The sequence below is a fragment of the Grampus griseus genome (genome assembly GCF_964374135.1).
Source record: "Grampus griseus genome assembly, chromosome: 16".
In the NCBI taxonomy this organism is placed as follows: domain Eukaryota; kingdom Metazoa; phylum Chordata; class Mammalia; order Artiodactyla; family Delphinidae; genus Grampus; species Grampus griseus.
Genome location: NC_139010.1, coordinates 52,774,700 through 53,063,057, shown reverse-complemented (window position 1 = coordinate 53,063,057; position 288,358 = coordinate 52,774,700). Strand labels below are relative to the sequence as shown.

General features: G+C 40.0%; 3 protein-coding genes across 9 annotated transcripts; all 3 read right to left on the bottom strand.

The window, feature by feature from the left end:
• Nucleotides 1-38,446: 38,446 nt before the first annotated feature.
• Nucleotides 38,447-41,970, bottom strand: CYP26A1 (cytochrome P450 family 26 subfamily A member 1). Its single transcript, XM_082674319.1, has 7 exons — nucleotides 41,731-41,970; nucleotides 41,313-41,537; nucleotides 40,770-41,060; nucleotides 40,515-40,673; nucleotides 39,894-40,028; nucleotides 39,216-39,368; nucleotides 38,447-38,946 (listed from the first exon to the last, which is right to left on the bottom strand). Exons 1-7 carry the CDS (start codon nucleotides 41,917-41,919, stop codon nucleotides 38,605-38,607), a joined length of 1,494 nt encoding a protein of 497 aa, XP_082530445.1. The 5' UTR covers nucleotides 41,920-41,970; the 3' UTR covers nucleotides 38,447-38,604.
• A 4,717-nt stretch (nucleotides 41,971-46,687) lies between these two features.
• CYP26C1 (cytochrome P450 family 26 subfamily C member 1) lies at nucleotides 46,688-54,474 on the bottom strand (the record flags this gene model as incomplete). Its single annotated transcript, XM_082672957.1, has 6 exons — nucleotides 46,688-47,065; nucleotides 48,990-49,319; nucleotides 51,228-51,386; nucleotides 52,754-53,029; nucleotides 53,524-53,748; nucleotides 54,271-54,474. The coding sequence occupies 6 exons, from the start codon at nucleotides 54,472-54,474 to the stop codon at nucleotides 46,688-46,690; spliced, it is 1,572 nt and encodes a 523-aa protein (XP_082529083.1).
• Nucleotides 54,475-56,197: 1,723 nt separating this feature from the next.
• On the bottom strand, nucleotides 56,198-265,288 carry EXOC6 (exocyst complex component 6; the record flags this gene model as incomplete). Of its 7 annotated transcripts, none has more annotated exons than XM_082674090.1 (23): nucleotides 56,198-57,456; nucleotides 58,533-58,645; nucleotides 92,379-92,452; nucleotides 109,425-109,566; nucleotides 122,697-122,726; nucleotides 133,218-133,397; nucleotides 155,651-155,785; nucleotides 156,320-156,431; nucleotides 160,230-160,339; nucleotides 165,829-165,934; nucleotides 169,941-170,038; nucleotides 174,984-175,055; nucleotides 176,547-176,667; nucleotides 176,791-176,837; nucleotides 187,441-187,524; nucleotides 192,900-192,968; nucleotides 195,049-195,201; nucleotides 207,327-207,531; nucleotides 211,707-211,752; nucleotides 214,673-214,763; nucleotides 214,853-214,900; nucleotides 216,177-216,348; nucleotides 265,065-265,288. In XM_082674090.1, the coding sequence occupies 23 exons, from the start codon at nucleotides 265,175-265,177 to the stop codon at nucleotides 57,324-57,326; spliced, it is 2,454 nt and encodes an 817-aa protein (XP_082530216.1). In that variant the 3' UTR covers nucleotides 56,198-57,323. The 7 variants fall into 7 exon arrangements, with proteins under 7 accessions (XP_082530216.1, XP_082530219.1, XP_082530217.1 ...); XM_082674093.1 differs by lacking the exon at nucleotides 265,065-265,288 and adding an exon at nucleotides 252,560-252,660; XM_082674091.1 differs by lacking the exon at nucleotides 265,065-265,288 and adding an exon at nucleotides 217,685-217,802.
• Nucleotides 265,289-288,358: the final 23,070 nt, after the last annotated feature.

Below are 288,358 nucleotides of genomic sequence, written 5' to 3'. Positions count from 1 at the left end.
AAATAACCAATTTATAGATGCTAAACAGCACCATAGGGATGAAATCATCAAAATCCAGGTTGCAAAAAAATCTGCAGGACAAACATTAGTTTCTTCAACAAATAAATCTCAAGTGGGAAAAAAAAACCAGTGGAGAAGGAATCTACTGATTAAGAGAGCTCTGAGCAATATACGAAACAGATGTGATATGTGGATCTGATTTGAACCAGCCAAATGTTAAATTTATGGGATAATCAGGAAAATTTCAAAGACCATATGAATGTTGGTTAACATTATTATTGTTTTCGTTTAGGTGTAACAGTGACATTGACTGTCCCTTGCTTTGAGTGTCCTTTGCCAAACACTCCCTTGGTTGTGTTTAAATAAGAGTCCCTATCTTTTAGAAATATACATGGAAATAGTTACAGCCAAGATGACATAATGAGGCTTCCCTTGGTGGCTCAGTGGTTAAGAATCCGCCTGCCAATGCAGGGGGCACAGGTTTGAGCCCTGGCCCAGGAAGATCCCACATGCCGCGGAACAACCAAGCCCGTGAGCCACAACTACTGAGCCTGCGCGTCTAGAGCCCGTGCTCCGCAACAAGAGAAGCCACCGCAATGAGAAGCCCACACACAGCAATGAAGAGTAGCCCCCGCTCGCCACAACTAGAGAAAGCCCGCATGCAGCAATGAAGACCCAATGCAGCCAAAAATAAACAAATAAATTAATTAATTTAAAAAAATAGATGACACAATGACAGGAATTTTGTGCAAATAATCTGGGGGTGGGAGGGGAGGTTGGGGTAGAGATGGAAGAAGAATGGCCTCAAGTTGGTCATTGCTGAAGCTGGGAAAAGCCTATATGGGGGATTCTTGGTACTGTTTTGCTATTTTTGTGTATATCTGAGGTTTTCTATAATAAAAATTTATTTTTATTATAAATAATAAAATATTATTATTAGGGATGCTGAGGGATGGGAGAGAGAGAAAGAAAGAGAAAGGAAAATAAGGAAGATCCTAGCCTTTGCAGTCAAACCTGGATTCAGATCTTGGCTCTTCCACTTACCAGCTGTGAGACTTAAGATACTACTTGTCATCAGTTCCCTTAACTGTGATGGAACTAAAAATAGCACCTGTCGCCTAGCATGGGTTGTAAGAATCAAATAAAATCATATATGTAACGTGTGTCTAATAAATTGTATGTAATAAATGGCACCAGCAATTAAGACCAAATATAAAACATGCTGCCCTCGTTATCCAAGTATAATTGGTGTTTTTAAAATTACACTTTGGGAATTCCCTGGTGGTCCAGTGGTTAGGACTCTGCACTCTCACTGCCGAGGGCCGGGGTTCAATCCCTGGTCAGAACCTGCAAGCCATATGGCATGGCCAAAAAATAAATAAAAATAAAAATTACACTTTAATAACAATATAACTAAAGTTAGAGTACTTATTACGTACCCAGCACAGTTATAGATGTTTTACATGTAAAAATTCATTTAATTCTCACACTTAAAGTGAATCCTCTTTAAACAAGATTAAAAAGTTTGCGGTAAATAGTGACATAATAGTGACAAAAATGGATGGACCTTTTTCTTTGAAAAATGAAACTAAGTAAAAATAAGTTTATTTTATCTTATATTAAACCACATTAGGAAAATAGTAGTAAACGTGCCCTAATTCTTAGACCAAACAACAGATAAATGTTTTTAGGATTTCTTTGGTGCAATTTTTTCTGGCAACGTTACATGATAGCACAACAGTAATATTCTTCACATTTTATTTTTCAGCACAGTCATAAAAATAGTAATTCTCACAAAAATATTAGCGGACTTCATCCATTTTCTGAAGCCTTCCTTAATATTTCACATTCAAATCATTCTCTGTTGAAGCATCCTGTTGATTTTCTCTCCTTCAATTGTTAAGTGGACTAATCCTGCCAAATCCACATTTGTTAACAGCTTTGTCTGAAACCATAGGAATTCTCCAACATCACCCTTCAGAATGCTTCATGAAATCCTGCATCTTTGCAAGGTTTTTTAATGTGCTGTTAGCTTGGATAGATGTTGATGTTACGTAGGGTGAAGGTATTCAAAGGGCATTGATTGTATAAATTGTTAGTTATTAGGGAATTCTGCTTCCCTGTGCTACCTGCCAATTGTTGAGACTAGAATACTGTATCTCAGATGATCTTGTATAAAGTGAAAGTCTCATGTAAATCGTATATAGCCCCAAACTCCTGAAAAGCATTATTAGAACTGACATTTCAGTATTCCAGCCTAAAAGGTTTTTGGCCTAATTATCTTGACAATTCCCCCAAATCTCCATTTCTCTTTGATTTTATGGATGTAGATTAAACCACCTCCTCTTAAATCCATTCAGATGGACAAAGCTGGGAAGAGCAGCAGGGCCCACCAAAGCCAAGATTAAAAAGCTAAACATGGGGACTTCCCTGGTGGCACAGTGGTTAAGAATCCGCCTGCCAATACGGGGGACACAGGTTCGAGCCCTGGTCCGGGAAGATCCCACATGCCGCGGAGCAGCTAAGCCTGTGCGCCACAACTACTGAGGCTTGTGCTCTAGAGCCCGCAAGCCACAACTACTGAGCCCACACGCCACAACTACTGAAGCCCATGCACCTAGAGCCCGTGCTCCGCAACAAGAGAAGCCACCTCAATGAGAAGCCCGTGCACTGCAACCAAGAGTAGCCCCCGCTCGCCACAACTAGAGAAAGCTGCCGTGCAGCAGTGAAGACCCAACGCAGCCAAAAATAAATAAATTTATTTATTTTAAAAAATAAGTTTAAGGTGAACTTTGGCCTTTCGTGACTTAGTGTTAACCAGAATTCAACCTCCTGCTGCTTAACCAGAGAATTCCTTTCAATTCAATTCATGCAAATAAATATTTCAGCTCTAACATACAAAGTAAAATGGGGAATGACACCACAGGGAGTAAGATATTGCTGTATTTCAGCCTTACCACCAAATGTAAACATAATCTCCATTGATTATTTGAATAATGTCACGATGTAACAAATCTCAGCAGTATCTGACAGAGATCAGAGGGAAAGTCCATAAATATAACATGAGAGGTTTTACTTCCTGAACCACATAAAACCTTGCAAAGATAAACCATTCACAGCCAACTGAATTTCTATTCATAAATGTGACAATCTGCCTTTCCCAATGTTGACCAAGCTAGCCCCAGCACATGGGAATCACATTTGGAGCATGTTAAAAATAGATTTTTTAGATATATCCCACAGACATGCTAATCAGTAGTTCTAGGAGTAGAGCCCAGGAATTGATCTATTTTAACAAATATCCCAAGAATCCTTCAGTTCACATAAGTTTAAAAAACACTGACTTAGTCAAGTTGGGACGTTAAGCGTGAGGATGGTTAAACAATAAACACAGTGCCTCCAGCTGACCTCTGGAATCAACGAGGAAAGTAATTCGAAATAGGCTTTGGCCGCAGGCAGATGTGGGATTGGAACTTGGCTTTCCCCCTTCCTGCCTCCAAGCCCTTGAAGAGGTAATTAACATTTGTAAGTTTCTTTTTCCTGGTGTGTAAAATGGGTATAACATCAACCCATAAGAGAATGAAATAAGGTAAGTAAATGAGAGAACTCAGCATGCTAATTGACATATAGTAAGTGTGCAGTAACTATTAAATCACTTCACCTTGTATATTGCTGGAAAACGGGTCCAATGAACAATAATATGGGCCAATACAAGCTACAAGTGTGGCACTCTTTATATCAGCCAGGTGCACCCTGCCATTATCCTTCTCTACCAGCCCCAGCCACAATCACACCGGACTTCTGGAGAGCAAATTAGACACAACCGAGCTGTGTTGTGCCAGTACTGCCACCTGTTGACAGCTCTTCTCCTCTTTCCCCTTGAGGGGCTCATACCCACACAGCACTCTCCCTTTTTTTTTTGTCACCATTTCCCCTTCTATTACTAGCAACTGGCGTTGTCTTTCCCATGAAACATCTAACTCTTTTTTTTCCCCTTCTTTTGCTCAAAAACCTCTGAAAACACTTCCTCTTACCTGCCCCCAACACTCTCCATCTGTGTTCGATCTGGGTGCCAAAACCAACCTCAAAAGGAGCTGATGAGCATAAGGGAGCTGTAGGGGCAATTCTACCCGTAGCACAGAACAGAAAAGCGAAATTGGAATAAAAAGCATTGCTGTCAACCTGGGAAGTCCTTGAAGGTACCCAGAAATTCTCTTCAGAATCAGTCCAGAAACTCGTGCCTTTCTTAACCTTTAAGAAAAACTTTCTCGGGCTTCCCTGGTGGCGCAGTGGTTGAGAGTCCACCTGCCGATGCAGGGGACACGGGTTCGTGTCCCAGTCCGGGAAGATCCCACATGCCGTGGAGCGGCTGGGCCCGTGAGCCATGGCCGCTGAGCCAGCGCCTCCGGAGCCTGTGCTCCGCAACAGGAGAGGCCACAACAGTGAGAGGCCCACGTACAGCAAAAAAAAAAAAAGAAAAACTTTCTCAAATACCAGTGCTCATGATCAGTCACAAGTAGTTTCTCTTTTAATCCTTTTATTGCTGCTCATGAAGGGAAGAAACCCTGGGCTAGGTCACAGGTGTGGCCCTTTTGAGAGGTAGTGCTAGAATCACTGAGGCCCACGTATGTGAAGGTGGCCATCTTCCTTCTACACCGAACTGCTTCTTGGCACCCCATTCTGTGTGCTCTACAGAGTGGAGAGGATGTTGTGCTTACTGGACTCCTGCTTGTACCCACACTGGATTCCTCCCGTCTTTTGTCTTGCTCCCCTTCCTTTCCTCCCAATTTCATTGTTTTTCCCACTCCCCAACTTAGCACCATCAGATCTGGATTCAAATTCTGTCAGTACCACTTACTAGGTGTGCGGCATGGGGTACACCATCCTTCTGAGCCTCAGTGTTCCATATCTTTAAAATGGGAGTAGTGAAAATACCAAAGTCATAAGGTCACTATGAGGACTCAATGAATTAATAAGTTCAGAAGACACTGATTGTGTGTGTCACACTTAGCACTGGGGCTGGCGCAGAGCCAGCACTCAATACCTGTTAGTTCTTGCTTTTAGCTCCTCTGTGTCTTTCACTTGTGCTAGCATGGGCTTGCCAGCAAACCTGGGGGAGTACTCCTTGGCCCCTCATGTGCCAGACTCATTCTCACTACTGCCAGAGGATGTGTTAAAGTAGCAGAGGAGAAGGGATGGACAAACCTTCATGGGGGTTAAGGAGCCTGCAGGACTTTTCCTGAGACAGATTCACGTTTCCTCTTGCCTATTTTCCAAGCCTCTGTAACTCATTCAGGTCAGGAAGTAGCAGAAGCAGTTTAACCTTTGAGCACATTTCTATTCTTTACCTAAGAATAAAGGTACATTTTTAAATGTCTTTCTCCTGATTAGAAATGAGACGTGATTATTCAGGATATTTTGGAAAAACACAGGAAGGTTCAAAGATGAAAATCCCCTGAAATCCCCTCCGCCCAGAGATACTAATAACATTTGCCATCTTTTCCATGTGCATATATCTCTATGTTTGTTAAAAATAGACTCCTACCGGGCTTCCCTGGTGGCGCAGTGGTTGAGAGTCCACCTGCCGATGCAGGGGACACGGGTTCGTGCCCCAGTCCAGCAAGATCCCACATGCCGCGGAGCGGCTGGGCCCGTGAGCCATGGCCGCTGGGCCTGCGCATCTGGAGCCTGTGCTCCGCAGCGGGAGGGGCCACAACGGTGAGAGGCCCGCGTACCACCAAAAAAAAAAAAAAAGACTCCTACCATTGTTGAACGTTTTTATCATATTTGTAGGTTTTGCTTTTGTCACTTATATGGTGAACATTTCTCAGGATTGAATATTCATTGGAAATGATTGTACCATAATCCATCATGAAAAATAGGATTATTTACATATATTTCGTGGTTTCCAATTTTATACAATTTACACTACCCTGAAAAATACATTTTTTATCAGAAATCTTTTGTCCTCAATTCCGAGTATTTCTCCGGGATTAATTTCTGGAGGGGGATTTTTGGGGTCAGAATGCAATGCCCTTCTTAAAACTCTTGGTAGATATTGCAAACTTTCTGCAGAAAGATTGTACTGCTTTACAACCCCATCAGCAAAGTCTGAGGGACCTAAAAGGCCCGCTTTTAGTCTCGGCGTCCTGATGAAATAGCCCCTTTGGTATCTGAGTGAAGGTTGTAAGGGCTACTTAACGAGCGTGCAAGAGGGATTGACCTTGCTCTCCCTGCTGCTTACTTTCTTCAAGAGAACCACCGCTGTATTAAAGCGGCGTCGTGCTTCAAACAACTCCTACAGCCTGAAATCATCCTAAATTTCTCCACCATCTTTTTAGTGAGACCCCAAAGGCACCTGCACTAAAACTGGCTTGCACGCCTCACGACACCCAGAGCCCCACCGTCACCACCCTCATATGTTGCCTTCATAACACTAATTGCAAGTAGTAACTTTTTGTTCACTTGTTTCTTGTGTATCTCCCGCAGTATAATGTAAACCCCATGAGGGGCCATCTTACTTTTTCACGACTATAAGCTCAGCCCTGGCCCTCTGTCCAGCACAGAGCAAGTGCTCAATAAATATTGTTGAGTGACTGAATGATTCATCTTTGTCTTTCCTATGCCACACCTGCCCTCACCCCAGGTTTACAAGAGTAGTTTTGGGGGTCCATAGACAGATGTAAATTTTTAATAGTGACCTGCAGTATAGCCAGTTACTATATCACCAAGGAGCACTGAGTTTCTTGACTGACATAGTCTATTTTGTTAACAAAATTCACTGTTATCCACAAGCTGCCCAGTTTAGAAAGTCACTTCAAGGAGCGCCACCAACACCAGGTGATAGCTTGACCACTGGTGGACTGTCATACTAGTTGTATGACGCTGGGTAAGTTACTTAACCTTACTGTGCCTCAGTTTCCTCATCTGTAAAACAGGAATACTAATGGTATCCTCCTCACATTATTTTCAGGAGGATTGATGAGCTAAAACACGTAAAGCACCTGGAACGGTGCCTTGCACACAGTAAGGACCAGGGAATATTCACCATCATGATTGCTGCTGTCCCACGGCGGCCAGCCCTTGCATCACCTCCATCACCTCCATCAAACTCCTCCTTCCTCAGCCTGACTCTCACCCCCAACCCATTCTTCCTTCTCACATCTCAGATTTCCGTCCTCCTGCTATAAAGATCTATCAAGCACCAGCCACAAGCCACTGTGCGAAGGGCTAAGGAAATGAATTTGCCCTTCTCTTGGAATCTAGTCCAGGACACAGACAAGAAACAGGGCAGTCACGACACAGCATGAAAGGACCTAGGATGGGGGTAGGTGCGCTGCCATGGGACCACCTAATCCAGGCTTGGCGAACCAGAAAAGCTTTCCTGCACAAAGTGACCCAGAATATGAACAGAAATGAGACCACTTAGGGGGTCACAGGAGACAAAGGGTGAAGACGAAAATTATAGGAAGAGCCCACAGAAAGGCCCAGAGACAAGTGAGGAGAGACCAGTTCAGGGCAGTAAAAAAGCTTCTATGACAGGAAAAGAATGGGGGAGGTGCGGGGAGAGCAGGGAGTTCTGAGAGGTGATGATATTGACCCCAGCCTGGCCACATCATCCTGAGGAGCTTAAAGGCAACAGGGAACATCTGAAGGGTTTTGAGCTGGGTAGTGATGTGATCATATTTCCTTTTTAAAACATCACTCTGGCTGCTGAGGTTAAGAATGGAGGGTCTTCCCTGGTGGTCCAGTGGTAAAGAATCTACCTTATAGTGCAGGGGACAAAGGTTCGATCCCTGGTCAGGGAACTAAGATCCCACATGCCACGGGGCTACTGGGCCCACGACCCATAACTACTGAGCTCGTGCACCTCAACTAGAGAGCCCACGTGCCGCAAACTGCAGAGCCCATGCGCTCTGAAACCTGCACGCCACAACTACAGAGCCCACACACCCTGGAGCCTGTGCGCCGCAACTAGAGATAGAAAAAACCCGCACGCTGCAACGAAGAGCCCGCCTGCTGCAACTAAGACCCGATGCAGCCAAAAATAAACTAACTAACTAAACAAATAGATCTTAAAAAAAAAAAAATAATGGAGCCACAGAGACCAATTAAGGGGCACCAGATCCAGGCGGGATGTCAGTGGGAACTGGGGATGGAAAGGGTTGGATGGTCTTGTGAGTATTGAGGAAGTGCAGTGAGCCAGACGTGGAGAGGGACTGGTTAGTGGTGGGGCTGGGGTGGGGGAGGGAGTTACCCTCCCCTGGGCCCTGACCACTTGCCCCTGGGTCCTCCGGTGCCTGCACTCCTAATGCACACCCCCATTTGGCAGCCAGACTCTGCTTCCCCAAGTATCATCTTAAACTGGTCCCCTCTGATCCCCCAAACTCCCAGGATTCCTAATCATTGGCTTGGTCACCTCTGCTCACCTGGGAACATGGTGGCTTCCACTTCCATTCCTCATTCGCACGGTTGACCTGCCCGCTGTCCCCCTGCCTGGATGTGTCTTCCAGATCTTTCTCATCCTTCAGGTCTCAGCTTCAGCATCACCTGCTCAGAGAGGGCTCCCCTGAGCACCCCGTTATTCTCACAGCACTGACAATGAGCATGCATTTGTGTTTGTAACCCACCGGCTCCCTCTTCACACACACACTTCAAATGTCAGTCCATGAGGACGAGGACCCTGGCGCCTGTTTTCCTTCATTGCCCAGACTCTAGCCCTATGTCTGGCACACGCTGGTGCCCAATAAATATTTGTAGAATGAGGAACAGGTGAAGGAAACACACTTTGCTCCCAGCCATCAGTCAAGGCAATTCCCTTCATAATCCAACCCTCACGTGCCTCTCAACCTCCATCTCCAACCTCACCCCTACACTCCCACAAACCACCACAAACCTACGTGCGTGCGTGCGTGCTCACACCCCCCCCCCCACTTTAGGCTCAACAATGTGAACCTGGCTACAATTTCCCAAATACCAAACGTGGCACACATGGTTCCCCTATAGTCCTATCCACCCAGTCAACTCCTCCTGGTCCTTCAAATCCCAGCTCAGACTTTACTGCTTCCTTTGCTCAGCACCTCATGCCGACTAAGTTACTCTCCCCCTTCCTCTCTGCTCCCTCTGCACTGTATTTATCGTACCTGTGTGTCATCATTGCCTTGTATTTGAATTCTCTGCAATCTCCCCTACTAGACTTGACAGAGGGCAAGTCCTACCTTTCAACTCCGGAACCCCAGTCCTCTCAGGGTTTTTGGAATAATAATGCTTTGTTACACAGCTTACCACACCCCTCCTCTCCCTCCTGAAAGACCTGCGCCAACCTCCCAAGGCCTTGGCACAAAGGCAGCTCTTCTGTTTTCAGATGTGACGCTGACTGTTGATTTGGTCGGCCTTGTCCTTGCCCTTCAACAGCCAAGGGCCAGCGGCAAATCACAGCTCCTCCCTCCCCATTGTCCCCAACATTTTCATACAAGTAAAAGTAAATACAAAAATGGACATCCCAAACCAGACGCAATAGCAGTGGCTTCCTCTGGGGGGCGAGGATAGGGCGCCTGAGGTCTGAGGAGGGAAGGTTTGCTTTTCCCTAAATGCTCTTTGTTGAGTTTTTACTATGGGAATGTATTCGTTTTTCAGTTACGTTGTAATAATAAAGGAGTTACTAAACAGCATGTGCATCAAGGGCAGGAAGCCTTAAGAAGGAAAAGGCACCACAGGTCAGACCCTCAGGGAACGTATGAAGGGGATGGGGCCACCCAGATGGGGAAGAGGCAGCTGAGGCCCTATTTATTTATTTATTTATTTATTTATTTATTTAGCGGTACGTGGGCCTCTCACTGTTGTGGCCTCTCCCATTGTGGAGCACAGACTCCAGACACGCAGGCTCAGCAGCCATGGCTCACGGGCCCAGCCGCTCCGCGACATGTGGGATCTCCCCGGACCGGGGCACGAACCCGTGTCCCCTGCATCGGCAGGCGGACTCTCAACCACTGCGCCACCAGGGAAGCCTGGAGGTCCTTTTTAGAGCCATCTGCTTCCCCATCCTCCTGTCCTTCTGCATCCTCCATCATTGGATGAACATGCAGAGACATCACCATGCTCGACACCAGCAAGAAAAGAAAAAGTTTTGACCAAATTATACACCTGTTAAACATGCCCACTATCAAGATATAGATCATTTCCATCAGCCCAGAGCATCCTTCTTGCTTCCTTCCTGTCAGACTAACCCTTACCCAGTAGGCAAACAGGGAAACAGTGTTCTGATTTTTATCACTATAGATTAGCGTTGCCTATTCTAGAACTTAATAGAGATGAAAATGTACAGCATATGACTTTTAGTCTGAGTTCTTTCACTTAGCATACTATTTTGAGGTTTATCCATGTTGTTGGGTGTTTTAAGAGCTTGTTCGTTCTTATTGCTGAGTACTCTCTATTATGTGAAAATGGCACAATTGTTTTTATCCGTTCTCCTGTTAATGAACATTTGGGTTGTTTCCAGTCTGGGGCTCTTAGGAATAAAGTTACTAAGAATGTTTTTAAAAAAAGAAAAAGAGGGGGGAATTGGGACCATCACTGAATCTATCTGACCCAAGGGTGACAGATACCATCCTACAGGGGCAGGAGAGAAATCTCACACGTCCATAAGTCATGCATCTTGGGGCCTGGCTATGTGAGGCTATGTCCCTGGGCTCTACCAATGAAGAGGGCAGTATGCCTTCCAGGGCCTTCCGGGGCTGCAGATGTGTAAACGGCTGCCCACATGCAATGCAACAACTCGTCATCAACACAAGCACTGGGTACAAAAGTGAGTGGAGAGGAAAGTAAGGATTTTTTTCCAGCCACAGCTTCAATCGGCCAGTGTCTCTGGGACTGTCTCTCCCTATCACCCCCTCTGCACATTAAGGACCCAAAGACTGGCAGGCCCAGCTCCCAGCCACCTGAGGGGCCTGGAACACACACTCCTTTCTTCAGCACTGAGTCTAGGGACCACCTGGTGACCTGTGCCACCTCTTCTCCCAGGAGAAAGTGGCTTCTTTTTGTCCACAGTGTTAGAGAAAGGAGACCTCTCCGTGGGCTAGAAAACAGTTGCCTTGTTTGTTTTTTCCCTCCCCTTCATGAACCCAGGTTTTGAAAGTCCTGCATTGAACCTACCTTGGCTACTTACATCTCTTCATAATTATGCACAAGGCAAAGGTTGCAACAACTATAACTTGACACTTGGCAACGCAACTTGGTCCCCTAAATAACTGCCAGCACGGGTATAAAACCTCCTGCAACAATGGCGGCCTGGTGGCTATTAGGGACGGGTATAAAACCTCCTGCAACAATGGCGGCCTGGTGGCTATTAGGGACGGGTATAAAACCTCCTGCAACAATGCGGCCTGGTGGCTATTAGGGTGATTTACTCTGGACTACATTAAGTTCAGAGGCTGGGAAAGAGAGCAGAGCCTGAAATGGTCTTTCACACTTGTGTCGTGAATTCAGATCACAGCTTCAAAGGTGGTGCCAAAGTGTGGTAACCCAAAGTCAAGGGGCCTAGGTTTTGTTTTCCAGGGCAAAGGGACACCATCAATGATGGGAGAGTTCTGCAGAGTGACCCAGGGATGGGTTCCCGGCCACCTCTCCCCTCGCTGAATTCCCTTGACCTCAAGGAAGGGACATAAAATGTGTCGGTGGCCCCCATGCTCGGTAAATCACTGGGTGTGAATCCAGACAGGCTGGGTGATGGCCTTCGGGGGCCCCTTCTCCTGGAGGCTACACCCAGCAGGCCTCATGCTCAGTGACCTCACTGATGGGTCACCAGGAGTGTGACCACTCGGCCTGCTCAGCCACCAGAAGGGACCTTTCCCAGGGTTAGGAAGAGGTGACAGGAGACACGTCCTCAAGTCCCCCAAAGATATGGCCTCGGCTGTCTCTTTGGGTAGGAATTTTACTTCACAGAGCTCTTAGGAAAACACCACATGCCGATACTGACAGCTTAATCATCCTCCAGCGTTCACTGAGCTCAGGCTTGATGCCAAGAAAAGTGCTACTGGAAAAAAAAAAAAAAAAAAGATTTTTTTTCAGGACCAAAAAGACCAATGGGAAAAAGAAGTGGATATATTGCATTAGAAGCAATTATCAAAGTCATTCATCAACAACAGGTCCCACCTATTAAGGGAATACTTTGCCCCAATATTGACCTTGAGAGGTAAATATGGTCGGAATTGCCATTTTACAGGAAACAGCGGTCAAGGAACTCTCCCACAACCTCACCACCAGCTGCATCTAGGTGGGTGCAAGCTTTCACATTACATTGCCACATTTAAAAATTCAGCACTGGGGGGACTTCTCTGATGGCACAGTGGTTAAGAATCTGTCTGCCAGTGCAGGGGACACAGGTTTGAGCCCTGGCCCAGGAAGATCCCACATGCCGCGGAGCAAGTAACCCTGTGCGCCACAACTACCGAGCCTGTGCTCTAGAGCCCACGAGCCACAACAACTGAGCCCGCGTGCCACAACTACTGAAGCCCACGGGCCTAAAGCCCATGCTCTGCAACAAGAGAAGCCACCGCAATGAGAAACCCACGCATGGCAATGAAGAGTAGCCCCCACTCACCGCAACTAGGGAAAGCCCGTGCACAGCAACAAACACCCAACACAGCCAAAAATTAATTAATTAAAAAAAATTTAGCATTGGGGAGGTGCATTTACACTAGTGATCAGGTCCTTTCAAGCACAAAGAACAAGTGTTTTAACAATTTTTATGCAATTTTGGAAAAGAAACGTCTTTCTCTTCATTTTACTCAATATAGTAGAAAAACAAGTTGGCATGAACTCTATCTTAAGCCTAGATAGTTACCGCGTGGCGAGAGTTAAGAACCAGCTGGTGATCCAAGGAAGTCCAGGGCCTCAGGAGACCTGGGGTCCAATCCCTCCTTGTCACTCACTTGCTCTGTGACCTCAGTCAACTCCCTTCCCTTTTTGATGTCTCAGGTTTATCTTCTAAGATGAGGAGGCTTATTTCTCAGGTGCCCTCCCACCCAGCTATAAAGTTGGAGTTTTAATACATGTGCTGGGAGGGGAGCCTGCCACCCAGACACCCCAGCCCAAGAGAGTAAAGTTATTCAGGGCCCTTTCTACTTTATCTTGCCTCATGTGCTTGTTGAGCTAGGTTTGCACTATATTGGAACCATAGAAAAGCAGCAAGTTTTATGTAGCAGAGCTTCTGCCATTAATACCACAGAGTGGCCTAGTCCCGGGATGGCAAATAGGTTTTATTTTGTTTGCATTATATCAATCAGGGTCGAGTCAGGGGACAGAAATCACACCAGGTATTTTTATAGACAGAATTTAATATAAAGAATTGTTAACTAGGCAACCCAAAAAGTAAAAAGAGAACTCTAGGGTATTACGGAGGTTGCAACTGCAGGAGTAGCTATACCCCTACAGCCAGGGCCCAAAGGGAATTAATAAAAAATAGAAGCTTGGAGGAGGGTCCCTCAGAGGCAAGACTCAGACCCCCGAGGAAGGGGCTGGCAGACTGGTGCCAGTGTCTCTAAAGGAGCACAAGGAGGCTGGTTTTATAGGTGTGTTGGGAAAACTACAAACTGGGTTCAGCATTTACTACAGGAAGAAACTGCCACTGCTGGAGTGAAGGACCGTTGCCCAGGTGACACGCACAAGAACACAACCAGACCCCAAGGAGCCAGTCCCTTCCGTCCCCAAGCCTGGCAGCTTCCCTCTAGCTCCCCCTGCTGGGCAGAGTCCCAGCCCCAGCATCCCAAAGCAGGTATGGAAGGGTGAGGTTGGAATTGAGAGACAGGCATCTGGGCTTGCTACCTGGCCCAGCTACCTGGTTATTGCTTCTGGAGTGCAATACTGAGACTTATGAAGTCTAGTCTAGGCTCAGCAGAAAAAAACTCTCGTGACAAATTGGTGATGTGCACCAGAAGCCTAGAAAAGAGAAATGGTGGCATGAATACCACATATTTGCCCTTCCTCTGGTGACTAAATGACCTACCACAGTGAGCACGAAAAGTGAGTGCTACCTCCCAACTTCCAAGATCATGGACAGCTGGGCGGGCAAAGTGAGCTGCAGAGCCAAGATGGCGACCCACCAGACCCACTCCTGTCCCTCACGGCCAGCGATCACTCACCTAATGTTCATGATTAGGTTGTTGTGTCCAGAATCTGAAAGTAAATTCTAGACCCATCACCCAGTGATTTCCAGGGAACTGTTGGTTAGAGCAGGAGAGGGATGGTTTGAAATGATGACCCTGACTACTGCCTTAGCCCCGGCCAAGGATATTCTTCTCATAGGACCATGGAAGGGCAAGAGTGGAGGATGGGGGCAGAATCTCAGACAGCACCGCAGGCCAGGCTCCCCCACAGGGCCTCAGCCTAGAGAACAGAATCCATCACAAGGCTGGCAAGGCTTTGGAGTCAGGTAGCCCTGTGTTCAAATCCCAGGTCAGCCACTTTCTTGGTGTTTAGATTAAGTAACAGATACAACCTCTGTTCATAAATCAGGTAGACAAAAAAGATCCATTCGTATGTTTTGAAAGCACAACTTCATTTCTATTTTGCATAAGAAACGATGATTCTAGACTTTTCCGGGAGTGTTCCAGAAGGGTTTCAGTGGTGGTGGGAGCCAGCTTGCCCCAGCTCATGAGAGCAGACTGTACACAGCTTTTCCCAACTCTGCATACAGTGACCTCACGTTGGTAGCTTGAAATCAGCCGTGATGGAGCAGTTACACCACAAAATCAGCCAGTGCTACAAAATCAGGGCTTCTTTCTTTTCTTTGAAAGCCAGTTCACCAGACTCCACTGGTCCCCTTCCTTTCCCAGGGCTTGCATTCAGGTTGGGAGGGGAAGAGGGGGGAGGGCAGATCTGGTAATGAAGTAGGGCCCATCGGGCATGGCTCCGCACAGCTCACCCCCAGGATAACCCTGTTCCCGTCTGCAAGGCATCTGCAGAACACTTCTCTCTTCCCCCTTCTGTGCCATCTCCGCTGAAGGAACACTCTGGGAGGCTGCCCCCTTGTTCCCTCACTTAAGACTCACCACAAAGCCCTTCCCTGCAGTTCTGGGGGGTGGGGGTGTTTCTTCACTCTCCTTACCTCCTACCCCCAGCCCCAGGAAGCTTTCTTTTTTAGTGTAAATAAAATCCTTCCCTTCTCAAAATACTATTCTTAAAGTTTTTAAGCTTTTGGAAACAAAAAACCAGGAAGCTCTGGCTCAAATCTACCTTGAGCTCAGGAGCATAGGACGGACTTTCTGTTTGAATGGGAGAAAGACGAGGGCAGAAATACTAGAAAGGAAAAAAAGGTTAATATGACAAAGAATTCAGGTCACAAGCACATTCCAGAGTTCTGAGCCTTTGGGGTTTTTCTCTACCACTAGAATGAGCTAATAGCTTTATCATACTTCCCTGTTGAGGCTGGAAGGACAAATAATGTTAGTAAATGGTCTCTACAGTGCTTAGCACATAGTAGGTCCTCAGTAAACAGTGGCTTCTTTTTTTTTTAATTATCTGTTTCTTTTTAGTTTTGTTCTGTTTTTATTTTCTATTTTATTTTTTTAACATCTTTATTAGAGTAAAATTGCTTTACAATGGTGTGAACAGTGGCTTCTTTTATCTCCATTGAGGCTGTGCCCAACAAGTCGAGACACAGTGGAAAGAGAGAGCCGGCGTGGGCGCCTCATCCTTCCCTCTCTTGCCCAGGGAAGGGTTGTGATCCATTGAACTATCACAGGACCCATCCTCCTAGGCTTTGAGACACAGATACTGCTCCATTAATACGGAATAAAAACCCCACCTGCTCAATTAATGTGTAATGACCTCTTAGGTTAAGCAAAAAGGCAAATGGAATATTTAACAAGTGAATAAAACCAGTAATGGTCCCTCAGAGCGCAGAATCTTGGCAAGCCACCCTCTTCTTGGATGGTTTCCCTTCAGTCCCTTTCCAAGCCTCCTTTCTTTCCTGTTATTCTAACTCTACATGTTCCCTCTGGTCAGTTTCATCCGTAACCACAGCTGCCAGGCACCTCCCCTCTGCCATCCATTGATGAATCCCAATTCCATTATTCTCTGCCCTGAACACCAGACCATAGTTGCAGCTGTCCCTTGGACATCTCCAGATACACTTGCCGCAGACACACCCAAATTCAACACGTCCCATCCTGAACCCTTCCTCTTCCCCCTTCTCCTGACATTGACCATGGTCTGCTTCTCTGTCCTAGTGAATGTTACTTTCACCTCCTTCACTCTCGTTCTTCACATTCATTCGATTATGAGGTCCTGTGGTTCAACTCCCCGTAGTGCCTGCCTCTGTAGCCTTTCTCTCCAGGTGCCTTGGAGCAGCCATTGTTTCTCACAGGGACAACCAACTGCTCCTGCGAACTCCTTTCTCCGCTCTCCCACTTTGCCTCTTTCCAGTCCAGCCTTCATTGCCTAAAACAAATCTGAATGTATTAGAGTTCCCTACTCAGTGGCTCCCTAATACCTATGCACTGGACTTGGAACTTCAGCGGGATACACATGGCTCTCCATGAACCAGAGATAATGCCCTAAACTTCAGCCTCATCTATTCACTCTTGCCATGCTGCCAGCTGCTGCCTGCTCCAGACACACTGGACTACTTGTACTTTCTAGTTCCTTCTGCCCATGGCACCGTTTTTCTCTTTTTGCTCCTGGTAAGTCATACCTATTTTTACAACTCCAATTTTAGCACCTCCTCTGTGAAGTCTTCCTGGATTCCCAACCTCTCTGACCTTATTGGATAAGTCCCTCTTTGAGACCACATATGCCTCCTTTTAAGGCTTCCCTCTCTCTTTATCTCCCTGAAATACAATTCTCCCTTTACATATCCATTTTCTCCCCTGTGCTGGGCTCACTGAAGGCAACTTGTCTCAATCTTGCCTATTCTATGAAATAAGAGGTCTCTTGTAAATGGGAGTGGGTAAATAGAATTATTCTGTTGGAAGGTTATTGCGTTTGTGAAGTAGGATGTCAGAAGTATGAAGTTTCAGTGTAAAGTGTGATATATGAAGTTTGAAGTTTGAATCTAAACAGACTTTAGTAAGTTCAGGATGCATACTGTTAGTCCTAGAGAAACCACTTAAAAATATCTCTTTAATGGCTAAGAAACAAATAAAGTAAAGTGAGATATCAAAAAATATTTGATTAACCCAAAAGAAGGCAGACAAGGAGCAATGGAGGAACAGAAAAACTGAATAAACAAATGGAAAACAAGCAGCAAGATAAGAGGTTTAAACACAGCCATATCAATCATGACTTTAAATGTAAAAATCCTATTCAAAACTCAGAGATGATCCAACTGGATGAAAAGTAAGACTCAAACACGTGCTATCTATAAGAGATACAGGTTAATTATGAAGATGCTAATACATTGGAAATAAAAGAGATGATTAAAGACATAATGATAACGGGGGCAATTCTTCAGGAAGGTATCACTATCTTAAATTTGTGTGTACCTAATAATAGAGATTCAAAACTCATGAAGAAAAACTAAAAGAAATAAAGGGGGAAATAGACAAATCCATAATTGTGGTTAGATGTTTTCACACTCCTATCTCAAAATTTGATACAGCGAGTAGGCAAAAAAGTCATTAAGGAGCAACATCGTTAACCAACTTGATAACCACTTTGAAAACATTTTGGGAATTTCTTTTTTTTTTTTTTTTTGGCGGTACTGGGGCCTCTCACTGCTGCGGACTCTCCCACTGCGGAGCACAGGCTCCGGACGCGCAGGCTCAGCGGCCATGGCTCACGGGCCCAGCCGCTCCGCGGCATGTGGGATCTTCGCGGACTGGGGCACGAACCCGTGTCCCCTGCATCGGCAGGCGGACTCTCAGCCACTGCGCCACCAGGGAAGCCCAGGAATTTCTTAAAAAATTAAACATACATCTACCCTTTGATCCAGCAAGTACACTCCTAGGTATTTACTCAAGATCAATGAAAATACATGACCACAAAAAGACTTGTTCACGAATTCTTATAGTTACTTTTTTCAGCCCCAAACTGGAAACAACCCAAAAGTACATAAACAGATGAATGTATAAACGAATTGTGGTGTCAGTAAACTAGATTTTTACTTAGTAATAAAGAGGGACAAACTACAATGAACATATCAACATGGATGAATCTTAAAAAACATTATACTGAGCAAAAGAAGTCAAATCCAAAAGAATACATACTGCATGATTCCCTTTATATGAAGTCCTAAAACAAGCAAAACTAATTTACAGGGACAGAAAACATATAAGCGGCTGACTGGAGGACAGGTTGACTCCACAGCCATGAGAAACTTTCCTAAGGTGATGGAAATGTTTCATTTCTTGACCGTGATGGTAATTATGCAAAGGTATACATTTGACAAAGCTAACTGAGCTGTACACTTGAAAATGTGTGCAATTTAAGATATATAAATTATACCGCCCAAAGGTTGACTGTTAAAAAAAAAGTCTGGGGACGTAAAATGGTCCAGCCACTGTGGAAAACAGTTTGACGGTTCCTCAGAAAGTTAAACATAAAGTTACCTTATGACACAGCAATTCCACTCCTAGGTATATACCCAAAAGAACTGGAAACAGATACAGAAATAAACACATGTACAGGCATGTTCATAGCTGCTCTATTCACAAGAGTCAAAAGATGGAAGCAGCCTAAATGCCCATCAATGGATGAATGGAAAAACAAAACATGGTATACACACACACATACACACACACACACACACACAAACACACACATACACACTGGAATATTATTCGTAATTAAAAGTAATGAAGTACTGGGCTTCCCTGGTGGCACACAGGTTGAGAGTCCACCTGCCGATGCAGGGGACACGCGTTCGTGCCCCGGTTTGGGAAGATCCCACATGCCGTGGACCAGCTGGGCCCGTGAGCAACGGCCACTGAGTCTGCGCGTCCAGAGCCTGTGCTCCGCACCGGGAGAGGCCACAACAGTGAGAGGCCCGCATACCACAAAAAAAAAAAAAAAAGTAATGAAGTACTGATACATGCTACAAGGTGATGAATCTCGAAAATGTTATGCTAAGTGAAAGAAGCCAGACACAAAAAGTCACATATAGTAGGATCTCATTTGTATGAAATATCCAGAATAAGTAAAACCATAGAGAGAGAATGCAGAGAGTGGTTGCCAGGGACTGAGGGAAGGGGTGAAATGGGGGGAAACTGCTCAATAGTCTTCCTTTTGGGGTGATGAAAATGTTTTGGAATTAAATAGAGGTGGTGGTTGTACAACATTGTGAATGTGCTAAATGTCTCTGAATTGTTCACTTTAAAGTGGTTAATTTTGGGGCTTCCCTGGTGGCGCAGTGGTTGAGAGTCCGCCTGCCGATGCAGGGGACACGGGTTCGTGCCCCCGTCTGGGAAGATCCCATATGCCGCGGAGCGGCTGGGCCCGTGAGCCATGGCCGCTGAGCCTACGCGTCCGGAGCCTGTGCTCCACAACGGGAGAGGCCACAACAGTGAGAGGCCCGCGTACCGCAAAAAAAAAAAAAAAAAAAAAATGGTGACTTACATTGGCAAATACAGATTTCTTCTAATTACACAAATATATATTTTAAATAATTGATAGTTTTAACCAAAAAATAACAACATAATGAGAGATTTATATGTAATATGTTTTTTATATAGAGACAAAATATATGAAACAATAATTTTCAAGACACTGGACATCAGGCAACAAAGGACTGTGATCCCTGAAAGACAGGGAACAAATGAGGTGAACCCCACGATTACTCCAGTTACTGACTTGAAAGATATACATATCTCAACAATAGGCGTAGAGAAGAGAATTGCAATTGGAGGATTATTGTTTTAAGGTTCTTATCCAAGTATTGGAAAGGGTGTGGAGCAAATGGACCTATCTTATACTGGTTGTAAAAATGTAAAATGGTACATCACTTTGGAAAACAGTTTGGAATTTTTTTAAAAAGGTAAACATATGTCCATTATATGATCTGGTCATTCCACTCCTAGTTACTTACCCAAGATAAATGAAAGCTCATGTCCATACAAACACATGTACAGGAATGTTCATAGCACCTTTATGTGTAATGGATAAAAACTGGAAGCTAAATTGTCTATCAACAGGTGGATATGTGAACAAATTGTGGTATATCCATATAATGGAGTGCTACTCAGCAACAAAAAGGAACAAGTCATTATACACATAATAACATGAATAATTATAATGAGTGAAAAGTCAACACAAAAAGAGCATCCTGTATGATTCCATTTATAGAAAATTCTAGAAAATGCAAACTAATCTATAATGACAGACCAGTGATTTCTCAGGCATTAGAGAAGCAGGGAGGAACAGGTGAGAGAGACTGCAAAGGAGAAGCTTTTATGGACGATTACAAGGAAACTTTTATGGGCGATAGATATGTTTCCTCTCAATTGTTGTGATGGTTTTATGGGTGTATACCAATGTCAAAATTTATGAAATTGTATACTTTATGTGCCGTTTATTGTATGTGAATTATTCTTCAATAGAGCTGTCAAAGTAATACATATATATAATAAATTTTTAAAAATCCGCCCTGGACTTCCCTGGCAATCCAGTGGCTAAGACTCCATGCTCCCAATGCAGGGGGCACGGGTTCGATCCCTGGCTGGGGAACTAGGATCCCACGAGCCGTGGCCTAAAAAAAATTAAAATTAAAAATCTGCCCAGAATCAGCATTTTCCTTCACAATTTCTTGCAGCATCTGATTTCCTGGTCACTTGCCCTCCCTGCTGCACAGAAACTGAGATGGAGGCTGGCATGGCTGTGGTCAGCACGACACCAGGCACTGCTCCATCCCCGCCCCTCCCCCATCCCCCAGGCCCAGAGCCTTTTCAGCCCCCTTCCCCATGGCCTGCAGCAGATTCACTGGAAGGGAAGAGCAGCCCCCAACCCCTACCTTTGCCCCTACCTTTCTGCCCTTCTCGGTGTGTGGCTCCAACTCCCCCCCTCAACCCTGGGCTCCTGTCAGCTTATCAGTTGTCCCCAACCAACAGCTGAGTGTCTGCACGGGGACACCCTTCTCCCGCTCCAGGCTCTGCTCTCACCTTCCCAGGCTGAGGACAGCACTTCCAGGACCCTCCCTGATCGCTCAGGCCCCAGCCCAGACCCCTCTCTGTCAGGCACTTCTGGGGAAGTCCCCCGCTGTCACTCCAGGGAGATTGAAACAATTTGGTTCTGCTTAAAGCTTCTGTTTGAGGAGTTTGTCACACATGCTAATGAACAGCCGGGCTGACAGAGCAGACACAAGGGCAGGAGGGGCGGGGTGGGGGTGGGGGCCTTCTAATGAATTCTTCCTGGCGGCTGGGCTGATAAGATTCAGACAAATAGATGACTGGGGCACCTCCTGTCTCCTGGACTTAGGTCACTTCACCTCCCTGAGCAGCTAAGCTCCCAGGCTGTGCTTCTGGGGCCCTCATGGGCTGGGCAAGGCAGGGAAGGATGCGTGGGCAGTGCAAGCGTGGGCAGTGGGTGGGTGTGTGTGGGGCTGGGCCCAACTCCTGCCCATTCTCCCCACTGCACCCAACCTCAGGTGCTTCTAAGCCAACAGAGGAATCGCTGAGCAACTTATCTGGGGGTTTCAACAAATCAACACAGTGCTCTTCTCCTCGCTTTGTTCTTAGTGATCTTTTTCCTTCTTACATGAGTGGCTTTTATGTATAATAGAAATAAAGAAAATACAGAAGAAAATTAAACCGCATGTGATCCCATCACCTAGAGATAACCATTTTCATTCTGTTTTCATTTCTTCCTTATGTTTTTAATGCATATGTTTTTGAAAGCAAAAGTGGGTTCGTGATAGTAGTGATGTTTATTGAGCAAGTGCTTACCTTGCCTAGGTAGGCTGTGCTAAGCACTTCATGTGGGTTATCTCGTTTAATTTTCACAATAGCTCTGAGTGATGATATAATTATTATTCCATGTATGGGGTAACTGAGGCTTAAAGAAGTTAAGTAGCTTGTCTAATGTCATCCAGCAATGAAATAGTGAGGCTGGGATTTCAGCCCGGGAGATCTGATTCCAGAACTGACTCTCTCACTCCTAGTGCTTTGAAACTGACTAAATATCCTTAAATATCTCTCCAAGTCCCTAGCTTTCAGGGTCATTTTAAATGACTACATAATAGTCTATTGTTCAGATGTACCATAATTTCCCCAATCCCCTATCAGTGGACACCACGTTGTTTTGAATAATACAGTCTCCAACAAGCATGCTTATAGTTAAATATTTGCTCCAAAACTAAAATTAGAAACCTTGGGTCAAAGAATATGTATAATTTGAAGGCTTTTGATACATGTTGCCAAGATTGTCCTCCAAAAATAATGGACCAAATTATGCTTCCTACATCCTCATCCAACCAGACTACAAAGCATTCTTCACTCAAGTGATTAGAGGCAGCTCAAATTCTACTGCATGAATAATAAAAATTAGATTAATTAGGGGCTCAGGGTAGCCCAACCTTTTCCAGTGGAAATTCCATCCCCCCAGAGCAGAAGAACTGGAGCCAGACATTGGGAAGAAAGGAACCTGGGGCAGAGAACACAAGACCAACGTCTACTTGACTGAATCAGCCCAGTAATTCTAAATTTCTCAGAAATGCCTTGTTTCAACCATTGTCATTCAACAGTCACTGTCAATGATCAAAAGGGAGAATAGTGCATGGAATGTCCTGAGTACCTTGGCTGCTAAGTCAATCTGCTATCTACCGCTGCTTTTACGCTTGCTTCCTGACGTCCTGGGCTTGAAATAAAGATGCTGTACTACTGTACTCTATACAGTGCTGTACAGTAAAGTACACAAAAGCACAACCACTTGTAGAGGATATTTTCACGCATGTGAAAATATACGCCAGACACATGAACTAACTTACGTGATTGGACATGCGAATGCACGTTCGCATCTTTGAAAGTTTGCAACTTGAAGGTTCGTAGGTAGGGGACTTACTGTAATCTCCCTTTGGATTAATTCAAAGTCAACTGCTTAGGGATCTAAATCCTTTCTGCCATACAATGCAAACTAACCACAAGGATGACAGCCCACCACAATCACAAATCCCTCTCGCATTCAAGGGAAGTGGACTATATAAGAGCTGGGAATCTTGGGGATCATCTTAAAATTCTGCCTACAACAGTGACTGTGGCTGAGAGAATAGATAACGACGGAATGAATGCATAAATAAGTGAAGTGCTCGCCTGTGAAGATAGAAGGGAGGAGAATGGTCCAAATGTGCACTCACTTTGGGATCTGAGTTTGCAGATCCCAGACCTGCATCACTCTCCCAGGAGTAGGGACCGTGAGAGCTCCCCTCTGTCCCCAGCATCTGACAGAGCGTAAGCTTACACAGAAGCTGAACATACGATCTGTTCTTTGAAGCTTGGAGCAGGGGTAAGCGATAATAATCCAGACAGCAGTAAAGATGAAAAGATCACACCTTATTTATGAGACAAAAAACTTTCATGCCAAATCCCACTTCTCTTCCCTTCTCCCACCTCGTGGGTGTTTACACCATCCCCTCTGAGGAACAGCCTCTCCCAGAGACCAACGTCTGACCTGGGAAGGCTACACACATTCACCCCAGCCAGGAAAGGCACATCCAGGAAGCTGCCACTGTCTCACCCCACACTGAGCTGGTCCATGGAGAGAGAAAGGCATGGACCTCAGCCCCGTTTACCCTGTCTCCTCTTTCTAGTTCATAAAATAACCCTAATCCATAACCACATTCCTCCTGAGTATCAGATGGGCCCAGAGAGTTGGACAAGAGCTAAGCCCCCATAAAGAATATTCCTGGAAGAAGAGGCTAAGACAATCTCCATGGTCAGTGGCCTTTCAGCCTGTATTGATGACCGCTCAGTCCTCCATGAGCCTGGTGGTGACACCATCTCAGGCTCTTGTGTATAACTTAGGAGGCTTTGCTCATCTCAGGGAGAAGGGGGATGACCGTCCCTGTCTGCAGCTGGGGAAACCTCCACCACCCTCAGCATGAAGCGTACTATCGTCTTCAGGCATATGAGCTCCACCTCTTTCTGGGATGCCTTTTGGCTGAAATGTGTACTCATCCATTCAGAAATGACTTGGGAAGACCTGTCATGGGCCAGGCATTTTGTTCTAGGTGCCAGGGGTCAACGATGTCAAAATAAAAACCCTTGTCTTCAAGGCCCTTTGGTTTAGTGAGGAACACAGACTGTAAGCAAGATAAAAAGGAAATTATATGACATATCAGATGGGGATAAAGTGCTCTGGAGAAAAACAAAGTTAGGAAAGCAGAGAGGGAAGGCGCGCGGAGGAAGGAAGCAATGTTAAATGGGGCAGGAGGGAAGGCTGCCTGAGAAGTTGACATGTGAGTCGAGCTAGGACTTAAAGGTAATAAAGGGGTGAGTCAGCCGGGTATGTAAGTAGCTGCAAGCACAGATGCCCTGAGACAGCGTGGCTTGCGTGTTTGTGAAACAGCGAGAGGGCCAGACACAGCTGGAGAAAGAGGAAAAGAAACAGGAGACAAGACAGAGCAGCAAGGAGGGCAGGGGCTCCAGAGCACACAGGACCTCCTCAGCTATTGTCACGCCTCTCTTTGGCTTTTACTCAGAAAGTAAAAGGGGAGCGCTTGCAGGTATTGAGGAGAGGGGCACCATGAGCCTGCTTGCATTTTTAAGGGATCACTGTGGCCAGTGTGTGGAGGACAAACTGTGGAGGTATATAGGGTGGGGCTGCTTCACTGGGCCAGGAACACCAGGTCAGGATCTGAAATCCTGGCCCTCAGTGAATATTGCTTGAGTAAGTGAATTGAATGCCTGGGTCTAAGGCCAGCTGAGAGTCTGTGAAAAGAATAAGACAGAAAGGGAACAGGAGGACAGTTATCAGGGCCTCAGGAATAGTTATCAGGGCCTCAGGAAGCTGGGACTGTGGCTAAAAGATCAGCCAGGTAGAAGGAAGAAGCAAGTGAGATTAGTAACTAGTTGGCCAGCAAGCCAGCAAAGCCCACTACAGGAGCCAGTCCTTCAGGCAGGTGGAGTTTGTCCCCTCCCAAGCACTTGTCTTTTTTCCACTCACCTAATACTTATTGAGCTCCTACTGCATAGCAGGCGCCTTGAACACAGAGCAGTAAACATGAAAATCAAGAGCTTGCTGCTTTGCGGGGGAGGATGGTCAAGTGATCATACAAATAAGAAATAAAATAATTATGGGTTGTAGCAAGTGCTGTGAAGGATACCGTACTGATATAAAATAAACGGGATCTAAGCAAAGATCCAACCAACCAAACAGTGTGTGTGGCAGGGGGTGGTGGGGGCAGTATTCCAGACAGAGGAGACAGCATGTGCAAAGGCCCTGGGGAGGGGAAATCCACAGTGGTTCCAAGAACTAAAAGGAAAACTCCGTGGGTTTGAAAGTTAAGCAGGGGCCTTGGTACGTCCCATTTAGGTGGTCCAGGACTGTAAAGGGCTGTGCAGGAGAACAGGACTGGGAGAACAGGTACTGGGAGTAGCAGCTGCAGGTGGGTCCTGAGCTCCAGGGATCCTCACTCCCCCAACAGACCCAGGAAAAAGCTGTCAGCACCAGCAGTTCCTGGACTCACTCAGAACTTCAGAGGGCACCAATTACCATTGTTAAATGGTCCAAGCATTTTAATAGGTTTATACATGAAATTGTGATAGGAAGATGTAGGAGCTTATTTACTGTTAGTTCTTTATTCCGTGAGAGTCACATTTCTGCTTAAAAACAGAGAAAGGAAAAAATAAAAATACAGGGCTTCCCTGGTGGCACAGTGGTTGAGAGTCCGCCTGCCAGTGCAGGGGACACATGTTCATGCCCCGGTCCGGGAAGATCCCACATGCCGCGGAGCGGCTGGGTCCATGAGCCATGGCCACTGAGCCTGCGCTTCCGGAGCCTGTGCTCCGCAACGGGAGAGGCCACAACAGTGAGAGGCCCACGTACTGCAAAAAATAAAAATACAGTCACCCCTTGGTAGTTGCAGAGGGTTGGCTCCAGGAGACCCCGCTTATACGAAAATCCACAGATGCTCAAGTCCCTGATGGGAAATAACCATAGTACAGTCGGCCCTCTGTAGCCGCAGGTTTCACATTCATAGCTGAATCCACAGATGCGAAACCCGCAGATAGGAGGGTTCTGACTGTACAATATTCCTTCTAGGTGGCACCCCAAAACAAAGGAACTCTATACTGATACTTTTAGCTCAATTTTTGGATTAAAATAGAAAAGGGAAAAACAAAATCCATGGGAATGCTAATTAAAAGTAGCCTTCGCCATACAGTTTTTAAAAATCACATAGCATGACAGTTCTATTCCAGCTAATATAAAAAATACATATTAAATTTATGATATCCCACTAAGGGAAAGATCCTACTTCTCAAAATAGAAAAAAAAAGGGGGGGGGATAAAACTCTTGTAGATGATACAGACAGGCGAACAGCATTTGCCAATAAGAAAAAGTCACATCCTCTCTTAAATACTTCTGAAGTAACATCTGCAACATCTTCCTAACTCACAACACTTTCGTCTCTTTTCTAGAAACCCTGAATGCTCCACTCCTCCCAGGCCTACATGGGGACACCTGACCCCAGCTGGACCAATGAAACTCTCACCCAGGAATCTGGATGGCAACGGAGAGACAGCTTATCAGTCTTGGCAGGTGGACGGAATAGGTGGGAGACCGACTTAATAGCTCCCCACAGCCATGTCCTGCCGTATGTATGGACTGAATATTTGTGTGTTCTCTGTCCCCCAGATTCATATGTTGAAGTCCTAACCTCCAAAGTGACTGTATTTGGAGATAAGGCCTGTGAGGAGGTGATAAGGTTAAATGAGATACTAAGGATGGAGCCTTAATCCTATATGATTGGCATCCTTATGAGAAGAGGAAGAGACACCAGAACTCTCTCTCTCTCTCTCTCTGTCCTGTGACACAACAAGAAGGCAGCCATCTGCAAGCTAGGAAGACAACTCTTACTAGGAGTTGAATCGGCTGGCACCTTGATCTTGGACTTCCCAGCTTCCAGAACTGTGCGAAAATAAATGTCCTTTGTTTAAGACACCCGATCTGCGGTATTTGTGATGGCAGCCCAAGTTGACTGACGCATCACCTCTTCTTCAAAATAGGGCAGAGCAGGCTCTCATATGAGCATAGTTGCCCTGTAGCACTGCCTGAATGCACACAGCCTGCTTCAAACGGCAGCCACCAGCTTCCCGAGAGACATGAGCGGGAAGGCTCTTCAGCAAGCCCCCAGATCTTCCCTGGCCTCATCCCTTAGCCACCCCTCTACCAGGATCTGGGAGCTGACAAAGTTCTGCCAGTCCCCCCGGGTGTGCCTCCAGCCTCCTCTGCTGATGCCTGCTGCTTGCCAAGTGGAAGGACCAGTTGGCAAATGAGTGGCCTTGGAGGCAGGAGCACAGCCCAGGACTGTCTGGACAAGGAGAACTGGCCCCTCCTGCCTTGTTCCCCAGGCTTTCCCGCTGGGATGTGTGGAAAGTGCCAGACGGGGACCTTGGAGGGTTGGGGAATGGACGGCCCTAGGCCTCTCCTCCAGCCATGCTGCAGTCGCCTGAAATTTATATAGAGGCTCCCCTCCCCCTCTCGTCTTCCCTCATCTCAGTTGACCCACAGCCTCCCCTAAAGCTCACAAAATGCCATTTTCATTCCGCTGTGTTATCATTATGCATGAAGACCTTAATGTTCATTAAGATGGAAGACAGGGACGACAAAGCAGATTTTTGTCCTGTTTGTTTGTTTTGATAATGAAAGCTTGGTTCCTCAAAATCCAATTTTTATGTCTTTTAAAGAATGTCTTGGGCTTCCCTGGTGGTGCAGTGGTTGAGAGGCCGCCTGCCGGTGCCCCGGTCCGGGAAGATCCCACATGCCGCGGAGCGGCTGGGCCCGTGAGCCATGGCTGCTGAGCCTGCGCGTCCAGAGCCTGTGCTCCGCAACGGGAGAGGCCACAACGGGGAGAGGCCTGCATACCGGAAAAAAAAAAAAAAAGAAGTCTCAGCCTCCCTTTATAGCTCTCTCTCTCAGGCCTACACCTTGCTCTGTGCCCTTGGGAGTTACCTCCTGAAGGGCCTTGAAAAAACACGACCACAAAAGTCTGTCTCTCTCCTCCCTTGGCGTCAGAGATCCTGGCTACCCAGCTCTCCACCCCCCTCCCTTTCTACACACCGCTAGACACCGCGCCCGCTGAACAGCATTCTCTCCCTCCAAACTTGGGTCCACAGCCAAGCTCTCCTGAAAGCCAGACCTAGCACCTGCCTGGGGACATGTCCACCTGGTGTCCTGTGGGTCTCCACCCCACAGACCCACCTGTCTCTTCCCCAAACCAGCATCTGCTTCTGGTCCCCGTCCCTCTCAGGAACCTCACCTGTGCCTAGTCACCATTGCTATTAAGCTTGGGCTCCTGCATCTCCTCATTTCCTGATCTAGAGCATCACGGAGCCCAAGCACATCCACCGCCCAGATGTCTCTGGCTTCTGGCTTCTCCTTGACACACCCAATTGTGCCCTAACTTCCTCTCCTCTGAACTTCTCCAATAAACTCACAACTAATTATCAACTGGGGAACTTGGGACAAGTCACTTTACCTCCTTGAGCTTGAGGATGAACTCTGGTAACATATGTAAATATCAATCACCTAACAAGTGCCAAACAAACGTTAATTCTTCCCCCACTTCTCCAGGCCAGTTCTCCGTGATGGGGTTTATCCTCTAGGGACACATCTGATTTCTAGATCTGTAGTTTGCCAAAGACACCCTGCAATTTTCTGCTTCCAATCATTCAGCCGCAAGAGTATTGAGTGTCTTTTTTCCCCCATCTTAAACCAAGTTGATATTGTATAAAATGATCTGGTTATTTTGATTTATCTAAAACTTTCAGATCAGGATGATACCTGACTTTTTAAAAATAATTATGACTTTTTAAAGCTTGTCTCAGGAAGTTTTTATAAAACAAAGTAGAAAAAACTCATTCCCATTAGGCATTATCCTTCCTTCTCACTCTGCTTTTGGAAGGATTTTCAATTCAAATTGAGGATAAACTGTATTTTCACTTAGAAAAACACATTCCCTCTTAAGAATAAATCCCCCCGCAAAAGAGCCATATCTTTATATGTGTAACAATTTAACATGAAAATGTTATTGATCTCTTCTTATTCTTATTCTTTCCCATCAACTCTTTAATGATGGAAATTTAGGACTGTACAATCATACACGCACGTGCACACACACACATACACACATCCTTTGTCTTTTCAGATTTCTTCCCAACAAATCCTCACAAATGACAGTGATCAGGTTTAATTTAAATTATTTTAGCTGACATCAGCTTAGGGCCAGATCTTCAATATCAAAACAGAATGGAAAGTTGAAATAAAACCCATAGCTTCCACCAGGTTATCCTGACAATTGCGCAAAGTTCTGTATCTCTCAAGAGAACTGCTTTCAGATCAATAGAGAAGAAAAGGTGTGTTAGTGTGTTGATGACTAAAGGGACAGATGGCTCTGGAGTGTCGAGCTGAGTGTGTGGGCTCTGGAGACAGACCCTCTGAGCTGGACCCCTGACTGTGCCCCTTAAGAGCTAAGGGACTCTGGATGGGTTGCTAACATCTCCGAGTTTCAGTTTTCTCATTTGGGTTGCTGTGAGGATTAAATTAATTCATATATAGAAGTTAGGACAGTGCCTGGCACATACTAAGCATTCAGTGACAATAAGAATCACTATTATTCTAGATAAAATCAGTGCCCCTTCCAAGTACCATAAACCTGTAGGCAATATAATGTAATAATTAGAACCTTTTACTCAGACAGCCTGGGTTCAAATCCTGACTCCACTACTTACTGGCTGTGTGGCCCTGGGCAAGTTACATAACCATTCTGTGCCTCAATAGCTCCATTTGCAAAAGGTGTATTAAAAACTGTACCTGCATCATGGAAATGTCCTGAGAATGAAATGAGACAATGTGAAATATTAGCACATATAGTAAATGCTGATTGAAGTCTGGCTGTTACTTTTATTTTCACTCGATGAAAAAGAGGTTAATTAACTCAAAACTACTTTCCGAACCACACAGAGCTTTTCAAAAGGCTAGTGTTGCAAGGTTTTCCACTTTAGCTGCTGATTAGGCACCAAGCTGTATTACAACACACCTCCTATTTAGAGGTTATCTCGAGGTAGGTGGGCCGCGAAGGCCCCTGGGATCAAAGGAGATCAGACAACCCCTCTGTCCGCAATTGGCAGCTGGTACATGGGCATGTGACTGGGCTCAGCCAATCGGATGCTTGCAACTGGGCGGTGGTTTCTGAGAGAGAGTGGAGAAGGTTGGAGGGGGGGAAGGGTCCCAGGGGAGGGGAGACTGAGGGCTCACCTCTAGAGCATCATTCACTTCACCCACAGCACCTTCACTTTTCCTCTCTCCTAAAATTAATTACAAAATCAACACATATTCTTTACAACCAGAAGAAGCATCCATAAATGTACTCAGAAAGTGTGATTAATCTCTTTGCAAAATATCCCCCTCAATTTTCCCAGCCAATAACCTAAGTCCCTCTGCAACTTTTTCTCCCTACTTAACAGTACATCGTAGTCATCCTTCAAGGTCAACAGAAGTCTATCCTATGCACCCTATTATGGCTCCATAACTTGCCATAACATAAATGAACCACTGCTTTTTCAAACATTCCTCTTCAGATAGACACCTTTTTTGGCTCTCCATTACAGTTTTAAATGCACGTTCTCATTGACCCAGCAGCCTCACTTTCAGGACTCAATCCTACAGAAATAAAGCACTAGTTTGTATATGTCTGCACAAACAAGGTCACTTACTGATTGCAAGTCGCTTGGAGTATCAGAAACTGGAAATAACCTAAATGCCCAGACACCTCCCCTAATCTGTGCTTTTATGGCATTTTGTTTGGGCAAGGGGGAGGAATTTCAACTGTGAAAAGTGATTTATGAAAACCACTATTCAGACCCAGGTGAGAATTGGGAACTTTAGGTTCCTTCCAACAATGAAACTTTAGAGGCCCTTCAGGTTGGGGAATCTGGGAGGCAGGAGGAAAAAAATAAGATGTGTACGTCAAGGTCAGATTACCACAGCACAAGTGGGTCATTGTCAGATCTATTTCACCCGCATGGACAGCAAATCTGAATCCTCAGAGAGCCCAAGTTCAGGTTTTGCTCCTATTCAGAGTCCTAGACTGCAAAGTGCATGAGAATCACCTGGGACTCTTGATAAACTGCAGATTGATTCAGCAGGTCTCGGGTGGGGTCTGAGATGTTGCATCTCTAACAAGCAACCAGGTGATGCAGATACTGCTGGTCCATGGACCGTACTTTGAGTTGTAAGGACCTAATCAATTCACATCTGCTGCCTGAACTGAATTTTCCTATTTTTCAAATAATGTGGTCGACTAGGGTGACCAACCATCTGACTTATCCCAGGACTATTCAGTTTTGCACTGAAAGTCCTGAGTACTAGGAAACAGAACAGTTGGATTAGGGCAGGGTCAGATAACTCAGAGGCCTGAAAAGTAACATAAATGAATGAAGTGGGCTGGTTGGAGACTTTGGCAAACAGAAGGGCTTAAACGCCCACTCTGAGGCTCTACCCGAGGGTCTCCAACTTGCAACCTTGGCGCACGTGACCCCTCAGACTCCGTGCAGCTGAGAAATGCTGTAATAGAGCTTTTCTGATGGCAGTTGTAAGTTCCCATAGGTGATGGGTCACTATGAAAATATTAGAAATCAAGCACTGCCCAGAAAAGAGATGAAAATGCTTCTAAGAGAGAGCAGAAGAGTCTACCCACCCACTCAAAAGCTGAGTATGGTAGCCAGCCTCCAAGATGGCCCCCAATGGTCCTCACCTCCTTGTATTCACATCCTTATGTGGCTCCCTCCTACAATGAATAGGGCTAAACTGTGTAACCAACAGGATACTGTGGAAATGGAGTGTGACTTCCAAGGCCAGGTCATGAAAAATACTGAGGCTTCAGTATTGTCTTGCCACTTTGTTAGACCACTTGCTCTGAAGGTCAGCTGCCATGCTGTGAGGATGCCCAAGCAGTCCTAGGAGAGATTCATATAGCAGGACACTGAGACCTCCTGCCCACAGCCCTGTGAGGGAGCTACCTTGGAAGTGGATCTTCCAGCTTCAGCTAAGCCTTCAAGTGACACAGCCCCAGCCAATATCTTAGCTGCAACCCTATGAGAGACTCTGAGACAGAACCACAGTCAAGCCATTCCCAATCAAGCACTCTGAAAACTTCTCAAGGATCAAAGACCCAAGATGTTGCAAACTGGCAGCCATCAGGGCCAGAAACAAGTTTTATTCTGCCTGCACATTTTTTTAACTTTTTATTTTATATTGGAGTATAGCCGATTCACAATGTTGTGGTAGTTTCAGGTGCACAGCAAAAGGGACTCAGCCATACATATGCATGTATCCATTCTTCCCCAAACTCCCCTCCCATCCAGGCTGCCACATAACACTGAGCAGAGTTCCCTGTTCTACACAGTAGGTCCCTGTTGGCCATCCATTTCAAACATACGCCTACACATTTTTCTTTAATGTGAATTAGTTACGAACATCTAAACATCAGGATGTTCCCCTGCAAATCTGAATTTCTAGCACCTCCTGAAAAATGGGAAGAGCTTTCGTTTCTACAGGTCAAGGATAGGCCAGACTGAGCAGCACCTGCCCCTTTAGAGTGGACTGGTATGCCCTGCATTAACACACCTGCCCCCCCCCAGCTGTTTCTCTCCCTGGTTCATATCACTTGTTAAATTACCTCCTGGCACCCATGAGTCTGTGATCCTTGACTTAAAGATCAGAAACTTTTTGTCAGTGGTTCTCAAAGCATGGTTCGGGGACCAGCAGACACAGCATCACCTGGGGACCAGCTAGAAATGCAAATTCTTGGGTCAGTCTAGAAACTCTGGGGTGAAGCCCAGTAATTTGAATTTCAGCAAGCCCTCCAGGGGATTCTGATGCATGCTAACGTTGAGAACCACTGTTTCTCACAAATAAGGTTTCTTGCCTTTGGAAACTGTGTTAGTTTTCTAGGGCTGCCATTTTTAAAAGTACTACAACCTAGGTGGCTTAGAATAACAAAAATTGATTGTCTTACAGTTCCGGAGGCAGCTCTTGTCTAGAAGGCCGAAATCAAGTCTCACAGTTCCTGTCTAGAAGTCTGAAGTGGGCTCCCTCTGAAAGCTGCAGGGGACTCCTTCCTTGACTCTTCCTAGCTTCTGGAGGTTTGTCAGGAATCTTCAGCGTTCCTTAGGCTGCAGATAACATCACTTCAGTCCTCTATCTTCACGTGGCATCCTCCATGCACGTCTTCACATCATCTCGGCTCTCCATGCATCTCCCTGGGTCCTAGTTTCCCCTTCTTATAAGGACTCCAATCAAATTGGATGAGGACACAGCTGAAGACCTCATTTTAACTTGATTACCTCTGTAAGGACCCTATTTCCAAATAAGGTCACATTCTGATGTACTGAGGGTTAGAACTTTAGCATTTTCTTTTCCCCGGGAAGGGGGATACAATTTAACCCATAACAGAAACAATTTTCGGCTGTGCAGTAGAAGACGCTTAAAATGTCTGAGGGTCCAGCTCTACCAGACCCAGCCCCCGGCCCCACCAGAAATGCCTGCAGTCTGTACCCAGCTGCTCTCAGAGGCACAGTGAGAAGCAAGAACCTGTAAGCAATTCAATCTCCAGTAATCTGCTCACCTGCCCTTTATTCCTGACGTGTATATACATAAACAATATGTTTTTCTAATTGAAGACTAATGCTACGATGTACCAGACACGGGACTGCCGGTCCTGAGTCTCTGTCGTGGCCTTACATTTCTTGGAGCCTCAGATTTCTCGGCTGTAAACCGAGGGGCTCGGATGATCTATCCATAATCTCCCTTCCAGCTCTAAGAGTCTGTGACTAATTGACGATTAAATGAACTTTCCGTTTCAAAGTACCAAATCCCCTCCTCGATCATTAAATAAATCACCGTTATGTTGGATGGTACGGCTGTACTTAATGAATCAATCAACATGTTTTGTCAAATGTCTGTCGTAAGCGAAGTACCTTGTCCTCTTTTCACAAAGCATTTGAGTTCAATAAATCTGTTAGTGACCAGATAAAATACTTGAAGCGTCTGTGGTCAGAGACGAGTGAGTAGATTTCTGACCCCTCGATAGACTAGGGAGGGGTTTGGCAGCGGTGAGAACTCGTAAGCTGTGGGTCAGCTTCTGTGCTGCGGTGCACGGTTATGAATATTGCAACGTGATAACTCTCACCCAGAAAACCCACCTCGTAATCCAGGGCTAAGTTTCCACTCTGTCCCAGGGTTCTAACTCGAGTTGACTCTACTTCAAAAGAAGGAAAGCTTGTTTGGCCAAATACCCATGGAGCATCGGTTTCAGGAATGTGACATGCTGTTAAACCACAGCCGTGTAAGCTTGCGGCTGCTGAGATTTTCCAAGGAAGAAAGTTTCACTTTTCAAAGAAAAACATGGCACCGCAAAGCTGGAGAGACATAAGGTGAATGGCGTCGATTGGCCTCAAGAAACACTTTCTCCCAGAGAACACCTCTTATGTGTGAGTGTGTTCTGGGGGAGGGCAGGGAAGCACATGAGAATGAATTTACAAGATTCCAACGATGAGACACAGCTCTTGCCTTTGAGTAGCTTTTCAGGGAGCTCTGGGGAACGTCTCGGGGCATTGCCCCAGAAACCAGGTCAAGAGGATGGTCAGCATGGCACAGCTGGGAGAGGCGTAGGGGCTGCAGGAGCAGACACAGGACCTGGACCTGCAAGCAACAGGCCACAAGGCAGGAGAGAGGTCTCCCAGCAATCAACGCAGGGATTCAGCGTCTCTGTGAAGACACGCACCAGCCTCCCTGGGTCCCCCTCCACATCTGGCTTGGAGCTTTGACAGAACGATCACCAAGGACGGCTGAATGCCTCTGGAAGAGGATGACAGGACGTCCCGTCTCCCTAGATTGGAGTTAACGCATTTCAAAGTAAAGTGAGTATCTGAGCGGTTGAATTAATACAGAATCAAGTCTCAGAGAATCACAATTCTTGAACTTTGGAAGGGAACTTGGGAGAAATGTAACCCAATCTCTCCCTCTGTGTCAGAATCCTTACGGCTGCTTGGTTATCGGCTTCAGTTTGGATGCCTCAGTTGACAGGGAGCTGTTGTCTCCCTTCTATGCCAAGCTCAGCGACCAGTGGTATCCTCACCAGTGTCCATGAAATCCAGGGTGGCAGGGTACAAAAAAAGCTGCAGAGGGACTTAGGTTATTGGCTGTGTCATCACCAGAGGGCTCTAGTTGCCTCAAAGTGTTTTCCTTATATGGTGCTAACATTTCCTTCCTTCTCGCTTACCCTCCGCAGTGCACGCTCTGTCCTTCAGAACAGGTCTGAACCCGCATTTACTACAGCAGCACTTTAACTATTGGAAGGTGGGGCCTCCACAGCCTCTCTAAACATTCCTAGTTCCTCTCACAGTGCTTTTGTGGGGCGGCTCCTGGACCTGGCGAGGGTCGTCTGAACCCTGACTAGTACGCACATGTCCTTCGAGAAACATGGGCCCCACTCCCTAAAAACCGAGAGTCATTTTCCAGGGAGAGTGAAAGCAACATAGGTCAAGTCATGGGCAGTACGTGGGCAACGCTCAAAACCAGAGCCACAGTGGATGGTGGCTACTTCAGAAGCTAAAAGACGGTCCAGATCAACCCCGCCTGGGGTGACTCTTCCAGAGGGGCTGGGAAGCCATGACCAGGCCTGAGGCTGAGTATTTGCTAAGCCCTGGGTGATTGTAGCCTCTCACTGTCTGGGGTAAAAGCAGGCCCCGGGCCAGAGTCTGTGGACCCTGGATTTCATGGACACTGGTGGGGAAACCACTGGTCGCTGAGCTTGGCATAGAAGGGAGAAGCCCGCCCCCTTGTGGACCTCTGGGGGGTGGCAAGGTACAAAAAGCACCCTGAAACCTAGAAGGAGATGAGGGGTCTGGGGGGAGAAGCCGCTTCCTGTCGCTGCTCCCATCTCCCCAGTTGCCTGCAAGACAATTGATCTCTGGAGTGTCACAGGGCAGGGGAGTGGTGGCAGGGGACGTGAAGGGAAGTTAGGATGTGGAGACTGCTGGGTTTTCTGGCAACAGAAAGTTGGAGACAAATCAGGCAGGTGTTACTAGATGTTGGGGAAAAAAAGAACGAAGAAGGAAAAAGCAGCAGGAGGTCTTTCCTGGTTCTGCCACTCCCTGGGTGGCCCCAGGCAAATCACAGGCCCTCTCTGGGCCTCCCAGGGCTAAGCTGCGTGAAGACTGCAATCCCTCTGAATGCTGGTGCTTTATGGACTGAGCTGGATGCCTTCATATGCCAGTCCTGACAATGGTCTGTCCTTGGTGGTACCACGCCCCTGACTGAAGACAAGGGGGGATGGGAGGCAGCCAGGGCAAGGGGTACGTGTGGAAGGGGAGACGGAGGCCGCCAACTTGACCCCCTTGGCAGGTCTACCCAAGGCCCAGGAGGGCACAGCACCCTCCATCACAGTGCCAGGCCCCTGGGAGCCCCAAAGAGTCCTTTCTCATAGTGGTCTCCCGTCCTTCCACAACGCTGGCCAAGTCTAAATCTGGAACAGTGACCTCCTCCTGAAACACTTCTCCACTGGATGACGCATGAACGCTGACCCAGAGGAGGCTGGGCTGTAAAACACGCTTGCCCCAGACATTGTGACCAGGGCCCACCTAATGTCCACGCGGCAGCCACAAACATCGATTCTGCCTCACGCGAACACGTTGAAACTGCCTTTACTCAGCACTAAGCGCATTACCAAAGATTGTGTTCTTAACGTATTTTCGAGATAAATTCCGCGCTACTCTCTGTAATCGATGAGTCTAATTAAGCTAAGTGTAGCCCTGGGAGATGCAACCCAGAAGCACTTTCCCCAGAGCTCTCCGGATAAAAAATATAGGTGGATTTCAAAAATTAAATTATATGCTAAAATGGCTCAAATTTCTTTCTGCACTATGCTCATAGAGACACGCGGTCACGGTGTCACTGAAGACAGGGTTTTGAAACACTGACTGTCCTCTGGCAAAAAGAAAAGTATTGAAGTCCTTAAAAAATGACCTTGTATAAATTATCCGAAATAATGTCCTCAGGCTAGTGTGCTCCTAACTGGAATGATCGGGGTGGGGGGGGGTCAGCTTTGTACACCACAGTACACTAAAGCTTTGTCTGAAAAAAAAAAGCCTGTAATTTCTCATTTTTAAAAAAGGCATTTATAAGGTTATTATAAGATATTATAAATTATTATGTAAACACCCCTTAAAAAACAGAGGATTCCAACCTTAAGTTACAATCCAAGTTCCACCTAAAAAACTAAAGTCAGGTAGAACATGTAATTCTCATTGTAGTCAGAACCCTTCTCAAACACCTATTTAGACCACCTAGTTTTTCCGCAGTATTGCCAAATTCTAAAATTGTAATGAAAAATTTAAAGTCCAAAACCTACAAGCCATCAGAGTTTCAGCAAGCAGATTGTGCCATTTCAAAACTGAAAATGTGCTTGCATAAGCAAGTCACTGGGCTAACCTTTCTGGATTGAGAGTCTGGCCTTCAGTTCAGAACATGGCTATGCCAGGGTCAGAAATGTGACAAAACTGCGTTTTCACGGAGGTTAGCCAAGGTTCACAGGGTCATGACTGGGCCATTTTATCAGTCATGTCAGGCTCACACCCTATTGCCTGGCATAGATAAAAACTTTATCTGTCAGTTTGTTAAATTTACTCCTCCTGCCTTATTTTCAATAAAGAAAACCTGGACTCGCTTATCTAAACCAGAGATTGGCCTTTTCCAATACTGTTTTCATATGCAACTTCGCCAGTGTTTTGGGGTCTCATTTTAGTCAATAACTTTGTCTTACCTAAAACTTTAATTTCAGAAAACAGTTCTGACACTGTGCGACACCATAGATTTATTATGTTTATTAAACATACTAAGTTTATGGCTGAAGGTGTTATATTAGATGATCTTCTCAAAGTGTTCTCTTTTCAAATTCAGCTTTCCCTAAAGTAAAGCAAACCCCTCCCCCAATTTTTAATTAACTTTGATAGATTTTCCAAATAGAGAATCTAAATTATCATCGAAAACTTAACAAAATTACCTTTAGACTAACTCACACACGTATAATCCATGCTTTCTAATAACTGTTAAGAGAAAAAAACAGCTAAAGTGTCTTCCTCCCAGAAAATAGATATGTACAGATGACAAGTAAAGCCATGAATGTAGACATTTAGAAATCTTGTTAAATATACAAATCTAAAACCGGTGAGTTTCCCCCCACAGGAATATTAAACGCAACACAAGCACCTTCAAATTTTACTTTATTTGTAAACTATCCAGTTCATTATTTTAATATTTAAAGACTGTGGTACTGTAGAAGAGACACATAAATATTATAATATACATTTAGAAATTAAATATAATAAAATCAACATGACACTAGGTAAAAACGCATATGTACTCTTCCAATAAGTCTGAGGTCTGGGCATTCCCGCCCATCAGATTTCCCCCTGGAAGCGGGTGAACCTTGCCGGGAGATCGTCCACAGGACACACGGTGGGACTCGTTTTCATTGTAGGAGGTCCATTTAGAAGCTGCCAGTCACAACGCCTGGCCAGCTCCACTGTAAATATTTTGAGAAGAATTTTTGCGAACTCTTTCCCTACGCAGCTCCTAAGCCCTCCTCCAAATGGAATGAAGCTGAACCTGGATGCATCCTCCGGGTGAGGCAGCAGAAAGCGGTCAGGATTGAATTCCTCCTTGTTGGTGAAGATATCGGCAACATCGTGAGTATCACAGATACTGTAGATAACATTCCAGCCCTTGGGAATCTGGTATCCCTGCAAAAGATTATGAAGTCCAAAGGACTGACAAACTGGAATTCAACCTTCAACAGGAAAAAAATCTATCACTGATATCCTTGGAGGAGTTATGAGCTGAAAGAAAGGAGGAGGGGGAGGTGGAGAGAGAAACAGAGAGACAGACATTCAGAGGCAGGACAATGTTATCAAAAGCCTAAGAAATTTAAGTCGAAGGACAGAGAAACAAAGGGAGATTTAAAACTACAACACAAAAGGTAAGCGTGGGAGGGAGAGAACTTTTAACTTACATTTAATTCAAAAGTCTTAAGAGCGACCCGAAATCCTCCTGGAACTGGGGGATTCAGTCGAAGGGTCTCTTTAATAACACACCCAGTGTATTTAAGCTGTTCCAAAATTTCCATGTCCAACTTGTTGTCTTGGTTGCCCTTGCAAAGTAAACCCTATCAAAACAGTCACACAGAGGTGAACGCTTATTCTGTGCTCCAATAAAATCAGCCCAGCAGACGTAAACAGGGCTTAAGTAGCGGCTGGACCCAAAGGGCCTCATGATGGGAGAGTGTGAGGGGGAAACAGGGAGCAGCTAGCTGCCATTTGCCTCCACCCCTGGGCCCAAGTCCACTATCTGTTTACAGTTCCAAGAGAATGCTGCTCACCAGTTAGAACCACCAAGTTTCTCCCCTCCCCCAATCACCACCACCACTGCTGGCTGCCACCACAGTCCCCCAGGAGTTCCCCATTCATGCCCTTGAACACACAAATCCAAGAAAGTGGAACCTATCTGAAAATCTCCAAGGTTCTGCAAAACGGGGAGAAGAGGTAGAAGTACAAGGCTGAACCCTGCCCGAGTGGGATCACAGCTCAAGATTCCTTCTTTTTTATCGGGAAAGCACACTTACCTTTTGGGAAGCTGGCTAGAGAGTAGCTGAGTTTCTTAAGGTAATCCCCCCACCCCCCAGTTCCCTTACCTTACTTTTCAGCTCCTCTCGGAGTTTCTGCAGGACATGTGGGTAGAGCCCCAGGTAAGTGATCAGAGATGTAGCTGCACTGGCTGTGGTTTCGTGTCCTCCAAAGAGGAGCTCAGTTGAAGACTGCTTTAGTGCCTAAGAGTGGATTAAGACGAACGTTTGGACAAGTCTGCATGCAATTTTACAGAGCGAATACTCAGGATAGAACTGGGGGTTCTGGAGGGAAGATGAGAAGGGCTGAAAGTGTGCTGACAGAAAATCCATTTAAACAAAATGCTAAGACCCTTTAGTTCAGCTAGAGCAGGAAGGCCAGTAAGATCCCACTCTCCCAGGAACTCTTAAATTAAAGCCTTGGTTGTATTATAATCGCCCAACATTCTTTATTTACATCTTGCAAATTCCAACTTTCCCTTTAAGACCTGGAAGGGATAGGGAACGAAGCCTCTCCCCACAGCTCCGCGGACCAGGTGTCTCAACTTCTGTGTCCCATCCCTGGGGTCTGGGCGGGCTTCCCACTCTCGGAACCTGGGCCCCAGGCGGGCACTTTGGGGACCCCAGGAACTGCAATTGGAAAGCTAGGGGATTAAACTCCGCCGTGCCTCTCCTGAAGCTACCACTCACCTGCATGTCCAGCCTCTCTCCCCTCTCCCACGAGTGCTCGATCAACAGCTGCAGCGCATCTTTGTAGCCCCCGTCCGCCTCGGCCGCCCGCAGCCCGCAGATCTTGGCGCGAATATTCTCCTCGATGCGCGCGTGGATGAGGTTCCGCGCCTTCAGTCCCTGAGCGCAGAGAGCGCACGGCGGTGAGCAGAAGCCCGGACCCCGCGCTCCCGGAGCCCCTAGCCCCTAGCTCCGCACCCTACATGCCGCCCTTACCCGGTACAGCCCGCTGAAGGGCACGTCTATGGGCAACGAGAAGAGATTGCGGGTCATTTCCTCGAAGGCCTCTACCAGCTGCTGCTCTGCTTCCCCGCCGCTCGCCAGCCGGGACTCGCAGCCCATCAGGATGCGCATAGCGATGCGGAACATAAGGCGCTTCACCTGGGGGTAGACTAGGAGGCCGCTCTCGCCGCAGCTCAGCCACTGCTCCAGGCAACTGCCCACTTCCTCGGCGATCACTGGCACGTAGCACTGGAGCGCCTCGCGGCTGAAGGCCCGCATAATCACCTGAGATCCGAGGAGGGAAGAGTGTTAAAACCGGGGCCCCACCCGCCCCTCTCGCCTTCCGGGGCCCCCCTTCCGGAAACCCACAACCCCACCAGACCCAAGGCACTTCCCGGCTGGGAAAGCTACACTGGGTTTGAGAGGGTCCCTAGCCGACGCCTTATGCAGCTGGCGCTCGCCCAGCACCTATTTGCCTGAAACCCTCACGCGAATCGGGTCCCCCTTCCTGCCCAGGCGCCGCCACCCCGCCCTCACCTTCTTGCGCTGCTTGTGCAAGGAGTCGTGCAGGTTGGAGAGGCAGCCGGAGCCCAGGATGGTGCGCACAGACGCGGGCCACTGGACTGACACCAGCCGGTGCTCCCCGAGCAAGATGCGCCGCACGTTGTCCGCTCCCATCACCCGCACCGTGGGCCGACCGAACAGATGTGTCTTGTAGATGAAGCCGTATTTCCTGCGCTTCATCTGCAGGAACTTGCTTCGCTGCGAGAGGAAAGCGGAGGAGAAAGGCGGGAGTGAGGGGGCGCCAGGGAGCGCCGAGCCTCCGGCTAGTACTGATCCTAGCCTCAGTCACCTCCCTCCCGGGGGCGCCTACCCCGGTTTCAGTGGAAGCCTGGAGCCGAGTCGGGCTCCGGGGCTCCGGGAAACCGCCCTGTCCCTCCCCTATCTCCCTTACCTGAAGCACCATCTGCAAAGTTTCCCCAAAGAAGGGGAAGCCCATAGTTCCGGGGGGCAACGGGAGGGCGCAGCTGCGGTCCCGGCTGCTCACGCAGTACAGGTCCCAGAGCTTGATCGCTGCCAGGAAGAGCAGCAGCGGTAGCACGAAGGTGCAGAGAGCACTGGCCAGCAATGCTGGGAGCCCCATGGCGCGCCGCGACCTCCCGCGCCACCTGCCGCCGTCGCCAGAGCTCCGAACCTGCCGCGCGCCCGCTTTATAGGCGGCCCAGGTTGCTGCCCACGTTACCTTAGACAAATTAGTTCACCCAAAGTTCATCTTTAATTGCGGATTGGGCCCCTGGCTCCTCCCCCCTCGAGGCGCTGCCCAAAATCTTTAACCGTTTGTTCCGCGCAGAGGCAGAGGCGGCGCGGTGGCGGTTTCCCTCGGAGCGCGCCTCCTGGGGTGCAGGGCTAGGAGCAGCCTGCTTCGCCCATACAAGTTGTGCGGGGCTCTGGGACGCTGGCAGGGGCCGACCCGGGCTCTGGGGAGCGGGAACTCCAAACCCTGGGCTTCCTGGCGGTCTCTTTGGAATCCCTCCCGCCGGGTCCGACGGGCGGTCCCAGACCAGAGCTGCCTGCACTGGCTTTCCGTTTACAGGCGCCGTGTGGGCCCCCTTCCACCTGCTGGGGGAGCAAAGGGAAGTGCGTTCAGAGATCGTCCAGCTTCCTTGTCCACAGGTGGGGAAACTGAGGTGCAGAACGCAGAGCAAAACGCAGGCCTCCCGATTCTTCCAAAGATCCCGCAGAAGAGCCCAGGGCCAGGACCCAAACGAGAGTCGCGGGGAGTCGTGACCGGCTGACCATAGATTGCCAGCTCTCCAAACCCCTCAAGGAGGTCCACACTCATGAAGTCTTGGAAAGTCCCACTTACGGTACAGAGAGGCCCCAGATCCTCAGGACTCCAGGTGCAGCCCTGCACAAGTCTAAGCCCTAACTCTGACTCCCCAGTGGGGGACCGCGGTGACAATTCATCCGCGGCTCGGCGGCAACCGGAGCTCTGCGATCCTGCCACAGCCGGCCGGATTCCGAGGGCCCTGGGGTTAGCAGCTCCAGCTAGGCAGAGGGGAAGAGGGTCTTTAGCCCTGGCAGGATAAGGACACCGAGATGGAGGATGGATGGAAAGCCCGGAGTCTGGGCTGTGAGTCCCAGCTCCATCTCTACTTGAGTGACCTTGGGCAAGTTACCGCACATCCTTGCGCCTGTTTCCTCCTCCTTAATATGGAGGTGATCATTCCCGGCCTGTCTACACCACGGGGAAGCTGTGAGTTTCCAAAAGGGGCTCCTGGTTGCAAATACTCTTCCCAGCTCCAGGCACGCTAGGCTACGTTACCAAGGTGACCTGGGCTCTGGGCACTGGAGCCATCCTCTGCTCTCCCAGCTCCCACCGGGCAGAAAGCCACCCAGGCGAGAGGGGGATTGGGCCCTAAACTCAGGCCTCTGCCGGCCGCTGATAAGAGTGTTGAGGGAATCCGTACAGGGAAGTGAGTCTTCTGGCCTTCGCCCAGCTATACCATCGGCTGCTCCTGCAGCCAATGCCTGGAGCTCGGACACTGCGGGAAGCGCACGTGCGCTCCCTGCTTCCTGCCTGGTCGAGCCAGTGGGACTGGGTCCAAACTGCCTCGGACCAGTCAGGGCCACACGCCCCCTTTGATTTGAGTGATGAACCCTCCAGTCGCGCCTAAAACGAAGCAATGATATGTTTGTTTAAAACTGAAGAGCCGGCTCTCCCAGGAGCATGCCTCACTCATTGGAAAGTGTCCCTTGGGGATGGAATATACTTTGATCCTGACAGCTGTTAAATACGCGGCCCTCCCGCGGTGGTCCCCAAACCCGGCGGGTCGGGAAGTGTCTGCGGAGTCGCAGGGATCGCACACTCGCCGAAACGCTCCTAGCCTGGGTCGCCCCAGGATGTGTTTCGGAGAGTCGGCGTTTCTCCGTAAACCTACTTGGCGTTTCAGAGGCTCTAGGGAAGGGTCTCTCCCACTGTTATTTCTTCTAACGATTTCACAACTGTAAACAGTGACAGACGACTTCGGGGGCACCGGCTGGAACCGGGTCGAGACGCGCTGGAGGTAATTCTCAGAAATCCCGGGCCCGCCCCTTTCTGGACAGTGCCTCCGGCCGGTGAGCAAAGCTGGCGCGCGGGGGGCGTGACCTGGGGCCCAGTCCCCATCCTCCGGCCTGACCCGCCTGTGACCCCTGCAGGCCGGACCGTGACATCCGAGTGAACTCTGCAGGGCCATCTCGCCAAGTTCAGCGCGCGCCGGGTCACAAGATGAGCGGGGCCTGCGCGCTGGAAATCGCCACAAGGGGGAAAAATGTTTTAATCTACCTGCCCATCGAGACCCGAGGGGGCGATCGGCAGGAAAGGATTAAATGGGATAGTGAGGATCATTAAAGAACATCTTGAAGAGGGGAAGGGGCCCATAAATTACCAGCCCAATAAGAACTTTGATCTAGATCCCTTGCCGAACTTTCGTGGGTGGCAGTAGGTGGGGAGAGGGTTCACTGGAAAATCAAATGTTTCCAAGATGTCTGCAAAACAGCCTGTTGCTAAGGGTTGGGGGGTGGGGAGCGAGTTCCTGACTGGGGTCAGGGGAGCCCAGGCAGCTGAAGCACCGCCTTCCACCTTTCTTCCAACCCCTTCTTCCCTTGTCTTGAGCATTCATCCCCATCCCAGGGTTCTATACCTGCTGTTCCCTCTGCTCGGGGTGCCTCTTTCCCAGCTCACCGCTTGCTGGTTCCTTCCAAAGTCGAATGTCACCCCAGGGAAGTCTTCCCAGGCCCCAGCCTGCCCGGCACTGTGCATTGCAGGCCTGTTTTATTTTCTCCACAGCACTATCATCATCAGACATGTTCTTGCTGTTGTCTGTGAGTTTATTTACTGTCTACCTCCTTGGTGAGCACACCAAGTCCAGGAGGGCAAGAACCACATCTGCTCCTTCCTCAGAGAATCAAGAGCTACTAAAGCAAGAGCTCAGATTTTCTTGGAAATTACTGAGAATGAAGTATCAATGGGAAATTAGAGCAAAATTGGAGCTGCCCCTACAGGGGCTTATAGTTGGTGCAGACCACCAGCAGGTAAACCAGGTCTCTCGGAACCAGCTAAGTCTGGGCTTCTGAGAGCCCCCTCCCCCAGTCTCTCTCCCCAAGTCAGATTCAGCCCCAAGCCCTGGTCCTCCCACCACCTCAGCCTACTGGAGTTTCTCAGGCCGAGATGTTGTCTCTGCAGCCTCAGGAGCGCCCTGAGGGCAGGCCCCCAGATCCGCCACTTCTTGCCGGCTCCGTGGCTCTGTCACCTGCCTGCAGATCCCATGGCCTGGCGCCAGGGCCTGTGGTCAGCAGTGGGTGATGAATTGCCCTGGAGGGGGTTATGGCGGTGTCAGCCGAGCTCGGAAGGGCCCGCTGCACTGAGCTACCAACCCTGCCTGTGTCTGCTGCTTCCCCCTTTCCTTCTGGCCCCAGGATCCACCTTAAGCGTAAGGTCAGGAGGGCACCAGATTTCTTCTGGTTCATTAAGGGGTCAGCTCAGGCCTTGGCGGCAACTTTCCTGACTCACCCATCATGTCCAACTGCCCCCAGCCTGTCCGAAGGTGGGTGGCAGGTTACAGTGAGCTGTTAGGAATAATGACGCCGGAGGCTCTTGGTTTAGATTTAAACACTGTTGGGAACTTCTGTGTTGGAAAGGTCCAGAGAGTCCTTAGGCCAATCTAGGGATCGCGTTGAAAGGGTAAAAGGCCAAGAGCTTCGCAGCAGCCACAGGCCTGGGAGCTGGAGCAGGGAGTAAGTGATGGGGGTGGAGGAGAGCACTGGCTGAGTGGTCCAGTCTCTCGCCTCAGTTTCTCCCCTGTAATAAAGGTGGTTGAAGCGGTAAACCAGGATGTCCCTGCAGCCAACTACCCTGGAGATAATTCACAGCCCAGCTCCCTGGAGCTATGCTCAAGAGAGAAGTTCCAGCAGCCTGGACCCCAGGCTGCTCCAGTTCCTCGTCTCTCTCTGGATATATGCAGGGTAGGTCCTTCTGGGGGAAGGGGAGGGGGTCTTTCCTGAGTCTCCCTCCCCCCTCATCCCACTTTCCCACCAGGGAGCAGCTGCCCAGCCAAGCTGTAGCCCCCCTCACCCAACTATTGCCAGGAAACTATTTCTTGGTCCTTCTGTTTTGGGTACAAATACCTCGAACGTCTTTATGTCTCAATCTCCCATGAAAATAATCCAGCCTTAAAGAGTCCTCTCGTTTGCCTATTCTCCCTTGTATAAATGGAAAGATTAAACGTGTTCTTGAACTAGGAATTTTTCTTTTAAGAAATCGCCAGCAGAATCCGGCAGTGTTGAGCCTGTTTAGAGCCCTGGAAGCGCCCACCGTTCTGGGTTTCTGCCGAGACCTGCAGAGTGGCTAGGGCGCACCTGGCGGAGGCCAGCTGCCTGAAGGCCTTCCGTTGGGCGCCTTCTCGGTGTCTTCCTATGGCCCAAAGCCAGGCCAGAGATGCGCTCCCGGCGTCCCCTCTTCCTCGCGACCGTTGCAGGTCCCGCATTGTTCTACGGCCCAATCCTCCCCTAGCAAGCCTCCCCACGGCCCTGCAATCCATGCCTCCTCCCGGGCTTGGCTTCCAGTGGAGATGTTCCCTCCATCCCTGCTTCGAAATCCTGGGAAGGGCTTTAAAGACTTGGCCCACCACCTTTCCTTCCTCAGGGTGCGTGCGGAGGGCAGGAGGCACCTTCCCACTGGCCAGGGCACTTCTCCAGTGCGGTGGCGGTGGCTCGCGCGTCTCCTCCCTTAGAGTCCGGCACAGAGCCGCATTCAGTAACCGTTTGGTGAACTAGAGAGTGCGCCCGACCCGGTACTGGGGAAAGGCAGATGGGCGGCTCCGCAAGTGCTCCGCTGCCACTGGCCAAGTCAGGTTCCGCGGCGCAGCGGGTCAGAGGCGTCGCCCATCCTGCGCAGCCGAAGGCGCAAGCGGGTGGAAAAAGAGCCGAAGACCGTCCACCGGGTGCACGATGGGCACGGTCTGCATGGCGGGGAAGGCAGGCGTGGCCAGCTCCCAGCGCGCCGTGCGCACCAGCTCCACCGCGAGCAGCTGGAGCACGGTCTGCGCCAGCTCCTGGCCGAGACAGCTGCGCGCACCGCCGCCGAACGGGATATAATGGAAGCGGCTGGCGGCGCCCCGAGCATCCTCGCCCTCAGTGCCGAAGCGCTCTGGGTCGAAGCCCTCAGGTGGGCTGCGGTACACCGCGGCCGTCTCGTGCGTGTCCCGGATGCTGTACATCACGTTCCAGCCCTTGGGGATTTGGTAGCCCTGCGGGGAGGTGAGGAGACCCGCCTGACCACGAGGTACCCGGAAACCCAGCCCGAACCGATCCTCCACCTGGGGTATATCAAACAAGCTTCCGAAAACAAGCAGGGAGGCGCGTCTAACCCGGAAGCTACCGCTCTGCATACCCATATCAGCTCCTTCCCTGGTGAGCTGTGTGACGATGGGCTAAATGCTCAATCTCTGAGCCTCAGTTTCTTAACTGATAAAGTGAGAACAAAATGCCCATCTTGTGCGGATTCAAATAACGGGTCTGGCCATATATACTAGTGGTCAGTAAATGTGCTCTATTATTTGTTTCACTGTTTTGTTTTTGTCTTTTTTGTTCTCACGTTAGATCGGGAGACGTAAATTCTAGTCCTGCACCCACCAGTTGCCTGGGTCAGAAGAATGCCAGCGACAGCTCCTTTATGGTCATCTCAACTTTACAGCTCTTCTTGGGACTCAACTGAAAACTGCCTCTCTGTCCTCGCCACCCATCAGCTGAACAGTAATGTTCAGATCAGGCAGCCACACTCTAAAAAGGTGCACATGACAATTAAATTGTTGGAAGGCAGCTTTCATGTTCCCTTTGCGCACCTCCAACTTTTTCAGCTAATCCACTTTTGAGATGTCTTCCAGCCCCGAGCATCCTGCTTCCCTTTCCTGAACAGCTTCAGGAGGCTCTCACAGGCAAACAGATCTTGGAATCACCAAGGCGCTCTCCCTCTCCTCTCTAGGCCTGTTTTCCCATCTGGAACCTGGAGGATGGCTAAGACCCCTGCCTCTATTCACCCTGGTGGTCCAGTGCCCTTCTCCTGCGGTTTCTCTAAGGTCTTGCACCCCAGCGCCTGCATGACGTCTGAATTCCAAGATTCAGCATCCACGACACTTCTAAACCCCTCACTAATCCACCTACCTTTGTCTGGGCCATCCCCTCCCAGTGATGTGCTGTCCCCATCCTAACCCGTCACTGTTCCAGTTCAAATGCCAGCTCCCAAAATGTTTTGGTTTCATTCAGCTAGAGATCAGTCTCTTCTTCACACCAGTCTGTGATGAAGTTGCTGGCTCTGACCCCCTTTCTTTCCATGACAGCAACTCAGGGGCACAATCCCATTCCCTTAGGGGTCCTCAAATCCTGGTATGCAATGCACTAGGGACATCTGCTGTTTAGCTTAAAGTAAGGGTCAGGGAAGGAGGTGCCCACTCTGCCTGGAGCCGCCCAGAGACTGGGCTGGTGGTAGGGGGGATGCAGGGGCAGCCATTCAGGCAAACACCTTCAGTTTAGCGGCGCTAGGGCTCCCCTCCCCCGATGCTGCCACTGCGAAGCACAGCCGGGCCCCACCTGGAGTCAAAGATGGAAGGGACCAAGGCAGCTTCCTTCCAGAGAGTAAACTGAGGCCCAGAGTGAGAAGGAAACTGCCCAGGGTCATAAAGAGATGGAGCCAGTCCTAGACCTTAACTTTCATTGTCCAGCTCATGCCAACCTGATCATACCCCATACTTTAATCAGCCCGCTTCCCTGGAATCCGGTCTCAGCTGGAGGCCAGGACTGGTAACAATGATTAATCCCTTTTTCTTGTGAGGGAGCCAGATAAATGGGGTACGGGACATAGTGGGGGTCTCTGTGCCCCACCCAGCCTCACTGGCTGAAAAGCGGGTGCTGGGCGGAGAAAAGGATGTTTTTATTCTAAAACTCGGCTCTAACTGATTCACCCGGACCACTGCCAAAAGCTGAAGTGTACGGGGTCCCTAACCTTGCTTTGCTGCCTCAACCGTGGTTCCCGGGAAATGGAAGAGGATTCAGCCCATTTTCCAGGAGGGAAAGCGGAGGGCCGGAGAGGGGAAGAGCAGACAGCTCGGTCCTAACCCCTACCCCACCTTCCCGCGGCCGGCGGCAGGGGCGGGGCGGGCGGCGCGGCGCACTTACGTCGAGCTCGAAGGTGCGCAGGGCTGTCCGGTAGCCCCCGGACACGGGCGGCAGGAGGCGCAGCACCTCCTTGACCACGCAGCCGACGTAGCGCAGGCGGCCGAGCGCCGCCAGGCTGAGGTCGGGCTCGCAGCCGCAGTTGGCCGGGGGCCCAGCGCCGCCCCCTGAGGCCGCCGGCACGCAGCCGCACGCGCGCCCCAGCCCCTGCGCCGCCAGCTCCTGCCGGATCTTGGCGATGGCCGCCGGGTGCTGCAGGAGTAGCAGGACGAGGGACGTGCTGGCACTGGCCGTGGTGAAGAAGGCGGCGAAGAGGAGCTCCACAGCTGACTCCTGCAAGACAGCCCGGGAGCGCTGAGTCTCCATTAGCCGGTTCTTGGCCTCGTGGCCCCCTAACTGAGGCGCAGGGGCCCCATATTTGCCGTTGCGCACAGGCCAGAGCGCCGGGTGCTCCCGTGGCGCGGCTAGCTGTGCAGGTCCTGGAGTCGATTGAATCCCAAGTCCGACACTTGGGGAAGTCACAGATAGCAACGAGCAAGAGGAGGATCTATCCACTTGCCGTGGGAGGTTCCCAAAGATAATGCCAGGCACTTTGTGTACTGTTCTTAGCGCTTTACGTGTATTAACTCATTCGATACTCACCCCGATCCTGTGCGGCACAATGCCCGTTTTACTGAGGCTCTGAGAGGTGCTCGAGGTCCCTGCCGTCACCAGTCCCAGTAGCCGAGCTGGGAGTCCAGCGCTCTTAACCATGCAGTGCTGCCTACAGCGCTGCCGACAACCCCAGCTGGGCGCCCTGACAGTAACGGCAGTGGAACTGACCAAGGCACCCGCAGCAGCAGCAGCGCCAGCCTCCCACCAACGCAAGCATCGGGCTCCTCCTGCTTAGCGGTGGTCCCAGTGACTAAACCTCTTCCTGGTGTGCACTGCCTGCCTCTGCCCTCCCAACTCCCCGTGTGCTGTCTTCCTTCCTTGCAGCACCCAGTTTGTGTTTACACACTGATTGATGTTATTATAGGATGAATATGTACCCCTCCCGTCTCGCACCTCGAGGGCAAGGGCTATAGTTTGCTCACTGCTGTATCCCCAGGCCCAGCATGGAGCCTGGCACTGAATAGGTAGATAATAATATGTGTGGAATGAATGACCTGATCCAAGGCTAACTGCCTGCCCTGCACAAGATGGGGAGCTGGGACAGAGACCTTGGGGCTCCAAGGTCCTCCCTGGCCAGCCAGAACTGAAGATTTCTGGCCAGTGGGTCCCTTCCTGAGAACCTGGAGGGTGTTGTCACCAGCTCCCCAGCCCTGCCAAGGCTGAGGGACCATCCACTTCTTTCCATATTACTCCCCTTCCCAGCCCAGAACTGCTCCTATCCACTGGCTCCCCCATGACTCAAGAGCCCCCTGCTCATCTGTTTCTAACTCCTTTGACTCTTCCAGACTTCACAACCACCCAGGAGTCAGGAAAGAGATTATTAGTCCCGTTCTCGGAGAAGAAACTCAGGCTGAGTGAGCCCCACCCTTCAGTGGCTGGCTAGTGGAAAGTGGGAAATTGAGGCCCCGAGAAAGGATGGGAGTTGCTTATGGAAGGCTTGAGGTGTTCCCATTTCTAACTTCCCTGCCCCCCAACCTCTCCATTCCTTTTTGGGTTCTCGAGCAGGTGGGTCCAGGGACCACTCCAAAGCTTCCCTCCTTACCTCCACTGTATGTGCACTATGCATACATGGGGAGGGGCTCTAATTCTCCAGGAGATTCTGCAGTGGCAACAGACAGGTAGAGAGGTGCCAGGTGCCAAGGTGGCTCATGGAAGTGTAGATTTGGGGAGGAAGAGGAGAGCTTCAAGGAGACTGTGGAATTTAGCCCTGAACCCTTAAGGTTTGTAGAGAAAAGGGGTGAAGAGAGCTTCATAGGCAGGGGGACAGCAGAGGCAAAGGCATGGAGTGACAGAGAAGTGGGGGAGGGGGAGAGCTGTTTGCTGCCAGAACCGGTAAGGGAGGGCCTAGGATTCGTGCCATGGACTCTCCTCTGAAAGGGATGGTGACTGGCCCAAGGCCACAGAGATAGTGGGTGCAGCTGAGCCATAAGCGGAACCCAGGTCTCCGCTTTCCCCTCGCCCTGAGGTGTGCCTGTGGCTCAAAGTGGGCCCAAACAGGATGCAGCTCCATTGCTCCAGGGAGGCAGCATGTGTGTAGAGACCTGCTAGAAATGCAAAGGAGGGGAGGAGAAATCTCCCGCCACCCACCTTCAGCTCCTGCACTGAGAGCTCGTGGCCCAGCTCCCTAGTGCTGTGTATGATCCCGTCGAGGGCATCGCCTGGCTCCGCAGCAGCCTTGTCTTCATGAAGCTTCTCTGCAATGGCCTCCTCCAGGTGCCGATGCAGCTGGTCCCGTGCCCGGATGCCCTGATGTGCAGGGAGAGAAGGGAGGTGGGGCAGGAAGGCTGAGGGGACCAGCCCTGGACACCTACCCCCAAAATCTTCCCAGTGCTGGTCTGGCTCTGCTGAGATCCTGGTGTTAAAAGTTTCCCAGCTTAGCTCCATGCCTGGCACATAGAAGGGGCTCAATAAATGCTTAGGAATTTGTCCCCACACACCACTCTCTCTTGATCACAAGCCCCCTTTGGGGCAAGGCAAACAGTTACTGTCCTCCTGATGGGAGGATGCTGAGGCTCAGAGAGGTCAAGCCATTATCCAGAGTCACACAGCTGTCAAGTGTCCGTGTCTGGCACAGAACCCTGCCAGGGAGTCAGTCCATTGTCCTTTCCCTGCACAAGGCTCAGGCAGGGGCAGTGGGCACCAGTGCAGAGAGGAAGGGACACCTTGATGCGCTCAGGAAAGCTCTGGCTTAAAGGACACTATTGGAAGTCTAAACATTTAGCCTTTGCAAGGGGTAGGCAAGAGGGCTGGGGTGGCCCTCCAGAGTTCAGGGAGCAAGCACAGCGAAAGCGTCTGCCTGGGGAAGCACTTTGAGCACTTGGGCTTTTTAGTCAGGGGAGATGGGGTTCAAATCCTGCCCCCCTCCCTACTAGCTGTGTGATCTTGGGTAAGTCATTTAACGTCTCTGAGCTTCAGTTTCTTCATCAATAAAATGAGAATAATAATATTTTGCAGACCGAGAGGATTAAATCAGAAAATGTACCCAAGGCAATCAGCGCGTATAGCATATACGTTTATACATAACTATTATTTTTATTCAGGTGACTGAAAACCAGGGCATCAGCACAATAAGAAGCCCCAGTTCGGTTGCTCTCTGGGCCCAGCCCATCGCTCTGAAGTTTGAAGAGGCCATGGTTCTCTGATCCGGAAACTAGTGGGCCTGGGGCCGCAGGCGGGGAGCCGGTACCCACCCCTCTCCAGCTGGCGCCGGGCTGGGTCGGGGGGGGGGGCGGGGGCGGGGGGCGTGTCTGCGGCCCTAGTGCTCCCATCCATTCCGCAGCCACGGGGCTTCCAAAGAGGCGCTGGAGGCCAGGGCAGGAGGCGCCGCTCTGGGGAGGGGCTGAGACGACTGGCTGGGCGCCCGCCACCAAGACCCAACGTCGGGGAAGCCGGCGGCTGCTGGGGCTGGAGCCCATTCCTCAGGCGTGACCCAGAGAGGGTGGGTGGCCCGCCGCGGGTCACACAGCGAGTCAGGACAGAGGCCAGCCCCGACGCCCACCGCCACACCACGCCGCCTCCCCACACTGTGCAGAGCCTCCAACTCCCAGCAGAGGTGACGCCTGTGGCACACCGAGGGAGCCCCAAAGGGAAGGTTTGGGGAGGGGCGGCAGTACCTTGCGCAGGCCACTGAAGGGCACATCTAGGGGCAGCGAGAAGAGGTTCTCCACGAACTGCTCGAAGGTCCGGGCCAGCTCCGAGCACTGCGCCTCGTCCAGCCGCAGCCCCAGTAGGATGCGCGCAGCCATGCGAAAGGTGAGCGCTTTGGCGGCCTCATAGACAGCGACCGGCCCGCGGGTCGCGCACCAGGAGCGCACCTCACGCCGCAGCGCCCCCTGCAGGCGAGGCACGTAGCGCTCCAGCGCCGCGCGGTTAAACACTCGCGCCAGGATCTGTGGGGAGTGCGCGGGGTCAGTCAGCCCTGGCAGCCGTCCGGCTCCCTCTGCTCCACGACTCCATAGGAGCCAAAAGGCCAATTTCGGCCTGTCTCCTCTTCTAAGAGACCCGGACCCAAATGTGTTGGGTTTTGCTCTCGCCATTCCCTCTAGTTCTTTTCTGATGTACACAGTCCCTCCCATCCATCCAGGCTACAGGGGCCACCTCCTCCAGGAAGTCGTCGCTAACCCTCTCTAAGTTTGAATTTCCAGCGCTTCTGGTATCAGAATCGCATAAGATCGAAGGTGAAAGGACCTTTAAGTCCCAGTCCTGGCCTTATAAACCAAAGCCGGAGAAGGTAAGGGACTGGCCCAATGGCACCCACTTGTTAGTCAGGGGCCCTGGCCAGGTTCACAGTGTACCCCTAACACCTCGCCCCGGCCTGGCCCACAGTAGGTTCTCTGAAACCGCGGGTCTGACGTCCCGACGGCACCTTCTGTTTTAGGCTCACCTTGCGCCGCTGCCGGTGCGGCTCGCCAACCGCGCCGAGCAGTGTGTGCGAGCCCAGTAGGATGTGCGCGCTCTGCGGCCACTGGCTGCGCACAAGGCGGTGCTCGCCCAGCAAGATTGTGCGCACGTTCTCGGCGCCGCTCACGCGGATCACCGGCCTGCCCAGCAGGTGCGTCTTGAACACTGTCCCGTAGCGCTCCCGGCGGGAGCTGTGGAAGCGCGAGCCCTGCGAGCCAGGAGCGAAGAGGGATGGGGCCGCTAGGCCTCAGCTGAGGATCTAGCCCAGGCCTCCCAACTGCCGCTTGATAAAAACCTCCTGCTCTAGGCTGGCGCCTTACTCTTTACAAAACAGTCTCCAGTGGGCCTCGTGACTACCCTACGGTGATGTATATGCTCCTGTTCCCATTGGTGAGATGAGGAAACTGAGACTCAGAATGGGGACACAAGCGCCAAAGAGCTCACTGCTGAGACTTGCTCCTGACTCCTGATTCTATGGTGGCAGGACATAGGGTCCTGGAACCCCTCTGTGCACCCCCGCGTTTTGTCGGTACTTAAGTTGCGTTGGAGAGTACGCCAGTGACATACGGTCCCTTCGAGGGAGCAGCTGGGCAAAGGTCAGGGCCGTGTATGCTCCCTGGGGCCCTGGGCGACAGGAAGAGGCTGGCTACGAACCCTGGGAACATTGAGAACCAGCGGGGGATAGGGAAGAAGGGGCCATATTGAGGTGCGGAAACGACGAACTGCTCACCTGAACTAACCAATGCAGCGTTTCCCCGAAGAAGGGCCAGCCCATGGAACCTTTGGGCAGGGGCAGGGCAGAGGCTCGGTCCCGGCTCAGCGTCCAGCGGAGGGTCCAGAGGTGCTGGGCCAGGCTGAGCAGCAGGCCCGCGCACAGGAGAGCGGTGCCCGCCGCCCCCAGCACCGACAGGCAGCTCAGCCCCCAGGGGAGCATGGCGAGCCTGCCGGGACCAGGCCACTCCGAGCGCAGGAGGCGCAGGAACTGCGGCGCCGGCAGCGCGCAGTGTTCACCTGTTCTGTCCGGAAAGGGCCTGGGGCTTGGGGACCAAAACCGAGATTTACAACCTCGGACAAGGACTTCGCTCTAAAAGCAGACGGGCAGCGGAGGGCAGCAGTGACCACGCACCCTTAGGGAACGTGCCTTCATCGAGACCCGCGCGCTCAGGACTTTTCCCGGAGTCCGACGGCTCCCGGGCCAAAACGCAACCCCCTTGCGCGGGCGCCGGCTGCCTGGGGACCGCTCGAACCTCCCATCTCCCACCTCCCCTGGTCAGCACTCCTTCGATAGAAGCAGCGAAGGAGGGCAAAGAAAGGAGCAACTCACCGGTGTTGCCAACCAGGGCTGCGCGCACCCGGACTGTAGACCCCCGCCCACCTCTCTCTTCTCCAGCCTTTTAACCCTTTTCGGCCCACCCAGGCCACATTTATATAGATATTGGCTCCCTCCCTACGGATTGATACCGATTCACATGACGTGACCCGCCTCTGCATATTTAAAGCGCTCCACGCAGAGTAATGATTGGAGGCGGTGGGCAGCGGCGCGTTCTCCGAGGGGTTGGAGTGGGGAGTGGCAGCCGCTGCGGCGCTACGGCTAAGCCGGGGGCCGTGCCCCGCGCAGATCCTCGGGCGGGGCCTGCAGTTTCGCGCCAAGAACCTCCCGGCTCCCAGCAGGAGCTCGGAGGGTGGACTGACCAAGCGCACGGAGCTAATGCGGGCTCTCTCTGGGATCCCCACCCTCGAACTTCCAGGTGCCCCGTCCCCTCCCGGCACTCCAAGCCTAAAGGGCTGGGGGTTCTCCCCTTTGCTCTGCTTCTGTTTCAGGGAAACTGCGGTCTTCGATGCCTACCTTGGCATCGCAAGCCCTGATGGCCGGGGTTGAGAATCTCGACATCCCCACCCCTCCGAGGTCTCTGATCTACCACTTCCAGAATCCTTCAAAAGATGATAGTGTCACTGCTTCTCAAAGCTTCACAGAGACTCCCTAATCCCACGAGGAGGAGATATCCCCCGGCGCCTTTCGGGACTCGAGGACCAAATTCACTGTCCCCTCCCGCTTCGTATCCTTCCCACCCCATCAGTCTACATGATTGCTTCTTGGGGCTTTTTGTGGGACCCGAAATGCCCCAGGACTCGGGCGTCCCAGTCCCTACAGCGCAACCCGAGGGGTGCGGGGTGTGTGTGTGTGCAGGGTGCTTGTTTTCCTGCGAACAGTAAAGCGAACTCCTCAAGACCATCACCGCTGAGGACCCACAGTGGTCTGCTCCAAGCAGTACAAAGGAGGCGTCTCTCCGAATCTGGGGACGCCTCATCCCAAGCCGGGAGACGTCCCTGGTGACCTGGAGAGCTGGGTAAGGCACTGGAGGGTCACTACATTCCAGTCCTCAAAGAGAACTAGCAGCTCACGGCTCCTCTGGTAACTTCCAGATAGTATTGTCCCTGGAATTACCATATTTTCCATGTAATATTTTTTAAAACGTTAAATACTTTAGGATAAGAGACGGTCAAGGGAATAAGTGCTTATTTTCTTTGTTTTGGTGACACTCCCATTCCAATAACTAGGGAATAATAGCCCTTCTGAAGAAAGCAGTTGTTTTAAGTCAGGAAGCTCTAAATAGATGCAGTATCATTGAATTTCCAACAACTTACTCAACCTTTTTAATATTTAATCACAAAATCAAGAAATGTACATATAATTCTTTGCACTTATTTTACAGAGTCAAATAAAAGTTTCTTACAGGCATAAATCCTGAAAATGCAAAAGGATTATTCAGCATAAATACAATGAAGAGAAAGTAAGGATCAGATTGTTATTACCATCTGGACCACAGTACTTTACACAGTAAAATGTACATTCATTTTAGGTTTTCCAGAGTTCATTTGGTTTGGCTTGTTTCCACAGTGAGGACACGGTACTGAGGTCTGCTCTTTGAAGAAAGTAACCTGACCCCTGTGGTAACTTCTGTGTGTAGGAACACATCTCTCCTAGCACAAGCGGCACCTGAAGTGGTTAGCCCCACTTAGTTTCTGTCCTTCTAACTTGAACCAAACCAAACCAAACCAAACCAAATAAATGGGGCCAGCTACAAACACTATAGTTAGAAATATTAACCCTGCTGAACAGAAACACCTTGCATCTTTAGAAAATCAAATTCCTTTTCTTCATATTCAGATTAAATTAAACCACCCAAGTAGAACAAATAATTCAAATTCTTATTGGGTTAAATTAAGTTTGACTTCAGGGACCTTTAAAGATTTATAGTTCCTCCCTCGAAATCAGCAGAATTAGAAATTTTAGTCTATTTAAATAATATTGAGGTGAAAATTAAAGCTAAAAGTCAGAAAATGACAGTGAAAGATCAGACATAATTTCCTTCCCAAACCAGATACTGGAAAACAAACAAACAAAAAACAAAACAGAAAAATCATTCAAGTCTAAGTAGAAAAAACACCAATACATAGAGGCATAAGTTCTTCTCATGTATTTACACAATCAGTTTCATAGACAATTTTTGACCTGATTTATATATTAGTTTTGCCTTTTTTCCCTAGAAGTGAAAAAAAATTAATGCCAGGTTTTCCATATATAAAATATTATTCAGCTATTTAAAAATCCATACAAATGATATCTATAATTCTTTCTTGTTTAAGCTCTCTCATCAGTGTCTTTTCTCTACTGTATTTTTGAATTCTGCAAACAACTTTCTGTATCATGACCAGTGCCTGTTAGAGATCAATGTCGAGACACCATGGATTTGGTGTCACTGAGTGCAAGCAATGTGAAGTTTACGTGTGCTGGGACATACCATTCACCAAACTTCTCAGCTGTTTCACAACTGTCTCTATCAACTTCTGTTTGTCTCGATCATTCTTCCTGAATTGAGCAAATATATTGTTCTTTTTGCTAGTATCCTTCATCCTAGGAATATACGTGAATGAAGAAGATTAGAAAAGGAAATTAAAAGCTATACTGTCACAAGTGAAGTATCTTGGCATGCTCTGGATTATCTCACACTAATCCTATGCTTGAAAAATATACTTCAAAGAAAATAGGTACTACTAATAGAATTACAGAGAAAGCAACCACACAAAATATTAGTATGTAAATCTAAAGCAAGTTTCCTTACGTGATACTATTTTCTAACATCATTCCATAAAGTATGCTAAAATACATACCCTCTATGGACTCTGCAAATCACACTCATAGCAAGACAAGGTGAAAGGAAAAATAATATTAGAAAATTTAAAGCAGTAATTTGTTTGCCTCAGTGGTGTTTCATGGCATTGTAAAACAAGCTTACATTTATTTAAAACAGTTCCTTATGTCCTCTCAAATCAAATACACCACAGATATTTTGAAATGTGGGGAAATAATATACACTTTTAATTCAAAAATTGAAAATTTTAATAGTGATGCTTAAAATGAAATATGGTAGAGTGAAAAGAAAACCTACCACATAAAAGAAGGAAAAGTAACACCTACACTTGTTTTACTTTTAATTGGACGAGACGCACCAGTAAGTGTTCTGTTACTTCAGTTTTTAAAATATCATTTTTTTGAAACGCACACCTCTCTACCTGTAAAGAATCCAAGCCCATCATGGTAGGATCTAGACAGCACTGGTGGCAAACATTCCAATCCCTAACTACGTTTTACAAAATACTTTCTTTCCTGTGTTACAGTATTAAAAAAAAAAAAAAAGTTCCAATTCTCACTTATCTGCAGTAAACATATTTCTAAAGCCAATTAGGTCAGATATTGAGGATACAATAGGAAAAATGTTTTGTCTGTATCAACATAAACAAATCTCATATAAAAGTACACAACACTGAAGGCGAGAAAGAAAGAGGCTTATGTTTTGATCATTAAAATGAACTGAACTTTTAAGTTCCATATAGACATTTCTCTTTTGATAAAAATTTCTAGTTCTTCAATTATCACTGAATCACAAAATGCTAAAATGGTATGCAAAAACATCTGCGGAATATACTCACTTCTCCAAAAGAGTAAGGGCTGTGTTTGGATTCACCCGAAGGTACTTAGAAGCTGGCTGACCGTAATCAGCTAGGTAAGTAGACCAATCCCAAACCATAAACAGGTCAAGGAGCTGAGGAAGATGGGGAGAAATGTTAAAGCAACTTTTGACTATTTATCCACAGCTAATACATAAAAGATATGCTACTCCTGATCCATTTTAATATGACCTGCTTCTCAGATGCAACAGAATAAGGAATCTCATTTTTAAAACTTCATTAACTATATTTTATAACCAACATAGTGTACAATATCTTTTCACTTTTCAAATTACTAAAATTGTCAGGCCTTGCCTTTCTAATAAAATACTTAATTGCATTTTCAAATAATTGTAAAATAATGAAAACAGTTATATAATTATATTAACACGTACTGAGGTATAGAGATTTAATCTTTACACATTATTCAGTTCATACTCAAATTTAGTTAATGAGGGTTGCTGTTACTAACTGAAGAATTTTAAAGAACTTAAATTGAACCTTTTTTTCTAAAAAGAGGTTAAGTATGTTTACCTTTCAAAGAAGTCGTTTGCACCTAGACTTTTCCCAAAGTAATTTAAACCGAAAAGCTCAGATAATCTCAATGAAGTGCATTAAACAACCTCTTCTGGATTCTCCCTGGTGATAGATCCTCAGTAGTGTTATGAAATGAGGCCTTCAGGACTCAGCCTGTTAACTCTAGGCAATCATTTTGTATAAACAAACAACAACAAAAAGGAAACCTTCTTGTTTTCCGTAGTGTTTTAAAATTGACTATTTGCTTTATAATCTCCAGTTAGAATTGTTGTCAAATATGGAAGTAATCTTTTAAAAGCAATGCAGTGCCTAAACCAAAGCACCAAACTCCTTATCCAACTTTAAAACCCTAATCCCCTTTAAGCCATTTAAAACCAACTTCCTATCCCCATTTGAATTGTTTCAGAAAGATAAATGTTTTACTTACTACCTTCCTTCGGTTTTTATGTTACTTTTTCTTTTTGTTTTAGCTCACTTTATAAGTAAGGGGTGTATTGGTTTTGCTTTCAAATGAAGCAAGTATTTGTATTTACTCATAGGATATGTGAGCCAACCCACTGGCTCTGAGAGGGATAAAATTTCTGGGGTGGTTAAAACCTACAGAAAGTTAGAAGAAAGTTACAAGAAACTAGCTCTTCCTTAGGAAGATAATGGACTTGTTTGACTCTTCCCATCCAATATACAGCTACTAATAGAGACTTTCTTGTACAAAGCAGAAAATTCTATAATGAAAATATTTACTACTAATATTAAAAGCCACACTATTTTCTTTCGGGCAACATTCTAGGCCATACCAGCCATACCAAAAGTTAAAACACTGGTACAGAAACTACACTGAGACAATGTTAAAAAAACACAGTCTTAAAAAGAAAAGGGAACATATTTCAAGTTCTGTGTAATTTTTGACTCTTGCTTAGCAACAAGTACATTTTCCCCTTCTTTCACAAGGAGGAAAAGTTACTTTCTACACTCTGCAGTGAAAATGTAAATTAGTATAACTTCTCTGGAATGTGAATTTGCAGTATGTATTTAAGAACCTTATAAAAATGGCCATTCCCTTTGATTCAGTAATCCTACTTCTAGGAATCTAACTTCAGTAGACAATAATAAAGGTAGATAAAAACTTATGAACAAATATATTAATCTCAAAAATGTTACTTGTGTTATCAAAAATTGAAGAAAAAAAACCCACTGAAAACAGCTTAAATCTCAGTATTAAGACAATGGTTAAGTAGTGAGGTATATCTATCTATAAAGACAAGTATCATGTGGTTATTCAAATTGATGCTTACATAGAATTTTAAATAGCTTGGGAAGTTTATGATAAATATTACTACTAAAATTACATAAAAACCGATCAAAAGAGAGTGGAAAAAAATTTGAGAAAATGTTAAGAAGAGTTGTAATTTGTGTGGTGGGATTATGGGTAACTGTTATTATCTTCTTTATTTTCATAATATTCTACAATGGGCATGTATTAACTTTAGAGTTAGAAATAAGGTTTACATACATACATATATTTTTTTTCCAATAAATTTCAATAATGAATTCTCCTCATTCAAAATAAAAGCCTCAGTTTGAAGGAGTCCTCTTCCAGGTATACGTATGTCAGCTCAAGTGTGTGTGGGCATGCGCACAGTCAGCAACCACTTAATAATGTACTGGCTGCAAATTCCCTTTCTTTCCAAAGGCAACAGCAACATGACCTTTGGGACCTGGAAGAAGAAGCCTTAAAATAAGGGCTGATCTACCCCCAGGTGGGAAAGGAGGAGCCCATTTAATGAATTTAAAACCTACACCAACTCCAGCTGTGAGTATAGAAATGGTTCTTTTACAGCACAAAAACAGACTTTCCTAGATAAAGAAATATTGTGCTTACTTTTTTCATGTATGGTCAGACACTCATATGCAAATTTCTTACTGCTAGAAATTACAGGAACCACAAAATTTAACCTAACTGCCCATCTGTAGACAAGTCTAATCCACATGCTTTCAAATTTACACCAATACTTTACAGCAATACATACAGTGCATAGTTAACGTGTAGATATCAATGGAAATCTGCATAAATTTGCACACTAATGGTTAAGGAATGCATTGCCAAGGTGGATAAAAGGGCTAAGGATCTAGATAACATTCACTTATTCATTCAACAAATATTGACTGCCCACCTACAACGTGCGAACTACTGTGCTAGGCACCAGAGATACAGTATTGAATGAGACAAAGTCCCTGTCCTCAAAGAGTTTACACTGTAAGCGGGGAAAGTGGGGAGGCAGAGTTCATAAGGAAACAAGTAATATTTTATGTTAACGTGAAGAATTTATAAAGAAAAAACTATTCACACACAATCTTAGTAACAAACTAGAGTAACATATGAGGAAGCTACTGTCAATTTAATATTGAGTAAGATAGAAACTGATTTACATAGGAGCTGACACTGCTTGCTCTGTATTCTCAGGCCATGAATCCAGTGGATATAGACTTGAGCACCATTTCAGTGTCTATGCCCCAAAGGATACATGGATGTGGGTGGAGAGGAATGATAAGGCCTAGCAAGCATGCTGATCTCATACTCTGATTTCTCATTTCCACGTGTGTGACAGGGCCCTGTGGGGCTCCCAGGCGCAAGAGTCTTTTTTTGTCCCCCAATTCTTGTAGGCAAGACTCCAGCCTCCAAGACCTTCTCTGAGTTCCAAAGGGCGGATGTGAACAGTTGCTAATCAAGGGAGGAGCAGCCAAGAAACCACCTGATTAAAGGGAGCAGAGACTCTCCTGAGATTAGGAGACCACCTGAGACCACCTGAGACAGAGGAAAGGAGGGCAGGCTCTGCACATACCTTAATCTTGTCAGAGACCCCACCCTTGAGCCACTGTTATAAAACCCCTCATCAAATTCTCTGGGGTTGGGACACATAGTTTTTTGAGGCAGGAGCCTGCTGTGTCCCTCTCTTTGCCTGGCAAAGCAATAAAGCTATCCTTTTCTACTTCACCCAAAACTCTGTCTCTGAGATTTGACACCAGTGCAGAGAAGCGGAGCTTTCGGCATCATAAGGATTTTTCAAATGCATAATACCACATTTAATAAGTAAATAGAAACAAACTTCACGGAGCTGTGCAGGCAAACTCATAAAGTATGTCCAGCAGAGCGTAACCTCTCAGTAGATATTCAAGCAATATCGCTCTCTGACTGATGATGCCAGACCACTATTCCAAGTTACTTAGGAGCTTTTTTCTTAGGCTTCATGAGTACAAAATATAAGCACCCTACAGACAATTTCGGTTTATGAAGACAGCTCTAGAAAAAGGCCAAAGTTGGCCAGCAGGCAAACTAGGGCAAGTGAATGTAGTCAACTGACTTCCACCTTTCCCAGGCTTTCCCTGGGGCTTGATAAAGAGGATAGATACCCTTATGATAAGGCATTGGGTCTAATGTTAATTGAGGTAAATGATCTTCTTAGAGAAAGAAGCACTAATATTTCTGAATGGCCTACCAGTGTCCCTCCATCCATAACAATTATAAGATCCTTTAAAGTACAGTTATACTGACATGAAAGATGTAACACAAGACTAGGACATTATTCCTGGGTCCTACCTAACACTATGCCAGGCCAGATTTACGGACTGAGTCCATTTCTATAGGCTGCTACCTATGCCTATTTTGACCAAGAAGCATGATCCCAGGTCTCTGGGATTGTTTAAAAAGAACGAGACTGCTCTGGAGCCAGAGTGTGACGGGAAGGGATGCGGAAACTGGAGTGGCACCAGGTACAATCACTGACACTCCTCTTCACTCCATACAGTCATTGCCTTGGGGACTGCCTCTCACATTCGGTGAGGTTTCACAGGATGTACTATGTCCTTAATATTAAAATCTAAATTATGGAAAACCTTACTTCTCTATCTCAAGTTGTACTTTCTTCAGATGGCAGTAAACAAATAATACATTTGTTATTAATCATACAAAATCTCCCTCAGTCTTGGAAATAAACTGTAAGACATGGTCTCAACAGGTGAATTTATTAGTTAACACATATACCTGAAATCCAAAGATGTAGACCAAACATGAACAAAAATAAAATCCCCCCTAGATTATGCAAAAGCAATTTTACAATTACTTATTAAAGGATAAAGTCAGCCATATTAAAATGAAAATTGGTACTAAGTTCTAAAAATGCGTTTGTTCCAATAGTCAAGTAAAGTAATTCCACCTTAAATCCTTTAGGGAAGTAAGCAAAGTATGGATCATATAAAAATGAATAGCAAAATAATGTGCCTCAGTTCTATTTCATCATGACTTACAAGATTACCTAAAATTAGCAAACTAACTTTTTTTTGCACCAAGGATTCAAAAACACCCTTCATAACTAATCTGATAACATAAGGTGGGATTTATGCCAACTTTTTAAAGTGTGTTGTATGTTTCACTTCCTCAGCCACCCCTGTGTGTCCAGCAAACAAAAAGATTCAGCTTAAGGAAAGAAATGGTTGCATGGGTGGTCCATTTATATCCTCAAAATAGTTGAATCACGGAAGAATCACTGAATTAGTCTGTGTCAAGGCATTTAGCTTGCTGACAGCTTCTCATCCTAAGTCGCACTCCAAATCTACACCCAAGAAACTTGGGGTCTCAGACCTGTTGAGATCACTTTGCACAAATGACACAATGAATCTAGGCCAACTTTAAACCATTCTGTGAAACTCTTGAAGTGACTTTCTGCTTTTGTAAAAGTGAACCCAGAGTGCCAGGTCATTTTTTCCTTGAATCTGGTTTAGCTTTCTTTGTTTTGGGTCTTTTGGGTTTTGCTTTTGAAGCACCTCAGGGGCAGTGACCCAAGGCAGAAGATAAATAAAGTTAAGCCAACCTCAAGAGAAAAGCAATTGGGGATACCAGGTTTGCTTTTGTAAATGTGAACAGTGACCTGGGGGCTCAGGGTCAACCTTAGTCCCCCAAATTCCCCTTTCCAAACACTAAATCCACCTGGGGGACCTCAAAGTTGCTTTGCAGATTCCAAAAGTAAACCAGGAGATCATTTTTCCTTTGCTTCCAAAAAACAAAGCCAAAGCAAGGGTTCCTAAAGTGCTTCAGAGATTTAAACAACAAAAATCCTAAACCGGAATGTAGCTTTAAGGAAGAAATATGAGTAATTAGGCACTGGGGATTCAAGAAAAATGGGTCTTATTAAATTGGCCACAATGGGGGGAAATACAAGTCTTTTTTCTAAATAGATGTTGAAATCAAATGACGAGCTCTATATGCTTTTTTTTAAAAATAAATGTATTTATTTATTTTTAGCTGCGTTGGGTCTTTGTTGCTGTGCGTGGGCTTTCTCTAGTTGCAGTGAGCGGGGGTCTTCGTTGCAGTGCACGGGCTTCTCACTGCGGTGGCTTCTCTCGTTGTGGAGCATGGGCTCTAGGCGTGCGGGCTTCAGTAGTTGTGGCTCATGTTCTCTAGAGCACAGGCTCAGCAGTTGTGGCACACAGGCTTAGTTGCTCCGCGGCATATGGGATCTTCCCGGACCAGGGCTTGACCCTGTGTCCCCTGCACTGGCAGGCGGATTCTTAACCATTGCGCCACCAGGGAAGTCCCTCCATCTACTCTTTTTTTTTTTTAATTTATTTTTTTTAAATTTTATTTATTTTTGGTTGCATTGGGTCTTTGTTGCTCTGCCTGGGCTTTCTCTAGTTGCGGCGAGCAGGGGCTGCTCTTCGTTGCGGTGCGTGGGCTTCTCCTTTCAGTGGCTTCTCTTGTTGCAGGCCACAGGCTCTAGGCGCGGGGGCTTCAGCAGATGTGGCACGTGGGCTCAGTAGTTGTGGCTCGCGGGCTCTAGAGTGCAGGTTCAGTAGTTGTGGCACACGGGCTTAGATGCCCCGTGGCATGTGGGATCTTCTCGAACCAGGGCTCGAACCCGTGTCCCCTGCATTGGCATGCAGATTCTCAACCACTGCGCCACCAGGGAAGCCCCCCTCCATCTACTTTTTAAAGCACTTGGCTTTACCCTTCTCCAGCTATTTGAAAACATATATGGAAAATTCCACATGCAGCATGGAAGAGAATTTTCAGCAGCAGTTAGAAAAACTTTTGTTTTTTGGGCAAAAACTTTTGTTTTTTGGGCAAAAACTTTTGTAAAGAAGCAGTATTGTGCTTCCACCCACCTCACTTTTTGCCCTCAGGTGTTAATTGCCCTCATGCTGACTTTTGGCTCTCTGGTACACCTGACCCCTAACCGGTGCCTGCCCTCTTTAAACGTCCCATCTGCCTAACCCGCTCTCAGCCAGCCTTTCCACTCCTACCTATGTGAGGATCAGAAGCAAGCTCTGAGCACATTGTGGCTTAAAGGCATTCATCTCTTCAAGTCACTTAATTCAAGTGAACTGCACACAGCAGAAGTAGAATGTTCTTAAAGTATTTTTGATGGTAAGCCATGTAATAGTCCTAAATAACTACTAGGTAGGTTTGGAATTTTGGGGGAAAAAAAGAGGCAAAAAGACTTTATATCATCAGATTTATACACATCTATATTTGCTTTACCTTGAATTTCTTGGTCACTACCATGGCTAAAAGACCATGCAGATACATATACGTGTACAATTTTATGTGGAAATTTATTCTTTATTAAAAAAAATTTTTTTAAGGAAAGAGGTATTTATTTATTTACTTTTGGCTGCGTTGGGTCTTCGTTACTGCGTGCAGGCTTTTTCTAGTTGCAGCGAGTGGGGACTACTCTTCGTTGTGGTGCGTGAGCTTCTCATTGCAGTAGCTTCTCTTGTTGTGACGCACAGGCTATAGGCACGCTGGCTTCAGTAGTTGTGGCTTGTGGGCTCTAGAGCGCAGCCTCAGTAGTTGTGGCGCACAGGCTTAGTTGCTCCGCAGCACGTGGGATCTTCCCAGACCAGGGCTCGAACCCGTGTCCCCTGCGTTGGCAGGTGGATTCTTAACCACTAAGCCACTAGGGAAGTTCCTCTTTATTAAAATTAATTTTATCAAGTAATACATGGTTAATAATCAAATGGGGCATGTCATGAAAACCAACAGTCCATTAGCCTACCCTTTGCATTCTCAGAAGCAATCATGTTAACTCTTTCTGTTTTAATACTGGTGATTACCTCGATATCTCTAAATATACTTATTTTTCTAGTTTTTATTTATCATCTTGTAGTTATCATATATGAGGATTTACCTTACTTATACTACCTTCCTGTTTTTGGTAGTTATAACAATTTTTCTCTATTTTTGCTTTTATAATTTAATATAATTAAACTCCTATTTTTTGTTATATCACCTTAAAAAATTTTTTTAAGTTTTGAGATCTATTTCACATACCATTCAATTTATCCACTTAAAGTATACAAATCAATGGTCTTGAGTACATTCACAGAATTCTGCAACTATCTCAATCAATTTGAGAACATTTTTATCCCCCAGAAGAATACCCATACCTATTAGCAGTCACTTTCCAAACTGGAGTCATATAACATGTGGTTTTTTGTGTCTGGCTTCTTTCATTTAACATAACGTTTTCAGGGTTCATCCATGTTGTAGCAGGCATCAGGACTTCGTTCCTCTTTACTGCCGAAGAACATTCCATTACGTGGATACACCATTCCATTACGTGGATACACCATTCCATTACATGGATACACCATTCCATTACGTGGATACACCATTCCATTACATGGATACACCACATTTGTTTATCCATTGATCAGTTAGTGGACATTCGGGTTATTCCCATTTGGCGGCTATTATGAGTCACAACTGCTATGAACAAGTTTTGTGTGGACACGTGTTTTTATTTCTCTCGGGTATATATCTAGGAGTAGAATTTGTTACAGAAACTTTTAAGAGGATCTTTTGACTCTCCATTTAGTAATGTAAGAATATTAGCACCTTATATAGTTGAATTTTAAATAATTCTTCTGGCAATTGGGGTTTAAAATATTTATATTATGTATTTAAACCCAAATAACAAAAGATGTGTAACTAAAGTTTTCTAAAAGTTATTTATGAATGCAGAATATATTAATAAATTATTATCAATAATTTGGGGGGAGTGCCCTGGCGGTCCAGTGGTTAAGACTCCACGCTCCCACTGCAGGGGGTGAGGGTTCTCTATCGCTGATTGGGGAACTAAGATCCCGCGTGCCATGCGGCTCAGCGCCCCCTGACCCCAACCAGAGCCACCAAAGAAAGAATTTTTTCATCCTCTATTTCTAAAACATGAAAAACCTTGTAACTATCCAAACAGAAGAGAACACTTCAGGTATTTTGCTCAAGTAGATTTACCTCAAATAGCTGAGTGTGATTTTGGTTTTTATGATACCTTTACATGTATATGTGGCTTGCTTTTCTTCAGTCATGAGTAACTAATTCAGCTGCCTCATACTCTAAGGCGAGTCACACACTGAGTGCTAGCACTTACCTAATTACCAAAACTAGAAACCTGGATTCAGGTTGCTTTGACTCTTCTCTCTCACAACTCCTGCATCTTACTTATTGCCAAATTGTGTCAATTTAACTTCCTAAATATTTTTTTCCTAAATATTTCTTGAATTCACTTGCTACCTACCTTCCACCACCACTACTACTACTACTGTCCTAGATTAGATATCATACTCTCTCCCATGGGGCCTTTGGTCTTGCCTATCCCCTCTGCTTCTCCTTCTAATACGCCAGGATCCATCAACCTCCACACTGCTGCCAGAGAGATGCAGCTCAAATACAAATCTTATCATACCATTCACTTGCTTAAAAGTTTCAGTGGCTTCCCAGCTCCTACAAGATAAAGTTCAAGCTCCTTAACATGACATGCAAAGTGACTTTTTGGCTTCCTCTCCTGCCTTGGAATTTAAGCTCCTAAACTAGGAACTACTCATAGTTCTCTTACAGACCGTGATGATGCCCCAGGACATTGTCATTTTCTTCTCTGAGTCTCCTTCCCCTCCCTTCTTCACTCAGGTAACTCTTTACTTATTCCATAAAATTTAAATCTGGATTCACCTCTCTCAGGAAGTCTCCCCAGACCACTATGTGTTAGCTGTTCCTCTTTCGTGTGTCCTCAGAGCTCCCTCCATAAATCTCTATCATAGTATTTTTCACAGTATGCTGATATCACAGTTATTCTGTCTACCCACTAAAGAATCAAATATCAATAATTCCTTTTGTAGTCTGGACAGTTCATGGCTGTCTCAGCGCTGTCTCTTTCTAATACGCCAATAGTTGAAGTGCCTTTTCTTCTTCCTAATAATGTACTTTGTAAGTGCCTCAAAGCTGGTGACTTGTTTTGCTTACTCTCTGTATCTTCACATTTGGCCCAGTACCTGGTATATAGTAGGAACCAAGTAAATGTATGTTGAGATGAACTGCAAACGTTACCTTTTGACACAAAGGTATGTATGTTGAGATGAACTGCAAATGTTACCTTTTATGTCTACACAGAGCCCACATCATATATATTAATAAGATGGCTATGTTATCATTTACTTTACATGTCAACTATTTACAATCAAGACAACTCTGAATTTTTAGTAATGTCTTATAATTATTCTGAAGGCCAGACTAGTCTCTTTGACTGATGTAATTTATGTTATAGAATGTACTAAAATATTTCATAACCAAAGCTCTGCTCCTGAGATTACCTTTTGCAAACCAGTGATGCCACCGTCAAGCATGTTAAATAAACATTCCCAGGTCATACATTTAATTTTCTGTCCAATTCATTATATCATCTGCCACACTTATATAACAGGTAGTTATATAATGACTTCACCAATGAAGCTCAGACTTCTAATACTAAAGAAATCAAACCTTGAAATTCATGATGTGAGGTGTTCACTAGACTTTCAGTTCTCTCTGATGAGTCACTTTGCTTCACTGAAGCTCTGAAGAAATAAGGTCTGCTTATATGAATTGACTTTGGAAGAAATCAAACAACAAAGAAAACAATATGGATTAGCCAATGAAGAAAAATTGTATGCCAATGAGTCTTTACTCCAGGATATAGTAGTTGTTCAAATGAGGGAAGCTAGACTGGGCTGGGGTTTCTTCAAGTTCTCCTTTAGACTGCAGTTGCTAAGAAAAAGAGGGAGGGACTAACCATTTTTTAAAATGTGTAAGAGTCTAAGTGGATATTCTTCCCCCCTCCTCCCCATGGTTGTGTTTTAAAATAATGCAAATGACAACCTGGAGACGCTAATAGCTGGATTAATTTAGTCTTCAAAAAATAAGTCACATATGTTTTACTCTAAAATTTTAGCAAGTAATATATATTATTTATAATTTGTCATTAGTTATAAACACTGACTTTTGGCTTTTGGAAAAAAAAAGCTAAACTAAAACTAAATACTTCAGACCCCAAGACATATTATCATTCTATTCTTTAGCATGGAACTCAGACCATTTGAGACAAATGAAACATACCATGACCATTAAATCCCAACTGCCTCAGAAGGAAAAGGGAGATTGTCACTGTCTGCTAAGGTATTACCATAGAAACTAAGGCAGACACCCCAGTTCTAGGCCTTGCAAGAAATTTTTAGTGAAGTGGGGAACTGAATTTCAGATACGTATGTCATTTGTTCAGCTTTCTAGAGATAAGGTCTCAGTTTTATGTCCTAGAATATAAATACAGACTCTTTACTATTTTGCCTTAGATTCCCAAAGAATGCAGAGTTAGCTAGTCTACCATACTTAGCATGATGGACATAAAGAAAATAAGGATCTTTATGGTCTATATTAAAGACAAAGAATACTACAATATCTTGGTGAGTATTTGTATTTAACGGGGCTTGCATCCTCACTCATTTTTTTCTTTCAAATCTTATAATAGATTTTATAATTTTTACTCAAATAACTTAAAAAGATATGTCTTTTTTGCTTTTCTAAATCTAAAAGGCACTTACTTCTCTTATGTTAATTTATTAACCCCTAATTATCCAGACCTGATTGTATGTAATTACCTTTTGTCAGGTATAATAATTTGCTCAATAAACATGTCAGAACACTTGCTGCTTTGTCTGTTTTAACAGATAAATTTGGTTTTTCCATAGCCCCGAGGCATAATTAAATATGAAAAAAGGGGGCAGTTATCAAACTACACAAAAGCTGATTCATGAAGGAAGTGCATATTGGGTTGGCCAAAAAGTTCGTTACGGGAAACCCGAACGAACTTTTTGGCCAGCCCAATACGTAGGAGAAGCCATGGCTTACTTTGGGACCTGATGCTTGCCTGAGTGCTTAGTTAGTTACAGGTAATTTCTGGGACAGGGTAACAGTAACAACACTCTGATGTGAACTTCAAAAGGGCAACAGGCAAACTTTAAGATGCACCTTAGTTAAGAAGCAGCTGTTGGTAAATAGCTATTGGCATCCATCCCTCTTTCACTACAGGTTATAGCAGTAAAATACAAAAAGAGAAACTAAATAAAAACAACAGGAGAAGGACTTATTTTCTTGGGAAGATAAATGCAGCCAGTGGAATTAAATGGCTTGTGATCTAAGTCCTACAATGCTTGCAATGATGTGAATCTACACTATGGGAGTGCAAAATGAAATCCCTACCTGACCTCTGGATAGCCTAAACAGGAAATTAGGACATTTCTAAGCAAAATAGCCTGTGTCATCCTGTTAAAATAATTGTTTCCTTTGACACTCTGTCAGAAAAAATTCAAGACATAGAGTCTCTTCATTGTAATACATAAAATGGGTGCCTGGTCCACTGCTCTCAACATAGCTGAGGAGGTAAAGTCTGTTGATAATTAGGAAGACAAAGAAGGGGAAAGAGGGATAACAAACAGGTAAGAAAGTTGGAAGCAGTCTTTAAGTATTTACAAAGAAGTTGAAAATAAATCAATATTTTTTAAAAGGAATTTAATTCTTAAGAAGAATCTGGGTTAATTAAGAGATATTCAATGATTGGTGTTTCAGGATGTTAGAAATAGGTACCATTTGGTTGGGAAAAATCAAGTTCCTCCAATGTCTCACATGATCAATACTCTACAGATATGACTTGTTTATCTGATTATATTTCACTTGGATAAGAAGTGCTGTTTCAGGACTTCCCTGGCAGTCCAGTGGTTAAGGACTGGAATACACCAGAACAGATAAGTAAGTAGTTGGGTTTAAGAAATATTTAGGAGGGGGCTTCCCTGGTGGCGCAGTGGTTGAGAATCTGCCTGCTAATGCAGGGGACACGGGTTCGAGCCCGTGTCTGGGAAGGTCTGGGAAGATCCCACATGCCGCGGAGCAACTGGGCCCGTGAGCCACAACTACGGAGCCTGTGCATCTGGAGCCCGTGCTCCACAAGAGAGGCTGCGATAGTGAGAGGCCCGCGCACCGCGATGAAGAGTGGCCCCCGCTTGCCACAACTAGAGAAAGCCCTCGCACAGAAACGAAGACCCAACACAGCAAAAATAAATAAATTAATAAACCCCTACCCACAACAACAACAAAAAATAGAAATATTTAGGAGGAAAAATCCCTAGGACATGATGAATGACTAGGTGTGGGACACAGCAGAGTGGTGCCATCAACCAGAACAGAGAACATGGAAAGAAGATCTGATTCGAGATTGAGGGAAGATGATGAGTTGACAGCTTTGGCCACACAGGATACAAGACACACATCCCATTGGAAATGTCTACCAAACAACTAGATATGTATCTAAGGCATACAGTATTTGTGCCAGAGATCCGATGAGAACGGATGAGTTCACCCCGGTAAAGTGGATAGAGAACAGTGTCCTAAGAACAGAAACCTCAGGGACACCAACATTTAGGCAGCAGGAAAAGAAAGCCACAAAAGAGACAGACAAAGAACATTAAGAGAGGACAGCCTTTGAAGAAGAGAGAATTTGAGAGAGGATGTGATCAACATTATCAAACGCAGTAGGAAGAACCAGTAAGATAAGGGCTGAAAACGTCTACTGGCCTTCCCTAGTGACTTAAGTGAATACTATTTTAGTTAGCAGCGCAGCAAAGCAGGTTGGGTTGAGGAATGAACTGAGAAATGAGGAAGTACGGACATAATCCCTTCTAAATCATTCTCTTAAGGAAACTGGCTGCAAAGGAGAGAAAAAAGAGATTGGAAATAGCTAGAATGAGACTAGAGAAGATACTCTTGAAGTTCCCTGGCAGTCCAGTGGTTAAGACTCCACGCTCTCAATGCAGGGGGCACAGGTTCGATCGCTGGTCACGGATCTGGGGAACTAAGATCCTGACTGCAGCACAGTGCGGCCAAAAAAAAAAAAAAAAAGAAGAAAACACTCTATTCTCTCTTTCCTTCTCTCAGATAGGAAAGATCTGAACATGTTTTTAGGCTAAGGTAGTTAGGAAAAAGATAAAGCAGAGGAAAGGTAGAGGAGTAATGAAACAAAGTCCCATAAAAAAAGATGGCATCAAGGGCATAGGAAGATGAGAGAGCCTTGAATAAAATGGCTACCTATCATCTGAGTCTGAAGGAGGGAAAGTGAGGATGAGCGTGAATACAGATAAACTGATTGTAAAAGCAACAGCGAGAGATTGACGGTGATAGAGAGGCATGAAGGAGGCTGAAAGGGGCTGGAGCTTTCACTCAAGAGTGGAAAAACATGGCTCTATAAATAGAAATGGGGAACGAGGAGAACAACAATCTCTCATTCACACAGTGTAGCCCGTGGAAGAATGCATGGCTACCACTAGAGAGGGCTATGGGCTTAGCAGTACTCTCAGAATTCTACAACAAGGAGGCAGAGAAAACATTCTGCCCCACAGTAAAAGCTGTAGGGCCATTTACATTGGAATGAAGGTGTAAGAGGGCAAGAAGTGAACAGGTACAGAGTAAACAGAACAATGAGGGAATGAGACAGGAAAAAGGTTGGGAGGTGGGAAGGAATGGAGAAAGTAAGTGGAAAGAGAGGGAGAAAGTGCTTAACTTTATTGAGCAATCAAATATTTAATCATCTAGAAGGAGGGATGCATGGTTGGGAAGTGTCAGAAATGACAATGTCTGACCAAGACTCAGGAAGAAATGGTGAAAGCTGCCATGAAGTTTTCAAAAGAGCAGAGAGGCCTCTGTTTGAACGTGGGCTATCTCAAGACATCTGGAGCAGCAGCAACGGTCCTGGTTAAGGGGAGAGCTTCTAGGAGCTCTGGTTAGATTTTCTGAAATCCCTTCTAATTCTCAAGTATTAGGATTTCATGACCATGAAAACCATTGAGTCACAGACCGAAGGTAATTGGAAGATGATCTGACATTTAAGAAAACACAAGAGTCAAAGATAAAGAACTATAAATTGTAACACACTTTAGGGACTAAACTGTCACTTAACATTAAGTACTAAGCACTGTAATGTATACCTAAGAAGGAAGTTCAGGCAAAAATACTATAATGATTAATTCTCAAGCCAAATAATCCCTTCAGCAATCTCAGCCTTTCAATATATATTAGCAAAAATTTTCATCATGACTATATTATCCACTTGGCTCTTAAGAAGTCACTACTGACCTAAAGTACACTAATCTAAATTTATTTTAATACATGGTTTTATAAACATGTAAGAGCGGAATGCATCCCTTCCAAGTGCTAGCTGAATGTTGGCAGTGTTGAGTTCCCCGAGCCATCTAAATTTGAGGATGGGTGGCTCTATAGACAACTGAGAACTTCCTAAAGTTTGGAATATGTACATATACCTAATTTCGGGGTTATGTCTGTTCTCACTTTCCAACCAAATTATGAGTCCTTCAAGGGCATGGTAATCTGTCTTACCTCTCCTTTAGGATACTCAATAAAAGTTTGTTGAACTGAACTAAATTACATTTCATAGAACACTTTGAGATGCAAAAGTTTAAGGACTGTGTCTTTTCTGTGACAAAACACAGCCATAAAGGAAAAGCAGAGAAATTAACGCACATGTAAAAGCTTCTAATTTAAACTACTAGAAAAGCTTTGCACAAATATAGCCTGACTCTGGGACACTTTCACACATAGATTACCGAGTGGGTCCTGATAGTCTTTACACAAAGTTCACAAATCACCTGTTAATTTTTCTTTATCTCTATTTCAGACCATTAATCATATTTGTGTATAACTTTTCACTTGAACATCTCATTCCAGTGAAGTGGAGGCTTTTCTATACTTTATAAAAGGAGAAACCAAGTTTCAGAGAGATTGTCTTGTTCAAATTTATATGTGAAGTAGGATTAAAAACTAATTTCCTCAATTTATAAATTAAGTGCTTAAACAACTTATTTAGGATGGCTTAATTTACACAGGATTTCTTTTTATTTGTATGTATAACCCATCTGCTTTCAAAAAGAATGCTTGGTAAGGTGTTTTAGAACACTGCTGTAAGATTTCACATTAGATATACCAAATATAGTATGGGCAATCCAGGTGATTTTGTTATATGTAGCAAAAAAATCGTAACAGTGAATATGGTGTTTCTGGTTATAATATTCATTAGTATGTGAAACAAACTACACTATTGCTATCTTTCTGACAAAGCATTTAAATATTTAAACTTCTCATAAATTATCCTCACAACTCAAAGAAATCTATAATTAAAAAGAGAAACATTTCTGGCTTCCCTGGTGGCACAGTGATTCAGATCCCGCCTGCCAATGCAGGGGACACGCATTTGAGCCCTGGTCAGGAAAGATCCCACGTGCCGCAGAGCAACTAAGCCCATGCTCCACAACTACTGAGCCTGCACTCTAGAGCCCATGAGCCACAACTACTGAGTCTGCGAGCCACAACTACTGAAGCCTGCGTGCCTAGAGCCCGTGCTCCGCAACAAGAGAAGCCTGTGCACCGCAACGAAGGGTAGCCCCCGCTCGCCGCAATTAGAGAAAGCCCACACGCAGTAATGAAGACCCAACACAGCCAAAAATAAATAAATAAATAAAATAAATTTATATTAAAAAAAGAGAAACATTTCTATTTAATAAAAGAAAAAATATTAGAGAAAAATATTATTTCTTATAAATGAATAATTGGAATTTTGGCAAAAATGTGAATTAATTTTGAGAGGAAGGATAAAGTTCCCTTTTGGAAAGTGTCAAATACTGATTTTATATCTAATAATTAGTGGATGTATAATATTTATTAAAAGCCAGAATATTACTATTCTTTATTGCTGGCAGACTATTCTAAAAATTTTAACCTATCCCTATCAGTGAAAAAAATAGCAAGAATATCAATGATTAAAAACATTTAGATTTGGGACTACCTCTATGTACATTATGCACTGGCTTATAATTCCCAGTCTATGGAGACAAAGACTCACTCCTTTTGTAACACATTGAAAATTTACCTCAAAATTAATCATACTATAATACTTATAGATAGGGAATATTCCCTATTTGTCCAAATGCACAATTACACAAATAATTTTTCCCCATAAATCTGTTAATTTTGTTTATTGTCATATTTACTAACTTAAGCATTTCTCTTAAAATTAATTCTGATTGGGGCTTCCCTGGTGGCACAGTGGTTGAGAATCTGCCTGCCAATGCAGGGGACACGGGTTCGAGCCCTGGTCTGGGAAGATCCCACATGCCGCGGAGCAACTAGCCCCGTGAGCCACAATTACTGAGCCTGCGCGTCTGGAGCCCGTGCTCCGCAACAAGAGAGGCCGCGATAGTGAGAGGCCCACACACCGCGATGAGGAGTGGCCCCTACTTGCCGCAACTAGAGAAAGCCCTCGCACAGAAACGAAGAGCCAACACAACCATAAATATATAAATAAATAAATAAAATAAAATAAAAACTCTGATTGGTATAATTTTTTTGAGCATTATTTTGGCAGTACCCAGTAATTCCACTTCTAAAGGGCTGTAAAAATACTTACACTATTGCTCAATATAGATGCCTAGCGATATTAACTGCAGCATTACTTATATGCAGAGAAACTGGAGGGACTTCCCTGGTGGTCCAGTGGTTAAGAATCTGCCTTCCAATGCAGGGGACATGGGTTTGATCCCTGGGGGAACTAAGATCCCACATGCCGCGGTGCAACTAAGCTCACTTGCCACAACTACTGAGCCCGCGCTCTAGAGCCCGTGCCCCACAACTAGAGAGAAGCCTACGTGCCGCAATGAAAGATCTCGCATGCCGCAACCAAGACCCGATCCAGCCAAATAAATAAATATTAAAAAGAAAAAAAGAAAAAAGAAAGAAAAACTGGAGACTCCTTAATGTCCAACAAAAGAGAACTTGTTTAATAAACTATGGTATATTCATATGATAGAATGTTATGAAGAAGTGAAAAAGAGTAAAGTAGAGCCATAGTTACCAATATGAAATCATGTAGCGTTGCATGAAAAATGTAAATTTTAGCGTATATGATCCACTTCCCCCCTCAAGCAAAGAATTCTACGCGTGTGCACACAAGCGGGTGCAAGTGTGTGTGTTTAAATGTACATTTAAAAAAGTCTATTGGGGGCTTCCCTGGTGGTGCAGTGGTTGAGAGTCCGCCTGCCTATGCAGGGGACGCGGGTTCGTGCACCGGTCCGGGAGGAACCCACGTGCAGCGGAGCGGCTAGGGCCCTGAGCCACGGCCGCTGAGCCTGCGCGTCCGGAGCCTGTGCTCCACAACGGGAGAGGCCACGGCAGCGAGAGGCCCGCGTACCGCAAAAACAAAACAAAACAAAAGTCTATTGGGAAACACACCAATGATTCTGAGAGGTTGAAGAGGAGGAAAAAATGAGAGCTTTCCTTTTATACACTTCTTCATGTTCGATTTTTCTGTGTGTTTTAAACAGGAAGCATGCAATGTTAACTTCCTGATTTTTATAATTGTAGGTAGCTATACAAAAAATTACGATTGGGGGAAACTGGGTGAAGTATACAAAGGATGTCTCTTAACTATATTTGTAACTTCTTGAGAGTCTGTAATTACTTAAAAAAAAAAAAAAAAAAAAAAACAAGGGCTTCCCTGGTGGCGCAGTGGTTGAGAGTCCGCCTGCCGATGCAGGGGACACGGGTTCGTGCCCCGGTCTGGGAAGATCCCACATACCGCGGAGCGGCTGGGCCTGTGAGCCATGGCCGCTGAGCCTGCAGGTCCAGAGCCTGTGCTCCGCAACGGGAGAGGCCACAACAGTGAGAGGCCCACATACCGCAAAAAAAAAAAAAAAAAAACAAACAAAAAGAACTGTGAGCATGTATCACTTTTGTAATTATTATGGTGTTGGTTTGATTTTTTTCCCGTTTTCAAAAAATCATTTAGAGGGTAATTTTCCAAACTACAAAACAGCTCTAAACCTTTACCCTTAAAATAATCACAAAAATCTAAGTTCAAAATTTATATCAATAACTGAAGAAGGTATAAGCATAAATTACATACCTAGTTAAGCACATAAACTGTAAGGCACCAGAATTATGACACTGAAAGGCAAAAGTCATTTAGGTACAGCCTAATCCTTCCTAATCTAAGCTCTCCCAAAGGGCAGCATACTTTTCTCATATCTGGACCTTAAAGGTAAACTTTGTGAGATGTCTGATCTTGTTATATTCAGGAGTAAACCCAAAAACGTCTTCCTTTAATTCTTTGGCACTTCAAATGAATTTAGGATTGTCTAAGGAAAAAATGCTTGCTGGAGGAGCTGTGTGAACAAGCTGTTGTCCTGCTACCATATCTAGTCAAACATTTGGATACTACAACTTTGGCAAATCCCATTAATACTTTAAGAAGTCAAAGACTTTAAAACTTCTAAAGAAAGTTCCTGTGAAGTAGTCACAGGGACATGTTTAAGCAAGCAGAGTGTGTATACAATATAGTAACAAATACAATGCAAACAAAAGAAGATGTGTTTAATTATAGTGGAAATAATTGTTATTTAAAAGTGCCTTCTTCCTCATCATAAAAGAATAAACTGGACTAGTGGCAAAAGAATTGTATGTTATGATGCCTTAAGATTAGTAACAGAAGACAGAAATTTCAAAGTAAAGTCTTGGCAGACACCCAGTCTCCAAGGCAAGAATTATGGCTTAACAATTCCTTCATAACTTACAAGGCTCATTCATGTCCCTTTAGGTAGAATCCAAAGTTGTTCAGTTTGGGTCAAATACCAGTATATATTTAACAGGTTTCTCCTATCTTTCTCTGGTGAAGTACATCTGAACTTCTTTCCTAAATTTTATAACCATTTGGGGGCATGTTAGAGAGAGACTGTCTGACTATGTATATAAAAGGGTAGAAGAAATTAGGTGAAGAGGATAAAGAGAACAAGGAAGTGGGTTCCCAGGGTACTTCCCTTATTCAGCAATATTGTTAGAAGGAACTATGCTCCTCATAGTTTAACATGATATAGGTCTGGCACACAAGCCTTGCCATCATCCAGATGAAGTATGGTATACACAAAGAGATGGGAACTTCTGACTCAATCAACTAATGACACCTGCAATGCAAATTTCACACAATTCACTGATTTTAACAACAAAGATTAAGCATGCGATGAAAAAGATCTCTCCCCAAAGTAAATTATACACCATTTTCTCCCACAGATTTCATTAAATCATTAAAATATATGGTTGAAATAGTTCAGGAAATAGTTTCCCAACAGCACACGGTAGTTATTAGGAGAAGCAGGAATCCATCCTATTTCCTGATTTCCTACATGATAATGTCCTCCTCAACACACCATTTGGATTCTTCAATGGCTTTCTCGCTACACTCCTTAATTTCCATCCTTTCAGCCAAGGTATCTTTCTGAATCTAATAGTCATGTTTATCTTCAACTTTATCTTCTTTGATACCAACTAACTCATCTCTCTAGCTCTTATTTTATTGTCTAGCTCTTATTTTATTGTCTACTGTTCAATTCTGTTTCCCCAGTGGCTGGCTACATAAGGCACTCAATAAACATTTCTTGAATAAATGAATTAGTAAATGAAGCAATAAATGAAAATCCATCCATACATAATGCCTTTTACTACAAACAGTTCTAGGATTCCGCTAACAAATGTTTAATTTACTTACACACTGCCTTGTTCCAAAGGCATCTTAAAGCAACTTACAAAAAGACATGCAAGATAAATACAGCTTGGGCTTCCCTGGTGGCACAGTTGTTGAGAGTCCGCCTGTCAATGCAGGGGACGCGGGGTGGTGCCCCGGTCCAGGAAGATCCCACATGCCGCGGAGCGGCTGGGCCCGTGAGCCATGGCCACTGAGCCTGCGCGTCCGGAGCCTGTGCTCCACAACGGGAGAGGCCACAGCAGTGAGAGGCCCGCGTACCGCAAACAAACAAAAAAAAGATAAATACAGCTTAATAACTGAGAAAAGTCAGGGCCAAGAGAAAGTGAAGACAGGAGAGAAGATAAGGTTAGTATACAAAATGCACGTGATTCTGTCCTATATATTTGAGCATTCTACCTCCGTAATGAAGAAGAAAATATAATTAGTTGGATAACTCACAGTATTTGAGATAAAAACAAACTAGTTGCTGTGGATAAATTCAACCATTTCTCATATTGAAAACAGAAACCTCTGAGTCTGCATGAAGAAGCTACTGTGAAATATAGTGAACCACAGCATCAGTAATTAAGTAATAGCAATCAATCATCTATACCCTAGACTACGAAAATAATCATCTAACTGTTCTTCCTGATTCTAATTTTGTCCCTTTTCAATCTATTCTCCTTAGAATAGCCAGCAAAATCTTTTTCAAATGCAAATCAGAGAATGATACTAACCTGCCTAAAATCCTTGAATGGTTTCCCATCACACATAACATCCCAAACTCCTTAACAAGGCCCTCAAGGTCCTACATGACTTGGCTCTGATAACCTTCCCAATTTCATTTGCACCTCTCTTCCCCTTGCTCACTACACTATAGCCATACTTTCTCTTCCCTGACAGCACCTTAGGACTTTTCATTTGCTCCTCCCTCTGCCAGGAATACTATTTCCCCATATCTCCTAATTTCATTCGGATACCTACTCCTTAAAGAGGTTTACCCTTGACAACCCAATCTGAAGTGGTCCACTAACTCCCAGTCACTATTCACGTTAACCAGTTTTATTTTTCTCACAGAATCTAAATGTATTTGAAATTCTATATAAAGCTGTTTGAAATTATCATTGTTTGTTATGGATCTCCCTCCAACAAAACAAGTTTTAAGAGCAGGGATCTTGCCTATCTTTTTCACCACTGTATCAGCAGCACTTAAAAGAGTGCCCAGAGCAGGTGCTCAAATATTTGTTTAATAAATAAAGACATCTCTGGAAATGGGACAGCTCTTTGTGATCTGGCTTCATCTGGACAGCTTTCTGTTTCCCTAGAGCAGTGATGGTGAGATAACTGTTGTTAGGTCATATATGATGCCTTTGTGAATCTATTAAAACATTGGACCTTCTTCTCGGAAATATGCACATATAGACAAAATTTTGCATAAGCCTCCTAAAACCAACCTGTGATCCCCAGGTTAGAACCCCTGATCTAAAGGCACATAAGGACCTTTATGCAATGCAATCTATGTTATAACCAATTCCTGCTCGTGGAGTTGAACACTGAAGGAAAAAAAAAACAGTAAAAAGCTACAAATCATTCCTAACAGATTTCTCTACGAAGTGGTAGAATATCGGAGAAGTCAAATGAGCAATAGTCACAGCTAATAGCTGCTTAGTCTCCTCATGTAGCATATGGTACTGAGAAGCCCAGATTTGGGATTTATCATGAAAGAAAATGACATGTATGTTGATGACATATATAAATAAGAAAACAGATCTGAAGTAGTTTTATGGGTTGCCTTTTTTAAAAATGGCATATACTATACTCCTGTTCCAACTATATGAGATCATATTGGATCAGGATATGGATAGTCAAATTCCAAAAATTGATAAAGTTAAAAAAAAAAAAACTAAAAAGAATTGGCTTAATATTCAGAATGGTCCATTGACTCTTCTGGGACACAGAGAATCTTCCCTGGGTGCCATTAATAAAAAGATGCATGTATTGGGTCACAAAATGACTTTTAAAAAATATATTCTTTAAATTATGTCAGATCAAAGAAGTGATGGAAGGTAAAAGAGGTTTTTTAGGTGTACAGCTCCTCCTTTGCCTGCTAGGGAGGACTTGGTGACAGGTAAAAGAGGCAAACTGAACAAAGCAGCTTTTGTTCCCCTACCCCTTCTCTTTTTGTATCTGAAGGTGCTTACAGCTAAGTTAATGTGTAAAGTAAACCATCTAGGCAAAAAATTTCTGTAAGTTCTAAAGGACTTTGAAGTTTTTTCATCATGTTTTTAGTACCACTAAGTAGTAATACTATCTTCTTTGTGACGTTTTGGCTTTGTTTTAAGATTCTTATTTTGGAAGGTATTAGGTTTTCTGTCTTAAGGAAAGGTACAGTTATCTCGAAAAAAGTCACTTCAAATGTATTTAATACTAGGAGATGCTCTTTATAACAAACAAAATATAGAACGTACTTTGATTATTTTATCAAAATATCTGTTTCAAAATTTTCCCATCTCATTTACAGTGTATTAGTAAGGGGGAGGGGGGGAAGTAGCAAATATATTCTTTATTTCTCTCCAAGTATGCATACTGTGGCTCAATAACAATAGCCTTGATGATTCACTAAGGAATCTGACAACTGTTAGGATCTGAACTCCATATGAGCTGGTATTTTAATTTCCCCCTTTAATCTCTTCATTCTTCACAAGCAATCCTGTGTTACTGTCTCATGCTTCTTAAAAACAAGTTATTCTGTATGACTGACTGACTGGTTTACTGAATCTAAGCAGCATTAATCCTCTAGTAATTACCATCCTTCATAAAATCGTCTGAATGTTTTAAAAAAGAGGAAGTTCAACAAATTATTTTTGAAAACTTTCTACTATTTTCATCACTTTTGTATTATTTGTATTTTAATATTTAAATTTCATCTATCTACTGAAAGGCTTATCTTTTTGCTTTCAGAGCCCTATGTTTTAACCAGAACATAGTTCTAGGAATCCACAGAGTAACGCAGTGCAATAGTGGTCCACATGATTCAGTGTTTGCAAACTGTGTGCCACAGAACACTGATTTGCAGGATAGTAAGAGATTCTTTTTTGAAAAGTATTTAGTACTCAAACAGGTTTGGGGGGAAAAAGGGGATACACCTCTATTATAGGACTTCTCAAAGCCTTCAATGTGCCAATGAAATTGTGAATTTACAAGACAGGAACGCAATATTCAGGATTTCCTAAAATTATTTGTCTATAATTTACTTTCTTCATGTGCCAATGAAATTGTGAATTTACAAGAGAGGAACACAATATTCAGGATTTCCTAAAATTATTTGTCTATAATTTACTTTCTTCATGACTCACTGTTCCAAATAACAGAAGTTTAGGACATGGTGCTTTATTTAAGTTCTGCTCTATATTTAGTCATTGCTGATCACTCAATTAAGGCATATAGTGCCTTTGTCTAAATTCCTATAATTCCCCTGTTCAAAATATTTCTTCATCCATAGAAGAACAGTTGGGTTTGGAGCAATGACAACATTTCTTAGAAATAACACATTATTATTTTAGTATCCCTAATGATCACCAAGGTAAATCAAGAAATGTTTGTAATGCTTACACGTTTACTTGAGAAGGCAAAGAAATGTGTCATGTATTTTTGGAAATACTCCCACCAAAAATAACGGAAATAAAAATTTTTTTACTGCTTTTAAAGTATGTTTCTTTACATGGAACATTAACTTACATGTAATATCCCAATTCCAAATAAGGTGTTTCTGTACACCAAAAATATGTTTGAATATAGCTGAATAATTTGCATTCACTTATTCAACATTTATTGATTGTTTACTATGTGCCAGGAATAGGGTTAAGTAATACATGTATGGTAGTGAACAAAAAAGGCATGATTCTTGTCTTCATGGGCTTGTAGCTTAGCTTTTTTCTTTTATGTTACCTGAATTGTTATGAATACTTGCTCTAGAATTGCTTTATTTTTAAAAATACCTTTGATGTGGTGGGGGTATAGTTAGGCTGCTATTTTAAAACCTCAACTTGATAACTAATTTGCTAATGGGGAATGGCATGAATCATGAAATATAAGCATACAGTTAGCTAGGGGACAACAGAAAGCATTTTACTTGTATATTAGAAGCACATATCATTTATATTTCAAAGTCTTGTGTTTTATAACTATTTTACATTAAAATGCTACGAGAGGGACTTCCCTGGTGGTGCAGTGGTTAAGAATCCGCCTCCCAATGCAGGGGAGACGGGTTCAAGCCCTGGTCCAGGAAGATCCCACATGCTGCGGAACAACTAAGCCCGTGCGCCACAACTACTGAGCCTGCGCTCTAGAGCCCGCGAGCACAACTGTTGAGCCCGTGTGCCAAAACTACTGAAGCCCACACGTCTAGAGCCCGTGCTCCGCAGCCAGAGAAGCCACCGCAATGAGAAACCCGCACACCGCAACGAAGAGTAGCCCCCCCACAACTAGAGAAAGCCCACGTGCTCCAACGAAGACCCAACGCAGCCAAAAATAAAAATAAATAAATTTATTTTAAAAAATGCTATGACAGCCAATTCTTTTCAAAAAATGGTGCTGGGTCAATTGCGTAACCATGTGGAACAAAATCAATCTTGAACCTTACACCCCATACCATGCACAAAAATCAATTCCAGATGGATTGTAAACCTAAATATGAACGGTAAAACAATAAAACTTTTAGAAAAAAACATTTACAATTTCAGGGGAAGGCAAAGACTTCTTAAACTGGACATTAAAAAGAACTAATCATGAAGGAAAAAATGATAAATTGGATTTCATCAAAACTATGAGCTGTTATTCATCAAAAGCCACCACTAACAGTGAACAGACCAGCCACAGAGCAGGAGAAGATACTTGCAATACACACATTTGACAAAGGAAGGACTCATATTCAGAATATACAAAGAACTTCTGGAAATCATTAAGCAGACAATCCAATAGAAAAAAATGACAAAAAACCTGAAAAGTTTACTCACAAAGGAGGATATTCAAATAGACAATAAATAAATGAAAAGGAGTTCAATTTTATAAGTCATCAAGGAAACGCAGATTAAAACCACAATGTAAAACTATTGTATACTCCCTGGAATGGCTGAAAAGGAAGAGACAACTAATATCAAGTGATACCAAGGATGCAGAGCAACAAGAACTCTTCTACACTGCTGGCTGAAGTACGAACTAATATTCTTGCTTTGGAAAACTGCTTCACAGTGTCTATTCAAACTGATCATATACCTATCCCCCTGACTCAGCAATTCCACTCCTAGGTAAATACCTCAACAAAAATGGGTCTGTTCACCAAAAGACATGCAAAAGAATGTCATGTTAGTTCAATCTGTAACAATAAAACTGGAATCAATTCATATGTCCATCAATAGTAGAATGAATAAATTATGGTATATTTATATAATGGTAGACTACACAGCAAAGGGAATGAATGAACCATAGCTACATGTAACAACATAGATAAATTTCACAAACATAATATTGAGCAAAAGAAGGCAGAACCAAAAAGTTAATATTGGGGTCAGGGGTGGTGGTGGTAGGTTGAACTGGGAGATTGGGATTGACATATATACAGTAATATGTATAAAATAGATAACTAATAATAACATGCTGTATAAAAAATAAATAAAATTAAATTTAAAAAAGAAAGTTAATACTGCATGATTCCATGTATACAAAGTTCAAAATCAGACAAAATTTATCTGTGGTGTTAGAAGTAACAATAGTTGCTATCCTTTGAGAGGGAGAAGTGCAGTAAGGGGTAGGGGTCTCTTTTGAGGTACTTACTGGTCAAGTTCTTTTTCTTGATCTGTGTGTTACAGAGATGTATTTACTTTGTCAAAAATCAGCAATAGTATGATTTGCCTGAATGTATGTTATATTTCAATAAAACATTTATTTGAAAAGTGCTATGAGATCCATATATATTTTGCACAATTCGAATTCTCTCTCAAATTCTCTAAATATAGTTCAGAGGAATGATCACTCCTCTTTTCCCTATTTTTCCTGAAATAAAATACTTGAAAATGGAATCTAATTGTAGATAGAGAAAGAAAAATTGTAATTTTTATGGCACAGGGTTGTAACAGGCAGAAGAAAATGGTATAGAAAAAGAAAATGGCTCATATGTAAGCTAATAAGAACCACATATGTGATTTGCACTACAAAGGCATACCTCTCTAAGGCTTTAGACTATATATTCCCAGATTTTTTTTTTTTTTTTTTTTTTTTTAGCCGTGCAGCATATGGGATCTTAGTTGCCCAACCAGGGATCGAACCTGCAACCCCTGCAGTGGAAGTGAGGACTCTTAACCACTGGTCTGCCACGGAGGTTCCCTATTCCCAGATTTTTAAAAGGCTCTTCATAGGACAAGGTATCCGATCACTCACTACCTCTGTAGTTCTCTCTTACGTGCTCTCCAATTTGTGAGCGTCCATACCATCATGCACAGTCTTAACAGCCCAAAGCACAGCGGTCTAATAACCCAAATACCACACTCTGATTAGCGTAGTCTAAGAATTCCCAGCACGCTGTTGGTTCATTTGGAGTTAACTAAAATGACCAGGTCTTTTTCATAATATAAGTCAGATTTCCTACATCTTGTATTTTTAAAAATTTAATTAAAAAAATTAAATACAGCACTTAATATTTTTCTTGCTAAATTTAACTTTTTTGGCTTTGGCTTATCACTCAAGACTACTGAGAGCACTTTGATTTCGTCTTCTATCATCTTAGGTAACTCTTCTAGCTTTGTGTAATCTATACAAATAATTCATATTTCTTCTATGTATTTATCCAAGTCATCATTTAAAAAATATGTTGATCCCAAACTGTCCAAGACAGACATCTAGAGGGTGCTGCCAGAATCTTGACTTAAAGCAGTATTTCCCAAAGTATATTTCATGTAATACAAGCCAAAATTAGTAAGGGATGTGTTCTGTGATGAGTTTAGGTTTACTGCACCATTTCTCAGTCCTTACAATTCTAATGCACATGGTAAGTCTCTAAGAGGGGATTCGAGTACAAAGTGTTTCCCAAACTTAGCTGACTTGGAATCTTTTTTAAAGAAATCTTTTCTCATCTTGAGAAATCAGTGTTCCTGGAAAGACACTTCAGGAAAATATACGGTGAAAAGATACATCAGCCAACATTCTTTAGGGAAGAAACTGTTTTATTAGCTTCAAACCTACTTAATTGTATTATCATCCAATCTACCTCAACCTCTCCATATTGTCTGAAGGATTATCAAGATATTGTCAAGTGCTGCAATAATATCTTGCCACTCTAACTTATCACAAAGTGAAATAGGACCAGGTAAAGAGGATTTAGTATTAGGATTATTAGTGAGCCATGGATGCTCAGTCTACTGTGAGAAATATGTTCAATAAGAAGCTATCAAAGTGAGAGATACATTTTTAAAGTTTCCTGCTAAATTGGCTACATTTTTAGAGTTTTGGTGATTAAAAACTAATCTTCAGTGGACTTTCCTGGTGGTGCAGTGGTTAAGAATCCGCCTGCCAATGGAGAGGACACGCGTTTCATCCCTGGTCCGGGAAGATACCACATGCTGTGGAGCAGCTGAGCCTGTGTACCACAACCACTGAGCCTGTGCTCTAGAGCCCGAGAGCCACAACTACTGAAGCCCGCGGGCCCTGGAGCCCATGCTCCGCAGCGGGAGAAGCTACCACGGAGAGAAGCTTGCGCACTGCAACAAAGAGTAGCCCCTGCTCACCGCAGCTAGAGAAGGCCCGCGCACAGCAGTGAAGACCCAATGCAGCCAGAAATAAATAAAATTTAAAAAACAAAAACAAAAAAACCTAATCTTTAGTTTCCTGGGAAATTCAGTTATATGGGACACCTCACTTTCCAGTGATATTTACTGAAATCTTGCTATGTATTAAGAACGAGTTATTTTAAAAAGTATCACTGAATACTATACATTATACAGAGTCTTATAATAAAAACAGTTTAAAAATTTTAAGGTTTTCATACATTGTCAAAAGAATTTTACATATTTTAAAATTCTTTTGAAATCCATTTGAAAGATTACATTTAACAAAAGAGATGGTCTTTGTAAAAGAAAACAGATGCAAGTAAGTATACCAAAGTCCTTCACCAATTAGCGACTTCATTTCAGAACTGGGGGTAGAAGGATGGTAGGCTTTACTTATAAAACATGTATACACAGACAAATCATGTTCAAACGGCACGTTTAAAATTGAGTGAAGTAGTATGCTCACATAATGCAGTACCAGTACTGCTAATCCTCCACATTGTCTATTGGGGCAGTAGGTCTTAAAATGTTGTTGAGATAACTGGCTTCCATTAGCAAGCATGTGATTGGCAGGATGATAAAGTCTTTTCACTCACAGGTCAGCTATTTCCTTTTCTTTAGAAGAGGGCAATTCTGATGATCCATCTTTTAGCTACAGTCTCTCATTGAGTCCCAATTCTCTTGCCTTCAGCTTTGATATGGTTCTAACTTTCCTCTTGTATCAGCTCATACTTGTCATCAACTCCTCTATTCAGAACAGCAAATATCAGGAGTTTGACCTCAGGGCAAAGTCCGGGTGGGCAGGTAAAATTTGACCACTAGACCTACTTCCTAATCTTTCATACCCAGCAATTCATGAAGCAGTATCAAATTCAAACTAAAAAACAGAAGCATGACCCCTTATAAGTACTATGAAAAGGGCTTTTTTGCCTTTCTAAGTATACTTGAAAAGAACTGTCAGCTGCCCTATTAAGACAGAAATGGATCACAGACCAGGGGAAAAAAAAAAAGGAAAAGTGCAGAAATTCAACTGAAATGTAAATAAAAGTGTTAGCACCCTCTTTATGTTTGGTGATATACTACTTCACATAAAAGTGTTAAAATAATATGCTGCTATGAAATATCTTTATGAAGTCAGGAACATAAAAACACTACTGAAACTTAAGGTATCCTTATTTAAATAATCACTGATACTGATAAAAAACATTACATCACCTCATATGAGATTAAAGTTTTCAAAATGAATTTTATTTTTGGCCAATTCCCATACTTGGCATTTCACCACTAAACTGTTTGTAAGTTAATTTGAAAAACAAATATAGGTAAAAAATAACTATCATTATCAAATTATTAAATCCAGGCCTCTCAAATCATAAAATTCAAGTTATATCACAGTGGTCCAGTAGCTGAAGACAAGAATTAGTTGCATTGGGACTTCCCTAGTGGCGCAGTGGCTAAGAATCCACCTGCCAATGCAGGGGACGCAGGTTTGAGCCCTGGTCCGGGAAGATCCCACATGCCGCAGAGCAACTAAGCCCATATGCCACAACTACTGAGCCTATGCGCTAGAGTCCACGAGCCACAACTACTGAGCCCACGTGCCACAACTACTGAGCCCACGTGCCACAACTACTGAAGCCTGTGCACCTAGAGACCATGCTCCACAGCAAGAGAAGCCACTGCAATGAGAAGCCCGTGCACTGTAACAAAGAGTAGCCCCTGCTCACTGCAACTACAGAAAGCCCACGCACAGCAACAAAGACCCAACGCAGCCAAAAATAAATAAATTAATTTTTTAAAAAAAGAATTAGTTGCATCTTCTTGTTTGTTTATTTATTATTTTTGGCTGTGTTGGGTCTTCACTGCTGCACGCGGGCTTCAGTAGTTGTGGCTCGTGGGCTCTAGAGCGCAGGCTCGGTAGTTGTGGCACATGGGCTTAGTTGCTCTGTGGCATGTGAGATCTTCCTGAACCAGGGCTCGAACCCGTGTCCCCTGCACTGGCAGGCAGGTTCTTAACCACTGAGCCACCAGGGAAGTCCCTCTTCTTGTTTTAGAATACAAAAGTACAAGAAGATAGCATAATTAAATTTTAACATTAATAATCAGAGAAAATAATTTAAGCCTCTGTTAAGACTAGAAAAATTAATATGTCAAAAATTAGCTCATCAAAATTTTCTATCCACTACTCACTTCCACTGCATACTAACTACCATACTTTAAAACTGTGTTTTATATTAACTAGTTATTTCTATATAAATCTTTTAACAGTTCTATATACTTGTCATAATAGATTTCAGAATTCTAAATGTTTCATAATAGACTTTTTTATTCACTTAAGTCTCTTAAAGAAATTACCTTGCAGTTGTTAAGTATCCGTCTGCCAATGCAGAGGACATGGGTTCGAGCCCTGGTCCGGGAATATCCCACATGCCACGGAGCCACTAAGTCCGTGCGCCACAACTACTGAGCCTCCGCTCCAGAGCCCACGAGCCACAACTACTGAGCCTGCATGCCACAACTACTGAAGCCCATGTGCCTAGAGCCCATGCTTCACAACAAGAGAAGCCACTGCAATGATAAGCCCATGTGCTGCAACGAAGAGTAGCCCCCGCTCACCGCAACTAGAGAAAGCCCGCGCGCAGCAATGAAGACCCAATGCAGCCATAAATAAATAAATAAATAAATATTTTAAAAAAGAAAAGAAATTACCTTGATGAGGAAATGTCAATCAGGACTTAATGCCTCTAAGTGCACTACTTGATAAGTAAATCAACCAAAAAGATTTGAGATGTTTATTAATATTTATAAGTCTGCCTTCATAACAATTCCCTAGTGAGCCATATGCTTGTAAAGAGGATTTCTTTGCTGTGAAATGATGATTGTGTCTGAAGGAAGAAAGTACCTAGGATCAGAGTTTTCTGCTTTGAACTAACTACCTACCTGGACAAATCAAGGAACAGAATCTTTGCCAACAGCTTTATAAATTATGTGATCCTACAGCAACATGGATGGATCTAGAGAATATCATATGAAGTGAAGTAAGTCAGAGAAAGACAAATATCATATGATATCACTCATATGTGGAATCTAATTTTCAAAAAATGATACAAATGAACTTATTTACAAAACAGAAACAGACTTACAGATATCAAAAACAAACTTATGGTTACCAAAAGGGAAACGCTGGCAGAAGGGATAAATCAGGAGCTTGAGATAAACATACACACACTACTATATACAAGACAAGATAACCAACAAGGACCTGCTGTATAGCATAGGGAACTCTACTCAATATTCTGTGATAATCTATATGAGAAAAGAATCTGAAAAAGAATAAATATATTTGTATGTATAACTGAATCACTTTGCTGTACACCTGAAACTAATACAACATTGTAAATCAACTATACTCTAATAAAAAATTTTTTTAAATTATGTGATCCCATCTACAATCCTACAATGAGATTACAAGCTAGTTAACAGCATAAAAATTCATACAAAACTGAGAAAACAGCAAACAATAAATTTCAAATTTTCTGTGAACAGATTATTTGTATATAATGGGAGCTATCCTTGAATCACATATTCTTTGGACTGGAGGTAATATTCATGTAAGTGGTCATAACCTAATTTGGAAATGAATATACCACCAAACCTGTTTCCACCTTGGTAAAGGACTCAGTTTTCTATATCATCTTATTAGGGGCAACAGGACAGCAACAGAGAGAACTCCTTGTAAAGAAAATGGATCTACCTTCAATAGTAAGAATACCTTCTAATAAACTGAAATGGAAGTTCAGAATCCACTTTCTTCATTTTCTACTATCTTCCCCTTAACTTAGTAAAGCTAACCATCTGTAGATCTAGGTCACTCATAATAGTGTTTCTTGTTTGGCATAATACATGAGCACCAACTGTAAACAGAATAAATATGAATACATTTTCATATGTATTTAGGTTATAAAAATATTTAGGTTATTTCATATTTATGTTATGAAAATATTTCATAAGTACGTTGTTCAGTGCTTTACAGATTATAATTGGGAGACAGAACGGCTTTTTCAATTTTCTTCTAAACTTGACTTGAAATACCAGTTATTTCCATACAACTCACTGTCTTATAAGTATTCCTAGCCAGTTTGTGGGTATTGTACTTCTCTAAAGGATTGTTAAGTTCCATAAGGATGAAACTGTCTCTTATATTACTTTTGTGTCTATTTCAACCATATCTCCTCTCTCCAAATAATCAATACTTAGCATTTCATAAATATTTATTGAACACTGGCTTGGAATTAGAAAAAGCAGCTCTGTGTTCAAACATTTATTAAAATAAGAGCTCTTTAACTGCTCACAATGGTCCTGTTCCAAACATCACTGTGGAAGAGTTCTATTCATACCAATGGTGGAGCCCCATCTCCAGTTATCTCCATCCCTCAAAGGGGATGGGACCATTAATAGACTGATATCACAGTGACTTTCTTTTAATTCCATCTCCATTTGGGTCTTCTTGCCAAGGGCAGCAGTCACGCCTGTTGTCAATCCTAGCACTCCTAAGCCCTCTAACTTGGATCTACCCCTCCTCCACACTCTTGTGCCTCTCAGCTTTATTAAGCTCCTTAATCCTATGATTAAGAAAGAAAAAGAAAAAGGAGGAGGAGGAAAGAGGAAGAAACGAATAAGAAGCAAAATTATGAGGGAGATGGAAAAAGGTAATATGAAGAAAATAAAGAAAATGACAATAGAGAAGTTAAAGAGTAAACTGAATAGAAGAAATTTAAAAATCATATTTGTTATTATACTTAGTTATGTGACTAGAAAAGAATTACATAAATGTATAATTAATTACCTTTAAAAATTAGTTTTATCCTTCTTTCTGGAAGCATATAGAAAAACTATAAAAATAACATTCTTTACACTGACAACATTTTAAGCAAGGGGTTCCTTTCTAGGTTGTAATAATTTACATTTAACTTGGGTCCTAAAACTAATGTTACACTACCAATTTTCATATACGACCATGAAATCATTAAGAAATAACTTAAGCTTCAAGTGTTATTAAACCAAAGTATAAAGTTTTTATTTATTCATGTGCTTTGCAAGTAATAACTAAGTTAAATATTCACCAATAAGAATGCCCCATGAAGTTGAGACACTGAATGGGTATAGGTTCAAAAGAAGGACCAAATACAGTTATCAAAGAAGCACTTTTCTAGGGCTTCTCTGGTGGCGCAGTGGTTGAGAGTCTGCCTGCCGATGCAGGGGACATGGGTTCGTGCCCCAGTCCAGGAAGATCCCACATGCCGTGGAGCAGCTAGGCCCGTGAGCCATGGCCGCTGAGCCTGCGCGTCCGGAGCCTGTGCTCCGCAACGGGAGAGGCCACAACAGTGAGAGGCCCGCGTACCGCAAAAAAAAAAAAAAAAAAAAGAAGCACTTTTCTAAAGAAAAGTTTTTTCAAGGCAAACAAGCATTCCTGTAGCATTTAAAAAAAAAAAGGTGAGAAGTAGAAACCAATAAATGAGAAGTACATTATTACATCTTACTTGTCTGAGGTCAATGAATGCTAGCTGCAGAGTATCCCCTTGGAATCCTGGAACGGGCTCAGAGCTGGCAAACACTATTTTAAAAAAAAAAGAATAAAAACAAGATTGCAAAATATACAAGGGTTTAACCACTAAATTAATTTCTACTCATTACAAATGTATTATAATATTTACAAGTAATCATTTCAAATGAAGACTATTTATAACCTTCAATTTTCACCACTGAGAATGTTCTCCACACCCATTACCACGAATATTTTAATAATTTTAAACTTCCAATCTGCCATTTAATTACTCTAATCCTTAATTACAATAAATTTTAAATGGTTATCCATTTAACTTTTGTAAAAGTTCAAGGGTAGTAATATACTTCAATCAAGAAAAGTTTTCTGACTCTTTTTAGCCTTAAGTGAATGATTATAGAAGCATTTTGAAACTATACCAATTGCACGGTTGTCAACATATTTCAAAACATCTGCTTTGTTACAGAATATGCTCTACACAAATCCTACTCTAGCTAACAGCGATAATAGGCAGCCACGTAAGAAGTCAGTTTTACATGCAGTTTTACATTTTAGAGCAAGTAAAATGTTCAAAGTAGCAAAATGAGGATGATGTAGGAATGCCTGTTCATTTTTTTTAAATAATTTTTTTCCATAATGGAATCCCACCTCTTTAAAAACTAAGAGACATCTTAAGACAAAATAGATTTCTTAAGACAGATTTCTTAATATCTTTAGACGAAAAATATTTTGAAAGATATTTTTCAAAAACTTTTTTTTTTGGCCACACCGCATGGCTTGCAGGATCTTAGTTCCCCAACCAGGGATTTAAAGCAGGGCCACCACAGTGAAAGCGCCTATCCTAACCAATGGACCACCAGGGAATCTCTTTCAACAACTTTTTTGTACTTAAAAAAAGTTAATACTAGTAACATAGCTTTGTTTAGTTAGTTGAAGACAATCTCAATACTAGTTATTTTGAAAACAAAAGCCTTGTGGCTCATAAAAAAGGCCCTATCATTTTACACACATGCTTCTCGTAAGAATATGAACGCCTGCCACCACTCTCCCTCCCCATTAATATATGAGTTTTCTTAGAGAGTATTATGGATTTTCCATTTGTGAATTTATCTGAGCCAGTATTTTAGAAACCACTTACACTGTTAGCCTATATAGATCTTGGAATAACAAATATAATTCTTAACTTTAGTATATTCTGCGTGAAATATAGTTTAGAAAGGCTCAAAAATCAACATCTAAAAACGATAAATAGATGAAAGCCTAGCACAGCTTAATTTATTTGGCATTTTTGGAGGATGAAGAATTCAAATTAAGTTTTTTTTGTTGATGTTGTTTTTAAGTTAATTATAATTTTTGCTTTAAGCATCAAAACTTTTTTTCATCGTAAGCATTTTTTGATAAAATTTTAAACTGCATCATAATACTTTCCCTATCTTTCTTTCTTTTTTTTTTTTTGCAGTACGCGGGCCTCTCACTGTTGTGGCCTCTCCCGTTGAGGAGCACAGGCTCCAGACGCGCAGGCTCAGCGGCCATGGCTCACAGGCCTAGCCGCTCTGCGGCATGTGGGATCTCCCCAGACCGGGGCACGAACCCGTGTCCCCTGCATCGGCAGGCGGACTCTCAACCACTGTGCCCCCAGGGAAGCCCTCCCTATCTTTTTTTTTTAGAATACTGAACACTATATAAACGTTTCTTAATTCTCTTCATTGATAACCATTAAGAACACTTTTTATTCTATACAATAAATTCCCAGGGCTGCTACGGTATTAACAGCTGTTTTCTATTATACTAAATAGCTCAGAATGCTGTGTTGTTTGAGTTCTTGTGTCTATCTTTAATAATTTTTCTTCCTTCTCTCTTACAGTTTTAACATAAATTCTTACTCCCTCCTCTCTCACTCATCTCTTATTATGTTATCTTTAATCTTCTTGAGCAGGTAGGTAAGCTAATCAATTACTAGAATAGTATCTAAAGTAAGAGCAAATACAGCCTGAGCATGGGCCTCTCCCACAAGTAGGTGAATGAGTTTATATATGCCTTTGAGTAAATGTACCTTTCAGTTACTCAGTTACACCATTTCCCTCCTTACTTCTTGGTTCTCTGCTGGGTACTAAGTAGCTATGGCCATTAGATAGGTGACTACATTCACCTTTCTCAGGCCCCCTATTTCCAGAAAACTAAGATTCATTCAAGCAAATCTAACCATATTTTTCATTGTTTACTATAATTTACTCACATCACTGTCTTTTCATACAATGAAAAGTAGAATACTTTCATACTGTGGCAACTCTATCACCCCCTACCATTGCCCAGATAATTGAATTGCCTCTTTTTAGTAACATGAGATCTTAATTGAAAAATAACAAGCAAAATTCTAATAGCTTATTAAAAGTAAAGATTTTTTTTTTAATCTAAAAAGTACTTTTCTTAAGACCATCCAGCATATCATTGGCTTTCGTGGCAAGTCTCAGGCTACTGTTTCCAAGTAACAATTAACTATGAATTCCTTAATGGTCTCTAATCAAGGCTGTATATGTTAGCTCAGCTTCTACCATCACCACATATACATACACACATAAAGACTTCCTATAATACAGAGAGACTTACTTTATATATCAGGCATAAAAATCAACTCAATTTCAATTATACTTCGATTATTATGCACTTAATCTTCCAGAATTTTTCTACACTGAAAATAATCTGTCATTTTTCTTCTCTCTCAGTTCCTATTTAAGATACTATAGTTTAATAAGCCCCATTGCTTGGCATTAATCCAAAGAGCTTAGAGTCAAAATTATAATAGTACCATAAATTTATATAGCACTTTATAGCTTACAAAGCACTTTCTCACATGCCATCTTCTTTAATCATCATAATAATTTATCTTAGTAAACAGGGCATGCAGATGATGGATCACAAAATCTTGCAGCTAGAAAGAGACACCCCCCTTTGAAATATCTCCAACAGTCCTCTGAAGGCTCCGTTTAAAACTCACCAAGTTCTTCATTTTATAGGGCAGAAAAATTAAAATTGAAGTGATTTGCCCAGACCACATAGCTAATTTAGATTTCCTGACATTCAATTCATTGATCCAGAATCTGATTAAGTATTCAGCCTCTCATCTTTTACGCCATCTCTTCTAAGAACCTAACCAATATGGAAGTGAAATTCACTAGTTTATAGCTCTCAGGTCTTTTCTCAAATATTTTTTAGGGATAGGAGGCTTCATATTTTTTCCTTTACTTCTTTAAAACTCAAATGCAGTCAATCCTGTTGGTTTTATCCTCTACAATATCTTCAGTCTGAATCTATCTCTACCTCAGTTCAAGCTATCATCATTTCTTGTTTGCATTACTAAAATACATTCCTATCTGGTCTCTCTGCTTCTTGTGTGCCACCTTTCCATCTACTTCTCCCAGTAAGATGTAAATGTGATTTATGCCATTTCACAGTTTAACACCTTTCAATGGTTTCCCATCACCTTCACAATAAAGCAGGACAAGTAAGATCCTTTATGACCTGGCCTTTGTCTATCTCTCTAGCCTCATCTCTTACCACCTTCCTAGGGGCACCTTAAACTCCTTCCATTCCAAACCACCTGCACTTCCTTGTATATGCCACAGTCTCTTACCGAGTACCTTTGATCCTTCTGCCTGGAGCATCCTTCCTCTTCTTTTCCACTGGGTAACTCTTACTTATCCTTCCATTCAATCTACGTCTTCTGTGGAAGACTTCCATTACCCTGCAGCCTGGGTTAGGTCCCTCCTCTGTGATCTCCCTGCAACTTCTGTACACAGCCTAACTATACTACCCATTTTGCTATCTTATAATTGTTTATCTGTCTGGGTTTTCCCACCAGACCATGAACTCCCTGAGGGTAGGAAATATACTTCCATTTTTATATCCCGATCACCTAGTATAATGCCTGATACATAATGAGTAGGCAATAAAAGTTTCTTAAGTGAATGAAGGAAAATTGAACAAATGAACAAATAAATTCTAAGGGGATGCCATCCAATCCTGGTAATTGATACGTTCTCTAGCTTATTGATTAGCTCTAGAATGATGTTGTCCAACAGAACTTTCTCCAGTAATAGAAATGTTCTATATCTGAGCTGAACTGAATTCTTAGTTTTATTTAATTTTAATTGAATAGTCGCATATGACTACTAGACAGTGTAAACCTAGAACATTCTGTGCATATTTAGTGTATTTATTTCAAAATAACTGAGTGTGGGTAAGAATACTCCAAATGTTTCCTTCAGCCGAAACTAAATTGTGAGTTCTTCCACTAAACACGAAGCTCACAGGAAATAGAGATTTTTTTTTTTTAACCTTTATATACTCTGTGCCTGGTGTACAAGAGATACTCAGTAAATGCGTTGAATGAATAAATAATAATACAAATAATTCATTTATACTAATATGGTCCCAATAATTCTAGAGGTAGATTTCAATCTGAACTTTTTAAAGAATTGATGACTGATTTTTGGAATAGCCTTAAGTTTGTCTTCAGATTCCTTCTTGGCTCAAGCAGATTCTCAATTTTATATGATTTGTCATATTTTGGGGTTTCTTTGTTCTCCTCCCTTGGGCCAACTTTTTATCATTTTTATTTAATAATACCTACTTCCTAATATGATATCTTTGTCATTCAGTCATGCCATTAAGGATAGTTTTTTTGTTTTTTGTTTTTTTTTTTTTTTTTGCGGTACACGGGCCTTTCACTGTTGTGGCCTCTCCCATTGCGGAGCACAGGCTCCGGACGTGCAGGCTCAGCGGCCATGGCTCATGGGCCTAGCCACTCGGCGGCATGTGGGATCTTCCCGGACCGGGGCACGAACCTGTGTCCCCTGCATCGGCAGGCGGACTCTCAACCACTGCACCACCAGGGAAGCCCAAGGATAGTTTTTAAAAACACACATTGATCTTGGTCTTTCAATAAAATATTTAAAAATAGTTTCCAGGGCTTCCCTGGTGGCGCAGTGGTTAAGAGTCCGCCTGCCAGTGCAGGGGACACAGGTTCGAGCCCTGGTCTGGGAAGATCCCACGTGCCGCAGAGCAGCTGGGCCCATGTCCACAACTACTGAGTCTGTGCTCTAGAGCCCGTGAGCCACAACTACTGAGCCCGTGTGCTGCAACTACTGAAGCCTGTGCCCCTAGAGTCCACACTCCACAACAAGAGAAGCCACCGCAATGAGAGGCCTGCATACCGGAACGAAGAGTAGACCCCGCTCGCTGCAGCTAAAAAGAAAGCCTGCGTGCAACAACGAAGACCCAGCACAGCCAAAAATAAATAAAGTTATTTAAAAAATAGTGTTAAAAATAAATAAATTTAAAAAAATTAAAATAGTTTCCAGGCTTTCTAAAGTTTTTTTCTTTTTTTTCTTAAAGAAAGTCAAAATCTTTGGGTTTTTTTCTCTTAGTGCCTCCTATTTGACTGTTTTTTTTCATAAATTTATTTTATTTTATTTTTGTCTGGATTGTGTCTTCGTTGCTGTGTGCGGGCTTTCTCTAGTTGCAGTGAGCAGGGGCTACTCTTTGTTGTGGTGCGTGAGCTTCTCATTGTGGTGGCTTCTCTTGTGGAGCACGGGCTCTAGGCAAGCAAGCTTCAGTAGTTGTGGCACGGGGACTCTACAGCGTAGGCTCAGTAGTTATGGCGCATGGGCTTAGTTGCTCCGCGGCATGTGGGATCTTCCTGGACCAGGGCTCAAACCCGTGTCCCCTGCATTGGCAGGCGGATTCTTAACCACTGTGCCACCAGGGAAGCCCTGACCATTTCTTTTTTAAAATAAAATAGCTTCATGATATATTCATTTCCCCTTATTTTTTGCTAGAATATGGAACTTAATAATAATGATTCCAAGTTTAAAAATACTTTATTTTAAAATAAATTATTTTATTTTATTTTATTTATTTTTGGCTGCGTTGGGTCTTCATTGCTGTGCACGGGCTTTCTCTAGTTGCGGTTAGCAGGGGCTACTCTTCGTTGTGGTGCACAGGCTTCTCATTGCAGTGGCTTCTCTTTGTTGCAGAGCATGGGCCCTAGGTGTGCGGGCTTCCGTAGTTGTAGCATACAGGCTCAGTGGTTGTGGCTCACGGACTCTAGAGCGCAGGCTCAGTAGTTGTGGCGCATAGGTTTAGTTGCCCCGCGGCATGTGGGATCTTCCCAGACCAGGGATTGAACCCATGTCCACTGAATTGGCAGGCGGATTCTTAACCACTGAGCCACCAGGGAAGCCCTGACCATTTCTTTTTTAAAATAAAATAGCTTCATGACATATTCATTTCCTCTTATTTCTTGCTAGAATATAGAACTTAATAATAATGATTCCAAGTTTAAAAATACTCTAAAGTAACATTAGAGGGACTTCCCTGATGGCGCAGTGGTCAAGAATCCGCCTGCCAATGCAGGGGACATGGGTTCGAGCCCTGGTCCAGGAAGATCCCACATGCTGCAGAACAACTAGGGCTTTGCGCCACAACTACTGAGCCTGTGCTCAAGAGCCCACGAGCCACACCTACTGAGCCCACGTGCTGCAACTACTGAAGCCTGCACGCCTAGAGCCTGTGCTGCGCGACGAGAAGCCACCACAATAAGAAGCCCGTGAACCACAACGAAGAGTAGCCCCCGCTCACTGCAACTAGAGAAAGTCCACGTGCAACAACAGACCCAACACAGCCAAAAATATAATTAATTAATTAATTAGATTTTAAATTTAAAAAATTTAAAAATTAAAAATAAATAAAATAACATTAGAGAGGGAGGTAGAGGGAAAGGCATCACCTTATTGGGAAGGTAAATTTTTGCTGTATCAGTTTAACTGAGAAGAAGATAAGATTGAATTAATTTAGATAAAACTGAAAGTTAAAATTAATACATACTGTAGAAGCTGTGATTATAATGACAAAAGAAACCCCTTCCAAATTGGCAATCTATGACGTTTTAAGAGAACAGAGTATCTATAGGCAAAAACATGAATTATTTGTAAATCTAACAAAACTTTAAGCAGGAAAATATGCCCTTCCTGCCCTCAGGATCTATGCACAGATGTACAGGATTTGTATGGGGCGAACAAAGATGGCTAAGAAGTCAGGCTATAAGTATTTATCCTGGCATGAAAATATAAACCTCTGAAATTAAATGCAGAGGGAATAAGTCCTTGAACAATCCTGTCCTAGGCAGACAGTTATTTTTACTGTAAGGTGGATTATTTGGAAAACATTTACACAGGGTAGGAAGAATTGGGAAGTGGAAGAAAAAAATGCCCATGGAATAAGAAGAGTAAATAGATCAAAAGATTGAAAAAGAGGGTGAGGAGGCTAGGCTAAATAAACTCTCAAGACTGCTTGTGGATGACAAGGCGAGGACATATAAAATGGAATAATTTCATAACTAAATAAATGACTGACTGTAAATAAAAACAGTCTGCATATTGAAAAGATTTCTCATAATTCCATTTCTTACTAGATCTGAAGATTTAAATTGGCTAGTTAGAACCCAAATTTTGGCTCGGCAACGTATTTTATGTGGACCAGATGTGTCATTAGAAGCGATGACGAAGAGCACCATCTAGTGGTTTTTCTGGTGGTGAAGAACTCATGCCTGGGAGTCAGGGGTCTTGTTAGAATTCTTGACTGTTAAATTCTGTTACATGTGGTTGGTAGCAGTGGAATGCAAGCCTCTAGAACCAACTGCCCCTCTACATTCATCACCCCACTCTTATATAAGGTAGTATCTATTCCTCTCCCTTTGTTGGAAAAGGAGCAAAGCAGCCTAAATTTGATACCGTAAATGCCATTAAAACCAGAACAAATTCAAGTAGGCAAAAAATAAAAGAGCATCCAGCTTACTTAAAAAAAAATAAAAGACAAATATCCTCTCATACCATCGACATGATTTTGCTTGAGCCCTTTTATTTTGGGGTATGGACCTTTTTCAAGGCTTGAATTAGAGGCCCTGGGGTCATAGCCATATACATACAAAAAAATCTGTAGAGACTTTCTTTCTTTTTTTTTTTTTTTTTTTGAGGTGGACTAAGCCTTTATCCAATTGCAAAAAGACCAAGGCCTTCAAACCTAGAGATTCACCTATTTCTCAATAAATCATCACTGAAAAAGGTACCAGTGCTCTTCAACCTGGAGCTTTTCTAGTGCTTATGAATTTAGGATGTTAGACTCTTAGGAGTCAATAACCTCAATTAGGTATTTGTGTCGAATATATGAAAAAGTACATTCTAGACCTATTCTGGGTACCTCAAATCCTTCCTGATGCTTTGGAAATGTTATTTTGTTAGGGATGTGAAGGATTTCTGAGATACCTTTATAGGAACTTAAGAAGACACTTTCATTTTTTCCTCTATACTGTTGCATTTGTAAGGTGCCTTCTGATGCGACCCAATATATGAGGTGTTTAATAAAACAAAAGCACATACACAGATTTAGAACATCAGCTTTATGCCAAGCTTGGCAAATGCTCCTCCAAGAAGTGATTTCTCTTAAACTTATACAAAATCTGTAACAGGATTAAAGGTTCAATGTAGCTTTGTGGGGGGGCGGGGGCTACGTTTGCAATTCCGAATGGAATGCCTTCCTGACTTCTCCAACCACACAGATATAGTAGTATTATTGGTTATGGTCAAGTTAACCAAAAATGTCTACTTCATTCATGCATAAGCCCTACCTAATATTCTCAATCAGTACAACTTTTTATCTAAATTAGGTCTGCTTCTTATACTCTGTCACAGTACCATCTACTTTTCTAGAATTTAACAACTTATAATCATATGTATTAGTGCAGTCATATAATGAATGCCTCCCCACTGGGCCTAAACCCAAAGAGGGTTAGGGGCTTTTTCTGTTTTGTTTACCACTGTATGCCCCTAAATGCCAAGTACTTGGTAGATATGAAGGAATTAATTAATGCATGACTCTAAAGTACCATACTCTTCTTTGCCTTAAATTTTACTACTTCTGGGACTTCCCTGGTGGCGCAGTGGTTAAGAATGTGCCTGCCAATGCAGGACACAGGTTCGATCCCCGGTCCAGGAAGATCCCACATGCCGCGGAGCAACTAAGCCCGTGTACCACAACTACTAAGCTGACATGCCACAACTACTGATGCCCGCGCGCCTAGAGCCCGTGCTCCACAACAAGAGAAGCCACCGCAATGAGAAACCCACGCACCACAATGAAGAGTAGGCCCCGCTCACCGCAACTACAGAAAGCCCACGTGCAGCAATGAAGACCCAACACAGCCAAAAGTAAATAAAATAAATTTATAAAAATAAACATAGTCATCAAATATGTGAAGAATTTTTATAAATGATCAGTTATATCTATATCAAGAAGTTGAATGGTCTTGAAGAAAATTACAGCAGCATCAATTGGCCTTAACCTTTTTTTTTTAAAGAGGCAGCATTTTATTTATGTACATATGTATGTATGTATGGCTGCGCCACGAAGCATGCAGGAGCTTAGTTGCCCCTGACCAAGGATCGAACCCATGCCCCCTGCAGTGGAAGTGTGGAGTCTTAACCACCGGACCTGCCAGGAAAGTTCCTGGCCTTAACTTTTTTATAACAAAGTTAGGAGAACTCTAGAAAAGCAAATGTAGATTATAGAGACTTCCTGATTTGTTAATTTGTTCATTTATGCAACAAATACTCTATGAGCATAGCATTCTGCATTGGGTGCTGACAATTATAAATTCTATGTTGACTTTAACTATCTATCCTAGATGATTAAATCTCTTCTCTTTCCTCTCTCCTCTTCACCTTCCTCTCCTTTTCTCTTTCTTTTTTTCCCTCTTCATACCACCCACCCCAACCATGGGATGTATTCTTGGGTCTCTTCTACTATGTGAGTCTCTGACTCTAACCACCTAAATCGTATCAAATTTACTCATCCACTAATTTCATGTATTCCCTCCTCCTCCTTTCAAAATGTCTGAAATCCATCTTCTTCTCTTCATTCCCACTGCCCAAAGTCAAGCTCTTTCTATCCTTCACAGGAAAAAGTTTCATAGTCTTTTAACAGGTCTTTCTACTTGTAGTACCTCTCTCATTTCAGTTCAATTTCCACATGACACAGAGTTAACTTTCTATAATACAGACTTCATAATGTCATGGTCCTGATTAAAAAGCTTCAATGGATCTCTATTGCTTATTAAATAAAGTCCAAGCATTCAGAAGTCTACCTTTTCTCAGCCATATCTTTCAACACTTTCAATCATGCATCTTGTAGTCTAGCTATACAAGACCGTATGAAGATTCCCTAAGCATTCTCTCATCACAGCACTTTTGCCTATGACATTCCCTCTGCTCAGACTGCCCTTCCTTGCTTTTGATGAAACGTGACTCATCCTTTAAGACTCAAATTTCACTTCTATGATAGTCAATCTTTTCAACCCCATGTAGGATTAATTGCTCCTTCTCTACAAGTGATACATACTTCTATAAAGAATTTATGTTCTACTACAGTCATTTACATGTTTGTTTCCTCCCCATCTAGTATGTGAGATCTTTGAAACCTGATTCATCTTTGATTTCCCAGTAATAACAGGTAGTAGGTTCCCATTAAACATCTGAATAAATGAATCTTCCCTACAAATCAGTTGACTCTACACGGAAAAAATTCAGTTACAGACTGAAATTTGAGCTCAAGCCAATTTAACTCATAAGTATGTGTGTCACAAGGAATACCAGGGAAAAGCGCACACACTGTTTGAAAAAATAAGTGGGTACAGGGGCTTCCCTGGTGGCGCAGTGGTTGAGAGTCCGCCTGCCAATGCAGGGGACACGGGTTCATGCCCCGGTCCAGGAGGATACCACATGCTATGCAGTGGCTAGGCCCGTGAGCCATGGCCGCTGAGCCTGCGCGTCTGGAGCCCGTGCTCCACAACAGGTTCAATCCCCGGTCCGTGGCAGAGGTCACGGCAGTGAGAGGCCCGCGTACCGCAAAAAAAAAAAAGAAAAAGTGACTACATAGATGGATCAGTGCTAATTCTTTCACTACCAGAAAAAAACAAAAACAAAAACTAAAAGCACATGGCTGAATGATATGAGGAACTGAACTATTCTTAACTTTCTACCTCCCCAACTTCAGCTGGTTGTGCTATTTGTTTCTACCTGCAGACTGACATTTTAAGGCCTAGGAAATATATGCATAATGTTTTTACAAAGTAATGAGGATGGAAAAATAATCAAACCAAATTATAAAATTTAATTCAGAATTAAGGCCATTCTTGATGCTTATATTTGATGTTAACCTCTTATTGCTTAAATTCTTTGACTTAAGCCTTTCTTGAGTTACCCAAGATCTTTGGTCGTTTTTGGTATCTAGTTCCTGATCTCTGCTATCTAACTTCCTTGGACTCTGGATTTCTTACTAGTGTAAAACAGACTAGTAGGATTTTATGTTAATCCCACAAACCAGTCACAGACATTTTTTTTTTTTTGGCTGCATTGGATCTTTGTTGCTGCATGGGGGCTTTCTCTAGTTGAGGCGAACAGGGGCTACTCTTCGCTGCAGTGCGCGTGCTTCTCATTGCAGTGGCCTCTCTTTTTGTGGAGTATGGGCTCTAGGTGTGCAGGCTTCAGTAGTTGCGGCATGTGGGCTCAGTAGTTGTGGCTCGTGGGATTTAGAGCACAGGCTCAGTAGTTGTGGCACACGGGCTTACTTGCTCTGCGGCATGTGGGATCTTCCCGGACCAGGGCTCAAACCTGTGTCCCCTGCATTGGCAGGCGGATTCTTAACCACTGGGTTACAAGTATAAGTGCCACCAGGGAAGTCCCTGGTCACAGACTTTTAAGTAATAGTTTCTGAGCCTCTTGAAGGGAAAGTAATTACTATGAATCAATATGGGTTTATGAAGAATCAGAGTAGTAACATTTTCTTCTTTGAAAAACTAATTAGACTGGTAGATGAGGAAAATTCAATGGCCATTATTATCTCTATATACCAGCAAGGCATCTGGCAAAGTTGCTCATAACTTTGAGCTATGATTTAGATTCAAAACTATGAATTAGATTCAACTAGGGAATTAGCAACTGGCTGAAGAAATCTAAAGATACCCAAGATTTTGAATAATGGATCTAAGTCAATATGAATATATAAACCCATGTAATGTTGTGGTTCTCAAACTTTACAGTGCATCAGTATCACCTGAAAGGCCTACCCAAAAAGAAATTGCTATGTCCTATGCCCAGAATTCACAATTCAGCAGGTGGGGTTCAAGAATTCACATTGCTGGGACTTCCCTGGTGGTACAGTGGTAAAGAATCCACCTTCCAGTGCAAGGGACGCGGATTTGATCCCTGGTCGGGGAACTAAGATCCCACGCGCCACAGGGCAATTAAGCCCACGCACGCGCACCACGACTACTGAACTTGCGCACATCAATGAGGGAGCCTGAGTGCCGCAAACTACAGAGTCCACGTGCTCTGGAGCCCGTGTGCCACAACTACAGAGCCCACGTGTACTGGAGCCTGCGCGCCACAACTAGAGAAGAAAAAACCCGCATGCCACAACTAGAGAGAAGCCCGTGCGCCACAAACAAAAGATCCCGCATGCTGCAACTAAGACCCAATGCAGCTAAAAAAAATAAAGAAAATAAACAAATAAAATAAAATAAAACAAGAATTCACACTGCTAATAAGTTCCCAGATGATATTGTTGCAGCTCATCTGGGAACCATGTTTTGAGAATCACTGATGTACTATATATCAGGATACAGATATCACGTTTTGTTCAACATTTTGCTAATGACCTTGTTAAATAAAAGCATGATTACAAATCTGCAGATGCTATTAAATTTTGATATAAAAAGATCTCAATAGACTAGCTGTGGGACAAATATTAAAATAAAATTTAATAGGGATAATCTTAAAATCCTAAAACAAAAACTAATCATACAAGTATAAGAAAAACAAAGCTTGACAATCACACACAAAAAAAGAGAAAGATAAAGAGATTTTAGAATGCTACAGCTTCAATGATTCAAGAGTATACTCTGGTAACCAAAAAAGGTAGTAACAGTTTGGATTTTACTAATAAAGTACAAAATATGGAACAATGTATTTGATAGTCCAACTACATATTATACTGGTTCCACCACACCTGGGTATCTCTGTATTCAACTTTGGGTGTCAGACATTAAACAGAAGGCAGTCAAACCAGTTTGTTCAAAGAAGAGCTTTGGACCTAAAATCATTATCACATGAGAACAGTAAGAGGAATTGTTTATCTCTGGTCTTCAGAAGATTCAGAAAGATATGAGAGCAGTTTTCATATAATTGGCTTGTGGATAAGACTAGGTTTTCTCTATATGACCCTAAGCGGAACTGCCACCTGTAGTTATCAGACTGCTTACTATACACAGGTGCCCACCTGAGGAGAGGAGTGGGGAGGGAACAGGGGCTGAAATCTAGCTCACATTTCACTTGATAATTCATGTGCCTTGGTGGGGGTGTCCAGCTGGAAAAAGGGTAAACTTTTTTCTAATTCATAGAAAGGGGACAACACTGGAGGACTTTTTCCCTTCAGTGGGAATATCTTTTCTAATTTGCACAAAGGCACAATATGGACTAGTGGTGACTCTAGCCCTAACGCAGAACTAGGTACATTAGGAGAAGTTTAGAAAAAACAACTGCAACTCAATGTGAGAAATTGACAGAGTAATATATTAAATGCAAACTCATTTTCTGAAGAGTAGTTAATCTCCCAAATTAAATGTTCAAGGAATAGCTGGACAACTACTTGACGGGCTTATTTTAGAGTGTGTTTCAAGGTAGAGGAGTATGTGAGTATGTCCTACTAGGCGGGTGGTAAAACTCAATGGTCGTTTAGTTTCTAGGATTCTACATCTGAACTATCTGCCTGTTTTCTCCATATCCCAGTTGATTCTTAAGGCATCCAGATTCCTTCTCTTCACAAATTTACCATACATTCTAGCCTTCCTCTTACCTAGCCAAATTCCTCTTCCCGTCTCCCTTTCTCCTCCTTTCTCTGCCCCAGTGTGTAGAAAGCATACACACAGCATTAATACTGAAAATAAACCTTGTATTTTAAAAAATTGCTTTCTTCCAGATTGAAAAACAAAAATACAAAAACACTATTTAAAATAGGGATGAAGGGAATTCCCTGGCAGTCCAGAGGTTAGGACTGCATGCTTCCTTTACAGGGGGCACAGGTTCGATCCCTGGTCAGGGAACTAAGACCCTGCAAGCTGCGTGGCGTGACCAAAAAAAAAGGGGATGAAAACTAAAATTCTCTGAACATATTATTAGAGAAAGCTAAGTTCCATTTTTAAGTGATTTATATATCAATCACTAAAAGTCATGAGTTGGGGAGTAGATAATTCTTTTGCACCAGAAAGAGAGTGGAATAGACATGAAAAATGTAATGTCAGGGAATTCCCTGGTGGTCCAGTGGTTAGGACTCTGAGCTTCCAATGCCGGGGGCCCAGGTTTGATCCTTGGTTGGGTAACTAAGATCCCACAAGCCTCGTGGTGTGGCCAATGGGGAAAAAAAAAATGTAATGTCAATTTTTATTTGTTCAGTAAGTACTGAATGCGTGATACTGTATTAAGTAATATTTGATAAAAATTAAGGAGCAGAGCCAACCACAGCCATAATCTTATAGGAAGCTGAGTTATCTTTTGTGGTTTGCCTTTGAGTCCTGGTTTCTCCCTTTCCATGTTTATAGTACCAGAACCTTGGCCCCCATCAGGCTAGGGTTTATTCCTCTTGCACTTGACCCCAGACATCTTTAACTGAGTTATACCTTATACTTAGGAATAATCTCTTCCAAGAGATTAGTCTTTTAAGAAAACATCAACATCTTAAAAGCAGCCTTCAGTAACTCCACCCAAATAAGTAACTAAAGGGAGAAACTGTTCTATGATGTAACAGAGAGGCAAAGTTTTGTGTTTTTTGTGCCTTTCTCTAAGTATAGTTAGGCTTACTCTTCATGGAGAGGTAAGAGGACAGAGAAAATCTCTAGGTGCCTGAAGCTGCCTAACCAAACAGTAATTTCCATTTTTTAACAAAAATATCTAATTGAGAAGACACAACCAAATACGAATAAAGGGCTCAACCACCCTCAAGCAATATTTATGTAAAATGTTTACATAAACATTATCATACTGAAATGATCTCATAAGACAACTTTTTTTTTTCTTTTGGTGTGCGGCACAGCTTGTGGGATCTTAGGTCCCTACCAGGGATCGAACCCAGGCCCTTGTAATGAAATCGCGGAATCCTAACCACTGGACCGCCAGGGAATTCCCTCGTAAGATAGCTTTTAAAGAACTTTAAGAAATCAGTTTCAAATTATTTGTAGAATGAATTAACAATTACTTTGACTTAGAAACATTTTAAAAAGTGCTTTTTGGGGCTTCCTGGTGGCGCAGTGGTTGAGAGTCCACCTGCCAATGCAGGGGACACGGGTTCGTGCCCCGGTCCGGGAAGATTCCACGTGCCGCGGAGCGGCTGAGCCCGTGAGCCATGGCCGCTAAGCCTGAGCGTCCGGAGCCTGTGCTCTGCAACGGGAGAGGCCACAACAGTGAGAGGCCCGCGTACCGCAAAAAAAAAGTGCTTTTTGGTAAGTATTTTTGTAAATACAAGATAAATATCATTTTGTAAACGATAGTTTTATTTTGAGAAAGAAATATATAAAGGTTTTCTAATTAGAGAAAATTAGAAATGCTTTCTAGGAAAAGAAAATGAATCCTTCTCTTCCCTAGGGAAAAACTATCTTTCTTTTGCTTTGTAGATCAGTATTTCTCTTTTTTTGAAGGAAACAGGTGGGTTTTTTAAAACTTTGCATTTCTTTTTTTGTGTAATAAACAATTGATCTTGATATATATAGAAGCAGACAAATATTTTTTACTTGTTGAAAAAAAAAATCTGTCACTCCTGCTTCAGGTGCAAGCCACTGACATTTAATTTTTTAACATCTTTCACAGAGAATATATTATTGCAAAATCTGCCCAAATAAATATTTTATAATCCTTCTTGTGCCCCACTGATTTTCAATTTATCAACAGTGGTGCCTGGCTAAACTGTCAACCAGGGATTTTTATCATTTAATCAATGTACCATTCATTTGAAAGTAATGCAAAAAATTGTTCCATAAACTCATGTTCTGTATAAGGGTAACCTACATCTAGAAGTATATATAACAAGGCGAATAACTAAATAGCACATTCAATTTTGAAGGTGACTGGCTAATGTCAACATTAGATTATAGAATCTGCTAACTTGTCACCTAAAGAAAATAAAGTGAAAAACAATGGTAAAGGTAAAGACTTGAGAAATTCTTTGGGAAAGAGAATCAAAATTTCAGAATATAAAAGAAGCTTCACTTGGAATGCAGGGTCCTAAGATTATTCTTTAGCAGGTATCTGAAAAGTTATTTACAGGAAAGTAAGAATGACAAACTTGGAATCATTTCATTCACTTACTACAAACCTCAGGAGAGTCCTGGCAAGAAGACAAGAATGACCAAAAGAAGGAATAAAGGAAAAAAAATGAATCATAAATGAATCACCTTTTTAATTATCCAGTCTGGATTGTCACTTCAGTGCCTCTCTAGAGCAGAGGTCCCCAACCTTCCTGGCACCAGGGACCGGTTTCGTGGAAGACAACTTTAACATGGGCAGGGGGTTGGGGGTGAGGGGGTGGATGGCTCAGGCGGTAATGGGAGCGATGGGGGGCGGCAGATGAAGCTTTGCCCGCTTGCCCGCCGCTCACCTCCTGCTGTGCGGCCCGGTTCTGAACAGGCTGTGGACCAGTAGCGGTCTAGGGCCCAGGGGTTGGGGATCCCTGCTCTACAGGCCCTAAATGTGAAAGTGAGATATTTTTCTCTTGTTGAAAAGAAGTTGCTTCTAAGGCTGCCGAAAGTTTAACTGAATCAGGCCTCTTCCCTCCTTTATGAACTATCTTACTATATACCATTTTTTCATATAATTTAAATATAGATTCTTAGAAATGCATCCGATTTAACCAATAAGGTACTTACATTCACACTGTATGACATCTAAGTTAAATTGCTGAACGGCTCCCATGCTTATCTGTTTTAACTCACTGTCCAGGAGCATCTGCATTAATGATGTTGACAGATGTTGGCAGGCTGACATGCAAGCAGTCTGGGCAACTTTCCCCTGTTATACAAATATCCAAACCAAAAAATAAACAAACAAACATATAAATATATCATCGTGTATCACAAAAGTTATATACATGGCATTTTTTTGTTGTTTTTTTTGGTAGAATAGTAATTATTGGCCTTTCTCTTTCTGTATTCTGAGTGGCTGTCTTTTAGCATAGGAATTGAAAGTAATATTCTGTTGACTTGTCCTTCTCAGGATATAAATATCATTAAAGCTCTAACTGCATGCAGAAAAATTAAAGTACAAGTTTAAAACCCATTATTTATTATTTCAGATCTCCTGAAATGCCTCAAGTATTTTTAAAAATGCACATTAAAATATGACATTTGTGACATAAAGTAACTGTCATGTTGACAGAACATTTTATTCATATAATGCTCTTTAAGCTTTCCTTTATAGAGTTAACCAAGACAAGAATTAAAGAAGTTAATAGTGTAATTTATTAGAATTGAAACTATACCTAATATGCTTTATAATATATACTTTGATATGTAATATATAAAATATACTTTATAAAATATACTTTGAGTCATTAAGTCCTTACTTCTAATAGGAACACTAGTTTGTAGCACAGCTTCAATTAGGAGGGAAAAAAAGAAGCTTGCATACCAATATGATTTCACAGTCATTTACAGATCTTCATTTAGTTTTAGAAATTAAGTTTTAGAATCATCTGATAATTTAGAAATATGTAGTTAATTGAGCTATAAATACTTGTGTTTGTCTTTTAGTATATATATCATTATATTTTCTACTATAATAAGCTCCTAAAACTCTACATGAATTTTGACTGACAGCCTTGATTCAGGCTGTATCTTCTTTGAAATGATAAAAAATAATTTTAAATGTTTAGCCTCCAGATTACTGGGATCACAATACAATGTTGCTTTTAGTATAAATTGTTCTTCTAAGCAGGATTTTTATTTCAACTAAAAGTTTAAAAGAAAATATTACAGAAACTATTTTAGGTAAAGTTTTCTAGTGTACTGCTGCTCCTAGTATGGTTATCTCCAAACCACAAGTATGTGATTTGGTGACGGATTGACTCCCATGATAGGATTCAAAGATCTAGGAACAGGGTTAGAAATAATGACATTTGGAAGATGTGCCGTGTTCTGCCTCATTCTCATTAACAAATATTTACCCAGAGATATTTGATAATTATGTATTTTTCCTACTTATCACAAAGGCCAGTAAATCTATAAAATCATGAAAATCTTCCAAACGTAAATGCTATAATAGATACAAAAGTGTTTACACAGGGTTGATCTGTTAGAAAAGTAAGAAAAAACATAAATACATTTGCAAGTTTACTAGAACAGCTGTTCATTAAGTTACACATTTAAAGTCAGACTAGAAACAAGCAACTTTTATGAATCTTTTATGAGTCTTCAGCATGTAGACACTATGCGCAGTGGAAAAACTGTGCATCTGAAATGGAATGCCAATATCTAAATCAAAAACTTTAGAGATAAAAGCTGATGCAAACAATATATTTGACAGATACTGATGAACTGCCAAAAAGGAATGTAACAAACAATGCAAAACCCAGCATGCTTCAAGACCCCCCAAACCCAAGAGGAATTAGTCTAGGAGACATGCAGCTCCATTCCCCAAGCAGAATAATATCAATATGAATGAGGGGCAGGAGGGAGACAGAAAAAGAAGAAATCAATGGCATGTAATTTAATTACAATGTAATAGGCTTGAGAATAGTTAATGGAAATGTCATTTTGACCAAATGGAACAACTAGTGCATTTTAGTTTAATGTACTTCTCCATCAAATCAGCTCCATGTCCTACTTATGTTGCCACTATAATGTACTAACTGCAAAAGCAGATTAATAAATTGCCAAAACAATTATTATTACATTCATTTCATAAACACATTGCATAATGTTAGTAGTATTATTTTAAGGTGATCTTTAAATTTTAACACAGGTTCAGATGCTACAAATGACTATGTAGCAATAGTACTGGAGCCAAAATGATGGTACTAGTACAAAAGTTCAGGCTATTCCATAAATTTGGTGGATATAGGTAATGAAAACATATGTGTGTGCGCATGCACACGCACACACACACGCACACACACATGCGTTTAGCTTTTTGTTTAAATAATACATGTAATAATAACATCTTAATATAAAATTTCCTTTGATTATGCATATTAAATACAGGCTTATTGTTCTCAAAGATAGAAGTTTAAAATATCTGTAAAATATTCAAATGAAAAATTCTTCCTTTTTTATAGCTCAAAATTAATATCAAAGGTTCAAATCCTTTAAATATTTAAAGTTATATTCTATAAGATTATACTTTTTTAAATGTCTACTTCCTGATTATAATGTGAACAAGTATTCTTAAATTTTATCTATTACTTATTTTGAGACAGAAAATTTTAATGTTCCAGAAACTCGCACATTCCAAAAACATCCCTGGCAATTCATTTTTGATGCCTGTAGCCCTTGGTACACTTTTGTATAACCAAAACACCCCTTTCTGAACACTATTTTGCTATTATTGTTGATCCTTTTAATACTGCATCACCTTCTAGAACAAAAATAATCTAAGTACTTTTACAACTATCTTTAAAAACTAGCTGTTTTCATTAGAGATGCTCTGGTTTTTAACATTACAACAAAGCCAAAATAATTAAGTGAAGTGACTGAGAAAACACAGCACATTTAATATCAAGCACCTAGAAATTTCTGCTGTCCTCATCTGAAAAATTAATTGCAACTATTATTAACATTCTCCTCTTTAACAACATAAATTTCAGTAAATAAGTAAAAACACCTGCCAAACTTTTAAAGGTAACTACTTTTTTACCCTGATCTAACATTTTGCTGAAAAACAACTTGTAAAGAGAGAAAACCCTTGGACAAACTTCTTATATTTCAAAGGAACTTGTAAAAGAGAATCTGCTGACATATTAGATCCTTTTTGCATTACTCAAAAGCTTTTCTTCTAAGAACAATTGTGGTAAAGAGACATTTGGCTCCTAGGAAATTCCCAAAGGGTCAACCATATGCATCCTTCCATGGCACCTTCACAGTGCTGCTTTCTAGATCCATGTCTCAAAAGCAGCTTTCATCATTTACTTGTGTGTCAGTCAATATGATTTATGGACTGCATTCAACAAAGTCAAAGCATATAGAATGAGAAATATGACTACAATCTGCTAATTTGTTTTGTATTGAGCCACTTAAGAGTCAAAGACCTAATGTCAGACTGAGACCAGCAACACAATTAACCGGTCGGTGACAGATTCATCCATCCTCCCTGCCAGGCTGTGCCAATCAAAGACAGCATGAGGTGACATTCGGTGAAATCAGTAAGAAAACTCATTCTCTAAGTAACCTATGTGAGACCTTGATTGACACTTTTTGAATTTAGTTTGTGGAACACAGACACTCTTTACCCAATAGTCCCTCACTGCCAGCTGTGAAATAAAGCTTTTAATGCCAATCACAGGAACAATAAACCACAAACCACCAACCCTCAGTTTAAAAGGAATCAAGAAAACACATCTGTTTGTATGTCAAGCCAAATTTTCAAAATAATTTACTATTATAGATTAGGCTAAAGATACTCTGCTTCCTTTGAAACGTCGTAAAATGACATGGTAACAAAAATACAACACATTTTATTAGATTATAGCTCAAAACTGTTTTGGTTTCAAAGTAATGTTTTGATGGATCTACTCTCATATAATAGTAGGAGAAATGTAGAATACTTAAAAACTAATTCGACACATTTAAATTTTCATTTGAAGTTTTCATTTCTGTCTCACCATTCTCTTATTTCAAAGGCCTAATAAAGAAGGAAGGTTTGATTTCAATAGTACTTATTTGAAAGCATTTTTCAATGCTGCTTTCATTCTCTCAAATACATTTAACATAAAAATGTACTCTTGAAATCACAACCATTCTTTCTGCGTTGGTCTACTTTCCTTAATGATCCCCGGAGAATCCACTTTCCTTTATTTATACCCCCACAAAAGATCAACTTGGCACAAAAACCTACTTTTTATTTAAGTTAAAAAAATAAAGACTCAGAAATATTATGTGCTGTATTTATTAATCTTTAAATTGATAACAGGTTTTGTTTTAAAAGGTTATGTAACTCTTGTCAGGAAAAACTGGAAAATAAAATCATGGTCAATTTGAATATTAAATCTAACATTGATAAGAAAATTTATTAATTCTGATTCTATGTGGCTTTTTAAAGTTGTTATTAATTTTTAAAGTTATTTAAATAAAAATAGTAAAATACTGCTATATTATTCAAACTTACTGCCTCTCAGTTTGCTTCATGAATTTCAGTTATGAGACCATGAAATAGCCTTTTCAGAGGGAAGACAAAAGACGAAAGGAAGTATTTTGATGAATTGGTCAGTCTCCTAAAGAGCTACAATTTTTAGCCTTTTAAAACACATAGTCCAAAAGAGTGAAGTCTTTCATCAAATATGGAGTAAACATTAAAATTAGAAATAAATTCTTAATTGAAAAATGATGCCTAGTTGAAAAGTAGACATTTTAAGAAATCTATTCTTCTTCTTTCTCTTTTACATAAGAATCACTAATTTAAATTTTACTATATGAAACTACATTTACTCAAATGTAAAGAATGTTATTAAATCAGGAAAAAAATTCCTAAAACATGAAAATTTCTCCAAGGTGATTTCACAAATGCACAAAGATTCCTTTACCTAGTAAGTTACATTTTAAACTATTTTCTGGCTGAACACTCTACATAAAACTGAAATTTCTCCGATTCCCAATACTACAGAATAGATGAGTTATAAAGGTTTAAATATCAAGATGAATTCCTTTAGTGAGTTTTAATAATAACTTTAACACTATCTTGAAGACACAGTTTTGAGATTATGCCCCCAAAATTCATAGGTCTATCAAAATATACTTATTCTAACACCCCTAACATTCTCTAAAGTACCTCCTTTACACCTCTCTATTCCTCTCATACCCTCTCTGTCCTCATCTAAGTAGCTCTAGCTCCCAGAGAACTGGGTATCACATCAGTTAACCACAATTCCCATAGTTAATTATGAATTCCCTTTTTCCCGTCTGAGGCTTTTCTCCTCTAAACAATTCTCAATCATAAGGATACAAGACATAACATAAAGGCTTGCTCTCGGGACACGGACACGGACACACACACACACACACACACACACACACACACACGGATTAAATAAAACAGAAGTATCGCAAGGTTGGAAAAAAAATTCCCCAAACTTGGAAAACTTCAGGTCACTTGTAATATATGGCACATTTCTATTTCATGCCTTATCCCAGCTTCCTTATCCCAACCATAGGTCTCATCAAACTTTGGTGGCCTTTTTCTTTTTTTTAAACAGTCTTTTGAATGTGGCCTTTGATGACATGTAACACCCAGATTTTTAGCTTTCTGCAAGTATCATTGTTGCTGTCATGGCAGTCCCATGACATCTTCAAACTCCTCCTAACTTTAAAAGGCAGAAAGAGAATGCAAGGACAAGTAGAGCAGTGAAAGTCTAGACGAGGTCAAGGTTTTGAAGCTACTGATTATACCAGAAATCTGGATAAAACGGTAAAAGCTGCATGTACTCTTGTCCGAAATAGCACAAAGAGGGAGCTAGTTTGTACTATGTAGGAACTGACAGATTTTTCCTACCTCTTAAATCTACTTGATAACAGCAAATTGGGCAATTAGGTACATGTTTAAGTAGGGAAGCAATAAAATATCAAGACCCTATAACTTTCTCACTTGGCAAATGTAAGAAATACAAGAGAAGTTTCCACATGGTGACTGAATACTATGGTCAAGCCACAAGAATTGACTGAAAAGCCGAAGTATCCCAGGAACTGTTATCAAAGCAACATCTCTGTGATAGCAGAGTCATAGCCTCATTTTTTTACATAAGAACCCAGCTTAGAGTATTAGGGCTAATATAATCATTAAAATGTACTGAGGGGGCTATGTTCTAGTTTGGTGAGAATAGGACTGAGTTGACGCCCTGCATTCAATTTGTGCTTTTCCTGGAATTTCTTTTCTGTTCTTTCCGGAGGGGAAGGGCCGAAAAAGGACCATTCCAGGGCGCGGCGCTGGGCTTGCCACATTTGGGAGCGCCGCCTGAAGTTGGGCGCACAGCCTCCCGACGCCCTGCCGTTGGGCTGGTGGAGGCCGCAGCACTGCTAGGGTTGTATCAGTCCTCCTGTTTGCACTATTTCTTTTTGCGACCATGGCCCCGCCTTAAGTATTTCTAATTAAGAAACAAAACCTCAGGAAACCGAAACTTAACCAGCCGCTCTCGCTTCTGTAATTACGCCTGCTGACCCCCCCCCCCCCGCAACCGTCCAACCAATCAGACGGCGACTAGTGTCTCTGTTTAAAAGTCAACCAATCGGCGACTAGTGTCTCTGTTTAAAAGTCAACCAATCGGCGACTAGTGTCTCTGTTTAAAAGTCAACCAATCGGCGACTAGTGTCTTTGTTTAAAAGTCAACCAATCGGCGACTATGTTTGTACCGGTCTATAAAAGAGCTGTACTAAACTCCGCCAGGACCTCTTAGTGTCACCGGCAATGAGTGCGCGGAGGTCCAGGTTCGAACCTGCAATAAATGACCCTTGCCGTTTGGCTTTGACTCTCGACTCTGGTGGTCTTGTGGAGGGGCCTCGCGACCTTGGGCATTTCAGTACTATTTCACAACCCCAGTATGACTTAAAATTTACAAAGAAGTTGTCAGAATCACTAACAGGTTAGACAACATAGATTATTTCTGAAACAGGAGGGAAGGGGGCAGGGCACAACCTTTAAAAGAATGACAGAGCCCAAGGACACGACATAAACTGATTAGAGCCAACTAGGTCCAAGATGGTGGACCAGTCGACTTCTACTAGACCTTGAGCCTCAGTATAGCTCACTGTAACACATAAGCAACCTAACTGACACACCCACAGGCGCCATGACAGTTCCAAGGCCTACCATAAGGGTCAAAAAGTGGGTGGTAGCCCAATTCCTAGAAATCCCCACCCCTTCCCCCAAATAGCTGGAATACTCTTCCCACTCATTAGCCTATGAAATTACCCACCTCTATAAAAACTGACAACCCCCATACCCTGGTACCTTTCTTACCTTCTGAGATGGCCCACACTCTGTGGAGTGTGTTTCTCTCTAATAAATCACTTCCTACCTATCACTTTGTCACTCACTGAATTCTTTCTACGATGAGACATCAAGAGCCTGAGCCTCATTAAGTCCTAAGACCAGGCATGTGATCTCAGTTAAAAGACCCTGGGTTCAAGTCCCAATCTGGGTTTTGGCCAGGTTCAAGTCCTGGCCCGTGGGTTCAAGTCCCAACCTGAAGTTACACAGTTTCATTTCCACATGATCATTAGTAAAATGGACAAATGTCACCCAAGCCAAGAGGTGGCTGATATATTATAAACATAGCCATGTATATATAAACAGCACAGAGCAGGTCTTTGTCATTCAAGGATTTATGTTTAGGTTTCAACCTTTTAAGAATGACTCTGAGAATCCAGTACAAGTAGGGCTTCATTTGCTGAGGCACACATTTGAATTACTTGCTCTGTGAAACAGGTATTGGGCAGGGAGGAACCACTCAGACTGAATGCAGTCAAAGTCCCAACCTCCCCAAGTCAATGTGGCTTTGCTGTCTTCTGTTAGCTGACATGGATAAAGTAACTCTCGCTAAAGTCTACAGTTTTCAATTATGTTTTATACCATTTCTGAAAGAAATTACATGGTACAGCAGTATTCTCATATTTGGGAATTTTCAAAGGTTTTGGGTATACTCATCCAGAATGTTAAGGGCTTTTTGAACACGTAACTTCACTGGGCTAAATCCTAGATTGTGGGAATGTGGCTGGGGTAAATACTGTTAGAGTCACTTCCAGTTGAGGGGGTACCCGGGCTAGTCTTTAAAAAGACTCAGGGAAATGTATCATGTGAGGGGAGGATACATATTAAAACAAAACAAAACTCATACAAAGGAGTGATGCCGAAAGCTCAGCTTCTCTGTACACCGGTGCTGAACCAAATCTCGAAGACAGAGTTTTGGGTGAAGGAGAAAAGGATAGCTTTATATGAATATTTTGCCAGGCAAAGGGGGACACAGCAGTCTCCTGCCTTGAAAAACTGTGTCCCAACCCAGAAGGATTTGATAAGGAGTTTTATAACAATGCTTCCGAAGGGTGGGGTTGCTGACAAGACTAGGGTGTGTGCAGGGTCTCAGGTGGTCTCCTAATCTTGAGGAGCATCTGTGGTCCCTTTAATCTGGCCTCAGGTGGTTTCTTGGCTGCTCCTCCCTTGATTAGCAACTGTTCAAGTCTGCCCTTTGGAACTCCGGCAGGGTCATGGAGGCTGGCGTCTTGCCTACAAGAAATGGGGGACAAAAAAAGAGGCCTCCATGCCCGGGAGCCTCACAGGGCCCTGCTCAGTTTCAGGAGGAGGGAGCAAACAAGGTAAGTTACCTACTTACCTTTTTTTTTCTAAAGACAATCTTGCAAATGACATTCAACAATACCCTGAGAGTGAAAAATAAGTAGGTCAACTGCCCCCCTCTTGTTTCCAAACAGACAAAGGCTTTAAATCTCAATGCTACCATCTACCACACCAATTTCCATAAGAGGTAGAAAGATTTAAAACATGACAGCTTCCCTACCAGGCTTAAAGTCTCCTGAATGAAAGAAAATGAAGTGATTAAAATGTTGTTGCTTATCTTCTGAATTCCTCCCCTATGTGCAATATTCATCTAAACATGCACTTTTGTTGGGACTTTACTCTGCAAAGTCTAATCTCTTTACTTTTTGTATTACAGTATCTTGCATAAGCTTTTTATGAGTATGTATCAGCATCTTGGCCTGTTGCATTTTGTCTTCTCTACCTGACCTGCAAACATTCTGTAAATATGAATTCACCAAAGCAGTTCTACCTCTCCCATCAGCTCTATCCTCACCCTTATCCATTCCTGTCTGTTCCGTACAGGGAAGAAAAAAAAAAGTAGGGGCTCTCTAGCCTCACCAGACCCTGGCTTGCACAGGAAACTTCTGACTCCAACATCTTTCCCTACCATCTCCTTTCTTTTTCTCCAGGGGATCTGACCTCCTTTTCGCTATCTTCATCTGCTTGCAATAAAACATAAATTCCAACTCAAACAATCTCTTATCCACATATTTTAGTCTCTTTTCCTCCCCCATCTCGACTTTTGCCTATTTAACTCGGGGGGGGGGGGGAGAGAGCGAGGGTGTGGCGGGGAGAGAACTATCTTCTATTTTTTTCTTGCTATTGTGTAACACAGGTTAAAGGGAAAGATAACATTTGCATTCCTAGAACTTATTCCTATCTGCAAAAATTCAAGTAACTTTCTAAACATGAATTCTCTGCTGCCACCTGGTAGTGAAACTGATAGTGGTACATTTTCATTTGTTTTTAATACTGAATCTTCCTGTTCAAAATGATCCTTTGCTCATAAAGCATGCATCAATGGTGTAGTTTATTTCATCTACAGCCGTTAAAGAGTAAAGTTTTAGGGTATTTGTAAGTGTGCACACGCATGTATGTACTAATACTGTGTGTATTTGTATAGGCTGGGAAGAGTCCACTTTATTTTTTATTATTATTATTTTAAAATATTTATTTATTTAGGCTCCGCAGGGTCTTAGTTGCTGCATGCGCACTCTTAGTTGCAGCATGTGGACTCTTTGTTGCGGCATGCGAACTCTTAGTTGCAGCATGCAGAATCTAGTTCCCTGACCAGGAATCAAACCCAGGCCCCCTGAACTGGAAGTGCAGTCTTACCCACTGGAGCACCAGGGAAGTCCCAGAGTCCACTTTACTTATTTCCGTTTATATGTCCCTGTTCTGTTACAGGTCGTTCTTGTAATTCTCTCCTAGTCCACTGGCTTCCTACTAAAACTCCCATGCTGTTTCCTTCTAAAAGCCTTCTATTACTACTACTTCTTCCAACTATGCCCTGATTAAGAGCAATTCAAAATACCGTTTTCTACGACCTTTGACAGCAGGGAAATATTTAAGTATGCTATGCTACATACACACATAAGACTTACAAACTTATGAAATTAAATTTCTCACCAAGATTAGTCAGCATTTAGCTAATAGAGACAGCAACTTAATACCTAAAAGGATTAAAGTTATAAAATTCAAGTATGTTCATTTTCAGCTAAAAAGCAAGATTCTTTTTTTTTTTTACAATTAACTTCCAGCAGTGAAAATAACTTAACTGTTTTATTACATTATGAAAAAGCTTAAGAAAAAATATAAATTCTATTTCTAATAGTGGGCTTTGACTGTTTTCAACTTTTTCATTTACATTTTCTCGCAAAGTTCTCTCTCTCCAATGTACTGATATACTGTCAATGGTTTGCTCTTGTTGATTTCTGTGTACTTGGAAGTAACTTATTATAAATGTATGGAAATGAATGTCAAAATGTGTCACAGAAATACCTCATTTATCACCACAGAAAGAATTATCTCATATAAGTAATTTTTTCAAAACACTGGACATTCAAGTGCCAAATCTTTCTAAATTTCTCATGAATATTTATCTAAAACTGATCCCAAAATCTATCCCTCCTTCTTAAACACAGGACAAGAAACAATTTGAGGGTTTTTTCTGGATGGCAGAGTTACTTTCACTTCTGCATTTTGAATATGCATATGGTCTATCTGCAGGAAACCTGTTAGCATGCTTAATAAGTACTTAACAACTACTACATTCATTTAATAAGCAAAAAGGTCAAGTGAAAGCATGAGGGTCTGTCTCTTCCGTGAGTCAAAGTGTTTGTCCTCAGTGTTGGCAATTTGCAAGTTATTTTGGTGCCGTAGGTTCTTTTATTTTATTTTAATCACTCTTCAAAATTTATAGTTGCATCTAGAGAGTTGTGATATGAATTATATTATTCTTTCAAATATTTCTAATCAGTACTGATAACATCTTTACTAAATCACACTCATACTGACATTTTCTAAATTACTGTCTGTAAATAATAGACTGCAAACTTTCTCTTCAAAACTAGAAAGTATTCTATATTTGACAAATAAATTTCTTGATTCAAAAATTCTGATTTTTGCAGTGTACGTTTTTTTTTCTTGTCTGCGCTGCACAGCTTGCAGGATCTCAGTTCCCCGACCAGGGACTGAACCCGGGCCCCGGCAGTGAAAGCCCAGAATCTTAACCACTAGGCCACCAGGGAACTCCCTGCAGTATATTTTTCACACTTTTTAAACATATAAGAAAATGACTTTTGGGCTTCCCTGGTAGCGCAGTGGTTAAGAATCCGCCTGCCAATGCAGGGGACACGGGTTTGAGCCCTGGTCCAGGAAGATCCCACATGCCGCGGAGCAACTAAGCCCGTGCACCACAACTACTGAGCCTGCGCTCTAGAGCCCAAGAGCCACAACTACTGAAGCCCGTGCGCCACAACTACTGAAGCCCATGCACCTAGAGCCCGTGCTCCACAACAAGAGAAGTCACCACAATGAGAAGTCCACACACCACAACAAAGAGTAGCCCCCGTTCACCACAACTAGAGAAAAGCCCGCACACAGCAACGAAGACCCAACAGTCAAAAATAAATAAATTAAAAAAAAAAAGAAAATGACTTTTATAGTAGTCCATTTCTTCACTATTTCTCTCATATTAACTTTTAAAAATACTTATCAAGCACTTACTCTATGTAACACACTGCTTAGGTGCTACAGAAGACACAATGATGAGTAGATATAGTTCCTAACATAAACAGATTAAATTCCAATAGCAGAAAGAAGGCAAGTCTACAACCATAGTACAAGACAAAATATAAATAGTACCATGAAAGTGGCACAAAGTATCAACATATGGTTAAACAGAATTAGCAAAAGCTTCATGAAAGAGGTAACATTAAAGATGTCTTTTGGAGGAGATCCATGATTTTTACAGTTATAAATGAAGACAAGATAGAAAATTGAAGCTAGATCCAGGACACAGTGAACTTTCCACTTTAAATGCCCTTGTTGAATCATGGACAGAAATGTATCAGAAAGAGGCTGAGATCATTTATTCGTTAGCCTGTGGAATTTTTACTTAATTCAGTAGATAAGTGAGAGACCCTGAAGTTTTTGAATACAGAAAATAAGATTAAACTGTGCTTTGGAAAGGATTATCTGGCTTTGATATGTAGGATGAACTGCAATAAAGAGAGACTATTGGCAGAGACTAATTAGAAGACAATTACAATAATCAAAAATTGAACTTCGATAATAGAAATAAGAACAAAACGGACAAAATATAGGTTAGGAACATTTAAATTTCAAATGCTAGATGAGATTTTTTTAAAAATAAGAATAATTTTCGATATCTATACTTAAACAACATTTGAGTTCTTATTTTGGCCGTCAAGAGCTTATAATTGGAGGTGGAAAGGATGAACAAATACAATAAAAAGCAAAATGTGATGAAGCCATTAAAAAAGGGTAGAAGCTAAGGCAATTCAGGAGAACAATACTAGGCTCAGAGTGAAAAAGAAACATTTGCATTGGGTCATGAACCACACTGTGTTATGCACTGAGTTGGATTTTTAGAAGTAGAGTTTGGTAAGTGTTGTAGAGAAAAAGCATTCAGGAAAAGCATAAATAGTCTTACAAACAAGTAATAATAACAACTAATTTTTTTTGAGTGTTTATTTTATGCCAGGCACTTTTCTAAACATTTCATGTTATACTACCTCATTTAACACTCACAAAAATCTACAGGCTATACACTCTTATTGAACTCATTTGCAGATAAGGAAAATATCTCCAAAGTGTGGCCTGTCATGCATGAGGTGACCACAAAGAGCTTTCCCAAAGCACTGCCCTCACCACAGACACATCATGATATTAACTTTCACAATCAAGTCCCAGAGAATCTTGACTGCTTCACCAAAACTACTAGTATTATCTTCAAACTTTGGTTTCCATAAAACTACAAATGTAACAAGAACACTGCCAAAACAATTAGAATTTACCATAAACACCTATACAGAGAAAAATAAGCCTGCAGAAAGTTCATTATTTTCTAATTCGCATGCTAGCTTTAGCTTGTATCTACTTACCGACATGGCTGCGTGATCATTGCTGTTAGTCTGAGAAGGAAGTCAGACAGGCAATCAAATAAAAAAGGAAAATGTATTCCAATAACGACAGAAGCGGTGTTTAAAGTAGCAAAGCAAAATACACTATAAGACAAGCAAGCTGACTGTGTGCTGCTATAATTTAAAGGCATTAATCAATCACATAAATGTGACTATCATTTTATTTTGAAGATTTACAGGTGAGTTTTTACACCCACACTAATCAGATAAATCCTCCTCCAAACTTTTGTCTACCTAATTAAGTTGTCTAGTCAGCATTAAAATACTGAGAACGTTAGCAGTTACTAAATGTCTGCTGAACCAGCAAATATAGAAAACACCAGCCCATTGAAAGGGTTCTTTCCTGGAGAACAGTTATTCTCAAATTTCAAGCAAAAATAGGTAGATTTCTAAGCTCCAGAAATTTTAGTTCAGTTAGGTCTAGAGGCAAGCACTGGAATCTGAATTTTTAACAAGTATCTCTCCCAAGTGATTTTAATACAAAAAGAAATAAAATGTCTATTTCTTTACACATAGAAAATTATACTGAATGACTCTGAAGATGCTTAGAAAGGATAAGCCACTATGCTTCCACATCCTCTAATGCAGCTTAAAATAAATTACTCAAGGAAAGATGGCACACTAAGTCATCTTACAGTTAAGCATTTAAATATATTTTCTCCTCTAAGAAGTGACAAGTCAAAGCAAAAACCAAATCATTGGTCTTAATTTAAATACATATCAGCCCCTGCTGAAGTTTTGTACTAAATACATGGTACTGGCTTATTCTTTTAAGATATTAAGAACTAAATTAGTTAAATATTAATTCCTTAAAATAATAATGATTAATAAAATTAAGTTTAAAGAGCCTTAAAATACTGTTTTTTAAATGATCTAATTTACTTTTCAAATTCCAGTAATAAACTATGTAATATTTAAGCACTACTTTTTTTTTTTTAGAAAAAGGTATTTACCCAGAAACATGGATTTAACCTTATTATATTAGGTCAATGAAACTCAAAATCTATTTATTAGTGGCAGTTGAACATCTGGTATAGCCTACACCAAAGGTGGCCCTCCATGTGGGAAGTTGTCCTCTTCGCCAAACATGCAATGAGTAAAGGAGAAACCACAAGCAGAAATGGAGGAAGAAGACACTTAACTAGCCAGGCAGATTACTGCAATTAACCCCAGTAAGCAGTGGGCTGGCAGCTGTGTTAGCCAGACCATTCTTCTAGAAGACTGGACTAGACTCTAGATAATCTCTAAGTCCTTTCTAGATTTAACTTCCAATAAATTTTCTTTGGAATAGTAAAATTATCCCATCACCACAGTTATTTTATTCAACTATTTTTCCCAAAATCTTTCAAATTGTATGTAAAGGTATAAAATTGTATGTGAGATATAAAAGTCATAGAGTCAAGATGAAATTTAGCTAAGATTTAGTAACTCAGTCAATAAAAGTCAGTCAACAACATTTAACACATGAACACCATGTAAGTCATAAGACTTGTGATGTTTTCATCATTGCTCACATTATACAATTTTTGTATGTTATAGTCAATAAATCATCAGATCAATATTATACGTTATCATTATTTAAAAATTAATATACCAATAAGAAAAGACAATTTGTAAGCATATATATATATACAATAAATATGTGGTTATGTTTTCATTTGATAAGGAAAGCACTAAAATGTATTCAACGCTACCTATGTCACAATTTAAAAAATACAACCTTTTTTGTATTTGTTTGTTTGTTTTTTTGTGGTACACAGGCCTCTCACTGTTGTGGCCTCTCCTGTTGCGGAACACAGGCTCTGGACGCACAGGCTCAGTGGCCATGGCTCACGGGCCCAGCCGCTCCGCGGCATGTGGGATCTTCCCGGACCGGGGCATAAACCTGTGTCCCCTGCATCGGCAGGCGGACTCTCAACCACTGCGCCACCAGGGAAGCCCCTTTTTTGTATTTTTAATACAATTCTTTCTTGTGTCACATAAAAGGGCGATTAAAGCCTATGATTGTACTTTGACTGTTAAAGTTCTCCTTAGCAGTTTTCAGTGAAGTCAAAGGGCACGTACATTTATATACTTAACTCAGGAAAAAAGTATGAACCAAAGAACATAAAAAGGAAGAGCTAAATGAGAAAATAAGGTACCAGAATGAATAAATCGAAGTTTAGGTTGGGACTTCACAGCTGTATAACACTTAATAACAAATTTTAGATATGGGGACCTTAGAGATGGACTCATCCAATCACTTTACTTCAAAGAGAAGGAAACAAGTTGTTCAAAATCAAGATGCTAGACTAAGTTTATGTGTTTGCTTCCCATTGATCCTGAGATATAAGTGATACAAAAAGCACAGAATTACAAAAGGAATAAAATATTTAACAACAGAGAAAATGAAGGTGTATGGAGGAATTCATCAAGGGATATTTTCTAGAAGACAGAAAGCTGACTAAATAGAGAAGAGAAAGCAACTGCCCATTATATGCTACCAGGGAACTACAGCGGAGCTGGGAGTCAGCTGTGCATTAGAGAGAGGTCCAGCTGTGCATATGAGAGAGGACAGAAATAAGAAATGGGATGGAAAACAGGGAAAGTAACTGAAGATTTCTGAAACAACTGTGCCAGTGATCCCCTAACTACAGAGCACAAACATTTTCCATAATGAGAGAACTTTTAAGGGGAGAGCTGAGGCTCTGGGTATAGGTGGAAAGAGAGAGAGCAGGAAGGAGGGAGGGGGGAAAAAGCCCTCCTCATTCTGGCACAGTGTCATGACAATGGAAAGAGAGGCAGAAAAGGCTACACAATTTGTGGAGCTCAGTGCAAAATGGAAATGTGGGGTCTCTTGTTCAAAAATCATTAAGAATTTCAAGACGCCAGCAGAGGACCAACCCACATGCAGGACCCTTCTAAACTTGAGACCCTGTGCAACAGCACAGGTTACACATCCATGAAGTCAGCCCTGAAGAGAGGAAACCACAATCTCATGGATAGCTCCATACCTGCTCACTCTAAGGTGAAGAATCCTAGGCAAAATGCCTCCCAAATTAAAAAAAAATTCCAGTCAGATTCCTACTAAGGGGAAAAAAAACTATAAAAAAACAGGGTATTTATACAGTAGCAGAGTAAACCTTTATCAGCGTTCCAGGTCCTCTTTGTTAAAAGAGAATGAGAAAAACAAAGAAACAAAAAGCCTATTCGAGAGTAATAGAGATAATTCAAGAAACAGAAAATACCTTCTTTAAAAAACCCTCTAGTACCTCAGGGAGGTTTGAAAGATATATCCATTAAAAAAAAAAGAGAAAGAACAGTATTCTAGGAAAAAGGAACCCTTTTAAAACAGAAGTGATTCCTTAAAAATTAAAAAATACAACTAATAAAATATTCTCTAGAAGTACTGAAAATAAAATTTAGAAATTCTCCCAAAACAGGGAACAAAAAAAGATAAAGAGATAGGAAATGAAGGAAAGGATAATAGATATAGAAGACCAATCTAGTTAATGAGAGTCCAAGAAAGAGAATAGAAAAGTAGGGGGAAGAAAATTATCTAAAAAATAATAAAAGAGAATTTTCCTGTGCTGAATTTCTGCTTTGACAGAAAACGACCACTGAGTAAAGAGCTAAGTGAATGAAATAAAAGCTTACATCTCCACACATCCCGTGACATTTGAGAATATTAAGGAATAAAAAACAGATCCTGAAACCTGGATGCCAGAAGACAATGGAGGAATGCAATAAAAATTGTCAGAGAAAAACCATTCAACCTAGAATTATTATAACCAGCTAAACTATCAATCAAACATGAGGACAGAAGAAGGTATTTCATGATATGCAAGGACTTAAATAGGAGGAAATTACTGAGGCAGTTTAGCAAAACCAACCAGTGAAGCAAAAAAAACCACGCAGAATCCAGGAAACAGATCCCAACCCCGGACAGCAGAGAAGGAAAGTCCTAGGTTAACAGCTACACAGAAATTCTAGAGAGCAACTGGTACAAAGTAGAGACAGAGGCCTCTGTAGCTGTCAGAAAATAGCAGATGAAGAACTGATAGAGTGAAGGGTAGGGAGGCTAATACCTTTACCTTACATAGAAGAGAATTAAGATACTGACTAAAGAAAAGGAACAAAAAATCAGAGTATAACCATTTTATATAAAGAAATGATAAATAGAAGAAATAAAATAAAATGTAACAATGAATGGAAGAAAAAGGGGTAAGCAAGAGGTTGCTATGTGTGCCTTATCTTTCACAGTAGGGACTAACAGACATTCTCTTTTTAAGATAACCACCAGAAGAAATGAAAACGTATGGTGAAATGGTAGCCTGGGGCTTGGGGGGTACAGGGGGAGGAGGTTATTTTCCATCCCAGACTCTTCTGGACTACTTGATTTATTATCATGTACACAAATTAACTGAAATAAAAGTATATTAAAACAAAACAACCTTTATTTTCAGTTCTATGAAATAAAACAGACATTAGCAAATTAATCCAGAGACTGAATGATTTGTCTACTTCCATAATGCTGGTTAATTGGAAGAATCTGGCCTAGACCCCAAATCTCAGAATTTTCAATATAGTGCTGCATCTTCAGAAAAAAATTCTTAAGGAGAATGGTTTTAAAAGTTAGACACTATTCATTTCTGGCTAAATCACGCATCTTCATTTATTGGATATATATATTTGTTTCTCACTTACAGAAAGCATATTTTTTTTAACTACTTATGGAAATAAAAAATGCAAATTAAAAATTCAGTGGCACCAGATTCATCATTTACATATATCCCTTAGTGGTTGTAAATCAATAAAACATCTTTACTGAAACAAATACATAACTAGCATTTATGAAAGAAAGAAATGCTGAGTGTTCTTTCCAGCAGCAGATCAGTGCTGGGTCTTTAGGTGGTACTGTATTCACAGTAAAAGGTTACTGAGTTCCATTTGGCAGTCATGAAGAATTACTAGATAACTTCAACTTGCTCAACAATTTCTTCTATTTATAGACTTGTAAGGGGTGAATGAATGTTGAATGCTTTTAAAAATTCTTCTGGTTTTAAATTTTCTAGCTAATATAAAATCTTATTTAAAAAAACATAAAGCTTACAAATTAGGCTTAAAAAAAAGTGTCATAAGTGCATAGAAAAAGATGACTTGTAGAATACATGCCAAAATGTTAACAGTGGTTATCTTTTTACAAGATAACAGCAGGTAATTTTTATTTTCTTCTATACTTAGCAATACTTTCTAGTCGTCAGGGAAAAAATTATTAGAAACAAGAAGGGTCACTTACACATTTGAAGTAGTAAAAATTGCTGATTCCAAGAGTACTGATTTGGGGATAAAATAATATTTATTCCATATACTAATCATATTTCACTGGCATTAGCTAGCATCTGACAGTTAGCCACTGTAAGCACTGCAGTCAAGCTATAATAATTATTCAAATAAACATGCTTTATAGTGAGTATCTTTCACAATTAATGAAGTTTTTAAAATGTCTATATAATGCAAAAGTATAGAACTCAAAGCTAAGTAATATCAAGCTACAAGGAAAAAAAGTGAAAAGATATTAAAATTAATACTATAAAGGGCCTTAAAACAACAGAGGAGGGCTTCCCTGGTGGCGCAGTGGTTGAGAGTCTGCCTGCCGATGCAGGGGACACGGGTTCGTGCCCCGGTGCGGGAAGATCCCACATGCCGCGGAGCGGCTGGTCCCGTGAGCCATGGCCGCTGAGCCTGCGCATCCAGAGCTTGTGCTCCGCAACGGGAGAGCCCACAACAGTGAGAGGCCCGCGTACCACCAAAAAAAAAAAAAAAACCCCACAAAGGAAGAAAGGAGAAGGAAAGATAAAACTAACATTTATTAACAGTACCTTTACGTCAAGCACCCTGCCAGTCAACTATTTTACACACGGTTTTAATTCATCCTCTGATAGTCCTATGGGAGAAATGGATTCTGCCCATTTTGCAGAAGGAAAGGGGCTCAGAGAGGTTAAGCAGCTTGCCAGGATTCCAGAGCCAAGAAATTAAAAATCTAAGGCTCAAACATAAGTCCTTCTAACTCTAAAGACCACCCTGTGCTCTCCTCCCTTCCTCACCTGGTCCCTAAGAACAATAACAGATAAATGGGTCTAGCTCTGAGTCATAAAATGGCAAGTTCCCTTGAGGCAGATAATATATTTAGCAGGGCAGCTTAACATCATTATTATAAATACTGCCTTTTAGCTTGCTGTTAATTCCTATGGCCAGCAGAGAGCCTGGCTTCTCTGCTAGAGCACAGGGAAATGCAGATGAGGAGATAATTTAACATGGAAGCAAGGAAGCTCTTCACTTTTCCGTCCTCTGCATAGGCTTGCACTGGCTGACTCTTAAGAGAAACAGGTGAGGGAAGTAATATACCAATACTCTCATGCATCCAACCCCAGAGACAGGAGGTATTTAAAGGAGACATTACTGGTGATCTTCCAAATCCTGCAGCTTTCTACCACAACCACAGTGTAGTAGAAAAGAGAAAACAATAAAGTTCTTTCTCTGGGCTCCATCAAAACCATTATTATCCATTAACTTCTATTGTTCTCATACCCTGTGAGCAGAGAACAAAATTCTATTAGGTGGATTATAACTTTTCTAGAACCAATGGAACTTTTACTACGCAACGTGGTCAGCAACTACATATCATGACTACCTTTAATGGAGAAAATATTCTTTTGTAACAATGGTAGGGACTGACAAAAAATAAATATGCAATGAAGCTAAGAATGGGGCTTTTAAACTAAAAATCTTAGGTACTTTTTAGGGTCGGGGGCAAGAGAGTCATCTTTATCCCACAGAATCTACTTCTCTGTCCAATTATTTGCAGTACTGGCACTATTTGCACTATTTGAAAGAGTGACCCTTGGTTTCATAGCTCCCATTGACTCAAAATCATGGCATTGTTTATTAACACTGCCAAAACCAACAATCATGGAGCCAAAACTAGCTCCCCCATGTAATTCCTCAGGTCTATACATGGATAAGCTGATCGACTTGGGACTGACTGTGGTAAATAAATATCTTCTGAAGATTCTTTTAGTTTGAAAGAGTCCAAAACTGGCCCCTCTTTCTATTTGGGTACAAAGGTAACCTGAAGACAAGGATTTATTTTCAGCTTAAAACATTTAAATAAAAATGGTAGCTTATATAATGCCATATGTTGCTTAGAAAAATAATACATTTAATAACATTGCCTCTGTTCTTTGCTTGAAAGAACACAAACTAACTGGATATTTTATACAATTTCAGGATTTCAGAGAATTAATACGCTAAGCCATAATATAATTATCAGTCTTGCTAAAATTTACCATAGGCAATAATTTAATATTTTTGCTTGGGAATTATACTTTTAGTTCATCCCTTGAATAAGAATATACTGTTGTTAGTACCATTTTTTTCTTTTCCTAGCTGTAAACTATAATTTTCTTATTTGGTCATATACTACATTTATTGTTGGTCTACATTGTATAAAAGTGTATTTTCTTTGCAGAAAAACCCATGTTAGATGACATAAACATCCAAAATGGCACACAAAGATTCACCTAAAACTATACAAAATATCATAATAGATCAGATGAGTGACAGGAATCTCTTATTCTCAATGTCACCAGAGTATGTCCTATGAAAAAGCAGGATTTCCCTCTAGATGTCAGTCTCCTGAGGTGAGCCATTAACCCAAAACATTTCTAACATATAACCTCTCATAATCTTACCCTAGTTATGCACAAAATCCCTACCCATCATCTCATGTCAACCTGCGAAGCAGATACTGCAACGATAGAAACATGATGTGTGTGTATCTTGTGTATGTGTGCACACATGTGCACGTGTTTATCTTGAGGATTGGTTTTGGCTGGAAGCACGGAGATTTACATTGACAAGGTGAATTCAAATTAATTCAACAATTATTTAATGCATACTTTTTTGAAATTAATTGATATAAAAATTACACACACACACACACACACACACACACACACGTTCTCTTTTTCAACTCAAGGACAACAGTGAGGAATATAGTATCATCCCTGGGTAAGCTTCTAAAAGTTCTTTGGCACAAATCCACTGTTAAAATCTCTTTAAGAAATTCTTCTATTTATTTTTTAGCAACACCTTCCTTCAACTATTCTAAGTGGCCCTTTGATGGGGAAAGAGTGAAGGGTGAGGAGAATAACTTTTTTTTTTTTCATTTTAAACAAGGGAGATGGTTGGAAGCAGTTGGGTAGGCTCCATATTAAACTTTGTTGTGTCTAGCTACATCTTATCATGAGATTATAAAAAGGTCAAAATTTTTCCCTATTTTATTTGTACAAAACTATTCCATTCACATTTTAACAGTAGTTCTTTTGTTAAATATACCTAATGAGAGAATGTGCACCCTACCATCATCTCTTTGATCTTTGCCTTCCTTTTTTTTTTCCCTTTGGTCGCACCGTGCGGCTTGTGGGATCTTAGCTCCCCAACCAGGGACTGAACCTGGGCCCTCAGCAGTGAAAGCATGGAGTCCTAACCACTAGACCGCCAGGGAATTCCCTTTGCATCCCTCTTCTGAAGAATCCAGTGTTTCAGCCTATTCACGCTCAAATATCCCTGTTACATCGTTTTTTTTTTAATGTTTAATCAACAGATTATTCAAGATATAGATGTACTATGACTATATATTAGTATAGAACAATGTTCCTATTTTACCTTTAATCTCTAGCCTAAAAATATCCAATAATTTCTTGGCCTTTTCTGATAGGAAAAGGCATTGATTATATTGACTTTCATAAAAACTACTCCTATTAGAGTTTATTTCTATTTAAGCCTGTGCTGTCAACTTCAGGGTTTTGTTTTGGGTTTGGTGGAAAGAGAGTTGTAGTTATTTGGGTTAAAAAGTAAAACAAATTAAAATTTCAAATAACTGACTAAAGAGGTATCATGATCCCTGATTTCAAACTATACTACAAAGCCACAGTAATCAAAACATGGTATTGGTACAAAAACGGACACACTGTTCAGTGGAACATAATAGAGAGTCCAGGAATAAACCCACACATACATGGACAACTAATTTACAACAAAGAGGCCAAGAACATACAGTGGGGAAAGGAGAATCTTTTCAATAAATGGTGTTGGGAAAACTGGGCAGCCACATGCAAAAAAATGAAACTAGACCACTATCTTATAGCATACACAAAAATTAACTCAAAATGGATTAAAGACTTGAAACTATAAAATTTCTGTAAGAAAACATAGGAGGTAACCTCCTTGACATTGGTCTTAGCCATGTTTTTTAGATCTGACCTCAAAGGTAAGAGAAACAAAAGCAAAAATAAATGTGCCACATGAAACTAAAAAGCTTCTGCACAGTGAAGGAAACCATCAACAAAATGAAAAGGCAATGGGAGAAGATATTTGCAAATCATATACCCAATAAGGGGTTAATATCCAAGATATATAAAGAACTCACACAACTCAACAACAAAAAAACAAACAGCTGAAAAACTGGACAGAAGATCTGAATAGATATTTTTCTAAAGATGACATACAGATGGCCAACAGGCACATGAAAAGATGTTCAACATCACTAATCATCAGGAAAATGCAAATCAAAACTTCAATGAGATATCACCTCACATTTGTTAGAATGGCTATTATCAAAACAACCAGAAATAATAAGTATTGGAGAAAATGTGGAGAAAAGGGAACCCTCATATGCTGTTGGTGACAATGTAAACTGGTGCAGCCACTATGGAAAACAGTATGGAGAGTCCTCAAAAAATTAAAAGTAGAACTGCCATATGATCCAGCTGTTCTAGTTCTGCATATTTATTTGGAGAAACAGGAAGACACAGATTTGAAAGTATATGCACCCCTATGATCACTGAAGCATAATTAACAATAGCCAAGATATGAGAACAACCTAAGTGTCCATCAATGGATGAATAGATAAAGAAAATGTAGCACATGTATACAACCTATACAGCTATAAAAAAGAAAGAAATTTTGCCATTTGTGACAACATGGATGGACCTTGAGAGTATTATGCTAAGTGAAATAAGTCAGATGGAGAAAGACAAATACTGTATATTGCATTTGTATGTGGAATCAAACAAAATAAAAACAAAGACAAACTCAAAGATACAGAGAATAGATTGGTGGTTACCAGAGGGATAGGGGTCGGGGGGAGGGTGAAGTGGGTGAAGGGGATGGTAACTAGACTTATGGTGGTGGTCACTGTAGTGTATAAAATATTGATTTATAATGTTATACATCTGAAATTTATATAAATGTTATATATCAATTTTTACTCAGTAAAAAATGGCTAAGATTCTTCACAAATTGATTTATAAAAATAGAAAAGAAATATTCAAGCTAGGAAGTTGGTTTAAACAAGTAAGCCTCCAACTAAAATTGAATTCTAAAATATACTTCAGAAAGCAAAATTATAACAATTTTTTGAAATTTTTTTATACTTACGGGCAAATGAGTAAACACTTGAAAGATGCTTCTCAAAAAATTAATAAGATCCATTAAGTAACCACTAGCTCTTCCATCTGGCTCAGACATTGTCCAGTCATAATCAGCAAGCTGAACAAATTCATCAATTTTCTGATTAAGTTTGGTATATATTTCTCCTTCTGCTGCATGTCGGGCATCCTGACAGGAGACAACATAAAAAGTAAGAAACAGTTATAGAAGCAGTTAATAAAACAAGTTTTCTTAAAATTCTAAATTTTGTTTTTTATTTTTCTTTGGTCTAACATTTTAAATATTTATTCAAAGTCCAAGAAAACTGTTGGATTTTTGGCTGGAAGTACTCTATTTATTTGAGTAGATATCACTTTTTTTCCAAACTTACTATCACCTTTTTTGTCTTTTTCTGGTAGTAGAACTTATTAGTTATCAATTCTGAATTGTTCTCACAGCTCTAAGAAATGGAAAACGGAAGTTGTCAAGAATGCAGAAGACCACTCCCATCTGTTGACTCACTGAGGGAAATTAAGTTGGACCATCAGAGAAGAAATGAAACTTACTGGTGTTTTGAGTCAAATAGCCCCCCACCCCCACCGCTGCCCGTAAAATAGTTAACTTCTCAAAGGAGGAGAAAAGAAACAAAGGGAGTGATGCAAAAATAGCAGAGTAAGGATATACAAACATTTTCTGATCCATAAAAGCATCAAGAAAACTAGCAAAAGTTGTCAAAAATCAATTTTTCTAGAAGTCTGGAAATTAATTCAAAACTTGTAGCAATTCAAGCAGCATTATTCATGAAAAATTTCTGAATCTTGGTAAGGAAACAAGCTTTGTGATGTTTTGATGTGCCCCATTTCCACTCTCCTTGCCCGGGTCCAGCTCCACAGTATCCTTGAAAATCAACATCCCACAATTGTGGTGCAAACCAGCAGCCTGTCAGTGAACAAAGTGGGGCAGAATGGACTGGAGTTCCTTCAAAGCCACATTCCCAGAAAATTATCATTATTTGACCTATCTGGTGGTTCCCTGGAAGACATCACTTGCAGAGATGTCTTTATATGACCTAAACTGGTGATTGTCCAGAGCAGAAAGCCTTTTTCTTGGGGGCATTTGTTAAAAACAATTATAGGCAATTGTTGAACATCACAGATACCTCAGGTGGTAGATAATAGCTAGGGTATACAATAAGCTAACCAAAAAGCTTAAAAGGAAAAACTGGGGAATGAGATGTCCATAGATGGCTTTGAAAAGCTCTGACATATTCCTGGGAACCTAGAAGACTATGTACATGCGTAGGGCTGTTCACCTGCTCAGGAAAGACCTGAGAAAGCTCTAAGCTCTCATTTACAGCTGACCCCGAAGCTCTGGGCAAGCAGGAAGTGAAGGCTAATGCAGAGTTGTCAAATGCCTGATTGCTGAAGGCATGCCCCAATACACACAGAGAGTCCCTTAGCAAAGACTGGGAGACTGATTGGTTCCAGGTTTTTAAGGAAATCTATGTCCAATCATTAGCTGGCCACTAAGCTAACCAAGCAGAGACTTAAGTGGCCACACACAACAAAAAATACAGACTTTACAGAATTAATTCAGAGAAGTCATGAAACAACCAACCAACCACCAAGAAGAAACAACAAACTTTGAGGAGAGAAGAGAATCTGACTTCCAGAATTGCCACATTACATTATTTAATTAATTAATTTATTTAAAAATATTATTGGAGTATAGTTGATTTACAACGTTGTGTTAGTTTCAGGTGTACAGCAAAGTGAATCAGTTATACATATACATATATTCACTCTTTTTTAAGATTCTTTTCCCATATAGGCCATTACAGAGTATTAAGTAGAGTCTCCTGTGCTATACAGTAGGTTCTTACCAGTTATCTATTTTACTATTAGTAGTGTGTATATCTCAATCCCAATCTCCCAATTTATCCCTGCCCCCCCCATCCCCTGCTAATCATGTTTGTTTTCTACATCTGTGACTCTACTTCTGTTTTGCAAATAAGTTCATTTGTACCTTTTTTTTAGATTCCACATATAAGCGAAATCATATATTTGTCTTTCTCTGACTTACTTCACTTAGTATGTCAATCTCTAGGTCCATCCATGTTCCATTATTTTAAATGTCCAGTTTTCAACAAAATTTACAAGTTACACAAAGAAACAAGAAACTATGAGACACTGGTCTATAAGACAAAGGTTTAAAATCAGCTATTTAAAATAACCAAAGAACTAAAGGAAAATATGAGAACAATACCTCACAAAATTGACTATAAATTAAGAGACAGAAATTACTTTTAAAAAAGAAGAACCTAATAAAATTTCTGCAGTTGAAAAATACAATAAATGAAATGAAAAAGTCATTACAGGGGTTCAACAGCAAATCTGAGTAGGCAGAAGACAAAGAAGATTAGATCAACAATATCAACCAACTAGACCTAACAGACATCTACTGAACATTCAACTCAACATTAGCAGACCATGCATTATTCTCAAGTGAACGTAGGACACTATCCAGAACAGAGCATACGTTAGGTCATAAAACAAACTTTTAAAGTACTGAAATCATACAAAGTATGCTCTCTGACCACAACGGAATGGAATTAGAAATTAATAACAGAAGGTGCTGGAAAATTCACAAATACATGGAAGTTAAACAAGAGACTCAAATAAATAACTAATGGGTCAAAGAAGAAATCATGATCAAAATAAAAAACTACTTTGAGGGACTTCCCTGGTGGTCCAGTGGTTAAGACTCAGCGCTTCCACTGCAGTGGGCTCAGATTCGATGTGGTTGGGGAAGTTCCACATGCCGCACAGTGAGGCCAAGAAAACAAACAAACAAAAAACATCGCGATAAACAAAAATAAAAGCACACTATCAAAACGTACAGGATACAATGAAAGAGGTGCTTAGAGAGAAATTTATAGCTATACATGCCTATATTATAAATGAAGAAAGATCTCACATCAATAACCTAAACTTCCAACTTAAGAAGCTAGAAGAAGAAATAAGAGTTGTGGGTTCTCACTTAGACAGCGGCACTCTGACAGAACAGCATGAGGGATGTTGGGGGACTGAAGATTAGGCATTGTGTCTTTTGGCACCAAGGCAAAAGATCTTCACGCCTATGCTTCTCTTTTAAAGGATCACACAGACTTGGACAAAAAGCATTTTGAAAGTTAAAACTAGAACAATCTCTGCCTTTCTCTCAGTTTTTTTTTAGACTGTAAAAGGCCCTGGAATTCCTTTTATCACCTTAAGGAGGGTGGACAACTTGCCACTCTGGCTAGTAGAGCTGAGAGCGAGATTTAATTTGATGGTGGTTGGGGGCAGTGGTGGTGGCAATGTGATATTTCTGGCAAAACTAATACTTATTGGGAATTCCCTGGCAGTCGAGTGGTTGGGACTCTGAACTTTCACTGCCGAGGGCACAGGTTCAATCCCTGGTCGGGGAACTAAGATCCTGCAAGCCACACATCACGGCCAAAAAGAAAAAAAAAACAACTATTATTTATTTAGATTCATATCTTGACTAAGAAGAGACCTAAGTATCACTCACCATTATCAGTCCCATAATATATCTGCATACAACTTAACCTAATATATCATTTATATCATGTCTATGAATAACAGCAGTACAAAGATATCTCCCAGCAGTACAACAGCAGTACAAAGATATCTCCCACCCTCAAGGATCTCACAATCCAGGAAGAGATACAATATTACAAAACATGATTAGTGCTACATTAGAGGTTTAAAACAAAGCATGCTGAGTAAACAAAGGAGGAAATAATTACTTCTTATTTGATAAAAAGCTTTGTAGAAGGGATGTCATTTGAGTTGTAACTTTTAAAAATATAATCAGGAACTCTTACTTTGGTATCTTGGTTTGTGTGCCTTAAGAAATTTTCAAAAAAAGAACACTGTAAGAGAAGGTAAACATGGACAATCAAAACGTACCATTTTCGCATTTCAATGCTTTTTTGGCTCCCTCTCTAATTTTCACAATGTCTAACCACTTACTACTCACGTTGAGTTGAAGAAAACTAACTACTGGTAGGCATCTTTCCATTTGCATGCTTGCCTACACAGTAGGATTGAAACAGGAATTCCAAGAAAGATTTTTCTGTTCTCCCTACTCAGAGGTCTAACACAAATTTGACACGATAACAAAAGCTTTCAACAGTGTCTCTTCTCAACTATAAAGGAAAACATTGTTTTAAATAAACAGGAATTTAAGATAAGGTAATGTTATTAACTGAAATTTTAATAATTATTAAATATGACAGTAGCTAAATGAGTTTTGACTCAAAATAAAATTAACTACAGCAACTTAAGCTGTTAAAATTTCTAATGCAATGCAACTCTACTCAGAAAAATCTTAAGATTGAGGAGTTTAACATTAGAGTTTATCAATAACACTGTATCAGCCACTATAAATTTGATACTCTTAGGTAATGTAGGTACAAAACACCCACTAAAATGTAAGCTCCATTAAGGCAGAAAGTTTGCATCTGTTTCTGTTCACTGATTAATCCTCAGCACCTAGAACAGTGCTTGCAACAGAGTAGACAGTTGATGAGTACTTTTTAAAAAAATTTTTTTAATCACTCCTGCCTCAAAGAAGTTTATAACCTAGTTGGGATAGAAAAGTACCTCAAATGAAATAATCACATGATGAATAAATATTAACAAATTAGTAATGACTACATGTGTAGTAAACATGTAGTGAAAAAGGAGAGATCATGCGGGCTGGAAAGGTTTATGTCACTTGCTGTTCCAGTTACTATTGTTGAGTAACAAACTACCCCCCAAATCTTAGTGACTTAACATAACAAGCATTTTATTATGCTCACAGATTCCATGGGTTAGGAATGCAGACAGGGAACAGTAAGGATGACTTCATTCCACTCTATCCAGGACCTCAACTGGGATGACTTGAAGGCTGAGAATGAGACTCAACAGCGGGTGATTAGAATCACCTGGAGGTTTCTTCACTCACGTGTCTGGATAGGCAGACTCTCCATAAGGCTTGGCTTCCCCACAGCATGGTGGCTACAGGGTACCTGGACTTTTTACATGGCAGCTCAGGCCTCCAAGCATGTGTGTTCCATGCATTAAGGTGGAAACAACATTGCCTTTTATGTCCTAGCCTCAGAGTCTCACAACATTGTTTTCCCTGTCATCTACTGGTTAAAGCAGTCACAAGCCTGCCCAGATTCCAGGGGAGGGGACATAGATCCCCACTTCTTAAGGATAGAAGTGTCAAGAAATTTGTAGTCATTAAAAGAAATCACCATCTTGCTAATAATGAATAATGGAAAAATTATCTATAAAAAATACGGGCCAGGGGTTTGAGAAAATAAGCAGAGGTTCGATGGCCACTATTTCACTTATCTTTACATCTTGAGCAAATTACTTAACTTTTGTAAATCCTAGTTTTTCATCTATGAAAAGAGCATCATCATCACTCAGAGAGCTGTTCTGAGCATTACACAAGTTTCTACCATTAATGTAAAATACCTAACAGTACTTGGTACCTAGTAGGTGCTCAAAAAAAGTTAGTTTCCTTGCACCTACTAGTGTTGGGTACTTAGTAATGCTCAATAAATGTTTACAGTTCTTAAGTGAACTGTACTGAGACAATTAGTATAATCTCAAGCCTTTCAAATTGCCCAATTAGCTTAACTTAATTGTAGTTATTTGCATGTAAGGGAGAAAAAAATTGGGCATTAAACATTCACAGAATAATTTTTTAAAACATGAAACAGTGGTGAGATGGAAAGGGGGTCATGTTTAATGTGCAGCAATTAGTCATGGCAATAATATATATCTCTCTTTAGCCTGCTGAACAGCATTAGGGGCAGGTACCCAAGATGGCAAATGCTTATGGCTACAGAACTAAACCATTATACACATTAATGATACCACCTATATGTCAATTTCTCAAAGCAATATAAAAGTGTTTATTATTACCACTTTGCATTTTGCCCCAGTGTTCATCATCAGCCCCCTCTGTTTCATGTCTCACTACCTTTACTGAATCTCTGCAATTCTAGAAGGCAGCTGGATAAGGGAGGCTTAAAGCTCAGAACTGTATAAGCATCCCATAATGCTCAACCCACTTCCCTTCTATCACCAGGCAAAGAAAATCTGAAGTCTCACTGCTCCCATCTTCTACTACATTTCCTATCTGCTGCACTCAGACTGCTACATATGATTTCTCTTGCTTTTCTGGGATGCCTCTAACATAGGCAAAAAGGGAACAAGATACCTAACAAAATTTTTTTTTTTTTTTTTTTTTAACAAAATTTTTAAAACCAGTATCAAGGGACCCCTTTCCTCCAAACTCACAGAGCTAAACAACTTGGTGAAATTCTAGATTTTTTTTTTTAAATGGCTATTCTTTTAAAATCCTAATTTAAATCTACCTTTAAAATCAATAGTATACTTAATTTCCCTTTTTACTCTACAGAATTTCATTAAAATAAAGAAGATGTTATTTCGCATTTTCCTAGATTTTTTAAAAAGCAATATGGGACAATTAAAATATTAACCAAAATCTGAGATGGAGAGAGGGTCCAAAAATCTAGAAAATTTGAAGTCATGAAAGAAAACAAATGCTGTATTTATCTGAAGGAAGAAAAATTATAAAAGTGATGATGATGAAACTATTCACATTATAGTCAAATAAAGTCATTATATGCTTTCTGGATAAAGTGATTCAAAACCCACTAATTTTCTAAAAAAAGAACTAAGCAAAAATAAACAGAAAAAAACTCAAAATTTATTTATTACGTTTTGCTGTTACTATTTAGAAATCTGCTGATTGATCTACTTTTCTGAGGTGACATCAAGAACAGGTTCCACTTTTCCCATATACTATCCAGATTAAGATAAATTTAAATGAAGTTTGGGAGAGGAGTATTTTTTATTTTTAGAAGCTTATTAATACTTTCAACAGGCTATAATAAAAAAGAAATCTAAGGCAGTCAGTGGCTGTGCTGTGTGAAAGAAAAATTTCGGACAGCAGTTCTAGGCAGAAACGTGTTTCTTTTTTTTTTCTTTTCTTTTTTTTTTTTTGGCTGCACTGGGTCTTCGTTGCTCTGTGCAGGCTTTCTCTAGTTGTGGTGAGCGGGGGCTACTCTAGTTGCGGTGCACGGGCTTCTCATTGCAGTGGCTTCTCTTGTTGCATAGTACGGGCTCTAGCCTCGCGGGCTTCAGTAGTTGTGGCATGCGGGCCCTAAAGAGCATGGGCTTCAGTAGTTGTGGTGCATGGGGTTAGTTGCATGTGCGATCTTCCCAGACCAGGGATCAAACCTGTGTCCTCTGCATTGGCAGGCGGACTCTTAACCACTGCGCCACCAGGGAAGTCCAGAAACATGTTTTAAAGTTAACACCTGAAAGGACTTTGCTAAGGACTAAGGATTCCGCTTATTTTATAAACCAGACAAATATAATCATTACAAAACAGGTGCATGACCTGACTCACTACATTTTATTTTTAAAGAAATAGGAGCAAGGAAAGAAACACAGAAAAAGATTTCATTGTAACTTTTCCTGTATTTATATACAAGGATACACTGAATTATTTGGTAAGATATTTCTAAAAGAGATCATTAATTGTTATTCAGAGGCTGTTAAGAAAATTAGTTTGGACTTCCTGGGTAGTTATACTACAGGTGAAACTGAAATACTCTTCAATCCTTATGACCTGACCAGAATGTCAAGAACATATCAACTAACTCCTAAATTAAATTTCAAAAGGTTCAGCTTATAAACAAAGCAATTAAATTCCTCATTTGCTTGTTAAAGAAACAGTGCCCTCTGGAGACAGAAATGTACACCACATAACTTGAGAACTATTTTTTATTTCAATGTACAAGAAGTAAGTGATACCATGCTATCAGAGGTTCTTTTTTTTCTTTTTTTTTTTTCGGTATGCGGGCCTCTCACTGTTGTGGCCTCTCCCGTTGCGGAGCACAGGCTCCGGACGCGCAGGCTCAGCGGCCATGGCTCACGGGCCCAGTCGCTCCGCGGCATGTGGGATCCTCCCAGACCGGGGCACGAACCCATGTCCCCTGCATCGGCAGGCGGACTCTCAACCACTGCGTCACCAGGGAAGCCCTATCAGTGGTTCTTAACCACAGGTGTGCAACAGAATCACCCTAAAAACTTTTTTAAACAGACATATGCACAAACTCCATGCTAGACCTCACAGACCAATAAGCATGTGTGTTCTGAATAAAAGATAAGTAGTAATATCACTGAGTATTTTAGTAAACATCTATGATTTACTGTCTATCATCCATTCCCCCTTCTTGGAAAAGTCCCCAGATGCATTTTGGAAAAATCACTCTGCTCCCATTCACAGCTCTATTTGGTCTGGATAGGACTGATCTAGTGCCAAGGATGGATCCTGATGAGTTTAAGTCAACTAACCATGGTCATCCTCTTACCCACAGGTAGTTCCTTAGCAGCTAGTAGAGGGACACACTCTTTTAGATGATAGTGCATGAGGATATAAGGTTTGGAACTGTGACCTCGCAGCCATTTTACTACCAGAGGAGAAAGCCTATAGCTGCTGCCCCACCATGTACAGTCTGAAGATGAGGCCAAAACTGCATAAAGTGGAGTTCAAAGATAAAAGGACTCTGGGTCCTTGGTGACATTTCCTGAGTAGCTGGCTCTGCCTTACATGGAATCTGACCTATTCTTGGACTTTCCAGTCATAGTGGCTAATAATTTCCCTCGATTGTTTAAGACGGTTCGAGTTGGGTTTTCTATCAGTTCTTGTCAATTTTCTTTTAGTTTCCTTGATTAATACAAGTGGCTTAAAACATTTTATTGAACATTCTAGAAGAAGAAAGGTTACATTTAATATTACTCATTTGGAGCAAGGGGAACACTTCTATGACATTTTTCTGAGCCTTAAAAATCTAAGCAGGAGATGAAGTTGGAATAGTCAAAATGAAGGTGTCCTCCCTAGCTAATTTCTTCCTGCTCTTAATTCAAGAAGTGATGCTTTGATAACCTATGCTATTGATCTGGAAATTTCTAAATGTTAGTAGCATATAGCATCCAACTCGTTAGTCAACGTCACTAGTGATACTATAGACAGAGGGAAAAAAAGTAGATAAGACTAAACATAGAAACCTAGTAATCAGTTATGATGCGGGAAGGGATATGACAGGAGCAGTTAAAAAGAAATACATCTAAGATAACTCCAGATTTTCCAGGAAAGGAAGCAAGAAAAATGGTGGTACCACCATAAAAAGTCAGACAGGCAGAAAGAGGAGCCAATTTTAAAAATTACGATTTTTTTTATTTACATATTTTAGATATCAGTGTGACAATTAAGGAAAGTTGTTGTAGTCTTATATTTGGCACCTAAATCAATTGAAAAAGAAAAATGATTTGCTTCCTTATGCTTCAACTTAATTTAATGAAATGGCTACTTATCACTAGGTTTTTTCATTATACAATATTACTGTGATTCAAAAATAAAAGTTGTAGGTTTTAGGATATGCTTGGTTGCCTTATATACATGCAAATCATATATTACCTCTTGACCAATAACACTCTGGATTAAACAAAGCTCAAGATCTGCTCCACAATGAACTAAGAGGTCAAATGTAAAAAGTGAAAGAAAGTTTATATTAATTATAAGAACTGAAGTTTTCATAAAGTTCTAGAAAACTCTTTGATTTTTTTTTTTTGGCCATGCCACGGGGCATGAGGGATCTTAGTTCCACACTGGGAATCAAACCCATGCCCCCTGCAGTGGAAGTACGGAGTCTTAACCACTGGACTGCCAGGGAAGTCCCTAAAAGATATTTCTTCATAAAAGAACATAGTCAACATGTAGTATAAATCAGGGATGCATAATCTCATAGCTCTAAAGTCAACAGGTCACAAATAGTATACTAACTGTTCCATTAGAGATACAGATTACTGTAGGAGTTACATTTAATTACACCTAAACAATTTCCATGGGGCAAATCCAAAACTCTTCTTAAGATAACTAGAGTTAGATAATAAAAGCTGGGACTTCCCTGGTGTCCAGTGGCTAAGACTCTGTGCTCCCTATGCAGGGGGCCCGAGCTTGATCCCTGGTCAGGGAATTAGATCCTGCATGCCGCAACTAAAAAGATTCCACATGCTGTAACGAAGACTGAAGATCCCGAGTACCACAATTAAGACCCGAAGCAGCCAAATAAATAAATATTAAAAAAAAAAAAAGATAATAAAAGCTAAAGTAGCACACAGAAAGCTACGGCTCAGATGAGAGAAAAAGAAGCTGAAGACAGAATTTCAGGAAACTGATACCAACTGTCGAGAAAGAATTTTATTTTCCCCCAGAAGAAACATTCAAAACACATGTAAACCAAACATGATTTTTAAACAAAATATGCATGCTTATTAACACAAAATAAATAAATATGATTTTATATCCCTTCTGCTGGGTCATTGCATTTTACGTTCAGGATCTCTGAACTTTCTGATCTTGAGCTTTCTAGCTTCCAAGAACGGGTTTATACCAGTTCTTCCCTTTCCTCATCTCTGCTGATTGCAACCCTACTCATGCTCCAAATTGATGCAATCCCCAAATGCCTTCAGGGTCCAGGCAGGGAAACATAAATGAGTGTGACTGGCAAGGTGACTGTGGCAGGCAGGATGACTATGGAGCATAAATCTAATCTAAAGGTGAGATTCCAAATGCTATAAAACCAAATCAAACACGTCTACAGGACCACATTTTTCTATTTGTTATACACTGTGGTTATTTCTTTGTAGTTATCTGCCCTTTTAGATTAAATCCTAGTGGTCAAGAACCATTCCACAACCCTTCCTCAGCAACTAGCACAGTACAATAGAAATAGATTTTTGCTCTATAAATATGATTTAATATATCCTCCCAGTCCAAAACTATCAGTTTAGATGAAAAGTTCCAAGCAATTATTGATTTGTCCCAGAAAAAGGTCCTTTGGGGGACTTCCCTGGTGACGCAGTGGTTAAGAATCCGCCTGCCAATGCACAACTCCTGAAGCTGAAACTAAATAAATAAATGTATTTTTAAAAATGTCCTTTGGGACACAATCAAAGCCTCACTTTAGATAGGACAAAGTATTTTTTTTTTTTTTTTTTTTTGGCTGTGTTGCGTCTTCATTGCTATGCATGGGCTTTCTCTAGCTGTGGCGAGTGGGGGCTACTCTTTGTTGCAGTGAGTGGGCTTCTCATCGTGGTGGCTTCTCTTGATGCGGAGCACGGGCTCTAGGCACGCGGGCTTCAGTAGTTGCGGCATGTGGACTCTGTAGTTGTGGCACATGGCCTCAGTAGTTGTGGCTCATGGGCTCTAGAGCGCAGGCTTAGTTGTGGTGCACGGGCTTAGTTGCTCCGTGGCATGTGGGATCTTCCTGGAGCAGGGATTGAACCCATGCATTGGCATGGGTAGATGGATTCTTTACCACTGTGCCACCAGGGAAGTCCCAGGACAAAGTATTTCATTTCTTGCTCCTTACCAAAGTAGGTTCTAGAAAAACCTAAGTCTACCACAGAGCCACTTACTAAGCTACTCCACTTCTAACAATAGGCCAAAAAGGGCAATATATGTTTTGAACTAGAATCAGAGTCTACACTAATTAAAAATCCAGCTTCTGGATTATCTGGGACTGTTGTAAATCATTATAAATTGAATCATTTTCTAATTCTCAAATTACCAAATTACCTCCTTTTTCTTTTAAAAAGGCAAGTGCTACATATTTACCTTTCCAGTTTTCAGGGACTTCTGTATCTCAAAAGTTTTTAAGAATGTCTAGGGGCTTTGGAGTAGCATCTGCCACTTCTTAGGTAATCTAGGTTGTTTGTGATCAGGTTTGCACATCATCTGATATAAACATCTTTTTAAAGTATCCTCAACCATTTTCTTCCCTATTCTGTTTCTGCTTTCCACACCTTTATAAGAGGCATTTGCTGTAAGCAACTGACTACTGATGATAAATTACAGAAAAACAGAAAGCTGAGCATATTCACGTATCAATGGGGTCCATAAATTTTGTGATCTTCCTCTTTTGCTTACAGAGCTGAAAAATACTTTTTTTTTTCTGTTAGCTTTTATATTTTTGGTGAAGTAGCATCCCCATTTTTTACTTTTCTGTATAATTAAACTAATTATTTATTCAATAAATATTTAAGCTTTGGCTTTTTGCTTTTTTCTGATATATCTTTTAGGACTTTATGTCATTCAAATGTATTAAATCAGCTGCAAGCATGAAACTGCTTTATGCAGCCCTCTCTAATGGGGGGAAGATAAGGAGAAGCTGGTGGTAATGAGTGACAAAAGAAATAAATGTCACATACCTTTTAAAAATGACAACCAAGTTGCATAAATAAAACACGAAGTTGTACAAAGGAACACTCCACCAATAACACAAGACTATGTACAAAGCACATGAGTAATCAGAAGTTGAAATGTAATTAATCAGTCAAGAAATAATATTGCAAGTGTTATAGCAAAGCAGAAATAAATCAACTTTATATGTAAAATAATGTAACAGTTATAACTTAAATGAGAAATTTTTAAACTTCCTAATACCTTACTAGTTTTAAAAGTATGATTATATCAGTTTATGAATTTATATATTTACCACTAAAAATTAAATAAATAAGAATTTTATTTTATTCATACAATAACACCTCAGTTATTCAGAGGTCACATTTGCAGTCAATAATCAAGAAGAAAGCAAAAACAAGTCTCTGAGTAGCTGAAAATAAATTGTAGTAAATTTTATAATGGAATACTACACTGAATTGAAAATAAACTACAGCCACATGCAGCAACACAAATGAAATATTCCAAAATATCACATTGAGTGAAAGAAGTGAGATACACAAAAAGATGCACTATATATGATTCCATATAAATAGTGCCCCAAACAGACAAAACTAATCAGTACTATTAAGAGTCAGTACTGAAAGGCAGAGATAATAACTGGGAAGAGGGATGAGGAAGGCTTCTACAATACTACTTATCTAATGTTTTATTTCTTGATTTCATAACTACATGGGTGAGTTCACTTTTTTCAATTTAAATATAATTTAGTTTTTAGAGCAGTTTTAGGTGCATAGCAAAATTGAGAGAAAGGTACAGTGATTTCCCATATACCTCCTGACCCCACACTGCCACTGTCAAATGCCCCCCAGTGAGGTATATTTGTTACCATAAATGAACCTACACTGAAATATCATTATTATTCAAAGGCCATCGTTTAAATTAAGGTTCACTCTTGGTGCTGTATATTCTATGGGTTTGGACAAATGTATCAAGACATATATCAACCATTACAGTATCATACAGAGTGTCTAAATTATGTTCATGTTTTAGTGTTTCGTGGAAGACAGACTTGTGAGCAATGAAATTGGATATTTAGCTGAGGAGATTTCTAAGCAAAGTATTGAAAGAGCAGCTTGGTTCATACTGACTGCTTATAGTAAAATGAGAAAAGAGAGAAATGAATTGAATAAAAAATTGTTAAGCAAAAAGGAATTAGAACTTAAAGATGTGGAAAATTCTCATCTTGTCCATATTGCAAAAATTGAGAAATCAGGTTAGCAAGAGAACTCCAAGGGTAAAGCTAAACTATCACTTGGTAAAGAGATTATGGGGGACTTCCCTGGTGGTGCAGTGGTTAAGAATCCGCCTGCCAATGCAGGGGACAGGGGTTCGATCTCTGGTCTGGGAAGACCCCACATGCCGCGAAGCAACTAAACCCATGTGCTGCAACTACTGAGCCTGCGTTCTAGGGCCCATGAGCCACAACTACTGAGCCCGCGTGCCACAATTACTGGAGCCTGCGCGCCTAGAGCCTGTGCTCCACAACAAGAGAAGTCACTGCAATGAGAAGCCCGCGCACCGCAACGAAGAGTAGCCCCCACTTGCGGCAACTAGAGAAAGCCCATGCACAGCAACGAAGACCCAACACAGACAAAAATAAATACATACATACATACATACATAAATAAGAAATTATGGGACTACATGAGCAGAAACTGCCAATTTGAAAATGAAGGGAGGCTACTGAACTTCTTAGATGTTACAGGACAGGACCACAGAGCTAATAGCAACAACAATGTGCTATTCTTCAAGACAAGTGAATAATAACCCCTAAGGTAATTCAGAGATCATCAGAGCTGCCTCCTTGGTTCAGAAAGGGGGGCCACTGCCTCAGATTCAACAGGTCAGAAGGCAGCCACCCAGAGCCTTGTGGGTGGGCTCCCTCCAGGCAGAGTTGCAGAGGCACAACCCCCACCTCAGCAAGGCTAGAAAGCAGAATACTAAACCAAAGAGGATTAGTCTTGAGCCTTATGATCTAATGAAATTCACCGTACTAAGTTTTGGACTTGCTTGGGACCTGTCACCCCTTTCCTTATTTTCTCTTTCTCCCTATTGGAATGGAACTTCTATCCTATGCCTGTCCCACAGTTATATCTTAGAAGCACATGACTTGTCTGGTTTCACAGGTTCACAACTGGAGAGGAATTTTGCCTTAGAATGAATCATATCTGGAGTTTTACCCATATATGATTTAAATGACATTTAGATAAGATTTTGGACGTAAGAACTTAGAGTTAACGCTGGAACAAGTTAAGACTTTGGGGGCTCTTGGGATGAAATCAGTGTATTTTGGATGCAAGGACATGAATTTTGGGGATCAGGGAAGAATGTTATGGACTGAATTATGTGCCTCCAAAATTCATATGTTGAAGCCCTAACCCCCAGTGTGATGGTATTTGGAGATGGGGACTTTGGATAATTAGGTTTAGAGGAGGTCATGAGGAACGGGCCCCTCGTGATGGGATTAGCACCCTTATAAGAAAAGGAGGAGCCATCAGAGCTCTTTTGCTGTCTACCATATATGAGGACACAGTGATAAGGTGGCCATCCGTAAGCCAGTACCTACTGTGCTGGTACCTTAATCTCTGACTTCCAGCCTCTAGAACTGTTAGAAAATAAATTTTTCTTGTTTAAGCCACATAGTCTATGGCTTTTTGTTTGTTTGTTTTTTATGGCAGCTTGAGCCACTTAACGCACTGATAAATAGGAAAGCTATTAACTTTCATACTTTAACCTTGTGCCTTGAAACTTTGTTATAGTTGCTAATTAGTTTCAGAAGGTTTTCTAAAAAATCCTTTCAGAGTTTCTACATAAACAGTTATATCATTTGCAAAGAAAAATGGTTTTACTTCTCCCTTCCCAATCAGTATATCTTTTATTTCTTTTTCTTATTGCATTAGCTAGAACTTCCTGTATGATGTTGAAAAGGAGTGGTGAAAGGGAACATTCTTGCCTAGTTCCTAACGTTAGTGGGAAAGCTTCAAGTTTCTCACCATTAAGTATGATGCTAACTGTAGGTTTTTTGCAGATATTCTTTATCAAGTTGAGGAAGTTCTCCTCTATTACAAGTTTACTGATAGTCTTTATCAAGAATGGGGGTTGAATTTTATCAAATGCTTTTTCTGTATTTATTGATATAACCATGTGATTTTTCTTCTTTAGTTTGCTGATGTGATGGAATATATTAACTGATTTTTGAATGATGAACAAGCTTCGCATAGTAGGATAAATCCCACATGGTCATGATGTAGAATTCCTTTTATAAATTGTTAGATTCAATCTGATAATATTTTGCTAAGGATTTTTGCATCTATATTCATGTCAGATATTGGTCTGTAGTTTTCTTTTCTTATAATGTCTTTGTTTGGTTTTGGTGTTAGGGTAATGCTGGCCTCAGAGAATGAATTGAGAAGTATTCTCTCTGCTTCTATACGAAAGATATTGTAGATAATTGGTGTAATTTCTTCCTTAAATATTTGGTAGAATTCATCAGTAAACCCATCTGGGCCTGGTGCTTTGTTTCAGAAGGTTATTAATTATTGATTCAATTTCTTTAATTGATACAGGCCTATTCAGGTTGTCTATTTCTTCTTGTGTGAGTTTTGGCATATTGTGTCTTTCAAGGAGTTTGTTCATTTCATCTAGTTTGTCAAATTTGCGAGCACAGAGTTGTTCATAATATTCGTTTTTATGCTTTTCTTTCTTGACCCACATGTTATTTAGAAGTATGTTGTTTAATCTCCAAGTATTTGGAATTTTCCAGTTATCTTTCTGTTATTGATATCTTGTTTAACTCCATTGTGGTCTTACAGCAGACACTGTATGATTTCTATTCTTTAAAATGTGTTAAGGTGTGTTTCATGCCCCAAAATGTGGTTTATCTTGGTGAAGTTTGCATGTGAGCTTGAGAAGAATGCATGTTCTGCTGTTGCTGGATAAGTAGTCTATAAATGTTGATCATATCCAGTTGATTGATGGTGTTGTTGAGTTCAACTATGTTCTTACCGATCTTCTGTCTGCTGGATCTGACCATTTCTGGTAAGAGTCGTGTTGAAGTCTCTAACTGTAACAGTGGATCCATCCATTTCTCCTTGAAATTCTATCAGTTTTGGCTTCACATATTTTGACCATCCATTGTCAGGCACATGCACATTAAGAATTGTTATGTCATCTTGGAGAAGTGACCCCTTTGTCATTATGTAATGGCCCAATTTATCCCTGATAATAACTTTCTTTGCTCTGAAGTTTGCTATGTTTGAAATTAATATAGCCACTCCCACTTTTTGATTAGTGTTAACATGGTATATCTTTCTCCATCCACTAATTTTTTTTGAATAATTTTCTAATTTATTTATTTATTTGGCTGCACCGGGTCTTAGTTGCGGCACACGGGATCTTCGTTGCTGCATGCAGGATCTTTAGTTGCGGCATGTGGGACCTACTCCTCCGACCAGGGATTGAACCCAGGCCCTCTGCATTGGGAGCACAGAGTCTTAGCCACTGGACCACCAGGGAAATCTCTCCATCCACTTATTTTTAATCTATGTGTGTCTTTGTATTTAAAGTGGGTTTTATAAACAACATATAATTGGGTCTTGTTTTATTGATCCACTCTGACAATCTCTGTCAGTTGGTGTTTTTAGACAGGAGATGTTTAAAGTGACTATTGATGGCTGGATTAATATCTGCCATATTTGTTACTGTTTTCTATCTGTTGTGCTTGTTCTTTGTTTCTACTTCTGTGTTCCTCTTTTTCTGTCTTTTGTGTATTAAGTGAGCATTTGTATGACTCCATTTTCTCTTCTTTCCTAGCATATTGGTTGTACTTTTTTTTCTTTTTTTTTTTTAGCTTTTTTTTAGTGGTTGCCCTAGAGTTTCCAATATACATTCACAATTATTCCAAGTCCACTTTCAAATAACACTAACACTACACCATTTCATAGGTAGTGTGAGTACCTTATAATTACAAAATAATCCTAATTTCTCCCTTCCTACCCTGTGTCATTGCTGTCATTCATGTAAACATACATAAGTACACATATATACACACAACTATATATATATATATATAAAAGCATACATAATTGAACATGTTGCTATTATTCTTTTGAACAAACTGTTATCTGTTAGATCAATTAAGAATTTTACCTTCACTTGTACTTTCTCTGATGCTCTTCCTTTCTTTATATAGATCCAAGTTTCTAACCTATATCATTTTCTTTACCTCTAAAGAAGTTACTTTAACATTTCTTGCAAGGCAGGTCTACTGGCAACAAATTTCCTCAATTTTTGTTTGTCTGAGAAAGTATTTTTCCTTCACTTTTGAAGGATAATTTCATAGCATATAAAATTTTATGTTGGTGTTTTTCTCTCAACACTTCAAATATTTTCCTCCATTCTCTTCTTGCTTACATGGTTTATGAAGAGACGTTAAGATGTAATTCTTATCTTTGTTAGTCTAGGTAAGCTTTTTCCTCTAGATTCTTGAAGGATTTTTTATCTTTAATTTTGGGCAATTTTGAACATGATATGCCTAAGGTGTAATTATTTCGGTATTTATCCTGCTTGGTGTTCTCTAAGCTTTTTGAATCCATGGTTTGTTGTGACATAAATTTGGGAGAAATCTCTGTCATTACTGGATCAAATATTGCTTCTGTTCCTTTCTCTCTTTTTTCTCCTTCTAATATTCCCATTGCATGTATGCTACACCTTTTGTAGTCGTCCCACAGTTCTTGGATATTCTTGTTCAGTGTTTTTATCTTTGCTTTTCTGTTTTGGAAGTTTCTATTGACAGATCCCCAAGCTCAGAGAGTCTTTTTTCAGCCACGCCCAATCTACTGATAGGTCCATCAAAGGCATTATTCATCTCTGTTGCAGTGTTTGTGATCTCTAGCATTTCTTTTTGATTCTTTCTTAAATTCTCCATCTCTCTGCTTACATTACCCATCTGTTCCTGCCTGCTGTCTGCTTTATCCATTAAAGTACTTAGCATACTAATCATAGGTTTTTTTTAAAAAAAATTCCTGGTCTGATAATTCCAATAGTCCTGACATACCTGAATATGGTTCTAATACCGTATCTATCTCTTCAAACTGTATTTTTTGTCTTTTAGTCTACCTTGTAATTTTTTCCTGATAGCTGGACATGGTGTACTGGGTGAAAAGAATTGCAGTAATTAGGCCTTTAGTAATGTGGCAGTAAGACAGTGGGAGAGGGGAAGTGTTCTTTAGTCCTACGATTAGGTCTTCATCTTTAAGTAAGCCTTTGCCCCTTAGCTGTGCACAAGTGCTTTTCATTTCCACCCCTCAAGTTGGACAGGATGGCCAGAGCAGGCTGGAATTGGGTGTTTCCCTTCTCCCATTAGTTTAGGCACCGGTAAATAGTTTATTTTGAGGTTAGGTCTTGTTGAGAAAAACAGAATGCTTAAAGAACAGAATGCTCTGGCATATTTCAAAATGGTTCCTTTTCCCTTGCCCCTGCTGGAAATGTAAGAGGATTTTCCTCAAATCTTCACTGGGAGAAACTGGTGCCCCCTCTAAGACTGGGTTCTCCTGGAGTTTTAACTCTCAAACTTGTCCATACTGATTTTCTAATATTCATTAATTATACTTCACGTTTTCCTACCCCGGTAATGATTCCTATGGGTTTCTACTCCATTAAGTTGTGATTCTCTGTATTTGCCTACTTCTCCAATTTTGGGGGCAGCAGTGTGTCCTGTGATCTCACTTCTCTGAAAGATCAAGGAAGAATTGATTTTTTCAGTTTTCTCAGCTTTTTACTTGTTGGGACAGAGTGATAACTTCCCAGCTCTTTACATGCCAGACTAGAAATTGGAAGTCTGTATTCACTTTTTAATAATTAATTGAGCTATATCTATTTATAATTATTGCATTTATAAATTGTGTGTGCTTATATATGAATGTTACATTTAAAAAAGAAAGTTTTTTTAGAGTCGACGTACCATGTCCTTGCTCCACAGGAAGAGAATTTCAAGCCCTTAATCAAAGATAATTTACCACTGTCACTTTAGTCATAATCCTAAAAACACTTTGTTACATACTCATCAATAGATTAAAAAAGGCAAACTGAAAAAGAATCGCAAGCATATTCTTTCTAGGCACTTACAGTTGCAATCACTGCCAGGACTCAAAAGGAAAGGACTCTTCGGGGTGGCAGGTTGGAAAAGCTCCAGGGAGCAAAGTTAAAAAGCTCTGATGCCAAAGAAAAAGAACTGGGCCATTTCTCTACACAGATTAAAAAGGGAATGGTATTCCCATTTTCCCCTCTATTCTGATGCAAATCTTTTCAGTTAGAAGTCTTATATTAGCTTCAAGTAGCTCTCAGCGTGGGTCCAGGTTAATTTCAAAAAGCTGTGGTACTGCTTGAGGGCAGGAACTACTTACTTTACCTCTTTTGTACCACTCACAGATTTAGTACAATGACAGGCAAGCTAACAAGGCAGTCTATATAATATTTCATAAAGTAAACAAATATGATATAAAATCTACCACTTTGTATATGCATGTGTGGGATTTTGGAGGGGAAGCAAATGGAGGTATGGGTAAAAGGATCATGTAAGTGCTTATTTCTATAATCATTAAGCAACTAAATAGAAATATATTTGATCAGGTCACTGGACTGAAAAGAATTAGGCTAAGAGGTTAACTAAGCAATCCTTGCTAATGTCTGTAATCAAGACTGTACTTTAATCATCTACAGATTGACTATTCACTGTGAATGTAAATTCCCCCAATCTCCCTCAGTAATTCACTTTAATGTTGATTTAATGATTCTCCCTGTTGAATTGCTTTCTCATAGTACAGTTTAAGACAAATTCCTCTTGAAACAGATCAAAGGAAGAGCTGAAGAACACTTAACCTTCAAATACTGAGCTTGAAATAACTCTTGTTTGTATATCATAAAACAGAAAGGGTTTCCTGAGTTCTGTGCAAAAATAAAACAAAAAATAAACAAGAAATAAGGATGTTCTACTATTTGTACAGGCTGAACTTGATTTCCTAGAAAACCCAAGGGGTATCCTATGGCATTTGTAGCTTCAACTAAATATCTACAACTTAAGTACCACTGGAATGATGGACCAGAGCTAACCTTTCTAAACATTTCCTCTCAACAGGCAGATTTTGAGAAGTGTAGTTCCAAGATTCCTTAATCTGAGGCATCATGTTCCAGTATCTGTGGTTCTTTGACTTACAACTGATAAGAAAAATTGCTTGAAGATCCCTAGATACACCAGATGTCAACGCATTTCATGTTTTAATCAAAGTACAGAGCAAGCCTATTAAATATAATGTTAATAGTTAAATATGCTTACAACTCCATTCCCTAGTAAATCCCTTCTTGACAGCGTATGAGTAACACATGGACATAAGGACAGAGAGCAAGACAGAAAAAGGATTGTGTAAAATCTAATATTGAAGCAAAGAATCAATCTGTGGATAAATAAATGTCTACAAATTTGTGGAGTCTCCTCCTATATTATGGTACTTATTATATCATATTGTCAAGTGTCTTTTTATAGTTTTTTCTCCCGTGAGCTCCTTGAGGGCAGGGATACATTTCTATATTTTCAGCACCTAACAGAGCACTCAGAGCACAGATCATGTACAACAAATGGCACTGTGCTAAGTATCCCCTTTAATCCTCAAAATAATTGTATGAGGTAGATAATATATTGCTATTCTAATTTTGTAGATAATAAAACCAGGAATCATTAAAATGAAAGAATGTGGCCAAAGTCACACAGCAGTCTAACTCCAGAGTATATGCGCTTAATTACTGTACTATACTATCTGAATAAATGAACGCCTGTTTTGTCCAGCTTCTGTCTCAGTTTTAATAAATAATTTTATTAATTCATTCACTCAGATATCATCTGCATTTGTGTCTTATGGATTAGGATGACAACATGGGCTCAAGAATCATCAGAGGAGCATAAGATTTGGGGGCCAGGCAGATAACTTTAGGAACCAAGGGTCTTTTCTGGACTTCACACTTTCAAAGTCTGGTTACTCTTTTTTGTTTTTGTTTTTGGGGGTTTTCTGGTTGCACCATGTGGCACGTGGGATCTTATGAGTTCTCCAACCAGGGATCAAACCTGCGTCCCCTGCATTGGAAGTGCAGAGTCTTAACCACTAGACTGCAAAGTCTGGTTACTGTTAACATTAAATTAGTTATATCTAAATACAAGTATACTGAATTTTTTAACTGTAAATGATTATACTATAATTTTAGGAGATAAATTGGGTAATTTATAATATAGCAAGAGTAGGGAAGATGATAATTCTTTTTAATAGAAAACTTAGGGCTACGAGGTTAAACTAGCAAGCCTATTTTATAGATAAGGGATCAGCAAATGGTTTATATTAGTTTAACAAATTATTCAATGCAAAAGGATTTATTTTGCTAGACTATGCCAGTGTCTCATTTACATGATTCCCAAACCAATAAAATAATAAAAGTTTATATAACAAATTTATGAAATTATTTAATTCATAATGCTTAAAACAACCATTAATTAATGTTTTGTTATATCCCATGGTATTATAAAAACAAAAATCTGTCCATTCAGAAAAGAGTAGGACTTGAATAACATGTAATAAGGCAATATTATCAGAGGCAATAAAGGATGTAAAGCAAATCTTACACTTGTCTAATTCTTCTTACAATTTTAATTTCCAAACATACACACACATATATATTACATAAACAATTAACTATTAAACTGTGAGACATGAAAGAAAATCAAGTTAGACTGATTCAGCACTACTCTAAGTCTTCAAAACATGAAGAAAATGTAATATAGCTATAGAAAATCAATATACTTTTCTTCATTTTAACAAGATGTTTAATGCCAAAAAGGAACTGACATTTATTTGCTCATTGTTGACATTGATTACCACTAATTTTCAATTGTTAGAAATATAATGGAATCATGTGTATAACAAAAATTGTCTTTACTTTTTAAAAGTTTGCTTACAGTAACTGAAATAAAAACTTTTAGTCAGATTTTTACATACCTTAAAAGTAGAGAGCCCATAAAGTCTTGTGGTATGAACAGTTTCTTGAGAAATATTTGTAATGTTAGTTATAAAGTCCTCAAGGTATTTGCAAGCTTGTTCCAGGTGTGTGGTGTTTATAATGATTTGCACTAGCTAGAAAATAGAAAATGCCTCCAGTGAAATGCAGGTTACGTATATACAAAGCCATTTGATTTTTAAAATCAGGATTATTACTTCCAGCAAGTGTACCACTTCTGCATAATTATAGCATTATAGGATACAACTGATTATCTGATTCAAAAGCCTGCTGTAAATACTGCTTATGAATGCTATCATCTAAAAAAAATAACCAAGAGTCTAACTAGCAACTTTTCGAAGCGTTTTTTCCAACTTTATACATTCACCAAGTAAAAAAAATGAGTATTTTCACTTTTCATGTAAAGTCTGGCAAACATGAATCTCCATATATCTTCTAACATCATCAGCTATCCACTATTCCCCACGTAAACCCTTTTCCCTCACATCACTGGAATTTACAATGACGCTTTTATTTTAAAACAAACCCACTTCTATTAATAAATTTAAAATGGAAAGCTAGTTTTATAGGATGATGTTCAGCAATAAATTAATTTATAATAATTGTTTCATATAATGAAACATTTAGCTATAAATATCTTTTTAACCTACCTCTGTCAAACCTATGTGAGGTTTTTTAATAAGATTCAGTAAACAGCTACTCAAAGTTCTGGTCAGCAGCAGATTTGTTGATTTTCTAAGCATATCATCTACTTCTGTTGAGCTAAAAACAAAGGTTGATATTATTAAGGTTTCCACAAGGGTTACAATTAGTTAGCTTCCTAAATAATTTAATGCAATTTACTCTAATTCCTTTATATCTTTAAATAAATTACAATCATTCATATCTATTAAATCACATATTTCAATTCAATTTAGTTTCACAAAAGGGATACTTTCCACAAAGTAGAATGTTCATTTATAGAATAATTTAAATGTATTCAATTAACCATTACAGTAAAACCATGGAGTACTTAGTATAAGGAAATAAAACTATTCTTAAATTATGACTCCATTATGGTACAGCCACTTTCAAAGACACTTTATATACAACTATAGCTAAAATTACTTTTAAAATACAAATTGATGTGAACCCTCTGGATACAATTGCTAGATTTGATTTTAATATAACTAAGCTATCCATTTCCATTGAGAATATTTTTAAAAAGATTCAAAGAAATTAATTGCCTTACACTAGTTTTAATTTGGGAGAGGAACTAACCCTATGATGTTTCTTAACATCCTAAAAATTACTAGCCTAGCACTAAAAAGCTTATTATTTTCTTCTAACCACTAGGGCTTCAATTTAAGTAAGTCATGATTTTTTGTATATAGCCTCATTATCAAAACGGTTAAGCTGTCCTTAGACCAAGTTTTCTCAGTCTCAGCACTATTGACATTTACGCTAGATAATTCTTTGTTGTGGAGCTGTCTTGTACCATTGAAAGATGTTTAGCAGCATCCCTGTCCTCCACCCGCCTGATGCAAGTAGCACTCTTCCCCCTAGTTGTGACAACCCAAAATGTCTCTAGACAGTGTCAAATATACCCTGGGGGGCAAAACTGCCCCAGATGAGACTCACTGCCTCAAACACAGTCTAACATTTTAATTTTAGAACCCTTTCACTTTTTACTTTATTAAAACATTACTCCTAAAAATCTATGAGGTACAAATATTTACTAGTTTACATTTATTTTAAATATGCAAATAGAACAAGATTTGACAAAACACAGGTAATTTTCACTACTGTTCCAATGTTCTCCATTTTAATGCAGGTGCTCTTCAATTTCTGCTAACCCTAATTCTGGCAGACCTGAGGAGAATATGCCTCACTGATTTCGTATCTAAAGTCAAGACTTCCCAGGGAATAGCATATATATACCAGTAGGGTTTCAGGGTTACACAGTAGCAAACTCTCTGACAGAAATCAGTAGTGTCCCTAGAACAAGCAACGTACTCACACCAATATAAAGGAGGTGGTTGCCAACTCCTCTGGTTTCCTTTCTGACACACTCAAATTATGCTTAAAGACACCCTGTATAGCATCCTTTTCAGATGAAAAGTTATGCATGACAGATAATGTCTTTTGTTTAATTCCCCTGAACTTCCTTGAATGCTGAATCAATGCATAAGTGAAAGCAGAGAAAGAAAACCTATCAGCACCTACGTCCTATTCCTGCCAGCAAGATTTACCCAACAATGACCAGGATTTTCTCCAAGAGGTTTTTATCCTAACTGAGCAATTTTTTTTCCTTAACTCCTTCTCTTTTGAGCTTATAACCTGTACTCTTCCCAATTTTTAAATAACAAATAACACAGTAATTAAATCTCAATATACAATAAATCTCCTAAATTATTTGAGAGCTTAGCCTCTTATGAAAACTGAAAATTTCTTAAAGATCATATTAGATTCAGATGTTTTCTCTGCAACCAAATAACTGAGACTTTAGAGTCTCATCATGAAATCACTTAATTCTCTGGCCCTGCTCTTATTCACATATAAAAAGAACCCTAAACATTTTTACTATAAGAGCTCCAAAGCATCTTTTTGGTCTAAAAATCTAACTGCAAAATATGTTTAACCATAATAAAAGAGCTTTAAACCCAGAAAGTTATTTTTCCATAATTCTTTAATGACAAATTAAAAAAAAAATGACTCAGCTCAATTTTAGGCCACAGATGTAAATTTTTAAAACAAAAATATGTCAGAAAGCTGATAATCTAGAATAAATTTAAATTTACATATTTTAATACTAACTATGCTTTCTGTATTCTGAACTACAAAATGAAAATAGCCAATGTTATTTAGTAAAGCTAATTTTTAAAAATGTAAGTATAAAAAGCCTTGCTAAATGAAAAACAGTATCATAGTTAAATAGAATGACTGGATATTGAACTAACAAAGATGACAAATATTTTTATCAAAGACAGAAGGAAAAAATAGATAATCTTTTCCGCTGTAGCATCAGTATACAACATTTACCTTTTAGAATGCTAGGAGTTCATGCACAAAAAGAGCCAGAACTGAGGGGACAATTCTAGTTCTAGTCAGTCAGTAGGGAAGCTTTAGGGACAATTACACATAATATTATGACTAAGGGCTTTTAACTTTGGTGTTATAAATGTGGTAAAAAATCAAATAACAGGACTTCCCTGGTGGCACAGTGGTTAAGAATCCACCTGCCAGTGCAGGGGACACGGGTTCAAGCCCTGGTCCGGGAAGATCCCACATGCCGCAGAGCAACTAAGCCCGTGCGCCACAACTACTGGGCCTGCGCTCTAGAGCTCGCAAACCACAACTACTGAGCCCCTGCATGCCGCAACTACTGAAGCCTGCGTGCCTAGAGCCTGTGCTCCACAACAAAGACAAGCCACCACTATGAGTAGCCCGTGCACCGCAACAGAGAGCAGCCCCTGCTTGCCACAACTAGAGAAAGCCTGCACATAGCAACGAAGACCCAATGCAGCCAAAAATAAATAAATAAATAAATTTACTTATTTAAAAAAAATCAAATAACAATTAGAGATCCACTGTCTCTTCTCTGTAAATAAACAAAATAAAAGTTAATTCCAAACTGCTAAATTTCTATACTTTCTACAGTTTACTTCCAATCTACCATCCACATTGTGGCCAGAGTAAACTTTCTAAAATATTACTCCAGTCATGTCGTTTCTTAGTTAAAAATTCTTCAACAGTTCCCCAATGCCTGCAAATGAAATATAAAAACTCCAAGCTCTAGTCTCACATCTTATATTGTAGTATCTCATCTGATCCTACGTCTTATGTGCCTACCATGTGCCAGGCTACACAGAGTGCTTTATACACACTCACTACCTTATTTAATTCTTAAAACCACCCTATGAGTTATCTCTCATTTTACAGATGAGGGAACTGCAATTGAAACAGATTAAGTGACTTGCCCAAAGTCCTACTGCAGCTAGTGAGTGTCAACATCAAGAATCAAGCTCAGGTGTAAGTCTGAAGCTTATGTTCTTAACTACTGCATTATACTGCTCTGCTTTAGATCGGAACTTTAGAATGTTCAATGAAAAGAAAGATAGGCATAAATTATTGGTAGCTCTTGGATCATTAGAGCTCTGCTAATGAAAACTACCACTGTAATAGTCTGTCATTCCTTTTCAATGAATACTCATTTGTATCCACTGTTTTTCCAATGCTGAATGATATTGTGTGTTATGTTATAAGCTAATGTCTTTAAAATACATGTTTAGAAACTTTGGTATAAGAGACTAATAGAGTATGATGAAGCTTAAGGCAGTGGTTCTTAAACTTGGAGTGCATCAGAATCACCCAGAGTACTTGGTAAAGCCAAGGGCTCCATCCTCAGTTTCTAATTCAGTAGGTCTGAGGTTGCATTTCTAGTTAACCCCAAATGCCACTAAGATATGTAAGCCTTCCAACGAGATAATAGTCCACTGAAGAGTCATGGCCTAAAAATCACATGTTAATGTTTCACAAAAATAGCTATGATAAAGATACATTTCTTATTAATAAACTTACCTCCGGTGTAACGACTCTGAAAATTTAAGGCTGGCATAAATAAATTCTTTAACTTGAATATAAATATGAGGCACTGATTGAGACATGGGCAGTTTCTTTGGGAAAGATTGCTGTTGAAAGAAAAACAAAGTTGAAACTGTTGCTGAAATTTTAGAAAAAGATATTCTAATCACCTCAAAAATGTAAAAATTAAATTGATTTCACGTTTGAATTAGTAGTTAATACTTGCATTTTAAAGTCTACTGTTATCCCATTATTTTTAAGATTTTAAAAAGAATTAAAATATTTCTGAAGAAAATAATGTGGCAATTTACCTGTTTCTTAAATCATGTTATCAGACTTCTAACAAGCAGAGAAAGTATGTAAGTGTGTGTCCTGATGATAAGTATCCTGCAGAAGATGCTTAACTCTTTGCTTCCTTGCAGCCGTAATACAGAGCCAGGTTGGCATGAAAGTTATGGGCCAGCTTCCTGGCTCAGTGTCATCAAATAATTCTAAGACTCCCTTCACTTGCTTGAATGCTAATTTAAGAAAGTATCCACTTCATTCCAGAACTCCTAGAATACCTTACAGCAGCTTTCTGAGCTAATATGAAGCTAATGGTTTGCAGTGTGCTTCTTGGCTAAAATGCTTTACCAGCCAACATCCATGAGCAAATTCTCAGTCTCCAAAAGGTAAACTCTCCCGAAGATTGTTACCAAAATCCCCCTCTTTACGCTTCATGAAGCCTAATCTACTTCAATTTTCACATTCATTGCAACTTAGTTTACATCATTGAAAACACCCTCACGAAGGTCACCAATGACCTCACAGGTGTTAAATCCAATAACTTTTCATGTTACCTGATTCACCTGAACAATCTGACACAATGGGCCTCCTGCTTTTTTTTTTCCCCCCTAAATAAACCCCCATGTTATTTATTTACTTTTGGCCACTCCACGGGGCATGTGGGATCTTAGTTTCCCGACCAGTGATCAAACCCGTGCCCCCTGCATTGGAAAAACAGTGTCTTAACCACTGGACCACCAGGGAAGTCTTGCCTCCTGCTTCTTAAAGGATCTCTCCTTCCTTGGAATCCATGACCCACACTGGTTTTCCTTTGTTTCTCTACCTTCTCTATATCTCTTCCTCTAGCCATCCCTTAATTGCTACTCCTTAGGGTTCTATCCTACACTTTCTTCCCTTCTTACCACACATACTATCCTTAGAGAATCTCACCTACTCTCACCATGCAAGTGCCAATATCTCCCAAATCTAAAACTCTAGGCCAAATCTTTCTCCTGAAGTCCAAATCTGTATATCTAACTAACATTTGAACACCTCCATTTAGCTGTAACATTTGAGACATTCTCAACAGAACCAAAAGTGAAATGATCATCCCTTCTTTCTAAATCTGCTCCTCTTGCATTTCCTATCTTAGTGAATGCTACCACCAGCCAAGGCAGAAATGTGGCTATCACACTTGTGCCTCTATCTTCATCATCCCTCATATGCAAGTGATAATCAACTCCTGTCATTCCTACTTCCTAAATATCTCAAATCATATTCCACAGCCATAACTCCCATTCAGGTCACCAATCTCTCTTGCCAAAATAACTGCAACAATCCCCAAGCTAGTATCCCAGCCTTACTCTTCTCCAATCCATTCCCCACACACTAGCCAGAGAGATCTTTCTAAAGCACAAATCTGATTATGTTTTTACTGCTTGAAATCTGGTGGTGACTTATTCGAGCCATCAGGCTAAGCTCCCTAACATTGTTTACAAGGCCTATTATAGCCTGCCACTTTCTACTTCATCTTCATTTTTTGATCTTCGTCTCCTGCACTTCATTAACCTTGTACTTTATACTGCAGAATTACAGCCTTTCTCCATGCTGTTGCTTCTATCTTGAGCAGGGCCAACTTCTGTGAATTGTAATTTCCTGTTTATTTAATCTATCCCTCACTTGACTACAAGTTCCTTGACAGCAGAGACTGAAAAACTAGCACATAGCACAGTGTCTACTAGATAGCAGGTGAATGATAAATATATGAATTAACATATGTACTCTTAGGTACCTCCAGCAGAAAGAAACTTACAATAAGCTGGTAGTGAAAACATTTGCAGAGAGCAGTCTCTCTCCAAAACTGGTAGGTTCAACCTTTCCAAATTTAGGAACTGAATTAGGAGTACTACAAAAATCAACTAAAGAGTTGCTATTCTTTAAAATCACCTTATAATAATGTAAGAGCTAACTCACCTCCAAGTTATGTTTTACAAAATAATGAAACCAATATTAACTATTTGAAAGATATTTCAACTTTAAGAATTGATTTTAATGACATTAAAGACAATATGAACATGTTCTTATTTTAGCCAAAGGATCCTAGTTAAATTAGCAAAGCTATCTGCAAAAAGACAGATGTTAGCATATATGTTCAGTCTTATTCCTTTCTCACTTGTAATTTCTGCTGAAAAGAACTCATGTTATTTGAAAGACAATTTCACATCTTTTTCAATCGTTTTAATTGAAAATTATACTTAAAATAGGAAAAAATTAAATATGTAAACACACAACCAAGAGACTATTACTAAATAACTTATGGGATTTCTAAGTTATCACATTTAAATTTTCCATGTGCCTTTTGCCTTAATGATAGTTCTTTTTAATGATGAATAATACACAAACCAATGAATACAATTCCTAACAAGCTTAATCCTCAGATGCCGTATATTTTGGAAGTACCCTACAAGCAAAGTCAAATATCCTTTTAACTATAAATCTATTTAGAATAGTTTAGTGTAATTAGAAGAGACATTAGAGATTTAGTTCAACCTCCTTATTTGACAGATGAGGCAAAATGCCCAAATAGGGTAAGTCACTTGCCCATAATAAGCCACAGACAGAGCTGGCACATGAATCCAGACCAAATCCAGCGCTCTTTTTGCAGATGCTATATCCTGAACACATTTATTACCAGTAACTAAAACAAAACAAAGCCAAGCTGTGAGACAGAGAATATTCTCATAATATTTCTTTTTTAAAAAATACATTTATTGGGCTTCCCTGGTGGCGCAGTGGTTGAGAGTCTGCCTGCCGATGCAGGGGACACGGGTTCGTGCCCCGGTCCGGGAAGATCCTACATGCCCTGGAGCGGCTGGGCCCGTGAGCCATGGCCTCTGAGCCTGCGCGTCCGGAGCCTGTGCTCCGCAATGGGAGAGGCCACAACAGTGAGAGGCCCGCGTACTGCAAAAAAACCCCCACAACATTTATTTATTTATTTGTTTGTTTGTCTATGTATTTATTTTTGGCTGCATTGGGTCTTCATTGCTGCATGCGGGCTTTCTCTAGTTGCGGTGAGCGGGGGCTACTCTTCGTTGCAGTGCGCATGTTTCTCATTGCCGTGGCTTCCCTTGTTGTGGAGCACGGGCTCTAGGCACGCGGGCTTCAGTAGTTGTGGCCTGCGGGCTTAGGTGCTCTGTGGCATGTGGTATCTTCCCGGACCAGGGATCGAACCCGTGTCCCCTGCATTGGCAGGCGGATTCCTTTTTTTTTTTTTTTTTTTTTTAGTATTTATTTATTTAATTTTTAGCTGCGTCGGGTCTTAGATGTGGCATGTAGGATCTTCGCTAAGGCATGCAGGCTCTTCATTGCAGCGTGTGGGCTTCTCTCTAGTTGTGGTGTGCAGGTTTTCTCCTCTCTAGTTGTAGTGCACAGGCTCCAGGGTGCGTGGGCTCTGTAGCTGTGGCACGTGTGTTCCAGAGCACGCAGCTCTAGTTGAGGCGCACAAGCTCAGTAGCTGTGGCATGCAGGCTTAGTTGCCCCGTGGCATGTGGGATCTTAGTTCCCTGACCAGGGATCGAACCCTCATCCCCTGCATTATAAGGTGGATTCTTTACCACTGGACCACCAGGGAAGTCCCGGCAGGCAGATTCTTAACCACTGCGCCACGAGGGAAGTCCCTCATAATATTTCTTGACAGGGAAACTTTGATTGGGGTTTCAAAAATACAGAACTAGAGGGCTTCCCTGGTGGCGCAGTGGTTGAGAGTCTGCCTGCCGATGCAGGGGACACAGTTTCGTGCCCCAGTCCGGGAAGATCCCACATGCCACGGAGCGGCTGGGCCCGTGAGCCATGGCCGCTGAGCCTGCACATCCGGAGCCTGTGCTCCGCAACGGGAGAGGCCACAACAGTGAGAGGCCCGCGTACCACACACACACAAAAAAACCAGAACTAGAATAATTATTCTGGTCTTTTGTGTGTATTAGAATACAATTAGGTATATGCAATGGCAGTGTTAGCTATAATCTAAAAGCTATGCATTAAATTACTTGGTCCTGTATTTAGTGACTATTACACGTAATATGCTTAGTTTATGTACATACAAATGTAACATAAAAATTTACAGTCACAATTCACACAACTCATTCAGAATTCACTCTTGTTCATTATTAAGGGATAAAAATGTAGAAAAGGACTAAATTATAAAGTGTTGAAAAAATAAAAAAGATTAAGGGAAAAAAATCAAAAATGCAGAGAATGAAAAAGGTGATAATAACAGGAAATATGATATCCCTTTCTCATAAGATCTAATTCTACCCAGGGATACTGGATTGGTACAAGTGTGTGTGTTTCTGTGTGCATGCACACATATGGGCAATCAGGTGTATTTCCAGAATACTCTACGTGCTGGTCTATTTCCTTTCTCTAGCCTGTCTTTTGTTCAGACATCTTGACTCCAAAAATAGACATTCTTACTTCAGGAAAAAATCTACAGGTGGCTATTGCCTTCATACACCTCTTACTTAACCAAGATAAACTTTTTTTTTTAAATAAATTTATTTATTTTATTTTTGGCTGCGTTCAGTCTTCGTTGCTGCGTGCAGGCTTTCTCTACTTGCAGTGAGCAGGGGTTACTCTTAGTTGCGGTGCGTGGGCTTCTTATTGCGGTGGCTTCTCTTGTTATAGAGCACAGGCTCCCAGTGCGTGGGCTTCAGTAGTTGCGGCGCATAGGCTCAGTAGTTGTGGATCGTGGGCTCTAGAGCGCAGGCTCAGTAGTTGTGGTGCATGGGCTTAGTTGCTCACGGCATGTGGGACCTTCCCAGACCAGGGATCAAACCCGTGTCCCCTGCATTGGCAAGCGGATTCTTAACCACTGCGCCACCAGGGAAGTCCCCAAGATAAACTTTTTATACAAATATATTTCTAGAAAAAAAGCCACAAAATAAGATCTTCCACAGTGATGGAAATTTCAAAGAAATTCTCTCTTTCCTTACAATATTCTCCTATTCCTATAATCTACTCAACATTTAGTATATCTAATTTGGAATCCACCCAATGATAGTAACACCTGCCCTGGGAATCCACCTAATATTTGGGACAAGGGCTCCTAGTAGCCCCAAGAAAGTCCTTTCTTAACCTCACCAAAATAGTAGTAGTAGTAGTAACATAATCTTTAAAAGTTAACAAAACATAATTAATTTTCTCAAATAACACAACAATAACAAAGGCCTCAAAAGAAGCTATTCTCACTTACAATATCAGATTAATATAATGTAGCAATAAAAATGATTAATTTATTTTTAAGAAAATTCTTGAATTAAATACTAGCTTGTACCTTTTCAATGTCTGGATCTTGAAAGGGAAATTTACTGATGACTGTTTTATATTCTTCTTCATTAACAATAGGGATGGGACTATAATTATCTTCTTCAAAAATGTCCCTGTTAAGAAAGAAGACAGAATTGAAATTTAATATTAGAAAACATATCAATAGAGTGCTATAGGACAATACTTTTAAAAAACCCCAACTATTACAAAATCATTTTTTGTGTGTCAGTTAAAGTTCTAAACAGGAAAACAGTGCCTAATCACTTAGAATTCTGAAATTCAATTAGCAAATAAGTCTGTCCCTCAAAATTAATGTGCAATCTCTTCTTTCCACTTGTTTATTTTACATCCTCTCAGCACTTTAGTTTTTATTTTCTAGTCTAGAACAATTCTCAACATGATATAGTCTGAATGAACTCATTACAACTAAAAATGAGGTGAAGAGTATCCCAGACACACTTCTTGATAGGAATAACTCTCAAGTTGTATGTTTTTTGTCTTCTCTTTCCAACTAGACCATCAGCTCCTTGAAGATAAAAACAATGTCTTCCGTTTGTTTGTCTCTCATAATGTTGTACTTAGAAAAGGACCTTTTATACTCAGTAAGTCAGACACATTTACTACTCACCAAATAGGCAAAGTCATATGACTAGTTTTAGCCATTGGACCACGAATACAAGTTACATGTGTTGCTTTAAGTCTAAAGCATTTATGAACTAACTGTTCGACACTTAGTCCCACAGTGATAGGGGAGACCACCATGTTGAGAAAGTAGAATTACAGATGTCAAAAGCTCAAATCTTGGACTACTAGACCCACTATGGACTTCTGTGCAAGTGAGAAATAAAATGCCAGTGTTCATCCAATGAGACTTTGAGCATTTTTGTTATCGTAGCATAACTCAGCCTGTCCTAATATACCTGCTGTCCAATCAACTTGCTTTTAATCAATAATTCAGTTTGATTTTTATGTACTGAGCACCTATTGTATGCTAGTCTGGGCTAACTCTGATGAAAACTCCCTACCCTCATGAAAATAAAAGCAAGATCACTGTTCTCAAGCTTAACAGGAGACATAGATACGCAAACAAATTATAATGTTTATAATGATGTGTTATACGTACAATAAAAGAGGCGCAAGTTTCAGAAATAGGACAAAGGAGGAAGTGATTAACTTTATCAGAGTAGGTGGGGGACATCTCATGAAAAGTTTTACAGAGAAGCTACGGGCTCTGTAGGGTCTTCAAAGATGAAAAGAAACACTTCTAATGAGATTATGGGAGAACAGCATTTCAGAAAGATGGAACATAACATGCAAAAACATAAGGGGAGAAAAAGTATGAGTGTGGGGAGGGGTTGAGTAAAACCACAAGTAGTGCAGTACTACTGGAGTATAAAGTATTCAAGGGACATGGTTTAAAATGAGCCTGGGCAGATGGACAAACTGAGGCACCCAGATTTTATCCTGTAGGCAGTGGAATACCATAGTAGGTTTTAGGCAGAGGAATGTCATAGGAAGACTTTCACAGAGTGGAGGAAAAACTAGGAAAAGGACAATAATGAACAGAGAAAGGCCAGTTAGAGAGACTGAATAATCCAAATAAAAAGTGACGAGAATTTGAATTAAAGCTGTATTTGTGTAGGAAGAGAGGAAGTGGCAGAAACAAGAGTTTTTAAGAAGTAAAATACATGGGATTTAGAAACTCAATGAGGATTATGAGGGAAAGTATTATATAATCCTGATGAATCCGTGGTTTCTAGATAGGGCAAATGATGTATACCTTACCTCATCAGAGACATTTGCTGAGGTAAGGAACATAAGAGAAGGATATGGTTTGGGCAGTGGATGATGAATACCTAATTGATAAATGGCTCTGGCATCTTAATGAGAGGCTGGAAATAAAGTCATATGCTTGTAAATCACTGAGGTGCACAAGGTAGTTAAAATACGACTCTGTTTGGAGCTAGGCAATCAAGAATATAAATAAAACACTAGTGCTCTCAATATAGGTGGAGAGAACCACACATGGATAAACAAAGTATGACAGTAGTCAGATCATAAATTCTATCATGGATGTCATCAAGTTTTAATTATTCAGTACTGATAACTTACTTTTTCCCCATTTAATTGTTAGGTTGTCAATTCACTACTTGTACAGTCTTTGAAGATACAGATCAAGGACAAAAAATGCTTAAAATCTGCTACTTCTTAAAAATCTAAGCAAAAAGCATGACCTAGAACAGTACTGAAAGTAGAAGTCAAAATATATTTTACAACTGACATGCTATCATTTGCTCTCATCCATGATGATAATGGAAGATAATGTTAATCCTATCTCTTTTTGAAAGAACTCATTAGCTTTTCAGAGAGAAAACAATACCTCACAGTTTCCCCAATCTTGAGGAACAATCTCACTACTAGAAGTCTTAAGATAGATAAGAGAGAATAGCTGGTTCAATACAAAACTATCAGCAACTGTAAAAACTTAAACACTCTTCTGAAAAGGGTAAGTTAATAACAGAAATCCTATAAGTAAAGATTTTTATATACAAATATATATAAATAAAGATATATCACATTAGCTCATGGCATATATATTATATATTACCATCCCTATCAATAAGCACTACCTCTATTTCTAAAATACTAAATATCAAAAATTGTTAATATTTATACATGACTCATCTAAGACTGTCAATTATTCATTTGGGACAACATCCTGACAAGATCACTCCTATGGAATGTTAATACAAAAAGCTTAAATAAGGATTGATTTAGTTCATCTTAATAGAAGTGTATAACCTTGTAAACCACTTCGGTATTTTAAAAGATTTCTATCACAGTATTCAGAAGGTCAGCCCTCCATAGGTTTTGAAAACTGATGGGGTAAATGCCAAGCTAGTGTTAAATCATTTAACATATTTTCTATTTTAATAACATCAACTTTTATTGCCACATTGTTTCTATCATATTTTGGCTAACCTAGATGTAAGCTCTCAAGATTGACTTTTTGTTGAAACAAAGAAAAAAAGAAAGGAAGGAAGGGAGAAAGGCAGAAAGGGAGAGAAAAGTTTTTTTAGAATTTAAAAAGGAGGGAGTTGATACTTCTTTTCATGGCAATACAAAATTATATAGTTATTAAAATACTTTGTGCCCCGAAGGCAAGTGGTTAAAGTGAAAATAATTGTCCTAATTAGATACTTTAAGATTTTTAATTTAACAATTATGTTGTTTGTAAAAATAGCACTTTCCCCAAACAAAATTTATAAGCCATGAATTTTTGTCTCTAGTACTAAATACCACTGAATATTTACAGCCCCATATCTGGGGAAAAAAACTACAGAGATTAGGACTAAAAGTAGAACAATTCAAAATTGATTATAATTGGTACAGTCACTGTGGAAAGCAGTATGGAGGTCTTCAAAATATTTAACATATATTAACCATACAATCCAGCAATTCCACTTCTGGGTATATGCCCAAAAGAACTGAAAACAGGGACCCAAACAGATAACTGTTCGCCAAGGTTCATAGTGGCACCATCCACAATTGCTAAAAGGTGAAAACAACCCAAATATCCGTAAGTGGATGAATGGATAAATAAAATGTGATATACATAATGAAATATTATTTAGCCTTAAAAAGGAATGAAATTTTGACACATACTACAATATGGATGAAGCTTGAAGACACTATGCTAAGTGAAATAATCCAGACACACAAAAAACAGACAAATCCAGACACAAAAACCAAACATTGTATGATTCTACTTATATGAAGTACCTAGAGTAGTCGAATTCATAGAGACAAAGCAGAATGGTGATTGCCAGGGACTAGAAGAAGAGAATGGGGGTTACTGTTTCACTGGTACAGAGTTTCAGCTTAGGAAGATAAAAAAGTTCTGGAGATGGATAGTGGTGATGGTTGCAACAATGTGAATATACTTAATGCCACTGAACTGTACATTCATAAAAGGTTAAAATTGTAAGTTTTATGTTATATATATTTTACCACAATAAAAAATATTATAAGCATTTTTTATTGCTAAATGCAAAAACCAATTACTTTAGCATCTGACAAACTTTTTCATTACATTAAGGCACCATGGCTTAGACTAACCTGAAAACTCCAGCCCATTTTTTAAGCAGTGTTTCATTGTATTGATCTCTTATTTCAAATAAAAGGTCAAAAAGTCGGTTCACTGGAAAACCATAACCCTAAAACACACACAAAAAAGCAGATAAACAAGTAAAATAAATAAAGATAATCACTTTTTAAAGTTCAGAATACTAGAGAACTGTTTGAAGTGATCACTGTATCACATTGTATGCCATCCTAACAGTATGAAAAAAAGATATCCTTTTGACTTTCTACTAAGTTGTACTAGGTAAAAAGGAGTCTAGAAAGAGTTTTATGAACTGGAATAATTTTTCTATTTCTTCTCTCTCTTTTTTGTCTGGATTACACTGTTAACCTTAAAAAGTATTAGAAGTCAGAATTGGAGAAAAAGTTCAAGATTAGTGATCTATACATCTGTGTCTTGGGAAGTTGCCTCTAAATAAGATACAAGAAGAAAAGAGAATACATTCTGTCCGAAACATGATGGTTTCCTTTTGTACCTTCAATTTAACACTGACTTTGTTGTACAGGGAAAAGTTATCAAACGTAACACTCCAAAACTTTATTCCTTTGCAACTCCAAATCCATTTGAAATGCTACCCATATCAGGACCTAACATTTCTGCTCGCCTCAAAGTTGTCCCTATTCCCCTTCAAGGCTTACGTCTTCATCTTTGGTCTTGATCCTATCTCCTCCTGCAGGAACTGCTCCATGGATTATCTACTCTGCTGTGTCTTTAACTTCCACTAGCTCCTTTCTCTTCACTAAATAAACATGCTAAATTGCCTCCCATCTTTAAACCAAGAACAACTAAAGAAAACAAAAAAGCCTTCCCTCAGTTTCCTGTGTCACTCCTTCCATAGCCAAACCTACTACAATCTAACTCTCTCACTCCTATTCCTTTATTGAAACTGCTCTTAGCAATGTCACAGAGAATCTCCTGAATATAAAATTCCATGATCTCTCACTCCATCTTACCTCTGTTTCTTGAAACTCTTCTGTTTTGAATTCTGTAACACCACTCTCTCTCCTTGTTCTCCTTTTATCTATGAGTAGTCCTTCTGGATTCCTCTTTTCTTCTATCTCTATCCTTCAATCTTTTCTTCTAGCTCTCTAGGGCAATTTCAAGTTGATTGACTTCAAACACTACTTACTCTGATTATTCTCAATCTGTATTTCTAGCTAGACCTCTATAAATTCTAAATATTTAATTCTAACAGCAATGAGACATCTCTAGTCAGTCTGCCAACAGGCACATTAACTTATCTCTTCCCTTTCAGACTAAACCACGTGTTCTTCCTATTTCCTATCCCTGTTAATAGTTCTATCATCAATCCAATGTATCAGGAAAGAAACCTGAAAGTCATCTAAATGCCCTCAAAACAAACACATCTAATCAGTCATCAAATTCTTTTGATTTTACCTCCTTTACAAATCTCATTCAAACCTATCATTCTCTATCATTTACTACCTTTCTTTCTTCCAGAAATCTTCCCAGTATCACTGTTTTACTTCAGGTCCTTAACATCTCTTGCCTAGACCACTGTAAGAGCTTCCTAAACTGAAATTCCAACCATCCTGTCTCTTTCAACTCAATCTATTGCCCAACTCTTAAAATTATCATCTGAAAGTGCACATCTGATCACGCCATTTCCCTATAGAAAGCTTACGAAAGCCTCACAAGACATGCCACAATCTGGCTCAAACTACCTTATCAGTTTCATTACCACTCTCTGCCCTTCTTTGCTTATACTCAAACACTACAGTTTCTAACACCATTAAGCTGCTCAGCCAGTCTCATGCTCACCATACCATACCTCTACCTGTAATTAGCACATGCTATTTTGTCTGCCATTAATGCCTCTTCCTTCATATCTACTTGCTGAACTCACATTTCCTTCAAAATCCAGCTCACATTTCAACCTTCTGTGTAGCCTTTCCCAACTCCTGGAATCAAAGTTATCATTCTATCTTCTATGAGCCCAAACCTCTTTAACATATTACTAAATTAGCATGTCTTATTATACATCTTATTTGTTTACAACTAAAGTGTGAATTTCTTTTTTTTTTTTTTTTTTTGCGGTACGCGGGCCTCTCACTGTTGTGGCCTCTCCCGTTGCAGAGCACAGGCTCTGGACGCGCAGGCTCAGCGGCCATGGCTCACGGGCCCAGCCGCTCCGCGGCATGTGGGATCTTCCCAGACTGAGGCACGAACCCGTGTCCCCTGCATCGGCAGGCGGACTCTCAACCACTGCGCTACCAGGGAAGCCCATAAAGTGTGAATTTCTTGAAGCCAAGAATCTTTATGTCTCTACTGTTCTACTGATTTTTATATCTATAATTGTATATATCATCTGGCTGCTAGCACATAGTGGGTGCTCAAAAAAATGTTAATGAACGAATCAATAAATGCTTGCTTTTTATTTGCTTAATAGGCAGTAAGCAGAACTATGAACATGCTGGTGTTTTTTATTTTTAATTTATTGTTTAGTCAGCTTTCTTTTAAATGGTGGAATAATTACATTTTTAAAAGAAAAAAATTCCTTAAGTTGGCAAAGTGCCAATTTTAAAAGCTAAATATTGTGCAATATTCTTTAATTAGTTAAAGGTTAATTAGAAAAGACCCTCCTCAGGATTCCCCTGGTGGTCCAGTGGTAAGAATCTGCCTTCCAATGCAGGGGATGTGGGTTCGATCCCTGATTGGGGAACTAAGATCCCACATGCCACAGGGCAACTAAGCCGGCACGCTCTCAAGCCTGCGTGCCACAACTAGAGAGCCCGCATGCAGCAACTACTGAGCCCGCATGCCACAACTAGAGAGCCCACGTGCTGCAACTACTGAGCCCACATGCTCTGGAGCCCGTACACCACAACTGGAGAGGCCCCATGCCGCAACTAGAGAGCCCTCGTGCTGCAACTACTGAGCCTGCGTGCCACAACTAGACAGAAGCCTGCACGCCGCAATGAAAGATCCTGCATGCCACAATGAAGATCCCGTGTGCCGCAACGAAGGCCAGACACAGCCAAATAAATAAATAAATAAATAAAAATAAATTTTTTTAAAAAAGAAAAGACCTTCCTCAATTCTTCAATTATTAAGTATAACTTGAAAAGCCAGTATTTATTAATTCAGTATGAGATTTACCTAATAATCAGCCTGTCAGTATTCAGTGAAATGAAAATACTGCAGGATTTCTGAATAAGTAAGAATAACTGGTTCGTTTTCCTTAACTTTATTTCAAAGTAGTAGGATGAGAGAGGTATATTTACAAGGGTTTATGCACTCATCACTGTTGCTTTTTTATGCTTCTATTATTTGAATGTTGTCTATTACTCCTTGATTCTCTGCAGAGTTCCTTGGAAACACATCAAATACTCAGTCCACAACTGAATCTATAGTTGTACTCAAAGTGCCAACTCAACAACTGTTTGTATGGTTTTTAAAAAAGAGGTAAGGAGTTTGCACCAGAATATAAATCAATGCTGATACTGATATCAAGAAAGTCTTGTTACCAAAAAAAAAAAAAAAAGCCAACTGAGCTAAATTTTGTACTTAGTGACATAGTTGATTTACATTCTGACAAAAGTTTCTTTTCGTTATGGATCCATAACAAACGATTTGTAGACCTGTGATCTCTGGACCATATTTTGAGTAGCAATGCTTTAAGTCATTAAGGATAGCAAAGCTCCCTCAAGTTACTTAGACATAGGCCCCAGATATTAAGGCAGCCTTTAATAAAACTTCCTAAGTTTTCTTACAGAGAGATCAGTATTACAGATACATTAGTCACAAAATTTATGAAAGCAAAAAAACCCCAAATTATTTTGGTATTATAGTATAAGCCACACAAACTAATAAAGATGTAAGGCAATAAAATAATTTACTAAGGAGCTTGTGGTACCTTCTCCTTAGGTTTAAGAATAAAATAGACAACTATTATTCTAGGATGGAAAGACTCCTGTGATAAAGCCAACAATTTAGCATTTGCCAAAGCATTTTTTATGAAGCTCTAGATCTAAAAGATTCTCTAAGGGGAAAAAAGATTTACGTGTCAAATATGTTGGGAAAATGCTGCATAATCACCTTCCTTTTGGAAACGTATGGTGTAAATTTGCTCTGAGATAGGCTTTTAGTGGAAAAATCTGTTTTACTTCACTCAGCATTTTCTAAACATTTTTGACCACAGAACTTTTTAAGTAACATCTATTAAGTAACATCTATCACACTTCGGAAAATGCTGGTCTGTATTTCCCAAAAATGTATTCCAACCATAAAAATCCCATAAATATAAGCATGAAAAACAAATGCAATCAATTCTTTATTATCTGTGATCAAGGAAGAGGGACAAGTTTAAAACTTTGATACTGAAAACCACAAAGACATTAAGTTTTAAGATAATTCAGTTTTAACCTTATTTTAAAAAGAAAAACAAAACCCAAAACGCAAAGAAGTAAAGTGATTTGCTCACAGTACACCTGAAATTAGGAAGACAATAAGTACACACAGCTTTCAAACTAGTATGTGTTTTCATATACAGTATCACATTTAAAACTCAAAACAATTCTGAAAACTAGTAATTAACAAACTCATTTTCACAAATGAGGATCTAAAGTTTAGAAAAGTTGTAGACATACAATTAGTCAATAGCAAAGGTTGAATATAAACTCCGGGTCTTTGTGATTCCACAGCTCATGTTCATTATCCTCAGGCAGAACTTTAATCTTCTAATTTCTAGTTCAGGGTTCTGTCCACTACACCGTGTATTTTTTTTTTTAACTGCAAAAATATTGTATCTACTCTAACAGAATGACCAATATTTTAAAAGATGGTAATATTCCCTGAGCTCTGTCCAAGCTTCATAATCAGGAAGGAGGTGGTATTAAAAGTCCTGAGTAATAGGAGAATATCAATACATAAGTAAACATTTGATTACTACTAATTTACTACCATTAAGCCACAATAAAATAAATGAGTGTGGTCTATGTTTTGAATAGCTTTAAGCGCTCAAATAGCCATTAATTGAATATTAGATTATCACCCACCTGCAAAGTATCTGCAAATATTACAATGAGATTCTTCAGTTCCAGAACAAGATCAGGATCAGTGCAATAAGACTGCGAGAATGAAGGGTAAGTGGGGGTGGAAACACAAACAAACAAACACACACCAGAGTCATTTGGTTAAAAACTAAGAAATAAAACTTAAAAATTTCTCCCTTAATTTGCCTGATTTACAATAAATTTGAAGTCTTGGTTATTAGATCCACAGCTGGCTTCCTCTATTCATGAAAAATTTCGTAGGGAAAGATCATAACATGACATAACTAAAGTATCTGTATTATATGAAAAGAAATTTTTCTGAAATTTGTACACACTAAACTTCGGTCAAAGCAATGATGCTTATATTTCTAAAAGTCTTTAGATTTTAAGGAACTAGTTATTTCAAATTGAAAAAATGGTTTATATATAGACCATATATTTCTACTTTTCAATTATTTATTCTATTATAAAAGAGATACAATCAATATATTTCTCCAATATAAGAAATGACAATTTAAGTATTTTCTTAGTAATGCACCAAAGAAAAATAATTAATTTCAAAGGGATAGTGAAATTCATTCTTGTTCCCTTAATAGCATGTCATAAGATTTTAAATGTGATATGTTGCATTTAATATATTAGGATCTCATACGTGATGCCATGGAATTAATAGGAAGCACACTATCATATTACATATTCATAGCTGGCCTGAATATAAACCATGATAAAATGTATTGTTCTTTATTATAATATGTTAGAAAAAGTTGTAGTTCATTGGACAAATACTGTATCCAGAATCTATGTCCCTGATAAATAAAAATATAATGTATTTATAATCTAAATATCACTTAAACTAATAATCTTCCTGCAAAATACTTTCAATCTCTATTCTCAATAATAAAACTTTAAATAATAGATTATAAAACTTTAAGTTTGGGGAAATTTCACTGACGGTAAACTCCCAAAATTGTCTTAAGAAAAAGTCCACACTAAAAAATTATTAATTTCAATAGTCTTTATAACACATATTTTTATTTCCACAAAAGGCATATTATAAAAATATTTTATCATTTTACCTTCATTCATAAAAATAATTCTCATTACTTAAAGGGTCATTATTCTAAATGAGTTCAAATTCTGAGAACTGCATATTTTTAAGAAATTTATAACTGTATTACTGCAAACAAATTATAAACATCGAAGAACAAGTTCTACTGAGTTTTAATGGTGGAGTTTACTTTGGAAACAAAGAATCTGGACTGATAATTAAAAACCCTTTCTTCATGGTGCTTTTCAGTGATCTAATGAAGAGGTCAGTTGAGACTAATGAGACCAGCTTAATTCTTCATCTTCTATAATGCTGGACTAAAAGTGTCTTCAGAAGCCCCACTCAGTTGCAATATTACCAGACAAACAAAGGCCTGTCATTACTACTTCCAAATCTGAGCAATTACCAAAAAAAAATGCAGAACTGATGGAGGTATAGTTTCCTTCTGACATTATGCATTTCAGAAGTTCTAGAAGTAACTGAATTAAAAATTTAGTAACATAAATTGTCTGACTTACTGAATGAGCTCTAAGGACAGCAATTATCTTTGAGAGGGCCATGTTCCAAAGTTCATCAGTGTATGCCCTGGTTACTAATCCTTGGGTCACATGTAAAATGTGATCTTCCACCACAAAGAACCTAAGAACAGTAATTACCAAAATAACATGAGTTAAAAAAAAATTAAAACCTAAATAGGAGATCATTAGTTCTGACACATAACACAATATCAAAATAATACTTATTGCCATATTAGATACATACCCTACAATTTGAGTGAAATATCTTCTATAGCCATCAACTGTTTCATGCTTTAAATGAAAAATAAAAATCAATTTAAAACAATAAATACCAGTAACATAAAAGTAAGTTCCAAATCAGTGCAACATTTATTAACAAATATTTATTGAGAGTCTACTATATGCTGCATACATTTATAAGGCACCAAGGATACACTGGTAAATAACAAAAAGTCCTTACCCCTCATGGAACTTGCATTCAAAAGGAAATGAACAATAAACAAATTAAAAAGGCAGTATGATTTCAGAACCTCCTTCTCAGCAGGCTAGTTCAAGTTACCATCATCTCTCACTTGGACAATTACATCATTCTCCTACCTAGTCTTCCAAGCTTTCAGGCTTGATCGCTACAGTCTATTCTCCAGACAGCTGCCAGAATGATAGTTTTCAAACAGTAATCAAATAATTATATCATTTGCTAAAAACCCTCCAATGACTTTTCATGTGATTCATAATAAAAGTCAAATTCCTTTAAAATGGTCTATGATTTCCTACAGTTTATAATTTTAACAAAAGGTATACAGGAAAATATTTGATCATTTGAATTTCATAAAAGTTTATTACATGAAATATAACAATTAAGTTCAAATATTATATTTTATATATTTCATAAAAGTGATCAAAAATTTCAAACATCTGGATTTTTTCAGAGAGGGGACTGTTATTACTATTTGGCTTAAAAATACTATGATCAGAGAATACAGTCTCCATGACACAAATGTTTGATATTTCTTGATACCTGCTTTATAACACAGTATGTAGTCACATTTTATGTTCCATGTGTACTTAAAAAAATGTTTCTACAGGTGTTGAAACAGAATTCCTTTTTTTTTGGCTGCACTGTGTGGCTTTTGGGATCTCAGTTCCCCGACCAGGGACTGAACCTGGGCCCATGGCAGTGAAAGCACTGAGTCTTAACCACTGGACCCTCAAGGAATTCCCAAACAGAATTCTATACAGTTTATTAGATAAGCCTATTAAGCATGTTCTGTATTCTTACTAATATTCTGTCTACTGGCTGATAAGATACTGAAGCATCCACTATGCTTATGGATGTTTTTATTTATCCGTTAAGCTGTGGCAATTTTGCTTTAAATATTTTGAGTCAATGTTATCAAGTACTTATAGATTTAAATCAGCATTTTTATCAACTCTAAGACATCATTTTTTTTTATCATTCTAGCTTTTTAAAATTATATTTAAGTAGAGAAGCAAGAAGAACAGAAGCAAGAAGAAGGACAGAGGCAAGGAGACAACAGAAGCAAGAAGAACTACAATCCTGCAGCCTGTGGAACAAAAACCACATTCGCAGAAAGACAGACAAGATGAAAAGGCAGAGGGCTATGTACCAGATGAAGGAACAAGATAAAACCCCAGAAAAACAACTAAATGAAGTGGAGATAGGCAACCTTCCAGAAAAAGAATTCAGAATAATGATAGTTAAGATGATCCAGGACCTCAGAAAAAGAATGGAGGCAAAGATAGAGAAGATGCAAAAAATGTTTAACAAAGACCCAGAAGAATTAAAGAACAAACAAACAGAGATGAACAATACAATAATTGAAATGAAAAACACACTAGAAGAAATCAATAGCAGAATAACTGAGGCAGAAGAACGGATAAGTGACCTGGAAGACAGAATGGTGGAATTTGCTGCTGCGGAACAGAATAAAGAAAAATGAATGAAAAGAAATGAAGACAGCCTAAGAGACCTCTGGGACAACATTAAACGCAACAACATTCACATTATAGGGGTCCCAGAAGAAGAAGAGAAAAAGAATGAACCCGAGAAAATATTTGAAGAGATTATAGTCGAAAACTTCCCTAATATGGGAAAGGAAATAGCCACCCAAGTCCAGGAAGCGCAGACAGTCCCATACAGAATAAACCCAAGTAGAAACACGCTGAGACACATAGTAATCAAACTGGCAAAAATTAAAGACAAAGAAAAATTACTGAAAGCATCAAGAGAAAAACAACAAATAACATACAAGGGAACTCCCACATGGTTAACAGTTGATTTCTCAGCAGAAACTCTACAAGCCAGAAGGGAGTGGCATGAAAGTGATGAAAGGGAAGAAACTACAACCAAGATTACCTCTACCTGGCAAGGATCTCATTCAGATTTGATGGAGAAATCAAAAGCTTTACAGACAACCAAAAGCTAAGAGAATTCAGCACCACCAAACCAGCTCTATAACAAATGCTAAAGCAACTTCTCTAAGTGGGAAACACAAGAGAAGAAAAGGACCTACAAAAACAAACCCAAAACAATTAAGAAAATGGTACTAGGAACATACATATCAATAATTACCCTAAACATGAATGGATTAAATGCTCCAACCAAAAGACACAGGCTTGCTGAATGGATACAAAAAAAAGACCCATATATAGGGTGTCTACAAGAGACCCACTTCAGATCTAGGGACACATACAGACTGAAAGTGAGGGAATGGAAAAAGATATTCCATGCAAATGGAAATCAAAAGAAAGCTGGAGTAGCAATACTCATATCAGATAAAATAGACTTTAAAATAAAGAAGTTACAAGAGACAAGGAAGGACACTACATAATGATCAAGGGATCAGTCCAAGAAGAAGAGATAACAATTATAAATATATATGCACCCAACACAGGAGCACCTCAATACATAAGGCACCTGCTAACAGCTATAAAAGAGGAAATTGACAGTAACACAGTAATAGTGGGGGACTTTAACACCTCACTTACATCAATAGACAGCTCATCCAAAATGAAAATAAGGAAACAGAAGCTTTAAATGACACAATAGACCAGATAGATTTAATTGATATTTATAGGACATTCCATCCAAAAACAGCAGATTATACTTTCTTCTCAAGTACACACAGAATATTCTCCAGGATAGATCACATCTTGGGTCACAAATCAAGCCTCAGTAAATTTAAGAAAATTGAAATCATACCAAGCATCTTTTCTGACCACAACGCTATGAGATTAGAAATCAACTACAGGGAAAAAGAAACGTAAAAAACACAAACACATGGAGGCTAAACAATACGTTACTAAATAACCAAGAGATCACTGAAGAAATCAAAGAGGAAATCAAAAAATACCTAAAGACAAATGACAATGAAAACACGACGATCCAAAACCTATGGGATGCAGCAAAAGCAGTTCTAAGAGGGAAGTTGATAGCTATACAAGCCTACCTCAAGAAACAAGAAAAAGCTCAAATAAACAATCTAACCTTACACCTAAAGGAACTAGAGAAAGAAGAACAAACAAAACCCAAAGTTAGCAGAAGGAAAGAAATCATAAAGAGCAGAGCAGAAATAAATGCAATAGAAACAAAGAAAACAATAGTAAAGATCAATAAAACTAAAAGCTGGTTCTTTGAGAAGATAAACCAAACTGATAACCCATCAGCCAGACTCATCAAGAAAAAGAGAGAGAGGACTCAAATCAATAAAATTAGAAATGAAAAAGAAGAAGTTACAACAGACACCACAGAAATACAAAGCATCCTAAGAGACTACTACAAGCAACTCTATGCCAATAAAATGGACAACCTGGAAGAAATGGACAAATTCTTAGAAAGGTATAACTTTCCAAGACTGAACCAGGAAGAAATAGAAAATATGAACAGACCAATCACAAGTAATGAAATTAAAACTGTGATTAAAAATCTTCCAACTGGGCTTCCCTGGTGGCGCAGGGGTTGAGAGTTCGCCTGCCGATGCACGGGACACGGGTTCGTGCCCCGGTCCAGGGGGATCCCATGTGCCGTGGAGTGGCTGGTCCCGTGAGCCATGGCCGCTGAGCCTGCGCATCCGGAGCCTGTGCTCTGCAACAGGAGAGGCCACAACAGTGAGAGGCCTGCGTACCGCAAAAAAAAAAAAAAAAAAATCTTCGAACAAACAGAAGTCCAGGACCAGATGGCTTCACAGGTGAATTCTATCAAACACTTAGAGAAGAGCTAACACCCATCCTTCTCAAACTCTTCCAAAAATTGCAGATGAAGGAACATTCCCAAATTCATTCCATGAGGCCACCATCACCCTGATACCAAAACTAGACAAAGATACTACAAAAAAAGAAAATTACAGGCCAATATCACTGATGAATATAGATGCAAAAATCCTCAACAAAATACTAGCAAACAGAATCCAACAACACATTAAAAGGATCATATACCATGACCAAGTGGGATTTATCCCAGGGATGCAAGGATTCTTCAATATATGCAAATCAATCAATGTGATACATCATATTAACAAACTGAAGAATAAAAACCATATGATCATCTCAATAGATGCAGAAAAAGCTTTTGACAAAATTCAACACCTATTTATGATAAAAACTCTCCAGAAAGTGGTCATAGAGGGAACCTACCTCAACATAATAAAGGCCATATATGACAAACCCACAGCAAACATCATTCTCAATGGTGAAAAACTGAAAGCATTTCCTCTAAGATCAGGAACAAGACAAGGATGTCCACTCTCACCACTATTATTCAACATAGCTTTGGAAGTCCTAGCCACGGCAATCAGAGAAGAAAAAGAAATAAGAGGAATACAAATTGGAAAAGAAGAAGTAAAACTGTCACTGTTTGCAGATGACATGATACTATACATAGAGAATCCTAAAGATGCCACCAGAAAACTACTAGAGCTAATCAATGAATTTAGTAAAGTTGCAGGATACAAATAAATGCACAGAAATCTCTTGCTTTCCTATACACTAATGAAGAAAAATCCGAAAGAGAAATTAAGGAAACTCTCCCATTTACCATTGCAACAAAAAGAATAATACCTGGGAATAAACCTACCTAGGGAGACAAAAGACCTGTATGCAGAAAACTATAAGACACTGATGAAAGAAATTAAAGATGATACCAACAGATGAAGAGATACACCATGTTCTTGGATTGGAAGAATCAATATTGTGAAAATGACTATACTACCCAAAGCAATCTACAAATTCAATGCAATCCCTATCAAATTACCAGTGGCAGTTTTTATAGAACTAGAACTAAAAAATCTTAAAATTTGTATGGAGACACAAAAGACCCCGAATAGCAAAAGCAGTCTTGAGGGAAAAAAACAGAGCTGGAGGAATCAGACTCCCTGACTTCAGACTATACTACAAAGCTACAATAATCAAGACAATACGGTACTGGCACAAAAACAGAAATATAGATCAATGGAACAAGATAGAAAGCCCAGAGATAAACCCACGCACCTATGGTCAACTAATCTATGACAAAGGAGACAAGGATATATACAATGGAGAAAAGACAGTCTCTTCAATAAGTGGTGCTGAGAAAACCTGACAGCTACATGTAAAAGAATGAAATTAGAACATTCCTAACACCATACAGAAAAATAAACTCAAAATGGATTAGAGACCTAAATGCAAGTCCAGACACTGTAAAACTCTTCGAGGAAAACATAGGAAGAACACTCTTTGACATAAATCACAGCAAGATCTCTTTTGATCCACCTCCTAGAGTAATGTAAATAAAAACAAAAATAAACAAATGAGAACTAATGAAACTTAAAAGCTTTTGCACAGCAAAGGAAACCATAAACAAGACGAAAATACAACCTTCAGAATGGGAGAGAATATTCGCAAACGAATCAACGGACAGAGGATTAATCTCCAAAATATATAAGCAGTTCATGCAGCTCAATATTAAAAAAACAAACAACCCAATCCAAAAATGGGCAGAAGACCTAAATAGACATTTCTCCAAAGAAGACATACAGATGGCCAAGAAGAACATGAAAAGCTGCTCAACATCACTAATTATTAGAGAAATGCAAATCAAAAGTACAATTAGGTATCACCTCACACCAGTTAGAATGGGCATCATCAGAAATTCTACAAACAACAAATGCTGGACAGGGTGTGGAGGAAAGGGAACCCTCTTGCACTGCTGGTGGGAAGGTAAATTGATACCACTATGGAGGTTCCTTAAAAAACTAAAAATAGAATTACCATATGACCCAGCAATCCCACTACTGGGCATATACCCAGAGAAAACTGTAATTGAAAAAGACACATGTACCCCAATGTTCATTGCTGCACTACTTACAGTAGCCAGTTCATGGAAGCAACCTAAATGCCCATCAACAGACAAATGGGTAAAGAAGATGTGGTACATATATACAATGGAATATTACTCAGACATAAAAAGGAACGAAATTGGGTCATTTGTAGAGACGTGGATGGATCTAGAGACTGTCATACAGAGTGAAGTAAGTCAGAAAAACAAATATCGTATATTAACACATATATGTGGAACCTAGAAAAATGGTACAGATGAACTGGTTTGCAGGGCAGAAACTGAGACACAGATGTAGAGAAAAAATAAAAATTATATTTAAGTATATATTGTTTCTATTCTTTTAGTGGTTACAGAAATTACATTATGCATACTTAAGTAATCAAACTCTAAAATTAATCAATAATTTTACTCTTTTCTGGACAATTCCAAAACTGCAGAACAGTTTCACTTCATTAACTTCCATCTCACTCTAATGTTTATGTTATTGTTACTGTGCATTTCAACTCTATCTTGTTTTAATGTCCATAATATTTTATTAATATTATTTTCTACAGTCAACACAGATTTGTCCACGTATTTATACTTTCCTTGCTATTCATTCATTCTAGCATCTCCTATCTTCCAGTTGGCATCACTTTCCTTTTGACTGCAGTATATCCTTTCTTTAGTAAGGGTGTCTTGGTAACAAACTCTCCTCTTCTTTGCCTGAAAATGTCTATCTTTGCCCTTGTTCCGCTGAATATAGAATCCCAGGTAGACAGCTATTTTCCTTCAGCACTGAAAATATTCCACTGTCTTGTTTATTTGAAAATAATCTCTTCTCTCTGGGTATTTCTGAGGTCTTCTCTTTATCTTTGTTTTTAAAGTCAAATTTACTGAGGCATAATTTACATAAAGCAAAATTAAAACGCTTTTTACATACAGAGTCCGATGAGTTTTGATGAACGTAGACATTTGTGTCACCACAACCAAAATCAAGATATAGAATATTTCCGTCTCATAAAAAGTTCCCTTTATGCCCCTCTATAGTGAATCACTCTGCCCAACCCTGGCCCGTTGTCACAGATCCCATTCTATCCCATAGTTTTGCCTTTTCAAAAATGTCATGTAACACAAATCGTACTATACATAACTTTGCTGTATCTGAATTTTTTCACCTAGAATAGTGTTTCTAAGATTTATCCATGTCACTGCATGTATCAGTTCCTTTTCTACTGCTGAGTAGTATTCCATTATGTCGAGGTACAACTTTTTTTTTTTTTTTTTTTGGTACACGGGCCTCTCACTGTTGTGGCCTCTCCTGTTGCAGAGCACAGGCTCTGGACGTGCAGGCTCAGTGGCCATGGCTCACGGGCCTAGCTGCTCCACGGCATGTGGGATCTTCCCGGACCGGGGCATGAACCCGTGTCCCCTGCATTGGCAGGCAGACTCTCAACCACTGCGCCACCAGGGAAGCCCGAGATAAAACAATCTGTTTATCTATTCACTAGCTCACAGACATTTGAGATGTTTCCAGTTTCTGGCATTTATGAATAAAGCTACTATAAACATTCACATATGAGCCACTATGTGGATAAATTTTCATCTCTCACAGGTAAAAACCTAGGAGTAGAAGTGCTGGGTCATATGGCAAGTGTATGCTTAACATTATAACAAACTGTCAAACTATTTTCCAAAGTGGCAGTACAATATTTATACCTATCAGAAGTTTATGAGAGTTCTACCTGCTCCAAATCCTCACCAGCACTTGCTATTATCGATCTTTTTAATTTTAGCCATTCTAGTAGGTATGTAGAGGTGTCTCATTGTGGTTTTAATTTGCATTTCCCTGATGAAAAATGATATTTAACATCTTTTCATGTGCTTACTTGCCATCTGTGTATCTTTGGTAAAATGTCTATTTGAATCTTTTTAGTCTGTCTTTAGTTAGTTATACAAGTTCTTTATATATTCTGGATACAAGCCTTTCATTAGACATGAGTTTTGCAAATGTTCTCTCCATCTATGTCTTGTCTTTTCATTTTCTTGATACTGCCTTTTGAAGGGTAGAAGTTTTCCATTTTGATGTTCAATCTATCAATTTCTTTCTTTTATGGTTCATGCTTTATGTATCTCACCTAAGAAAATACTGCCTAACCCAAAGTCACAAAAATTTTAACCTTTGTCTTTTCTAAAAGTTTTACAATTTTAGCTCTTATATTTGGGTCCATGATCCATTTCTTGAAATGCTGAATGAGGTAAGCATCAACATTCATTTTTTTGCATATGGATAATTTCATTCTCTTGTAGGAAAAAGACACACTTTGTACAATTTCAAGTTTTTAAATATTTATTGAGATTTATTTTATTACCCAGAATATGATCTATCTTGGTGAAACTTCCAGGTACACTTGGAAAAGCACATGTATTCTGCTGTTTTGGGTGAATTATTCGATAAATGTCAATTAGTTCACTTAGCTCATAATGTTTTTCAGGTCTTCTATTTTCTCTTTATCTTTGGTGTTCTACATTTTCATTTTAAGTTCTCTAAAAGTGTACTTCTTTTTATTTAAGCTACTTGGATTCCTTGGACTTGACTGTAGGTTTCTGTTTCTCATCTGTCTTAGTAAGTTCTCAGGTATTACCTCAAATATTCCTCTGTCCCTCTTGTTCTATCCTCTCTTTCTAAAACTGCAACTAAATATGTTAGACCTCTCTGTATCTCCCCTATCTTTCTTCTATATTTTCATTCTTTTGTCACTCTATGATGTAGTCTAGCAATTTCTTCAGATCAACTAAGAGAATTCATCAACCTGTTCACAAAATTTTTCATGTTGGCTAGTGTATCTTTTTTTTTATTTTTTATTTTTTTGTGGTACGCGGGCCTCTCACTGCTGTGGCCTCTCCCGTTGAGGAGAACAGGCTCCGGACGCGCAGGCTCAGCGGCCATGGCTCACAGGCCCAGCCGCTCCGCGGCATGTGGGATCTTCCTGGACCGGGGCACGAACCCATGTCCCCTGCATCGGCAGGCGGACTCTCAACCACTGTGCCACCAGGGAAGCCCTGGCTAATATATCTTTAATTACTAGGTATTCTACTTGATTTTTTTTCCACATTTTTTTGGTAATTCCTTTAGAGTTTCTTGTTGCCTAATGATATCAGCAAGCTTGCCTTTTATTTCTTTAAATATAATAGTGTTATTTTATATTCTATGCCTAATAACTCAAACATTGAAAGTCTTTTACAATTGATTTCTGTTGTCAATATTTCTAATGATTCTCACTTGTTTGATAGCTAATTCTGAGTATGAGTTGCTAATTTTCCTTGAAACCTCAACTATGGATATCCTTTAATTTGGTATGAAGGTTCGGAGAAGAACTGCATTTGCTTCTACTAGGCACCTGGAGACAATATCAAAATGGAACCACTTTAAATTTTCAGCTTGAGATTTTTTTGATTATCCAAGTAGAATGAATTTGGATTGCAAACACATTTGAGGAACTGCTTGTTATGAATTCTCAGAGATTTTTTCTCTTTGTTCACTCAGCACCAGGATTTGGGATAGGTAATTTTCTTTAGTGTATTTGGCAGAAGGACCAGAGAGCTTTTGCTAGATGGTTTTATCTCTAGGTCATACTAATAATGGGCTATAATTCTTTGGAGTCTCAGCCTTACAAAGGAGACAGTCTCTTATCACCCACTTTGGGTGACTCTATGCTTAGCCCCCTGTACCCCTATGTCCTCAAAACTTATGCTTTCCCATTCAGCCCATGCCCCTAGGATAAAAGCTACATTCAGTTCTTCATTATGCCTGTCTGAATTTCTTTCCTCATTTAGGTTTTCCTGTTTTGTTTTTCTTATATTTAGGTGTATTGAGGTATAAGTTACATGAACAAAACTCTTTTTCATGTGCTGTTTCTATGTGTTTTCACAAATACGTCTAGTCACATACCTATCACCATAACCAACATATAGAACAGTTCCATATTGACTTAGTTTGGTTTTTTTTTTTACATTATGGATTATTTTATTTCAATTTTTCCTTATTTTTTTACAGTGAATACATCACAATTTTGTAACCAAAAAAATACATATATTCTTGAGAATGGCTAATAAAAATCCCACAAACAAAGCCCTTTCAGATTACTTATTTCGTCTTCGTCAGGACTATACTTTCCTACCTGATACTCAGTACATTTAAAAAGAACTTAAGATTTTAAAAAATGTTTTATCCAGCACCTTTAGCTGTTTTTTCAGTAGAACAATTAATCAAGATACACAGTCTATCACATCGTCAGAAACTAATTATCACTCCCTGACATTTTATATATTTACTTATTTATCTTTTTATGTATTCATTGTCTTATTTATTCACTTACAGTCTATCTTCCCTAATAGAATGTTTCATGAGAGAAGGGACTTAGCCATAGCCATTTTGTTCACTGCTGTAACCTTCACACCTAAACCAATGATTGGAAATGGTAGGTATTCAATAAATATTTGTAGTTGAATGCATGCCTTGAAGAAATTAAAGAGGATAAAAACTTCAACATAACCAATTCAAAATTTTCACATACTTACCATATTTGATTGGGGTTGCAATACCAGTCTTGCCTGTTTCTTTCTTTGTTTTCGGTAATAATTTTCAAATGTTTCCTCATCACCCTAAAATAAAATCAGAAGAGTAATGAAAAACACACATACACAAACACACTGCTAAACAGAAAACTTTACCCCGTAAGAGTCATTTTTCAGTTTTTAACAACTGGATTTAAATGCGGAATGGTATTTCATATTGAATACCAAGAACAAGTTTTGGCATTATGGTTCATAGATAGTAACCTTATTTGGTATCATGAAGACTAAAGGTAAGTTCAAATAATTTGACTGTTGCCCAACTTGTCACTTAGCCTTTATACATTTTTGACTGATGAAAGAAAATATCGCTGTCAGTGAAGGAAATTAAGAAAATTAGTTGGCAAGCCTCAACTTCTGAATATGTTGTACAAGAACTAAGAAAATCTGACCACAGGACAAAATACACTATTTCTAACATGGTTTACTATTAATCTGCACAGGAAGAGAAAGGGAGGAACCCTTTGTGAATACTGTCCCTTGATTAATCATTAAAGAAGACTTCTCCTTTATTTGGCACCTTGGAAGTTTTTACACATCAAGACAATGCACAATGGTACCACCAGGTATCAGTGAAGGATATGTCTTTCTTTTATAAAGTAAGTGTGGTAGCCTCCAAGACACCCCCCAAAGATCCCTTGTGTAGTCTCCTCCCACATTGTACCAAGGTTGGTCTATGTGACCAATAGGATGCAGGAGAAGTAAAAGTATGTCACTTCTGAGATTAAGTTATAAAAGGCATCATGGTTTTCATTTGGTCTCTCTCAGATCACTCACTTCTGGGGAAAGCCAGTTGCCACGTCATGAAGACTATCAGGCAGACTTGCAGACAGCCCATGCAGCAAGAAACTGAGACCTGCCAACAGCCACATTTGTTACACAGGTATAAAGATACAGTCTTTCCCAGAGGACTTAGTGCCTGTTGACATAAACTCCCAGATAAAGTATATAATGTGTCTGTATTAAAAACTGAGTGTTGTGTTAAAGAGTCAATTACTAAATGCAGCAAATCTTTATGAAATATCAGGTAAAATGGAAGGCACTGGGGAAAGAACAACAAACACTCATGGTCTCTTGCAGATCATACACATATAGAACAGGAATAATACAAAGTAACAGAAGTGCCTACTGGAACTCACTGTAGCACGCTGCCATAAAAGACAGAAAAATTGTGCACTATCAAAGCAAAAAATCATTCCTCTACACCAAACTCAAAAACTTATAGGAGAACATCCAATTTGAAAGGAGTTGTGAAAGAATAAAACTTCATGTGGGGCTTCCCTGGTGGCGCAGTGGTTAAGAATTCACCTGCCAATGCAGGGGAAACAGGTTCGAGCCCTTGTCCGGGAAGATCCCACATGCTGCGGAGCAACTAAGCCCATGCGCCACAACTACTGAAGCCCGTGTGCCTAGAGCCCGTGCTCCGCAACAAGAGAAGCCACCACAATGAGAAGCCCGTGCACTGCAACAAAGAGTAGCCCCTGCTTGCCACAACTAGAGAAAGCCCACACACAGCAGCGAAGACCCAACGCAGCCAAAAATAAATAAATAAAATAAATTTATAAAAACAAACAAAACAAAACAAAAAAACAACTTCATGTGATTAGACAAAAGGAAGCCTAGTTTTCAATGTTACTACAGATAGCAGTGTAATCGTGATGGAACCTACCCTCTGTTTGCCTCAGGTATGAATGCAGTTAAATGTATATACTACCACCTCACATTGAAAAGAATCTATGAAGTTAAGGTAGTTTATACTCACACACACTGAAAGAAATATTTTATCAGAGACTAGACTAAAAGTATTATTGTTTTGATACTACACTATGATTTATTATAGCTTTAAAAAGAGAAACTCTTTTTAAAGGTCTATTCAATGAAGTTCAACACACTTGAAACGTCACTTACTTATCTGTAAAACAGCAAGTTTACATTGATATTGTGCTGTTAGATCACTTTCATCTCAGCTAGGAAGTGCAGAACTAGTCCTGTCTTTTAATAGAGGACTAAAAGAAAAAAGTTAACAAATAAAGATAGTTCTATTTGCTCTAATTAACATAATTACCATTCTTTTTTCAATTACATAAATGATCCAAACCTCAAAACTCCTTAAAAGTAAATGGCTTAAGAAGGCAGTGGGATGACATATTCAAAGCGCTGAAAGAAAAACCAAGAATTCTATATCCAACAAAACTACTCTTAAAAAGCAAAGGAGAGGGAATTCCCTGGTGGTCTAGTGGTTAGGACTCTGTGCTTTCACTGCCGAGGGCCCAGGTTCAATCGCTGGTTGGGGAACTAAGATCCCACAAGCTGCACAGTGTGGCCAAAAAAAAAAAAAAAGCAAAAGAGAAATTAAGACACTCCCAGATAAACAAAATTGAGAGAATTTGACACTACCAGAACCTTCCCTAAAAGAAACACTAACAGGAGTACTTCAGGCAGAAACGCAAGGACACTAGACAGTAACTCTAATTCACATGAAGAAATAAAAAGTACCAGTAAAAGTAAATACAGAGGAAAATATAAAGACAGTATATGTGTATTTTTGTTTGTAACTCTTTTTTTTTCTAATTTAAAAAAACAACTGCATAAAGAATTATAAAACTGTGTCAATGGCTAATGTGTAAATATATAATTAGTATGAGAAAAATAACACAAAGGAGAGGGATTAATGAGAACTAATTATACTGTTTTAAGATAAAGATGTTAGTTGTAATTCCCAGGGCAAACACTAAGAAAATACTAAATATATAAATGTGTGTGTGTGTGTGTGTGCATATAAATAAATGACAAGGGAATTAAAATGGTACATGAGAAAATATCTATTTGATGCAAAAGAAGGCAATAATGGAGAAAGAGAGGAACAAAAAAAGACATCAGACATATTAAAACAACCGGTAGATGTAAATCCTACCTTATCAGCAATTACATTAAATATAAATGAACTAAACAATCCAATCAAAAGGAAGAGATCAGCAGACTGAACTGAAAAGAAAACAGATCCATCTATATGCTATCCTACAAGAGACACACTTTAGATTCAAAGACACAAAAAGGTCAAAAATAACATAATAAAAAAATATACCATGCCAAGAGTAACCAAAAGAGCCTGAGTGCCTATACTAATATCAGCCAAAATAGAATTTAAGACAAAAAATATTACAAAGAAACACATTTTATAGTGAAAAAAGGTCTTACTACAGAGACATAACAATTATAAACATATACACACGTAACAACAAAGCCTCAAAAATATATGAAGCAAAAAGTGGCAGAACTAAGGAAGAACAGACAATTCAACAGTTATAGCTGGAGGCTTCAATAATGCCATTTTTAATAACAGACAAAACAAGCAAAAGATCAACAAGGATAAAGAAGATGTGAACACTATAATCAACTAAACCTAACTGATGGCTATAGAAAACACCACCCAACAACAGCCAGATACACATTATTCTCAAGTATACATGAAACATTCTCCAGGATAAAGCATGTTATGCCATAAAACAAGCCTCAATAAATTTAAAAGGACTGGAATCATACAAAGTATGATCTGTGACTACAGTGGGATTAAATTAGGAATCAATGACGGAAGAACTTTTTTTTGTGAACAGAAATTCACAAACATGGAGATTAAACACATTTCTAAACAACTAATGGGTTAAAGAAGAAATCACAGGAAATTAGAAAATACTTTGAAATAAATGGAAACAAAAACACAACACACCAAAACTCATGGAATGCAGCTAAAGCAGTGGTTAGAAGGAAATTTATAGCTTTAAATGTCTGTATTAAAAAAGAAGAAAGGGGGCTTCCCTGGTGGCCCAGTGGTTGGGAGTCCACTTGCCGATGCAGGGGACACAGGTTCGTGCCCCGGTCCGGGAAGACCCCCACATGCCGTGGAGCGGCTGGGCCCGTGAGCTATGGCCGCTGAGCCTGCGCGTCCGGAGCAGAGGCCATAACAGTGAGAGGCCCGCGTACCGCAAAAAAAAAAAAAAAGAAAGGGACTTGCCTGGTGTCATAGTGGTTAAGAATATAACTGACAGGACTTCCCTGGTGGCTCAGTGATTAAGACTCTGCTTGCCAATGCAGGGGACACGGGTTCGAGCCCTGATCCGGGAAGATCCCACATGACGCGGAGCAACTAAGCCCATGTGCCACAACTGAGCCTGCACTCTAGAGCCCGTGAGCCACAACTACTGAGCCCGTGCACCTAGAGCCCCTGCTCTGCAACAAGAGAAGCCACTGCAATAAGAAGCCCGCACACCGCAACGAACAGTAGCCCCCGCTCGCCGCAACTAGAGAAAGCCTGCGTGCAGCAATGAAGACCCAATGCAGCCAAAAATATATAAAATTTAAAAAAAAAAAAAGACTTCACCTGCTAATGCAGGGGACATGGGTTAAATCCCTGATCCAGGAAGATCCCACATGCCACAGAGCAACTAAGCCCGTGTGCTGCAACTACTGAGCCTGCGTGCCACAAATACCAAAGCCCACACACCTAGAGCCCGTGCTCCACAACAAGAGAAGCCACCGCAATGAGAAGCCCACACACCACAACAAAGAGTAGCCCCCACTTGTCACAACTAGAGAAAGCCCGTGAGCAGCAACAAAGATCCAACACTGCCAAAAATAAAATCAATAAAAAAGAAGACAGATCTCAATCAATAACTTAAACTTCTACCTATATGAAAGAAGTTGGACACAAAAGGCCACCTATAGTATGATTCCATTTATATGAAATACCAGAATAGGCAAATCCATAGAGACAGAAAGTAAATTAATGGTTGTCAGGGACTGGGGGGAGGGGAGAATAAGGAGTGACTGCTAACAGGTAAGAGGTTTCTTTTTGTAGTAATAAAATGTGCTGGAATTAGTTGTAATGGTTGCACATCCTTGTGAATTATACTAAAACCACTGAACTGTATACTTTAAAAGGGTAAAATTTTGGGTATATGAATTATATGAGAATAGTGCGATTATGTTTTTTAAAAAGATAATTGTTTAACCAAAACTAAAAACAATGTAGTGTGGGGTAAACAAATGTAGAAGTAACATACTTAAAAGTAACTGTGATACAACAGTACAAAGGCAAGAAGGGAGAAATGTAAGGTTCTTTAAACATACATGAAAAGTATACTTGAAAGTGTACCATGATTAAGTTAAAGAAAAAAGTAACTGCCTTACACACAGTGGATATTTCACAAAAACATATTGCATGAAGGTTTAGAGCTCAATGAGCTTGTGGTCAGCCTTTAGAAAAGCAGGCCTAAAATGAATACCTGTCTTTTTAATAATACAAATATACACACACAAATGTGTATACACACATATGTATACACACACAGACATATATATATATATATATATATATACACCCATGCACATATACAAAAGATACTTACCAGAACAGAATAAATGTGCAAACATCGGTAAACAGGGGAAAAATCAACAAGATCCTGAACAGTTAAAACCTGAAAAATAAAACCATTTTTAAAAAATTATAGGTCAAAAAAAAAAAAAATTATAGGTCAAACTACTAGTCTACTGTTGAATAATATAAAGTTAGACAAGGAGATTCATGGACTTCGTACTATAACATTTATCAACTATAAAAAGCACACACTATAAACACAATGCTTATTTTGTTTTGGCATTTGTTTAGTAATTCATTCTGCATATATTTATCATCATTGTTGACTATTTTAGATTATAAGGTAATAAAGGGGAGAGACTGTATATCTTTATCATGCTTGATAGATTGCCAGAAAATTGCTATGGATAACTAGATACATCATTATTGCTTCTGGTAAAGATGGTGCACAAATGTATGATTTACCTATAGATGAAGTTCCTTCTCTTATGCACGACTTATAATTATTTCATCAAATTGAAGAAATCATCATTATTATTTTATGGAACACTAACGAAGGAAAAAAAACACTACCACTTGAAACTGTAGTATCATCAATTTTAAGATTTTTCCCGATTCTGAGATGTTAATAATATTTTTTAAAGTACATCTTACAATTAAAGAAACAGTAATATAAAGTTCCCCAAACTTGAGAAATAAACTCTTTTTAAAGGAACACATTTCTATTCTCATGAATCCTCTGAGTGAACTTAAATTATTTTTATTATAGAGTTACTTATTTGGGAAAATGATAGAAACAAAATGTAGTAATAATTAAATAGATTGGAAAGAACAGGGAAACAACCAAGTTTCTCTTAGAGTATGGATTTGGGTGTCGGGCCTGATGGCAATGTTCCCAGCAATTAAAGATATACAAAACAGACTACGGAAAATTGAGACACGAAGACTAGATGGTCCATTTTTACCATTCTGAATCTCAAGGGAGAAAAGACTTACAGAGATTCTCTGAATATTGATTAAGAAAGAGCAAAAAAGTAGATTTCAAAAACATTTATTTCATTTCAAGGGACTAATCAGGCCACATTAATTCCACATTAGAAAGACATTAAACTATTTAAGGCTGTTTATTTATCTGTATATCAGACATCTACTATATATGCAAACATAAATGTATATACATACATATATACATATTAACATACATATACGTACACACACATATATATACACACACACACTCACAAATACATACAGACTCACTCATCCTCAGGCATATAGTGCAAATGTACATACTGAACACTCAGCGGTTCCCCCAAACACAGAGACGCCATGGACACATATTTATATGGTTCCTTTTTAATCAATCAATTAAAAGATCTTACTACACCCCAACAGTGTCCTTAGAAAAAGAATTTAAACTCTCACTGACAAGGCAAAACTTATAAACAATTGGGAATACTAGACTCCTTATGGTATTAACTAAATTCAAAAGGAATTCAACGGAAAAGATAAAAAGTAGGCTCAACAGAAGACTTCGTGGAGGGAACAAAAGAAGCACTAGAACTAGGAATGAATTTGAATGAAGAGGATAAAAGAAAGCAAATATTTAGGACAATTTCAAGGTTTCTAGACTTAGTAAAACTTTTTTAAGAAATTGAAAACTTAACTTTAATCATATTAAAATTATTTTGTAGTATCTCAGCACCAGCCGAAGGAAAAAAAGGTAGGCTATCCAGAATTAGTCTAAATGGCAAGGTTAAGCCATCATGCAATTAAATGTCTGCCACAGGTAATTAAATTATCAGTGATCACTACAAAAATAGCATTAAATTTACACTTTTACTGCTAATTATGGCAGAAAACCTAGGTTCAACTATCTGCAGCTTACAAATATAATCTACAATATATCTTGTTTATCTGTCAATTACTCAGTCTAACATTTCAGACGACTCCTTTGCCCTAATAGCTCATTACAAACTGATCTACGTAAATTCAGTTTCCACATGGCAAGACTGAGCGTCACACAGACAACATTACAACTCAAGAGAAAAAAGACATCCAATAATAGATGAGGGAGGGAGGAAGGAAAGAAAGGAAAAAAGGAAGAAAAGAAAGGAAGGAAGGAAGAAAGAAAGATAGAAACAAAAAAAGATACAAAGAAAGAAACAAATTCCCATCACCTCCTCTTCATTCTCATCCTCTTCCTCAAATACAGGTTTCAATACAATTTCATTCCTTTCTTCTGGAATTCTATCATTTATATATATAGTCTTCCCAAATTTTACATTATTTTGCTTCTGCAGAATAACACTGAAGAGTTTCTGCTGCTGTGCCTATTTGGGAAAAAGAAAAATTAAGTTTATTTGAAAAATTATTGTAGTCAAAATTCGTTCAAGAAGTTATTCATATTTTCTCATATTTTTAATGTCTGTAGGTATAGGATCTGGAATGATGTCCCATTTTTGTTCATGATTTGCACCCTCCTTTTTTCAACAGTCTTGCAGAGGTTATCAATTTTATCTGAAAAGACTAAGAACCAACTTTTGTCTTTGCTGATACTCCCTTTTGTATTTTGTTTTCTATTATATTGATTTCTACTCTTGATTATCTCCTTCCAGTTTCTTTTTTTCAATTTTATTTTATTGTGGTAAGCACTAACATGAGATCTACCCTCAAATTTTTAAGTGTACATACATATTACATTATTAATATGTATATCAATAATTTAATACATTATTGTTGATAGGTATAATACTGATATTTATAGAAGACCTCTAGAGTTTGTTCATCATTTTTTTTTTTTTTTGGCCGCACTGTGCAGCTTGTGTGATCTTAGTTCCCCGACCAGGGACAGAACTGGGCCCACGGCAGTGAAAGCTCAGAGTTCTAACTGAGACAGGCCTAGGACCTGGGACCCTTTGCTTCAATGCTGCAAAACTTGCACCTGGACGAACCTCTCCTCCAGCAACAAAATACAAAGAAACTATAAGGGACTAAAAATAACTGCATGCATGCACAGTTGGGGCAAACTATGGACAAAAGATACAAAGGGACCAAAAAACCCCACTGCCACTTTTTAAGAGCCCAGAGCAAAAGCAGGGTACTGCGCATGCCCTCTACACATGAGGCCACCTAAAGGGTGGGCAAAACACCTAAGTCACCCCTCCGGCCTGACCCATGGACACACCCCTACCCTCACCCCATATAAGGAACAAGCTCGCCCCTCCTCAGGGAGTAAGCAAGCAAGGGAACCTGTTGTCTGTTCTCACTCCCCCCCTGCTGCAGCAGGGGCCCCAGTAAAGCCTTGGCTGAATTTCTTGTCTGGCCTCTAGTCAATTTCTACTGATTAGGGAAGGCCAAGAACCCTGGTAGGTATCACTAACCACTGGACTGCCAAGGAATTCCCTAGAGCTTGTTCATCTATACTGAAACTTTATGTCTGTTGATTAGTAACTCCTCATTTCCCCCTGGTAACCACCATCCCACTCTTTGATTCTACGAATTTGACTAAGATAGCTGATAATTTCCTTTTTAAAGACTGGATAGTATTCCATTACAGGTACATACCACATTTTCTTAATCCATTCATTTGTCAATGGACGTTTACATTGTTTCCACATCTTAGATATTGTGAATAATGCTGCAAAGAGCATGGGAGTGCTAATATTCGTCAAGACCCCGATTTCAGGTTTTTTGGATAAATACCCATAGTAGAACATATGATAGCTCCATTGTTAACTTTTTTTTTTAATTAGTTGATTTATTTTAAATTTTTTTTGGCTGTGTTGGGTCTTCATTGCTGCGCATGGACTTGCTCTAGTTGTGGCAAGCAGTGCTCTTGGATGCAGTGCTCGGGCTTCTCATTGTGGTGGCCTCTCTTGTTGCGGAGCGCAGGCTCTAGGCACGTGGGCTTCAGTAGTTGTGGCATGCAGGCTCAGTAGTTGTGGTTCGTGAGCTCTAGAGCGCAGGCTTAGCAGTTGTGGCACACGGGCTTAGTTGCTTTGTGGCATGTGGGATCTTACCAGACCAGGGCTCAAACCCATGTCCCCTGCATTGGCAGGCAGATTCTTAACCACTGTGCCACCAGGGAAGTCCCCATTGTTAACTTTTTGAGGAACCTCCATACTGTTTTCCATAGCAGCTACACCATTATGCATTCCCGCCAACATTTTGCAAGAGTTCTAATTTCTCTACATCCTTACCAACACTTGCTATCTTTTGTTTTTTTGATAATAGCCATCTCGAGAGGTGTAAAGTGACATCCCATTGTGATTTTGATTTGCATTTCCCTAATGGTTAATAAAGTTTAGCATCTTTTCATATATCTGTTGGCCACTTTTATGTCTCCTTTGGAGAAATGTCTTTTCAAATCCCTAGCTCACTTTTTAATCAGGTGATTAGTTTTGTTTTGTTTTGTTTTTTGCTATTAAGTTGTATGATTTCCTTACATATTTTGGAGACTAACCCCTAATCAGATATACAGTTTGCAAGTATTTTCTTCCATTCCGTAGGTTGTCTTTTCACTCTGTTTCCTTTGCTATGCAGAAGCTTTTGAGTTAGATGCAATTCCACTTATTTTTGTTTATGTTGCCTGTGCTTTTTGTGTCACATCAATACTTCTACTTTCATTGAGTTTAACTTGCTACTGTTTCTCTAACTTCTTGAAATGGATACTTAGGATCATTGATTTCTGCCTTTCTTTCCTAATTTATAAATTTAAGCCTACAAATTTCCCTTAAACTTGACTTTTATCATATCCTACCAGTTTTTCATATATCACATTTTCATTATAATTCAAAATATTTTCTGGTTTCAAATGAGTTTCTTCTTTGACCCATGGGTTATTTAGAATTTTATTTCTTAATTTCCAAATATATAGGGATTTTCTACTTATCTATTTATTACCAGTTTCAGGAATAATTCCAATGTGGCCAGATAATATGTTCTGTATTATTTCAATCCTTTGAAATGTATTGACATTTCCTCTATGGACCAAAACATAATCAATTTTGATAAATGTTCTTTAAAAATGTATATTCTGGGGCTTCCCTGGTGGTGCAGTGGTTGAGAGTCCGCCTGCCGATGCAGGGGACACGGGTTCGTGCCCCGGTCCGGGAAGATCCCACATGCTGCGGGGCGGCTGGGCCCGTGAGCCGTGGCCGCTGAGCCTGCGCGTCCGGAGCCTGTGCTCCGCAACGGGAGAGGCCACAACGGTGAGAGGCCCGCGTACCGAAAAAAAAAAAAAAATGTATATTCTGAAATCAAGAGATACAGTGTTACATGTGTCAATTAGGTCAGGGTTGCTAATCGTTATTTTAAAGGACTAAATCCTTACTATATCTATTGGCTCTAGTAGTTACTGAGAGGAGTGTTGAAATCTATTATGATTGTCAAGATGTCTATTTCTCCTTTTAATTCTGACAATTTTTGCCTTTATATATTTTGAGACTATGTTATTAGATAGAAATAAATTTAGAATTGTTTATTTTCCTGATGAACTGAACTTTTATCACTATGAAATGTTACTCTTTCTTAAGCTTTTTGTCTTAAAGCCTACTTTAATATTAATGTACATACATCAGCTTTCTCTTGGTTAATCTTTTCATGATACAACTCTTCCATCCTTTTGCTTTCAACCTCTCTATATGTTTATATGTAAGATACGTCTTCTGAAAGCAGCATAATTTAACAGTTTTTAAAACTCATATCAATTCCCCTCCCAACTTAAGTACGGTTGTTGTTTCACACTGTTAATTCTATACATACATAAACCTTATAAGATGATCTTGTTTCATACAGCCAATAGATATGTAGTTTTATCCCAAATAGTTGCCCTTTCTATTTACTTCTGCATCTCTGGCCTTCTAACTGGGATGATTTTATGTCTGAAAACACTAATATTTCCTTTAGTGCAGGTCTGCTAAAAAAATTCTCTAGGTTTTTATTTATCTGAAAAATACCTTCATTTCACCTTCATTTCTAAAAGATTTTAGCTAGGTACAGAATTCTAGGTTGACACATAAGGCTTATCAGCACTTCAGATACACTTTTCACTATGTTTTGGCTTCCACTGATTCTGCTGAGAAGTCAGCTATTGACTGATATTATTATTGTCCTTTTGAAGATAATACATTTTTTCCTCTGGCTGTTTTAAATTTTTCTTTGTTAGTTTTCAGTATTTTACTATTATATGCCTAAATATGGGTTTGTATTTCTTCTGCTTAGAATTCATAGCACTTTTGTGGCTTCAAGGTCTGTCCATATTTTTTATGCCCTATTCTCTCTCTTTTCTCCTTCTGGGACTATAATTACTATACATTATACATTAAACCTTTGCACCTTACCCCATATGTCTAAACTCTTTCCTGTACTTTCCATTCTTTTGTCTTTCTGAGCTTCAATTTGGATATTTTCCTCTGACCCATCTTCTGGTTCATTAATTCTTTCTTCAGCTGTGTCTAATATGTTCTGCCTCCTATACGTTGAGTTCTTAATTTGTTAATATATTTTCAGTTTTAGAATCTCCAGATGATTTATGGTTTCCAATGATCTCCAAATTCTCAATCTTGCCTTATAATTCCTTGAATACACTGGGTTGGTCAAAAAGTTCGTTTGGGTTTTTCCATAACATCTTACGGAAAAACCCGAATGAACTTTCTGGCCACGCCAATATTAATTAATTAATATTAAAGTCTATGTCTAATAGTTCCATTATTTAGACTTTGTTTTGCATCCTAGAGTTAAGCTTTATATCAATTACCAATGAGTATACTCCTCTTCCTTTGAGTGATTCAGGTCAAATAATGATTCAATTATTTTAATGACCTTTGGTTTGGAGCACTGTCAACGTTTTACGAAACAATTACCACTAGTTGTTTTTTAAGAGGAAAACCAAATACATTAATTTTAAAACACTAGAAAAATTTAAAAGATATGATACATACAGGAACATACATAAAATATGCTGCCTTAACTCCAATGGATTATTTGTAGAGAAAAATGTCTACTAACCTCACAGAAGGAACTATGGTATCAAGTTGCAAGCTTATTTTATTTTCCACAGAAAATGACCACAGCTTGTGAAGACTAGGAATGCAGAAGTTGTTATCCCACAACTGACTTAATTATTGACAAAAATGAACATTTATACAGATTAATAAGTTGAGAAGCCTTATATTTTTTTTACGCATTTTAGTGATACTTCACTATCAGAACTTCATTATCAGAGATTGAAAAAAACATAGGCTTAATTCCAGGATTTTAATTTCCTTACATAATGCATATTAGTGGAACATTCCCTCTGTTGTGATAGGTCAGATTGTAGCTACTCTGTTCTGTTAGCATGTAGAAAGTTTACCCACTGCCTCTTTAGGGTGAATTTTCTCTGAGGAATACACTACTGCTAATCAGACCTTTCTAATCCCAAGTAATCAGACAATGCAAACCACAGAAATCTAGCTCTGCCCTCACCTAGACCTTAAGGCTGGCTCCAGAGGCTTGTGCTTAAGAAAATCATTATCCCTTCTCCTCCATTACCATTATTAACCTACTCACTGAAAAAAAAAATCAGAATTCCCTTTCTCCCTCTGTGCCCAAACTTATTTTGTCTATGATTTTTGGTTTTCAGAGTAAAAAATTATTTATTTAGAACACTGCTTCCAAACAGTGTTATGTACAAAACTAACATTTCACACATTATCAATAGATACTCCTTGAAAAAAGGGTTCTATGCTCAAATAAGTAAGATAAATATTACATACTTTACCTCCCTTCCAGGGGATTTACAATTCATAAGAAATATGCTTAATTTTATTTAACCCAGGTTTCCAAAACTTATTTGACCATTTAGTCCCATTTTCCCCTAAAGAACACTAATAAAATGTGTGCCAGGGGATATAATATGAAAATGTTAACTGAGACTATGAACTTTAGGTATTTAATGACTAATTAAGCATCACACTACTCATAGTGGATTCATCTATCACATTAGAATGAGGAAAAAAAACCCACTACAAATGCAAGTCTGCCTTTTACTTTAAAAAATTCTCCCTAGAGAAGCTAAAGCTCAGCTCTAAATTCCTTCAAAAAAAAAAACTTTTTGTGCATCTCATGCTAGGCACAGTGCTAGATCTCAGGAAGGTAAAAATAAATAGGATATATCCCCTCACTTTAAAAACTCACTGTCCAGTTAAAAACACAAAATATGCAATTATAATGTAGTGTGAAAAGTACAACAGACATATGCACTGAGGAGGAAGAGACCATCTCTTGCTAGTAGTAGTGAGACAGAGGAAGATAGATTTTACAGATGAAGTGATACTTAAGTCAGCTTTTGGGGGGGAAAAAAGCAGTAATTCATCAGATTGGAAAATTTAGAAGAATGGAAGGCATTCTAGGTAGAGGAAACAACCAGTATAGTCAAAAGTTTATGAGATGTGTACTTCTGTAGCACACAGGAAGAGGGAGTATCCAGAGATGACGCTTTTGTTTCATGCTGAGGAATCTGAACTTAGGTAAAGAGTAACTGGGAATCACTGAAGAGTGAGTGATGTGGTTAAAGTTGAATTTTAGGATAATAAGCAAAAGGAGAAAAGACTAGAGATAAGAAGAATAATTAATTTGATATAACAACAGTCCGGGTATGTACAGCAGAGGATACAGAATCTACAGATAGTTACTAAGTAGGACTTTGTAACAAACTACATAGAGTATAAATACTCCTGAAAAGTCTAAAGTACTCCCCAGTTTCTGGCTTGTGAAAATAGGAGATACTGCTATCTGAGATAGGAAATACAGAAAACACAGATTTAGTGAGAAGATAATGAGGTTACTTTCAGAAATGCTAAGTTTGAAGTTCCTATAGGACATTCGAGTGAATATATAACAAGCAAATCCATAAATGGGACATGAGATCATAGAATTAAACACAAAATACAGAGAACCTCCAAGGGAGGGAGCTACTTAGCAAAGTACAAGGTTTCCATTTATGTCACCTAAGGAGATTCCAGAACCAAACTGTGATTCTGACAAAGTGATGACACTTTATGAGAAACTCCAGAAGGCTTCCAATGCTCAAAAAAACCACAAGATATTAAATGGGTGCAAGAAGGGAAACCAAAATTGAACAAAGCACAAATTTTCTTATCAGATCTTAAGGACTCTAGTTCTTCCACCAGAAGAAAACTCTCTAACTTCTCAGTTTTGTGGGAGACACCTTCTAAAGGAAATATTGTAAGGAAAAAATCCCTATAGACAGATGATTAGGAAAGGTTTCTATATAAAACATCTGTCTTTTGGTTGCAGAGGTAGGGAGCTTGATTGTTTATACAAAAAAAAAAAATAGTGGTGAACCAGGAAGCGTCTATTCCTGCCCAGCAAGAAATTCTCATAAACCTTAAGTCCTAGAGCCCATGATTTGGTGGACTGCCTAGGTAGAAAAAGTCCAAAACCAGTCTACAAAAAACAGGTCAGAGAGAATAAGTTTAATAATGAAACTCTTAATTAAAATGTATAATGGAACATGAACTTTAAACTACTGTTCACACTGAAAAATCTTCCATGTGATTGTGTTTTTTATCCCCATGGCATACACATAATTCCTTGTCCAGATGTAGGAGAAAAAGTACTGAAAACAAGAAGGCAAGATACTGAAGGCAAGAACATAAAGTTGAAGAGCTCACCAGTGGGGAAGAACATTCACTGATCAGAGGCAATCACTCAGGAAGACTTAAGATCCTGAGAATAATGGGAGGTGCTATGGGAAGAATCAATTGCTTCTCTGACTCCCATTTTAGCATAAATTGTACCAGCAGTCCTGTGAGCATCTTGAATTGTTGAAGTGTCAGCAGTGGAGGAGAAGGATGATCTCTTCAGAGGAAAACTATGAAATCCCACACTTTATTCTACCTTAACAGTGAGTTAATATCCAATCTTTTGGTTCTACCGGGGCTTTCTTAACCTATATAGTTCTCTGGAATAATCATATTATCTAGATTCAAAATCTCTGGATTCTTTTCCTGAACTTGGCTTCAAATATTACTCTCTTACACTTTCTTAATATTTATTTTTTCCAGGCTACTAATGTGATGTTCAAACTCTAACTTGCTGGCCTACATTTCTTCTATTTCTGTTCCTATAACACCACCCACAACTAACCATACTCCCCCCATCCCAATGGTAGGGAAAATAGCCCCAGGCCTAGCTTTCATAGAAAAGAGAGGCAAAAAGTGTGGTTTAAATTCTGCTTAGTAGCTTCTTCCTATTTACAGCAAATAAAGATATTTTGGGGAATTTCCTGGAGGTCCAGTGGTTAATACTCAGTGCTCTCACTACCAGGGCCTGGGTTTGATCCCTGGTCAGGGAACTAAGATCCCACAAGCTACTCAGCGTGGCCAAAAAACAAAAAACAACAACAACAAAAAGAATTTTTGTCAACCAAGTATTTAACTAATCTTAACAAGAGATAACTATCAAAATAATTTGAAAATCAAATCTGCTATATGGAGAAAAGGAAACCCTCATAAACTGTTGATGGGAATGTAAATTGATGCATCCGCTGTGGAAAATAGTATGGAGGTTTCTCAAAAAACTAAAAAATAGAGCTACCCTATGACCCAGCAATTCCACTCCTGGGTATACATCCAAAAGCAAAAACAAAAACACTAATTAGAAATGATACATAAACCCCAATGTTCATAGCAGCATTATTTACAATTCCCAAGATATGAAAGTAACCTAAGTGTCCAATACACAGATGAATGGATAAAGAAGATGTGAGATATAGATGCACACACACACACACACACACACACAATGCAATACTACTCAACCATAAAAAAGAATGAAATTTTGCCATTTGCAGCAACATGAATGGACTTGGAGGGCATTATGCTAAGTGAAAGAAATCAGAGAAAGACAAATACTGTATGATACCACGTATACATAGAATCTAAAAAATACAACAAACTAATGAATATACAAAAAAGAAGCAGATTCACAGATATAGAGAACAAACTAGTGGTTACCAGTGGGGAGAGGGAAGAGGGAGGGGCAATATAGGGGTATGGGATTAAGAGGTACAAACTATTAGGTATAAAATAAGCTACAAGGATATATTGCACAACATGTGGAATAGAGCCAATACTTTAAAGTAACTATAAATGAAGTATAACCTTTAAAAATTGTGAATCACTATATTGTAAACCTGTAACTTATATAACATTGTACATCAACTATACTTCAATAAAAAAATAATAATAAAACAATGAGAAAAGTAAAAAAAAAGAAAAGAAAGAAAAGAAAATCTGCTATAGTCCATCTACAGGTAAGAAACACTTAACTACAAATTTTTTAAAAAATGAGACTTTTAAAAAACATTATCGTATATCCTCACAAGTCCTACATTATTGTACATTGTTTTCATTTTTTAAAGTAAATTCATCCTGATAAAGAATTTTCAAACTCAATGCATCCTCAAAGTAAAACAATCTATTAACAAGGCAAATTAACATAGAATATAATACTGTGTAAAGCTGAAACAATTAACAGAAATATAATGGAGATTATCTGATTTATAGGCAATCCTTTAAAAGTTAAAATAGGAAGAAACTTCATATACTGAATTTTAATTTCCTCTGCTGTGGCAATAATCTGATACAGACATATTTCTTGAATTAGAAAAATGAACAGACAACCTAATCAAAAAATGGCCAGAAGACCTAAACAGACATTTCTCCAAAGAAGACATACAGATGGCCAATAGGCACATGAAAAGATGCTCAACATTGCTAATTATTAGAGAAATGCAAATCAAAACTACAATGAGGTATCACCTCACACCAGTCAGAATGGCCATCATTAAAAAGTCTACAAATGATAAATGCTGGAGAGGGTGTAGAGAAAAGGGAACCCTCCTACACTGTTGGTGGGAATGTAAATTGATACAACCACTATGGAAAAAAAAGTATGGAGGTTCCTTAAAAAACTAAAAATTGAGTTGCCATAACATCCAGCAATCCCATACCTGGGCCATATCCACAGAAAACTCTTAATTCGAAAAGATACACGCACCCCAATGTTCACAGCAGCACTGTTTATGATAGCAAAGACATGGAAGCAACCTAAATGTACATCAACAGATGAAGGGATAAAGAACATGTGGTGTATATATATAATGGAATACTACTCAGCCATAAAAAGAATGAATTAATTCTATTTGCAGCAACATGGATGGACCTAGAGATTATCATACTAAGTGAAGAAAGTAAGAAAGAGACAAATACCATACAACATCACTTGTAAGTGGAATATAAAATATGATACAAATGAATTTATTTACAAAACAGAAACAGACTCATAAACACAGAAAACAAACTTAGAATTACCCAAGGGGAAAGGGGGTGGGGGAGAGATAAATTAGGAGTTTGGAATTAGCAGATACAAACTACTATATATAACATAGATAAACAACAAGGTCCTACTGTTTAGCACAGGGAACTGTATTCAATATCCTGTAATAAACCATAACGGAAAAAAAACACGAAAAAGAATATATATACGTATAACTAAATCACTTCGCTGTAAACCAGAAACACAACACTGTAAACCAACGACACTTCAATTTTAAAAAAAAGAAAACAGAGGGACTTCCCAGGTGGCACAGCGCATAAGACTCCACTCTCCCAATGCAGGGGGCCCAGGTTCAATCCCTAGTCAGGGAACTAGATCCCACATGCATGCCGCAACTAAGAGTTCGCATGCCACAACTAAGGAGCCCGCCTGCCGCAACTAAGGAGCCCTGTAGCCGCAGCTAAGGAGCCCACCTACCGCAACTAAGACCCGGCGCAACCAAATAAATAAATAATTAATTTAAAATTTTTTAAAAAAGAAAATAAAAGCTTCTCTAAAGTAGCCTGTAATACTTGAGAAAAAATCAGGAGTTAGAAAGCATGATGAACACAGCTTTATTTCTATGACATTGTGATTATTGAGGGGTTTTAAAAGCAAACTCTTATAAGTTTTAATTCATTTAAATAATTTTAAAACTTTCCATTGGGCTTCCCTGGTAGCGTGGTAGTTGGGAGTCCACCTGCCAGTGCAGGGGACGCGGGTTCGTGCCCCAGTCCGGGAGGATCCCACATGCCACAGAGCGGCTGGGCCCGTGAGCCATGGCCGCTGAGCCTGCACATCCGGAGTTTGTGCTCCGCAGAGGGAGAGGCCACAGCAGTGAGAGGCCCGCGTACCGCAAAAACAAAGAAACAACTTTTTATTACTGAAAATTTCAAATACAAAGTAAACAGATAAATATAATGAACTCTCAAGTTCACATCACCTATCTTCAACAATTAATGTTTATATACCCTTGTTTCATCTATGTCTTTACCTACTCACTCCACAAACACCCCATGCATTGTTTACAATTTTTTTTCAGATAAGACTTACATACATTAAAATATACAGATCTTAACTATACAATTTTGACAAGCGGATATACTTTGTCACGGTATAGAACACTTCCATCTCCCCAGAAAGTTCCCTTGTGTCCCTTCCCAGGCAATCTCCCCACCCAGAGGCAGCTACTGTGTTGATTTTTTTTTTTTAACCTTAAATTAATTTTGCCTGCTTTAGAATTGCATGCAAATAGATATAAGTGTGTGCTTTTCTGTGTCCAGCTTCTGTAGCTCAGCATAATGTCTGGGAGAAATTCATTCCTTCTTATTGCTAAGTAATATCCTATTGCATGAGTACAGCACAATTTGTGTATCCATTCTCCTTTTGATGTCCATTTGGCTTGTTTCCAGTTTTTGGCTAGTTGTGAACAAAGCTGCTGAGCATCGAGCATCGTGAGGATGCGCTTTCATTTCTCACTGGTAAATACCTAGGAGAGTAACTGCTGACTCAAAAGGTAGGTACATTAATTTTATAACTGCCTTTTTGTTACTGAGCTGTAGGAGTTAATTCAAAGATAATATTTTCAAGTTGCTTTAAAAAGAGAACAATTTGTAACCTTAGCATAAAAGGGCTCCCACTTGCCTCTGTGGCTGCCTCTGTTTAGCTAATTTTATACCAAATTTGCTGAAAAAAGTTAATGTGATACTACATACATGGGGAAGATTGCTGAGAGATCAGTTGGTGAATCAAGTTAGATCAACTTTACTTAATTAAATAAGGAATAACTGCAAACAAAAGAAGAAATGCTGATGAAATCCATTCTAAACAAGAATAAGGAAAGCTAAGAAAAGGCTAAAACTAAACAAAAACAAGTATTTTATGTAAGTAAGAAAAGTAAACTTTGGGTATATTCTATAACCTAGATTATTAACTAACATTAAATTAAAAGTCTCCTTTTTAAGAATGTATGTGTAAAACTGAGTCACTCTGCTGTACAGCAGAGATTGGCACAACACTGTAAATCAATTATACTTCAATAAATAAATAAAATTCTACTTTTTAGTCTCACCTGTTTCATTGCTGTTTCACCTATTTTGTCAGAATGTTTGCGAATGCTTTCCAAAAAGTCTTTGAGATCAGACATGGAGATTTCTTTAATATCTTCACGGAGCTTAGGAAGATTTTCTATCATCAGCTGACAAAACCGGTATTGACTAACTCGGGGAAAATACACATTCTCTAATTGTTCCATAGTTTTTAGAGCAGAATAATACCTGTGAGAAGTTAAAAAGAACACTCTATAAAAAGTTCTTATTACATTTATTTTACAAGTAAGTCCAAATAATCAGTCCAACACTCCCAACAAAAAGGATATTGTTATAGTAAAAATAAAATAAATAAAATTAACATTTATTTCTATTTACTAAGCACAAACAAAAACCATATGAAAAAGTTGCAGGATGAAAATTCACTAACAAACAACTTCTTTACTTCATTTCATCGAAATCTATAACATGACAAGCATTATCACAGTCATCACAATACCTTAAATGTATATATGTATAATAGTTCCAAAATTTTTAATCAGAATATTTAGTTATTTGATATATGATTTCATGATATCTCTCCCATCCACATCCCCTACCTTCAAAAAAGTACACGGCACCGGTTTAAATCAAATCAAAGTAAAATATATTTTAAGAAAAATATTTTGGAAAATGTTACACTCTTTAAGGCAATTAGAAATAATATTGTGTCACAAAAACCATTTAAAAAGCCATTAATAGGGCTTCCCTGGTGGCGCAGTGGTTGAGAGTCCACCTGCCGATGCAGGGTACACGGGTTCGTCCCCCGGTCCGGGAGGATCCCACATGCCGCGGAGCGGCTGGGCCTGTGAGCCATGGCCGTTGAGTCTGCGCGTCTGGAGCCTGTGCTCCGCAGCGGGAGATTTCACACACACAAAAAAAGCATTGGTGAAGATGGCAGTGTGGGAAGACGTGGAGTTAGCATCTCCCCACAACTAGGGCGCCTGCCAGCCACTGGTGCGGGGCTGTGACGCCCAAGGACATGGGAGTGAACCAGTTGGAGGTAGGGGGACTGAGCGGGGAGGAGAAGTGGAGGCCAGACAGGATCGGTGCCCCTGAGGACAGGGAGATCAGGAGAGGCAGGTGGGAGGGACTCTCCGGAAGGAGTGGGAGAGGGGCAGAGGGCGATCGCCTGGCCCACTGGGCCCGGGGAGCCTGCTGAGCTCCCAAGCCTGTCCCCCCACCTCCAAAACCCCATCCAGGCCACGCCGGTCCTGGGGGCATAGGAGGGAGGCTGGGGAGATCAGGAGAGGCAGCTGGGAGGGGCCCTCCAGGACGGAGGAACAGGAGAGGAGAGGAGGGTGTTTGCGCCGACCACTGGAGCCCAGGAAGCCTGCTGGGCTCCCAGGTGAGGTCCCCCGCCCTCTGAGACCAGGGGTGGGGGGCACGCCTGGTAACCTTCTGTTCCTTGAGCCTAAGCCCCACCCCCCACAGCCCCCAGGGCCTTTTCCAGACCTGTGGGTCCAGAGCATTGGCCCCACCCACCGCCCATCGCCCTTGCTTAGGCCCCGCCCTCCACATCCCAGGCCTCGCTCCCCCCGCTTTTTTTTCCTTTTCCCTCCTCTTTTTTACTATTGTGGTACTGATGTACCTTCCGGTTGTTGATTCATCTATATTTTTATTTTTACATTCTTTCTAACATATCTGTTAGTTTCCTAGTCTTATTTTATTTTTTACTTTGTTATTGTTCTTTTTTTTTTGCCACCCCACGGGGCTTGCAGGATTTTGGTTCGCGAGCCCGGGGTTGGGAAGAAGCTCCTGCAGTGGGAGCTCCGATATCTGTGTGACAAAAAATAATTTTTTTAAAGAAGAAAAAGAGGGACTTCCCTGGTGGTGCAGTGGTTAAGAGTCCGCCTGCCAATGCAGGGGACACGGGTTCGATCCCTGATCCAGGAAGATCCCACATGCCAGGGAGTAACTGAGCCCATGTGCCACGACTACTGAGCCTGCGCTGTAGAGCCCACGAGCCACAACTACTGAGCCCACATGCCACAACTGCTGAAGCCCGTGTGCCTAGAGCCCGTGATCCACAAGAGAAGCCACCACAATGAGAAGCCCGCGCACTGCAACAAAGAGTAGCCCCCGCTCTCTGCAACTAGAGAAAGTCCACGCACAGCAACAGACCCAATGCAGCCAAAAATAAATAAATTTATAAAACTAAAAAAAAGTTTTAAAAATAAACTCACTTAAAAACAAAAGTAGGTTCACGTAGTACCCAGCACAATGGAAGTAAACAGACCCACCCATATCAAAGCTCACACCAGGAAATTACAGACCACAGATGACAAAGAGAAGATGCTAAAAGAGAGAAAATGTGGGTCACAAACTATGGATGAGAAATCAGAATGACTGCAAACTTGTCAATGGCAAACGTGGAAGCTGGAGGGCATGAAAGATAGGGCGTGTGTGTGTGTGTGTGTGTGTGTGTGTGTGTGTTATATAATAAGCCTACCTAGCATGCAGATGCAGATCTTAGTTTCTAAATACCATTACTCACTAAAAGGAGCTGTACTTTGGAGGACGGCTCCAGATCTAGGGCAAGAAAAGTACAACATGAGTCTGGAACATCTTACTCATTGTATGATAAGCAAGAAAGCACTCAAAGACAAATGAGGACACAGGAACTGGCTTAAGGGGTTCCCCTAGCCAAACTGGGGACAATTTGTGCATCAAAAAGAATAAAGAGAATTACAGATTATAACTCATTTATTTTTTAAAAATCTGTGAGTCCATAGTGATAATCAGAAAAACAGCTAAAAAGAGGAAAAGTTCTTTACATAAAAAAGTCAGCTAATAAATGTTAAAGGAATGATAGAAGTATAAAAATCACCATTTTGTAACCCCAATGTGATACATGACTAAAATAAAAATCCTAAAACCACTGGGTGAAAGACTGTCAAGAAACAGGACTCAAAATATCACCCCCCACAGATTACATATTAATTGCAAAGAGAAAAATATACCTTTTCTTAAGAGATCTGATAGCCATCCCCTTAAACAAATGATCAAATTTAGGATAACCTAGAGATAATCTGATAGCATATACCTTCTGATGTCATACACAATACCACTTATGTTGTACTCATGCCAAAAACATGTAATCTGCATCTAATCATGAGAGAATGATCAAACAAATCCAAAATGCCTTGGTGTACAAGACAACTAACCTTTTCTTTGTTTTTCATGAAAAACAAAGAAAAGTGGGAAGACTATTCTAGATTACAGGGACAAAAAATACATACTAACCAATATTTCAGGAAGGAAAAGAAGATATAAGACATTTTGGGGACAACTGGGTAAATTTAGATATAAATATTAGATTATGAAATATCTGAAGAAATATATAATGCTCCAAGCTTAAAAATAGAGAAGTAATAGTAAAAGTTAGTTATTTAATGACATAAATGTAAATACCAAAATAATTTCTTAAAAGAGGTAAAGGTTTTTGCCCCTAGGAAGGAGGAATGGTGAATGGCAAAAAGGGAAGGTGATGTCTGTTTTTTTTTTTTGCAACAAACACACAGAACTATTAACTATTATTGTACTTAAAATATGAGGATGTACAACTTTGATAGATAAAATACAATAAATTAATAATATACACATAAAATAAAAGACGCCTTCAGAATAGATTATGGCTCATGTATTAGTTAGGAACAAAATCATTCTACTAATTAGTACCAATTGGTAAAGACCAATAAAATTCAACGTAAAGCACTATGAAGCAGGACATATACAAATCTGAGTATAGATTTGCATATACTGCAATGTGATAATTAAGCAGTTATTAATAAACAAGAAGAAATGATTATTTCCCTATTTCAAACACATCTCGTTCTGATTTTTCTATGTAATTTAAAAGGGTTCATCTTTAAAACATTTTAAACATAATTACATCTAATGCTCCTACAGCAATTCATAAACTACTTTAAATCACTTTATCTTTCATCTGTCATGTATTCATATGTATTATAAAAGAGAACATGAACTACACTAGCCCAGATTGTCAAAATGTAACTACCCACGCTTTGCTTTCACAAAGTATACACTTAGCCTTTGATTGTGTGCAACGTTAACGTGTTGTTAAGTTAATCAATATTTTTTCATTCCTGTTCAGTTGTCTATTTGTTCTTCATCAATATTATCAATCTCTGATATCAATTACAAAGGACAAGGATCCACAAATAAATGGCTAAGAATTGCTTTACTGAATGATCCTGATGGGCAAATTGCATTAACAAAGAATAAACACAGAAAAGCAAAACTTCAGATGATTCACTATAATTTACAGTAATTTTATCTATGCTCTCAGTAATAGGAAAAAAAACTCTTATTAAAAATAATTAGGAAAGAAAACAACTCACCTTTTTGCACTCATCTGTTCTTTCAGCTTACTGTACATTTCCAGCACTGCATTAAAAAATATAACTTATTTTAGCTTTCAAAATAAAAAAAATTTTTGAGAGATGAAAATAAAGCAGAGAAGAACATATAAATTCAGCAATTTTCTCCATACCTTGATTTAGGCTTATATTTTCAAATAAAATTTTATACTTCAATTAAATTAAAACATTTTAATTTCTACATATATTGAACATTATATTATATAAATTAATACATTATATTGAACTGGGAACACTTGTACATGCTGACAACTATAACTGAGACATCAACCTAGTAACAATTATCCTAATCAGAAACTTACTACTATCTCTTCCTGCAGTGGAAGTGGAAGTTTGGATTTTAGTTATTTGAGAGAGAAAGTTGAGCAACAGTGAGATTAATTGATTTTGATTCAATATACCAAATAAAATAATGCAACTGTGTTACAGCTCATTAAACAAAATTTTACACCGAACGCACAGAGAAAGAAAAAACTCAAAAGTTTACAGCGGAGAGTAAATTATAATAAAGGCATAAATAAACATAACAAAATATCTATATTTGTTTTATCATTTCCATCAAAGGCTCAGAAATACAATTATTCAATAAAATTGTTATAAGCTTCAGCAAGAAGACACACTGCCACCAAAAAGGTTTTAATGCAACAATGTAGATTACCATTCATCCTTAGTAAAATTTCAAAGTATAAAGTAGGTAAATTACTGTTAGATCATCAAGTCAGCTCACATTTTCCTAGACAAGAGAGAGAGACACATTTTTTTTTTCAGATTTTTTACAGTCTTATGGCTACTCCCTAGGGGTCTTCAGGTTCACAAAAGATATTGTTTAACTGCCTGAAAAACCATAAAAACTGCAATGGTGGCTATAATGAACCAGTCCTAACTCTGCAGACCCTATACATATCTCTATCAAAGTCCCTTTATTGCTATGCAATATATCTCACATTTTCCAATCAAAGCATTACAGTGAACACATAACCTAGGAAAGAGCCTAAAAAACTGCTGCTACAAGTATAAACTTTCTTTGAAGTCTCCTGTTTTATCTCAACAATTCGTGTAAATTTCACAACTACCTTATATTATTTCCATATTGTTTTCATATAAAAATAATGCTTTCCTCAAAAATAATTAATTAACTAATACACCAGGAAAATGCATTGTTTACCCTGTGACTTCTTATATCCTCCCATACTCCTCTTAACCTAAGGAGGAGTTAGGCAGTTGTACAGTAATGGCTTTCTTGTCTTTATTCACATTAGATGGTGGGACCCTTCAGAGCTGGGACTATATCATTTTCAACTTCATATTTCCAATATCTACCATAATGCCTGACACAAAAAAGTAGGTATGGGGCTTCCCTGGTGGCGCAGTGGTTGAGAGTCCGCCTGCCGATGCAGGGGACACGGGTTCGTGCTCCGGTCTGGGAAGATCCCACATGCCGCGGAGCGGCTGGGCCCGTGAGCCATGGCCGCTGAGCCTGCGCGTCCGGAGCCTGTGCTCCGCAACGGGAGAGGCCACAACAGTGAGAGGCCCGCGTACAGCAAACAAACAAACAAAAAAAGTAGGTATGAGTGTATAATTAGATAGAAGGATAGATGGAGGAAAGGAGGTAGTAGTTCTGGATGTGGCTGTTAAGAACACAATGTCGACATGAACTCAGATTTCCTGTCCAGCCTTGACAGCAAAGACAGTAGCAGTAAAAAAAAATCTAGCTTCTACTTCCCTTTATTTCTCTATTTCAAATAGCCCACTAGGGTTGAATAAGCTGAATTTACTCTTTCTTATTCCATCAGTACCCAATGTTTTAGGCTTATTACCATTCAGGGACAAAGCATTCAAACCTAGAGTGTGTTCATGACTATTTCAGTGTATCTGATGGTGACAAAGAAGTATTATTAAGCATTACTATAAGGAAATAGGTTTCTCAACCCTAAAACCTAACATAATAAGCAGACATTTTATTTACTAAAAGTTAATGTGCACATATCCCTGGTCCATTAGAAATTAAGATGAGCAGAATTTCAGTGATTCTAAAACAAAAAAGAAAAGCTTTATTCTCACAAGTCAGAAAACAATTTTTTTAGCTAATAAAATATGCTAACAGTTTATGTAATTTGTAGTCTAAGCTAAATTTACATTATATAAATATTATACAAAGCACCTTATTCTATTGCCCTGGATATGGAGGTTCAGGTTCCTTCCAAAAAAAAAAAAAAGTTAAAAATGGGACACTGAGATTTAGCTTACTATATTAAAAAAGGATGTCATATACCTGTTTCCTTTTGTTTGAACAGGGTATATCCAGGTAAAGAAAGTACTGGTTAGTTTCTTCAGAATTTATTTGATGTCCCAGGAATATGTGAGCCCTAACAGAGACACCAGAAACTTAGAAACCTAAAAAGTCAGTCTTCCCAAAATATAAGAGGAAAGGCAAGACCGAAAAAGGGAAAAGATCTAGCACTTTTGGATGTTTTCTTATTAGCAAAATGAAATTGTGACCAAAGGCAAACCTGCTTAAGTGACAAAAAGAAAACAATGGAAAACTAAAGGTAAAAAAATTAGGCTAATTAGGAAAATGAAAGAAAATGTAATCAAAAGACACTCTCTCCATGGGAAAGTATTCTGAGGGGAAAAAAGGCAGGGGGTGGGTTGGGGAGGGACAAAGGGCAAACTAGGCAGAAAGGAAATGGAAAGGTAGGGGTTGTTCTAGGAGACTGATGTGACAGATCATCAAATAGGGGCCTTATAATAAGGAAAACCATGAAAATTCAGGGAATAAAGTAGATAAGAAAGAATACCATGGGCTCTGGGGGGGGGGGACAATCACCAAGTAATCTGTAATACCTATAATGTATAATGACTATACACTACCATTAAATTACAATTTCACCAAGCTGAACGTTACATTATAGACAAGTTTAACTTACCTGGAAGGCATAACTGCAATTTTTCTATTACAGTTGTAATATTCCTCTGCTGAATTCTACATCGAATAATATCTTCTGTTTGGACTATCACCTTAAAAAGAAGAAATGTCCATATTTTAAAATGAACAGTTAAATGGCATCTACATATTGAATACTCAAAAAAATGTATCATTTTCTCACCTCCTTTCCAGCATCTTGAAATCTTCGGTTGGTATCAGTAACTTGCACCTTAAAAATAATTTCACCTTAGTTAGACAAATACGCATAAAACTGCCCTGATGTAACTGCTCACCCTTGTAATCAGATCATGCTTCATGAGAAACTTAGAACAAAGAAATGCAAATTCAAATTAACTCTACAGCTTGAACTTGAACTTTTGATTGAAAAGGGCTTTTGTTAACTTCAATTACTTATGACAGTTCTTTTTAACAGATTCTGTGGCAAACTTCTCAAATTTAATCCAGATTTTTGAACTTTACTTGCTTCTCTAAGTCTGTAAAACAATTCAAATCACTGACCCAGTTGACCACTGGTCCCTTTTTGATAACTTCAATGAGGTCTATATGCCATTCATTGTCTGTAGGAAATAGTGATTGCATTTTATGGTAATTAAACATTCATACTTTGCTGAATGCAAACACTGGGTGGTTGATTAACATCAAACACGGAAATCTCAATCCACAGCAACATTTTAATGCTGCAGGTGCAGGCAAAGCTCAACCTCAAATTTTCCCACATATTAAGTGACTCATTAGGTCATCATAGTAAGGAAGCACATTCTGGTTTATTAAAAATCTCATTAATTTCTGAACAAAGATGCTCAGTGACCTCATTGATGCTGTATTTGGTCTCTTGTTATCTGAATATCCTTTATATAATGGTTTTCTAATCATAACCTCTGGTGAACCAGGGTCATTCTGTCTGCTAAGCTCTCCAAATGTAAAGAGAGATAAATAGGACAATTCTTATAACTAAATATTTTGTACTCTGACAGAACAAATCCAGGTCTCATTTAATAAATAATGTTTTTGCTGTGTGGCAGAAAATGTAGACCAATTTTCCTTAAGAAAACTACACATTGCTATTAAACTAAGAAAAAAAACAATTTCACTATAATTAAATAACTTTGAGAACACAATCATTTATAGTAAGTTTTTAGAAGTTTTCAGAAGATAGCTTTTTATCAATATTGTACTAATCGTCACTTTAGAACTCTAAAACTCCAAATGAGGCCTTTCATTGTGTGAATTTTTTGAGTTCAATTCCCTGCATGGAAAGAAATCCTGTTAAGTCAATGCATTACTTGGTTTACAAAAAAAAAAAAAAAAAAAGAGATTACTCCTGTCATTAGCATGACAACTGTATTAATAGAGCATTCCCAAATATGTACACTAATCCACTTCTTAAAAATAGTGCATTTAATAATGATTTGTAAATATGCACTATAAACTAATACTTGAGTAATTTGAGAGCAAAGGTAAACAGAATTTTAACTATTTCTTACCTTCAGTTTTTCTGCATCAGTCCTTACTTTAAGGAGTTCTGTAATAGCATCTACAAAACCCTGATGATGAAAATTACACATCTTTTCAATTTCCTTGTCATGATTACGGATACAAGCATCTAACTTTTCCATAAACTTCTTGTGTGCATTTGGTTGGTCATCATACACAGACCTGTATATATACAAAAAGAAAGCTAACATTAACTTCCCAGTTCACCAAAATTTACTCTTTATTAAGCCCAATCTCTGCAAGAGCTGATATCTTAAAATAAAATCTCTGAAGAGACTAGGTTGATAGTACTGACATTAATAGAAATAATTTGGGTGGAAAATACTTAATTTCTTTTTGAACATGTTAATATTTAAAGAGCCATAGCCCTCTAGATATATCACTAGGCATCTGGAAATAAAAGTTTGAGATTCAGGAGATGAAGTCTTCAAACATACTAGTGCTCAAAAAAGAATCACTAAGTGAATGATGAAGGAATGAATGAACAAACTCCTGATTTCTACAGCATTTACTATGTGTCAGGACATATTCTGAGTGCTTTATATATTAACTCTTTAATCCTCATAACAAGCCTGTAACGTAGTATTGTTATTACCCTTGCTAATTTACAGATAAGTTACAGATTATGTAACTGTCATAAATTCCACAACTAGCAAGTGACAGCTGGTTGCTAGTTGTGGAATGAACATGAATATGGGATATGAATCCTGGTAATCTGGCTCCAGAGTTCATATTCCCAAGTACAAGGCCATACTGCAATCACCCCAATGTTCTCTAAACATGACGTTTGCACTCCTACTGTATTTTAGCTCCTGCTGGCTCCACATTGAGGGACTTCCCCATCCACCATGAAGGAAAGGATTAACCTTGCCCAAAAAAAGGTTTGGCCCTTGCTCCCAACTCCTCGGCGGTTAGCCTTTGGAATGTCCTGCCTGATAGATGCCTTTGTTTACTTGGGCGCCTTGGGCAATGCCAAATAGTCTAAGCTAACAATGTGACTTACAATGTGATTTACAGTTGATGGGGGCATGGAACCACATGGTATGAGCTCTGGAGGGGCTGAAGATTAAGGTCAGCAACTCAGGCAGTCAGCTGTGCCTATGGGACCAACCCCCAGTAAAAGACACCATGGCTTGGGAGAGCTTCCCTGGTTAGTAATACTCCATGACTGTTACCATGCATCATTGCTGGGGGAAATAAGTGCTGTCCACATGACTCCAGTAGGAAAGGACAATTGGAAGCTCCCTGCTGGAACTCTCCTAAATCCTGCCTGATGTGCCTTCTCCTGTTGTTAATTTTAATCTGTATCTTTTTAAAAAGTATTATTTTATTTATTTATTTAGGCTGCACTGGGCTTTTGTTGCAGTGCGCGGGCTTCTCTAGTTGCGGAACACAGGCTTAGCTGCAGTATGTGGGATCTTAGTTCCCCAACCAGGGATCAAATCCTGGGCCCCCTGAGTTGGGAGCACGGAGTGTGAACCACTGGACCATACTGAACCTGAAAGCAGTCTTGGGGACCTCCCAAAAGTGTGTGCCCCCATCTGTTGCCCATGGTTTGAGGTTCAGTTCAAGTCCCATTTCCTCCAGCAGGCCTTTTTCAATCATTTCCATGCCAAGTAATCTTTTCATCTGTAGGACAGACAAAAAGTCAGTCTGCTCACTCTGACACATTATATACAAATATTTCTTTACATTATAACTTAAATGTTTCAAGTATATGTCATATATTGTGTTTCTCCACAAAGACCATAAGCTTCTTGAGGGCAGCCTCCATGTGGCAGATTTTTAGTGAGTACCTATTATAACACTAGACACAGCAATATAAGGTTGCAATCATTAAGAACTTGGGCCTTCAAGAGCTAAGCTAGAACTAGGCTCTGATCTTGGATATCGTCTCTTTTCTACCTATACTGTCTCTAGATCTCACCTAGACTTGGACTTTTAAATTCCATAAACACTCTCACACGTCCCAAATTTATATTTCTAGGCCTGACCTCTCCCTTGAACTTCAAACTCATGCATCACTCCAACTGGATATCTGATAAGCATCTCAAATATGTCCAAAATGAATTCCTATCTTCTTCCCCAAACCCTGGTCCTCCCACAGCCTTCCCTCATCTTAGTAAACTCCATTATTCTAGTTGTTCAGGCAAAAAAACCTTGAAATCATCCCTGACCATTCTCTTCTCTCACCTCCCCACCAAAACAATCCAGCCACATCTCACTACCTCCACTGGTATCACCCTGCACTACGCCAACAACGTGTCTTGCCTAGATTATTGCCAACAGCTCCCTAACCAGTCTCCTTGATTCCACCCTTGTTTCCCTTCAGTCTGTTCTCAACAAAGTAGACAAAATAATCCCACTAAAATATAAGTCAGACCCCATGTCTCTCTTCTGCTCAAAACCCTATTTTTCTTACAGCAGCCTATAAAGCCCTACATAATTCTGCCCCATATTATCACAATTACCTCACTTCCTAATACTTTACTTATTCCACGCCAGCAACACTGGCCTCCTTGTGGTTCCTGAAACCCACCAAGCACATTCCTGTCCTATGCTTCGCACATGCTGTTTCCTCTAGCTGGATCACATTTCTCACACATGGCTGTCTCCCTCTCCTCCTTCAGGTTTTTGGGTCTCCTTCTTGATGAAGCCCTTTCTGGCCACAATATCCACGTTATAAACACACACACACACACACACACACACACACACACAATTCCCTTTCCTGCTTTTTTTTTTTTCTAAAATAAAGGAATTTACTTTGTCACTGCATCACTCTTACCACTATTGAATATACTCTCTATTTCACACTTTTATTTTCTGTCTTTGCTCACTGGAATGTAAGTTGCAGGAGGGCAGAGAGTTTTTGTCTGTTTTGTTCCCTGTTGTACACCCAGCCCTAGAATACAGCCTATCATGTAGCAGGTGGTCAGTAAATAATTGATAGATGGACAGATGGATGGATGGAATCAAAAAGGACACTTACTAGCTGTTCAACCTCAGCTAAGCCATCCAACTTCTCTAAAACCAAATTCTCTCAACAATAAAATAGGGATTTAAAAAGTATCTACATCAGAGTGTTATGAGGATTAAGTTATAGTAAACATACGAAAAACTCTTAGCACAGTAACTGACACATAGTAAGTGTTCAATATACACTGGCTACTATCATAGTATGTACATAAGAGACATCCAAATCCTTGTTAAATAAGTGAACCATCTGCTGAATAATTAAGTACTGGCTGCAAATATCAAGTAGCTAACACTCAATTACCCATGCTGTAGGAGTTGACTACCCCTAATACCTGACAATTGTATAGGGACTTTTATAATCTTTACAACTAATGTTTCATTTATTTCTTACACCACACCATAGAAAATATCATTGCCTCCTTTTTACAAATGAGGAAACAGGCATAGAAATGGTAAATGAGTTAGTTGCCCAGCGTCACCTAGTTAGTGAGTGACTGAGGCAGTAGCAGAATTCCCATCTCATGCTTTTCCTATAATTAACACATATAGCTAACAAGAACTCTTAGTTAAACAAACAACATTATACCAAAGGAAAATTTGTGTGCAAGAGGAAATTTATTTAACTGACCCTGGTGTGCTATAAACAAATTTTTATTTCATAATTGTGAACAAGTGTTATATTTCTTTAAGTAATGTATATATATGCATTTCTAAGATCATTTTTTACATATTTTAATAAAAGTTTGATATTTATCTGGCTCTTAAAATACCAGGTAGTAAACAGAAAATACCAAAAGAACCTGCTCTTTTTTTTTTTTTTCTATTACTCTTGTAGCATTGTAGCAAAAAACTAGCAAGAGGTATTTCAGGACTGCCCTACTACAGTGTCACTCCAAAGGAAAGTTTGACTCCTTTTGTGAGTGCAAAGGCAATACTGTTATCTCTTTAAAAAATAACACTGACATATAAATAAAAAGAAGAGAAACAACAGTTATTTCCCAGAAGTCTATTTTATTTTAGAAAGTTCTTAAAGTCCAAACCTTAGTGTGCCTTTCCAATTTATTCTCTAGAGCTTTAAAAACTACTCCTGCTTTATAGCGCTTCAGAACACTGCCAGTGCAGCTATCATAGCATCTATTTATATATATACACACATATATAAGGATATAATACATATATTACAGCATATATATTAAAACATATAATAGCAGTGTAACTATTATAGCTGGTGAACACCTTTTTTTCTATTGATGTTATTAGTATGGAGAAAAACAATATCATGACATACGTATTTCCCACCATCCATTAACAGAAAACCAAAGCCTGAAATGGGTGAACTACTTACATTCCATGCCTTCTGCTATTAAAATAGAAAGGTAAGTCCCAATATAGGAAATAAAAATAACATTAAAGAATTAGTACTGTGAATGAGAAGGAAGAGTAGGTCTTGATCTGCCTACTGATAAGTCTCTCCTGACCCTTGGTAACCATCTGCCATTCCAGTCCTGAGTACAAGTTGCACTCCAAGCTGATACAACCACTTGTCAACCACAATCCATATCAACGAGATCATTCTGAGCAGAGTACACAGAAATGAAGTTGAGATAAAGAAATGTTCTAAATCACAGAAATGAATTACATTTAAACAAAGTATTGAAGGATGACCTGGCAAGTGCCAGAATCCAAAATTCACCAAATGATAGAATATTCTAGGGTCCTGAAAAGAACCCTAGAAAGTACATAGTTCTGCCTTTCTTAATTTAATAGATGCAACACAAATCTAAAAGCCAAATCCAAGCACTCAAAAAAGGCATTAATCACGACATGTAGTCGATTTAACCCTCTACCCACTCTTATGAAAAGTAAAGTAAAAAATAATTACTCTAAAAATTTGCCAATAAAGCCAATAACAAATAGCTAAGTGAACAGAGAGAGGCAGGAAGGGATAAAAGGTGGGTATGTATAGAACACTGGAAAAAGGAAGAAAAGAAGAGCAATTCTTATCCCAAGAATTTTTGCATAGCAAGAATTATCAATCTTCTCTCTGAAGGAATCTATGCTTAATTATAGAGATGATCTGGTGACAAGGTGGAGGGAGACGTTTATGGAGAGAAGCAGAGAAGATGAGCACTCCCTGTCGACAATTCCCCAGAGACTTAGTGGACTAAAGAGGAGTCATATTCTGCTGCTTCTGGCTTAATGTAATAAAGACTACAAAAAAAACAGTAACACACGACCAAGTACTCACTATTAGGTGATTTACATGCATTATCTCATTAGTATTCACTACAGCTTAATGATGTAGATACTGTTAGCATCCCAATCTACAAATGTAGTTTGGGAAGATTAAGACTTTAAGTCCAAAGTCACAGAGTAGTGGGACCAAGATTTAACCCCAGGTCTACCTAGCTCCAAAGCCAGTGCTCTTAACCATTATTTTAGACAGCCTCTCCAATCAGAAATGGTGATAAGCGGCATGAGAATGCAGAGAAGTTACCAGCATAGCAACTAACCAGATCACCTTTGAAGATCAACAATTGAGAATGACTCAGTAGGGAATCCCTGATGTGCACTGTTGCACCCATCAGGTGAAATCATCCAACGAACAGAAAAAGGGGATGAGAACTGAGGCATAGCTAATTGTTAGGCAGTATTAAATTACAAACGCAAGAAAATAAGGAGGAACAAAGTATGAAGCAGAGAAAACTGAGGGCCCGGTACTCAGCTAACCTCAGCTGACGGGACTCTGAAAAATCTATTTTTCTTTTTCCTTTTTATGTCTTTGAATGATAATCATTATTCTTTGAAATTCTGACTTGCAGGGCAAGAAAGGAAATACCATTCAGCACTATTCATTCCTTGAATCCTAAGTTGGTTAACAGTTGTATCCATCTAATTAGTGTGCCAGATATATTGCTGTTCTAAATGTTCAAGCAATATACAATGTTACTGAAAATAATTTTTTCTTCTTTCAAAATGTCCCCAGGATTTTATAATGTCTGTTGGCAAGCCTAATCAAGTTTCTATAAATAAATACACACAGATATGACAAAACCAGAAAGAGTGAACATTAGAAAGTCGGTAAATTTTCCACTACCCACATCCACTGTGGGTGCAACTTAGTGCTCCATATATAGATAATGACTTCAATATAAGAGTCCAGTCAGCACTTCCAAAAGCTTAGCACAATAAAACCTTACTTCTGGCAAAATTTAATGCTAATCAGACAAAACTCAGATGTAAATCAATTTTAAAAGAAGAGATGACTTTAAAACTTCGTGAAGAAAAACAAAGATGGACTACGCTACACTATGATTTTATTTACATATTTTAACTTTAGCAACTAGGAATGCATAAAAGCATTCCTGTATGTCTTAAAAAATGTTTATGTCCTAAGAGCATAGCAAAAAAAAATTTTAGGTACACACTTTCTATCTTCATTATATCTAATCTTCCACAGCAATGCAAAGTACAGAAATATGAGTTATCTCACAGTATATGATCATCTGATATATCAGGCTTATAGGATGTAAACAAGTAAATGTGCTTTCTGAAATGCCTCTTGAATTGTATGCACAGGGCTCCACCTAGTGGTAATAAAGTAAATATAAGAAAACTAAGATGTCATTTAAATGTTAAAATTGGTTCTTTGAAAATTAATGCTTTTATCATCAAATCAAATGTCTTAATGGAGGCACTCAGGCTACTTCGATATTTTAGACAGATGCTACGTTCTGTTAATAATATTAATAATTTACTAATCTTAGGAAAACATCTTTCTGAAGGAAAACAAACATTCACAAGATACTATGTGAAAAAGAACTCTCTTCTTATTACTGGCAACATTAGGATTTTTTTGTCAAAAAGCATATAATACCCGTACACTATTTTCAGTATCTTTTTCTTTCATTGTATCTTCATTGTAAAACAAAATTCCATCATAATAACTCTAAAGAAAATAAAATCTGTTTCCTGAGAAATTATTTTTTAAATTTTCTTTTACTAAAATACTTGTATCAGCTACTTCTGACCTCCACTGTATGCTTTTTAATATCATTTTCTACTTTTTCAAACATTAACCACATTTCTTTCACCAGTTCCTCAAATGACACATTTGCCTTAATTCTGTACTTCTAGTAATAAAAAATTGTGTTTGCATCCATTTGAGCATTCTATATTCTTCCAGTCCATAGGCATTTTTCTATTCTCTCACCAAAGTTTCTAATGGCTTATCAAACTTAATTTCTAAAATATTAATTTTATATTTCCAATAATTAGTATTCAAGATTTGGTATTTCATATTAATGAGATTATTTATGATACTTTTTCAGCAATTTCATACTTGTATTGAATGCTTTTTATGTTCTAAGTACCAATCATACTGATTAGTACTAAAATTTTGGTTACTAACTATAAAAATATACTTTTCTAATATTAAACATATTTATGACAATTAACCACCCTAGGATTATCAGCTTTTGACAAATTTAACATTCCTAAAAATGCTGCTATGAAAACAATGTTAAACGTAACACAGAAAAAGTGATCAGAAGTTTTCAAAAAGCTATGAAAACCATCGTATCCAATACAAATTACTTGCTATCAATCTCAAAAATAGTTTTTAAAACAGGTTTTCGGTATATCAATAAATTTGGTAAATTCAGCAAACTGGTCATGCAACAAACCAGTCATTTGGCAAGTAATTTAAGGCCAAGATTTGAAAATATTTCCTTAAATAGAAGCATATGAATTGCTAGTTTAAGTTCTTTCAGAACAGGATATATGTAAGCCCCAAGTATAAAAGGGCAGTTACACACCAGTGAGACGCTACTTTGTCTCATCAGCAGTTCTCTGTGCCTACTGTATGGATCCTGGAAACTAGGAGAAGCTACACTGAGATACTCTAACTGCTCCTACCCTAAGTGACCACTTGGTTTTTGTATCCTAGGCTATGTAAATTGGAAATGTAATCTAATTTTTCAGTGGAGCAGTGTCTTTAATACCAGTTTATAACCCACTTGAAAACCTGCAGCTAGAATCAGAAATGGGACTTGAAACACTGCAACTCTCTTCAGCAGCCTTTAGATACATTTAAGGTGTCCCAAATTCCAGTAACATCCATATGAGAAACAATAAGCTAAAATATTCAAAGACAGCAAATGAGTTCTCATTGGGGAGAAAAGCCCCTTTTACATAAGGTCACATGATTTGGAATTCTTTTTTTTTTAAACAATGAATAGCAAAGACACCATTTCCCTTCCTTAAATACACAAAAGGACTGCTCAAAGTACCACTCCATCTTGGGGAAAAAAATAAATTTATATTACAGTAATTTAGCAATTTAGAACAGCAAGAAAGAAAATAGTCAATATAAGGTGTCATGTTAAATGTTAGTATTCCTAACATTTTCCATTTCATCAAATACATCAAACATGAATAACAAATTCCCATAACTTTCCCTGCTTCTCTGTAATCCAGGTGCAAATAAGAAGTGAAATAGCTCCAAAGCATTAACAGCAGGATAAAGAGAAAGGAGAATTCTTTCCAACAATATTCATTAAGTACCAACCATGTACAACAGAAACTGAAAATTAAGCACAAAAGACAGGCATATGCACAGGTAACTTTAATACAGAGGATGGCTGCTCCCTAAATCATTAAAATTTATCTGTGCTGAGCCTAACTCTTCAAGGAGGCAAGAAAGTAAATGAAGTTTTATAACACAGGTCCAAAATTCTCTGACACACCTTCTCTTTCCTTTGAATTTGGACAGGCTTATGACTGCTTCAACCAATGGAATATAACTTAAATAATAGTATGTGACTTCAGAAGCTAGAAAAAAAGCCATGCAGCTTCCACACAGAGGTCTTTAGATACTCATTCTGGGGAAAACCATCCATCACGTAAGAGTCTAACAATCCTAAAAATGACATGCTGAAGAGGCCACATGTGGGCGCTCCCAAATGACAGCACATCATCTGCCAGCAATGTGAGTGAGCCACCGTGGCTGTCTAGTCCAGGTGAGTCTCAGCTGATTTTAGCCCAAGCAGCAACCAGTATCTGACTGCAGTCGCATGAAAGACCCCAAGCCACAACTGTCCAGCAGAATCCTTCCCAAACCTCTGAAAAAGGTTTCTAAGTACATGAACAAATTGTTTGGACATTTGCTTAAAATATTTAAAATCGAATTAAATTTAAATCTTTTCCAGAATAATTCTTTTTTTCACTATTTCTTTTTCCCTTTTGACACTAATCCTTTTTGGCACTGTCCTTAACTTCCTTTTTGACCCCAGGATGCTCTTCCCCACAATATGCCTCAATCTTAAACTTCCTTCAGAATTCACCTCAAGATAGTTCCTTTGGGATACTTTCATGAATAGCTATATTGAATAATGAATTCCCCATTACCTAGAATTTTCCCAGCTCTTTTACATACAGTCTATAATGCACTATCTTTTTTTTTTTTTTTTTTTTTTGCGGTATGTGGGCCTCTCACTGTTGTGGCCTCTCCCGTTGTGGAGCACAGGCTCCAGACGCGCAGGCTCAATGGCCATGGCTCATGGGCCTAGCCACTCTGCGGCATGTGGGATCTTCCCAGACCAGGGCACGAACCCGTGTCCCCTGCATCAGCAGGCAGACTCTCAACCACTGCGCCACCAGGGAAGCCCAATAATACACTATCTTTTATTTATTTGTATAACACATCAAATTTATTCTCCAATTACTTAGTGTATGTTTTATCTTCTAAATTCCTTGAGAACTGAAGGTGTCTTCAGTCCACAAATGCTGTGAGGATGCAAAGAACTGTAAATCTTAATAAAGAGAAAAGGTTCACTAGAGGGCACTCTTCACCAAAAAGTAATCTCTAGAAATCCAAATATTTTTCTTTTACGATTGTATCAAAATACGGTGTGCATCTATCTCATACTCAACCTAATTAACAACTAAGTACTGTGAAATCAAAATAAAAATATTTCCTCCTTTTTTAAATCTGCTTTATGATGTTATCTACTGCTTTAATATAATGGTTAAAAACAGCAGAACAACAAAAACAGACATACAAATCAATGGAACAAAATAGAGAGGCAAAAAATAAACCCACACACCTACAGTCAATTAATCTACGATAAAGGAGGCAAGAATATACAATGGAGAAAAGACAAGCAAGTAGTGTTGGGAAAGCTGGACAGCTGCATGTAAATCAATGAAATTAAAACACTCCCTCACAGCATATATAAAAATAAACTCCAAATGGTTTAAAGATCTAACTATAAGACATGATATCATAAATCTCCTAGAAGAGAACATAGGCAAAACATTCTCAGACTTAAAACGTAGCAATACTTTCTTGGATCAATCTCTCAAGTCAAAAGAAATAAGAGTAAATATAAACAAGTGGGACCTAATCAAACTTAAAAGCTTCTGCACAGCCAAGGAAACCATTAACAAAATGAAAAGACAGGGCTTCCCTGGCGGCGCAGTGGTTGATGCAGGGGACACGGGTTCGTGCCCCAGTCCAGGAAGATCCCACTTGCCGTGGAGCGGCTGGACCTGTGAGCCATGGCCGCTGAGCCTGCGCGTCCGGAGCCTGTGCTACGCAACGGGAGAGGCCACAACAGTGAGAGGCTCGCGTATCGCAAAAAAAAAAAAAAAAATTAAAGTCAGCTGTAAATGCATTTCATTCTAACTCTGAAAGAAAGGATTCCAAAGTTATTCATTTAAAAAATAAATATACATTAATATATATTAATTTAATTTTTATAATGTGTTTTTCAAAAGACACTTTGCCAAATAAGTGTAATTCAGAAATAGTGTGGAAGAAAAACGAAAGATGGTTACCCTGATACAAGGCTGATCCTAACTCCCACAATTCATCCTGACCACACAGTCCACTTCTGCTGGTCATTTCAGAGCTCAGCAGAAAAAACGGACAAAAAACACGAAGTTGAGAAGAGCAATTCTGTGTCCATTCAAAAGCAGAATATAATTAACAAAATAAAAATAATCTTTTACATTTGTACTGGTGCTTTGCAATCCACAAAGCAGTTCTGCATACATCATTGCATCTGATACCAAGAACCCGAGGGAAGTGGACAGGGCAACTGGTTTTATCTCTGCCTCACAGATGAAGGAAATGAGGCTCAGAGAAGTTAAAGGATTTGCTCAACAGCACGTGTCTACAAAAGGCCAGAGCCAGGTCTACAATCCAAGTCTTGAACTCACACGGACTGTTAGAGAATATTGCATGAAAAAAGGTAAAAGGAACTCACTGCAAAAAATCACCAAACACTCAGTTGCTGAAATTCTTTACCTTAAATATGTCAGTAACATGTTCATTACTCAATTCCAGAGCATCTTTCTTATTACTATGGCAATGCCTCCATTAATGAATTCTCTCAAAATTAAGCTCCTTTAAAATGAAGTTGGCAATACTCAAACATCAACAACACACACACACTCACTCACAAACCACACAAAGAATAGTTGCCTGCCTTCACATTCAGGCATGACAAAAACAGAAAACAAAACAACAAACAAACCATTGTACATGGATTCTATTAGGCCCGGTCTACCAAATTGAAAATAACTAGCCCTTCTAGTAAGAAAGGCTAAAAGCAAATCTGATTTATGTTCTTTTTAACACAGGAATGAATGAATGAGGATAGGAATGATGAAAAAAGAGAAGGCAGGGAAAGATGGTATCTTGTTTTTTCCATCATTTAGAATTGAAAAAGGGCCTGAAGAGGGTACAAAGGTCAGTGATTTTTCTTGCATCAAGCAACCCCCAGTCCTGGAGAGAATAAACCAGAGACTGGCCTTACTAAAACTACTGGAGGCCTGTATCTTGTAACTGCAGAGCTGCAGAGGAATAAGGGACCTATATTTGACCTAGTACAAGTTCAAGATACAGGACCCTCCCTCCCTGAGTATAATTCTGGTCACATTCCTCACTGATCCAATCTTAATGTAAACCTTCCCACCTTTTTAAGTTAAAATTTAATATTGTTTTTATATTGCAGCTTTCATTATCTGATACTCTAAATCAGAAGGCAAAGCATCATGACTAAGAGTACAGGCTCAGAAGCCAAATGGCCTATGTTCATGTCTAGCTCACCACTTACTGACTGCCTAGGGCAAATGACCTAATCTATCTCTACCTCAGTTTCTTCATCTGCAAAATGAGTACCTCATTTGCTTCTTATGAAGATTAAATAAAATAACACATATAAGTGTTTAAAACAGTGGCATATAGTAAATATTCAACAGATGTTAGCTATTACCTATTATTTCCTACATGATTATTTTCACTTCCAGGAACCAAGATTCTAAGAAATTATTTTAGAGTTCATATCACCGTTCACAGAATTTCACAAAAAATAAGAACCGCCTAAATGTGCAACAACAGGAAATAATCAAATAGAGAAAATAGGTTGAAAATTATATATAATGTAATTTAACTTCATTTAACAAATATTTAACAAAGATCAACATTTAAAATGTTGAATATCATAACTTCAATAAATAAATATTTGTTGTTTCTAACATAAAAAATGACTAGAATTTTGATTATCCGTAAGCAGTAGGGAAAAAAGTGATTTTTTTCCCTCCTCTCTATTCTATATATTCTTCAAGTTTTCTATAATGAAGGTTCTTGTTTTTCATTAATTCAGTTCAAAAAGTATTTAACATGAGTCTGTTGTACCCATGGCATTATGCTACGTAACACAGTTGGAACTAATCAGAGATGCATGACAATAATAAGCTTCATGGACTATTACATTAGGCCTGCATTTAAGATATTTACTTAAAATATACAGGGAATTCCCTGGTGGTCCAGTGGTTAGGACTCAGCACTTTCACTACATGGCCCAGGTTCAATCCCTGGTTGAAGAACTAAGATCCTGCAAGCCGCACAGTACAACGAAAAAAAAAAAAAAAGAAAGAAAAGAAAATATATATCCTAAGTCATACAACTAAATAACACTGTGTAGCATTTTTAAAAATCCATGCTATAAGATTTCAGACACAGAAAATACACATATATGTATATGTGTGCATATATTTATTTATTTGTTTATTTATCCACATAGAATGCAGTCTTCTAAGATGCCAAGATTTCATAGAGGAAATAGGACCTAGGAAAGGAATTCAGTGACAGGTAATACTTGAGTAGGTGGAGAAATAAGGAGGAGGGAATTCAATCATGGTAAACACAGCCAGGAAGGAACATAGTATTGTGAAAAAGACAATTAAACTGTCTAACTGACCTGAAGGATACCTGTTGTAAGTAGAGAGAATTCTATCATAACTCTTAGAGTAGTTATTCTTAACCTTTATCTGGGCAGTGGCCAGGGAGTGGCAAGACTCTTCTCTGTGATTTTAATAAAAGTTATAGATCTTCTCCCCAGAAAAGTGCACAAACACAACGGTAATATATTCTTTGTCTCTGAAAACTGTTCACAAGGCTGAACGAGTAGTACAGCCCCTTCCAATCACAGTACGTTGCACCAGAGGTGTACAACTGACCCGAGCTGGTTCAATTAGACACATTCTTTCAGGAATTTGGAAGTGGAATTCAGAAATAGCCAGCTCTATGTGCCTGACTGACATATAGAAGCTGTAGGTAGTCATCCTCAAGTGCAGAGAGAAGCAGAGAAAGCCAGACCTCAGAAAATGAAGACAGAATGAAGCATGGAGAAACAGAAAGAAATATGGTCTTCTACTTCTTTGTTCCAGTCTTTTGAGAAGTATGACTTTTGTGAGATACCCAGTAACTTTCATTTTTTTCCTTAAGTTAATTCAAGTAGGTTTGGTACTTACAACTAAAACAAACGAACAAAAAATCCTTAACTAAGACATACATGCACGCACGCACACACGCACACAACACACACACACACACACACACAATTTTACAATTATAAGGAGTTGACAAACTCCCTTATCTGATCAATACATTAAAGTACGTCTTCCCAAATGAATAAGTTATAGGCATACCACAACAGTGATCAGCTCAACCCTCATTCTAACTTTCTGTTTGTGCCATGATATAAAAAATGCTGGGAAGAATTACCACAAAATAATCCAGAAATAAAGGCATAGTTTAAACAGACGCTTGAGGAAAAGTAAATGTCAAACAGGTCTCTAGAATAATAATAATAAACAGTAATAATACAATGCCATCTAGCTTTTACACAACACTTTTAACTTCTTCAAAACAACCACAATATTGTACAGCCAAGTAAAGAACTCAGGATAAGTGTCCTAAAATACCAGTGTTGGGTATCTAAACCAAGTAGGTATCTTGTAGCTGCAGAGTAACTGAGAGTGTCTAGCAACTCTAGGAATGTATAAACACAGAAATGTATAAACACAACATTTAATTTCTTTCATTACAAAATGCTGAAAAAGATTTCTTGTTAACAAAATATTCACTCTTTTCCCATGAAATATTTCATCTAGTTTGCCACATGCATTCTTAGAATGCTTTAGTAAATAATGCCCAGGTGTTTCCTCTAATTCAATTGAAGATATTCTGTCAAACAATATTTCAGTGATAGAGTTGACATGCCCTAATTTTTTAAAAAAATGGATATGATCATATCTTAAAGGATCATACAACCTATCAAAGCATCAAGATCAAGCAAAGGCAAAAAAGCAAAAGATGATTTTCTCCGCATTTCTGATGTTATATTTTACTTGCCTTGTTTTCCTCTATGTACAATTTCTCAGCCTCGTTCTCAAGAATAGTATCCTATTTCCATGCATAGGAAAGAGCCTAGTGCAGTCTGTTAGTTAACATTACTTCCTATAACTAGGATTGACATTCTGTAATACCAACATTAACACTCACTGAAATTCTGGTTAACAACACAGCACAAAGATGACCGTTAATGGACATCCTCTATGGTGAAATGTGAATTAATAATCAGCTAACAGAGATTTGCAATAGACTTCCTCCTTCCTGTTTTTACACTCCTGACCAAGGAGATGTCTCTTCCTGTTGACTTTTGTGCTACTTGGTAAAAAGCTAAAGATGAGGAATGGAAACACCTAATACACAGAAATTTAATTTCTCCTCTAGGATAACAAATTGAATTGCTAAATAAATTTTAATTCAAAAACCTTAAACAATTAAGCAGATTAATGAATGCAGACATAGACTGCTTCCCTAGAAGAATTTAGAAAATTCAACAAAAATATCAAATTGTCTACAGCAGATCTAATGTGCAGTTTGCCTAATAGCTTAAGAGATGATCTATATATGCTACCAAAGTCCTTTACAGGAGTATTAATCTATAATTAAGGAGAAATTCTCTTAAGATTGACTTCTCAGCAAAACAACCAAAAACAACAACAACAAAAACCACCATTCACCATGGAAAAGAGAAAATTATTTGAGTTTTACACTTATAATCTGTGCACTTTATGCTAAAAAATACAGTTCAAAATATAAATATAACATTAGTATTTATATACCCAAAACTTTAGCAACAAACTTTCATAAAACAGAAACTATAAGAGATGTGAGAAGAGACAGTAACTAATAAAATGGGACAGTAACACACCTCTCTCAATTCAAGAAAGATCAGATGAAAATCAATATGAGACCTTAGAAGATATAACCAACTTATTTAATAAGGAGTCTGTGTGTAAAACTGAGAACCCAAATAAAAAATATGCTTTCTTTTCAAGAGTACATGAAACACTCATGAAAACTAACCATATATTAAGCCACAAATAAAAACCTCAGTGAATTCCAAAGAATAGAATTAGTACAAACAGATTTATCTAACTGTAGTGTAATAAAACTAAAGATTAAAAGCAAATTTTTAAAAATAAAAAAATTACACATCTAGAAAAATTTTTAAGACATAACTATTTAGAAAACTGTTGGATCAAAGGAAAATACAAAAATAAAACAGCAGAATTTCTTTAAGATAGCAATAAGGAGGGTTTCCCTGGTGGCGCAGTGGTTGAGAGTCCGCCTGCCGATGCAGGGGACACGGGTTCATGCCCCGGTCCAGGAAGAACCCACATGCCGCGGAGCGGCTGGGCCCATGAGCCATGGCCCCTGAGCCTGCATGTCCGGAGCCTGTGCTCCGCAACGGGAGAGGCCACAACAGTGAAAGGCCCGCGTACAGCAAAAAAAAAAAAAAAAAAAAGATAGCAATAAGGAAAACATCAGAATATGAGAGATACAGCTAGATCAGTCATCAGAGAAAAATTAATAGCATTAAATAATTACCTCAATAAAATAAAGCAAATGCAAAATACAAAAAGCTATAAAAAATAAATCAAAAGAAACAGAAGAAATAAATTGTTAAATATAAAAGCAGAAAGGAATAAGTTAGAAAACAGAAATTACTAGAATGAATAAATTCCAAGACAGATATTTTTAAAAAATCAACAAAACAGACCAACCACCAGCAAACCTAATCAAGGAAAAAGTGAGTGAAATCACAAATATCTACATTAGAACTGACAAGGGGGATAAAATAAGCCATCAAAATTGAAGAAATTTTAGCATAAGACTACATTTGCACAACACTACTGAAATAAATTTGAAGAAATGGATAATTTTTCAAAAGAATAAAACTTACTGACCCTGTATAGACAGAAAGTGTAACACAGACCAACTGTCACAGAAGAAATAAAGAAAGGAATCAAGACTCTCCTACAAGAAAAAAAGAAAGAAAAAGAAAGGCACCAGACCCAGCTGATCTCATCATTAATTCTAACAAAACTTTAAAGATTAGATAATAATCAATGCTAATTATATTATTCCAAAGAAAACTTCCAATTTTATTTAATGAAATAAGCACAACATTGATTCAAAGACCTGAGAAAGACTGCACCGAAGAAGAAAACTACAGACCATCTCATTTATGAGTATCAATGCAAAAAAATTTTGAAAAGCATATGCACAAACAGAATCCAATGGCACACTAAAAGAGCAATTCATCATGACACAAATGGGATTTATTCTATGAAGACAGGACTATTTCAAAATAGGAAATACATTAATAAATTCAATCATATTAATGGAGCAAAAGGAAAACAAATCATATGACCATCTCCATAGACACAGGAAAGACAAAATTCAGCAGTGTTTCATGTTAAAAACACTAAATAAAATGGGTATTTTTCCTCAGCATAATAAAATATAAATACCTCGGCTCAAAAGCCAGAGTTCTCCTTAATGAGGAAACACTAAAGGCTTCCCTGCTAAAGTCAAGATAAAGATAAAGATGCCCACTATCTCTACTGTGTTGCAATTATTAGGCTATGAAGTTTGACTACATAGCAATCTAAGGTTTAAGACCTGGAATGGAAGAAGTAAGATTATTTCTATATACAAATTATATAATTACATTCCTAGAAAACCCAGAAGGAATCAATAGGGAAAAAATTACTACAAACAGTAAGAAAATTTAATAAAGTTAAGAGGTTAAAAATTAACATACAAAGATTACCAGCATTCACATATATAAACAAAAATGAGAATGTAAGAAAAGACCCAACTAAAATAACTACACGTAACCTTAAAGAATTCTAAAATTTATTTGTGCAAAACTTCTAACTCTCCTGAAAGACATAACATGTTCATAGATATGAAGACTAAACATCAGCAAGATGTCTGTTCTCACTATTTAATTTATAAATTTAACTCATTCTCAATAAAATACTTTGAGGACTTTTCTAGAATGAGACAAGTTTATTAAGTTCATTTGGAAGAATAAACAAGGAAGAGTCACTAGGACACCCCTGAAAAAGATGAGCAATAAGGTGAGGGAAGCCCTACCAGATATTATAACAATAGAGTCTCTATAATTGTATGATGGTATATAGCACATGAACAGACATGTAGACAATGAACAGGATAAAAACCAGAGATAGACCCACCACATAAGAAAATGCAGTAAATGATAATGGCAGCATCTCAAATCAATGTGAAAAAGATATACTTTTTAATAAGAAGTGTTAAGATAGCTGGCTTGCCATATAAAAAAAGATAAAATCAGGGAATTCCCTGGTGATCCAGTGGTTATGACTCCGTGCTTCCACTGCAGGGGCAGGGGGCCAGCCAAAAAAAAAAAAGATAAAATCACATCATACCCCAGGCAAATTCAAGAGGATCAGAAATGCGAATGTAAAAAATAAAACCATACAAGTACCAAAAGAAAACATGAGTCGATTTCCCTATAACCTAGTAGCATGGAACACTTTCCTATAATTCAAAAATCAAGCAAAAAGGCCAAAGATTGATGAATTTCCTTTTCTTTTTTTTTTTCTGTCCATGCTGCACGGCTTGTGGGACCTTAGTTCCCCGACGAGGGGTCAAACCTGGGCCCTTGGCAGTGACAGCGTGGAGTCCTAATCACTGGACTGCCAGGGAATTCCCTGAATTTTATTTTCATAAAAACTTCTGCATGGCAAAAAAGGGATAAGCATAGTAAAAGACAAAATGAAAAAAAAAAATGTTTCCAACTAATGGCAAGAAAAATTGTGAAAGATTTTGAAATGGACAAAAACAATTACTGAATGTCCCATCTAGCGCACCCTTCTATATTATCTGTGGCTTTCACTGTCTTGGGCTATTTTACATTTCTGTAAATTGCTGAAAGCTGATAGTAATGCAAGTTACTCTTGCCCATAGAAATGCAAAACACTTTCACCAGTGGAATGCAACTGATTATTGCCCTGCAGATACTGACCAGTAATTTGTCTACTGACAAATCTATTTCAGCATTCCCAAATGCCTATATCATTTTTTTTGCCATTGCCTTTAAAACAATTGTAACATCTTACTGGTTCTCTCATTAATTATTAAGTTAAATAAAATTCCCTGGCACGGGGCTTCCCTGGTGGTGCAGTGGTTGAGAGTCCACCTGCCGATGCAGGGGACATGGGTTCGTGCCCCGGTCCGGGAAGATCCCACATGCCGCAGAGCGGCTGGGCCCGTGAGCCATAGCCGCTGAGCCTGCGCGTCCGGAGCTTGTGCTCCGCAACGGGAGAGGCCACAACAGTGAGAGGCCCAAGTACAGCAAAAAAAAAAAAAAAAAATTCCCTGGCACGCATTAATTTTTACTTAATGATAGCTGTGACTTTCTCACTCAGTCATCACAGCTCTGTTTTTAGGGGTTTTTTTGCGGGGGGACGGTTCTTGGTTGGGTTTTTTTTTCGCCATTCCGATCAGTTTGTGGGATCTTAGTTCCCTGACCAGGGATTGAACATCCCCCACCCCGCCCTTGGCAGTAAAAGCACGGAGTCCTAACCGCTGGACGGCCGGGGATTCCCTAATTTTATATCTGTATAATTTTATCATTTTTGAAAATTATCTTTTAATAGTTTTGGAGGTTTCACCAGGATGCCCAGTGGATTCACCCAGCAGAACCAGGAAACTGCATTACCAGAGAACTGCACCTCATGGGCTGCTTTAGCTTTTCAAGGGCTTCTAGGAGGAAAACTCAAGTGGCAACATACATTTAACTTTGCTGACTCTCTGTTTCTGTAAATTTTGTTTTGTTTCTTTTCCCTCTCTACAGACTGTATATTTTCATCTGGTTTCCAGTTACTACATGGCCAATAAGTTATTACCCCTAAGTGGTAGCAATGACTGAGAATTTGGTTTCATAGTTTGACATTTATTTGGTGATCCCTATACAAGGATGACAAATCTCTTGGGTACAAGATGAAAGACACTCTGGTTTGTCTATTTTGAGCTCAAATTTTTTAAGAATTTCGTTTTCAGTTCTTTGATAACTAGACCAGGGAGGTTTTCTCTCTACAACTCATGTCTCTTGACCTGGGGGTGAAATTATAGAATCAGAGCTATAAAGCTCCGTATCTGTAATTCAGAAAGGTTTTTACCTCTCATTGTGTGTGATAAATCAAACAATTTATCTCCAGAGGTTATTCAGTATTTAGATTTTAAAGTCTCTTAAGTTAAAGGAACTCTGTTTTGACTGGCTTATTGATAAAAACAAAACAACAACAACAACAAAAAAAAACAAGGACTTACACAAATGGAATATTTGTAAAATTCCCAGAAAACAAAAGAAATTGAATTTCTAACACTTTAAATGTGCTAGACTTCTTTAAAGATTTCTTCCTACATGAATTAACTTAGAAACATTTAAAAAATCTAAGTTCAGGGCTTCCCTGGGGGCGCAGTGGTTGAGAGTCCGCCTGCTGATGCAGGGGACATGGGTTCGGGCCCCGGTCCGGGAGGATCCCACATGCCGCGGAGCAGCTAGGCCCGTGAGCCATGGCCGCTGAGCCTGAGCGTCCGGAGCCTGTGCTCCACAACGGGAGGGGCCACAACAGTGAGAGGCCCGCGTACCGCAAAAAAAAAAAAAATCTAAGTTCACATAATTCACGTACAGTTGACCCTTGAACAACTCAAGAGTTAGGGGCACCCACCCTCCACACTGTTGAAAATCCACATATCACTTTATAGTTAGTCCTCCATAACCAAGGTTCCTCTGTATCGGCATTCTGCATCCGCCGATTCAACCAACCTCGGACCCTGTAGTACTGTTGTATTTACTACTGAAAAAAAATCTGTGTATAACTGCGCAGTTCAAACCCCTGTTGTTCAAGAGTTAACTGTACAACTTCAGCAAACAAGCCTAGTTGGATCATTTTGGTTTATAAAAATAGCTATTTATTTTTTATGATTAATCATTTTATTCCACTTGGGTTTGTTTTTCCCTGAACGCACACAGGTTTACTAATCAAACAAGCTAACATTACCCTACAAAAATATTCAAGATGATTAAAAATGTAAATTTGTGCTCAACTAAGCAGAATCATTACTCTGACAAACTTTTTATTTCAACACATATTAAAGATTAATTTCTAAGATCTTTAGGTAACTTAAAACCTTAATATTAAGTTAATTAAGAGACAATCACTGGATAGCAGTTAATTTTTAAGTATAATGGAATCCTAGCAGACTGATTACTAAGCATAACTAAGTTTATATACTTTTGCTTCTTATTTTTATATGCTATTGAAAAGCTATCGTTTCCGGATGCATCCATGAAAGTGTTCATTTTTGCCACTTTAAGGTATAAAAGTGACGTTTGTATCTGTAAGAAGTTGTATTCAGAGATTTGCTCTTACTCAGACAATTCTCAATGTTCCACTTCCGTGTTTCAATGTGAAATATAAATTAGTTACTTTGGTTAAAAGTTAGAACCATTAGCAGTAGTTAAGATACTAGGAACAGTGACAGAGAAATACAACTGTGTATGTACTTCTGTTCTATCAAGGAAAAAGAGCAGCTTTCTCCTACAGCAGTAGTTTTCAAATTTGGGGGTCTCTTATCTCTATTTTTTTTTTTTTTTTTTTTTGCGGTACGCGGACCTCTCACTGCTGTGGCCTCTCCCATTGCGGAGCACAGGCTCCGGACGCGCAGGCTCAGCGGCCATGGCTCACGGGCCTAGCCGCTCCGCGGCATGTGGGATCTTCCCGGACTGGGCCACGAACCCGTGTCCCCTGCATCGGCAGGCGGACTCTCAACCACTGCGCCACCAGGGAAGCCCTTGGGGGTCTCTTTTACATAACTCTCAAAACTTACTGAGAAATCGAAAAAGCTTTTGTTTATGTGGATTCTAACTATTGATATTTACCGCATTAAAAACTAAAACTGAGACTTTGTGTGTGTGTGTATGGGGGGTGCTGCATAGCGCGGCTTGCAGGAGCTTAGTACCCGGAGCAGGGATGGAACCCAGGCCCCCAGCAGTGGAAGCGCCAAGTCCGAACGACTGGATTGCCAGGGAATTCCCAAAACTGAGAATTTTTTTTTTAAATTGACTGATTCATTTGAAAGTAGCAATGATGAATGCACTGCATTTTAATGTAAATAACCTCTGAGCATTATTTGAAAATAGTTTTGACCTCACAGATCCCAAAAAAAAAGAACAAGTGCTCTAAAGCAAACTGTTTAAGAACACGGAAGAGCACAATGAAGGACAAAACATGGAAAATGAATTTTATTTGCCTTCATTTACAATATAAGACTGAAAATACACTATGATATATGTTTAAAATTCAGCAACATTTGTTCAGTTTTGTTGGGCTTGCTTCCTTGGTTTACTGGTTAATGACCTGCCTAAAATATGCAAGGTTACTCTTTACCTTCTATGTAATCTGCCTAGATGACTGTTTTGCCAGAATAATGTCTGTACTTCATGTGGACTTTATTATATTCTTGATTATTCAATAAAAAACAGAAAAGGTTTCCTCTCACTTATGAAAGAACTAAGTTTCTTTACAATCAAGTTATCTATGTTTATTTTTCAAATGCTTTACTTTCACTTTAATTAACCAAGTTTTGCTTCTCAGGCAACCTCTGACAACTGTTTTGACTTTGCCTTTCCAAATTTGGATCCTAACTATAGAAAAAATAAAATAAAACTTTCAAGATATCTTTCACACCAAAACTGTCTTGGGGATTTCCCAGAAGAACCCAGAAAGAGCACAGTTATTTATTTTCATCTTATAGAAAGACTATAAATAATGAGGTTTGTTTGATATATTACTATAGTAAATGTTGCACGGGAAGAGCTGTCAAATTAGAGAGATGCTCACCCTTCCTAGGTTAAATGTGTAAGTAAAAAATGTTATAATACAAACATTTTTGGAATTGTACTCTTCATGGGAAGCCCATGAATGTCAATTTCTGGGACAAAAATTGCTAGCTATAACTATGTTTTCACTAATCAAAACTTTTAAGTAGTAATGTATTGTACCTGACAGAAAATTTTACTCTTCTCCATTCTAATATTAGTTACAGGAATAAATTAACCATAGCCATTAAGCCTCTGTCATCTACAGATAGTCTTTGTTTCACTCTTACGCTTGCCCGAAAGCTCTGCTATAAGCTGTAAGTCTGAGTTTATGGCTTCAACAATGGACAGTTTCAGAGCCCTGCGGCACTTCAAACTATTGACACTTCACAAAATAGACTCTTTTTAAAGTTAAACATAGAATAGCCATATGACTCAGCAATTCCACTCTTAGATATATACCTAAAAAAACTGAAAATAGACATTCAAACAAAAGCTTATACGTGAATGTTCATAGCAGCACATTCACAACAACCAAAAGGTAGAAACAACCCAAATGTTCACCAACTGATGGATGAATAAAACGTGGAATATCCACACAGTGGAATATTATTCAGCCATAAAAAAGAAAGAAGTACTGATACATTGCTACAATATAAATGAATCTCAAAACATTATGCTGGGCTTCCCTGGTGGCGCAGTGGTTGAGAGTCTGCCTGCCGATGCAGGGGACACGGGTTCGTGCCCCAGTCCGGGAAGATCCCACATGCGGCAGAGCGGCTGGGCCCGTGAGCCATGGCCGCTGAGCCTGCGCGTCCGGAGCCTGTGCTCCACGCCGGGAGAGGCCACAACAGTGAGAGGCCCGTGTACCGCAAAAAGAAAAAAACATTATGCTGAAATGAAAAAAGACACAAAAAGTCATATACTGTATGCTTCTATCAATATTTTAATGAAAAATCAAAAAAAGATAAATCCATAGAGACAGAAAACAGAGTAGTAGTTGCCAGCAGCTGGGAGAAGAGGGGGAATGGAGAGTAGCTACTTAACGAGTACAGGGTTTCCTTTTGTAATGACGAAAATGTTTTGCAGCTAGATAGAGGTAATCGTTATACAACATTGTGAATGTACTAAATGTCACTGAATTGTACCTTTAAAATGGCATATTTTATGTTTTGTGAATTCTACTTCTATTTAAATGAAAAACAAGATGAAGCTTCCCAGAATTCATGAACCTACTTCCTAGTGAAACAACCATAACCAATGAAAATTACTTAAAAACAAAAAACACCATTTGAAATCTCTGAAAATTGTCCCAAGAGCATACAGCAAATGAAGAGACATTTATCCAAGAAAATCTACTAAGAACAGTAAGAGCTTATGGCCCCTGAACCACAACTAACACTCTTCCTCCAGCTTAGCATGATAGAAGCTCCATCCTGGCTGGGTGTGGCTAAGTAGTCAGGGCTTCCTCTCCTCCAGGTTTCAGTTAAGGGTCAGAAAAAGGGCAGGTATACAGCATTTCTCATCCTCCCTCCCCCACAGTTCTATGTTACAGAAGCTAAATTCCAGGTGAGTGTGGCTGAAAGGTTGGGGGCCTCCTTCTTCCACCCAGCCCTCCTTCCTCCACCCAGCCCCATGAAGGATGTCATAGGACAGAGGCTTTCCCGAAGATGGAGTAGCCAGGAATACTGGGATCCCAACTGCCCCACCTCAGCTTGAGACAGGCTGGGACCTGGGACCTGGGACCCTTTGCTGCAGTGTCTGAACCTGCGCAAGTGTCTCCTCCAGCAACAAAATACAAAGAAACTATAAGGGACTAAAAATAATTGCCTGCATGTGCAGATGGGGCAAATTATGGACAAGAAGACACAAAAAGACCAAAAAAAAACCCCAACTGCCACTTCTGAAGAGCCAGGAGCAAAAATAGGGTGTCAAGAGCAAAAGCAGGGTACTGTGCATGCCCCCTGCACTCAACACCACCAAAGGGGTGGGCAAACCACCTAAGCCACCCCTCCAGCCTGACCCCTGGACACACCCCTACCTTCACCCCATTTAAGGAACCAGCTGGCCCCCACCTTGAGGAGCGAGCAAAGGAAATTGTTACTTGTTTTCGCTCCCCCCCTGCTGTAGCAGGGGCCCCAATAAAGCCTCGCCTGAATTTCTTGTCTGGTCTCTTATCAATTTCTACTGATTAAGGAAGGCCAAGAACCCTGGTCTGTAACAAGCTCATAGGACAGAGGCTGTACACTTTAAGGGGCAGGCCAAGAAGAACAGAGATTACTGCCCCACACAGAGTCCTACTCCTCTGCCCCATCCAGAGTGCTGCTCTTTAAGAATAGTGTCACTTGAAACAGGCCATTGTTCCTGCCCCAAGCTCTGGTGCAGTGGCGCAGAGATTATCCCCACTGGAAGAAGCAGGAGAAAATTGCAAAGTTCTCCCCCAAAAAGCTGACTTTATTTAGAACAGAATGTAAGGAAGTCCAAACATTATGGTACTCTTGAAAACAATGGAGATTTTGGTAGTAAACAATTGAGAGGAGGCTGGTACCTCCATGTGATCAACAAGTTAAATCATAGGTCAGCCAGTTTACCAAAAAGAACCAGAGAAAGAAAATGTGAAGAGCCCTCCTATGATCAGAACAAACCTCAGAGATTGGCCTGAAAAACTAACCCTGCACTCAAACACGTATTTGTACATCATGTTCACAGCAGCATTCACAACAGCCAAAAGATGGAAGCAATCTGAGCGTCCATCAACAAATAATGGATAAACAGAAAGTAGTATATACGTACAATAGTATATTATCCAGCCTCAAAAAGGAAGGAAATTCTGACACATGCTACAACATGGATAAACCTTGATGACATAATGTTAAGTGAGATAAGCCAGTCACAAAAGAACAACTATATGATTCCACTTATATGAGGTCTCTAAAGTAATCATATTCATAGAAACAAAGTATGATAGTAGTTACCGGGGGCTGCTGGGACAATGGGGAGTTACCATTTAATGAGTACAGTTTCAGTTTGGAAAGATGAAAAAGTTCTGGAGATGGATGGTGGTTATGGCTGCAGAGCAATGTTAATGTACTTAATGAAATGAACTGCACATTTAAAATGGTAAACTTTATGTTACATGTATTTTATCACAATTCTCTAAGTAATATTTAAAAATCAAGATTGGGAAGATTAGGGGACTTAATCCACTAGAAAAATCATTAAGCCAGGAATAAATATAAAGTAGAGAAATAAATGAAAAAGTCTATCATTTATTCCTTCAAACTTACTAAGCGTGATCTAGTTGGATGTGTTCTAGCTGCTGGGGTGTGTAGTAGATCCCCGTTACCTGGTGGTGCATTCTCCTCCCAGCTACTAAGGACCCAGAGCTGCACCCTTCTCTGGAGACCAGCAAGTAGGACGCACTCTGCCCAGTAATGCCTGGGAAGGTATGCACCCCCCCAGCAGTCACACACTCTGGGGGGTAGCCTATAGCCAATGAGAGGTTGTTGGAGGTGGGAGTAAAAGTTCAGCCCCATTGCCTCAAAGTGGAACAACTCTGTGATATCATTCTTTTATTTTTTTTATTTTTGGCTGCACTGGGTCTTCATTGCTGCACACGGGCTTTCTCTAGTTGCGGCGAGCGGGGGCTACTCTTTGTTGCAGTGCACAGGCTTCTCATTGTGGTGGTTTCTCTTGTTGCAGAGCATGGACTCTAGGGGCACAGGCTCAGTAGTTGTGGCACACGGGCTTAGTTGCTCCGCAGCATGTGGGATCTTCCCAGACCAGGGATTGAACCTGTGTCCCCTGCATTGGCAGGCGGGAATCTCAACCACTGTGCCACCAGAGAAGTCCCTGTGAGAACACTCTAACTCCAGAGCTCCTCCTGGAATCAGGCTGAGGCTAGACTTAAGATGAACCCACACTTTTAGATCTCCTCTACCCTATCCTATTTCCCTCACTCCTACAGGTTTTATCTGAAAGTACTGCCTCAACAAATTACTTGCATAAGGGGGGAAAAAAAACTACCACTGCAAAGGGGACCAGATTTAATTGGATTAGACTGTGAAACAACTTATGCCCCTGAATACTGTTGAAATCAATAAAGCAACCAGCCAGCAATTACTGGACTCTAACATCTCAGTGTGATATCAAGATAAGCAGGCAGGGACTTCCCTGGTGGTCCAGTGGTTAAGGCTCCATGCTGTCAATGCAGAGGGCATGGGTTCGATCCCTGGTCAGGGAACTAAGATCCCACATGCCATGGGGCGTGGCCAAAAGATTTAAAAAAACAAAAGATAAGCAGACAGCTTAACAGAGAGATCAGGGAAAAACATAAAGAGAATTCTGCTAAAACCACTGTCATTCCAGAGTGACTGTGTACATGCCAAGATTGTGCCCTCTGAGGAGCCACAGCAGAGGCTTCACACTGTGAGGGAAATACACTTGACTGAAATAGTCCAGCCTAGCCACTAAACAAACAAACACAAACAAAAACAAGCTCCAGGGACTTCCCTGGTGGTCCAGTGGCTAAGACTCAGTGCTCCCAATACAGGGGGCCCAGGTTCAATCCCTGGTCAGGGAACTAGATCCCACATGCATGCTGCAAGTAAGAAGTCTGCATGCCACAACAAAGATCCCGCATGCCACAGCTAAGACCTGGCACAGCCAAAATAAATAAATAAATAAATAAAATAAATATTAGGGGAAAAAAAAAAAAAGCCCCAGAAGGTAGTTGGGGGGGGGTGGGGGTGGGAATCAGTATCAAGAGTTGATAAAATATACTGTCTAAACATTTTAGTTTTCAACCACAACAACGAATTATGAGATAGGCAAAGAAATAGGAGACTATGACCCACACACAGGAAAAGAAACAGGCCCTGTGAGAGGGCTTAGATGGTGGAGTTAACAAAGACTTCAAAGTACTAGGTTCATAGTACTAAAAACAAAACATGCTTAAAGAAGTGAAAGAAGGTATGATGACAATGTCTAATAAAATAAGAGACTATTGACAAAGAAAGAGAAATCATAAAAAAGAACCAAGTTAAAATCCTGTAGTTGAAAAGTCAACAACAGAAAAGAAACACTCATTAGAAGATCTCAACAGTAGACATAAATTAGCAGAAGAAAGACTACTTAAACATAGACTAACACAGAATATGTAATCCAAACAGAGACAAAAAAGAATGAAGAAAATGCGGAGCTTCAGAGAAACGTGAACAGCGTTAAGCACACCAACATACACATGATGGGAGTACCAAAGTAAGGAAGAAAATGGAGCAAAAAGAGTATCTGAAGAAATAATGGCTGAAATTTCCCAAATTTGATGAAAAACATTAAACTAAACATCTAAGATGATCGACAAACTACAAGAAGGATAAATACAAAGAACTCCATACCCAGACACATCACAGTAAAAATAACGAAAGACAAAGGAAAAATCTTGAAAATAAGGGGGAAAAAACCACATATAAGGGAATCCCACTGAGATTAACAGCTGACTTATCATCAGAAGAAATGGAGGTCAAAAGGCAGTGGGATAATATATTCAAAGTGTTAAAAGAAAAAACTGTCAACTAAGAATCTTATAATCAACAAAACTATCTTTCAAATAATGAAGGCGAAATAAAGACACTTGCAGATAAACAAAGACTGAGGGAATTAGTTACCAGCAGACCAGCCTTACAAGAAATACTAAGAGAAGTTCTTCATAATTAAAAGAGTGAACCCAGATGGCAATATGAACACATGCACACACACACACACAAGAACACCAGCAAAGGTAACTATGTAATTCTAAAAGACAGTATAAATGCATCTTTCTTCTCTTAACTAATTTAAAAAGCAATTGCATAGGACAATATGTACATAACTGTATTGACAACATACAGAAACATATTTGAAAATAACAGCACAAATTAAGTATGTGGGAACAAAGCTGTAATGGAATAAGAAAATGACACAACTAAAAACTCAGCAACAAATAAAGAGAATTAGAAATAGTAAATAAGGCTAATGTAACAAACTCTATAAATATACTTGCTCTCTCTCAGCTTCTTTGAAAAATAAAAAGTTATATATAGCAACAAATGTAACACCATATTGTTGTGTTTGTAACATATATAGATGTAAGATATTATAATAATAGCACAAAAAAGGGAAAGAGGAAACAGAGTTATAAGTAATGTTTCGGTACTTCACTGGAATTAATTTAGAATTAATCTGAAGCTGATTCTGAGAGCAACCACTAAGAAATAAATTTCTTTTAGACACTGGAAAAAAATCACTAAAGTAATTAAAATGTTACACTAGAAAATATTCACTTAACAAAAAATAGTAAAAATAAAAAAGTCTGGGGGGACAGAGGAGCAAAAAGAAATGAGACAGAAAACAAAAAGTAAAATGACAGCTATAAATCCAACTATATAAATATTAACATTCAATATGAATGGATTAAACAGTCCAGTCAAAAGTCAGAGATTATCAAACTGGATAAAAAACAGATACATCACACTTTAGATTCAAGGATAAAAATAGGTTGGGGCTTCCCTGGTGGTGCAGTGGTTGAGGGTCCGCTTGCCGATGCAGGGGACACGGGTTCGTGCCCCGGTCCAGGAGGATCCCACGTGCCGCGGAGCAGCTGGGCCCGTGGGCCATGGCCGCTGGGCCTGCGCATCCGGAGCCTGTGCTCCGCAGCAGGAGAGGCCACAACAGTGAGAGGCCCACGTACCACAAAAAAAAAAAAAAAAAAAAAAAAGGGTTGAAAGTAAAAGGATAGAAAAAGAGTCAATCAATCAAGAATATGTAACAAGTATACACATTTATACACCTAACAACAGAGCCCAAAACACGAAGCAAAAACTATCCAATACCCAATAATGGATAGAACTAAGCATTATATCAAAAAGGAAGTAGAAGACTTTGAACAACTATTATCTAATGAGATCTAACAGACATCTATAGAATCTTCTACCCAACATCAGGATACATGTTCTTCTCAATTGCACATGGAACATTCTCCAGGAGAGACCACATGTGAGGCCATAAAACAAGCCTCAATGAATTAAAAGGACTGAAGTCATACAAAGTATGATCTCTGACCAAATGCAATGAAATTAGAAATTAACCATGGAAGGCCGTTTGAGAAATTCACAAATACATAGAAATTAAACAACACACGTCTAAATAACCAATGACTCAAAGAAGAAATCACAAAGGAATTTTTTTTTTTTTTTTTTTTTTTTTTTTTTGTGGTACGCGGGCCTCTCACTGTTGTGGCCTCTCCCGTTGTGGAGCACAGGCTCCAGACGCGCAGGCTCAGCGGCCATGGCTCATGGGCCCAGCCGCTCCACGGCACGTGGGATCTTCCTGGACCAGGGCACGAACCCATGTCCCCTGCATCGGCAGGTGGACTCTCAACCACTGCGCCACCAGGGAAGCCCCCACAAAGGAAATTTTAAAAATACTTTGAGATGAATGAAAATGAAAAAACACAATACCAAAACTTACGGGATGATGCTAAAGCAGTGCTTAGAGGATTATTTATAGCTGCAAAAACCTATATTTAAAAATAAGAAAGATCTCAAATCAATAGCCTACTCTTCCATCCCAAAACACTAATAAAAAGGAGAGCAAATTAACCTAAAACAAGCAAAGAAAAGAAATAAAGATTAGCTACAAAGGAAATAGATGATAGAAAAACAATAGAGAAATATCAATGAAGCGAAAAGATGGTTCTTTGAAAAGATCAATAAAATTGACATTTAGCTAAATTGACCAAGAAAAAAACTCAAATTACTAAAAGTCAAGAATAAAAGAAGTCAGTATTACCAATCATACAGGAATAAACAAGGTTACAAAGGAATGCTATGAACAATTTTATACCAACAACCTGGTAACCTAGAAGAAATGAACAAATTTCTAGAACAACACAAACTACCGAAACTGGTGCAATAAGAATAGAAAATCAGAACAGACCTATAACAAGAGATTGAATCAATAATCAAAAACCTTCCAAGAAAGAAAAGCTTTGGTGACAAATTCTACCATCTATTTAAAGAAAAATTAACACTATTCCTTCACAAACTCTTCCAAAAAGCGGAAGAGTAGGGACACTCCCTAATTCATTCTATGAGGCCAGCATTACTGATAACAAATCCAGATAAAGACATCATAAAAAAGAAAACTACACACCAATATTCCCTATGAATATATATGTAAAAATACTCAGTAAAATATTAGCAAATTGAATCCAACGTGTTAAAAGGCCAAATGGAATTTATCCCAGGAATCTAAGAGTTATTCAACATTAAAAAAAATAAATGTGATACACCACAAAAATAAAACAAAGGGAGAAATAAAAACACATTCATCTCAATTGAGGAACACTAACCAACTCATTCTATGAGGTATTATTCTCATGCCAAAACCAAAGACATCACCAGCAAATAAAAGACCAATATCTCGAGAATATACATGCAAAAATCCTATACAAAATACTAATAAATGGAATCCAGCAACATATAAAAATGATTATACACTATGACCAAGTGGGATTTATTCTGCAAACCCAAGGTTGGTTTACATCTGAAAATTAATTAATGTAAAACACCACTTTGATACAATAAGGGACAAAAGCTACATGATCATCTCAACAGAGGCAGAAAAAGCAACCGAAAAATTCAACATTCCTTCATAATAAAAACACTCAACAAACTAGGACTAGAAGGGAACTTCCTCAACCTGAAAAACAGCATCTATGAAATTCCCATAGCAATATATGAGAGTGCCAGTTGTTCTACAACTTCACCAATACATGGTATGGTCAGTCTTTTATTTAGACAAGCCAATAGTGTGATGGTTTACCCCGCAGTTTTCATTTGCATTTTTCTAACAACTAATGATGTTAATCTTCTTTCCATGTGCTTATTTGCTCTCTACATACCTCCTTTTGTGAAGTATCCATTCAAATCATTTACCCATTTTTTTAAACATATTTATTGGACTATAATTACTTTACAATGGTGTGTTAGTTTCTGCTTTATAACAAAGTGAATCAGCTAAACATATACATATATCTCCATATCTCCTCCCTCTTTCGTCTCCCTCCCACCCTCCCTATCTCACCACTCTAGGTGGTCACAAAGCACTGAGCTGATCTCCCTGTGCTATGCGGCTGCTTCCCACTAGCTATCTATTTTACATTTGGATTTACCCATTTTTTAAAGGAGTTGTTTGCTTTCTTATCCGTCAGTCTCAAAGAATTCTTTTATACATTCTGGATGCAATTTTTTTTTTTTTTATCAGAGATGTGACTTGCAAATATTTTCTCCGTGTCTGTGGCCTGTCTTTTCATTAACAGTGTGTTTGAAGACCAGATGTTCTCAATTTTGATAAAGTCCAATTTATCAATTTTTTCTTTTATGTATTATGCTTTTGTAATAGTATCTAAGAAATCTTTGCCTAACCCAAAGTCACAAAAATTTTCCCCTGTAGTTTTTTAGTTTTTTAGTTTCGGAGTTTTATAGTTTCGCATTTAACGTTTAGGTTTACGATCCATTTTGAGTTAACTTTTAAATATGATGCAAAATACATTTAAAAGTTCATTATTTTCCATATAGATATCTGACGTTCCACTACTGTTATTTAAAAAGACTATCTTTTCCAATGAATTGCCTTTACATCTTTGCCAAAAATTAACTGACCACGTGTGTAAACCTATTTATGGAGTCTTCTCAGTTTCACTGATCTATTTGTCTAGCTTGATGCTAGTACCACACTGTCTTGATACTGTAGCTTTATAATAAATCTTAAAACCAGGTAATGTAAATTCTCCAACTTTTCATGTTTTTCTAAGTTACTTTGGCTATTCTAGGTCTTTTGCATTTCCATATGAACTTTAGAATCAGTTTGTCAATTTCTACCAAAAAAATTGCTGGATTTTTATTGGGATTGCCTTAAATCTAAAGACCAGTTTGGGGGAAATGACATCTTAACATTATTGAATCTTCTGATTCATGGATACAGCCTATGTGTACACTTATTTAGGTCCTCTTTAATTTCTATTAGCAATGTTTTATAGTTTTCAGGTAAAAATCTTTCACATTGTTTGCCATATTTATCCCTATGAATTTCATATTTTTTTTTTTTTAATTTCATATTTTTTGATGCTATTAATTTTTTATTTCAATTTTTGATTGTTCATTGCTGGCACATAGAAATACAATTGATTTTTGCATACTGATTTGGTGTCCTATACCCGTGCTAAACCCACTTAACAGTTCTAGTAGCTTTTCTATGCATTCCATAGGATTTTCTCTATAGATAATTACATTGTCTGTAAATAAAGATGATTTTCCAATCAAGATTTTTTTTCCTTATCTTATTATACTGGCTAGAACCTCTAGTACAGTGTTGCATAGAAGTTGTGAGAATGAACATCCTTGCTTTATTCCTGATTTTAGGAGAAAAGCATTCAGCCTTTCACCGTTAAGTTTAATGTTAGCTACAGGTTTTTCATAGATGCCTTTTTTCAGGCTGAGGAATTTCCATTCCTCGTTTCTGAGGGTTTTTATCAGGAATGAATGTTAGATTTGTCAATGCTTTCTCTGCATCTATTAAGATGATCATATAATTTTTTTTAGTTTAATATGAATTACGTCAGTTGGTTTTTCAAGTGTTAACCAGCATGCATTCTTGAAATAAATCCCATTTATTATTTTTATATATTGTGGATTTAATTTGCTAAAATTCTGTTTAATGTGTTTTAGTGTGTGTATTAATAATACTGGTGTATAGTTTCCTTTTCTAGAAATGTCTTTGTTTAGTTTTGGTATCAGGTTAATGTTGACCTCAAAAATTGAAGTTTATCAATTTTACTGATCTCAAAGAACCAGGTTTCAGTTTCACTGATTTTCTCAACTGTTTTTCTATTTCTTATTTCACTGATGTCCACTCTGATCATTATCATCTTTCTTTGGCTCTTTTGGATTTCATTTGCTCTTTTTCTTCTAGTTTCTTAACTTAGAAGATGAGGCCATTATTTTAAACCATTCTTTTCCAGTAGAGGTGTTTAGTGTATTTCTCTCTAATTATAGATTTAGCTGTATCCCACAAATTTTGATATGTTGTGTTTTCATTTTATTCGTTCAAAATACTTTCTAATTTCTCTTTCCATTTCTTCTTTCATCCATGGGTTATCTAGATGTGCGTTGTTCAGTGTTCAAATATTTGGGAATTTTCCAGATACTTTTCTACTGACTTCTAATTTAATTCCATTGTGGCCAAAGAACCACATCATATGCCAGGCCCTGTGAAAAGTGTATAATATGCTTCTCATTTAATCACCTGGCCTCCTCCAGGAAGACTGATCTGATAAAAAGTGAGTCAGGAAAAGGTCAGGCTGAAAAAAATCTGCCACTAAGAAAAATAATATTAATAATAACTATAACAACATAAGCCTACATGCCAGCTAAAACTTAATTGAGAAATAACAACAAAAATTAATCTTAATGCTGAAATATTTATGGATGAACTGCTGTCTGGGATTTGCTTCAAAATAACCCAGGGTGAGGAAGAGTGGAAATGGGAAGAGATCAAATGAGACTGGCCAGGGGTTGAAATGAAGCTAGACGATAAATTCATGTGGTCCATTAGACTTTTATACTTTTTAAAACACTTAAATTTTCCCATAATGAAAGTTTTTTTTAAATTTAGTATTTGCATGTCACTCAGTGAAACCTTGGGAAAAGATAACAGTAGCTTAAATTGTTCAAGAGAAAAAACCACTAATAGTGCCTTCTACATGTGTGTGCAAAGAGTCTGCTTATAAATGAGAGATGACAAGTGTATATATAGGATAAGTATGAGTCAACATAGTTCGCTAAAAAGAAGAGTGTGGATTGCAACAAAGTGAGCAGGTTACAAAAATGTCCAGCAAAATAGAACAGAATGATAACACCATGAATACATATATTCTATTTGTGTCACAAGAATCTCTCAATATACAGTTGACTGTTGAACAATGAGGGGTTAGGGCCTCGGACCCTTCATGCAGTGAAAAATCCACATATAACCTATAGTCAGCTGTCCATACACTGGTTTCCTCCATATCCCAGGTTCCACATCCTCGGATTCAACCAACTGTGGATCGTGTAGTACCACGGTATTTGCTATTTAAAAAATTCCAGGTATAAGTGGATCGACAGTTTAAATCCATATTGTTCAAGAGCCAACTGTATTTCAAATTTTTCTTCTAAGTCAATTTCATCTGCTATCAAGGATACTGCCTAGCACATTTTCTCAAGAAGAAGCATCTCCTTCATAACCAATACTATTTTCAAAAATGGACTGTTCTGATAACTATACCACATACTGTACTCTTTCAGTTTCACCACGCAGTGAGGAAAACAAAGCTTCCTTTTAGTCTATGATTTCTACTTTCATTACCAAATGCAGAGTTTTATGAAAAGAATTACATTGAAAAATTAAGAAAATGCACTAATTATTCTTATCATATCATAAATGGAACTTCATTTGACAAAAATATATCAGATGCCTACCACATGCTCCGTGTTAGGCATACAGCAGTAAACAAATAGGCAAGGTCTCTAAGGTCCTGAGCTTTCTGGGCATCTAAACACCTACCCCTCCCCTGTCTACAAATAAAGAATCAAGGTCCAGAGAAGTTAAATGATTTTTACCCATGACCTCACACTTCATCAGTGGTTAGACTAGGGTAAACCAAGAACCCAGGTCTCCGGATTATCAGAGCAAGGTGGATTTACATCATAACTTGAACTGGCTTCACTTTATACTACATCCTCAGTCCACAAAATATCCAGCGCTCCATTTCTAGGAATGTATCCTGAAGAAATAATAATGATTAAAGCCCAACGAGTCCCAAGTTCCCTAAGCGAATAATAATTTCATTATCATCACAAAGAAAAATGAAACCTTATGTTTAAAAGGCACTCATCCTTGAAGAAAGTGCCTAACGCTCTAATGGATCACTATAGTACCCGGCTAATATTCTATTAGGGCAGCAGGTATTCAGTCTGGAATATTCATTGTTCTTGTACTATTATTAAAGGGTGGAGATTCTTTTTAAAATAAACTGCGAAATGCATGCAAAATTAATGAAACGTTCGTAAATAAGTAAAAGCTCCCCAGGCTTGCAGAGCGAGCGCACGGTCACATCAGCGCGTTCCCGAGCGTCAGCTCCTCCCCTCCAGCCCACGCTCCCTCCTCGCCCACTCTGGCCGCGCGGGAGGGGCGATAATGGTGCCGGCGTCTCCCGCTCAATTTCAATTCTCCCACGCCCTCGGCAGCCCAGCTCGCCAGGGTTTCCACCTGCGCGAGCGTCGGTACCTCGGTCACGCCGGCTGTCGGCACTTAACCTTCGCCTCCGCCACGCCCGCAGCCAAGCCGCCCCCGGCCCCTGCACGATCCGAGAGCCAGGAAGCCCCAGGCGCGTCCTCGAGACCCCAGGCCAGGGCCGGGACTGGACTGAGAAGGCGGGGCGGCGCCGCGGCTCCCGCGGTCAGAGGCGCCTTGGCAGCCACACCCTCCAGCTGCGCTGTGACAGCTCCCGCGGCTGCGGCGGGCCGCGCCGACAGGTGTAGCCTCCCGTGCCGCCCCGCCCCGGTCCCGGCTCAGGTCCCGGCCAGCCGCCCTGAAGCGCCCCAACCTGCCCGCCCGCCCCCTCGCGCACCACCTGTCTGGCCGCTCCGCGCGCCACCGGCGGCGGACGACCCGCCCGGCTCCCGACGAGAGGCCGGAGGGGGCAGCCCGACACCCCGGGAGGATGAGAGCTTTACCGGAGGGTGGGCCCCACGCAGGCGGTGTCGGTGCTCTGGATCTCCTGCAAGATCCGCTCGTGCTCCGGAACGGTGCCCAGACCTTCGCCGCTCTCCGCCATCTTGGCTGGAAGCTGAGAAGCCAGCGAGGCGCAGCGCCGCGAGAACCGCGGGGGCGAGCGGCCTGTGGCGCGAGCGCGAGGGGGCGGGGAAAGGGGCGGGGCGGGCGGGGTGGGGCGGGCAGCGCAGGGGCGCGCGGGTGGCGTGGGAGGCAGCGCGCGGGCCCGCGACCAGGTGTCGGGTCTCCACACCTGCGGGGAGGCCAAGGTACTGCCGGGGGCGGCGGGGAGTGGAGACGCATGACCTCCAGCTCTCGCTCGGCACTTGTCCCTAGTTGCTGTCTATTAACTGGCTGGGCTTTAACATAGATCCCTGTATCCTGTGTGCCCGACCCTCTGCTACGCGCTGGGGATACTTTAGTAATGAGGGAGGTCGACAATCTGTAATAAAAGCTACGGGAACGTTTAACAGGGAGGCCTGATGTACTACTCTGGGTGGTGGAGAGTCAGAGAAAGGAAACCGTGTACTCAAGAAAAGCAAAATGGTGTGTGGGAGTAAGATTTATTTTAGGAATGAGCCAGGAAGATCCCAGCTGGCGACTGCTCTGAATGGATTCCTGTCCCTGCCCGCGGGAAGTCCACAGAGGCCAGTCAACTTGGAAATAAATTATAAGCGCCAGAAAAAGTAAATGACGTAAAACTATGACACCTTATGGCAAAGATAAAAGTGCAATGTGTGATTTCATGCCAAAGTCCTAGAACCCAAGTGCCCCCAAGTTGCTGTGGCTGGGATAAGGCGTGGAAGCTCTAGAGAGCAGTGGGCATCAGCGAGATGGGAAAGAAAGGCAGGTGGCTTGGGCAAAGGTACTAGTGTAGAAGAGTTCTGTTTAGTGAAGTGTTTGTGGGACGCTGAGTAAAGCAGTTTGTCATGGTCAAAGCAGCGACTGAGAAGGTTAATCAGGAAGAGAGTACATACCTAGCCCTGAGGGACAAATATTTTCTGGTCTCCATTAATCCAGGGCTCTGAATGTCCCTTTGAGTCAACCAAGCTCTTCACTATACAGCTGTGTAACTCACTCCTTCAGTGAGCTTTTTCTAGAAGCTTTATACTACTTCCATCTTCCTCCCACAAAAATCCTGGGAGATGATATTGCATAATAATTAAGAGCATGAGCTCTGAAGACTGGTGTCTTCAAGTTAATTCCCTGGTCCTTCACTCCGCAGCTGGGTGACATTGTGCAAGAACCTAGTCCCTTTATAATTCAGTTTCCCCGTCTGTAAATGACCATAATAGTACTGTCTACTTCATTTTGCTGTCCCATGTTGTGTTAGCTTTCTATTATTGCTGGAACACATTATCACAAACTTAGCTTAAAACAACTCAAATTTATTATGTTATAGTTCTGTAGTCTAGATGTCTAATACGGGTCTCACTGGGCTAAAATCAAGGTGTCAGCACAACTGTGCCCTTTCCAGAGGCTCTAGGGTAGAATTCATTTCCTTACCTATTTCAGCTTCATGGGCCACATTCCTTGGCCCATGGCCCCCTTCCTCAGTCTTTCAAGCCAGCAATATTGCATCTCTCTGACCATTCTTCTGTAGTCACATCTCCCTTTGACTCTGACCTAGGCCAGAAAAGATTCTCTGCTTTTAAGGACCCATGGCATTAGGTTTGACACAACCCCATAATTCTGGATAATCTTCTATCTCAAGGTCTTAACGTTAATCACATCTGCAATATCCCTTTTGTCATGTGAGGTAATATATTTGCAGATTCCAGGGATTAGGACATGAACATTGTGGGGGAACCATTATTCTGCCTGCCACACTTAGTAAGGGCCCAATAAACATTACTAACATATATAAATGTCCTCCTTCCTATTGTGAAATTTCTACCCTCCTTGGAAACTTCAACTCAGATTTATCTCCTTCATAAAGATTTCCCTAATGAATCACAACCTTCTCCACTGACACTAGATTCAATGTAGCACATATATCCATTCCACCAACAACTGTTTTAAGAGTTTGCACTTGTTTTGATTAGTTCCTTTTTATAATTTGAATTTTGTTTGTTCTGTACAGTTGACCCCCAGGGAACTGAAACACGGCTGACCTCAGTGCACACTGGCTTGGAAGACTAAGGAAGCTCTGCTACATCCAAATACTTATTCTACCAAGAAACCCTATCACAAGCTTGTTTCCACTGTCTTGATGGTACAAGAGAATCCAGATCTTCTCTGGGTAATCTCACTTCCACAAGCTGTGAAAATATACAGAAAAAAAAAAAGAAATCCCTTCCCAAGTCCACCAGCATTTTCACACCATGTTAAGGTCCTTAAGTTCAGAGATGACTTTTTTTTTTTATTTTGCAATTTCGTATAGTTCCTCATAGAGTCCTGCACATGGCTGAGAGAAAGTTGGAAGGTCTTCAAACCAGACAATGCTGAAGTTCTGAAGCCATTGGAAAGAGTTCAGGATGAGTTAGAAAGGAGCATTCCAAACAGGTCTGAGTACATAGGAGTTTAATTAATCCATTATTGGTAACAATTAGGAATTAAAACAATATCAAATTGTAAAAAGTTTCTTCAAAGTTGCTCTTTATATGTTGACATTAAATATAACATTTTATAATATTGTGTATTCAGTTGCCTTAATAGAAATCTGCAGCACAAACAAAACGTTACCTCAAACTCCCTGATGTTCACTTTTATCAGGAGCTTCAATGCAAGAAATGATATTTATGGACTTTTGTCAGAGGATATAAACTTCATCCATTCCTCTGGTTACTTAAAATTTTATCCTTGGGGGCTTCCCTGGTGGCGCAGTGGTTTACAATCCACCTGCCAACGCAGGGGACATGGGTTCGAGCCCTGGTCCAGGAAGATCCCACATGCCGCGGAGCAACTAGGCCCGTGCGCCACAGCTGCTGAGCCTGCTCTCTAGAGCCCGTGAGCCACAGCTACTGAGGCCCGCGTGCCTAGAGCCTGTGCTCCACAGCAAGGAGAGGCCACTGCAATGAGAAGCCCGTGCACCACCACGAAGAGTAGCCCCCACTTGCCACAACTGGTGAAAGCCCGCACAGCAACAAAGACCCAGTGCAACCAAAAATAAATAAATAAATAAATTTATTTAAAAAAAAAAAATTTTATCCTTGGATGGAGCCAAATACCTGTACCTAGACCCTAGTGTTTTGGCCTTTCATACCACTGTTTTTCACTGAGTAGTAAAAAACTGAATTTTTTTCTTTGCAGACTGCGTCCTCAATTGCTGAGGCACCACCACCTGGTGTTAGCACATCTGAAATGCAGGTTCAGCTCTTGAGAGGGGAAAATAAGTCTTTTGAAAATTGAACCTGAAACCCTAGCATAAGATCCGAGAACAAATTTTTACTGTCCTACAAAGTGAACAGAAAGCCAGTTCTCTCTGCAGGAAATGGCAGGCTATCTTAGCTCAGACGATGAGCAGGACCAGAATGCACTGTTCTGAAGAGTAAAGCAAGGTGAGGAGACATATGGCACAAGCCAGCTTCTTATTTGGCAATGCCCCATACTCGTGGGGCATTCCTTTCTGGAATGTTCATTACCCAGACCTTTTCCCCTTCTCTTCTCCAACCCTGGTGCCATCTACCTAAACCCAGCTCCAAATGCCCGTGCCCTGGGAAGCCAGCCCTGCTTACATACTCCTCACTCCTGGCCTGTTTCAACACCTGCCCATAGAGATTACCTCAATGTTAAGTGGCAGTATCTTCCCCTCAAGTCAAGATGGAAGGAAGTCCATATACCACTTCTCCTTCTGAAACAGCTCTTGCTGGTTCCCTCTGTGGCTTCTGACAGTTCCGTTAGTACCTGAAGTTTTTGCTAAGAATTTAAAGCTAAATGTCCTCAATAGCTAACTATGTAAATTTTAATTATGGACATAGCTATAACAAACACATTTATGTGAAAAAAGGCCTAAAGTGCTACATTTCTAAAAGGCTCCAAAACGAAGAATTTCAGCTATAGGCCAAAATAAAAACCATAATAGCTATTTACTGAGCACTATTTGCTAAGCCCTTTATGTTATCTAATTTAATCTTTAATAATTTAATTCATAATTTTTTTGGTAATTAAATTAATACTAATTTTACTAAAATCTAATTTCACCCTCTAGGGTACTTTTGCTATCTCCAATTTAATTTGAAGAAACTGAGATTTAGAGAGATTAGGTCACTTGTCCAAAGCCACACAGCTAGTGAGTTGGAGAAGATGGAGCTAGTAAGCTGTTCCTGTTTTTCCTGTTAATAAAAAAAATCAGATAAGAAGACTGTTCCGATGTTGTTTTACCCAGGGAATAAATGACTTAGTCTGGTCTGAAGAGGTTGGGGGCAGTAGGGCACACTGGAAGACTGCACATGCATGTTGAGTTCTTTTGGGGGCAGTGGATATTGACTTCCAGAGATCCACCCAAAATCTCTCATCAGGACTCCCAGGAGGGAAAAGATGTATCAGGAAGACTGACAGAGCAAGAGACTGGCAGAGCAAGAGATGCACTCTGTGTCTGGCAGGAAACTAACCAGCAAAGTAAGGGTTTAACCTGTAGATAAAATCTTAACCATTAACGACTTATACTTTGAGCCGCTTGTCTACAGACTAATAAACAATCTTGGGAAAGCCCCTCCGTCAGAAGGAGGCTGTAGAATGCAGCTGCCCAGGTCTGGCATTTAAATGTTTGGGTTCAAATTCCAATTTCTCTCTTAATAGATGTGGGCCTCGGTAGAGTGACTTAACTTGTCTAAGCCTCAGTTTCTTCAAGTGTGAATTGGGAGCAATAATAGTCCCTAGCTCACCAAGTGGTGTGGAGATTAAAGGAGATAATATATGTATAATGTTGCATGAGCACTGGAGACGAGGATTATCCAACATTTGTTATTAAATCAGGAAGCCCAGAATTTACCTTCCTCTTTGGTAAAATAAAAATAAAAACCAGACACAATATTGTTCTTTTTTTCTAACTATTAACAAAATAGCCTAATTTTTTATCAGAGTTCTCTGAACCTGAACTTCATTTTTTTTTCTGAATGCTCGATGGCAGGAAACTGCCTGAAAGTTGTTCCTGTTGTGGCTGGGGAACCAGGGCCCTGTCTTTGGGTTAGACCCTTGGTTCTGGATCCACTTTAGTGAGCCCTCCGGATCTCGCTTTAAGTCAAGGGTCTCTTCATTGTCCTTGGAGGCACACACATCATGGTGCCGAACAATCAGCGAGTCTGTCTCCATTTCCAGGCATGGGACAATGTCTGTATAGTTTACTACCAGCCCAGTTAGTATTTGTTAAATAAATAATCCACATGCAAATACTTCTCATGTTAAGCTTAATGTTGTAAAAGCATGTTTCATGAGGTAGGGTACAGCCCTACAGAAAGATTCCCTTTCTCACTCCTAGGAACCCTATAGCAGACTTCCAGATCTTTATCCTCTCAAGACTTTGCTAATATCATTCAGATGTTTCTTAAAGAGTTTAAGAGCCTTTGTTATATAATTGCAGAACTTTATCAAAATGTAGAGTACAGGCAGCCTTTATATATTGGCTCTTATCAACTAACCCTTCCCTGTGCCTCTTAGCCACTCTTTGGGGCTGTCTTGTCAGCGGCTTTCCTCCAGCTTCTACCTTGTTGGTGCAGTGACCCCAGGTGGCCATAGTCTGTAAGTGCAAGAGAACATGAACAAAGCCCAGCCAGGCCTGGGAGGGTTCCTGCTGCAAAACTGTGTCCAGGAATCTGTTCCATATCCCACAGGGGAGAACAATAGAAGGAAATCTGAAATTGAAGCCAAATAAAATCAGGTTTTCTGAAATATGGGCCAGTCCTCAAAGAAGTTCAAAAGTAATTAGTCCCAGGTTCTCTTCATTCAACAACTGCTTTTATTGAACGCCTGCTGTGTGCCAGGTTCTGTGCTAAGCTCTCAGAGCTGGCTCATCCATGCGGGGCCTAAGAAGTTGCTCTTGGGTTAATGCTCTGCCATCACCATCTTGTAATTCTTAATAATTTTTTGAACAAGGAGGCCTGCATTTTCATTTTGCATTGGTCCTGTAAATTGTATCACTAGTCCTGCCCTCAGAACGATGTCCTGAAAGCACCATTACATTGCTCATCCCAAAGCTAAACATTTTAAAGTCCACTGAGCAATTAAAGAGCAACAGTATTTTCTCTGAATTCCATTGTCTCCTTCCTCTCCCCACGGCACCCCAGCGCCAGCTTATGACACCATTTTCTCTTCTCTTTCCTCTTTCTTTCCTCCTCATTGTTGGCTTTTTATTCCTCACTCTTTCCCCACTTAGCTTTTCTTTATTGCCTTTCGCCCTCTCGCCCTCTCTTCTCACTCGTCCTATTTTTTTTCTTCTCTCAGCAAAAAAGGATTTAGAAATGTAACTAATGTAATGTAATGAAATGTTAATAAAGATAATAATAGCTGACATTTACTCCCTGGCCCTCCCTTTTGTAAAATAGGATCCCTGGACCTCCCTATCCTTCACCCTGACTTGTTATCCTTCATAGCACTTATTACTGCTTTTTAATTTATTTTTAGCTCTTCACTAAAATGCCAGCTGCCTGTGAGCAGGGAGTTTCCAGGTCTCTTGATGTTGCTATATCAACAAGACCATTGCCCATCCTCCACCACTGCCTGCCACATTGGAGATGCTCCATAAATATTTACTTAATGAATGAATGAGCATTTGCTATGTATGAGCCACTACATTAAATACACATAATGCCTAATTCATATAAACCTTTCAGTAGTTCTATTAGTAAGTTGCATAGAGGCAAAATTTGAACACATGTCCTTCTGGCTCCAGAGCCCATTCATTTAACCACTAAATAAACAGAACTGTCTCCCTGCTTGGAATACTTAGTTCCCAACATAAAAAAAATGTTTTTTTTAACTTCTCTCTAGTGTTCCACTGAAGATCAAGCAGCTAATGGTATTATTTAAGTGTTCAGTGCAAATGTGGCAACTACACAGCCCACCGTCATCAGGGACCCCAGGCTTTCCTGAGGTGCTGCAGACGTGGCAGGCCTCAGTCATAATTAGGCCCACAGTTATTCCTGGATTCCATTTTATACCCACAGCATGCTGCACACTACACCACTCCCATGAGAGATTCAATGAGGTCATGATATTACATTAGCATCAAATATAAGAATTAGTAAATAGGATTTTGAAAAGGGATACTTCTCTCCCCTGAATATTAGGCAACCAAAATAAAATTTACATTACTTAATCTATGCCCCCTGCTCAGAATTTCAAGATGTTGTGAGTGCTTTTTTACGTCAACACTCTAAAGTGTATATTATATTATGCTGGAAGATATATCCCGGATGTAAATTAGACATAATAATAGCTAAAATATTGAACATTTACCATGTGCTAGGCCAGCATTGTGCTAAGCACTTCAAATACATTTGAGATAGGTTTTATTATAATTCCCATTTTATAGTTTCAGAAAGTATGGCCAAAATCAAATAACTAATAAATGCTAGAGCTTTGATCTTAACATACTTAATGAAATAAGATTTAATAGAAACCTTACATTTCTGAAGATAAAAACAGCAAGAGCATCCTAGAATGTCTACAGCTGAATTTAACTAGTTATATTTTTTAGTATGTCATTCTAAGATTTTACTGTGTTTACAGTTTAGGTGGTTGTTTTTTGTTGTTGTTGTTTTAATATTTTCTGTTCTTTCCTAAAAGCATGTTATCTTCATTCTTAAAAACATTAAAGTCAAAGAAATAATAATATCCTGTTTGCTCTTAAACTGTTAAAACTTCATGGTCAGCTTTTGGAAAAGAGCCCGAGAGAGTCTGTGAGTACAAGTGTAAAACAATTATGTTATCATAAAACAATTACAAAAATTTCTTCTGGTACGTCATCATGTACAATTCCCTTTTCCTCCTATTTTTCCCAGCCCTCGGCAGGGCTTTCTTTGGATATGTCCTCTTTTTCTTCCTCCCACTAACACTGCACTGCCCTTCAATCTCTTTATCTCAGTCTCAGCTCTAGCAATAAGACACACTGTAATTTCTGAATTCAAATTGGTTCAGACATGTTATGCTTTCAAGACCTGTTCTAAGAGGCTAACAACACACCTGCAGGAACCTAAGAGGCGTAATGAGCCCAGGCTATATCCAGGTATGAGAGGGTATCCATTGGGGCCCAGGTCTAATGAGCGAGGCCTGGCAGCCGGACGTTCTAGTGTGCATATGACCAATGTAAGGATGCTGCTCTACTGTGTTATCCTAAGACCACAGCTACCATTGCTATTTTATCAGAACCACTCTCAACATGAGGATTCAGAAAACCACTACCAATGCATTGGAATTGATATACTACTAGCTGAAAGCTATTAACTATCCTTGTTCAAGGAAGTTGGTAATGCTGAATAAGGCTGAATAAGGTACGAGTGTTGTAGTTTCTTTTCTTTTCTTTTCTTTTTTTGGCTGCACCATGGGACATGTGGGACCATACTTCCCTGACCAGGGATCAAACCCGTGCCCCCTGCAGTGGAAGCATGGAATCTTAACCACTGGACCGCCAGGGAAGTCCCTGTAGTTTCTTTAAGCATGGCTCCAGACAGCCGGTAAGCCTACCAGGGAGAGGCACGCCCCCTAGAGGCAGCAGCTGGCAAGGAGTTGGGCATATCTAGGCCAACTGGAGGGACTGGAGTAAAAATAAGAAAACCTAATAAGGATGAGAAAATCTAGTGGAAATTACCATATGGTGGTAACATGATAAAAACAGTGATGCCCAGGGCAAAAGGATTGGGGTAGCAAAACTAATTCCAGACCCCACCTGCTCATGAGTTTTAGCCTACCAAGCATCTGCCAGCCAGGTGATTTTGAACGCCCAAAGCAAAGCCACGCTAGGACAACACAGGCACTAGCAGTAGGCCTTTCTTCACATTTCTCCCTTTTCTTTGAAATTCAGTCACTGTCTGCATGGCTAACATCAAATTCCAATTTGCCACCCTGGAAATTTATTCCCCAATTCAATTGTTAGAGCTGCCTCAGATGTCTTTATTGGGTATTTCATTGGCAACACAAATAAACCATGGAAAAACCATAATGTCTCAACTCTCCCCTAAAACTATCTCTCCTTTAAAATTAATACTTTGGGCAGTGGTCCCATTTCACACATAGATGACAGCCAACACAGGACCTCAGAATCATCTGATTCTTGTCCACTTTTCCAGCAAAATAGAAAGAAGACCAAAGGAGTTGACTCAAGGGGCCCACTGGGAGAGTCAGGCAGGAGACAGGATGGGAGCAGCCTTGTATGAAGTCAGGAGGTAGGCGGAAGGCAGCCCGGGCAGGTGAATGAGACTATGGCCATCGACAACATGAGTCCCGGTCCCAGCAACCCCCTCACGACTCCTAGGTGGAGGAGACCCATTCTCTCAGAGGATGGTGGGGCTACGTGTGCCAGGAAGCCTTGCACACCCTGTTAAAGAAGGGCTGTTGAGCCATCCTTAAAGGACACTAGCAGAAATCATCTCCGGGTTTTGAATTCCTGAGCTCTCTGAGCTCACCTTGCTAGAGAAACAAACCCCACCTGACCCTGATCTGAACACTGACCTTGAGCAGGGCCACCTCAAAAACAAGGTGGGCGGGGAGAGGAAGCTAACAGTTTAGGATTTTACAACAGAAAACGTCTGTAGGAGTAATGCCTTTCTTCTGTGACAGAGAAGGACAACTAGGAGAATTCTTGGATATTTTCTCTACCTCAATTCCCAGGTGCAGGGCTTTCCCTGAGAATGTTTCTCTGCTGTATTCCCAGCCCCATCCTCTCAATGTCCTAACCCTCCCCTCACTGTCCGTTCCAGCCCTTGGGCCAATCTCCCTCCAGCCAAACTTCTTTTCCACCCTCTCTGCCTTTAGAACTTGTAACTATTCAAATACTTTAGCCTTCTCTTCTTCCCCGAAATGATGACTTTCTCCCTGGACTACCTTCTTTCTTTTGCCTCGCAAGGTCATCATTAGTTCAGAAGCTCATACAAGTCAGTTCAACGAATACTTATCTAGCTACTGTGTGCCAGGCATGGTAGAAGCTTCTGCAGAGGATGCTAAGATATAAGTAAGACACAGGTTGTGCCCTCAGGAGTCTTTAGCCTGAGAATGGTTATAGTATAAAATACACACACACACACACACATCCAAGTGAGTCAGAATAAATGCCCTGGATTCTTTGGGGCTTCAAAGGACGAAACGCTCACCTGTGGTTGATGGATCAGAACATTTGAGCTGTGCCTTGCAAGATGGGCTGGATTTGGGCAGGCGGAAATAAGAGTGAAGGATAATAAAGGAAAGGAACCATGAGCACGAGAAGGAAGAAAATCTCAGGGCATATTATCAAATAGTAAACACTCCAGTTTGGCCAAAATGGAAGTCCTGTCTTTATTTTCCAACCCTCATATTTGGCCACATGAGCTGATTATGGTCCATAAGAGCAGTGAACCAGAATAGGTGACATTGGAATATCAATGACATGCACAGGGATGTGTAGAAAGGCGTCGAATGCTAGCCTAAGAGCTCTTCATCTAATCAATGATTACAGCAACAGTTTAGGAAAACTAATTTTGGTGACTATTGTCCCAATTAAAGGCTTGTTAGGAGCTCTGTTCTATCTTCCAAAATAACATCGAGGTGTTTTAACAGTAGCCTTTGGAAAAGACGGCTCTTACTCCTCATTCAATAACCTAAATCAGGGCTTCCCTGGGGGCGCAGTGGTTGAGAGTCCGCCTGCTGATGCAGGGGACATGGGTTCGTGCCCCGATCCGGGAGGATCCCACATGCCGCGGAGCAGCTAGGCCCGTGAGCCATGGCCGCTGAGCCTGCGCGTCCGGAGCCTGTGCTCCGCAACGGGAGAGGCCACAATAGTGAGAGGCCCGTGTATCGCAAAAAAAAAAAAACCTAAATACAAAGCTAACAGTGGGCATTCCAGATCCACTGGTGGTGATGACAGGCAGCACCTGGAGAAAATATTTGTGCTGTGTCTACTCTTGTGATGCTGGGAGAGTGCTGTGACTGCCAGATCTAAACCAATTCTTTTCTTCAGGAAGACCAAGTACAAGACTGGGGATATTTGCCCTCAGAACAGAGGGTAGGACAAGAACCAAAGCAGGAAGTCAGGTCCGGTACCAGAGCAAGACTAGCTGATAGTTCCAAGGATGGATGAAACCTGTAGACGTTGGCCAGGGTTGTGAGACCAGGAGAGAAGTAGAGGGGGTCAGGGGTGAAGACCAAGGGCTCTAAAGCAGCAGTAGCAGCAGAGACCACAGTAATTAACACACATCCAGGCTCCCTTTATCCCCCTCTCATGTTTCCCTTTAGACTTCTGACCTAGCCACCAGGGAGATGCACGAGTTTTGAGAAGATGCTAGTACGGTATAAAGTATGTTCCATTAGGAAAAAATTACCAAGTTTCCTATTAGTGAAAAGCTTTAGTTTCTTCTACCTATTGAATAGGGTAAAAATCACCTGCCCTTCTTCAAGGATGTTCATGATGCTCAGATAAAATGAAGGTGTAAGGAACAGTTATAATGGAGCTGTAATTATTTTTCAACTGCACCTACATATTGACAGCCCAAGAATCAACAAATAAATATCAACATCTTCCCATACCCCCAACACCACCCTGGGCCGTTTGAAAAGATTCAGAATTTATTTAATGCAAAATCAAATTTAAACATTTGGGAGAAATTTATTCAGATTTAAACTGTAGGATTTCAAAGCATTTTGTCCTGGATCTTTCTGAGACTGAAAAGACAAGAACAAAAAAAAAAAAAAAAAAATCCTTTCACTTAATCTACAAATATTAGTCAACAAATATTTATTGTCTATCACTGTCACATTCAGTGATTGCCATCCTGTTCCCACACTGATAAGTGTCAGGTACAGGCAGACAGTCAAAAAGACTTAAAATTTTAAAACTGCCCGTTTAACACAGAGATACATGGTCTTTCATTTTAATCCTGTCCTTGAACTATGCAAATTAATCCCCATCTTAGCAAAGAAGCTATTTTTAAATCTTATATAGAAATAAAAAATACATATCCAAAAGGTCACTATATACCCAAGGGCAGCAACAATACAAGTAAGCATTGTACGTTTTTTTCCTACAACTCACATCCACTCACATATAAATGAGTCTCAATCTATTTGGAGTTGGCATGAGGTCCTTTTTGATCACTTGAAAGTCAGTTCTATTTTTTTAACCTTGTGGTGATGAATCATGAAACAAATACAATGCAAAAAAAGTGGATTATTTATTTACTGTCATTCCTCTAAGGATAAAATTTTGAGATTAGGTATGTACAGAGTTGTAACCATTTTTCAAAATTTATTTTTTATTCTGTTTTAGAGAAAAGGATAAAAAGAAGTGAATAAGACTACCTTATGACCACTAAAGAAGAAACAACAAAATATAAGGAGCCGTACCTTAAAGTAGCTTCAATGGGCAGCTCAAAAGATTGAATCTCAGCCAGGACATTCTCATAGGTTTGATCTGGGTCTTCCACCAACATTGCTCCTGATTTTCCAGCCGCAGACATCAGATTTTAAGTGCCAAACAGTTGTAATTTATAAGAGAAATGCAGTTTTCCTTATAATTATGACAAGGATTCTGTGTTCACCCAGAGTAGCAGCAAAAACTGAGCTCACTGTCTGACTTCATGCTATCAAAATCCTTGCTTCCAAGAATGTTGCACAGCTGTTGCTGTCCTGTCTCTACTTATAACATTTTATTTATTATTAACCTTGACACAGTTCAGAAAGTTCCTGCCTGATGCCTGCTGTATTTATTTACTTGTTTCTCAAAGACAGTAACTGCAAACTTTGGTAGGAATGAGAAGAATTATACTATAAAAAGTTATTAAGTACAATCGACTTGTTAGGGAACATATTATAATGTTATTTATGCTAATTACACCATTGAAGCTATGCTCCTAGTTATTCCTGCAACTATACCCTTGCCTACAACCCTAAAATATATAACAATCAGAGAAAAACATAACAATCCTATAGGATATAATTTTGAGGTCACTGGACAAGCACCTTGGTTCTCCATCTGTTTCACTTCTCCACACTACTCACTGCTGTATGAAGTTCTACCATTATAGAGCCATTCCTTTTTTTGTCTCCTGTTCAAATACAAATGCTCCTGGAAGTACATTTTAATCCTTATCAGTCATTTATGCCTTACTGTGAGTGAGTTTGCTAGACCCTTTCTGCAGGATAGATTTTGATGGGGAGGGCGAAAGCATGAAGGTGCCAGGACATTAAGGGGCCTGGTTGCCACTGAGAGGAAGAAAGTGTGCAAGAACTAGAGGCCTAATATATCAAGGAAAAATGTGGCCGACAGCCAGCCCCAAGCAGGCCTAAAAAATTAAATGGGTACATATTTCCCATTACCATTTGTACTAGATCTTCCTCAATTCTGAGTTTAACCTCATGCTTTCTTGCCCAGTACAAGAAAGTGGTTATTTAAGGGATAAGTAGGGACTTCCCTGGTGATCTAGTGGTTAGGACTCCGTGCTTCCACTGCAGGGGGCATGGGATCCATCTCTGGTCGGGGAACTAAGATCCCGCATCTCACATGCCTCGCAGCCAAAGAAAATAAAAAATAAAGGGATGAGTAGTGACATTCTTCCATATGAATCTACTTTTTTAAAGTTTTTACCAGATTTGTTAATAATGCTCTAAAAAGAAGTTGAAGTTCTTTCTCCTCAAAATGTACTATTCATGTAACCACAAGGCATATGTCATAAATTGCATCCACTTTTCACTTTTCCCTGCATCCATACCCTTGCCAGTGCCTCACCGATTGTCCCCCCATGCCCTAGGACTTTGGGCTTAGCCCATGAGTTCTGCTGGCCAATGATATATGAGCTGAAGTGACAGTATGTGAGCTCCAAGCCTGGGCTTTGTAAGGCCTCACATACTTCTCTTTGCCCTCCTGCACCTCTGCCATCACCTGAGAAAAACATGCCCTGGCTAGCTTGCTGGTCCAAGGAGGATGAGAGATGTATGAAGCAGAGTCATCCCGACTGATCCACAGAACTGCAGGGAGAAGCTTATTTTCCCAACCAGCTGCAGCATTCTGATGCAGAGCTGCTCACCCTAGCCCCAGCCAGATCAGCCATGCCCCAAATACCCACAGACACAGGAGCAATAATGAATGATGGTTCTTTGCAGCCACTGAGTAATAGGTTATACGCAGCAATAGCAAACCAATGCAGCATTCTGCACATCAATTCCACCAATAGGCTCAACTCTTAGCCCTAGTTTTCCTCCATGGCAGAATGGAAGAAATGCATTAGGAATATGTCTAAACACCATTTCCCCTTCTCCAAGACCTGACACAAAACAGTAACTTTCTATCTTGTATTAAAGTCATTTATGTGCAGGGTTTTTAATTTATACCAAATTATCAGATTATTTAAGAGCAGAATGTCTATTTGATTTGTATTTGTATTCCCTGTAACACAACACACGGTCCTGTGTAACAGTAGGTGCTCAAGAAATGCTTATTGAATGAATAAATGATTGACAGCAAAGCTACAAGCTAAGAGTTACTTCTGCCTTACGCCCAAGTGTTGGTCCAAATGATGCAAAAATATGAGACTTCCAGATTGAATTTATCAGACTATGAGAATACATAAATTCATGATGGGAAATCAGTCTGGTCATAAGAGAGTATTGGTCATCACTTTATTATATAGTAGAGAACAACTTCATAGGTAATGCCACATACACATGAACATATATCTGTGATGACCCACCGAGCCTTAAATATAACATAGTTTAAAAATTGATTTTTCTCCCCACATACCCCAAATTTTTATTTTTAAAAATTTCATACTGGGCTTCCCTGGTGGCACAGTGGTTGAGAGTCTGCCTGCTGATGCAGGGATCACGGGTTCGTGCCCCGGTCTGGGAAGATCCCACTTGCCGTGGAGCAGCTGGACCCGTGAGCCATGGCCGCTGAGCCTGCGCGTCCGGAGCCTGTGCTCCGCAACGGGAGAGGCCACAACAGTGAGAGGCCCGCGTACCGCAAAAAAAAAAAAAAAAAAAAAATTTCATACTTACAGAAGAATTACAAGAACAGTCACATAACCTTCATCTGATTCATCAATTGTTAACATTTTGTTACATTTGCTTTCTCTTTCTCTCTTTATTCAAGGAGATTTTATAATGTAGGCATATGCTTTTAATACATAGAGTGATAAAACTGTGTTAATTTAAATAGAGTATTTTTAGAACAGTATAATGCTATAAAGTAGTATAATTAATGAACCACAATAGCTTTGACTCATAGTTCTGCCCTAACCTGTTCCTACTACACAGTGCTGTTATCCTCTTCCTGTACAGCCAGCTCCACCAGGAGACTCAAAGTTTTCCATCCTGTTGCTTGATTGCCTCCCTCCACCCCTTAGCTCTCCCCGTACCTCCTCTACTCCCACCCCGTCTCCTCCCACTTCTGTTAAGTGAATTTTCTCTCTGCTTCTTACTTTCTTCTAAGCCGTGTAAGACAGGCTACAACTTCCTGTTTCCACTGACTAAACCAGCATCTTCCTTTTATTCAAAACTTTCCTTGAGGGCTTCCCTGGTGGTGCAGTGGTTGAGAGTCCGCCTGCCGATGCAAGGGACACGGGTTCGTGCCCCGGTCCGGGAAGATCCCACATGCCGCGGAGCAGCTGGGCCCGTGAGCCATGGCCGCTGAGCCTGCGCGTCCGGAGCCTGTGCTCCGCAACGGGAGAGGCCACAACAGTGAGAGGCCCACGTACCACAAAAAAAGAAAGAAAAAAAAAAACTTTCCTTGAGTGCCATTTCCTGCCGGAAGTCAGCACAGATTGAATGAACAGGAGAGGATCTCCTCCCAAAAGTGACAGTCAGAAAAACAACCTCCCCTATCCCATAGCGCTGACAACAAATTCACCAAATAAGGAAAAGAAAAGGAGGTAATGGAAAAATTTTAAACAGCCATATTCCAAGATGCCCATAAAAGAGAATGGGGAGTAAGACTGGAATGTTCCCAGCCTCAACCCTTAACCTCGCCTCCCAGCTGCAGCTCAAACTCTTTTATAGTACTACTTTCTGGGATCCAGCCTGACCACTGACAGGGGATGATTAAGTAGCTCTAGGCCAGTGGTTCCCAATGGGTGATCTTGTCTCCTCCCACCCCTAGGGCAATGCCTGGAGACATTTTTGATTGTCTCAGCTGGAGGTGGGTGCTACTGACATCCAGTGGGCAGAGGCCAGAGGTGCTGCTAAATGATGCACAGTGCACAGCACAATCCCCCACAACAAAGAATTAACTGGCCGCAAATGCCAGTAGTGCTGAGATTGGGAAATCCTGCCCTAAGCAGGTCTTTGGGACACATCATCAGGCTATGTGTGGTGTTGTTGTGGCCATGGTCCTGGGTCCCTTTCTAGGCATTATTTTCCTGCTCTGGAACTAAGCCTTTGTTCTGTTAATCTGCTAGGAACCCTCTAGAACTAGAAACTGACCCTTTAGAAAAAGTAAGTTTATTATTCAAATAAAACCTGGTTGGGTTTTTGCATTCCTCCCTCACCAAAACTGGAATCCCAGCCTCCGTACTCTATACTGGAACCAGCAATGGGAAACATTATGCTCATGGGTTTCATTGGCACAGGTGCCCCTTCTGCAATTTGCAGTCTCTAGGAAACAACTGGGAGCCTGGGGGCAAGGCAGGGGTGGCTAGAAGGTAGAAGGATACCAAAAGAGGTGGACTAGCCTGACGATCCTCACCTGGTGTTTAGTTCTGTTAAGAGGCTTGGTTCCACCCTTCCACCCCTACAGCATACCTTCCTGTAGAGGTAGTTTCCTCACCTTTATAGGTAATTCTCACACCTATATATCTCTTGATGGGTCCAGGAAATTAAAAATCTGTTACCTAGGAATAAAAGAGAATTTCTTAGTATAATAAAAGGAGTCTATCCAAACAAACAAACAAACAAAACAAAACAAAACAAAAAAAACCTCGTTAACATCTTACTTGGTGACAAAATGTTAAACGTTGGCCTCCTCAGTTCAGGGAAAAAACAATCCTTAACTCTATTTGAAATTGACCTGGAAGTCCTAGCCAATGCAATGAGGCAAGATAAAGAAATAAAAGATATAAAGGTTGGTAAGAAGGAAGAAAAACTGACATTTGCAGAATACATGATTGTATTAAATAAATATAATAAGTATCTAGGAAGTTGATGTGCTGACTAACTAGTACTTGAGGGTCTATTGGGCCACAACTGAAAGTGCTAACAAAATTTTAAAACATTAAGGAACGACAAGGTCCAAGATTTCAGAAAGGCAGAATGAGGATTACAAACCCAGTATAACACTGCCCAGGTATAATATATGCGCACAGGAGTTTTCCACTTCCTCCCCCATAAAACTCAACATGTGAGCTTCTAACCCCCACAATGGTGACTTGTGTTTCTCTGGTCCTACCTTCCCCTACCTGGTATCTTCTCTGGCCAGCAACTGAGCTCTCCTAGGCCAGACTTGTCTCTGGTAGCCGGCACAGGAAACCATCTTTTTCAGCATCTCTCCACCTCTTCCTTTCTTCCTCTCTGTCTTCTGTTTTAATCTTCAGAGACATCAGGTACTTGTCATTCCTAACCCCCTTGTCATTCTCATCCAAATAATCACTTTGTTACACATGCACACACATTCAAGCATGTACATACACACACAACTTCTCTAAAACCATAGTATTTTTAAATGGAAGGATCATCTTCAAGCTCTAAAATTGAAGGTCAAGGAGATTTTTTTTTAATTGCCTAAGATTTTTATGTGTTGGTAACAGAACACAGAAAATAGTGTAAACCTCCTGACTTGTAGTCCAGTGTTCCTCCGCTGTGCTATTCTGACTTTTTTTCCCTCTAACTCTACCCCACCATGACTAGCATCTTTGGTAAGCAAAGAAATTTATCTCAATCAGAAATAATAAACATATTTTTTAACAAACACCTACATAGCAATTAACATATGCCAGACATTGTTCTAAGCATTTTACAAATATTAATTCATTTAATCCACACAACTTCCTATGAGGCTGATTATTATTATCTTCATAAATGTATAAGTCAATCATGTAATCCAACTGCTAAAAGTCTAGTGCAATTTTAGGCTGTGCTAATAACAGTACAGAGTTCAGTGCAAAGAAGGCTAAAATTCAATTGTATTCTGTGCTCTCCTTCTAATATTCACTTGGCTCACTCCTTCACTTCCTTCAGACCTTTATTCAAAAGTCACCACCTCAGTGATGCCTTCACTGGAAACAAAATCCAACATTTTAACTTTGATCCAGAACTCTCTATCCCCACTACTTCCTCCAATGTATGTATTTATTTATTTTTTTTGTTGTTGTTATTTTTTGGCCACGCCCCATGGTATGTGGGATCTTAGTTCCCCAACCAGGGATCCAACCCACGCCCCCTGCAGTGGAAGCACGGAGTCTTAACCACTGGACCACCAAGGAAGTCCCCCTCTGCTTTATTTTTATCTCTCAATATTTATCATCTTTGAACATACCATACACTTCACCTGTTTTATTACCTGTCTCTCCTCTTAAAAAGTAAGATTAATGATGACAGGGAATTTTTTTCTGTTTTGTTCACTGAGGTATCTCCAGAGCCTAGAACTGTGCCTGGCAAAGAGGGGACACTCAATAGTGTTTGTTGAATGGATGATGAATGAATAAATGAGAGAACGTACAGATGAGAAAGGAGAAAAATAAATACCTGAATAATTATATTATATGAAGGCAAGAGATGAGTACCAGAAAAGAAGAAGGAATAAAAATGCCAGGAAGGGCAACCCAAGTGTCCACTGAAAGATGAATGGATAAACAAAATATAGTACAAACATACAGTGGAATATTATTCAGTCTTAAAAAGGAAGGATATCCTGTCACATGCTCCAACATGGGTGAATTTGGAGGACATTATACTAAGTGAAATAAGCTAATCACAAAAAGACAAATACTGTATGATTCCACTTATATGAGGTGTCTAAAATAGTCAAATTCATAGCAACAGAAAATAGAATGGTGGTTGCCAGGGGATGGGAGGAGTGGGAAACGGGGAGTTGTTGTTTAGTGGGTATAGAATTTCAATTTTGCAAGATGAAAAATTTCTGGAGATCTTGATACACAACAATGGGAATATACTTAACACTACTGAACTGAACACTTAAAAATAGTTAAGATGGTTTTAAAAAAAAATAAAGGGAAAGCTCAGGAGAGAACAAAAATAGCCATGTAGGAGGGACATTGGTACTGAAAATTGAAGAATGGGTGCTATTTGGATATTCTAGGGTGGTGGGGGGACTCACAGCCCATTCATATGCAAAGCAGTTGGTGGGAACACGGACTTCTGATGTAGAGAGAGGGCATGGCCAGGGAATTGAGTGAGGCCAGGGTGGTAAACAAGGGTTGCCTGCTGGAGACAGGTGTGGAGATGGAGAAGTAAACAAAGATTGTTCCCTTGTTGTTGTTTGCTGCTACTGTTACTATACCCACAGCAACTAACAGGATGGCTGGCACTAGTGAGGTGTTCAATAAATAGTTGTTCAATAAATAACCTTGACGCAGCAGTACAGTGCTTTGTAAGTAATAGGCAACCAATAAATATTTAATCGCGATATCACAGTTTGTCTTACAAAGGCTATCTAAAATAAAATAGTTAAAAGTTGTTTTAGTTATATTAGCATTATTATTTCAACATTAGGAAATTTTTCAAGACGCTCAATTAATTTTAAAACTTTAGCTTTTTTTTTTTTTTTTTTGCGGTACGCGGACCTCTCACTGTTGCGGCCTCTCCCGTTGCGGAGCACAGGCTCTGGACGCGCAGGCTCAGCAGCCATGGCTCATGGGCCCAGCCGCTCCGCGGCATGTGGGATCTTCCCGGACCGGGGCACGAACCCGTGTCCCCTGCATCGGCGGGCGGGCACGAACCCGTGTCCCCTGCATCGGCGGGCGGACTCTCAACCACTGCGCCACCAGGGAAGTCCAAAACTTTAGCATTTTTATTTTCAGGAGACTCTCAGCAATATGGTTAGTTATCTGAGAGTTAGTTTTTTCAGAAAAATCTCTGGTATCCAAAATTGTGCTTCCAGAGGGCCATTCTATATATTTTTCCTATCATCTTCAAAATTCAGGATGTAAAATTTCATTACAAAAAGCATTTTGGTCTTTTAATGAATCAGTGTTTTCTCAATAAACTATATTCCTACCATTCTTTTTTTTTTTTTTCCTACTGTTCTTTAAAGAATACATTTTTTTTTTCTGGCTGTGCTGCATGGCTTGTGGGATTTTACTTCCCTGACCAGGGATTGAACCTGAGCCCTCAGCAGTGAGAGCGTGGAGTCCTAACCACTGGACCACCAGAGAATTCCTAAGAATAAAGTTTTTAGGTAATTAAAAAAAATTTTTTTTAAATCTGTTCTAAATTTCTTTCTTTCTTTTTTATTGGCCACACTGCACAGCATGTGGGATCTTGGTTCCCCCACCAGGGATCGAATCTGCCCCCCCTGCGGTGGAAGCTCAGAGTCCTAACCACTGGACCGCCAGGGAAGCCCCTGTTCTAACTTCTGATACAACTCACCACATTTTTCTGTTTATAAACTCATAGAGGACATGGTGTTTCCATGAATATTATATCATTACTGTTATCTGAGCTTCTACTCCCAGGAACATGCCATGGTTCTGTACACCTTGGAAACTTTATACATGCTACTTCCTTTGTCTAGAGTACCCTCCCAAAACTTGTTTTCTTGTATGGAACATGGAGATAATAACAGTATCACCTACCTCATATGGTCATTGTGAAGATTACATGACTTTTGAACATTTATTAGGTAGAGCACTCTGGAGAGTTTGGCACATGGACATCAGTGTCGGCTGTTACTGTTACTTATTTTTCAAGGCCTTATTCAAATGCCTGGCTGTGTAGAATGATTTGCTACTATCTCCACTAACTCTCAAACATGTCTATCAAAGCTCTTACCCCTTAGTATTACTGTTTTTCTGTTAGATATTCATCTACCTTACTGGACTGTGAGCTACACAAAAGCAAGGAATGTGCCTTATGCTTCTTTATATCGCAAGCATCTAGCATGATGCATGGTGGGCATGTTCTGAATGAATGGAAGACTTCAGTGGGAATGATGAAGACAATATGACTCCAAAACAACGGGGAGTAGTGTTTACTGCTTAATTAAATTGACATTTTTCTATTTTGCCAAGGAAATTCTGAATTAGTTGTTTTAATTAATCGTGATTATTGCTTTTCCTTATCTTCGTGCAAATCTGGGGTTTCATTAAGAGAAGGGGAAGGTAAAATCTCTTCCACTCACTGTTTTTCTGAGTTCTCAATAAACATAATTGCCCTGGTAGAAATAGCTTCCCCAAGTAAATACTTGAAACTTATACCTCTTACGTTTGCTATGCTAGGGTGTTCTGCTGGAAAATTTTTAGGGCGCCCTTGTTGATCTTTTTCCAAGTGTAAATCTTAAACATGTTCATCCTGGCGATAATCAACAGCGTCAGTCCTACTGTCACGGAGCTAGATTACGGCGCTACCTAGTGGTCAACTTTGGTCACGGGGTTCATTGAAACTGGCTCAGGCCCTTCTAGGTTTTAATTTTATTTTTTACATTGGCAATGGTAAAACGTCATCAGAAATCACTAAATATCTTGCTCTCTTTTTTCTAGTGTTTCTGTTCTATGTATCTTTTATGCTCCATTCATCTAGTTCAGATCTCTTCAGCAGAACTGAGAAGACGTTATGCAAAGCCTATTACCAAGCTACCAAAAAACAAAAAAAAAACTACCCTTTTCTCCCCCAGGAAAACCTGGATCTTTACTGTCAGAATTCAGGACACTAACTTCTTTGGGCCACGACATGAGGGGATAGGTTACCTTGTGCCCCATCTGAGTCTACGCATGTCTGGCAGGCAGCCCTTGGCAAGCACATCCTTCTTTGCACACATTCTTCTAAACAATCATCTCTTTTCCCTCTTTTGAAACCAAACAATTCCTTCAAAAATATGGTTTCAGGCATAAAATAGGAAATAGTACTAAACAAACGGAAATGTTTTGCTTTAAATACTGAAGCCATTTGTTTACATTAAGAAACAGTTTGCATTCAAAGCCCATAATTGAAAAGAAACATGAATCATCAATCACAAGGGGACTTTATAGATAAGAAATCGGTGCTGGCCTGAACAATTGTGTTAAACACGAACAACTCTTCTTGGGAGCTTTTGCTGAGTCATTTTTCAGGAAGTGGGCTGTCCAGGGAGATTTCTACAGGAGGAACAATTGACAATATTTTCGTATTAATAACCTCCAGTTACTTTATTGTTCTCAAAACTGTTGTTAATGAGTACTTTCCTGTTCAGTGAAAAAAAAAATTAATCAAAAGACAAAGCCTAATCTGATTTATTTTTATATGTTTGAGGTTCTTTTCTTCTGTGATACTAAATATATTTAAGTAAGAGTTATAAAACATCCTCATTCCTGAGCATAATATCAGGAAATATTTTGCTCTGAATCTTTTTTTTTTTTTTAATATGTGCTATAGTATATACTGGACACGTTTCTTAGAGTGATTCCAAGTAATCATTTTGGATTCAAATTCCTTTCAAGGCAGCGGCAATGTTTCCACTTGGTTTGGAGCCTCTTCTGCCCAACTCTTTCTGAGATTTCTCTCAGTTACCCTCCTCAGATAAGTGACAATCAGTGTAGGCTCCTGGACACCAACTAAAAGATTAGGCCATTCATACAAAGTACCCTCAGAAAACTCTCCAGTAAGAGCGTAGAGGACAGACAGGGTCAGTGAGTTCCCCAGAGACTCCCAAGTAGACACACTTTTTGGTCCTGTCCACAAGCACTGAGCCTCTTTCTCTCTTAGTCTGTGACAAGGGACTGAGACCATCTGCCTATGGAATTGGGGATAGTCAACTGCAAAATAAGATCATTGTGTGATTATGATTTCTGTTAGTATAGGTAATTATCATGCTTGTGGTCCTGATTTAACACAAATATATCTCCCACAAAGTGCCCCTGCTCCACCTGTCCCCACAGAAGCCCTGCTGAGAAATCCCCACTTCACATGCACAGTGTAGCTTTCCTTCCATGCTAGGTGATAAACAAAGTGGTCCAGCTATGCAGGCAAGTAGCAGAATCAAAGTAGGTTTCTGTGTAGTATAGCAGTTACATGCATAGACTCCAGAACTGGACTTCCTGGGTTCAAATCCTATCTCTGCTAATTATTAGCTATGTGACCTTGGGAACACTTCTGTGTCTGGAGTTTCCTTATGTACATAATAGACAAGCTCCTACTCATAGATTTGTGGGGGAAATTAAATTAATTAATGCAAATAAGTTCTTCAGAACAGTGCCGGGAAAGTAAAAAAAAAAGCACTGTGAAGAGTTAGGATGACGCCATTGCTCCATCTAAGGAGACACATTATGAACCATTGAGGATAATTTTTTGTTTTTTTTAAATCAACTGCTTCATAATTTTGTTATATTAAGTAGTATTGTTCTCCTATATCCTTTAAAATGGACATAGGCAGGTGTTTCTCTGATGCTCAATGTTTTGAAATGTTTTGAAAATAGTGACCCATAAAAATGTTAGGAGACTACAATACTCATATGCTTATTATAAAGTTATTTCCTATGTACCAATCTTTAACTTCTGTTTGTTTACGCATCGTTGAGAAAAGAAGCTACACTTTTAAGTACCTTCTATGTACTAAGCCCTTGAGAAATCCACAGGTCAGTGGAGAAACTTCTCCTTTATTCCAACCAGCCTGAGAATAGGGGTCTGGGAGTGAGACACCTACAGTCTACACCCAGGATGGCGTGCATACCTGCTGAGAGAATTACCCTCTGGGCCTCAGCGTCAGGCTTTGAGTGCAGATCTGTCTACTTCCAGAGCTGATACCCACTATGTCTCCCTGGCTCATTGAAGCTTCACAACCCAGGACAGTCCCTTTTACCTGAATCCTAGAACCTTCCATTCCATGTGCAGCCCCAGCATTAATCACCTATTTGGTCTACCCTAGGCTCCTAGAGTTTATTTTATAGGGCTAAAGAGATGAATCAAGATTCTAATCTAAAGAGGGAATTCCCTGGCAGTCCAGTGGTTAGGACTCTGTGCTTTCACTACCAAAGGCACGGGTTCAATCCCCGGTGGGGAAACTAAGATCCTTCAAGCCGCATGGCGCGGTCCAAAAAAAGATTAGAAAAAGAACCCCAAATCCCAGGAAGGAGCCTCAAAAGAGAAAGGATCTGACTAAATGCAATTTTAGTGTTTCATTTTCTGCTTTGACATTCCCCAATGATAACTAAAGGACTGTACTGCGGAGAAAGGGGAAAGCTGCCGTTTTCTTGTGGTTTTCCTTCACATCTCCCTGGCTTCTCCTTCTCAGCCTTCTTCTTAGGCTTCTTTTCATCAGTCTGTCCTTTACTATTATTTTATATATATATAACTTTATTTATTTATTTATGGTTGCATTGGGTCTTCGTTGTTGCGTGCAGCCTTTCTCTGGTTGCGGCGAGTGGGCTTCTCATTGCAGTGGCTTCTCTTGTTGCAGACCACACGCTCTATGTGTGTGGGCTTCAGTATTGGTGGCACGCAGGCTCTAGAGTGCAGGCTCAGTAGTTGTGGCTCACGGGCTTAGTTGCTCCGTGGCATGTGGGATCTTCCTGGACCAGGGCTCGAAACTGTGTCCCCTGCACTGGCAGGCGGATTCATAACCACTGCACTACCAGAGAAGTCCCAGTCTGTCCTTTAAATGTAGTTGTTTCCCAGAAATCTGTCCTCAACTACCTTTTCTTCTTACACTAGACTCTATGCGTTCATCTTCCACTTGTATATTGATGAGTCCTAAATCCAGATCTTCAATTGCACGTCTCTCCTAAGCTCCAGACTTCATTTCTAACAACCTACATAACATCTCCACCAGAATATCCTGTCTCATCAGCACCTGACATTCAGCATGTCCCAAGCTGAACACATTAAATTTCTTCTCCATCTTAGTCTGTTTGGGCTGTTATAACAGAATATCATAGAGTGGGTGGTTTAAACAACAAACACTTATTTCTTATGGTTCTAAAAGGCTGAGAAGTCCAAAATGAAGGCAGCAGCATACTTCGTGTCTGGTGAGAGCCTATTTCCTTGTCCATTATGGCCATCTTCTCACTGTGTCCTCACACGGTGGAAGGGGCAATAGAGCTCTCTGGAGTCTCTTTTTTTTTTTTTTTTTTTTTTGCGGTACGCGGGCCTCTCACTGTTGTGGCCTCTCCCGTTGCGAACACAGGCTCCGGACGCGCAGGCCCAGCGGCCATGGCTCACGGGCCCAGCCGCTCCACGGCATGTGGGGTCTTCCCGGACCGGGGCATGAACCCGTGTCCCCTGCATCGGCAGGCGGACTCTCAACCACTGTGCCACCAGGGAAGCCCCTGGAGTCTCTTTTATAAGGATACTAATCCCATTCACGTGGGCTCTGCTTTCATGACCTAACCACCTCCCCAAACCATCAAACTGGGGATTAGGTTTCAACATATGAATTCTGAGGGAACACAAACATTTAGTCTACAGCACTCTCCTCCCACTGTAAGCCAATTTCCATACGCCAAACACCTATCTACTAATAAGGATGATATTCCCAACACAGATATTCTCAACCCGCCCTTGCTCTCCAAATCAATCTCTGCCTATCTCTGATCCATTAGCTCTGAGCCTGGTCACCTCAGTGCCTTTGTAGATGCTGTTTCTTCTGTCTGGAATGCCTTTCCATCTGTTTACCTGGTGAAAAAATTTCTATGTATTCTTCAAGACTCAACATAGGGGAATTCCCTCGTTGCACAGTGGTTAAGAATCCACCTGCTAATGCAGGGGACACAGGTTCGAGCCCTGGTCTGGGAAGATCCCACATGCCGCAGAGCAACTAAGCCCATGTGCCACAACTACTGAGACTGTGCTCTACAGCCCGCAAGCCATAACTACTGAGCCCGCATGCCAAAACTACTGAAGCCTGCAGGCCTGGAGCCTGTTCTCTGCAACAAGAGAAGCCACTGCAATGAGAAGCCTGTGCACCGCAATGAAGAGTAGCCCCCGCTCGCTGCAACTAGAGACAGCCCGCGCGCAACGAAGACCCAGTGCAGCCAAAAATAAATAAATTTATAAAAAAAACAAAAAAGACTCAACATAGACAGCCCCCTCCTCAAAGCCACCCTGGGTCTTGGATTGTACTCCACATGGGACATAATTTGGACAGGGGACATATATACTTTATTTCCAATATAAACTATAAATTCAACTAAAATTCTTTGAAGACCACTTCTGGGCCGTGGCCCTATTCACGTTTGTGGTTCTCAGAGCACTTAGTTACAGGACCTCACACATAGAATCCTCAACAAATGTGTGGTAGAATAATCAATCAGTTAATGCAGTAAAGGGACTTCGCTGTTGGTGCAGTGGTTAAGAATCCGCCTGCCAATGCAGGGGACATGGGTTCATTCCCTGGTCCAGGAAGATCCCACATGCCGCGGAACAACTAAGCCTGTGCGCCACAACTACTGAGCCTGCTCTCTAGAGCCCACAAGTCACAACTACTGACTCTGCGTGCATAGAGCCTGTGCTCCGAAACAAGAGAAGCTACGATAATGGGAAGCCTGCACACTGCAACGCAGAGTAGCCCCCGCTTGCTGCAACTAGAGGAAGCCCGGGCGCAGCAACGAAGACCCAACACAGCCAAAAATAAATAAAATAAAATAAAATAAATTTTTTTAACGCAGTGAAAAGGAATCATTGTATTTTAGAGTGGTGAGTTACTTCCTTCTCCACTCATTCTTTGTCTTCAAATTTTCCATTACTTACTGTCACTTTTCTGGATTGGTCACCACTCAGAAATTTTTAATGTTGTAAACAGTCTAACTCACAAAACATTTTGGAGTATATTTGGTTTATAAGACCTGACACAATCTGGCCCCTTACAAGGACACCTATTGTAGAGTAAAAACCGAGTGAATGACTAATGTGAATTCCTTCACTTCAAACACACTATGATAAAAAGAAAAGTTTCCATTTATACCAGGTTTTGCAGGGTTGTGGTTCAATAGGTGATCTGTATGCTTCCTTTTTACTTCCAAACACATGTGTTCCTTTGTTTCTCAGGAAGTAATCATCGTGTAGCCATGGAAATCAACGACTGCAGAGGAAATGTTGCAGGGGAATAATGAAGCCAACTAACTCAACTCCACAAAAGTTGGTCACATCCTAAAATAATTAAAGTACAACCATCCAAATGCTCTTAGAGGAAGTGTTAATTGGTGCTTGGTATTTTTTTTTTTATTGGAGTATAGTTGCTTTACAATGTTGTGTTAGTTTCTACTGTACAGCAAAGTGAATCAGCTATACGTATACATATGTCCCCTCTTTTTTGGATTTCCTACCCATTTAGGTCATGACAGAGCATTGAGTAGAGTTCCCTGTGCTATACAGTAGGTTCTCATTAGTTATCCATTTTATACTTGGTATTTTGACAATAACCTGTACAGTATGTGAAAACATTTCAAAAATTCTAAAGAATTTATAAAGTGTAATATATTATCAAGACAAATGTACAAATATTTATTGAGTGACTACTATGAACTAGGCCCTTTCACAATATTCCCTCATTTTATCATCTCAACAGCCCTATGAAATAGCTATTTTGGGTATTATTTCCAACTGCAGATTAAAAAAAAAAAAAAAAAGTAGACTCTGAGAGGTTGAATGACTTGCCCAGAGACAAGTAAGTGAGAGACAGCACTTGAAGAAGAATGCTCTTTCCGCCAATCAGAATTCATCTTAGAGATGACCAATCAGAATTCATCTTAGAGATGAATGCTGCCCACATCCCATGGCCTGAATCCTAAGAGGGACTCAGCACAAAAGAAACCGCCTCCCAATCAACTTTCCACACTTGGAAGTAATATTCAACTGTTTCTTTCTCTGCTTAACTCGATCTGCAATTCATAGCCTTGGAGGTGGATTGTGATTTGGAGGTTTAAGACCTCTCACTAACAGGAAAGAGCAAGACCATAAATTGTTTCTTTTAAGTCATTTATAAGCCATCAACATCTCATCAGTAACATTCTGACACAATGGACAATTCTACAGTTTTCTTCTTATAGTAGATTTTGTTATGTCAAAATCTTTGTAAAGATCCACAGTTTGTGTTATACAGAAATTTGTCTTGTAATTATGTTTCAGAAGAAGGCATTGAGAATGGTAACAGTATTTTATTTTTATTTATTTTTTATTTTTTTGCGGTACGCGGGCCTCTCACTGCTGTGGCCTCTCCCGCCGCTGAGCACAGGCTCTGGACGCACAGGCTCAGCAGCCATGGCTCACGGGCCCAGCCGCTCCGCGGCATGTGGGATCCTCCCGGACCGGGGCATGAACCCATGTCTCCTGCATCGGCAGGCGGACTCTCAACCACTGTGCCACCAGGGAAGCCCAGTAACAGTATTTTAATCTTTATTTAGAATCTTAAAGTAATGGAGCTTATGTTATGGAAAACTTACGGGCACAGTCTCGTTACTTTATAAGCCGTACCTGGCGCAGTGGTTAAGAATCTGCCTGACAATGCAGGGAACATGGGTTCGAGCCGTGGTCCGGGAAGATCCCACATGCAGTGGAGCAACTAAGCCCGCGAGCCACAACTACTGATCCCACGCGCCGCAACTACTAGAGCCCGTACTCTGCAACAAGAGACGCCACCGCGGTGAGAAGCCCATGCACCTGAACGAAGAGTAGCCCCCGCTCGCCGCAGCTAGAGAAAGCCTGTGGGCAGCAATGAAGACCCAACGCAGCCAAAAATAAACAAAAATAAAGAAATTCCCTTAGAAGTGCCAGAGTTATATACAAACTCTATTCCAAAGCTTTAGTCATGTCATTACAGATAGTGGTAGAAATGAATGTGTCAGACTCATTCAGATTCATTTGCTTTATCATAAGCAACCAACCACTGTCATTTACTAAGGACCAGTTATGTGCTTAGCTCTATGCTAGGTTCTGTAAAAGATCCAGAAGAAATATGTGGTTGCCTTTTATGACAAGGTGAGTTGGTAGAAATTATGCTAGGCTTCAAGTCACAGAGAAGAGACTACAAGTGGCCTTTGTTCTCTTGTGTAAAAGAGTCCAGAGGGGACTAGGACTGGTCCAGGGCTGGTGTGTGCACTTATCTGCATGAGGCTGGGAAAGACAGACCAAAAGATATTTGGTCACAGTGCCATCTTGAATGTAGTTAGGATTCCATTAGAAAGGATGGAAAGAATGGGAATGGATGGAGAGAAGGTACCTACATTTGCAACCGCCAAAGGTGAAGAAACAGAAGGACAGTAGAGCCCAGACAAAAAGATCAAGGTCTTCAAAATGAAAGAACAATTGGGATTAAATCTCAGCTCTGCTACTTACCAGAAGCAGTGGGATCAGCTAAAAGGTGCTTTGGACCAGGGTGGTAGAATGGAGATAATGAGAAGTGGTCAGATTTTGAATATATTTGCAGGTAGAACACACAGGATTTGTTAACGGATTAGAATGAGAGGTATTAGATAAAGAGGAGTTAAGGGTGACGCCAAGATGATTTTTGTTTAAGCAGCTGGGAGAATGGAGTTGGCACTTACCGAGAAGGGGAACACTGTGGGAGGAGCAGGTTCAGGAAGGCAGTGGAAGGAGATCAGATGCTCAGATGTTTATTGGACATCCTAGTAGAGATGTTAAGTTGCAAGTTGGACATATGGTCTGGAGCACAACTGGAGATATAAATTTAGAAGTAATCAACATATAGATAATATTTAAAGCCCCGAGATTGGGTGAGATCATCAAGGTAGTAAGTGTAGATGGAAAACAGAAGAGATTGTAGGACAGAGTCCTGGGGCACTCCAACATAGAAAGATCAACACTGGAGATCTAGAGATCTCCAACATAGAGATATCTAGGAAACGAAAAGAACCAGACAAAAAGAATTAGAAGCAATGTGGTAATTGGGAAACCAGGAGTGTAGTGGAAACCGTGTGAAGGTAATATTTATTTGAGAAGGGAGTGACTGTTTTAGGTGCTGCGGATAGGTCAAGTAAGATGAGGACTGAAAATCAACCACTTCATTTGCTGGGGTTGCCTTATAAGAGTAGTTTCAGTGGCTAGTGGGTATAAGAGAAGAAGAAACGAGGAGAAGAATTAGAGACAACAAGTACAACTTTTTTGAGGAATTTTGCTGTAAAGGGAAGGAGAAAGGGGATCAAGAGAGGGTTTTTTTGGTTTGGTTTAGTCTTTGATGAGAGAATGCTTATATGGTACTGGAACAGAGAGCGGGAAATTGATGATGCAGGAGAGGAGAGGATGTCTTGCAGCAAGCACTGTGACTGACTAGGCAAGGGGGGTGGAATCTAGTTTGTAAGTAGAGATGTTTCCTTTGTAAAGAGTGTGGAGAGTTCATCAACAAGAACAGGAGGGAAGGCAGAGTCTATGAGCCCAGATGCTGGTAGGTGGGTACATGTGGTTGTGGGAGCTTGTGAAAGTTCTCTTCTGGTGGCTTCCATTTTCACAGTATATAGGGAGCAGGTCACCATGACAGTCAGGATGTGAAATGAGTGGTTGAAGATTTGAGAAAAGAAGAAAAGGCATAAAACCATCCCCTTCCAGTAGAGTGACCGAATGAATGGCCTCGGGAAATATAGTATGCTTGCTGGGCAGCTTGAAGGGTCCACAAGAGGTAAGTGATCAGAAATTTAAAATGAGACCAGTCAGCTTGGTTGTGTGTTTTTCTCTGGCTTCATTCAACTGTGCGAATGGAGTAGGGAAGGTTAAATTTAACAAAGGTTGTAGATTAGCCAAGTTAGTTCAACAAAGTAAGAGAAGGACAAGGGAGTTGAGAGTATATTCAAGGGACTGATTAAAACATCTGACCACAAATTTAAGCTGAGTAAGGGGAAAAGTGAGGACATGAAAGGAATGAGCGGCCATGAAAATATAGTTGAATCAATGGATTTTAGGTTCCATTGGAGTTGAAGGATTGTTGGAGTTCACAGAGTGTTTGTATGTCTGCCAGCAAAAAAAGCCTGAAATCCTCAAATCTAAGCCTCATTGATGTCCAAAGATGCTAGAACTTAGGGGCTTGCCAGTGAGCTTCCCCATTCACCCACCCCAAATAAACCAACCAGCCTTCTTCCCTATCTATCACTGACCTGATACAGAGAGTGACCTCATAATGTGGCGTGATTAAATCCTGGTCCTAGATTCCAGACTTCCATACACTTCCAGCTGTTTCCTGCAAATGGCAAAGTAGAGACTCTAGTGGGCTCTCCGACATGGCAGAATGCCAGGTCAACCAAAGAATGTCTCCTTTCTATAGCCTGGAGAGAACTGAACATCAGCTCTCAGGCAGTCTCTTGCGTTCATCAGTTTTCCAGGCTAAGCCACGTGTTTTTGGAAAACGTCTCATTAAAGCTGTCCCACAAGCAGCAAGGCTGCTCTTTCTTGAGTCCCACTCTCACCTCGGGTGGAATGGAATGATCTGTCAGAACCTCTCCGGCCAGGCTCTTTAAACAAGAGCAATGAAGAACCTTGTATTTTGGACCGTACAAGAAATGAAAAAAAAAAAAGCCCCAAATCAAACATCTCAAGAAAACCATTCTTTCCGAGTGGGGTACCAGGGTCCACTTTTCCCAGCCAGTATTTGACAAATGCACCCCCAAGCATCTTCATATCATTGACTAACTTCACAAAAACATCATAGACTCAAAAGAGCATTTATACAAGTCCTGCTGAAATTCCTCGTGCTCTTTTCTTGCTGGCCACTGAAAACCCAAGGCTTCTTTTAGTATCTAAATTGATGACTCCATAGTCTCTCTCCAAGTCTCTTGTGAGGATTTTAGAATTTTTAAACCTTTATCTTCATTGAGTGACACAGGCCTGGAAGAGAGGAAATGCTCAATTAATAGCCTTTTCTTTTTTTTCTTTCAGCTTCTTTTAAAAAATCTCCCTGCAATAAACATAGGATCAACCATACAGGAGTTCTAAGTAAATGTGAGTTTACTTGATTTTAACAAAAAAACCCAGCAAGTAATGTTTCTTTCTTGAAACTTTTTTTTTTCTTTCTTGAAACTTTTTTTTAGTCATTGAAAAAGTTTGAAATAAACATCAAATGTTACTCCTTTTTCCCTTTTAAGTCAAGTCCTACAATACTTACAATATTTGCCACCCTTCACAAATCCCAGATCCTATAAAAGGTTGAACTTAGATTATAAGGTAAAGATTTGCCATCAGAGAATGGAACTAAAATCAGAATGTCCTGCTTCTGAGAGTTTAAGAAAAAGCCTTAATGGTTCTTTTTAGTGGGGGGTTTGGGGTTGAGTAGTATTTAAAGCACTAAACAGTCTCTCCAGTATTTGAGGGGATTAGGTTTAGAGTTCATTGTGTTGACTGTCTTTTGAAAGATTAGATAGTTTAGTTAGGCTCCTACTGACCATGTAAATGTCTCAGTGTTTATTGACTGTCTGCAGTCATTATCAAAGACTCTGAACACAATCGACACCTTGTAAACAGAAATCCCATTATTTTGTGGTCCCGATAAGATTTACTGAGGATTTAATTTTTTTATGATTCACTGGCCAGTTAAAGATATTAATACAGTACAGAAGAGTGTGATAAATGAGTACGAATTCAGTCAACAAACTTGCCCTTTTATTTTGTTTGGAAACTAAAATCTCATTTTACTTGTAGATTATAGAAATAATTATCTGTACAGTGCTCTGTTTAAAACTACTTAAGTACATTTGAATGTATTATATGCATGTCCACTAATCCTTCAATGATCAACAAAGGGATTTATGTTTTTTCGAAAGAGGCCTCAAATCACCCAGTACGTAGAAGAATTCCACGGATGGTGTACTAATTTAGTTCAGGAGCATTATAAGGACTTATTTGTTGGGATGGTTTGGACCTGCTTTTTAAAATGCTTTAATCAAAATAAAATTCGAAAAATCAGGCAATAGATATGTTGCATTTGACCACAGGTAAAAATCCATGGAATCAACATTATTTTGATTCTGAATCTGGTGATCTCTGATGGGGGAGGGTGGATTTGCTATTCAAGCTTCCCTCCCTGCCCTCCGGTAAGGTACGTGAAAGATGGGAGAGAGTAAGGGAAGTAGGGCCTCCCTGGGGACCTCTATGGCAAGACTTCAAGAAAAGATGACTTCTACAACGTTCGGAGTTTAATGAGAGCGAGCAGGAGCCCGGCTTCAGGAAGCATTGGCAGGGGGCTAAAGTTCAAAAAGAAAGCAGAAAGACAATTGGGATTAGACAGTTGTGCCTGAGAGAAGTGGAGTCCCCATCAGCGCCTTTGATTGCCTCAGAATGAAACATCAATTACTGAACGCAGGACACAAAACCCCCATAATGAAACTGCAACACATCTCAGCAGCCTCAGCTCCCGGCCTTTGATCCCAGCCTTCATGCCCCCGGCCTTTCCTTCCTCACCTCTTCACTCTGAACATCCAAATGTCAGCTCTCCTGCGACGCCTTTACAAACTCCCTCGGACACATACCTCACTTGCTCCACTGTATTCACGGATTTCTCGTCATTTCTTTGTGTGCCCAGCTTTCCCACATCTGTAAGCTCTGAGAGGGCAGGATTCAATCTTACTCTTTCTTTTTACAACCCCAAAGTTTAGCATATAATATGTGCTTAATAGACGTGTAAGGAAGGAAGAAAGAAGACACATATCTAGGTCTTTGCTTACGCACCCGCCCCATTCTCTTCTCCAGTATGAAGATCACCCATCAGTCAAAAACCAAGTGCTTTTTGAAGAGTCCCCCGACCAATGATCTCCCACTTCTTTAAACTCTCAAAGCACCTAGGTGAGAATTACACAATTGACACTTAACAGACTTGTGTCCTCAGCTTAGTTGTGTTTTTATATCTATGTGCCATTTCCCCAACCACAATCAAGAGCTCTTCACAAGTCTTTAACCGCTTTGCGTTATCCACAGTGCCTAGGGGTACTCTGCTTAGAGTTGCTTCCTACTTAGTGTTGAATAAGGAGGAGACGGGGAAGGTCTGAAAGGTAGCCCAGGAAAGTTATGTTAAGAGGCGCAGTGAAGGAGGGGCGTATACAGGACAACCCAGGCCAAGACAGAGGTCAAGCATAAGGAGCAGCACCTCAAAAGGAGACAAAGAAAATCTACCGAGTCCTTAACAAGAGGCAGGGGGGTTACTACAGGAGGGCAGGTATGCACTGAAGCTAATGCAAAAGCCAGGGCGTTGCAAGTAGGAACAAATGCTCGTCATCGGTTGCTGGAGACAAACCAGGCAAGGAGGGGAACGTCAGAACAGTGAGAACTTGTTGAGCACCAATTATGTGCTAAGCGTCTGACATACATTCTTTTTTTCAAAAAAATCTTTATTGATATATACTTCGCATAGCATATAACCCACCCATTTAAAGTGTACAATTCAATGGGTTTTAGTGTATCCACAGAGTTGTGCAACAAATAGCAAAATCAATTTTAGAAAATTCTCATCACCGCAAAAGGAGACGCTGTTCCTATTAGCGGTCACTCCCCATTTCCCTTATACCATCACCCTCTCCTCCCACCTCCAGCCCTCAGCAACCACTAATCTACATTCTATTTCTATAGATTTGCCTACTCTGGACATCGCATGTATATGGATCATACTACATATGGTCTTTTATTTATTTTTATTTATTTATTTTTTTTGCGGTACGTGGGCCTCTCACTGTTGTGGCCTCTCCCGTTGTGGAGCACAGGCTCCAGACGCGCAGGCTCAGCGGCCATGGCTCACAGGCCCAGCTGCTCCACAGCATGTGGGATCTTCCCGGACCGGGGCACAAACCCGTGTCCCCTGCATCGGCAGGCGGACTCTCAACCACTGCGCCACCAGGGAAGCCCTACATATGGTCTTTTATGACTGACTTCTTTCACTAGCCTAATGTTTTCAAGGTTCATCCATGTTGTAGAGTATATCAGAACTTCATTGCTTTTAATTGCCAAAGAGTAATCCATTGTGCGGATTTATGACATTTTATTTATCTATTCATCAGTTGATGGGTATTTCGGTTGATTCTTAACACACTTTCTTTCATTTATTCTTCCCAGTACTCCTGGGAGGTAGGTATTAATGTCCTCATTTCACAGATGAGTAAACTGAGGCTCAGAGAGATCAACTACCCTGCCCCTTCATGTAAATAAAGGCACTGAGATTGAATTGGGTCTGCCTGAGTCCAAAGCCTCTATGCTTAATCACCACCTGTTATGTGGCAGACATTGTCAATGGAGGCATGCAAACCACACCAAATTCCAGAGACTCACAGAGATCATTAATGTTCCCCATCTTTCAAGGAATCTAGCTATAAATTTTAAAATGTGAAAAAAAAAAAAAGGAAATTCCCTGGCGGTCCAGTGGTTAGGACTCCACGTTCTCACTGCTGAGGGCCCAGGTTCAATCCCTGGTCAGGGAACTAAGATCCCACAAGCCACATGGCACAGCCAAAAATAAAAAATTAAAATTTAAAATAAAATAAAATGTGATCGTTGAGTGAAATAGCAGAAAGAACATGAGTTTGGGAGCTAGAAACCTTGATTTTGAATCCCACATACTAGCTTTGTGATCTGGGGCAGATTGT

Coding starts and splice junctions, on each gene's coding strand:
- CYP26A1 (XM_082674319.1), bottom strand. CDS start 41,919: ATGGGGCTCCCAGCATTGCTGGCCAGTGCTCTCTGCACCTTCGTGCTA. Junction 40,674..40,769: donor CCTTCAGCGGGCTGTACCGG/GTAAGGGCGGCA, acceptor CTCTGCGCTCAG/GGACTGAAGGCGCGGAACCT. Junction 39,369..39,893: donor GAGAGGAGCTGAAAAGTAAG/GTAAGGGAACTG, acceptor CTGTTTTGATAG/GGTTTACTTTGCAAGGGCAA.